At 38.5% G+C, this 248237-nt stretch overlaps 2 protein-coding genes across 4 annotated transcripts; one reads left to right on the forward strand and one right to left on the reverse strand.

Annotated features, from left to right (window-relative positions):
• Nucleotides 1-47436: 47436 nt before the first annotated feature.
• On the forward strand, nt 47437-213613 carry ABI3BP (ABI family member 3 binding protein). Its single transcript, XM_056329210.1, is given in 61 exon segments — nt 47437-47625; nt 73314-73493; nt 84259-84327; nt 87734-87866; nt 97647-97828; nt 100852-100913; nt 103759-103810; nt 104916-104978; nt 106058-106153; nt 109286-109363; nt 114945-115025; nt 116373-116447; nt 120036-120101; nt 120619-120693; nt 121876-121944; nt 123185-123259; nt 123969-124037; nt 125332-125397; nt 125779-125844; nt 127495-127569; nt 129194-129250; nt 130672-130746; nt 132509-132574; nt 133104-133178; nt 138045-138110; nt 138537-138599; nt 139643-139708; nt 140090-140155; nt 141831-141920; nt 142944-143018; nt 143928-144002; nt 144852-144926; nt 145477-145551; nt 146803-146868; nt 148094-148174; nt 152960-153028; nt 155700-155747; nt 156234-156308; nt 158421-158495; nt 160941-161015; nt 161719-161793; nt 163068-163142; nt 163856-163930; nt 165443-165517; nt 166165-166239; nt 166718-166792; nt 168394-168468; nt 168964-169038; nt 170173-170238; nt 170612-170686; nt 176209-176304; nt 181040-181150; nt 183877-183960; nt 185335-185403; nt 186301-186513; nt 191238-191349; nt 203009-203088; nt 204554-204583; nt 205574-205735; nt 209549-209662; nt 211538-213613. Coding segments are annotated over 61 exon segments (5052 nt in total). The 5' UTR covers nt 47437-47546; the 3' UTR covers nt 211654-213613.
• A 120-nt stretch (nt 213614-213733) lies between these two features.
• Nucleotides 213734-237338, reverse strand: TFG (trafficking from ER to golgi regulator). 3 transcript variants are annotated; one of them, XM_056328531.1, is made up of 10 exons: nt 237204-237332; nt 234970-235068; nt 234335-234384; nt 232748-232956; nt 226109-226192; nt 225066-225212; nt 223804-223971; nt 221361-221501; nt 216917-217012; nt 213734-214498 (listed from the first exon to the last, which is right to left on the reverse strand). In XM_056328531.1, the coding sequence occupies exons 4-10, from the start codon at nt 232929-232931 to the stop codon at nt 214158-214160; spliced, it is 1161 nt and encodes a 386-aa protein (XP_056184506.1). In that variant the 5' UTR covers nt 232932-232956; nt 234335-234384; nt 234970-235068; nt 237204-237332; the 3' UTR covers nt 213734-214157. The 3 variants fall into 3 exon arrangements, with proteins under 3 accessions (XP_056184506.1, XP_056184505.1, XP_056184507.1); XM_056328530.1 differs by lacking the exon at nt 234335-234384 and having other exon boundaries at nt 237204-237330; XM_056328532.1 differs by lacking the exons at nt 234335-234384; nt 234970-235068 and having other exon boundaries at nt 237204-237338.
• Nucleotides 237339-248237: the final 10899 nt, after the last annotated feature.

The following is a 248237-nucleotide window of genomic DNA, read 5'->3' on the forward strand; positions in this document are numbered from 1 at the left end:
TAAGTAGTATTGCAGGAGTCATGTGTATGGACGAGAGCTTGTGTAAATGCAGAAGACAGGCCTTCTAGAAGCCCCCTCTCCTCTGAATGATTTTTCACGTTCTATATTTGAACATTGTTCTATTCCAGAGACCAGAATTCAAGTTAGGGCAGAGCCTAGTCCTAGTGTCTCAGGCCTGTGGCCAGTATCAGCCTTCTAATACTTTTGATGGTTTAATGGTGCTTAGCAGCTATATGGAACCTAATAACACAAGACCACGTGGCTGATGAGAAAGTGCAACAGACACATATTATATGTAGCAACTTTAATAAATTTGTTAGAAGCTTGAAAATTGTTTTCCTTTCTCAATCTATGGTCTCTTAATGCTACACTGTTCACAGGCTGAAACTAAGATCTTGCTATTTTCGCTCTCCTTGATGGGAACTTTTGGGGGGTGGGGGTGGGGGGGGAAAGGCTGAAGAGTCTGGAGAAGAGGGTGGGGCTTTCTGTTATTTTGCACCGGAAGAAGTGGTATGTCCTGCGTTTCCCATGAAAATGAAACCTGCGTTTTTTTCTGTACTGTTTCTGTGTTAGAGCAAGGAAGAGAACAAGGGTGTTTTATGGGAGAGGAATTGCCTTGCCTCTGGAATATCTGGCTTGCTAAAGGAGTGTGTAACTTGATCTAAGGAATTTAGGGCTAGTGCCATTGCTCCCAATCTCTAAAGGAAATCTTGTACTTGAATATCTTTGTGTGGTTTTTTTTTTAACCTTTTGTCCCCCTCTTCCCCATTTCAGAATCTAATGTGAGTAATACCTTCCTTGTAAGGCAGGGATAGAGCTGTGGATTAGGCGGAGCTTCTAATGTTTGTGAGTAAGAAAGAAAGAAAATGTATGATTTGTCCTTGAATAATGAACTATGTACAATTTATTTAAAGAACAATGTGCCCGCGCTCTTGTTTGTCTAAAGGCTGATAAACATTCGGAGACCCCCATTGCTGACCTGAAGATGTACTAAATCAGAGACCCCCATTGCTGACTTGAAGATGTACTAAATCGGAGACCCCCATTGCCGACTTGAGGATGTACTAAATTCTTGAATTAGTGACATAAAGAATGTACTAATTACCGAGGCCTTAGATTTCTGTTATCTTTACAGAAAGCCATCTGGTCCTAAGTTCCTGTTGTTTGTACAACGTGACAGGGACAGGGACTTTAAATCATGGTCACTGGTCTATCGAGAAACAGAGTCTATGCAGACACAAAAGGTAAAAAGTTCATCAGAGGAAGACTCATGATCTTCATCTTGGAAGATCCCTGGACGACCACTCCTCAAGGACATTGCGCAAGCGTGAGATATGTTAATGAGTTTCCGGAATTGTAATGAATACGTAAATGATTCCCCGAAAAGCTAATGAATAGACATGAGTGACTTGTATAAAGGAGGGGCTGAAAGGTCCCTTTGGTGTGCATGACTTCGGTGGAACGATCCCCCATGCACCCAGCACTGCTGAATAAAGATAACCTCCGCTTGCTCGTATATTGGTGAATTGATTCTTTAAATCATGTAACTGAGTCACTTGGGCTAGAACTTCCGGATTTTAGGTTTGTAAAGGTCCCTCCTTTTACAGATGAAAACCTGTAGTAGAAATTTTGATACTATGATCATTAGCATGGAGGAAAACTGGAGAACTCCCTCCTCAGCCCCAAGTCTGCTACGTGGAATGGGTAGAATAATGAATAATGTGCCTTTCCCATTCCCTTTGGTGTGGCTGGAAATGGTTGATAAAGCTTTCCTATGTTTGCTTTAATCTTTCCCTCATTTGTAATATCTAACACACAATGACGTATTTTATATTTTTTAAGTGAAGAGTAAGCACACACCTTGTCGTGTGTAATTTTGGGAAAGATGATATAGTTAATCCTGTATCATCGGTGTGAATTCATATAAAAATTTTATGTCTATCTATAAAGTATTCTGTTGCCATGCTGTTCTGAATTTTAGTTGGAGCTGTAAGAGCTAGCAGTGCAGGATTTATGTTTCTGCATGAAGTTTTGTGAACAGTTGGAACTGTTGGCATCTCTCTTTGAAGGTAACTCTAAGCAGTGTAAATCAAAAAACTGTTCGTTATTCACTGTTTATGAATAATGGCTACATTCTTCTTATTTTGGTGAGTCGTTCTTATCCCCAAGGATAACTTCCTTCCCTTCCCAAGGGAACTTCCCTTCTCAAAGGAACTCCTGACATGTGGCTGGAGTTTTTTTATGAATACAGAGCTCTATGGTAAGAAGAGCTGTTACTCAATCACAACCACATGGACTCTTCTGTGTACAACCTTTAAAGCAGAGTGTGTCCTCATTCGTCTTCGTACCAGCACAGGTTGCTGGATACTGCCATAGCACAGGTTATTACCATAATGCAAATACTAACACAGAAGTGGTAAAGTTATGCATCCTCCAGGAGTGGAAAAAAGAGGGTTCGGTGGGAAATGGAAGAACTCTGACCTACCTAGCCTCTCCCTTTGGATGTTTTAGCTCATCCCTTCATGTGTTTTGGCTGAGCTGTGATGATGGAGTTTGCATCTTCTTTACTGTGTTATTTTCAGCCTGAAAATCAGAACAAGGGTTTTATAGTTAGTACAGCAAGGTTAATGTTACTGACATTAAAACACTCTGGGCCCTTTTCTCATAGTGAACTAAGTCAGCTAAAGGTGTATGAGCTAGATGGAGAGTCTCTGAGAATGGGGCAAAGATTGTTTATTTACTTGTTCAGTCCTTTTTCTGGAACCCAGCAAGAATTGCTTTCAAGTTGTACTGTCTTGTGAGTGATCTCCAGAAGGCTGTGATGCTCACTGAGAATTACTGTAATAATGTAGTTGTTTTGGACAGTCACTCTTCATGGTAGGTATCTTGGTTTTTGCTGGGCTGGAGTTAATTTTCTTAGTAGCTAGTGCAGTGCTGTGTTTTGGCTGTGATGTGAGAACAATGAGCAAGGGGTTGTGTGGTACTTAATTACCAGCTAGGGTTAAACCAGGATTTGCAAGTGTATTGGTGCTAAACTAATTTTGACAGAGAACAAAGAATGAGATAATTTACTATAAACTCTGACTTTCATATAAGCATGTTTGAGAAGTGGACAGAAGCCTGGCTCAGTGTTGAATATCAGAACTATTGGTTGAATCTCAGCTGCTAGCCCTAGTTTTATGTGCATGTGTCTTACATGCTGTGTGCTTTCTGCTCAGAGTGTTGCACTTTATTCACTTTGGCAATCTGAAACAGCTGACTGAATCTAATACTGTCATCAGTATGGTAGTTGATTAGTTTTAAAAGTTCTAAGAATGAGAGTTCCCAGAGAAAGCTGGAAGATATTTTGATGGAAGTAGGCTGTGGAATGCAGGGGTACAGCTCTGACTGATTGCAAATTTTTGAATTTTTGCTTTAGCTATGTCTTAAAAAAAATAAACATAGTAGTGAGAATGTTTCAAATGGCAACAGTTTGTTTTTCCCTTCTTAATGTGACACAGTTTGGAGTATTTGGTCTCAGGATTTTAAAAACAAAATATCTTTTGGCAGAGCTAAAAAGTCTCAGTCATTTGTGAGTGCCTGCTGTTTAATGATGGCAGATGGCCTGTCTGCTTTCCTACACTATTAAGACCAATAAATGCATCAAGTTTTGCACTGTGTATCTATATACTCCCCAGTTTGTTTGTTTCTCACTCAGAAATTGTTAAGAAGTAGTACATTTCTCAGCATACTGTGTGGTGGTACGTGAAACTTCCAAAGGACAATTATTTACTCTTAGCTGTAGTTCCTGGAAATTAAATGGAAGGTGTTTTGTTTGTTTGTTTAGAAATGTGTTATTCTAAATCTGATGTGTAGTTTAAAGTGGTATGATAGAAACCTGTTTAAGCTCTGCTATTTGTATGGTTTTAGGTTTCTGAGGTTGTTTGCAGGTCCCGTCTGCCTCACCAACCCCCTGCCCTGGGTTTGAAAGTTGAGCATATTTATTTCTTGAACAGTCTCACAACTGTCTAAGCTATAGAGAAAAAAGAAATCTAGTCAAATTTAATGGGAAAACTTTCTAAATTTATCAGCTCTTCTCTCATATTCTATCTTGAAAATTCACTATGGGAATTTTCTCAAAAATTGTCCAAAAAGTGCTCAAACTGAAGCAATAAAGCCTGAGTTTAGAGGCTTTTGGGATACTGTTAAAAATATTAGAAGGTTTTTGCTCTTAACTGACTTCAGAAATGCTACCACGCATATGTGAAACTAAGCATGTTTATGTTGTTTAGTGACACGTGGGAGAAGCAGGTGTGGCCTCCAGTGCAATAACTGTTAAAAGTTAATAGTATGGTTCCAGCATAAAATCACCATGCAGTGTGACAGGTTATACTGCTTTCTCCGCAGCTTCCAGAATTTTATAACTTTTTTTCTTGCTCCTTTACAATGGGTATAAAGTTGTAAACATAAGCACAGGACCTATTCCTGCCTTTCTTTACTGTAGTTTCTTCAGCTGCCCTGATCATCAAGAAAGTAATTAAAAATGCTTGCAAGAAGCCAAGGAAAAGTGCTCACCCAAGGCAGAACACAGTGATGTTTGAGACTGGTGTGCCATAGGGTTACTGGTATAGTTGTCTATACAGTTATTCATCAGGAAGAAATTGGAGACTGCTAGATGTCATTGCAGAGTATGCTTGCTGAAAACTAATCAGTGATGTTTCAGGATGATTTGTGGTATGCTTTCTTGGATGAAATACGAAAGATGATCACTTATGTTTATTAGCAGCAAGATGATAAGGTCAGTGAAGACCGTTACAAGGGTCTGAAAATGATTACAGAACTGCTGGAATGCCTTCTTTAATACTCAAGACAGTGTTACAAGGGTTTCATTGAAAGAGCTGGTGGTTTATAGTAGTTCTAAAATGGCTCTAAAATTAAAGAATTGATCTAACGTGGCTTGCAGGGAGGTTTTGTAAAGGCAGCATTACAGTATTTTCAGTGCTGTCTAGGACATTTCCTACATTTGGCACTCTGCTTTGAGGCAGAGCCAGCAGCAGTGATTCAACTAATGGAAATCTTTGAGAAGTTTATCATGATTTTACTTTTTCTGTCATCTTGCTTCATTAACTGAAGTAACACAGAAACAACTGTGCAAATGCAGCTGTTGCTACACTTAAGATGATGTAACGTGCTTTCTTTAAGAGTATGGTGCAGTAGCGGCCACAGCAAGATCCCTCTGACCACCGTGCATAGATTTTCAATGCCTGCAGCATGCTTCCAGAACCTTTACATGACAAATGGTGCCTGCAAGAAGCACTTCAACAGAAATGCAACACAGTGGCATACCTATGACATGATGAATTTCTGATCTGGAGACGTGCTGTTGCATGGAGGGATCAGTTTCTGTTGTTCTAGTGACTATTCAAGAGTTTTGATTTACATTTTGCTTTGTAACCTCTGTAGAGATGGTAAAACTACCATTGTGAGCTGCTGAGAAAACAAATCATGCCCAGTTAACTTGGGGTTTTTTGTTTGTTTCTTTGGGTTTTTTTAATACAATGTGTGGGGAAAAAAAAAAGCTTTAAGGATTAATAACAGGAGAGGTGAGGAACACCTAAGGGCCTTGCTTGCTTCTATGCTGTTCTGACAACTCTTTCAGCTTATCTGTTGACACATAATGTGGCCAATTCAGACAAGAAAGTTTGTGCCAAATACAGAGAACATCTGTTCTCTGGGAAGTCATTTTGGTACAAATATAGTACAGATGATTAATCTAATATCTTTGGTGTGTCCCAGTTGTTGATAGGGAGATTGTAAAAGAGCCAAGTCATCTTAAGATTCTTCTTAATGCTTTTGCTGAGCTTTATCTTGTTTCTGAGAATATCCTGCACATTTGCACTCTCATGGTTTTAATACACTTGAGCTGAATTTACCAGCTGATGCCTCTTGTAAGAAGGTATTTGGGCATAAAAAACTTAACAGCTTTGATACCTCTCACTTAAAGATGGTATGTGATGTTTGGTGCAAAATATAATCTGTGGTGAGAAAGGGCTCAGTTTTCTCTGTTATTTCCGTGTTTAGTCCAAATGTAATTTAAGCCTACATTTGGATTCCCTTTTAACCAAGCAAAACAACCTGTATATTACTGTCATCTGAGCAAGATGCTGACAAAGATCTAAGTAAAGAAAGTTCATTTTGTTAATGACTTCTGTCCAGGTTTTAGAAGTACAAAAAGAATTAAGGAAAAAAGATGGCGGAAGCAGAAATAGTTTTTTCCTTCTTTCTGTTTAGAGTTTGTGACTTTTGCTGGATTTTAATGGTAAAGTTGCACTTACAGAAAAGTTATTCTTTTATAGAGTCTGCATGTTATTTTAGTCTGTGTTTTTGAAGGTGAATTTTGGAACACTTTCCTCCACCTCAAGAAGCCCTAACCGTTGGACCATGGCTGTCCTTTAATATTTTTGGCTGTAATATATAAATAATAAATTAGGGCCATACTGTGGCAAAGAAAATGATGGATGTTGACACTAAAATAATCCCACATGGGAATGATAATGTTTGCCATGCTTTATAGATTGGAGTTTTTAATGTGCTGCTCCAAATGGAGTAAGAGGTAGCATCTTTTTCTGTTTTCCAACTTCCTTTCAGATAGATTCAAAACTTTTTTGCTCAGTTTTATGTAATAACTCCGTTTTCAGTGAAACTGTGGTATGGTGATGGACAGTAATGTGGAAATAATGTGATATTACAGACAGGAGAAAGAATTGGAGGCAGAGGGGTTAATGCATATAGGGTATCTTTTGCTATTTTTGGATACTGCCACCTCCTTTGAGAACTGATTGAACTAATTAAAAAGTTATTCCTTTTATGTTTGTTTATGTGCTCTTAATTTTAAAGTATGTCTTTGAGTTTTATTTTAAAGCTGCATAATAATTTGATTATAAAAGCAATACTAAAATAACATAGAGACCTTGTTTCTTTTGGGAAGGACTCAGGGTTCCAAGGCTTGACGACAGTTTCTTACTGCTCTAAACTTTGTTCTCTTGACATACTGAACTGATAGAAAAAATTCCTGAAGGAGTAAGTTGCAGCCTTTAAGAAAGAGATCAGCCCAAAGTGGAATGTCTGACTGCTGAGACTTGTTGGCTCACCATCTGATGGCAAGCTTCCTCTCCCTCTGCTTCTCTCATGACATGTTCCTTTCTAAGCTGGCTTCGTAATAGCTAGTTTACTCCCCAGATAGGGTTGTCCTGGTTAACTCCTCTGATGCAGTCTAATATGGTGCCAGCGATGGTCAAAACTTCTTGACTCTTTAAGACCTTGATGTCTTTAATCTTTGAGAGACTTGCCATTTTCTTTCTACAGGCCAGCCTGGGCAGTAATAATTTTTTTCCCCCTTTGGCCTGTAAAAATCGGATTATGTATTGTGTTTGTGCACAAGTGCTTGTGTACTGTTTTTGAGATAATGTTGAAATAACTTAATTAACAGTTAATTCATATGTTTTTAACTGCATTATTTTAATGAGAGTAAGTGAAATGTGATAAATAGATATGCAGCAGAGTACATTAATTGGAGAATATAGAAATGCACATACAATTAATGGCTGCAAATTAAAGATTGGATTAACCTAATCTCCTCAGCTACTGGTTTATACCTGGTAAAATTCCATAAACTATTAATGTTTGCTTTACTGCACTTTGGAGTGTTGAAATCCCATTTAGCCTTGTAATAGCACTTAACATATGTTTAACACCATGGAAATCCCGATTTATATCTAAAACTGCTGATTGATGGTTGTTTCATAGCCTGTGTAATGTCTGCTTTCATCAGTTCTGCTCCCAGTGTGCAGCTTTCCAAACTGCACAAATAATTACTGCTAATGGTGCCGATGTCTTTGTTGGCAGCTTTTGCTAAGTAATCAACAGCTGAACTGGTCTGGGCATTAAACTTGGCTCATCTGTCAAACAGGTAGTGTTGTGATGAGACATTACGGAAGAGCTTTGTGCTAACACTGTATTTGTTCTTCTCTGCTGTATCTTCTCACTTGTTGTGCACCTTCATGCACATGTATCTTCTTGCAAATGCCATATTCAGCAAAACATATTAATGAAGAAAGAAGCTAATCCATGTACTCTTGACAGATTCCACCAGTAATCTGACAGTCCTGTATAGGTTCAACAGACCTTTTAAACGAAGTGTGTGCCCAAGGATTGAAACATGGTTGTGCTTGATCTATCTTTACTTTAACTGTTAAAGTATATTGTTTATTGTTTTATGTCTGTCATCAAATGGATCAAACTCCATATTTTCTGTATGCTGAGAACTATTTTAATCCTGAATTGGGACAATTGTAGAAATTGAGATTCTTTTTGTGGGAAATTGTGCAAAGAGATGGCTTTGGAAAGTCTAGAAATTCTGTTTTGGCACGGTGTTTTTTTGGTGCGTATGGCTTTTTTTTGTTTGTTTGTTTTAATGTTGCCTGGACTGATGTCCAGAAATTAATGTTTAGATGCTTTACTTCTGCTTATTTTCCTTCAGAGTAATAGGAGTTACGTGAGGTATTACATGCCTCTGATTTGGAACATGAAGTTTTTAATGTAAAAGTATAGAGTATATTGATGTTCTCTGCAGACTCAGCCAATTACACATTTTTAATTACACAATTACAAATATTTAACTAATGTGTGTATTCCTGTGTAGGAAGTGAAATAATCAGTTTCTATAATAAATAAGTTTAAATTTAGAAGTGAACTGGGTTATCAACATCAGCAGATTGTAATGAGAAGTGACAGGGACCATCTTTTTTTCTCCTCTTTGATAGTTATTTTGTTTATTTTTGTACTGATTAGGATAGCTTATGTAGTTACAGTGCTGCTGACCAGATGAATCCCAATCATGAGTTGAGAAGATCATGTATTGTTCGTCTCTTGCACCACTCCAGATTTTGAAGAGGGTACCAGCAAGCTGTTACAGATTGTGGTATGCAGACCAATTGCTTTTAGTCTTTAGACTAAAAAAGCAAGTCATTTTGGTATGTAATTATGATGGCTATGCTTGTTAATGGAGTATAAAGACAAACATTTTGTAAAATATTATGAAAAGTAGTATATTTAGGTTGCTGTCTTAGTTTTCCATTGGCTGCAATCCTTCATTAAAAAGCTATAGAAGACTACATATATCAATTCATACTTTTCAATTCCTAAAAGCATTTCTTCAGATAAAACCAAACTGGAAATGTTCTTTTGGTTTTTTTTTTAACTTCCAAAGGCTTGTGTTACCAGGAGAGTGAAGAGAAGGAATGTAGTCTGTGCAAATTCTTGGATCAGTAAATTAAAGAGTACGTTTGGGGATAGCAGAACTTTGAGATTTGAAAGCCCTGTTTTTCTTGTGAATAGACAGCTTTTCTGAGCAGCATTATTCCTTCTTACAGATGGTGTCATGCAAAGCCCACATAGTAATGAAAACAGTAATATGTTTGTAATTCCAGTCTAAGTTAAGCTATTTGTTATTGATACCTAGTTTTACCAGTCATTTTAAGTATTAATGCACAACAGACTGATGCAAAAGAAAGGTCTAATTAAATTTTGCCCAGGGAATTTCTGCTGAGTTGATTTGCTCTTTGACTGAGTAAAGTTTTTATCTTGGAGTTCAAAAAGAGAGGTGGGTGGATGTGTTCTTCTTATTAGATTCAAACAACGGGTAATAATTATTTTGATATGATGTCAAGTTTCACATTTGTATTGCTTATCAGTCTGAAACATCAGTGATCCTCATTTTTATCAGTATCTGTTTTTGTTGAGATTAATCTGGTTTTTCTTTAAGCTTAAGTTTTCATTGGAGTGAGGCTTCCTCTTTGTTCTGTTTTTCTGTTATTTCATGTGTCAGTTCTAACTGTTGGTTTTTTTGGACAGTGCTATCCACTGTAGTAAGGCTGTATGTTATGTTTATAAACATTATTTCTTAACAACAACTCTATTTTAGGACTTCGGTGTTCTGAAATAAAAGAGGTTATTGATTAATCTGCTTAGATTGAATGTATATTAGTACATCTGGTGTGGAAAAAAATGCAATGGCTATTTGTAGCACTAGTAGATATTCTTTCCCAGACTACTAGATTGTTTTGTTTGTTTTATGGCATAGGTCTTCAATAATTGATTGTCTTTTAAAATGTTGTGGATGTAAACCACAGCTAGTTTCCTCTTCACACATAGCTTACTCTATTTTACAACTTTGGTGTCCTCTGAGAACTTGTCTTTTGGGTCTTTGCTCCTGGTGTCAGACTGAAAAAGTCTCCAAAGTCAGTAATGGATATTTTATTAAAACAGATCTGGTTTCCATATGCTAAGAATAGGGAGCCAAAGGTTACATTTTGTTGTGTGTTTCAACTACCTTTTATATTAGAAGCAATATGACCTTTAGGTTATTAGGATTATTTGCTTGGAAGGTTGAGTGTATAAAAATACCATTAGGTACAAAATTTATTCACAAAGCGATGTGTTCAGTTAATTTCTAAGGATGCTTACAAGCCTATATTATAGGAACCGTACCATGCAACTTGACTTCTGTGTCTGAGGGCCATGAACATACTGTAAAAATCCTATCCATATGGCAGGTTTTGCCAGGTGCAAAATTGGTTTAACAATTAGTTATTAAAAATAATTTTGATGATACTATTTTTTTGGATATTACAGATGTGGGGTAGGGAAGTATGTTTTCCTTTTTTCCTTGTTTTTTAAAGAATCCTGTTTAAATAAAAGTGAGCAGAGATAATTTTCCATGTGAAATCAGTTTATAGTCATACATTGTTGTTTCCTGTTCTTGCTATTTTTAATGGATTGCTGTGAAATCTGCCTCCTGTCTAGTTTGTGTATGACCCCTGTAATATGTTTGCATTTTGGGTTTAGAGGTTTTTTCAGGGGCAGGGAAGTGGGTTTTTTTCCCCTTGACTCTCCCATCTGTATTTTTCTAAAAATGGCTTCCATAGCTCTGTTTAGATTGTTCTGTAGAGTGATCTGGATTGCTGACCAGGATCCAAGCCAATACGCATGGAGGTAAAAAAAGTGAGAGATGACTAGCATGAAATTTCCTTAGTTTGGTATTGCATATTGTTAAATCATCTCATAAAGCTAACTTGATCTTAATCATTAGTCTGAATGGAAGAAGAATTAGTTCAATTTGATTTACAAATCCTGTTCATAATTCCTTAGGTATAATGCTATTTTTCACATTTGAATTCCAACCTGAAAGCATGCTCAGAAAGTGGGTAAAGCATTAAACTTTTTAAATCTCGGTTTTGTATGAAAGGTAGCAAAACACTGTTTCTGGTTTTCCTTGTTTATATGTAACCTATGATATGTTTGTTATTGCCAGTTATATTTTTAACTTCTTGTCATTTCAGATACTTAGCATGTGCAACCAGAAGAATTTTTGAATCCTCTTGAAAAAGAGACTAGGCACTTTGTGGTCTTGCTTACCCCTTTCTCTGTCCATGAGCCCTGTTTCCTCCTCGATTCCCATGCAATTAACTATTTAAGAAGAATCCCTGAATCCCTGTACTCAGTTTAGCTGTTCCCCCAAACTGAAACTCTTTTGATACATAACCATTGTCCTCAGCAGGCAGTGATCTGTAGCTGAGATAGTAAATAGATAGCTGTAGTAAATAGAGAAATTTACAATGTTAAGTTATGAACTCAAATGTATTTGTACAAATAAAAGCTGGTCATTGATTAACTCATGTATTCTACTTAAATGCACAGATTACGGAGTTCTTGAGAAAAAATAACTTTGCTGCTTTTATTGAGAGTATATCATTACTATTCAGGAGTATCTGCTTCCCTTTGTCACGATGTAGTATGTTGCTTCTTAGAAATTTACAGCTAGAACTTCTTCAGCACGGGTGCATAACTTTGCTGATAATCTGGAAAGTATTATCTCAGTAAGCTCTGGTATAGCTATGCTGCTGCTAAAACAGATTTGTGAGTGTGAGTAATGCCCATTAGAATGAAGTGGCAGGAACGCTTATTACTGCTGAGCATTAACAAAATCAAATTGTTACAGGAGGTCTCCACTCTGGTGGAGTAACCAACTCTACAGAGGTGGAGTAACCATCTCTATTAATTATGCTGTTGGAGAATGTCCTCTGAAATGGAGTTTGTCTTTTAGTCTTTTAATAGGAAGCAGAAAAGAGAAAAACATTTTTGAATGGTTAAAGTATGTTAATTAGCGCTGATTGTATGCATGTATTTTGAGGAGAGTCTGGAGGCTGACAGGTGGCAAAGGAGGACAAATGAGTAATTGTTTTCAGGTCCGTCTTTCTGGTTCACTACTGTCTGTTGTTTGAGGTTTACCTGCTTGCTTTACTGACTGGCTTGGATTTGCAGCTGACATTTTTGGAAGTGTATTTGTCTGTTCATCAGCATTTTCCACTTTAGTGTTTACTGTTTTGGTTGTCTTCTTGTTGCTCTTGTATGTGTACATGCAGGACTGCGTGTGGAGTCATCTTCTTGTCAGTGCGTGTCAGGTGGAAAGAATGCTCTGTCCTTTCATGCTCCTCTAGTTAAAGGATGCTCGTTCTGCTTTAGAAACATTGCCGTTTCCATAGCCAAAATTTCTCTGCTGTGGCACATCTGTCTTCACTAGCGGTCTTCTGTCTTGCTTGAAGATCTTGTTTTGTTACTTTTTTTAATTTTAACTCTTGCCTCATTAAATAGATGGGAGTTGTTTTCCAGATTAGGCAGAATGGTTATTATGATCTTTCAGAGATGAATAGCAGTCATAAAATCAGTAGTGTTTCTTGTTATGTAGGTTCTTCCAGATACTTAAATGAAGCCAGGGTTCCACTGTAAGTAATACCAAATACCACTGTCATAGTTCCCTGCTGAGCTAATTTGGCCTAGAGCATGTGTAAAAATACCAATGTTGCAATTGAATATATGTATCAGGAAATTAGAGATATCAGTAATCTTGCTGTTTATGATGCTCAATAAGAGAAAAAGTTCTTAGAAAATTCAAAATATAAGGATGTTATTTACATGATTTGTATAACTGGATTTTTTTCTAACTACATAGGGAACCTGTGGGGCGTGGTGGAAGAAATGCAGTTAAAAACAGTGTTGGAGGAAACAGTGCAACTGTATTTATTTCAAGAATGATTAGCTGTCATGAAATAGATTGTCTATAAAATGTAAGATATAAATAATAAACAATATTTAGCAGTAATTTACATATATAATTGTCTGTGGTAGTTCGATCAATCTAAGGTTATGCATGTGAAATCTATTAGTTGATAACTAGTGGTTGACTGTGTATTCTTCTCTAGAATAAAATTTAGATAGGTACTGTGAGATGGTGGTAGGCATCTTTGAGGTTTTTTTCTGCTCTTATTTAAGTATCTGATTGTTGTGTAAATGAGCAGCGTTCAAATGCTAACTTCATGATTCATGAATGAGTTAAAATACAATTTTAAAGTGAGATATTTCTGATGAGCTCATAATCTCAGTTTGATCTAAACACTTCCATCTAAACACTAAATCACTTCCATTTGTGATCCACTTTTGGCAAGTGTTCTTGTCACTAGCCTCAAATAAGATTTTCCTGTACATGTAGATAAGAAATTGTGATGTCTTCTGAAAATTCTCTGCCATTTATAACAAGCATGTTGCATTCATAAGCAACAACTGGGGAAAGGGTGCTTTTTTGTTACTGGTACAAGTTGTTATCCTGGTTATGTAACAGTTTCCTTTTTTTCATTTTGAGATCAAAGAATTTGCTCTGTGTTTCCCTTCTCAAAATACCTTCATATGTAGGTAACAGCAGGCCTTGCATTCTAATTAAGCATTCATCACTTCTTTCCCATGAATCTCCCATAGAAAGTATTGCTTTTATTAAAGCTGTTTTCTACTATCCCTTCTTTGATATTTGTTGCTCTAATCTTTTATCTAGACTTTCTCAGGAATATTTGAAAATTTCCTTTTCTATTATGATTGTGTATGTGTTAAAACTGAAATTGCTATGAGGAAAGGATGACATAGATGAATTTATTAACTTCAAGAAAGTAAGGAATAATTCAAAATTATGCATGTATGTATTACACAAATAATTATTAATGTTTTTAAGATTTGTAATGAAAATTATACTGAAATTATCGGTATCATTGTTGCTTGAAATAGTTGCTTTTGTTGTTTTCTGGTATAGGTAAATTATACACCCTGAGACTTTCTTTCCAGCCTTTGGATTGGATCCCACTTCCCATCCCCAAAAGACAAAAGTAAACCCCCACCTTTTATAGTTTTACAGGGTATGAAAACAATCCCCCTCTTTTTGTTCATACCCCCTAACTCACAGCTTTGTGTATCGCAATCGTATTTTCTTTCTATATGGTGGCTGTGTCTTTTTTGGAATCTTTCTTACTGCAGCCATTTATTTAGGAGCCATTAAAAATGTGAACATAGAACAGCTAGGAGTAAAAGTAGTTTTACTCATATCTACTCTTATCTCCCCCCTTCCTGTGGATTTTTGCTTTAATACTTGAATATATCCTGAGAATGTATTTAGTTCATATAAAACCATGACTGTCCATAGTACGCTTGAATTCAAAACAGGTGGAGCATGGGGGAACAGCAGATGGGGGAAAACTGATTTGAAGCACTTGAGACACCAGAACTGGGTACCAGTGTACCAGTCTGATCTTCTAAGGAAATGAAGCCACCATGAACATGTATTTTGCTGGCATGTTGTCCATCAGTGGGTGTTTTTTTTTCAGCAACACTGTGTCTGTAAGTGTCCAGAAAATAAAGTAGAAGAGTAGAAGAAAGGGATGGATGGAAGGACTGTAGTGTAAATTCTCTGGAGAAGCTGCATAAGACAGACATCCTTTGAGGCCACAAACTTCAGGAGAGTCCATAACCGAAGTTCTCCTTCCATTTGAGAGCCATGAATGCTCCTGCAGGCGCAGGCACGCTGCAGTGGCATGGCTGCCTGGGCGCTGGCTGCCACCAGGGCTGCCTCGAGCCACACACAGCTGGCTCCAGCTGCCCCACTGCTGGACCAGCTGGGCCCTGCAGCCACGAGTGGGCTGCTTCTGTGAAAACGGCTTTAAGGAAGGACAGAACGTGCCAGACAGATAAAGGCGCTGGGGGGAAACCTCAAACCAACAAAACAAGGCAACAGTGGGCACCTGGAGGTCAGAGGACTGGGGGAGGCATGCTCCATGGTGGAGGAGCTACTCCCTGTGGAGGGCTTGGCGAAAGCAGGTGGGTGTTCCTGAACCGGTTGCAGCCAGTGGAGAGCCACATGCTGGAGCAGGGGTTGTTTCCAGAAGAACTGCAGACCCAGGGGAATTAAAGCTGTAGCAGAGAAAAAGTGTTAGAAGGAAGGAGTGACAGAGAGAAAGTGCTAAATACATCCTATGTGTTCGAAATCCACATGTTTTTTTAAAAAGAAATATTTTAGGAGGAAGAAGAAACAAGTGATATGTTACATTTCTGCCCTTGTTAGTTTCCTTCAATACTTTCTGGCCTCTTGTTCCGGAAAACAGGAAACAATTTCTTCGCATTCACCTTTTCTATTCCACTAGTAATTTATATGTCTTTAGTGTAAGAAACTTCAGTGGTGTTTCCCTTGCTGAGAAATTTTTGGTGGGTTTTTGTTGTTGTTTTTTTTGGGTTTTTTTAAAAAAATAATTTTATATGTTACTGTTCACGTAGAATTACGTCTTAACTTTGGCTACTCTTGCTTTTTTCTTTACTGTTTCAGTTCTGCCATCTCCTTTTTATTGAGTATAGGGTAGGGATCTGAACTGTGCACAGTTGTCAGTTATATTCTGGCTTTATACAGCAACACAGTGATATTCTTTGTTTTGTTTATTGTTTCTTTCCTAAAGATTTTTATTCATTGAATCCTCGGTTTTGCTGATTTGTGTAACTAGGTCATCAGCACACTTTATTGCATTGCTTTTCTCCACCACCACCACCCACAACATGTATTTTGAGCACCACAAGCTGAAGGACAGGTACATGTATATGGTGAATCAATGGCTTCTTTCGCCTGCCAAAAAACCCCCAACAAAACCAACCCAACCGACCAACCCACATTTTTCCTGCTTGTTGCCTATTTTTAGCAGAAAGGTGCTTCTAGTTTGCTTAGATTACTTTGAAGAGATATGTATCTGGATGTTTAACTTGGAATAAAGATGGGCAGACTTTTACAGGTTACATTCTTTAAATAGATAAAAGTGGTTGTCAAGGTACTAAATATTTCCATTTGATATCAATGGTGTTCAGCTTTACCTTATGTATTTAAATCCAGTTAGTTTAATTCCCATTTGTCATGCTCCTTGCATCCTGGTTTAATTCAGTATTTTTTCAGTCATTAGAAATATGCAAGACAAAAAACTCAGTAGTAAATGTGCTTTTTTAAAAAAGTTTAAAAGTTCATGTGGGTGTTGGCTTTTTTGGGATTAGTATTTTGGCATGCTGTGGGGAGAAACGGCATTTGAGGAAGTTGTGAGCCTTTGAACGCAGTGTACTCTGTGAGTAAGGGTGTAGTCTGTGAGACACATTGCACGTGCCTCTGGGAATTTGTGATTTTTCCATTTGTAGTAATAGTTCTTTGTTAAATTGCACATTGTACTGATAGTGAACCAAGGTGGTGCTGGCTGAAGAGTAATGGCTGCAGGGTTAGTGCAGGGCTTGGCCAGGAGAGATGATTGGGATATTTGTTCTCATCTGGGTGTGTGTGATCTGATTTAAGGAAAAATTGTGAATGGCATTTTTCAAAATATGTTGAATTGATTTTAGAGGGGCTGACGCACCATGTTGTGTTTCAGAGATGCAGAAAGCCCAAGAAGTTAGTACCAAGACTTTTGATTACTGTGTCTCCAACTCAATATTGTGTAAAATGATGTGCCCTTTCCTTGTCCTCCGAGGCAGATAACATCCAGGCCACACTTCTGACTTCTTTATGAAATAACCTTTTCAGTGCCTGTTTGCAGATTGATCAAAAACTTGTTCTTTCATGTTGTCAGCAGATGATAGTAAGGAAATGACCTAATAGCTTCAATAAAGGAATTGTTTGGAATTTGTAGTTTCTCCATCACTACCACCCTGTTTTTCACAACAGAAGGACAGGAGGAGGGTATACAAAAGCACTCTTGATCAGGACAGCCTGTTTAAGAATATAAGTTCTGTGTTGTCATTAACAAGTTGTCTTCTATGCTTTCAGTCACCAGCAATTTCTGCTGTTGGTTAGTTTAACACTTTGTCTGGTTTGGTACCTTTGCAGTGGCTCACCTCAAGACAGTTTCAGCTGCTCTGTGAATAGCAGAGCTCTTCATTCTGAAGCCTGTTACACTATTACTAGTAAATTGCAGGACAATTTTAGTGCATTCCTTTGATTCCTAGAATTGTAATTTGTTCTTGGAATAGCCTGCAAGTACTAAATGCTGAAGGATGCCTATTTCCTGTTTGACCTATATTCTCCCAGTATCCTAATAAATAGATTAATTAATTCATATGAACATTCAGAATTTATATATAGTATTGTTTATGATCCTTTCACTCTCTCAAGGCTGTGGCACTTCTATATCACTGCTTTGTGGCTAGAAAAATTCACTCTACTTGATAGAACAGTTAAATGGGCTTTGTCTACCAAAAACTAACCACTTACACAGCTGTCAACTGCTTTTCCTTGTAAACCACTTAAACGTTATCAGCTTAGAAATATAAGTGTAGAAATGTAGTGAGTACTCAAGGGTTCTAAGTGGAAAGCTACAGCAGCTCAAACAGTCCTTTCTACATGAATGAGCAAAAAGCAACACAAGTGCTGGTCATCTTCAGTTTCTTTGCCCCCCTCTCCAGGAAGAGGCACCCTTGAATGAAACTCCTTGGGGTGTTTTTTGTTCCATGTTTTTTCTTGTAATGTGTTTGGCCAAGTCCTAGACAGTGCCAAGTCAGACAAAAATGCAAGCTATTTATATGAATTCTGGATGGTTTTGGCACTTGCTACTATTTTACCTAACGACAAAAACCTGTCAACAGCCTTGCACTGGTGCTTTTCCTTAAAAAAAACCCAACTTAATAGCAGAAGTTGGGGGGAGCATCTTGTTTCTTTTGGAATTTGGCATTTGGCAACACTCATCCACTTAAAATATTCAGGAGTTAAATTAAGAAGTTTCAGGAGTGAAAAGTAAAATGTTTCGAATGTAGAAATACTTGCTTTATGAGAGAAAATAGTTATATGCCCCCCAACTAAAATAATTCTAACACGAAGCTTGAAAGCAGAAATGGAGATGTAGGCATACTCTGTTAAATAAACACTTGCTCTGTCCTGCCATCTCTTTAAGGAAGTGACTTTAAATGGTGCAGTATTTTACCCTGGATCTGGGCCTGACTTCAGACTTGTTTTCTGTTGCTGAGGGGCATATTTATTTGAAGGACAGTTGGGTTAGGAAAATTGTTGGATGCTGAAACCTTGTAGCAATGGAAAACGTATAAATAATTGAAAAACTGCTCAGCGTAATTCAGCAAAATGTGACATTAACTAGTATTCTTTGGCCAGTAAAAGCTATGTCCGCACTGGGACATTTTGGAACTATAGCTATGCCAGATACTGTGCATCTGAGTCTCTGCCACAGCAGAAAAAACAATTTTAATTTTTTCTCCTCTAGTTGCACTCCTAGAGAAAGGCAGAGAGAAAGACTAAGTATAAAAACCTCAAAGAATCAAATGAAGTAACAGGCAATTGTGCTTTATGTAGAAAAACTATCATGGTGGTGTCACAAGTGTATCTGGATGAGCTTTGAAGCACTCCCTGCTTGCCTCAGGCTGAGCAAACCACCAGGCAGTTGTCCAAGCATAGCAGGCTTGGTAACTCTGCCTTGAGTTGAAAGAGGAGAAGTAAATGATGAAACTTTTGCTCTGGAAAGTACTTGGTCTCTGCCAAAAGGTTCTTTCCTTCCCCATGTGGAAGTTGTATAGCAATGGAATTATGTTGTCAGTGTTTTAATCTCTGAATTGTGGGATTATTCTAGTGATTGACCCTTCTTAGTTCAGAACTGAAGCTGTGGGTGCTGTCAGGAAATATTAATGGAGACTTGGTAGCTTTCTGCTAACAGCACTGGTGTGAAAAACTTCTGGGCACACACCACTGTGATTTGTAGGCCATGCCAGCGGCTGCAGTGGGGATGAGGAAAAAGAACTGGGATTCTGATACCTATATTTAAAAAGAGAGAATGGCTATGTGCAACTAGGTGTAATTATGACTAATAATTCATTAAATAAACAAAAGAATCCAAATAGTATCCTTATCATCAAACTGTTATATGGTTTATTCCACATGGTTACTGCAGAAAAAAACTGTTGGAAGTTGAGGCAAGCTAAAAGAAGGAAAGCTCTATAGATGCAATCCTAGAGTTGGAGGGAAATGAGTTTTCCATAGGGAAGTAATTATTGGTGTGCTTATATTTTTATATGTATATTTATGCTTGGATAAATTGTTATATTTATTTGGGATTTTTAAATACGTATCATCATTCTTGCACATAGTATGTTTCTAGACTAATGCAATTTTCTGAATAAGCACCTAAAATATGCATATTAAAGTGGTGGTTAAATTTTTTGGCAGATGTGATTCCTCATTGGTTCAATTTCTGCCTGAACATTTTGAATTTGACAGAGTACCAGGGCCAAAGAGTATTCCACTTCATTTTAGTTGTTCAGGTATCTTTTATTTGTGAAAACTTTCTGTAGGTCAGTTTGGATATGCGGCTTCCCACGTGCAAACTAGCTTAATCCAGTGCACTTTAGGATACAAATGTTACAGCATGTAAGTGTCATGGCTTTACAGAACTGCTACTACATCTGCAAAGGGCAGAACAAAAGTTGTAGTGTTTTGAATTAATGATGCATATAGTTCCACTGCTGTGGACTTGTAATGTGATTTTTCTGATATCATGCCCTCTCTGTTTAAATGAGCCACGCTAGCAGGTCTCCCAAAGCAAAATACATTTTCACCCATACAGAAAAAGATGTAAATACATGGTAAAAATTGTGAATTTATTATAAGCTGTTTCACTTCTATCATACATAGTACTTGAGAAATATGAAAGCTGTGGAATTGCTGGTTTTTGCGACTTAAAAATCATCATAAGAGACAAACTGACAGATCCCTAAACTGGGCAGACAAAAGGACACAAAATATTTTCTGTGAATTTGCTTTACTCAGATATCAGAAAAATTTAGTCACTTTAAAATTATTCTGACAAAACACAGGTTTCCCAGATTTGTCATGCAAGGTTATTAAAAACAAAATAAATAAACATCCTTTTCATATTATCTGAAGACTTCAGCTCTGTATCTTACTGGTTTTGTAGGTACTTGTTTGTGAAGTGTTTGTACTTAGCAGCCTTGAAAGTAAATTTTGGAAGAAGCAAGACTCTTTCTTATCTGTTCTTACCTAAAAGGAAGCCCAGGCTTCCACTAGCCTTGGTGATCACTTTTATTTAAGGTCATTATCTTCATCTTCCTTATTTTGCCAGTCTGTTTTTCTTCTTTGTGCAAATCTTTGCATAGGTTAAGGTCCTGTAGCCCATTGGAATTGCAGGTCACAAAATGCAGTGAAAATGTGGGCTCTTGTCAATGACTAGTCCATTTTCAGCATTTTCTTTAAGGAGCTCAGCTTTTTGTAGGCTTGAGCAAGAACAAAATGTTATTTAATATGTGGGAAGCTATTTGAATGTTATTCACATTTAATTTTTGATATGTTAATTTATTTTCCATTTCAACATAACTTTTCTCTCTGAGTTTTATGTCTGATAGTAGGTAGTATTTTTAGATTGCATCTGCATCAACTGCTTGAGTACAAGATCTCATTTGCTGGCAAGATGATGAGTTTGATGCTAGACTAAACAAGATTTGGTGACTGACCAGTCACATAAACATGCAGGGATATCAGCAAAACACAGTGGATTTTCTTTTCTTTTTCATCCTCTGCTTTCCTATCAAGCTTCAGCAGTATTTTAGTCTGTGTAATAAAGATCATTTTGGTGTTTGAACTTCAAAGGTGTATCTGTGAAGTGCCTGCACTTTTCAGGCAAATCAGCATGGCCAGGCTTTCCAACTACACAGTTATTTTTGTTGCTTCTTTTAGGATTGATTAAGATGAACATTATCCAGTGTTCTTCCCCTGGTTTTCATCTGGTTTGGTTCGCTTGCAGAAGTGGAAGGAGTGTCAGAGGTACCTGATAAGAAAAAAAAAAAGTATAAATCTCTAAGACCAGTGTAGAGGTTTTTTTTGTTTGTTTGTTTTTTCGTCAGCTCTCAACTTTTAGGCATTGGAGTTGTTAGTCATTCCTTTGAGCCTACACAGATGCTCAAAAGTGAGTTTTCCTTGCTTTTGACAACTCTCTTTTTGCCACTTGATGGTGATTCTAAATCACTTGTATTATATGGCACTGTGCATGAGTAAGCCACAGGTTAAAGGATTGTGCAAGCAGATAAAAACCTGTTTAGCCCTAGGTATATTAATAAAAAAGAAATTGCTAGAATAATTTCCAGTAAGCTAAGATTCCCTGACTTTTACTGTTGCAATGCCAAATGACTTTAGCCTAACGTAAGAAAAAAGAGCACATGTATTGAAATGACCATCTGAAAAAAGTTTCTTGTGGCTTAATCATCTATAATCACAAACAAGGCAATGGTGTTTACTAGCAGGCTAACAAAGTATTTTTCTTTTGGTAATAGAGCATTCACTGGAAATGTAGGATTTATTTTTTTAAAAAAGTAGAATTTATATAACAATAAATGTTCATGAGCCTGGACAGGCATCACTACTTTCTGACAGTGTAAGTCTGTGTTGGTAATGCTGCTTTCTTTTATTAAGCCTATTTTTATCTGGGGAGGATTGACTGCTATTCTTGTATCTTGTGAGAAAAGGAGAGACTCCTTCTGCAATTCCAACCTAGGAAGACACTGCTTCATTTCTGTCTGTATGTGTGGCATATTTAAATGGATGTCTCATTGGAAATATATATATCTCATATATTTGAGAGGAGAAAGAAGCAATGAAGCTGGAATGGACAATTAAAACCACAGTATTTCTGTGTAGTTCTCAGAAAAAGTTCTGTAAAGATTTGAAATGGAGTTTTTTGGTTGTTTGGCAGCCTGTGAGAGAAGGGTTTATAATGGTAAGAGCTATCCAGTCTGTTTTCTTCTTTTTGGCATTCTGCCCACAAGAAAGATGGGGAATGATGGGAGTGTTGTTCTGGGACTGGTTAAATTTTCTAATGTAAAATGTATAAGAAAATCAATTAGAGAATTCTTAACCAACTGTTAATACCGTGCCTCAGAGAAATGATGTCACACTAGAGTGTCTAGCACAGCATTTTAACAGGCAGGTTCTCCCATTGACAACTGAACATGACACTGACAAATGAACCAACTTCTGATGGTTCTCCAGACGTTTTGTTAAAAACTGTTTGGAAATTTTGCTATGTGTCCTATACTATCTAGGGAGTTATGAGCAGGCAGTATCTTCCTTTTGAGCTTGTTTGTAAAACATGTGGACTGTTTTTTTTTATTAGGAGAGGGTGCTGCCAAGAAGTTTCTTTTGACAAATCTCAAGTTCTTTAGCCAAAAATACGGTAAGCATTATTCAGTCTTAAAATCATATCAACTAGATTTTGTATTAATAAAATAATATTTTTAAGATGATGAATGAACTAACAGCCTCACTATGAGTATTACACTAGGCAGGAAAATGATGAAAGGATATGGAGCTGAGAGATGTCTTTCTATCCATGAATTGTTTCTGTGTGCAAGTGAAGGAAACTGTTTCAGGGACGAGATTGTAAGGTTACAGCATATGAACACACCAAAGCTTTCCTGCATTTTTCAAATTCATCGTATTATTCAAATATTGCTTCAAAATTAACATTAAAACCAGCTTGTGCTTATACTACCATATAAAATATAGTTATTTTCTGATCTTTTTTTCCTAGTTCTCTTGTTGCTTTTACTTTCATGTGTCGGGTTTTTTCAGGATTTATTGGGATGTGTTCTATTTTCCTGCCATTCAGTCTTCATTTGACTGCTCTCTTCAGAGAGTGCAGACCATCCTGTACAACGAATGAGGCAGGACTCTTGTGAGAATAGTAGTATCTAGTAATGACTATCATACAGGTTAGGTAGATTAAGGGTACAGAGGACTCTTGCTGTTACTACTGATAAGCTAATACTGATTAATTTAGATTTTTGTGTAATAAAATCCTTGTCTAGTTATCTGTCCGTTTATCTGAAAAGTGTGTATCTCTGTGTACACAGGAAATTATGCTGTACGGACATATATTCTTTTGTTACATGCAGAAATATTTCCATTTATATTCTGTATTGTCAATCAGTTTTCAAATTTAAATTCATTTGCCCATAACACAGTGCTGAGAACTTACTATACTTCAGAATTTATTGTGAAGAAGCATGCATTTCATCTAAAGCAACAGATTAGATGTGATTTCCTTTATTTTATCATTACATACTTTTGTCATGATTGCGTGGCCTCAGAGTGAGTGTCAGTCAAAAATCCTGTGCAAGCGTGTATTTAATGAGGTATATCAAATAAATGATCTCTTCTGTGAAGAGGAAGTTTGTAGTTTTTGTAAACATGGTAAAGTTCTATGAAATATGAAAATGTGGCAATAATGTTTGCAAACAATAATTTGGAATTCAGTATGTGCCACTGGTTGGGCTATCTTGTATGTTATCTAAGTGATACAACGTGATGTAACTAGTGTGGGAGTCTTGTAAAATACACTGTCAACCTAGATATGAGTCAAATGCTAATTTTTTTGGCTGATTTTCTCAAGAGGCTTTTTTTTTTTCTTTTCTTTTTTATCCCTCCCTCCCCTGATAATTAGTTCAAGAAATTATTGGGTGTGGGGGTTTATCACACAAGCCTGCTGAATAAGGTTAGGAAAGCTTCAAAAGTTGAGTTGAGCCTATCCCTGGGGATGTATAAGCTTTTTGCTGCTGCTAGTCACAGGCATAACCTCTTCAAAAGAAAAGGTTCACAGATGACAAACAGAGGATATTTTGCCTGAAGAAGTAACCATAGCACAGGATCTGATGTTTCACAATGTACTAGAAAAGACTGAAGGGAGAAGCACAGACTGTGTGGAGCTGCATGTGTCAAATTCATTGATATTTATGAAATAAAAATATTTGTCAAAAATTATGGCTATTTCTTCTTAACTCTCTATCCACTTTTTACATTTTTTTCTTGTATCAGGCATAATTAAGACACTGTGCCTACTATACTAGTGCTCCCCCACTTCCACCCTCCGCCCTCCTCAATGAATTCCCAGCTAGTTTTCTGTATTAGGTTTTCTTAACCTCTATTACCAAGTATTTGAGAAGGATAAAATATTCCTATTCCCAGTGTGATTTTATTTCTGGTTTAGAAGTGATTAATGTACTTAAAGGCAATCTGGTGTTGAAGGGTGAAATTGGTTTAGTTGAAGTTCATTCAATAAAGAATTTACCCATATACGTTTCATATATATGATTTTCCCTTGGTATTATTGTTTCCTAATAAAAATATTTCTTGGTCCCTGAATAAGTGACTTGTGTGCAACCTCATAATTTTCAATTTGATTTCAAAAATCAAATTGCAAAGTAAGCAGCTACTGAGGTAAGAAAAGATTCTGATTTAATGCCTTTTCAAAAAGTAGGCATCAGCGTGAACTGAGTGATGACCTGCGCTGTTTAGCCTGATGAGTAGATACTTGGCATGCCTAGAAGTGACCCAGCCAGGGCAAAGGTATTTTGGCAACAGCAACAGAACTGTGCTGCCTTTCACGCAGCTGGTTATAGGAGGACAAAAGAGAGAGCTCCAACTTCATTTGAGAAGTTAAAGAGGATACAGGGATGAACGTGGTACTTCTTGGTGAAGACTTCAGGAAATGAGAAGGTTATTGCAGTGGCATTGGTGTGGAATGTAGGGTGCAGGTGGTGCTGAGTTTTACTGTCACCAGAACAACTTGTTCTTCCCAACCTTGCATTTTATTTGGGGATTTTTCATCTGTTAAAGATAGGTTGTTCTTGCTGGTGTTTTGAAACAAGCAACTACCAAATAGTACTTTGTTTTCTAATAACTTAGTTGTCTGTCTTCTCTTTAGTAAATGCCCAGGTCTTATAGAAGTCTTCAATATTTGTCATTTTTTCTTGCTCCGTAGTTACTTAGATGTAATGGCTCTCTGCAGAAGAATCTAACAGCCATACCTGCTATGTACCTGTAGCTTTGTTTTCTTACTAAGCAAGTGCTCACTGTTGGTTTTAATACCAAGAAACACAAGTTATTTTTCTGCTGATTATACATTTCTAACTAGATAGGTTTGTCCAAAGAATTTGTTGTTGCTTTATGACTGCATAATAGACTGATCTGACTGACCATATTCTTGCTGTTCCCATAAGATGTCTAACGTAGTTTGTACTGTACTCACAGTACTCAAGTTTAATACATTTTCGACTAATTCACATAGGTTGCTGGCATTTAACCATCTCAAGACTTTTTGTAATCATTAGATTACAAACTACTTTTGTAATTCTTTTTTAAAGTACCTACATTAAATAGTGCTTTGCAAAGATGCTGACTGTTAATCCTCGCATACTTCCAAGTAATCTTCATGAAGCCATAATTTTTTGTCTTGAGTTCTGTTGATGTTATCTGGTTACTTCACATGGATATTTTTTTTTTGTGGGTCTCGTTACACCTTGCAAAGGCTCACCACTAATGTTGACAGAAGCATCACTATTTCTTTTATTCTCTGAAGCTTTTTTTGGGGTGTTGGACCCATAAATTTGATATCTGTGTATGAATTTTGTTTTGGAGGCTTCAAAAACTGAAAGAATAAAGCAGTTGCATCTAAATGTAGGTTTCATTTTTGGACATTACTAAATGATTGTTGCTTAGGATAAGGAATGTCCTGCTCCTTGGTAAGTGATAGATTCATTTATGACGTCTTGGCAGCTGTGATATTTTTTTGCTTCATTTTGACACTTGGTAATTTTGCTGTGAGTGTAATAGTCATGTTTTCTTGTTTTTTGTTTATATGGAATTTTGCAAAATTTGCAAGAAATATGATGTAGGATTTGAAAAGACTGCTCTTTTAAATGTTTGTGATAGTAAATTTACATGGAAATAATAGCAGTTCTGAGAATCCTCTAGTACAAGTAATACACTTTTTTTCAATTGTAAAAAGAAGTCCATCATCTGCATGAGTCTTTTCCAGGGGGTGCAGCCCCTCAGGCACAGCCTGCCCTAGTGTGGGTGCCTGTGGGGTCCCCAGCCCTGCCCCAGCCCAGGCTTCTCTCCCCATGGGGCCACGGGCTCTGCCAGGAGCTGCCCCAGCGCCTCTGCCTGTGGGTCACAGCTCTTTTGGGCACCCCCTGCCCTGGTGTGGGGTCCTGCCCGGGCTGTGGGGGGGAGCTGCTCCATTGTTAACCTCCATGTGCTGGGGGCACAACCTGCCTCGCAGTGGGTTTAACCACAGGCTGCCAGGGAATTTCTGCTCCAGAGCCTGAAGCACCTCCTCCCCCTCCTTCTTCACTGACCTTGGTGTCTGCAGAATTGTTTCTCTCACATTTTCTCACTCTTCCCTCCTCCTTAATTTGCTGTTGCAGTTTTCTTTCCCCTTCTTAAATATGTTATCACAGAGGTGCGACCACTGTTACACTGATGAGCTGAGCTTGGGCCAGCATTGGATCTTGGAGCTGGCTGGACATGGCTGTATTGTACGAGGAGGAAGGTTCTGGCATCTCCTCAAAAAAGCCACCCCTGTAGCCTGGCCACTACCAAAATGTTGCCATGCAAACCCAATACAGCTGCAAACTGTGTGAAAATAGGTATATAGATTGAAATGGTGATAGCATGACATAGAAAGAACTTGCTTGGGTTTTTTTTTTAAGCATCTTATTGGGAAATTTCAGAAAGGTGTATAACTGGAAAGTCATGTTGTTGATGTTTAACGAGAACATTAACTTTTCAATTAAACATCAGGTTTATGTACTTTTAATTCCAAGCCAAGTTCTGTGCTTCTATGAATGAATGAATTTCGGTTGCTTACAGTGGTGTATTTGACATTAATAAAATGAAAAAAAGGATCTCTAGCATACTGGAAAGAGATCGTCATAAACCTGTATGCCAAATAGATTAATTTCCATTTAGATGGGAAGATTATGAAGAACATAAGCTGTGCTGGATTGGACTGAAGGTCTTAACCAGTTTCTTGTGCCCAATTGTGACTAGGACAAGCATATGTAACACTTACTTCAGACTTGCATTGTTTTTTGATTACATGGACTTCCAGAATTAGAAGTGATTTTGTGAACTGCTCTCTTCAGTGATTTTCTCCTCTCTACCTTGTCTACTTTTTGAGCTTATAAAACTGCTAGTATCTGTGACATTCACTGGCAGCTTCACAGACAAAATACCCAGTCCATAAAAAGCAGCAGTGCTATTTTGAGAAAAAGACAGTAAAAGTCAATCTGTAGTCTCATTCTTCAATGTAACTATTTGAAAAGAAGCAGCAAGAATGCTTAAAGTAGAAGATTTATGTTAGTAATTCAGTCTCGTGAATGAAGTACCTGAGATCTGTCAGAGTGATGATCTGTTCTTGAAAGCCAGCATCAATTTCAGATTGATTCTTATGTTGCTGCTCCTTGTCTAGCCTCCATGCTATATATAGCATCCCTGTTGATTTAAAATATGGACATTTCTTCTGTCCCATGTGTATCTGTCATCCATTATGTTAATTCTCGTGGGAAAAACTGCCTTACTGTCTTCTGAACTCAGCCACTGCCTGTGACATGCTGACCCCTTGACCATTACCCAGTTTTTCTGTCCTTCAGCCATGGTTGTCTTTGATTCATGTGGGAAAGATACAGCCCTTCAGAAAGGCATTTCAAATGCTCCTCTTGGATTCTTGTCCCTTAAATAACCATTCAAGGACTTCCTATCTTACGCCATGGTTTCAAGTTCCTTAACAGCTTTAATGAAGGAATTGGTGAAAGGTGTCTGGAAGTAAAAGCATGCATGAACCACCATTACCCACAAGTCAGCTTCTTCAAATTCTTCTGGAGAGGTCACAGTAATACATCATCTGTGCTGTATTACAGCCCCTCATGATTTTTCTGTTGCAGAATCCAGGCTTGTAGGCCTGTGGTTCCCTGGAGCTCTCCTCCATTCAGATACTAAGACAGTTTTGGCATCCTTAACTCATTTTAGAGCTCTTGGGTGAATATAGTTTCATTTTTGTGATTTCTTATAGTTAACTTTGTCATATTCTTTAATGAGCCCCTAAAAGAAGGGCTGTTTTTTGGGAGTCCCCAGTGAAAACCAATTCAAAGTAGTCTTGTTGTTTTGTTGGAAACGGGTGTATCTTCTCTAAGTGTTCCTTTTATCTTGATCATCAGTTGGTGCTACATATTCTTCTGGCAGGCTTCCTATTCCTGGTGTATTTGAAGAAAGATTTATTGCAAGTTCTTCCTCCCTTTGTTAGCTGCTCTTCAAACTCTTTTTGTCCTGTCCCACTGTGTTGTTTGGTTTTTGGTTTTGGTTGGTTTTTTTTTTTTTACAGCTAAATCTGCTAGATTTTTGTATTTTCAGAAGTTTTTGTTGTTGCTGTATATGTTTTTTGTTTTGTTGGTTGGGGTTTCTTTCCCTTTTGGACATGATCTCAATGTTTTGTAGCATGTTTCCTTGTTTCTAATACTTTTATTTACTGTATAGTTCATTAATGCAGCTTTCTTTTGCAAAGCAGTGTATATGTGGACCCTGTGCTTTTCAGTGTAGTGTATTATGCTTAAGTAATTTGCACTTCGCATATACTTTTCCCAGCCTGCATCAATCCTGTAGAAGTGTTGAATGAAGTATGTTATTGTTGCTGTTACATGGAAGTTGCTCACCTGTAAGTTTTAAAATCAGACTGTGCATGCAACCCAAGTCCAAGAGTCACATCATCTGTGTGGCTTCCCTAACTGTTGTTCCATGAAACAGTCATTGATATTGTCTAAAAATGTAGTTGCTGTGTTAAATACATGTGGGACATTTGTCCAGTGTAAATGGAAATAACTGAAATCTGATTGCTATTATATTTTTTGCTTAGATCAAGACCATTTGTGTACAGGTGTGTGTGCCAGTGTTTTCCCTTGATTCTGTGCTTAGATGATGTTCTGTTAGCTAAGGATACAAATTATGTTTTTATTTCCTGTTTTCTATTATCTTGCAGATACAGAACTTCTGCATCTTTATCTGTAATAGCATGACACTGAACTATGCTGTCTTCTGGACCTGTTGGTTTTCTTGCATTCTTTGATTTAAAGTCTTGTTTGTGACCTTTTCGTGTAAAAGAATTTTTATATGCCACTGGCCTGGTTCTCCTAAGGTTTAGACGAAACCTGTCTCTTACACAGGATCTTTGTATTCCAGAAGCATTCTTGGTTTCTAGAATTAATCTGAAACCTTGTTCCTGACACCATCATTTCAGCCAGATGTTAAAAGTCTGTATTCTCTTCACGTTGCCAGGCTTGCATTGTCTAAGCTATGTAAGATCTCTCAAACCACATTGCTTTACACCTGTGTTGTCATGCTGTGGTGGAGGCATTACATGAGGCATTTTGTTGCAGCAGGATAAGTGAACTACTGTAATGGTCATACACACGTACTTAACTGCAGAGCAGAACATAGTTAAAAACCCTCAAACTTTAAAGTATTTTCATAAGAACATTTTCTCCTACTTGCTTTCTGGCTTGGTACGTTCACAAAATCTTCAGTGTTAATGCATATGGTATGGTTCATTCTCACTGAGAATGAAAGGAATTCAGAAATGGCATTGGTAGTGGAATTATAATACATACATCATCAATACTTACTAAGCAGGTCTTTGAAACAATTTTTCCAACAAGTTGATTGTGACAAATACCAGGCCCATAGTCTCCAAAAGAGACAAAGTGGAATCTCCACATCCTTTAGAACTCATTTTTGCTGGCGATAAAAATCATATCATGTGAGATCTTGAAACTGATGGTTTTTGCATTGTGGTTTTAAGTGTTCCTTGTTTTATTAACACATCACTAGATTGTGACATGAGATTGTGCTAGTCTTATGTCACAGCACTCTCTAAACTGTCAAGCTGCAACAAGAACCAACATACTCTTTATGCCTCTCCCTCTCTTCCTTGGCTGCTGTCTTCATTGGCTGCCCAACCTCTTAACAGAACCAGCCACAGCTGCACCTTACCTACATCAGCCAACCCACTGCCCCTGAAGCTAGCCCACAGCTGTATGTTATCAATATTAATTAACCCAGCTTCATTCCTCTACAGTCTTACTATTTCTGGAATAGTTTAACATGGAGATACAAGTCTTCTTTCTGGTTTCAGACTTCCAGAGTTCTTCAGAGTCCTTCAAGTCCCAATCTAAATTTGCTGAGATGTTTGCTGTTCTTTTTTTTTTTTTTTTTTCCTTTCCTAGAACAGCTGCTAGTTTTTCTCTGCAGTACCAAGTTTCTGACTACAAAACCAGGTGTTGATATTTCAAATGTTGGCCTTATAAAACTACAGATTGTTGAATTGCCCTGTAAAGTTTGTAAGGTTCCACATTAGTTTTATGACCCCTCATGACTTGCTGTTGATGGTTTTCTTATGCATGGATTTTAGAGCTACTGAGCACCAGTTTTAAAACTGGGAAGATGTTATAAAGCTTGGAATCATTTCAGTCAATGACAAAACTGCTGTTCTCAAAACTTGTTAATAGTGACTAGGAGTGCAACAGCTGATGTAATAATGGGTGTGTATAAATAAATTGTTCATTTCCTGGCAAATCTTTGCTGTCAGATTTCCTCAATATGGTTACAGCTTTTTATTTATTTATTTTTTTTAAATTCTCCTTCCATTCTGATTCCTGTAAAGAGCCTTCATAACAGTCGTGTGTCTGTATAATCTTATACAAGTATTTCTGGCAATTGTCTCCCCTAGTCACAATATATACTAGATTTCAGGAGTGGTGTATAGAAAATTCATAAACAGTATCACAGTTGTTATGGGTAGTCTTACGGTCTCTAAGACAACAAGAGACTATTTCATCATGTAGTCTTACCTCCTGTGTATTGCAAGCCATTTTGAATTTTCAGTAAAAGACAGAAAAAGGCAAAGGTGCAGCCGGTGTGTGACCTTTGTTGTCTGGACACCAATACTGCAGTAATGGTATCCTAATTTAAATTTTTTGCCTTTGATGAAAGTTTTTTGAGTGTCAGGGTTCTGCACAGGTACTGTTTGAATCCCAGAAGATGTTCTTCCTCCACCCCACCCTCCCACCCACCATTTTTTTTCTTTGTAAATTTTTTTTCTTTACACAACAGAGCGGAGTACAGCTATAGGTTGATCTGGACACCAAGGAGAACTCTACTTCTTCCGCTTTCCTCCATGTTGTGTTTGTTTAAGGTATTTGATCCACAAGTGTGCACTTGTTCTGGTGTTGCCCTGACATGCTGGATTTTGTATGTGTGCTCAACAAAGCTGCATAGAAGCCCTGCACCACTGAAAACAGGATCTGGAAACAAGTTGTGGCCAGCAGACACAGTCCTCTTTGGTTACTTGAACCTGTGTGTGGGGACAGTCTGTAGATTAGATTGGGACCAGTCCTGCTTCTTGGCCACTACTTCCTGCTTTGGTAGAAGGGTTATCAGTCACCTGTAAAACTTGGCCATCTATTGGGAGCTGTAGCTGCTGCTTGACTAGTTCATTGGCTGTGACCCTTGGAAGAGGCTATGCACCAGGGAGCGTGAGCTGATGGTCCTGACAGGTAGCCAGCAGCCTGTGATTGATCATTTCTCCCTGAAACTGAATGTGTGGTTAGACAGCGCTTCAGGCAAACTGTTCCTGCCTCCCACTGGAATCCCAGTTCATTCTGTGTTTTAATTAGAGTGGCTGAAGCCTCCTTTTGAATACAAAAAAGAAGGGATGTAACTCAGAGCAATGTGAGAAGTAACATCTCAGTTAATAAAGGCAGGCTATATTGATCTCTGATGTGAATCCTGTTTCCTCTTTCTTGATCCTTGTGGCTATAGTCTGATGTTCCTTCTACATAGATTTTGTGAGACTTCTGCTAATTTTTTTTAACTGCAAACATGCATTCTCTTCCTAGTAGAATTGTTAGGGCCAAGCAAAAATATAAGGTCAATTCACGTTCTATTACTGTCTCAATATGTTTCTATTGGGAACTTCTTAAGTCCCAATAAGCTATTTGGACTTAAAAATAAGCTAATATTTGTCCTAAACATTATCATAATATCCTTTATTACAGTAGTGTCTGTCTTTGTATTTGGAGTTTTTTCTGTGTAAATAATTCTAATAATGTTTTAATAACATGAATTCTGTCAAATGCTTCTGAAGATTAGGTTTAAATTATCTTTTAAGTAAGAACTTTGGTAAGAGAGCAGGAGGCTAGAGAAGGCTGCTGAATGTCCATGAGCTTTCTTGTATTTGTATATTTATATATAAAGAGGACAGTGTTAATGCTGATAACATGTTTACCAGGAACACAATGGAACTGATGATAAAATCATGCCTAGATAGAAAGAAGAGAGAGAGCAAGGAAGACTTAACCTCAGTGGAAGAGAATTGGGTTAGGGAACACTTAAAATGAATGTATGTAAGTCCATGGAGCCTGACAGAATGAAGTTGCAAGACCACTTCTGAATCTCTTTGAAAGGTCATGATGATCAGGAGAGATTCCTAATGACCAAAAGCAAGTGTCACTTCTGTCTTCAAGAAGGGCAAGAAGGAGGATCTGGGGAATAGGAGGCCGATCAGCTTCCTCTCAGTTCACAGGAAGATGAGGGAGGAACTAATGTTGGAAACCACTTCCAGATGCATGAAGGACAAGATTATTTGGAGTAGTCAGCATGGATTTATGAAGGGGAATTCATGGTTAATCAACCTGATAGCCTTCTACAATGAGGTGACCAGCTTGGTAGATGAGGGAAGAGTAGTGGATGCTTACCTCAACTTTAGTAAGGCTTTTGACATTGTCTGCCTTGAAATCCCCATAGGCAACCTGACAAATTATGGGTTAGATAACTGAATAGTGAAGTGAATTGAAAACTGGCTGAACTCCTTTGAATTTTTATCATCTGGCCTTGTCTTAAATAATGAATATTCTTACATTATGTGTTTGCTCTATATTTTATGAGAAAGCAATGAAGCAGAGTGTGGTCAGAGGAGAAGAGTTCTTTTGCAAAAGCCATAGTTGTTTCAAAGCCAGAACTGCATGTTTTTTGGTGGTAGTTCATTGGATGAAGGCACAAAGAATTAAATGTTATGTTCTAAACCAGGGAAATCTTTATTGCCATTTGTTTGGATCATTTTGACCTTTGGCAATCTGCAAGCTCAATACTCTGAAATATTTAGTTTGATGATTTTAAGTATTATTTTATGTAAATCCAGCTGCTATGCTAGATTTCTTAATCACAGTGTTAAAAGGAAGGTAACAAAAATTTCACACTGGACAAACCTGCTGTAACTCTGTAAAGCAGAATAAGCATAAAAAAATGCTGTAAATAAATACAGCATGTGGAGGACATGCTGGTAAACTAAAAAGATTTTTTCCTATATTTTTTAGATAAGGAAAAGAGAAGATGAATAAAAAAGGAAGATTCACTTGGTGCTCACCTAACCAGGTGGATAAGAAAGTTCCTTTTGCATTTTTTGTTTGTGAACTGCTCATTATTTAATGGTTTTCTTGTTGAAAACAAAACATTTTTGTTTGTTTTCAACAGAAGTAGCAGGATATACAAACTATAACAAATATATCCTTAGCTACGGAAGATTTTTACTTCCTTTTTACTGGTCCTCCAGCAGACCTGGAGGGGACTACCTCTTGAGGCTGTCAGTCTGTAAACTGTTTGCAGGAGCATTTGTCATTTGCTGTGTTTGTGCAGCCTGTGCTATAATGAGACTCAGACTAATTTAAAACCTGAAGTCATATGTGTCTTTACAAGGATATTTTTTAAAGGTAAGTGTTGTGGCTTTTCTGATCTGTCATACAGTCTGAATACTGAACTGCAACAACCAAGCTCACATACAAAATAAGAATCCAGGTGGTGGCAAGTAACACAGGTGCTAAATGCCACTAGTGATAGTACTGTTCATTCCTGGCTTTCTACAAACTGATCATCACAGAAAATAAAGACCCATCTCATAATCAGGATATTTGCTGAGGAGTGTGTGAAGATTTATATCGGCCTCCTCTCAACTTTTAAAGTTTAAGTAGAGTTTTTGATGTAGGATGTTTTAATCAGCTAGCAGTTGCAAGAAATGGTATTCTTCATATGGTGTCTGCAGTACTCATTCTCTGTTCTTTTGGTACCATAGTACCAGGCCGTTCTGTGGGAGAAGGTAAAGGACATCAGTCAACCTTTGAAAGAGTAATTCTTCTTTTTCTTTTTTTTTCTTTCTTTTTTAAATTTTTCTCTATTTTAAGCTAATGGGCCATCTGATCACTCGTTCTTTTGCTGGGAATACATTTTGAAGAAAGCTGCCTAAAGCTTTTAATGGCATTTTTATGTGTAATGTTGTGTTACCATATACAAAGATTTTAGAGAGTAAATGGTATAAATATTTACAGCGTTTAATATTATCTGAGAGATATTTTTCTATTAGCTTTCTCTTCAGATTAATTTAGAAATTAATTATAACAGAGAGTAATTTGACCAAAGCTGGACATCCTGTGTATTAATAGCAAAACATCATCTCCGTTAAAGGCATTTGTTGAGGAGCTACCTCCACTATTTGTTGTTTCTAAGGCAGTTTATAAGTGTGCTGCTATGAATGGCAGATGACATAATTTAGCCAGGTATTGTGTTTATCTTATCCAATTCCTAGAAAGTTAAAATATAAACACTCCCTGCCCCCCCCCCGCCCCCCTTAATAATCGTTGCTTTGCAAGACTGTACTACCAAGATCTCAAGGCATGTGTTTCATGCACATTTTTGGGTACTGATTTTAACATTCATCCAGCCAGGCAGTGCCCTGCAGGAGAGATCGCTGGCCCATGCCTGAAATCTTTACTTTTAACTTCACTGTTTTGGTCAGTGTTGTAGAAGATAAAAGCTCACTCCCTGTGTCTCTCCTCCCCCACACCCCCCTTAGCTTGGTGATGCATTGAGTAACAGTTGGCAACTTTGTTAGTTGTTTTGGAAACTAGAAAAACCCTTTTTGTACCTTAGAGACCAAATGTTGTTTGGGAAATAAGTGATGTTGTATTCTTTGTCAGTTTATTGGCAGCTTTCTCACATGCTTTTTTGGAAAATCCCTATAGTCCTCATGTATTTCTTCCCACCATTCCCTTCCCCTACTTTCAGACTACAGAGGACACCTCCAGTTTTTCTATTGTCGTGTTGCTTGAAGAACTTTTGTCTTTTCACATCCAAATGCTGTTCCCAGAGGGCCATCTAGAAATTGTTCACCCTGACTCATGTGAAACTGAGCTAAATCTCCTCTGATCAAAAGAGTTTAAACTGTTTTTCTGAGAAAATAATGTCTGACACTGTAATTTCCATTTGAAAACAGCTAACATCTGTGGAAAGTGCATAACCAATGCCTGAGGAATTTCTGCGAACTAAAGTCCATGTCATGTTTGACTTTTTTCAGTTCTATAGAAGAAAAGGAGGGGGGGGAAGAGAAGCCTCTGACCCAAGATTGAGCTAATTTTGTTTTCTGCATGCACTGACAGTATCAAGAGGTTGACTTTCTTTCTTTCTGCTGTTTTCCCCTTTTGTTTGGGGACGACTCTACACTTCCAGCACATGTTCCCTTGTCGCTGGTTCACTGTGGGTGAGCCAACATCTTGAACTGTGTGATTAAGAATTAGTTGATTCAGTGGATTAACTACATGTTTGTACTGCTCATCCATCATTTAATGATACTGCTGGTGCTGCGGGGTTTTCCCCTTAACTACTTTGACTCACTTTATAGATTGAAGGCAAATTTTTTGATGCGGTGACAAATGACAGAACAGTTCTTATTATGACAGACAGGCTTATTACAGGAGGTGTGCTTGTGTACATGTATAGCAGATTATAAGGTTTATTTCCATCTATTGAATGAGCCTAGTAGTCAAGACTGGGTGGTAATATAGCAGCAAAACTGATGTGCATAATGTTAGTCTCTGACATATATATACCATTCCAGGGGTTCTGTTTGCTGATATATGTGAGCTTTTGATGCCCTTCAATGTTCCAATTTTCCAAACCAAATCTCCTGGTATTATGAGAGTTGTTATAAATTATACAGGGGAATGCAAGCAGTTTAGCTGTTCTTCTTCTGATACTATCCGAAAGCCAGACACATCACACTACGAATTTAAATTTTGAGTACTTTCCTGAGCTGGCTAGGGAAACTTGCATCCACAGGGAAGCACGTACACTGCTTTATTGATAAGTAATTTCAGTATGTAATGAGAATGGGATCCATTCTGTTTGGACAAACCGTGATTTCTGTGAATGCCAATAATTCTGCACATCTGCCTTTTCTCTTTCTTATAAAATTAATCTAAGAAAAAGTATTGTAATTCTTTTCTGCCTTTACAGTCTAGAGTTTTCTTACCAAGTGATACTCTTTTCTTTGTGACTTTTGATGGTTCATCATATGTCAGACTCAAAGTAGGAAATGTCCTCTGTTCCTCTTTTTTCAGAGCTCCTCTTTGCAAAAGCATGCTTAGTGTCTGCTTATGAAGATAAGAATGGGTTATGAGTTAACAGAATATGTTCCCAATTTCACAGGTATCTTACTAGAGTGAAAGGAGGTTTAGATCTGTTTGAGGACCATTATTGCTCCTGATCTGCAACTGCTATGAGCAGCTTCGTAGCCAAGATTCAGAGATTAATTTTCTCACAGTACACCAATAAGTAGCTTTTAACTAAAATAAAAAGGGAGATATTTTTTTTCCACAGTCCACTGGAGAGGGTATAGCAAGCTCTTTATAATGTGGAAAGAAAGGAAAAGATAGTGCTGGAATGAATCACACCCCAAAATTGGCTTCATGTTCTCTCTTACTTTTAATTAAGAGATAAAAATTGAAAATCAATGAAGTGGTGAGTAGGCATATGTTAATGTTTTGCCCATATGTCTTCAACTAGTGTTTCTCATCTTTGAATACTTTTTGTGCCCTTTCATTGGTGTAGCAGATACACAGCTTATTTAAAAGCAAACAAACAAAACCCGGCTTGTATGGGTTTTTAAGTTAATTGATGCAATATTTTTTTTTTTTTAATTTGCAACAAATGTTATTGAGCATCTATGAAGTGTTCCAAATTTCTTATTTTCTTGTTAGGGGATAATATGCAGTTATTATGTGGCTTCTTGTACCTTGGCAATGAGGAGTTTATGCTTTCATGTTGTAGTCATCTTGTCCAGAAGACTTGCTTTTACAGTGGTTTTTGTATTTTTTTTGAAAATTTGCGAGCAGCTTGTGTTTCTCTGCAAGCATCTCTGTGGTGAACTGATAGCAACTGCAGGGAGGTGTCAACACAGTAAAATGTACGTGATGCTCAAAGTTCTCGTTAGCCTTGACTGCAGTGGTACCAAGGATTAATGGCTTGGAAGAGGAAGTCTCTCTTCTTGGAAAATATCCTTACATTTTATGACTGATGGATACTACCATTACTGAACTTGTAATGTATTTGTCTTGTAACTAAACAGGAATTTATAGTTGAGGGTCATCTGGCACTTTGTGCTTAATACAGGAATGCTCCAAAACTTTTACTCTGTCCTGTTGACCTCTCTCACCTCAAAATACAGGAACAGTAATTTTGAGGGAAGAGGTTTTGAAATGAACTCTGGGTTTGGGTGCATGTTTCTTTGTGTTTTTGTTTGGTGTAACAGAAACACAGATGCTGATATTTGAAAAATAGTAGTATCAACTCCTAAAAAACTCAAACCTTTACACAAGAGACTTCCAAAATGTACTATTACACCTGGCTATGCTCCAGATGTCATCCACGTCTCTGTAGCAGTTCCCAGCTTTTACAGACTGAGCTCTTGAAAACTTGCACTTTGGATACCCTTTGGATACCATGTCTATGTTCCTTGATAGTTTTTCAAGATGCTGAGGCACAAGCGGGTTCAAGGCATTCTACATATCTTACTTCACAAAAGAATTTTACAGTTTTATATGAAAGAAAGGTCTTACAAGCTTTTTAAAGCATACAGCTCAGAATTCAGTTTCCTTGTGCTCCACATTATGAGACAGTTCCCAAACTGTAGGTCTCCCAAACACTAAGGATTTCTTTAGGAGAACTGTGCTAAATTCGGTGCATTTGGTATTCAAAGTTGACTGAAGAGTGTTAAATTTTAACTTGGTAACTTCACTGATGCAATGAGATGAATTAGGTACATTCTTTCTAACACAGGGCTTTTCTCACCACATCTGACTATAATAGCATTTTTTGGTGAAGTCATTGCATAACAAAGGATTTAATAGTGTTACATAGTGAGCAAATGGGTTTCTTCTTGAGCATGTGGTATTATAACTCTCCTGCATTGTTCAGTTTAATGTGGGACCTTTTCATTTAGGGGATGGGAGACTTCTGAATTTGTTTAGCTGTTAATAGTATTTTAAATTTAGGAATTATGGGAAAGATTGTGTTCTCCAGAGCGATATTTACTTTTCCCATAAGGTAATATACTGGTTTCTTTTTCACATATGTACTTTTGTACCTCATATGAGATCAGGCAAATGCCTTGAAAGAGAATCTCCAGGTTGTCTCTACTTTCATTTTGGTGGTGTCGTGGGGGTGTCTTTGGGTAGCACCAACCAGACTATTTTCAGATGGAACTGAATTGGAAAGTAAGATCCACATGTGCATGTAACTCGCCATAGCCACTGGTGGCCATTTGGTCCATGGGACAAGGTTAAGACTAGTGTTAAGTATTCCCCTTCCCTCTTGAAACATGTAAAGCAAGGATGTTGTGCCTGATGCACTGTTTGGCTGTACAAAGCTATTTCTTTTGGGCTGCACTGTTTGTTAAAGCTAAGCACAGGTCTTGACGTTAAAGAAATCTTCTGACAGACATTTGAGAGCTACCTGCAGGAGACATGCTGTTGCTGTTAGTTTTTTAAGTGAAACAGAATCCCTTTCCTCTGCAGGTAATGTGCTTTGTCATTATGTGGACTATCAAGTTTAGAGTTGTTTTGGTTAGACTTACAGTTGTAAAATACTTGCTCTAAGATTGGCATGCAAATAATTTTGTTTTAAGGCAGAATGCCTGCACTTATGGGTTTTTTATTAATACTGGGTTTTAGTTTGATTCAGATAAATTGTATGTGCACTGTTATTTTAATCTTCATATAATATACCTTCCTTTTTTTATGTCCCTGGGTACAGAGGACAATGATGACAACTAAAGGTATGAATATGTACATTAAAAATTATTTTTAATAATTTTGCAGTGTGCTTCAGAATAATGTAGTTCCATCGATCATTAGCTGCCTTTTTCAGCTGCTTTTTCAGAAGTGTACAGTTTATGGTGTTTTTTACACATTTAAATTCTGTGCACAGTAGTGACAAGCAACCACAGTTGAAAGTTATTCACGGTATTTTGAACTAGAGAAACCTACTGATGTTGAGTGTAAACTAATATGGCCAAATTCAGTGAAAAAGGTTTCTGGAAGATGTGTTTCAGGCCAAAATGACTCATAAGGAGAGGGGAATAAACATGAATTATTTCCCTCCTGTCTTTGCATGCATTCATCAGATCTCTGCATCCTAGCCAAAAAAGTAGTTTTCTTATGCCAAAAAAATAAGTATCCTTTAATAAAACTAAAAACCTGGTTGTCTTCCTCCACCTAACTCTGAGGTGACTTCACTGCTCTCCCTAACAGTTAACAATGTTTTGTTTTTATTATTTGCTCTAGTTATTTCCAGGGCTTCCCCGGGCTTTCTGTCAGGATGTTTGAATGATTCATGTAGGGAAAGGGAGGGGAGAGGGAAACAGGCACAGGCTGCGGCTGCACCTGCTGTCCCCGGAGTCGGCACTGAGTTGCATTGAATTACATGCCCCAACCGCAGTGAGGCAAAATCTAAACTTTGAGTTATATGCTGATGTCTTCTTTTTCTGCTGTGATTGATTGATCTGATGGACATGGAGAGAATACTTTTTTCTGTTGTAAGTTAAAGAATGCAGGCAATAGCCTTGTGTACTCCTTTGCATTGCCTTGATATGGGACATAAGATATTTATCCAAAGAGCAGTTTAGTCTCCATCTCCATTCTGCCTGTCAAGTTTATGCTGGGATGACATGGTGAAACAAAGAGATAAAAAGATAAACGGCGCAGAACTGGCAGGTTTTGGCTGTAGCTGCTCTCAGCCTGTGGGTATACTGGCTGTAGTGTACTGAACTGAAGCAGTTTGATTAGTAGCACCGCGACCAAGCGAGGCAGCCGTTCCGAGAGGCACGGGCTATTCTGTGTAGGGCCGCGCCCCAGGGATACAGCGCTGGCCCTCCAAACCGTGCTCACCTCCTGGTGCCTCAGCGAGCCCGCCGGCCTCCGCGGCAGCCCGCCCGCGCAGCGCCCCGGGGTGCTGCCTGCCCGCTTGGTCCGGCGGGTGCCCCTGAGCCAGCCCCGGGGTGCTGCCTGCCCGCCCCAGCGCTGCCCGCCCGCGCAGGGCCCCGCTGCCCCCCGCGCAGTGCCCCGCAGTGCCCCGCTGCGGGCCGCACACGCCGCGAGCTGTCTGGAGGGCGCAGCCTGGCGGCGGAACGTTGCGCCGCTGGTGCGGGGCGGGGGCGTGCGCGCCGCGGGGGCCGGGGGCGCTGCTCGGAGCAGCCAAGGGCGACCCAGCGTTACAGCCCCGGGCACGGAACGCTTGCGGACGGGTCGAGAACTGAGGAAGAATGTTCTTTCTGTGAGGGGATTTTAGAGGAAGAAGGCAGAGTTACTTGATGAGGATGTGGCTGAGTGGGGAGAAGCACATACCATTCTTTATGGCACAGTAGTTTGTCCTGCAGCAATAATTGGAAATAAACTCAATCTGTATCGGCAACATGTGATACGACACGTGGTGTTCGTTCCTGTACAAACCCATTGTAGTGTAACTTGGCAAACATCAGAACAGTCAGTCGTTAATACTTCATTATTGTCTTCAGAGGTGGGTGCTCCTGATGATCTGTGCTGAAGACTGACGTCTCTTCTTCACAATAAAATTGTCACTGGCATCAACATTCATGTTCTAAATGTAAAACCAGACATTTTATATCCCATCCTAGTGTGTAGTAATAGTCTCCAGACTTCACATCTGAGTTCACTAACGTGGACTGTGATCTTACATTATCTTCACAGATCAGAACAGACTGTGGAGAGCCTGAAAGAGACCAGGGGAGGCTGACTTCTGCAGTGGGAGACTGTAATGGAACACTGAAAGGCTGAAGCTTACTACTGTGTGGATTATGGAACCATTCTTCCAAAGCAGTCTAAGTGAGATAGAACTGGTACTTAAAGTCTTTGCTCACAGATTAAGTCTATTTAGAGTAATTAAGTTAAAATCCAGAATAATTTAGGCCATTTTATATTCATTCTAATCCCAGGAAAATTGATATACCAAGATGTTTCTGATTCATACAGCTCCTGTGTTGAAGACTCATTACTGTCACATGCCTTCCTATGTTTTGCTCCTTGTTTCTGCTTGCATTTCAGCTTAATCACATGCTATTTAAGCACTGATAAGTATTTAGAGATGATGGCAGGAAAGGCATAGACAGAACATGTTTTGAAGGAATATTGCAGAGTAATCCAGTGATCGGCTGCATTTGTGTTAATTATGTCAAGTGGCACAAATGTATAATGGTAGAGAAGATGGAAGAGTTTTCTTCAGACAGCATTGTCTTCAGTACTAAGTAATTGCATAGTCCTTCAAAGGGCAGGCTGGGTTTTTGCTATAGGAGTTTTATGCAGTTAGGCAGATTTATTTCCCTTAAGATACAACAATGAAGGGGAAGCCTTCAGCTGAGGAACCCTTCAAAGAAATACTAAGTGTATTGAGTACTTGCTCACACAAGCTGGTTTCTTGATAGCAGTTTTAAATATATAGCATAGCACACATAGTGTATTTTAAAGAGCATACGTCTATTTAAGTAGTTCATACAGAGTATGATCAACTAGTTGGGTAAGTGGTTGGGTGCTTAGGCTCAGAGGGCAGTAGTTAATGGATCTTATGCTACCTAGATAGTAGTAACAAGTAGTGTACCACAGATGCTTATCTTAGGACCTATTCTTAACAGTTTTGTCAGTAATCTGGAGGAGGTCACAGAGTGAACTCCTGTCAAGTTTTCAGGTGACAGAAAATTGGGGTGAGCACTTGATATTCTTGAGGGCAGGGCTGCCATTCAGAGGGATCTCAGCAGACTGGAGGAATGGCCTGAAAGGAACTTCATGAAATTCAACAAGAACAACTGCAAGGTCCTGTACCTGGCTGGGAATAACCTCTGCGAATGATGAGGGCTGACTGGTTGGGGAGCAGCTCTGCTGGAAAGGGGGTTTTGGGGGCAGAAGGCTGCAGGGGGTCAGCAGCAGGCCCTGGCAGCAAGGCAGGTCAGCGGTGTCTGGGGCTGTGTGAACGGGAGCATGGCCGGGAGGTGGAGGGAAGTAATTGTTCCCCACTACTCGCCACTTGTTGGGCCACATATCTAGCCAGTGTCCGGTGTTGGTCTCTCACCCTGCCCCCAAGTACAGGACAGGCATCAGTAAACTGGAGAAAGTCCAGTGAAGGACAACTGAGATGGTGATGGTCTGGAGCACTTGCCCTGTGAAGACAGGCTGAGGGAATGGGATTTCTTCAGTCAGAAGAGGTGGCTTCAGGGGACCTAACAGCAGCCCTCCCATGCTTCCAAGGAGGATGGCAAGAAGATGGAGCTGGGCTCCTCACTGTGTTGTGTGGTGGGAGCATGAGAGAAAACAGGCAGAAGTTGAAACAAGGGAGTTTTAGAGTGGTTATAAGGGGAAAATGTTTTCCCTGGGAGGATGGACATACAGTGGAGCAGGAGCCTAGTGAGGCTGTGCAGACTCCTTCCTTGGAGTCTTTCAAGACCTGACTGTTAAGAAATATTTTTAAACCGCAAAATAAGCCCTAAATAAAATAATACAAAATATTGAGATTGGGGAGGAATGGCAGAGTTGAAAACCTGGAATCACACTGATTGTCCATGTGGTAGGCCATGGTAATGTTGAAACTGCAGGAGTGTATTAGGTTGGTTGAGTTATGAAAGGAACAGTAAGGTAAGTTAATAAATTCATAGAGAAGCTGAATAAATGCTTTTGTTTACCCACTCCATGTCATGCAGAACTGTGGTGAAATGCACAGTAAAGAGAAGTCACTGTCTGAAATTACAAGTGTCAAATAAGTGACTGCTGGAACAGTTTGACAAACTGTAACAAAATGTCACAAGAACCAGCTGTTCTGGCCATCCCTTTTGACTGATTTTCCTCCTGTCACTCTGTCTCTGATCCCATTCATTTGGAGATCTGGAACCCAGTTTGGGATCAGGACACTAGAACTGACATTGTCATTTTTATGCTACCAAATTAGATACGTCTTACATTTTGACTAATAGATTACCATGTGACCCTGTATTTTTGACAGCATGAGAGTTCAAATGTTTGCTCACCAAAGTAAGAGTGGGAAAAAAGAAGTACTTGTAGACTCTCAGAAAGTAAGAGTTAAGAGTTTCTTTTTTTCTTCTTTTTCTTTTTTAAGCAACACATCTGAAAGAATGTTCTTTGGCATCTCTCTTTTCCTGAAGGCCTTTAGAGGAGATCCCGTGACATTTACAAGAAAAAGAGTCCAATAGTTGAGTCACACACAAGAGAATGGTAATTATAATTAACATTTATGTAGCATATTTTATGACCAAGGCACTTCTCAAATAATTGACAGCACTGGTGAAAGGTACAGTACCAACCAGCAGTGGTGTAGAAAAAGAACCAGTGTACTGCACTCTTAGACTTAGTAAGTCTGTACTCTTAGAGAGGTCAGTATGGCATTGTTGTGCTTTTCAGAGTCAAGACAGGATTTTGTTTTTTAAGGTTATGCTTTACACGCTCTCCCTGCTTTAAATTAGAACAGTAAGGAGTTGAGTCACCTTAGCTTTTGCTTGTCAAAATAATCAGGGATGATAGGTGAATTGGAACAGAGCCCAAATCTCAACAAAGCATATTCATATTTGGAAACAAAATGTAAAATCCCGTCTGCTGCTCTCCTCCCTCCTCCTTCCCCCCAACTTTTTTTCTTTTCCTTCCAATACTCTTGTTTTCACTGTACTTACTGGTCTGGGAACTATTAAAATAGAACTAGAAAAGCTCTGCTCTGCTCCCAGTCTAGCTGTGATACCATCTTGTTGGAATCTGTGTTTTTGAGATCTACCCAGAGAGACTCAGTTGAAGTTGAGGTAGGCAAGTAAACTTTTGAGTACTTGATGTTGTTACTTAAGCATTAATTTTGTACTGAAGAGGAGGAGTCACTAGGGATCAGAGGTTTTGACTTTTCCTGAACAAATTTGATCTGTTTGAGACTTTTCATAACTGTGCTTACCTCATTTTTCTTGCCTTTTATGCTAAAGGTATAGTAACAAAAAACTGTCATTAATTGAATCTTCTTTGTTTAATCTTTTCCTTCTGAGGGGGTAAAAGGATGGGTAATATAATTCCAGGTTTGTGTGGATGAGAGAAACCTGAGGAACTTCTGGGTTAGATAATTTCTGCTGTGAAGTGTGACATACAGTTTTCATTTCTGTGAACTGAAACCAGATGCTGTCTTTTGTTTAAATGGAGATTGTGGAGCAGCCCTCCAACAAGAGGAGAAATCTGACACCTGAACAACATTACAGAAGCATCTGGTAGTGCAGGATAGTGCTTGAAGTCCCAGGAACTCCCTTCTGGTTCCATGTTTGGTTTTTCTCTGCAGTAGTCAGCATCCAGTGAACAGCAGAAGGATTTAGGAAAAAAGCAGAGCAGAACCTGGTGTGGTTTTTTTCATTTTTTATATAACAGGTTTCCTAGGAAAGGTCAGTTCTGTAAGAAAGTAAGTGGACAAAACCACTGATCCCATAGATGGTACAGATGCAGGGAACATACCACAATTGCCCCTGGTGAATCATATGCTTGATAAGACAGAAGGAAATGCATCATGACATGTGTTTTTGAACTCTGGGCTGAGCAGAGTTGTTTTCTACAGGAATGATCAGAGGGAAAGGGACCTGAGTAGTCTGCCATGGTTTCAAGGGGAAGGTTAAATGTCTCTATGGTGTACCAAATGAAGGAGTGTTTGGATAATGCACAGGAGGAAGAGGAAAGGTGTAACTGGCAGCAGAGAAGCAACTGGTTGTGAAAGCAAGAATGAGAGTATATTTATCTTGTGAGGGGATAAACCCCATTTTTTTAAGGTAGCCAAATAACTAATATGTTTCACTGAGTTTTTTCTGAATAGAAGTTAGCCTTTGTATATTTTGCTGAAAGGTGGTGTGTGATCTCTAAAGGAGAGTGAATTTACCATAAGACAAGCCAGTAGAGTCTACTTTACAGTAATACAAAGACAGCTGTGTGTTACCAAGAAGTACTTCTCTCCTGAGAAACTACTCCATCAAATGATTGATTTCTTATTTTTACTTTTGAAGAAGAAAAATACTTTCTGGCGCATTTTTGAAAATAGTATTTTGACCAAAAAAAGAAGAATGGCACATTTGCTCTGTGTATTCAGTTTTCTGTCATTTAAAACTCTTGCTGTCAGGTGTGGTCAGTGTTTTGGGAGACTTCTGTCCAACTGTATGGCCTTTTAAATATCTTTCATCTAACCCAAATTGTACCTGTTGCATTTCTCTGTTCATAGTGTTTGTATTCAGGGTCTGAATCCTCCCAAAGATGATTGAGGTAGTAGTGTTTGGGGATTTTGGGGGATCTGTCTTCCAACTTGCATTTCTCAAATGTGAGTTCGTGAATCAGAAAAAGGTTTCCTTATGTCAGAATTAAGAGGGTGTGATCAGGCTGGAAAACATTTCCATTGTCAAACTCTTTTTGTTACAGTTGTGTGCTGTCCATACTGATTAGAAGAGCTTGAAATTCCTTGTGTTTTTCTCTAGAACCATTCCTGTTAGCTTCTGTTTTGAAGTTCTTCCTGAAGTATGGAGTACATGGAGTCTTTTAATTACAGTACTAATCTGTTTTTTTAAGAAATTCTCATGTATGCTTTAATATATTACTCTTTTATTTTAAACTACTTTGTTTCTACCATGTCCAGGTGCTAATATTGTGAATTTTCTTTGCTTATAGAACACAGTATGAAAGTAGGACAATGTCAGTTCCAGGCAAGTGGGGAATGGGTACACACCAAACATACTGAAGGGCTTTACATATTGCAAGCAGTGGGTATGTTTGGGTTTGGTTATTGATGTTTGGGGTTTTTTTTCTTTTGGGGGACTGGTTTGGGTTGTGTGGTTCTTTCTTGGTGTTGGGTTTTTTGTTTGTTTGGTTTAAGTTTTTCTTGTTTGTTTTTTAGTGAGAGAGAGGTATCACTACTCAGTTGAATAGATGTAATCTCTTTGGGGATGTTTTCCAAATACTAAATTCTTCCATATTCAGTTGTAACCTTTTTCTTCTGTTTCACCCTTTCCTTCCCACCTTCTGAGTTGTGAGTAGGACCAAATTCTGTGCCTACTCCACTCATGGTAAACACTGAGTCAAACAGCTTTTAATGGGATAATGGAATTTCTTTTTCATTTACAGTTAAGTAACTGGTGAGAGGATCTAGCCCCTGAAAGGAGATTGCCTTTTTGCTTTCAATGTGCATTGTGCTGATGGACTCACCAGACATGTATGAAAGGAGAAAATATAAAATATTTGTAAATTGCCAAAATCAGATAAAAGTGAAAAAATAACATTTAGTTTTTTTCAAACACAGGTCTTTTGCTGAATAAATATTTATCATACCAGTTTATAATGTCATGTAAAATGAAACTAGTATTTATTTTGCTGGGATGAAAGCCACATCTAGCCTGAATTAATATTAAGCAAGATCTTGAGATTGCAAAAATACTGAGTTCAAGATAGCAAACGGTTTTCTGATTACTGTGAATGTTACTCTTGCATTTTAAGTCAGGCTTTCTTGGATAAAACAGTGAAAATGTCTCTTAGATCAGTTTTAAGTTAGTAGAAGTTCTTATATTCCTTGTTTTATTTGCATGAAATTTAAGTGATCAAATGGTAATTGCTTATCCTGAGCGGTGGAAAGACTTTGTAACAAACCCGAGAAGGTTATTGTAGGGGGAGCCTGATGATCTTTTTATTTTTTTTAATGCTAATTCTCCTTTTCCAGTGGGAGTGAATGATGTCATCCTGTCTCCTCCCACTGTGTAAACTAAGCTTGTGTCAAAGTGTTGCTGCCTCTTGTCACAGAGAGAACAGTTCACTTAAATGCAGCTGCAGTACTTTTGTGTGATACCTGTCAGAATCATTCCCAGAGCAAGGTTGGGTTTGTGACCATGATGTCAAGATTGGTCTTTCTGCTTTTCTGTGGATATATTGCTCTAAACCTGGGAAATGCTCAGAAATTGCCAAGAGGCAAGTAGCTATGACAACTTTCTGGGGTTTTGTTTGTTTTTCTGTTGTGGGGCTTTTTTGTTTTTTAATGTTTGTGTTTTGCCCTGGAAGTTTGCTTTCAACATGTTAGGGATGATTAAAGGTAAAGGAAAAGATGAAAGATGATCAGTCAGCAGGGCAAGGTCCAGAAAGTAACTTTAAAGCTCTTGAATAAAACAAGCGTAAACGTTTTTGTGGTGTCTTATGACTCTAGTGAGTACCATGAAACAAAGTAACTGTATTTAATGAATTTGTAATGATTTAGATGGCATTGTGCGGGTTTGTGGTTTAAGATCTTAAAGAAACTGACTTAGAAGCACCCTGTGCTGTTGGTGGAAGATTTCAGTTCTGTCTTGAAAAAACTTTTATGCTTTCCCTTTATATTCATCTTTAACAATTCAGTAGGAGTTGGCTTTTGTAGGTCAAGTTGTGTGCATTTTGAGGGAGAGAAATAAGATTTATTAAAATTTCCACAAGAAGTAAAAACCCTCCAAAACTATATGAATATTTGTTTAACTGTTCCTTTCTCTTGGAGTCTGGAAGTACAGTAGAATTGCAAAGCTGGCAGGTATCTCTTTTTCTTGTTAATGTGAGCCATGTAACATTGGCATTTTGCTAATATTTTATTACTGCAGGAAGAACAGTCATAGCATAAAATGAAAAGAATATTTCTATATCTAGACTGTAAACCACTTCGTAGTACCTTGGCATTAAACCAGCATTTTTACAACTGTTTTTGTACTGCATGTATTGCTCTTACTTTGTAAAAGTGCTTGCCTGAGTCCACTGTTCTTTGTAATGCATTTTACATCTGCAGTCTCCTGCAACCAGTAACTTTTAGAAAGGAAGCTGTGATTTAGTTCCTTATGAGAATGTTTATTAAGAAATCAGCACTTTGAGAGCTTCCTAGGAGGTTGTTTCACAGGTGGGGAACCTAAAAGGATTTTGGGGAGAAGAGGTGACTTTTCACCCACCACCCATGCCCTGAGATGATTTCAAAGATTCCTTTTTTTTCTTTCTTTTTTTTTTTTTTTCTTTTCCCCCGGTGATGTTCTTTTGGAAGTGGCTTTCTTCTAAGCTTATCTTCTGGAGTCAATGTGGAGTTTTCTGCACACTACTGATAGTGGGGCAATGTGTAGTCTGTGAGCAACAGATAGATATGTAGTTATTGTTCAAGTCAAGGAGACTGTAAAAACTCCTCCCTCCCCCCCCCCGAAAAAAAAAAAAAGTGCAATCTGTAAGTAAACTATTGTAGCAGTTTTCGTAGGGGAGGATTATGTTGAACAGAGAGGAACCTTGTATGTGTTGCTTACCTAAAGGGAAGGAACTTTTCTAGTGCTTGTGTTTTTGAAAGGTTTCACTGAGCTTTCTGCTGACTACCATAGAATAGTGGCTGCAGCTTTATGTTAACTGTGAAATTTAGACAAAGCTACTGATCCACTGCAGTCATTGGGAGATTAACTCTGGGATGCATTTTTTCCTGTCCTGAAATAACATTGCAGAAGTGACGTTCTGTTTGCCAAATGCACAAAGCTGCAGGTGGAAATTCAATTTCTTTTCAGTGAAATAGCTTTTTAAAGATTCTCCCATTGCAGTATTGAAACATCAGTCTAATTCTTTTGTTTGGAGCTGCCTCTCAGGTTATTATTTGCATTAGAATGCATTGAAAAAACAGGTGTGTTAGTACCTAGCTGTTACCTGGAAGTGTTCAAAGGATGGTCTTTCTCTGCAACACTTTCTTGTTTGATAGGGAGTACAGATTTTTTTCATAAGCAAAGAGTATATTTGAATCTTTAAAGTATTTTTTAAATGAGGATGTGTAGTGGTAGTATTCTGTTAAGAGAGCAGCTCTGCTTTGCTAAGCAAGCTTGAATTCCTGTGCTCTTCAAGTCATGAACTATGAGTGTCACTCCTGCTCTGTGGGGAACAGTGGAATCAGTTTCATAACTTGAGGGAGAACAGTCTAACCAAACTTGCTTTCTGGTGGTGCAGGTACTCTTGTGAACAGGTTTTTAGTGTAAATCTTGCTGTTCTTACTAGTGCTTTGGAATTCTAGTGCTCAGGTCTTCTCTCCAGGAGGTGAAACACAGTGATCCCTGGTCTCGTGGACTGGGTTTATCTTTCAGTGATACAAGGTGGAAAGAACATCTTGCCTTCTGCAGCTGCAGCGGAGCAGAGCCAGTAAACCCTTTGGATGTCAGTGAATTCCAGAGCTGTTTGGGAGATTGTGAACTGTTCAGGAGGCGGGAACACAAATGACTCACTTTTCCCATATATTTTATATATTCACCTCAAGAAGCATGTGTTGGCCTAGAATGACAAGGAAAATGTTATTGCTGTTCTCAAAAGGAAGTTCTCTATTAAAAAATTCTTTAATTATTTTGACTTAAAAAATTAAGGCACTGTTGGAGGAATAATTTGGTAACACTATCAACATGACTCAAGAAGTCAAAATCGGGGAAATACCAGTTAAAATTTCTAGTGGGAACTTTGTGCTGCTTCTGTGTGTCCTGCTTTATAACAGTTTTGCCTGTACAGAAGATAGGCTTTTACTCTGGTCCTAGCGTAGTGCCCTAAGTGCAGGTGAACACCCTTTCTCTTGCACTTTGTCACATTTACTATAGCAAATGACAAGTGATGAGGCAGTTATAAGCTGTGTCATAGTTCAGACTCTTTCTACACTAAGACTTTGCATAGATAAGTAAAGGCAATGTAATTGGAAAGGGAATGTTGGCAGGTATTGTGTTTTACTGTGGAAGGAATGCCTTTTTTACAATTATTGTTTGTGTTTCATGAGTTTCTGTGTGAGGGTTCAGTTGCTAAGAAAATTCTGTAGTCGGTGCCTATGGAGACTATGTGAGGGGTCACAGAACAGCAGGGCAGGAGATGATGTACCATCAGGGATGGTCTTTTATCAAGTATTGGAGCCACAGTCCTTTCAACTATGTCCAGCTTCTAAAGCTTTCTTTTTCATCAGAAAGAAGAGAGGCCTGGACATTTTCCATTTATTTTTCTCTTCCCATATGCCATTGTGCCAGTGCCATCCAACATATAATCCTTCAGTTCAACACTGTTGTACCTGAAATATTTTAATCATCGGTGGAAACAGTTGCAGTGCATAGGTGTCAGAGTTAAAACTTGTCATACATTCTCTAATTTTTATGGTTCTATGTAACAGAAACATTCCATCCTTGAAGAATGCGGCATCGTCTCTCCAGACAGGAATTGAGTACAGACAAAAAATCTTGTCTTTAAAGAGAAGTTACAGGACATAATTCACAAGATTGTACTGCCTTGTAAAGTGTGTTTCACTGACATCTTTCCAGCTGGGCCTGATACAAATGTTGTTGAAGGCAACAGTTGTGGAACAAGTTCTTAGTGTTTGGTAAAACAGCATTTTGTGTTTCTGTTTTTGCCAGTTGACTTCCCAGAGATGTGCATAGAAATGCATTTTTTCACTATAATCTGTTTCTGATAGGTTATGTATATCTTCATGTTCTGTTTGTCTTCTTTAGAGCTGAAAAGACTTTGGGGTTGATCCCTTCTTACAAATATACAGTTTTATGAAGTTTTTATAAAGGAGAGTCTGAAAGTTTTTCTGGTTTGTTTTTCATTCTCCCCTGTGTTTCTGACCTCTGTGGTTTTCCTACTACTTGAATTAGTCATCAGGTAGATTGGAATTCAGGCCCATCCTTGTTCTACTTTCCAGGATTCAGGCCTGTCCTGTTCTGCTTTCTAGAAAGGGCTCGGGAAACCTTAATTCACATTCCTCCTGGTTGCTGCCTTAAGGAAAAGGAGTAGAGACCTGAAATTTCTTTCCAGGACCATGTGAAAGAACCTGATTTACAGACTCATGTAGGAAAAACCAGATCCAATATTTTCTTGTCTGTGGAGTTGTCAATGGTGAGGATAAGTGGGAAAAATAAAAGATTTACTCTTTAAATGTTTGTTGGTGGTGATGGTGCTTGTTTGGTAATTATACAGGAATGTTAGAAAATATTGTAGATAACTACTAGCTGGGATTTGTATTTATGGTAATTATAACTGATACCCCTTTGGGAGTGAACACTGTATTTACAGTATACTTCTAAATGTACCGTTGACATTTTTGAAAGGAATAGGCTAATTTTATTCATAGCTAGATTTGCTGGCTATGCTACATTATGTAATACTTCTTCCAAACCAGAGGTTAAACTCGGCATGTGTTTTCACTTACTGGTGTCAAGCAGTTAAAACAATGTTGAGTTATTTCAGTCTATCACAGTCACTGTACTGCAACAGCCAAACCTTAATCTTTAAACTTTTGTGCTCCCCTCCCTGCCTGCCTGCAGCACCCCTTTGGTAGCTGTAGGATAGCAGGGCAGAAATTGTAAGACAAGGATAAGTCTCCTGAAAGTTGTGGGTTTTGAACATACAATGAAGCTGGCGTATCAAAATATCAGAAAAGGAGTGAATTGACATGTGGTTTATATGTTACTTTCTCCACAGTTTACAAAATATCTTCCTAGGAACTATTTTTTTTTAAATATGCAGTGCATTAACATTTAAAAAACTTATTCTAATGAAGGAGGGCTGGATTGGACTAAACCAGTGAACTTTTTTATTTTTCTTTTAGTGTCTGGAAAGAGAAGTGCAAAATTGATTTGATCTGTGTGAAATACTTCTCTTATGTTTAATGGCATATAAATTACAACAAAATCCTATGAGAAATTTCAAAGGAATCCTTTATCTGGTGTAATTGAGAGGCTAGGGTTTTCAGTCAGTAGATATGTCATGGCAAATTTGGCTCATTCTTTGCTGAAAATGAAAACAACCCATAAGAATGTTGCTATTATTGCAGCTCATTTAATCAAAGTTAACCTTATCATGCAGACGGTTGTGTCCTAGGAGTGCACAAAAATGTATCAAAACTCAGTACTGTCAAGCTTCTGAGTTCGAAGATAATCTGTAATACCAGAATTCCATTTCTATACTGGCACAGGCAGTGGCGCAACAGTGTGATGATGCACATGGGTGGATACTGTAACAGTTAAATTCCATAGCGTATGAACGTCTTTCAAATGATCTCGCTGCTGGTAATCTATATAACCTTCCACCTCTTCATTTTAATTTTAATGTTCCCAGTTATCTCTTTTTGAATATTATTTTTCAGTCCTCCTCCGTATGATCTTTTGTATCTAGCCATTCCAGCAGGACAAGCTACATAACTCGCCTGAGGGGAGATCTATAGGCTAAATTCTGCTGCTGCTCTTTGGCCAGGCCTGCTCTATATGGGTAGCAGTCTGCATGTCTATTGCATGGTGGCACTGTGAACGGTCAGTGGGTCTGAGGCTTCTTTGGAGTGTTTGGACTTACAAGGTATGTACTACACATTGCACATGCAAACAGAAAGCTCTGTTTGCTCCAGGCAGGGAAAATGGCTACAAGTGACCTGCCATAGTCAGAAGTGTTCATACAGCTCCTAGTGGATTTCTTTTCCTTGGGGAAATTCAAGTGTAGACTTGAAATTGGTAAGCAGGATAAATTTGTTGCTGTGAGGTGTTTTTGACTACTGCCTTTTGCAGGAGATGGTTGGAGACTTACTGGCATGGATAATACAGCAATTTCACATTAAATCTTGGTGTGAAGAGAGACAGGTATTAGTGTCCTAAACAGTGGCCTAAAATAGGTGCCATTAGCAAAAGAGCCCCTAGTTTGCTCCCAAGTGGAAGAGGGCAGCTGGAAGCAGGCCAGATGCCACCCAAGCTTGCCTGACAGGCCTTAATTCAAATGCCCTTAGTTAGAAACTGGGTTTGCTACAATACAGGCCAACATGTATGCAATACAAGTTTGCTTTATGAAATACCTGTTTGTCTGTCTTTGCTGTGAGAACAGTGTTTGTGAAGGAGACTACTGGCATCATCGTGAATCAAACTTTTGTGCGGGCAAGGCCTGGGCCAACTTTCCTAGCACAGCTGTCCCTCAAAACATATCAACCATATGCCATTATACTCTGGCTAAATCAACCCTCAGCCTCCCCACCTGAGCAAACCAGAGCGTGTCATGTCAAGGTGAAGAAAAAACAGGTCAAGTTTTGAACGGCCAAGTGAATTTCTATTGTTGATGAAGTTGTTATTGTAATTACGGTCACCAGAATTAAATGCTTTTGCACTCATTGCTTGACCAAAGTGATGTCATCAGAATGATGATATCCGGGTGAGATTATGTAAGGATGGTCACATCACGAATATCAACTCAGAGTCTTCACCATTTCACAGTTGCTGAATAAAATGCTGGGAAAAAGTTGAGGCACTTGCTACTGGAGATACTAGATCTAAAGGTATGGAGGTAGGAGAGTGCTTTTGTATTAGAAGAAAGCTAATCTTATCTACTGGGCTTGTTCAGAGGTCGATAGACAAAATTTAACCTCTGTTTTGTAAAATACTGTAGAGTTGTTGCTGAGATCCTTCCCTCTGTAATGATATAATATTATTTTGATTTTTTTCTAGAAAAAAATGAGGCAAGTGAATCCACAGTTTTCTCTTATGCTAATTGCAGCCACGTTTTTTACGCAAAACCTGTTTACCTTGAACAAATGTGTTCTAGGCAGCAGGGCTCCATGTAGATCAATCCACTTTAATAAAACCCAACATAATGAAGTACCTAAACCTCTGTGTGTGATTTGATTTGTATTTATGTTTTGTATGGGTGTGTGGAGTGCTAACACCTAGAGTATTACTGTCCATAAGGGATTGTAATTCAGTGCTACCGTTCAAATTGGAGAGCCAATGGCAAAATGGATTCTCAATGTGTGAGAGAATTTATTTTGTAGGATTACTTCTACATTTTTTATAGTTCTTTTTTCATTATTCTTGAAATCTCAAGAAAAGTACAATTCAATAAAGCAGTAAGAGATTGTAATGTTCTCTCCTATCATCAGCAGTTGTGGCACTAGTTTATGAATCTATAAATGGCCACAGAATGCTTGATATGAGTTTACATAATTAATACTTTGGGAACCTGGCCAATTTTAGAGGACTGGCAGTGTATGCGGGATAACATTATTTTTGAACTGGCGTAGGGGAAAAAAACTTTTGTCAGCTGCTTGGCTGTGCTTTGTATTAATTATTAACTTTAATTTTTCATTCTATGATGTAAAAGTCTGGAATCAGTTCAGAACACTTAAAATTGTGGTTGGTTCAAAAATACAAATATGTAAACTTGAAATGTCCCAGAAGGCTGTTTTATGACTTTGAAGTGAAAACATTTTCTGGCAGTTTTGATTCCCTCATTACCACAGTTCAAGCCTGTACATGAACAAGAAAAATGCACAGTGAGAAAAATGTAAGACTTCAGACTTTATCACTTTTCTTTTAAAATCTCAGTGTATCTGTGCAACATGCACAAGCATATGCTGAAAATAAAGGAATGGGTGCAACAGTCTGAAAGTTGGTAAGAAATTGAGCTTTGGAATAGAAATAATAGGCAGAAAACTGTATTGTCTGACCTGGAAATTTTGGCAGAGTTCCATTATGGCTTACATAAACACTGAAGTGGCTGGATTAAATGGCAGGGCACAGTTTTTATTTATAGCATAGTGTACGCTGAAGCATAGCTTGTTGTATGGTCAGGGAGATGGCTGCAGTCAGGTCTTAGAACTGTGAATTCACTTAGTTTGATGAAGAGCTGTCTCAGGTGAAAGTGTGGGGTTGGATGTTCAGCTCAAATCAGTAGATCTCCTTCCTTTATCATAAAGCTTATTGACATCTATTTAAACAGTGAAATCGCTGCACATTGGTAGCCCGTTTTTTGCTCCCTTACTGATGAAAACCAGCTTTTGGCTGTGCTATGACACGCATAAATAATGCATCTCTTCAGCATTTCTTCCTGCTTTTTGTTTTAATTATGAGGAAGGCGATTCTAATAAAAATGTCTCTCTGCTTATGTTGAGTATTCAGTGTTCCTTAGTAGGTGATGAATCTGCTGTGACTCAATTGGTGATGGTGTAGTAGTTAATTTATGTTGTCTGTTTATCAAGTCTTTGTATAAACGTTGTTTTTTTTTTTTTTAAGGAATGAAACACTAATTATGCAAACTTTTTGAGCTCGAGAACTTCTTTGAATTTTGGACTGATTTTGTGATTACTTTTTATTCTCCAGTGAAGATTTATGTTTAGACTGAACTTGCATGCAAGTAAGCAAGTCATGAGGGTGATTTCACACAGAGTCTCTAGCTCACAGAGAGGCATGCATGTGCATACACAAACAAAATAATTGTGGATCTAGTTCATTTTTGGTAAATGCTTTGTGTCAAAAATTATTTGTTTTAAGCTTACAGGCTTTTATCAGTTCACCTGTACTCTCTCCCACTCTCACTCTCCCACTTTTAGTAACATGGTCAATAGGAGTTGACAAAAGCATTAGTATGTTGTTAACATGAAGTAATGAATTCTTAGAAAGCAAAGTTTCTCAGTAACATAACAGATGTTTATTGTGTCCCCTTTCCAATCAGAAATACTTACAGAAATTAGCAATGCAAATAATATGCTATTAGTATATTTACTTGAAGGGTATGTAAGGTTGTTCATAGTATTAAGGCTGAAGAAAAAAGTACAGATGTTCCACCACACAAAGGAAAGGAGTCCTCTTATTTGTGCTCTGTTTCAGTGTAGAAATCTCAGGCATTATGAATATTTTTTCCATGACCTGGCTTTTCTGGACTATTTCTTTTCCATTAATCTGCTTTTGTAGTGTTAAAACACTTGTCAGTTGTCAATCAAAACAGGCATGGGAAAGACCATCTCATTTTAAAACTCTGTGAAGTCATGAAGCAATATTCATGTACTTAATATACTCTTAAATCAGAGAACATTCTTTGGGAATTAGTGTAATCTACTGCACACTGGGTTACAAGATTAGTGATGAGAGAGACGTTAACTTTCTACATACCATAAATTTCCCGCAAACAATTGGATGCATGCCTGAGTGAAGTAAAAGTAAAAATGTGAAGTCAAGTCATACACAGATTGCCTAGCTGATGGGTCTGTGCACAGGTGTACATGTCCCTATCCTGCCCCAAAAACTTTGCCTTTTGCCTTCCCTTTTTTTTTTTTTTTTTTTTTTTTTTTTTTTTTTTTTGGCTTAGCATAAGCCTTCCTTTTGTGTAGCTGATAGTTTTCTTTATTGTCATTTTTCTTTCAATAAAACACTGAATGTAGAATTGAAAAAAAACCAAACAGTAAATATAGACATAGATGGATTAGAAACAGAGATTATTCCCCACTGCTTGCTTTTATTTCTGTAGCTAAAAGGCAATGTACTGGAAATGGAGCAGGTGATGTAATGGATATAGAATTTGGAAATGCAATCAGACAACATAAATGCTATATTGTCATAGCCTGCGTGGGAAGGGAAACAGGTGGGAGAACACATGAAATACTTTGTTAGTAGCAAAAATAATTATTTGTGTCTTATCTTAGTACTCCCTTAATCATACACATAACTTTTATTTGACATGTGGTATACTTACTATAAATGTTTTCCACTTTTTCCTCTGATCCATTGATTTAGAACAACATACTTCATATTTTAGTTTTCTTAAGATAACAATGCCTCAGCTTCACGAGGTGTTTGTAGTCTCCTTTAGACACGTTCCAAACCTGCCTGGACGTGATTCTGTGCAACCTGCTCTAGGTAAACCTGCTTTAGCAGGGGGTTGGACTAGATGATCTCCAAAGATCCTTTCCAACCCTGACTGTTCTGTGATTCTGCAATAGCGCTGAAAAACAGAATGTCTGCCAAATTTTGGATTTTGGTATTACTTCCTAAAATCATCAAGTATTTATTTTATTAGTGGTTTTACGCTCTTTAAGACTTACCGGAAGTATGTTGCTTCTTTTTTCAGACATTTGCTTGAACTGTAGCAGTTTTTCTTTGATCTCTGTAAACTCAGAATGTGGAACAATATAGAAGAAGATAAAAAGGGTCACCTGTGATTTTTCTTAACCTGTTATTTTTTTTTTATTTTTTTTTTCCCCCCATGAGAAGCCAGGTCATCAGTCTTTAGATCCATCTCATCTAATGGTGCAAGATGAGATACATTTAACAGCTGGAAAAACTATATGCAGTTGGAATCAACCCTTATAGGACTGGGCTGTATCCAGCTTGCGTCATAGACATGTGTGAAAATGTTCAGTTTGGAGGCCAAGAACATCAGTGAAACCACTTTATTTTGACTGCTCTGTTGGAAACACTGAGCAATTTTTTTGAAAAAAATTGTGTGTGTGTCTATAGTTTTCTAAACTGAAAGGGAATAACCGGTTAAAAGCTTTGCTGATAGACTTGAATGCATTGATGAGACCAAACTGCAGTTCTCAAAGCATAACAGCATTCATAATAGATCACTGTTTTTATTAACTGATGAAGTTTATTCTTTCTGAGTGATATACAGCAACATCTAAGAATTCTTATGTATGCTTCAGATATTTAATTACTTTATCAGTTGTCTGCTGCTGAAAAGCAGGGAACTTATTCCAAAGTTAAAACACAGAATATTGCAGGCACCATTGCCAAGTGTGCATCCAAAGTTATTAATCCTTGCACTATTTGAAGTCCTGTTTGTCTTGGATGTTAGAAGAAGATTTTGAGCAGAGAACTCACATACTTTGTGTGATCACATGATGATTGCAATGTTGGAAGGGAAGAGCCATCGTGACTTCAGAGAAGGGATGATCCCATGGATTTTCATCTTTTTTATGCATGTTATTTTAAAGAGGCCTGTTTCAAGTATAAATAATATAATGGAGGGTTTATAAATAGAACTCAAATCCTATTAGACCGTAGTAAGGTACTAAATTCATTCTTAAAAGCTTGCATACATTTAAGAATTGTTAAATGTCTTGTGCTGTCATGGGCATGGTCCCTACGTGCGCAATCTCAATGTGATGGGCAGATTGTAATTTTCTGTTTCTAGATGTTTCTGGTAGAAATAGATTATTACATTACCTTCTGATGAAAGACTTGTTTCTGTTCAAAGATACCTTCTTTTAGATACCTTTTACTGTTGAGAACCTGTGAACTTAACCACAGACTGGACTTTCTCATGCGATGGGCATGGGTGTGTTTACTTAAATATTAGCTCTTGACAGGGGAACAAACCATTCAAACTCACTGATGCATCACGAGTGGAGCAGTGCCTGTCTCACTAATTGCACTGCCATTCTGTAAAGAAGATTTAGGAAGGTAGCACTACAGAAGGCAGCAGGGTTGGTCAGACACAGTCTGGCCTTGGTAAATTTGTACTGGCTATTCTGAATCACCTTCTTGTTCATCATATGCATAGATGTGACCATCTGTTCCTGGTGACTGAGGGCAGGCTGAACAGCTGGCCGTTTCCTGGATGCTCTTTCTTGCCTTTGCTCAAGCAATTGCACCGAGATACTTTTCTGTTCTCTCATGACAAATTAAGCTTGCCTGTCCCTGGCAGTTCTCTTATGCTTAGCTATATACTGAAGAGATCATGCTTTATTGGATTGTCATGTTATGTCTAACATCTACATGTTAGAGATAGGAAGTAGGATGTTGGAATTCAAGCATAGCGTTGAGAGCAGCCCTGCTTGAGGCTTTATGGTGCATACTTAGAGGTGCAGGAGCAAACCCAGTAGCCTTCAAGTGGAAAAATACTCATTTCTACAAAGAAACACAGGGCTGAAATGGATTTCCTGAAATCATTTTGACCCCCTTATGCTTATTCCTGAGGCAGCTCGTTCCAGAGCTTCACCACCTCGATCAGTTTTCCAGCTACCTTCCTTGCTAGAGTTTATGTTGCTTCTGCTCTTCACAGGTAAGGAGCAGAACTTTTTCATATTGCTCTCCTTCAGGGCTTGCTTATTTGTTTTTGTGCATTTTGATACTGTCTTCAAATCAATCTCCGTACATTTCCTCTAAGCTGGATGACTCCTATTCATTCAGGCTTTTTTTCTGGGTAACATACCCTGTACCTCTAGTCACTGACTTTGCTTTTTTTCCTGGATTTTATCAAGTTGGTGTACTTTATATGCTCTATGCACTGTCTTATCAGTGATAAAGAGATCTTTTTAGAAGTGAGGGCTAGTGCATAAAACGACTGGATGCCAGCTCTTTAGATTTACAGTAGGAAGGCAACAGTCTTGAAATTCCTAGATGTGTTTGTGATTCTGAGATTCATAGATTAGTTTACAGTTTAGGAGCTGGGAAGTACGTGCTGATTTCACATTTACTCTGTTAGTGTAGATTGCAAACCCAGGTAGCTGTCTAAATACTACTACTACTACTACCGTGTAAGCGGTTTTGACCTTAAAACATAGCCATGTGCTGAATCAGAGAAGGAAGTAAAACAAAATTAGCTATGAAAACATCTAAGCCAATGTTACTGAATACAGAGATAAAGACTTGCTCTTTTAGCTGTTAGGAGTGTGGCAAGGAAGATAATACTTATCACAGAAGGAGGATTTTAGTATATGACTGCCTGTTTTGTTCTTTGGATATAGAAAAACATGCAAATATCAATTTAATACTGCTTGGGGTTTGTAACGCTAATTCAAAGCTGCCTTGTTCTAACACAGTAGAAATGATACTTTCTTACCATCAGTTATTCCATATTCTTATTTTAAATCTGATTCCTACTCTGAAATATTTCAAAAGATCCCCAGATGAATAGTCAAACAGCAAATCAATCCAAAATGTATGTACTGAAAAAAACAAACTTAAGTATTCTGATGTAATGCATAGTGATCATACATGAGGAACAGACTTCAAAATGACTGCTACAGTGTGAGAACCTCACTGCAATCTGGCTACAACATCAGTCCATGTAGTACGTTATCTGTGCATTCAGTAATGAATAACAAAATCGTGGATTGTATAGTATTGTCACTCTTCTTTCAGAACCAAATGCAGTTGTAGTTCCAGATGCTGTTTTTCATAATGACTTTGATTTTTGATTCAGCAAAAATGCATTGATGTCTGTAGATGAGAAGTGGATTAAGGGAGGGGTGATGCTAAATACTGCCTGCTGTTGAGTAGGTTAAGGGCAGTGGTAATGTTCAGTACTACCTGCTAAGGAGCATGTTTTTAAGAAACTTGCAGCTTTAAGGTCCATGGTCTTCAATACTGATCACTTCAATCTGTTTGTAATTTGTGGGCAGAGCCAGACCAACAGCATCCAAATGCCACACCTGCTTAAGTTCTTAGTACCTTTTGAGGAGCTGTTGTTAAAAAAAGTCCATGTTTTTATTCAGCTGATCACCTCCAAAATATGACTACCTTATAAGTGCAGCCATGTGCAAAGACCACATTTCTCTTGATATTTGCATTAGCTGATGCTCTTTGAAGGGTTAAAAGGGATTTAGACCTATAAAACTTGAGAGACTTTTCTTGCTCCCCACAGTCTTCTACATGCCTTTATTGAATATCTTTATTCAGGATCCGTCAGGTTCTTTGGCCAAGACACAATTTTCTTCATAGTCCAGCCTGGGTGGAGTTGCCTTGGACCTATTTCCTTGGGCAGAAGAAGGAGCCAGAATTGGAAAGACCAGCTCTTCTGGGCAAGATGCAGTCACTGTCTCATCAGGTGGAGTTGCATCAGCCCAGGAAAGGACATGCCAGGCCAGTCTGGAAAAAACAACTACTAGCTCTGAGAATAAAGCCAGGGGAACAGTGCTCTGGAGATTGTGATTACATCAGATCCAAATCAAGCTTTATCACAGAGCAAATCAGTGATCCATAATCTAAATTGAAATAAGGGTTTGAGGTTGTTTTATTAACAAGGAGTTTTTTCATGGACAAATAATGTCCTTTTAAGTTTTGTGGTTTGTGTGCTATTGATTTGAAAAATAATATCTATCAAAAATGGTTCAGCTTGAAGGGGTGTCAGGGGGCATTATGCATTGAAAATTATGGCTACGCTTTATTCTGTCCCTACGCATCAAAAATGTTGAATTGTTCGATGTTGAATTTAAATTAAATTTTTAGGATGTGTATTTGACCTTTAAACACAACCAAGTTTACTGACTGGGCAAAGAAAATAGTGGAATTTTCTAAGATTTAAAAGAAAAACAGTATGTTATGACAGGACCCAGGGACAGATTATTCAAACTCTGTCCAAAGAACTTTTCAGAAGTTTAACTTTTGTTCCCTTTTCAATCAGAACTGCAGACTTGGTTATTCTCAAACAACATTTTTCTTGCTTGTTTTCAATTTTGTTTGCCGTGTTAACAAATAATGGGAAATAAGCTGCAGAGTGAAAGCTGGAAATGGGGGTTGGACCACTGAAGTGGGATTCTGAGTTTAAATCCAGGCTTTTTTCAGCTTTGTAACTTAAAATAAGGATAGTTACTGTGCTTAGTCCAATAAAAAAATAATTTGAAACCAAAATGTATAAGGAGCTTTGTGAGGGAGACAGTGAAAAGGATGGAAGTGAAACTTCAAAGAAGTGCTTTAATTACCTGAAAAGAGGTGAGAGAGATGTCAACCTACAAATGATCATTCCTTTTTGTACACTACTTTATGTAGGTACATAGAAGCCGGAATTGCTGATAACTACATCTTTACCACTGCGTTGTGCTTACTGGTCCTAAGGTAGCAGGGAGCTACAGCCATCAACAACTCAGTGCTGAACTAGTTGTCACTAGGCAGGAATTGGTGAAGGAAGCTTTAAAAACTATAGTTTTGGAATATAAACGCTTTAAAAAGTTTCTCTGAGGAGTATCCACTTAGTTTATATCTGTTAGAGAAGTATCTGTTTAGTTTGTATCTGTTAAAAACAGAGAGCACATTTCAGATTAGCATTAGTAAAACTAAATACGCATTGCAGCTGAAGGAAGAGGTCTCGGTCGTCCTCAAAGACTGTTGTTGAGAAAGGGCACTGGAAGGGATGGGGCTGAATCGGGGCCCTCACAGTACATCTTCTGGGGAGGTCTTAGTGAATTACTGCCTTCAGCCAAACACCAGTACTGAGGGTGGTTCCTACTGGATAGTTCAGATATTTGTACTCCTTTTGTGGTGAATTTCTATTATAAATGAAGTTTCTAGAATTGCTGCATCGTATGAAAAAATGTGTAGAGGGGAATTATAATTTATGCTATTTTATTTGCTTTACATAGTCTGTTAAGAATGTTCATACACCTAAAAAAAGTTGCCATCTTTCAAATAAAAATATTTTAAAGGCACAGACAAGAAGGAATTTATTTCAGGATCTCTTGAAAACATCTTTATTCGGAGTTTTGCAAGTACTGAAATCGGAATTCCAAGAGATTGTTCTTGTAGCACAAGACAACTGATCGCAGAATGTCTGTCTGATGACTCCAGGTCATTAAATGCAATTTCTGAAAACAAGTACATGGACCAAGTGTTTGTGTTATGCTTGTACTGGCCAAAAAGACTTCTTTCAGTATCAAGAGAAGCTAGAAAATACAGTATGGAGGCTTACATGAAAATAAGATAATTTTTTTAATTTTTTTTTTTCTTGAAGTTCTAGTTCTAGTTTATTTCCCAGAGACACTTAATTGAAATTCTGCATTTCCCGTTGGCTGACATAAGGTGGCTTCCTCTTTAACACATAGATCCTCCTCAGAGGCTTCCAACTCTCTTACTAGACATGAGAATTTAGATGGAATTTGGGTTGTATAGATCTTTCTTTGGTAATATCTCTTCTTTTTTAAATTACTGCAAGTCATAGGACAGGTTGTACTTACCATGCTGTCATATCTACCCTTTCAGTTACAGTGGGAGTTGAAAAGAAGGGCTAACTTCAAAACAGTATGGTGCAATCAATTACTAGTTTCTGGTTATCAATAAAGTAATAAGCCTTGATAATAAGACTTAAAATAACAAGCTTTATTCATCCTGTCTATCAAGCACCATAGTCAAAATAAGAAAAATCTACCATTTCTATATTAAACAGTGTCATTGTAAGTGAAAAAAGGAGCATTTCAAAATGAATGATGGCTTCAGCTCCTCAGTTGCTTCTTTGAACCAACAGAATGGCTTTGAAATGAACGGAACTGTACCCTGGGGAAAGAGAAACTCATGTTAAGGACTGTTAGGACTAGAACAGGAATTGTACTGCTGAAACCCTTCTGATTGCTCATTCCTAAAGCTGTGCCGGCAGATCTCAGCGTAATAAATGTTGGTCTGTAGGTAGGAATAACATTGCTTTTTGTTCCTCTTTTTTGAAAGCTGCCTGAGCAAAGAGATCCTGTGAGCCTAAGTTGAAAGCTTGTGAGTTAAGCTACTGTTGTGGATAGACGTGTATGTATGTGTTTTGCAAAGTTAACTGCTGCATGTTGAGAGCCTATTTTTCTGAAATAATGTTAGACCTGGTAGAGGGTGTAGGCATACTGGTACTTCAAAAAAAATATTTAATTGGCGAACTTCAGTTGCAAACGATAAAACTATGTGCAGTGCTTTTTGCTTACAATCTCTTTAATAAGGTATTCTTTGTTGCCTTTTTTAAGGCTATGGTCTACATGGCATAAATTTTCATCGTTCAGAGTATTTATTAATGTGGATTTTGTTGCTAGGAGAGTTGGTGTTTTGTGTAATAAGTTATGAGAAAGCTGATTGAACGTTGTCCACAGCTACCTGACCTGAGGATACAAAGATGACACGTTTTCTGCGGAAATGCACAGCAATAAGACAAGAGGCACTGGGCACAAATTGGAACATGGGAAATTCCAGTTAGATATTACTTTTTTTTTTTTTTTTTTTAAACCACAAAGATAACGAATACTGGAAGAGATTACCCAGAGATGTTATAGAATCTATGTCCTTAGAGGTGTTCAAGACTCAGCTGGACATGGCCCTGAGCAACCTGATCTGATTATGTCTGCTTTGAGGAGGGGGTTGGACTAGATGACTTGGAGAAGTCCCTTCCACCCTAAATTATTCTGTGATTCTATGGTTGTGGCTGTGTTTTGTTTATTCTACGGCATAGAAACAGAACTATTTTAAAATGTTTCCCATTTTAAGCTATATTTGGGCTTGAGCCAACCAACTGATATTTCTCCATGTTTGGGAGCCAAAGTAAATACAAAATTATAAAATACCAGAAATAAAAGTTGCACAGTGTTAGGTTATCAGTGAAATCTTGGCTGGTGATACTATGGCACCACATCTGGAAAACGAAAGCCCTGCTGTGAACAATTTGAATGTTGTAAGTGAAGTGGTGCTTGCAAATAGATGGTGCCAATATATTTTTCTTAAGGCACGCTTCATTTGTTTAGCACTCTGGGAGGCAGTGCTAGGTCTTGCCTTCATGCCCTCTAAAATGTTTGAATTGGTGCAAACCAAACAGTTTCAATGTAAGGCAAAAGGAATCCTGGTGATGCAGCCAAATTTGCTGTAATGCAGTACAGCTGTATTCACCCTCTAGTTTTGTAGCACAGAGTTCAAGGATTTTCACTTTATGGATAAAAACAAAAAAATAGGATATTTGATCACAAGAGACTGTACACACTTAAAGCGCACCAGCAGAATCATAGAAAAGTGAAAGTAACATCTTGTCCCAGTATTGTTTTTGCTGAGCTTTCAGGGAAGCAGGCAAACAGATAGCTCAAAATTTAAGTTGCCATGATAAGTTTATTTCAAAACAAAAAATGGTTACTTTATTCCATTTGTGCTTCATTCTTGACATTTGTTGCTGTATCAACACCTCAGGGTTACTTCTGAATGTGTTAATTATTAGTTAATAAATTATCAGCCAGCTGTTGACATACCTTGTTAAGTTGGAGAGAGAAATAGAGTGCTCTGCAGCTGAAGATACTTTATTTGACAGGGCCAAGGGGTTTGGGTAGAAACAGAAAAGAGCCAGTTAATTCACATTCCAGTCACTTCATCACCCAAGTTCTCTCATGTTACTTGAAACAGAGGAAAATCAGACCAGCCTGCAATATTAACTAACTTCATGTCTATTGTTACCAACAGTATTGTAATGATACAGTGGGACATAGGACGCAGAATTTCAAAGGCTTTAATTCTCTGTTATTGAAACAAAATTCTTTTGTTTTTTCTTTTTGGGAAGTAAACTCTCAGGTGGTTTTATTTGCTTTTATAGGTTGGAAATATCACTGCCCCCAACTAAGTTACTGAACAAATACTGCTTTAATGCAACTAACCCAGTGAACCATTTCTATTTATCTCCTTCTCTACAGTTACTAAATAGCAAAGGAATTCTACACATCTCTTCTTGGCAGTTAGTGTTTTGCCATTTCAGACAGCTTTGCAATGGCAATTTCTTAGGGGGTGTTAGATCTAAACCAAAGGGCTTTGACTGAACTTTTGCTGTGAAAGTAGAAATTGAAAATTGGAGTTCTCTGCCTTGTAGATAAAATGAACTAGCTAGTATGAGTAAGAGATCATAGCAGTGCTTATGAATTCTCCCCTCTTTTCCTCTGTTACTCCATGATTAATTAAAGTCGTAAGAAAAATAAGATACTTCACATAATCCCTGGTAGAGCCAAAGCTTAAACAAGTGTCCAGCTAAATATTTTGTATCTTATTTTCTGTAGCTGCTTTCACATTTTAAAGATGTGAATTTCAGTTAGGTAATTTAGAGTTAATTTTTTCTATAGTTTCAATGTTTATTTGCTCTTGGCTCCTGTTGCCTATGCATGACCACTTACATTTTCCAACTAGCCGAACCATGGTGATCCCAGCTGTATTCTTCAGACCTTTTATAGCCATTTTCTCCTTTCTGAAGAGCTATTGGTGGCTGGTTCCTTTATGATGCGGCTGATTCATTAAGCTGTCTTTAGCAGTCTTTCCCCTTATAGGCAAAGAGCCCTTTCCCTAGAGTGATTCTAACGCTGCAAGTGGTCTGATATACTTAACATAGTGCTTTTAGTTCGGATATGCTGTGCACGGTTCATCCTGCTGGTTTTGGCCATCAACTGAATTTTGTTGAAGAGAATACTTGCAGATCATGGAACGGAATACTAGCAAATGTGGAATTTTTGTTGGCAAGCATGGAGGGAAACATTGTTTTTCAGAGGTAGCTATGGGTCCCAGAATCTTCCATTTGGAGATGGCCTCAGTGTAACAGAATTACTCTACAAATGCAAATACATAAGGCCAGCGTTTCAATAACACATGCCAAAAGCTGATACAAGTGAATATCAGTTAGGAAAATTCAATCTTGCCTTGCCTTGCTCTGTGCCTGCAAATCTTTTCTGTTTGGAAGGTGTTTTCAGAATCTCTTTGCATTGGAATTAGAGGGTGTCTAGTTTATCATTTGAGTCTTTCATCTCAAAGGAGATGGGGAGGAAAAAGGTATTCTAAAATAATAATATGGCAAAGTTATTTTCTCAAAATCAAATGCATTCTTACCAGTGTATCATAGTAATCAAGTTCCTGTGACTTCCCGCGTCCATTCGATCATGTTCAATGAATGTTTTTCTCAGTGGTGGCCAAGGTAGAGATATTACTCAGAATGGCAATGCCTGCTTTCCCTGTTAGTTGTTCAAAATACTGTGAGATCAACACAAGTGAAATCTATTTCACTACTGTGGTCCAGCAAGCAATCCTCATTTACCAAGCTAATTGCTCTGAAGTCCTTTATATCTGTCCTGCTCCAAGCTGGCCCTCCCTGGACTAGCCTGGCAGTGTCGGTGCAGCAGATAGCAGTGAGCTCTCCCCACCTGGCTGCAGAGGCCCCTCTGCACTGCTGTGTGCTCCCTGTAAGCCTCTTGTCCACTCCAAGGATTCCAAATGACCACGTGGGCCTTCCTCATAGACCTCAATATGAGTTGCATTTTGTTACATTTTCATGGGAGGTTTTTTTGTTTAATTCTGACCAGTGTAGCAGAGTTGGATTTACAGTCTCCTGCAAAAGCTACCTTTTCTTTTTAGATTCAGGAAATGCTTGAATTTGTTCATAAGGGTCCAGGTCTCCCTTTAAACTCATGTGACCTCCTTGGAGTAATTTAAATTTTATTTTATTTTTAATTCTTTAAGAACTACTTTCTTATAATGTACACAGTTATATAAAAAAGGGTTTCTTCACATCCTTTTGTGTTTGTATTTTTATGATGTGATGGTAAGAAATATACTGTGTGTAGGTGGGCACGAAAGTGGGCACTTGGAAGAGTGCAAGGACTTCTGGAAAGAGTTGGAATGCCAATCTGTTGGCAGGCAGAAGAGCTGGATTGATGACTGCATAGCACACTGACCTGGTTTGAGGAGAGATGTCATGCCCTACAAAGAGTCCATACCAGGAGTGATCTAACATGCATTGATAGTTCTGCCATGAGAGAGCATGTTCAGTGCTTGTTGGCTTCCTTCTATCCTTTGTTTCTTTGGTTTTGTCTCTTGTGTAGCCTTTCACTCTTTGGAACTCAAGTGGTCTCACTCAACACCTATGGTTCCCAGCAAACCTGGGTTCTGACTTGAGCTGGGAGCCTTTGTTGCTGAGGTAGCACTAGTGGTAGAAGAGATAAGCGATTCTATGTAGTGGTCTCTCTTGCCTTGGGCAATGTGAGGGCAGATCCTGATTCTGTTAGGCATACCTCATTTCAGAGAACATGACTGCTGCCACTCAACTCATTTATTGTGAGCCGAGTGATCTTCATATCAAAAGTAATTAGGAGATGTTGAAATAAGATTCAAGATAATAAGATGTAGTAATAAGAGAAATAATAACAAGCTCCAAAGGGATCCATTGCTTTTCGTTCTTTTTTTTTTTTTTTTTTTAGTATCTGTAAAGTAACTACACTAAAACGCATCAGTAGGGAGAAAGAGGAAGAAAAGAGAAAAACTTCAATGTGTAAATAGACGTTTCTGTAGCATACCAACTTCCACAGATTTCTTGTGAAATTTTCCATCTGTTGTTCAGGTCCGTTTTGACATCAGATAGAAAAACTTGACAGCATTGGCCTTGGTTGCTCCACTTCTGTTCATGCATTTCCAGAAACTGGTCAGCCTCTGATACTTATTGTTTTACCACTTAAAATTCATCCCTCGATTTCAGTGATCCGAGAATGCACGCAGCCCATGGAAGGGAACATCATTTTGTCATACAAAGCGTAGCACCTGTGTTGTTGCTTTAGCACAGTTATTTTCCATTTGAAACGAGCAGCTAAATAACAGTGAAGGCAGTTACTTGTCTGCCTCACCCCGTGCTGCTCTTTGGGTCAGGCTGCACCTTCAGGAGGAAGGGGAGAAGAGCGCTTGTGCTGGAATCGGCTGGGCCCTCTAAGGGAGCTTCTGCTGTGTGGAGAGAAGGAAATCGTGAGCAGGGAGCTGACGGAAAGGGTAGAATGAAGATAGTTATGTTAACAAGAGCATGGAACAGACCATGTAGGTAGATCTCTGAGGAAAGGAAAGAAGGGTTATCTCCATACTTTATTGGGTGCAGGGGGAAGCATAGTGACAAGGGCTGAGATACTTATGCCCTCTTTGCCTCAGTCTTTAATAGTAAGACCAGTTGTTCTCTGGGTGCCCAGACCCCTGAGCTGGAAGATGGGGGCAGGGAGGAGAATGAAGCCCCTGTAATCCAACGGGAAATGGCCAGTGACTTGCTATACCAGTTAGACATGCACCAGTCTGTGGGGCTGGATGGGATCCACCCAAGGGTACTGAGGAAGCCGGTGGCAGTGCTCAGCGAGCCGCCTCCAATCATTTCTCAGCAGCCTTGGCTAATCAGGGAGGTGCCAGTTGGCTGGAGGTCAGCAAATGCCATGCCCAGGGCAGGAAGGAGGTTCCGGAGAGCTACAGGCCTGTCAGTCTGACCTCTGTGCCGGGGAAGGTCATGGAGCAGCTTATCTTGAGTGTCACCAGGCAGCACGTGCAGGGCAGCTGGGGGATCAGGCCCAGCCAGTGCAGGTTTGTGAAAGGCAGGTCCTGCTTGATGAACAGGATCTCCTCCTATGACAAGGTGACCCGCTGAGTGGATGAGGGAAAGGCTGTTGATGTCTTACCTGGACTTTACTAAAGTCTTTGACACAGTTTCCCACATCATTCTCCTAGGGAAACACTGCTCGTGGCTGGGGTGAGTAACAAACTGGCTGCACAGCCAGGCCCATAGCACGGTGGTGAGCGGAGTTACATCCTGCTGGTGGTCCACGTGGATTTCCCCAGGGCTCTGTATGGGGGGCTGTCCTGTTTAATATCTTTATCGACAATCTGGATAAGGGGATAAAGGGCATTCAGGCAGTTTGCACCTGACACCGAGTTGGGGGAAAGTGTTGATCTGCTGGAGGGCAGGAAGGCTCTGCAGAGGGATCTGGACAGGCTGGGCCAGTGGGCCAAGGCGAAGTGCCATGTCCTGCACTTGGGTCACAGCAACCTAAAGTGGCCTGGTGGAAAAGGATGTGGGGGTACTGGTTGACAGTCAGCTGAACATGAGCCAGCAGGATGCCCAGGTTGCCAAGAAAGCCAACAGCATCCTGGCTTGGATCAGAAATTGCATGGCCAGCAGGATTAGGGAAGATACTGTCCCCCTGTGCTCGGCACTGGTGTGGCCACACCTCGAATACTGGGTTGGGTTTTGGGCCCCTCACTGCAAGAAAGACATTGAGGTGCTGGAGCATATCCAGAGGCGGGCAATGGAGCTGGTGAAAAGTCTAGAGAACAAGTCTTATGAGGAGCGGCTGAAGGATTGGGAGGTGTTTGGGTCAGGAGAAAAGGAGGCTGAGGGGGGAACCTTGTCCCTCTCTACAACTACGTGAAAGGAGGCTGTAGTGAGATGAGGCTGGTTTCTTCTCCCAAGAAGTGACCTGAGAAGAGGGAACAGCCTCACATTGAGCCAGGGGAAGTTTAGATTGGATATTGGGAAAATTTTCTTCACTGAAAAGAGTTGTCAAGCGCTGGCACAGGCTGCCCAGGGAAGTGGTTGAGTCACCATCCCTGGAGGTATTTAGAAGACTTGTAGATGTGGCACTTAGAGACATGGTTTAGTGGTGGACTTGGCAGCATTAGGTTTACAGTTGGACTCGATAGTCTTATTTGGGTTGGAAAAGACCTTTGATTCTATGATTATATGATTTTTTCCTAAACGCTGCAGGGACTCTGCAGTATCTGTTGCCATCCAGGCCATCACTGAAAGGATCCTGTACTTAAAAGTGAACTAGAGGAAAAGAACCTGCCCTGTCAAGACAGGGTGGGGAGGATAAGGATTTATTTTTAAAAATTTTAAGTTAATCTCCTTTTCTTTTATTCTATTCTGCCTTATTCTCTATTTTTAAAAATACATATTCTGTTCATGTTCTGCTAGAACTGGCTTTGAGTTTAAACACTGTCTTGGCGGTTTTGATATGCTAGCTATAAAGAAAGGCTCTAAGGTGTTGCCATCTTAGGATCCCAGTTAGACTTTCTGCTTTTAGAAACTTCACTGAGTTTTTAGGCCTAAGTAAAATCAGGACCCCTTGTCACTATAATTGACTTCTTATGAAGAAAACACGTTATCTATCTAATTGGAATCAAAACCAGATGAATTCAATCTTGAATTAGAATTAGGTCTACAAATTAATGTAAAGTGTGAGAGACATATAGAAAGTCATGTGTTTAAAAAAGAAAGTTGACATTATTGTAAATTTAAAATTAAAACAGATCTTCAACAAAGTTTTTTTAAAATTCAGTTTGGAGTCTGATTAAGAATTTTAATACAGAGATCAAATTATCATGTTTGAATCAAGCACTGTAAGTCTTGCTTTCTTCTTAGACATTGATATTCAGTGGAGACCAGGAGACCAGCCATTCGTTTATGCTCAGCTCTCCAAAGTTAGGTTAGAGCTTTGCAGGCTGCATAATTTGAAGAAATCTATTTCACTGTCAGTCAGAGGTATTAATCCTAAACCTTATTGGCATGGAACACTTTTTACTAAGCATCCCTATGAAGCATATTGGAAGGGTTTAAAGTCTGTTGAGCTTTCTGCTACTTGGAGCCTTGTTGATATTCAAAGTTGCACAACCATAGCAGATTCATATACTGAAAATAAAAGAAGTTAGGATGTCTCCCAGATATAGAAGCAACTGCCACCCCTTCCCCTGTGATGGTATTGTACTGCTGAAAATGTCAGTGTGTTGAGTTTTCTAGAAGCCTTGCAGTCTTCTGGAACCTGGTAGAGTTTTCTTCGGAAAATTGTGAGAGTTTCCTGGCTAAGTGCTTTTACTCGATCAGCCTTTAGATAAAGGAGGGGTCTCATCAGAGGCAGGTGTTTTCCATCAGTTTTACTTGTACACTTCTCTGTATAAAGGGAAGAGTCATAAAGTGTTTGGCTTAGGTCTTTACATTCAGTGTGCAGACAACTGCAGGTACTCAACAGTGCTACTAAATTATCTTCACAAATCGGGGACTGTGATCTTGGCAACTCAGTAGTCATTAGGATTTCTCAAAACAAATAGAGGAGGGCAGGCTGGGGTGATAACAGAGAATCAGTATGTACTTGTCTGAAGAAACTTTGAATATCAGCCTGCAATTACTGAGCAAGAGAAAGGAAGAGAGGAGTTAGAGTGAGGGAGAGAAAGAAAGAAAGGAAGGAATTTCCATGTCACTCTACCCTGGTATTTAATGATAGATCGTATGTCTCATTGTTATTCTTTGGGGTTTAGCTCCTGAAGTAAAATGATTTTCTGCAAATTTCCATTTTTTTCCTGAGAAGTTACTTTCAGCCCTTGTGATTGCAGAGATGCTGGAAAATCTGTTTGGAATAAAAATGTATATTTTGAGAAGAAGAGAAGTAATAACCCAAAATGTACTATACTAGTGCTAGTGTTGTAAGTTTAGGGGAAAGTCACTACCTTTTTTTTACCTTTTATTTTTTTTTTAAGCATTGGCATTCAACAGTTCTGAAAATCTGATAAGCGTAACAGTCAAAACGGAATATTAAAATTGTTAAGTACCGAGGAAGGAAAAGCCAATCCTCCCTTATCCCACCAAGAGAAGATGAAATACTTTCTTGTAGCCTAAAACATTGATTATTCTGTTATGAAGTCATTCTGTGTTGTTATAAGTTAAGTTTTTGTAGATGGATATACAAGATGTTTCTTGCTTTATGTGCTGCTCCCTTGGAAGGCATAAAAATAAATGTTTTAAAAAAGTTTCTTGGTAATTTTGAGTAAAGTATATATGTTAGTTAGGTGTCCTGGTGTAATTCCAACTGGAAAATTACATTTCCAGTCCAACATAGAAATAAAAAAAAAAAAGGTAGTATTTTTATATGGATCTGGTTGCTATTTATGCTCTACCCTAATTTTGCAGTGTGATTAACATAATATGAAAACTCTTTTTTTTTTTTTTTTTTTTTCTTTTTTAACTAAAGAGAAAAGAAAAAGCCCTAGACCCAAATTGCAAGTTTTTCACCTATGGGTGCTATAAATGGCTAATACTACTATAACTGTCACGTGTAAAGGAAAAAATATTTGCTTTCTTCCCAGTTATTTCATGCACTTTTCTACTACTGCAGTTGTAGAAGATGTCACCACTAACGATAATAGTGAACTAATGGAAAAACAAACATCTTGGAAACCACAATTTTACATTACTGTTAGCTTGGTTTTTTTAAATACACTGAGTTTCCAGGAGACTCCACCTTTCAGGAATTGTTCAGTTGCTTGTGACTATCAAATTAAACAGCCCTGTATTGCTGTATTGTCATATTACATTACTGAATATGTAAGACAATATGTTCTGATCTTCTCTTTTATTTATTTTTTACCCAGTGAAAAGGCAGAGTCTGAAAGTTCAGATCAATGCGACAGATGACACAGTTTGCATGAGGTATCTTCGACCAAGTCAAAACACCAAACTGGAAGGTTTTGTCCTGGGTTATGGAAGCAACTTCTTCTCTAATCAATACATTCCTTTGCCTTCAGAAGGAAAAACCTACGTAACAGAGCTTGGTAAGACACATTTGCTTTGCATGCTACTGTTGTCATGAATTATGGGAAGAGAGTGAGGAGAATATCAGCCTTTGGACTTCCTCATTTTTTATTTTATTGGATTGTTCGCCAGGGTTTCTTTGTGTTTGTTTAGGGTTGCTTTGAAGAATTTCAGATGAAAGTGGAATTAGGAGATCATTCAAGGAGAGTAAATAGTTCTTGGTTTTTGGAAAAGTTTGCTACTAGTATTTGTTTTGAGGAGTTTTATTGTACTAAGAGATTTCATTATATCAACCACATCACAGATCAAATGGGATGATTTGCCTAAAGTTCCTGTTACAAAGTAGAATACAAGGGAGATATGCATGTTTTTAAAAAATAGTGCAAGAAACAGTGAAACAGTTTTGAGAACTGTGAGGTTGATTCTGTCTGCTAGAAACTTTTGTATCGAAATGATGCCTTTTCTGGCAGGGGCCTATTCCAGTTCTACATGTTATAGAACAACCTGTAACTTCTGTCAGAAGTTATGGATGGAATCCCATGAGCTGGGTTATGGAAGAGAAAAAAACACATCAAGAACATGATGTCCTGTTGTCTGGGATAGGGATGAAGAAGGGAATTTGGTTGTCCCTTTGATTTAGGATTATGTCAGTATGAACAGGACAGCAAAATAGTAGAACTGGATTAGTTAGAATTGCCTAATAAATGATAAAAACATTGACTTACCAGGATTTGAACTTTTAAGAAATCTGTTCAATCTCTGAGGATTTTCTTTTTGCTTTCTTTAATCTTTTCTAGCCTGAAATGAATCTGGGCTACCCTCATTATTGTAATGCCAGTGATCTTGGTGTAAAACAAGGGGGAAGAAAGGATGCAGAAGCATAGAAGTTAATAATTACCATCTTTTTGATGTGGTCAGTTAAGTCAATGCTGTGGGGTCTGCTCCAGGCTGAAAGCTGCAGAAAAGAAAAAATAAGATGTTAGAAAAAATAAGGTATTAGAGACTTTCATTAGATCATTGTGGCAAAGGTTAACTTTCATGAGTTCATACTCCTGGGATCACTCCGTAATTCTATCACCAATCCAGTGTTTGAGTTCATAACTGTCACTTAAGCTGTGTCTGAATTACTTGGTTTATGCCATGTGTAACTTTTGAATCGGTTTACTAAGAATAGTGTATAGGATTTTGTATGGAATACTGTGATTTGGGCATAAGTAATACCTGTGTAGATGTATTGCAGGAGTAGTGAGAATTAATATTTTTTAGGTGCTGTTGAGATCCTTGGAAAGAGGAAATATCACTGAATGTAATGTCATGTGTAGATCATTTGCACTTCCTATTTAATAGCAACTTTAATACCTGATGCTTTCTGAAACTCTGTGAAAACAGAAAGCTGAACGTAACCTGGAATATAAAGGATTTTGGTATTTCGTAACTTTAATGTCAATAGCTAAAGGCTGTCAACTATGTAGACACCTTTTGTCAGTTCTGCAGTGCATCAGAGTGCTACCCACCTGTGTATTCATTAAACTTTACCATTAAGCAATCAAAATCTTGTAGTAATGAACACAGAAGATGAGAAACAGCTTGATGCATATAGCCTGTAGTGAAATGGACACATTTTCTCTCGTGTAGCTAGAGACAGAAGAGCAAAAGCGTGAGGAAATACTCTCCTTTTCCTTCATAATTATTTTAAAGGTGAATAACTTCAACTTTTATCTCACTTGGCTAATAGAGGGTGTCAATCAGTTTCGTAGTGACAATGAATCTATGATTGTGGCTTCTGAGTGTCCAGTAACTAAAAATGCAACATCATACAGATAAAAAGACTAGCATTTCCAACTTCTAAGATGTCACCTTTGAAAGGAGAAGGATAAAAGAAGCTAACAGCAATATGTACTTCAAGTCGCAAGCATTTATTTAAGGCACTTGACAGTAAATTTATTGGAGCTGGTTTTTTAGTTAAGAAACTTAGGGTTAGGTTATATCCTTTGTGGACTTGTTTATTGGAGTTTGGAAGCAGAGTACATAATCTTTCCCTTTTCATTAATATTAAATGCCACATTAAACTGTAGCTTTGACTGTACTTTCTGAGTGTGTCCGGAATGTGAGCTAAAGCAAAAAGCATCAGTTGTTATTTTGGCTCTATCTTAGAGTGACTTGTGTGACAGAGGTGAAATGAAGACAGTGGTGATAGTTAACACGCCCCACAGTTTCAGGAACTGGCTGCTGGCACAAACTGGAGGAATTGCAGGATGGTGTTCAGTTTTAGGAACAATGGCTAGGTTTTATTCTGGCAGCCAGAGAACTTGGGTCAGCACATGCTTTATGTGGTTGTTAGAAAAAATAAGATATTGTAGAGGGACAATAAAGATACTCTCAAGATACTTTCCAAAGATACAAATCCCTAGAGGCTATTGTTGAAAAATCTTACGTTATCTTTGTGCTCCTCGTACATATATGATGAAGTTGGCCTAGTATGCTATCTTCATATTAAAACAATATAATCTTAAAATTTCACACTAAAAATTGTCTATTCCATGTTCTAGATATTCTAGTGATTGATGTGCCACTGTACACTTTGTGAAAGGTTTCCAGTAGGTTCCACACATTTTTCCACATTCAGAACAACTAGGTTTATACAAAAATACTCACTTTCACCCTGAGAACTCCTTCTTGGTCCTCTTGTGATTTGGCTTTCTGACTTTTACAGAAAGCAGATGAACTTTACAGGCTACACTGAACAGTGGATGGTTGTGACTTTTACTGAACAGGATGTGAGGGGAGTGATTCCCAAATGTGTAAAGACATGGTGGGCTATTTAGACCAAGAGTAATACAGTTTAATGCTTCCTCCTCTCCTGTCACTTTTAGTGGTTCATGGAAAAAGAATACCTTTCCCAGTCAATTCAGGAACTTCAGTCACAACCTTAAATTGGTTTGATAGACTAAATGTAAAGATTAGAAATGGATATTTAAAAAGCATCTGTTAATTACCATTTTTTCCCAATGGATTAAGGAATATTGCTTTATTGAGACTGACTAGATCCAGGAGAGTGGAATCTGTGTATTTAGACAAAACCGGATCTTGTCTTAGTAGTATTAAAATTGTCTATTCTGTCAGGATTAGTAACTGAAAATGATGCAGATATGCCATCAACTGTAGACCCTCCTCAAAGAAAAAAAATATATTTCCTTAATTTAGTAGTTAGGTCAATGTAAGTAAACAAACAGAATTTGCCTATAAGTCAGTCATGATTTCCTCCCTAAAATGCAGCAATGCTTTAATATGTCCTTTCTAACAAACAGTATAGGTCTACACATCAGAATTAAGTGCCTTGCAGACATTTGCTTGATTTAGCTCTGTATGTTTGGTTTTGTTAATGGAGCAGCATAATTGGTATTCTGTTTGGAGTAATTGTCTGAAATTGGAACTGGAGTATGGGGAATGAAGCAACGATTAACTTATTAAATAAATGACGCAATATATACAATAATATATCTATCTATCTAAGGCCCGTGACTTCCACATTTCCAACCCTCTCACTGTTGATTAAGATGACATTTATTGTCAGTTTTTCTGCTGGGTCACACACCTCTGAAGACCCTGTTAATAATAAACTTGAAGTCAGCAGATTTATTAATTTATGAAATTACATGTGTATGTGTGTATATATTTTAAAAGAAATCAGTAAGGACATGATCTTTCCTAGGATTTCCAGCAGAGCTGTACGGCTCTGTAGAAAGTATGACATCCAACCTACATTTAATCTATTAAACTATTCAACACCTCACTGCAGTGATTCTTACCTTAAAATATGTGTTTTCCTTTCTTTTGCAACTAATATAAATGAGCAAGCAGATGCATAACTTTATCCGTGAATTGGGAACAACTGCAGAGGGCATGCACAAGAAAAGAGTTCTGCTGGATTTCCTGAACGTGTAATGAGCTCATGCTGGCATCAGACTCTTGAGCAGCTTTGTGTGTAGCTAGATAGATGAATTTGAATCACAGTGAAGGGTAAACAACAGTGATGAGGCTGTATCATCGTTCGGTTCAGGGAAGTATGCCTCTTTATTAGGATACATGTGGTTTTGCTGAGTGTACTTTGTGAAGTTACATGACAGTAAGCAACTTTATTATTGGTCATGGAAGCTATTCAGACTGTGTCAAAAGATATCAAAATACAAATTCAGCTAGGGTAATAAATAAGGCACATAGACCCATCCAAAAAATCTGAGTTTGACTTAAACCTTTATCTAAATCAGTCCTAAATCATGGAGTTCAGTCTTCATGACTTGTAAAGAAACAATATTTCCTTGAGAAATTTGTGCTGTTTTTTTTCTTTGTTAGGAGTATTGCAAGTCAGTCTCCTTAAATTTGTTGATACTGTTGAAGGAACCCAAGAAATCAAGTAGAGACAGGAAAATTTTGCAAGAATGAACAGCAATTAGCTAACAAAGTGAACAAAATTAATTTCTTTTTCAGTTTGTAAAACCAGCTCAGAGTTGGGCCATGCTTCAGCCTTTCCTCTATCTGAACCAGACTGTGAAAGAGAATGTATTGGCAATCCGGCTTTACAACAACCATAAGTGATGGGTGAATTTTGCATATCTCTCACTCTCAAAAAAGAAAAAAAAATCATCCTAGTACCATTTTGAACATATTTTAAAAAGTGTTATTCAGGGATGTGTGCTAGAGCAGTGCTTAGCTAAAAGATCTTGCTGTGCAATTTCTTATATCTGGTCAGTGACCAGAAATGTGCAGATACATTAATCACATGGTTTTCAAGATGCCAAGTAATGTGAACGTTAAAATTCAGAAGTCACTTCCTAATAACTTACCAAAATACCTCAGATTCTTACTGCTCATGTTAGCTTAGCCTAGAGGACTGGAGGACCGTGAGGAGGTCAGCAGCTGCACCTTCAGCTGGACAACTCTACTGACGAGCAGCAGGTTCATTCACACCAGCCCCATTATCCCCTTTCCCTGTTGTTTGCTATGCTTGTTACAACACAACGCTTTTGATTTCTCCCTTTCTCCACCTTTGGCCTTTGCCCTTAAAAACATCCCATAGCAAAACCTTAAGAATCCCTAAATTCAGATTAGCAAATTGCAGCTTGAAGCTAAAAATTACTTTGATTTGATTTCTGAATCTGCTGGTCTATTAATTCTAATAATGCCCTGTAACACTTTATTTTAAAATTTATTCTAAGTTCTTTAGTCAGCTCATTCTTATTAAGCTGTGTTTCTGCATTGGCTGAGCCCTGAACTGAATCAAAATAGTGCGCTTAAACAGAAGCAGAATTTGCTAGCGTTTTGCAGTGCTTGTTAGTTGCCTGCTGACACTGATTGGTAGCCTAGCTCATGGCATATGGAAGTAAACGTTCTCTTACCTGTATTAGTTTGCTATGTCAGTGGGATGTAATTTTGTTACATTCTGGTTGTCTCCTGAAGTTGTTACGGTGGATTTTAGAAGGTGGTTTTTTTTTTCTTTTAATAATTTTATACAGAATCTTAGTCAAACAGTAGTGCGTTTTTTTCTAATGACACCAGATTGCTAGTTTACTAACATGCAACTTTGCAGTCTTTGAAATATTTCTTCTGTAGTTAAGTTGTAGACATACCTGTGTGTACATGTAGTGTGTGTGTGTCTTTTAGGCTGTCTGGATAAAAAAATACTGAATAAAAGTAGTTCAGAAAACTATTTTACCTAATTAGTGATGGTTCATTAAGCAATAGTAGCCTTGATGTGTACAAGCTAAAACAAGATGACTGAATGCTTCGGTCAAATATTTTTGAGAAGTAGGAGGGGAGGGTGTAAGAAACCATACTGAATGCATAATGATGCGTGTCTACTGTTTGTATCAAATGCTGTAGATATAAATGCCATTGCTTTACAAATACTTGTGTCTCAGGTGTGTAACTAGCCTTCCCTCCTGCTTCAAAATTCATTTGGTTCAGTGTACATGCCTGCAGGACGTGTTGTGCTTTGGTCCAAAGTGGCATTGCTTTATTCAGCTGTGGATTTTTAAACTTGAAAGAGCAATTTGGAAATCATATTGGCAGCTCTCAGTGGAATTGTCAAAACAACTGTGGTTGGGGAATTATAACACTGAGAATTAGGCATGGATTTGTTGACTAGCACTTTCCTGATATATTTTGGCATTTTCCTGTAGTACTTTGGGACTGACGAAATGAAGGTGGTCACTATTTGGACTTTATTTCTGATCTGCAGCTTCAAGGGGTTTATAAAGAAGTAGTTGTGTGTCAGCTGAAAGGAGCTCTTAGCCACCACATTTGTCATTCCAGCCTTAATAAAGGGAATTGGGCAGTTACAGGCTCAAACAAGTGGATTTATTATGTTAGTCTTATAGTAGCAGCCCTTCAAGAATGCGTTAAGCATCAAGGAACCACTGAGATTTTCATAGCAAATCTGCAAATGTATTTTAAACTGAATTTGTTAAAGTTTGCATTGTGCTGTATGGATCCTTCAGTTATGAGATGCTGGATCCTTACAAGATGAGAGATAGACAGATCTATTTTGCATCTGTATCGTATGTATCTCCATTATGTATTGATGTATGTTAAAATGCTTTCAGGGGACAGATGTTGGATTCATAGATCTGTGTCCAGATATTTGAACGTCAACCTTAATTATATAATTATCATTTTCTTAATAAACATGGTTCATACAAAATAAGAAATATTCAGCTGTAAACAGAATTGTCTGTACTCTGTGGTTTGATTTGCTTTTACTTGACATCATTTTATTTTGGAAATGCACTTCTCTTTTTAAATATATTTGAGTGTAAATAGTTGATCTATCCTGTGAATCATGATGACAGAGTCAGAACACCATATTTTTATGGGTCTGACAGTCACCTTTCTGCTGCCTACCTCTTATTTCAGCAGTCAGATTATACCTTAAGCATTAATATTAATTAGCACAAGCTAAATTACAGTTTTATTTAGATTTGGATATTTCACAGCATTTTCTTTTTCTTCTCCTGTGTTACTAATCTCTCCCCAAGTTTCCTGCTTCTTATAGACGTGGATCTGTACAGTGGATTATGCATGTATAGGTATCGTAAAGGAACACCAAATGATCATAAGTAGTTTTTGCAACTTGATAGAGTTTAATACATGGGTGAGGCAATGTTTTAAGCCCCTGAAAATGAATTGAGTTGTAGTAGCATCAGATGATTTCCATGTTGTGAGTATGACACATGTATTTCTCAGCAAGAGGACTGAGTCAGTGTGAAAACTTAGCAGTCTTCTGAACTGAATGAGAGAAATGTTAAATTGCAGTAGAAGACTCCCATTTCTAAACCTGAATCAGAGGTCATTATGTGAGATTAAGTAAACTATCCGCCTTCCTTGGTTTCCATTTTATTGGATATTGAATGTATTTCTGTCCAGAATAGAAGCATTTCAAGGCCTGTGTTCTTCAGTCCATGCATAATGACTTGACACTGCGCATCAAACAGATGAATTTCAGTTAAACTACAGTTGCTGTATTCTTAACACCTATATAGCAGCATGGGTGGTTCTGCACAGGAATGGCAAATCTTATTTCTAAATTAAGATATGTTTTTAGTTAAGTTCAGAATAGAATTTTGGTGTTGTATCCCAGGTATTGAACGTAATTATAATTTCAAAGTCTGATTTTAGTTAAAATGGTCATAGTACTGTCTTCAATTCAGTGGTTCGCAACCAGACAAGTAGGACTTTTCAAACCTGCCTGTTCTATAGCAGAGCTCTCCCAGCATCTAGTCTTAGCCCCTTTTCCTAAATAACTTCCTTTTTTAGATGGTGTTAGATTTAGAAGAGCTGTGAGTTCTCTGGGAACTATTCCTTATTATATTCCTATTCTTTATTAAGTGTCCTATTCCTTATTAAGGCAACATTTACTAAATCCATGAAAAAGCATAATGAACAGCATCCAACACAAAAGATTCCTGCTGAGACCACTTCGTTACAGAACAAAAATACCTGTCAGAACTAACGATTCCTTATAGATACCAGGTTTTGTAGCTTTGACATGTGCAGGCAGACATTTAGAATCTTTGTTTATTAGCACATTTCATTTAACAGATAATCTATTTCTATACTGCTATGTATGTAATTTCATACTTCAGCCAGAATTAATTTTTCCATTGGTGGAGCAGGGCAAAACTAGCTATTTCAAACAATTTGGATATCTTTTTTTCACAATCTTGGGGCATTTTGTTGATTAAAACATACATTTTTGCAGTTTTGAAGACTTGACTTTGTAGTTCATGAATTTTCAAGGTGATGCTTGAAACTAATTTTGTTGAAGGTAAGGTGGCTTAGTACTTTGTGAGAGTTAAAACAGTCTCAAGTGGGCATGAGTGCACAATAGAAAACTGGGATTACAGTACAGGGAAAACAAATTATTTTTTAGTGTCACATTTCTAGTTTTAGATCTCAATACGAATGTCCAGATGATTGCACAGATCCCCAAAGAACTGTGTGCCACCCTAAATATTGAAAACCATTTTTTGTAAATGAAGAGAGATTTACACTTTGGGATTGCTCTTTCTTTTTAACTTTCTTTTTTCCACACTGCTTTGAGCAGCTGTTTTCGATGCTCATCCTAGTTATGTTTATATTGGGTGCAGCTGAAACCCATTTAAAAACAATAATTAAACAATTAAAGTTAGCTTGGGTTTCCAGTGACTTAGATGCATAGAATCAGTGAAGTTGTTGAGAGTAGTTTTCCCCACATCAGTGCAGCTTTTGAAGTAGCACAGCAAACTTGTGATTTACTCAGTACTGGTTTTCCTTCCTCTCTCCTTACAGGAATCTGTATGCAAGAAAAAATTGAATAATTTCTCAGTGGTTTTGTTTAATTGGTAGGCTTCAAGGTATCTGTTACACTGAGATGCAGGACATTCAGTGTCTCATCCATAGATATAGATTAAGATAAATATATCTGAACTAGAGTAAGAATTTTACATAAAGTAATCCTTTTTAAAAGAAAATGCAGCTAAATTAGTTTTGATCACTGTATAGTGAACCAAACTCTGCCCACGGATATATATCTTCAGGAGCTCCTCTAACTTCTTTTCTAGTTTGCAGTTCAGTGAGACTAGAACTTGGTTTTAAATAATTAGGAGGAGCAGAAATCTCTGACATCTGGTGTCAAGAGTAAGGGAAAATCTTTCTAAAGATTAATTCCCCAAACTGAAATCACCATCTCAACATTGTTTTAATCAAAGCATTTATTATTTTAAGCCACAGGGTGAAGTTATCTGTCTCTGACTGCCAGAAACATGAATCTATCTGAACTTGTGGCCTCTTACCATGTGTGCTTGTGTCATCCAAACTTCATCAGATGTCTCTGAAATGTGTTAATAGTTTGTGTAAAACTTGGTGTCCTTAATTTCATTATTTCCTATGAAGACTAGTATTTCCAGCAATTTTCCAAGCTGGTTCCCAGCTGACACCCAGCTAGCGATGACTCTGCATTCTAACAAATGGCTGTGGTTCTTGTGTACTTTAAAAGAAACTTGAGCCATTCAGGTAAGATTGAGTTGAAAGATAAAAATTCTTGTGTTTGGAAGGTTGTTGGGTTTGTTTGTTTGTTTTTATAATGTAATATGATCTCTTCTGTTAGCTTTTTGAAATGAAGCAGTTGAACCTTTTATTGGAGGTGGCACAAAAAAGTTTGAACTGGAGTTAAGGTGGAGAGAGATTCTTTTCTGTGAAGATTTGAAAAATATATTGCAAAGGTTCATTTTTCCTGGGAGACAATGCATAGGGATTAAAATTTAAATAAGTGTAGATGTCAGGAAGTCTGGAAAGTACAATTTCTTTCTGAGATGAATTTATTTGAATAAGAATATCACTCAAAACGTTCCTTTGCTTCTGCGTGCAACATTATTTCTAGTGTAACAGTACCCAGAGGTTGCAGTCAAAGTCACAGCCCTTGTGGGTTTTACACAAATACTAGTCTTTTGCTCTTAGATGTTAGCAATAACTTTATTTTCATAAAGAGTATTAAAAACTGTCAAAGCACTTGATAGTTAAATCTCATAATATGTCTCTGGCAAAAGCATGTAAACCTAATTGCAAAATAGGCCAGTAACCAATGTGGAGACACTTAAGCATGTCTGAAATTGTGGTGTTTCCTGCAAACAAGAAAGTCATGCAAATCTTGAATGATTTAGTATTAATCTATCGGGGTACATGCTCCTAGATGATCAATACATTTGGCTATTCTTTTCACAGTAGGTCAGCTCTTTATGGACAAACTGCTTACAGCAGGAAAACAAAGGTATATAGCCTGAAACAGAATACAGAAAATATTGTAGGAAAAGTTCCTCCAGCTCCTGTCAGAACAGTGTTATCTCTGGTTGTGTTTTTCAGGCTTTGCGCTCTTATTTCTTTACCTTTTTACTATTCTGTTTTGCAGTCACGTCTTCCTCTTCATCTGGGTTTTCGTTTCCTTTCACTTTCCAAGAAAAGTGTGCATTGAAATGCTACATGTATGTCCTGCCATGTTCACATATTTGTTGTCTCACAGTAAAAAAAAAATTGCCAAATACTTTGTGCATGGTGTATTATTTTTGCTAATTGCTCGAATATTTCTGAATGATTGGTGAATAAACCTTAAAGCAAACATGCTTAAAGATCACAAAGATTGGCTAAGGTGTCAGGCATTCACTGAATAATGGACATTTTCTTATTAATTATAGGTTAATCCTTTTCTCAAATGAATAGTATGTCTGTACTAACTACTGCTTTCTTCATCTACAGATGCTGAGCCACGGTATTTGGTTTCAGTAAGACCAGCACGCGTTTCAAATAACAAGAAATCTTGTTCAGGTATTTTATCGTTACTGCATCTCTTAAACTAGTTAAAGGAAGAAAGACTCTTTTACTGGTTTTGTCTGAAAAGGTATTTGTAACTGCAGGTGTCTGACCGGGGTGCACAGATTCCATACATGGGCAGGTGAAATGTAGGACAGTATTTCCTAGTCACAGGTGGTGTTCAAAACATGAAGTAGTACCTAAAGACTGGTCTTGTAAAAAGTTCTTAGAAATGAGAATTGAAATTTAGAATACTGATTTCTGATGTTTAAAAAGGTCACAAGTGCATGCAAAAAAAGTAAGTGTTTTGAAATACAATGATCTAGTGTATTGAAGTTACTTTTCCCAAACTATCTGTAAGGATTCCTTCATCCATGGACATGTTAATGCTCTTTCTTTCTCATTGGAAAATGGTAACTTGTGTGCGTATGTGTGTGCATGTGGATAGATCTGTACCTATACATATATCTGTAAATCACTACTACTAAGTTTGCTGTTGCGAGGAGTTAAGTAACAAGGGATGTTTCTAGCTTAAACTATACATAGCAGAGCAGAAATCTAAATTTGATTCTCATCTTTTCCAAAGACTTCCTATTATGACCTTAATCATATTGTTAATATTGTTAGATTTTAATTCCTTTAATATGGAGACAACTGTCAGGATCACTGGACTGTTGCACAGAATAAACTGATAATATATTTGTATATGTTTATAGTTTGAGACAAACTTTTTAGTAGGGCCTGTTGTGATAGGAGAAGGGGTAATTGTTTTAAACTAAAAGAGCATAGATTTAGACTGGATATAAGGAAGACATTTTTTACGATGAGGGTGGCAAAGCACTGGCACAGGTTTCCCAGAGAGCTGATAGACGCCCCATCCCTAGAAACATTCAAGGTCGGGCTGGACGGGGCTCTGAGCTACTTGCTGTAGTTGAAGATGGCCCTGCTCACTGTGGGGGGAGTTGGTTAAGATGGCCTTTAAAGGTCCTGTCCGACCCGAACTATTTTGTGATCTTTGTATAAGTTTTTGGTTTTTTTTTAATTCCTGGTAACTGCTTGGGATTAATTTCTTCTTGCTCTTGGCTAGATGTAAAACAGTATACCTGTTTTATACCCTGGAAGGATTTTGAAGAGTGATGTACCTTTCAGATGCAACATATATGTGTGTGTGTGTGTGTATAGATATATCTCAAGAAACACAAAACCAAAAAAAGCCCAATGTATGATTTGGGCTTTATCAGTATTTTTCTATATAAAGTCTACAGAAACTGATTGTGAAACAAGTCCAGCAGGCAGAGGTGTAAGAACAGCTGTTGGTTTAATGCTAGCTAGATATATGGCAAGTTGGTTTAGTAAGAACAGTTAAACTGGACAAATTGCCAAGAATCATGGTAGAGTTGAATTGCTACAATTTTAAATGTACTAATTTACATTTAGTTACTTAGTTACATTTCTAGAAGAGACACTGTAGTTCAAACTGGGATTAATACAGAGGAGTTGTATGGTTTATATTCATATAGGTCAATATAGATGATCACCAAGGTAATTCCTGGTTTTACAGCAGATAAATCATTACAGTCTGTAACTGGGAACTATTGGCATAATGAGTCATAATCAAAACAATACATAGGTTCTCCCAAAACCCAGGATGATTTCAAGTTATGTGAGAACTTGTTTTTTCTTTTCCTTAAAACTTGACGTATTTTCCATGTTTCATCAAAAAGTGATCAACAAAGGGATTTTGCTCTAGATAGCAGATTTGCCAGTTAGTTTGGGGAATGACCAACTGGATGAAGTTTTTCTTTAAAAGTTGGGAAAGAGTATAGGAACTGGGCCAGAAAACTAGAAAATTGTTTGGACATTTGCCCTTGTGGAAGTGTGGTATGTTCCACAGTATTTCAAAGCATGTGATACTTCCTCTTAAGGATAGACAGTGGTTTTGTTTGTTTGGGTGTGTGTGTGTGTGTGTGTGTCACCATATTCATCATCAATACAAAGTAAAAACCTACATGGTTAACATTCCTAAATGCACACACATGCATTGGTTGAAAGTACAAATCACACTTTCACTGGGGCTTGTTAATAAAGAGGTATTAGGGTTCAAAAGGCATGAAATGAAAGTCAGATCCGTTTCGCAACAGTGAAAAATATAACATGTAGATCAGCTGCTTATAAACTTTTAGGGAATTTGTGGTCACCTGTATGTTTTGAGGAGGTACAGATCCTTTAGATTTTTGAAGTATGTAATGTGATGTTAAAAAATAGATGAACCTCCTTTAAATAATCATATTTCAAACACCAAAGGTTCTCCTTGGGCTTAAGCAGTCCACAAAATACGGGTTCAAAATAATTGCTCTAGATCATGACTTCATTTCCAACTATTACCTTTTAAACTTTCTGTAAAGAAAGTTCTTTCTTCACAAGGAAGTTGTGCTACTTCATTCAGAGCAAAGCTAAAGTTACATATCATGCAAAAGCTGAATGTTTTCAATGTAGTAGGTGATACAGACACTGACCTAGATCTGCCTACAGTTAAAAGCAAAAGAATTTGTATGGGTTTTATTTTACTCTTGACCAAGAATGCTGTAGAAAGTATGAATTATCTACAGAAATAATTGCAGTCTTACTAAGAATCCTGCCAAGAAGTTACTATTTCTGTCACATGCAAAGAGAGACTTCCTAATGTTCTGAACTCTGTAACACCTTCTGTGATGCAGCCCAAGACAGCCAGAGCTGTGAAGTTAAGCTGCATATAGCATATTCTTAAACTAAGCATAGCAAACCCACCCACCATTCCTTTTCAAAAACTAGGCTTAACTGGAACATTGGCTGAAAAAAGAGGAATAGTGAAAAACTGTAGCAAGACAAAATTGAAACAAAGTTTAGTAAACAAATCTCCCTCCAACCAGCCAAATAATAGCAAGTATCCCTTTAGGTTACCCTGGATCTGCAAGACTGGAAATGAAATCTTCCGGTTTCTTCCTAGGTTGAAACATATGCCATGCAAGTCCAGAAGGGACCTAAAAAATAGTCTTTTTTGATGACTGTGTGTCTGATACTTGCTTTCTAAAACAGTCTTCTAATCTGTGCTTCTGCTGCATCCTCCCTCCTTTATGCCAGCTTTGTTCTGCACTTCTTCCCTGTGTTCAGTGGCTTCAGAGAAGCAATCTCTTCCTCGCAGATGTTTCGCTTGCCCCAACAAGAAGCCAACAAACAGATCACAGGCACTGTCTCTGTCCCCTTTTGTAAATCATACATTAGAAATAGTGACTGTGGAATGAGAACCATTCTACTTTTTCCTTCAAGTTTAGAAGAGATGTGGGTCTTCATTTACTTTATTATCCAACTGCAGATACTTTCCCTTACATAATGCAGGAGAGAGAAACTAATTTCTAATTGCAATTATATGTTTCTTATGTAGGTCGGACCAAGACTCAAAAGCCTCTGCAGCTGGTAGTGGGCACTCTCACACCAACTTCTGTGTTCCTTTCTTGGGGCATCCTAGTCAACCCTCAACATGACTGGACCTCAACAAGTAACTGTGCTAGCGACAGGTAATGTAACGGGAAAGCATTTTTTATGATGATAATGCTTTAATTCAGTGTAGTTATTTGGTGTGGCTGAAATAAGTTTGACAGTGGAAACTAAAAAGTTGGAAGCAATAGTTCTGAGTGTGAAGTAGGTTTTCTCATTTACCTTAATTAGCGCTTTGCAAGTCTTTACTTGTCTTGAGTGCAAATTTAGACAGACATCTACCTGCTGAAGTACAAATCTTGCTATTTCACACTAGATCTTTTATTCTTCTTAAACTAACAGCCTTGGCTCTACTTTCATTTGTATCTGAATCACCTGAAAGAAACTTTGTTAAGTCGTCGGAAATATATAGGTTTAAACATGGCCAAAGAGAAGTGAAGTCTTGCTCTGCTGTGGTAGCGGAATGGTCCTCGTTTTAGTGTGATTTGATCTTTGTTTCTTGTGTTTGGTCTTATCACTACACTGCTTTCCTGATATTGATACAGTACATCTTTCATTAATTTTTTGTTTTAAGTAAAAGAAGATCTTTTCTACTATAACATTTTTGTTTTGCTGTAATTATTTAATGAGTGGTACAGTAGGTGGGGAGCTCCAGAAGGCTCACCAAGTAGCAGTTTCAAGAGCAGTCGTAGTGCTGGTAGCTTCTCAGTTAAGTGCACCATTACATTTTAGGCAGCTCTTGGAAGATGAGTAGAATTAATCTGCTGTGATTATTCAAGTTGTTAATACAGATGTTTTCCCTGCTCTGTCATTTCAGTGTTCTCTTTGTATTTTTCCTTTTATGACAGAAGAATATTTTTTTGTCTTCATGTACATCATGGTGCTCCATTCAACTCAGCAGTGTTTTGTAAAACCAAGAAGGAACTTTGTGCACCCATGTTTGGGATGCCTCTACATCTGGTTTCCAACTATTTTTTTTTCTTTTTTTTTTAATGCGTCTTTGCATTATTGAGAACACTTTTTTCCCCTTATCTGTCAAATTTTTGACTAAATTGTAGCTGTCTAATTTAGACTTGAAGCTCCTTACTTTGATGTTAATATTAAAACTCCATTGATGCTATTAAACTGGATGTCAAACACAGATTATATTAAAAAAAAAAGCCATCCCATGTAGCCAATATGATCTTTTTCTTACATCTCAAAAGTTTTGAACTAACCCTTTTTCAATCATCAAAAATTTCTCATAAACAAATTTGGATCTTCATCACCAACCAGAATTTAAAATACTATTGAAAAACAACATCAATGTTTATTAGGAAATTGTTATGGAGTATTAGGAAATGTCCAAGCATGTAATTTAATTGAATTTTTTTCAGTAGAAATAAAAGTTAGTTTAGGGTTTAATTTTTCTCTCTCAATAAAGAAAGAAGCAAATAGTTTCATACAGTTAGAAACTGAAGAAACAAGCTGATCATGGAGGAGCCTGTAAGGTGTTCTCCTCACATAATAATTTTAGCACTGGTTGTACCATGGAACTTACCTTCCCTATGTGCTGTGTCAGCAGCAGTGTTACAGCACCAATGGTGCAGTGGGAAGGAAGAACACTTCAGAAGAAGCCTGTATGTTGTGTTAATCTACCTGGAGATTCAAGGCATATAGTATCCACCACAATGCCTTCATCATCTTCAGGTTTTCTTCTCAGTAACTGAATATTCTTGTTGGACATTCATTGACTTAAAGTTTGAACAAACTCTTAAACATAGTATGTAATGTTTCTACTTAGTGCAGTGCTACTGGTGTCTTTCTAGGTTTAGAATATATTGTCTATGTTTGCTATTCTAGTATGAGAGATTTGTTTTACCATATCTTTGTGTCAACTAATGGTATGCATCTCCCCAAAATCTTGTTCCTTAGTTAAGTGTTGTTTAGTCAGTTAGCTGATTCCTCTCAGATGTTTACTTCTAATGTGACTCCATTTTAGTGAAATGTCAGGCTGTACTAAAGTACCATCCATGTATTTCCCTTTTGCTCCCATAAGAGGACTTGCCTACAAGAATTGAATTGGTCATTTGTTTGAGTATCTCCCTATACTTCAACTCTAAAGACACATTGACACTTATGAGTAGCTAGTTTAAAACCACTTAAATTAAAAACGACCATATCAAAGTATGGGTATATACCCATAAGCAGATTTCTGTTTTGCAATCAAGCATAGGAGTGAAGGGGAAAAAAAATATCACTTAAGTGCTGCTTTTTATTTTGTTTACCTTTACTGGACCAAAATGCTTGTGATTTGTCTAAATGATGAGAACAGTTTTCCACATGACCATAGTGTGTATTTATGTAATTCCAAGCAGAGATTGGATTCAAATATATTTTTAGTCAGTGTATAGAAGAAAAATTATTAATTTGTGTTTATGATTAAGTAATTGATAATGTATGAAGAGAAAATATTAGCCTGTTAGCAAGTTAGGACTGTGCTAAAAGTACAAGACTTAAAATCAGATAACAGATTCATCAACTTTTCTGTGTATTGCAGGGGTAATCTACTTCCCTTACTTGATCCTTTTTCATCTGGCACATTCTCCTTACTTTGACATGTTGAAATGCACTGTTAATCATCCTCAAGATTGTTGTGTAGTGACTAACCTCTAGTCTTTGACCTTGGCAGTATTGTGGCAATTATGACCTTTTCACTCAGTTCTGCCGGTTAATATTCCACTAAGTTTTAGATATGTAACTCTGTATGACCTGAAATGGAGTCACTGTTCTCAGCCTCAGATTTTGCCATTCCCAAATGGATGTTGGACTTTGTACAAATGTTGCATAATACAAGTTAGTTGAATATGTTACTGCCTAAGAAGATGGAAACCATTGGAACAGCGTGGATCTGTTGGCCAATATTTTCTCTAGTGCAAGTCTGACCTCCGTGGGATAGTCCTTAGAGGAGCTGGTTTTGTGAGCAAATGAGTTTTGAGTAAGAGGTTCCTTGTTCTCAAAAAGCATTGGTATATTTTATTGCTTCAGTGAAGTTCTTGCTTGCTTGTTGAGGGCACATACTGTTTTTCTGTACTTACAAAGTGATTTTTAAGAAACTCCAATGAAGAAAAACTTCCCATGCCATTTTTTGACAAACCATTCTTTGATTTCTTGCCTCTCTTGAGATTAAGAGCATAAGCCAATAGAGTGCTACCTATTTCCTGCAAGATAACCCCAAACCCTAATTCCATGTGGAAGCAAGGGTAATCACTGCCATTTCTGTGGATGAAAGTTCTTTGCAAGGGCAAATTTTAAAGCATCTTTGAAGTGTCTATCATCTCTGGTCAGAGCCTTAGCACTAGAATGCAAAACAAAACAAAGCAAAAAGACCCAAACCAAAAAACCTCAAGCGACTGGTTTTATGTAACTGATGAAAACTACTTAACACCAGAAGGGTTCCACCAACAATGTCGAGTTCACTTTCTCAGCATTTTGTTTTCTGACACTAGTTTGAGGTAGTTGATGAGGGAGGATGGCAGAGTCGTGATAACCTGCTGCACAGTCATGTTCAGTTCCTCTTTTTATGTTTACACGAGAGTAGAGACCTGTTTCCTCTCTGCCCTCTCTGCCTTTCAGTGTTCAACCAAACAATAGTGGGCAGAGCTGTCCTAACAAACTTACTGGGCCAATGTTTACTGTCTGGTTAGGTCTGAAAAAGAGTATAGACTATTGTATTGAGTATTGAAAAAGAGAGTATAGACATTTTTTTTTGGCCTTTGGTTAGAACGACTCCACAGAACCCAGAATGGAGCAGGGAGTTGAAAAAGGCAGAGTTTGACCTTCAGTTCTTTAGGAAGGGCATTTGGGGGAAGAAACAGAAAATGTTGCAAGGCAGAAACTGGGTTTGTAGATGGAGTACTATATTTTACTTTATCGAGTGGATTGTATAGAAAAACCCCCACACTTTCAGATACATGTAAAACAGAAACTTAAAACCTGAAGGTATGAGTATTTTAATGAAAAATATCTAAGTTAAGAACTTCAAGAAATTCACATTTATACTGTTTAATCTTTTCTGCCCATAATTTAGATGTCCTCATGTCATATTTGAAAGTAGTACAGATTTTACTTAATTTGTATCTCATGCTCTAAAAAACAAAAAAAGAAAAAAAAAAAAAGGAAAAGAATCCAAACTTACTCTTTATGCTGTACAGCACATAGAAATAGGGATTTTAAAATCCCAAATTCAGAAAGATATGTACATGTGTAGATGCAATGTAGTTACTTTTGTGCCGATCTACAAATATGTGTCACAATGCAGCTGCCAACTTAATCATACTTTGTGTTGCAAATGTCATAGAAAATGGCGTTTAAACTTAACAGAATTCCTTAAGGAAAACATACTGCAGCAAATAAACTTTTTGAGATTCAGATGCTTTTGACTTCTGTGGAAGTAATGTATGCTAAAAGCTTCTTTAAACATGGAAAGGTTTATTGGTGGTCAGCCTCTCATTCTTTGCAACCTCTAATGCTTCAATTAATTTCAGTAGTTCTACTAAATATGAGTGAAAAAAGTGAATGTTAGTGATCATGTAAAAGTTAAAACTAATTAGAAAGCACTTTGCAAACTTAACTAGTAGCCATCAGCAATGTAATTCTTCCCATCCTTTTATATACATCGGTGTATCTTACTTTAAAGTAAACTTGGCAATAAAAAAGAAACGATATAATCAACTTCATGTGCTGATTTGTGAAACTCAGTATCTGGAAAATCATAGTTCAAACCATTTATTTTATTACTTTCTAACACTAAATGGATGCTATGCTTTTAATGAAGTCAACTATAAACAAATAAATATATGTGTACGTTAACAGTCTTTTTTTAAAGGTCTGATTTCATTCCTATGCACCAAAGTGAAGTTTTATAATCTTTTATCTATGGAAACACAAAATCACAGACCGGGAATGTCCTTATATCTCCAAGGCTTAATTGTTTAGTGTTATGTGTGACCAAAATAGTAATGATTAAATTTTTTGGCACTTTGGTTTGGATCTGGTTCCAAATAAACCCATGATATTTGTACAAACCGACTTAGTCTGGAAATCTCCTAAAACCATCTGCTGTATAAGATTACTAGTTTCTAATTGTTTGTGCACAAATATTTGACTGTACGAGCATTTTCTGGGAATCTGGCTAAAAAGAGATTTGGTTAACAATTGGAAAAATAGCACTGGAATTCTTAGCAAGACAGTGTCATTCATACTGATATATAAAAACTTTACATTTTGCCTATCCATCCTAGAATTTTGCTTCTCTGGGCAACCAGCAAGATTTCCTTAATTTCAAAACCAAAACCCCTGTGGGTGGCTTCTTTAAAACAGTGATCATAACTTGATTTCTTGCATAATAAAAGGGTTAGCTCTAAGCTGAGGAAGAAACGGTTTCGCTGCCTTGCATTGTAGAGTTTAAAAAGCCAGCCCTATGTAAACCAAACGTAAAAAGGATAGAAACATCTTTTTGCATCGGGCTCATAATCTTTTACCTAGATTTTGCAGGTATCATAATCACCATAGTGGTTGCCCTATGGATTAATATTGTACTCTGGTGGCTTCCTTTAAATTATTAGATTGGTTTTGCTTCTTTTATTTCTGCCATTATTTCATGTCTGGTGTGCATCATAGGTGGAGGCAAGTGAAATCAGAATATTGTGAAAGAATACTTAAAGCTTGTTAATGTAGAGAGAGCTTCAAGAATGCAAACTTTAAATATGGCACTTTATTTCTTTACTGTGGTCAGATTTTTGGGTTTTTTTTGGTGGGGCTTTATTGCAGCAATTAACTCTGTGTGGAACAGTACCCCTCACCTGCTCATGACATGTTCTGTTTAAATTGTTGGTATTTATTATGCTTTCAGTTGTCTAGTAAAAAGGGAGGAGGTAAAATTTCTCTACAGTCCCATGGCGGTTTGCTTGGAGGTGTCTTCTAATGAGTGAAACATTGCCTGTTAGTGAGACAGGGAAAGATTAGTTTTTATGGAGCTTAACAAAAGGGCTCTAATGTTTTATAGTGCACTAGCTGGAAAAGAAGCAAAGTGAACCCTGAAATCTTTTGATTAGTATTGGCTGTAAATAGGAATGCAAGTGCTATTCAATAAACATTGTTCTGGTAAATTGTACCCTTTTCAAGTCTCTCACCAAAACAAACAAGAATCAAAAATAAAAGCAGTGAAATACTGCCAGGTCTTTGTACATGCTGAGAATCTAGATGAAAATAAATTCTCACCCAGTGTAACTGGGTGTGCCACCTGCTTGCTGAAAGGCCAAACAAGCATTCACAGCTGTGAGTAGCATTCCTGGGACTGTTCCAATTACACTTCACTGGAATAGTGTATTACTTTCATATCAGAGCCCTTCAGTACTCAATGAGTTTTTCATATTCTTACCTCACAGAGATAATGGGAAGCGTTCTATCTAAGAAATAGCGCAACGTAACTTTCCCCCCTGTGTGACTGTGGCTGTACTCCATTTCAGCCTGCCTGCTATCATTTTTTGCAGGAATCTATGGAGAAGTTTTCTCTGAATGTTTGCAGTCGGAGAAGAAGTTCTGCAGCTTCTGATACACATAGCCCTAGGGCAGCTGTGCAAAGTTTGTGCATCGATGTCACTGCCACAAGGGGATTGATACACAAGTTGTAACTAGATTTTATGGCTTTCTCGTGTCTTCAATTATATCTGTGGATGGCTTGGTATTGTTTTTTTTTTTTCTGAAAGGAAGGTTTGAAAAGGAGAAATAACAACAAAATTTAATCAATAAAATGTTCTCAGCCAGGCACTGAAGTTACACCTTATTTGGCAGCTCATTGGTCTGGTTTTAACAGTGAATTGTTCTTTGATGACAAAACTTGCAATTTCTGAATTCATACTCTATAAACAAAAGATTGCATTTCCCCAAAACTGCATGTTTTTTACAATTTGGATAATTTTTATACTGAAATGATTGTGACTTGCAAATTGTTAAATGGAACTTCATGTTGGTTGCTTTTTATTGAAATGGCTGAGGAAGTTCTGTCATAGCAGTCATGTTTTTACTACTCGCTGTGGCAAGTTTCCACTGAAATAATTACACCCCTGGTGAAGTTTTTACAGGCTTTGGAAATCTTGGACTTGAGAGCACATATCTTCTATGCTGCATGTTTCTAATGGCATAGTTTGGCCTAACTATGACAATCTTGTCAGATTTTTTTAATAGCCTTGAATTTTAGTGAAAGATGTTTTTTGACATACAAGTGTGATCTGTATTTTAAGTCACATTAGGGAGAAGGAATTTGCAGGTGTGGAGACAGTATTCAAAACCAGAACATTTTCTCTAGTAGAAGCAAGTGGGAGCAGCCATGTAAAAGCCTATTAATCATGAATAAGTTTTTGGTGGGTTATTTTTCCTCCTAATTTCTGATGCAGCTATTCATTTAGACTGTTCAGTAATTAAAATGAATCATTATACTGTTTTCTTTCCATCACATATGATCACTTAATTTCTACCCCATTCAACTAAAGCAGACAGGAAAACGTAAGGATGAAGATTGTCCCAGGTAACATGCAACAGGACAAAAGGAAACTGCCTCAAGTTGCGCCAAGGGAGGTTTACATCAGATATTAGGAAAAGTTTCTTCACTGAAAGGGTGGTCATTGGAACAGGCTGCCCAGGGAGGTGGTGGAGCCACCATCCCTGGAGGTGTTTTAAACACCACATAGTTGCGATGCTTAGGGACATGGTTTAGGGATGGACTTGGCAGTGCTGGGTTAATGGTTGGACTTGATGATCTCAAAGGTGTTTTCCAACCTAAATGATTCTATGAAAACAAATTAAATTTCCTCTTTTAGGCAAGCTGGGAAGAAGGTGACTACTTCTACTTGTGATTCACATTTTGATCGTAGATCTATATCTATTCAAAATCCTGTACCAAGAGACTTTATGGGGTCCAGCAAGATGAATTTGTGTTGCAGATGGGATTTGTTTATTACTGTCACATCCTCTGCAAGACAGTGACAGTTCAAGTAAGCTGTTCTTGACTGTCAACATCTGTGTGACTATGGATGAAAGGATTCAGAGCATAAAGGAGGAGAAATTTTACTCTTTTTAATGTTGCCAATAATTTCTTGTTTAAAACGTCATTCCAACTTATAGTTAATTCTGTTGCTTGACATAGGGAATTGGACCAGGAACTGATAAGAAGAGAGAGGATATTCACGACTTATCCTATGTCTTTCCAAGGTTTGGGTTAGACTATGGCTTGTTCTGAATGTGAAGCAGTACAGCTAATACGATATGTGAGCCAATATAAATACTAATTTTGTAAGCTGGTGGAATACCTGAATGAGCTGAACTGAAGCAACTAGAACAGGAGAACTTATATTTTTGGTGCCAAAAAGACAAATTAGACAGTTATGAAATAAAATATGTAAAGAAAGTGAGTCTGTGTGTGTGAAAATATTTTCCATGATTGGCACTTACCTTGTCTTAGGTTGTGTTGTAACAATGAAGGAAGAATTTCCCTGTACTCACCAGTCATCTTTCACATATACTCTACTCTGGAAGTGCTCTTCTGTAACTTTGGCAAAAGCAACTTTATGCAGTGGCAGTATTATATTTAGTCCATTAAGTAATTTTAATTTGGACTTTGGACACCTTTTCAGTTGGTTAAAGAACTCTTCTTTTTGGTTTGTTTTCTTCAGGTCCTTTCCTTTCTTTCCATATATTTTCCTATATAATATCTGGCTTCAATCTTACAACCCAAATTTCTTATTCTTTTTGCTTCTGAAAGATTCTTGGGCATGTACTTGGAGGTTTAGAGTTGTGTTTGTTTTATGGCCCTAAATTGCTCTTTAAGTGTGGAAAAATACAATTGAATGGGATTGACTCATCCTTTTTCAGCTGATGTAAATGGAGATGGATATGCTTTATTTACATTATGTTAACAATTTTCAATAATAATTGGATTGAAAAGTTGCCAAATGTCTCTGAGATTTGCTTTTACAAAACCAGAAAACCCCACCCCAGTTTGGCAGTGATTCAGCATGAATATTGAAAATGAGACTGTATCAGGCAGTGGAGTTCTTGAGCCGTAACTCTCACCACTTAAATTACATTGCTTTACACTGGTTACATTGCAGTCATACTTTTTCAGGGTGGTGCTGCTTGATTGAATTGGGCAATTTCTGTAGAAATGTTTTTTTATTTCATAATCTGTTAGCATTCATCATGTTAGTCGTTTAAACTGCTGAAAGTAATGTCTTGGTTTACTTTCTTGTTTCAAGTGTGGGCAATACATAATGGGATTGCTGAATGAGGAATGTATTATATAAATGTCAACTATTGCTGGTTTTCCCTTGAGAATATTTTTGGACCAATTTTGAGGGGAACACCTTCCCCTGGACGGATATAGAAGATTTTGAGAAATTGGTTGAGGCTTCCTGACTAGTAGACTCATGATTCAATTGACTAGTTCCGGCATATGTCAGAATCACAGGAACTGCTTGCAAAATGAGCTTGCAATTTGTGGTCAGAAACTCACACACATGGTTGATTGTGAATAAGGAGACTGTTCTTTTGCTCTTTGTATAAGACCCCTGATATTGGGGGCTCTGTGATGGGAAGCATATATGTATCTAGGAGGTGACTGGGCTAGCACTACATTTGCAGAAGAAGAAATGTCTTCTGATATTTGATAACTGTAAGGGGCCAGAAAGAACAAGAGCGATGGTGGGTAGAAGTTATTTTAGTAATTACTAACAAAAATGGTTGTGTTGTGGTGAGGTTTTGTGAAGAATTTATCTTTCTCTCTCTCTCTCTCTCTTTTTTTTTTTTTTTTTTTTGTCAAACAGGTTCTATACAGTACGCTACAGAGAAAAGGGTAAAGACAAGAAATGGGTTTTCCAGCTTTGCCCAGTTACAGAGACAGTGGTGGACAATCTGAAGCCAAATACACTTTATGAATTTGGAGTTAAAGACAACGTAGAGGATAGTGTTTGGAGCAAGACTTTCAATCATAAGACAGTTCTGTCTAGTAAGTATTTGACAGTAATTAATCAAATAGCAACTCAGCTTGACAGTATTTTTTCCTCTGTTGTGGTATTGCATAGAGTAAGCTACTGATCAGGTTTTCATTGTTTAAATGCTATCCCTTATGCACCTAACATTCTTTTAGGAACTGGTGAGACTAGGAATAGTTTGTGTTTGAAAAACTGCCACCTGCTCTTGTGAAAGGTGTTCTTGTTGCATATAGTGAATCTGCTGCAGATTGGTAGAACTCTAACAGTGTTTAGTTTAGTTACGCATAGAAGTGTAGAGTATGCGTGTTTATACTTCTGACTGGTTTCCAGGCTTTTTCCTTGGGCCTTGAATAGTAAGATCATTGCTAATTTCAGTTGATGGAAAGTATTATCCTTGCTTGAATCTTCTTTTATATCTACTTTTACGTTCAAGCTGGTTGAAAGCTAGGCAGGGTCTGTCCTATTCAGCATTCATCACACTGGGCCCTTTATGACTGCTGGAAAGTTGAATTTGAAGCTAATTTTAGGTCAAGGAATTATGTAAATGGTGTTTGAAGCATGTGCTGTCATGTATGCTTTTGTTTGGGTTATCACAGAGGCAGTGTATGGCATCTCTGGCTGTTCTCTCAGTCATATTTTAAGATTTTCTCCAAAGTCCCAAGACAATGCAGGCAAGGTGACATCAAATTAACCCTTGAAAAAACAGGTACTGCTCAAAGAAGCACTGCTATCAGTGGAGGAAATAGGCAGCAGCAGAGCCTTCCTCCATTTAATGAGAGGAAGAAATTTGATTTGGACCTCAGTTTCAAGTTGTAGGTGAGTTACAGCTTGGGATACTTGAGGATAAGGGAGGGGAGCAGTAGGGTTGGCTTGTAACATGGCAAAAGCCCTCATACTCCCTAATAAAGAACTTTGCGGGTATCATCGTAGGTTAGAGAGCTGTAACTTTGAAGTACTAGCCCAGTGACCCTAGAGTAATTTTAGCAGTCCAGAATAGTGCCATCACTATACAATGAGCTTAAAGTGGAGAATGATGGTTGCCTTTTCCTATACCTGCATCACAAAAAGAAACTGCTTCACAGCTCTAAAGCAGGCTTAGCAAATGGCTTTTCCCCCTACATTTTAAGTATTTTAGAGTAGAGTGAGTTCTGGAATGTATTTGAGCACTTCAAATAGGAGGGAATGAAGAGTGCATAGTGTTTATAGTTTAATACTGTGTTCAAGACTGATTGAAATATATCCACTGACATGACTAGATCTGCTCTTTGTATATAGTATATTTCTAAGTGCTGTTTCTTACAGACACTATACATTTTTAATAGGCCAGGAGAATCATTCTTGTAAGTGACAGAGACTGGTTGAGGTTAGTTGAAAGAAACTTTGTTGTAAGAGTTCATATTCTATTTAGATGAGATTTGTTTTACCCAGAATGTAGACTTGTATATTCAGTGGATGCTTCTGCAGCAACTAAATCCGAGGACTTTGACGTTACCTTGTATGTCTACATTCTGGCTCACTGCTAACATGTCTTCTAATCAGAAAATCGTCACCACCTTTCAGATTCAAGGCTTTTGTGTTGTCAATGCATAGTAGGTAGATACAGAAACCATGGGCAGTAAACAGAGAGTGAACATTTATTATAAATTTGTAACCATCTGTCTGCATGTAGGAGTTTACCAATCAGCACAAATGGCCTCTTTGTTTCTGTTTTAACTTACTGTCTTACAGCAATTCAGGGTCATTTAATATATTAAGCATCTCAACCAAAACCAAACATCCTTCACTGTAAACTTTTTTCCTCACTGAAGAATGTATAAATTACTGTAAAGTGAAATTCCTGTGGCATGGTCTTTTATTTGTTGAATGCGCTGGTCCAGTTTTTGTTATCTGCTAAACCTGTTGGGAGAGGTTGGGAGGAGAATCTGGTTTTAATTCAGGATTTGGGGAAGACAGAAGAGACATGGCAAATGTTCAACATTTAACCAAAATCTATCAAAAGAGATGACAGTAGATTATTTCTGACCATCTTAACATGATTTTTCTCATTAAGTTTGTGTGAAACTTTTGTCAGTTTTCCCTTGTCTTTAGGCCAATAGTAGGTCCTGTTCCTGAGAAGCATCAAGCACTTTGAAAGATTTTGTTGTTGTTGTTGTTGTTTTGTTTTATTCAGGATAACATGTGAACTTAAATGTCTCTCAACTGGTATTTCACTATAGTTTCATTTTTTTTCAATTGCTTATCTGTTATGGATGGAATTGTGAAGAAATAGGATAATACGTAGCTTGACTCTTGTTTACACACCTATCAACACAAAGGGAGCAGAAAAGTGTAAAGGTGGAAGATGTAGATAAAGTTTGAAGCATCATGCTAGAATATGAAGAGGTGCTGGAAGGGACTTAACAGGTGCATCATACCAATCTTATAATACTAAGAAGCTAAGAGGAAAAACCTAAGAGAAAGATTTCAGAGATTAAATCCTGGGTTACTTTGTTCATTTGTTGAGATAAAGGAAGCCGTGTCAGACCCAAAGAGAAGCGATATGCCTGCTCTGTATAGCTACTGCTAAATGTGTATTTATGTTTTTAGAAGAGTGCACTTAAAAGCAAGACTAACTACTGGAAATCTTTAAACATGCTGCTTTTAGCCAGATGGGATGCAGACATTCCTCTTTCAAGTTTCTGCCTTGCATATTAGTGTTGTGGTTATATTAATGTTATTAAAGAATCCTCTTAGGCACCTCTGAATTTTCCTTACTAAGTCCCAAAGACCACTTCATCTCTCTTACCCGCTGTTGTAGAACAACAGGAATATATTTCATTTCCTTTCTGTCAAAATCTGAAGAGGAGGCTTTGCAGATGAATTTACTAGTCTGGAGAAACAGGACCAAACAAAACTGTTGCATAGTATTTTTTTATACTTTGTCATTAAGCCTCCTAAATTTCTTAGCTATTGAAAAAGGTGGATAAACTTGGTTTGCTTTGCTTTGAACAAAACAAAAAGCAATTTTGTGTATTTATTTATCTTTCTGTCAAATCAGATAAAAAAGTAAATGGACAACTCCAGAATATGTACAAGTTGGTACCTAATTCCCAAACACAGGTATGCAAAACTGTCTTATTTTTTATACCAGATATGTATTTTGTATGGCCAAGTTTTTGTTTTTCTGTTAGAATAAATTGAGAAAGACATGGCCACAAATTGCAAATATTAAAAAAATATCTGTTAAATCTAAGACTACATAACTGTATGGAGAATTGTTTATATATGTGGGTTGTTGAAATGATTGAGAACCGTAGCTGAGATTAATACATATACTGATTCTGGTTTAAAAAAGATGAAGTTGATGGTTTCCATGTGTGCATGGCAGGAATCAAGCCATGGTCCATTACATAGGTTTAGTTGTAGGCTAATTAGGTATTCAATTAGACCAGTAATACTTCAATTATACCATTAGGTACAGAGTTAGAGCAGTATAATGCTTAGGTTATTGGAAACAGTCATGTCTCATATTCAAGAGAAGATGTTTTATCTGTGTAATATGAAGCCAGTTGATTAGCAATTCAGGAAGGTGCTCATCTCATTATGTTGTTGATGAAATCAACTTTACAGTTCTTCCTATTGGTCCCATAAGTGTTGTAAGTTACATGTGTTAGCCCAAGATCAGGTAATTCATTCTGGCATATGAACTGTAAGCTGAGTTCCTTTACTCCTCTTAGCAAACCTTGTGTGCCAGGACCCTGACTCTGTTGTGCTGCTTCTGTAGAAGTACAGATTCTATTTATGCCAGAGAATTCCTGAGAAAGTGAGCTAAAACAGTTTTCCAAATATTTGCACAGCTTAAACATGAAAGAAGGACTGAAGCCAGCATCTAGTGCATTTAGTCAGCTTCTCAGGGCTTAGTTCCAGCACAGTACTGCTTTATCACCCTACACAGAAATATAATGAAAATATGCCGTAGATTGCTCTAAAAATTCTCTTATCATTCTCACTTTAGTGGTGCAAAAAGCCATAAAACTAAGGCTGGGAAGCAGATAGTGGCCCGCTCTTACGTTTATGTTATTACTTCAGTTTCCACAGTATTAGGTGGAGTATGTTTCAGTGGTGCAATCGCATCATCAGTGCAAAGCCAGAGTGAGTGTTATGTAGGTCAAGCTTTCTTTGCCTTGTTCTTCTCCAAAGACACAACTGACTCATATCAGCATGGTTCTAACTCTTCTCTGTAAGGAGACATTTTTAAAGGCTGTTTATTAATGCAACATTACTGATCCATCTAGTCATTCTGCCCTTTCAACATCGGTCACATACCAGCTTGTGTTTCTTTTGGCAGGTTCACCCTTTCAGTTTAACTAAGTTCCTGGGGCTCTGTGAGCTACAGCTAAGCTGTTTGATTGTAGGGCTCCTGACATGAAATACAATGAAATGAATACCTCCTTCTGATAAATGCATTTTATCCCACTTGTTAGTCACATAAATAGCAGGGTTACTTCAAAAGCTGATCATCTGCAACACATTTTTTTTCACCAGAAGGCAAAATAGAAGTGAAAACCTTGTTAATAATAAAGGAAAATTACTAAGCAATTAAAAAAAGGAATATTATTTTGCATCCTTCATTAATGACAATGATTGAAACCTCCACTTAATTTCAAACCATGTTCATGCCAATGCAAAACTGTTACTGGGTAGCAGAAAGTAACAGCTTTGATGGAATAAGCAGCCTCCATCCATTTCCCTGAGGAAAGGGCCATCTGACATATTGAGGTTTGCCTTCCTCCAGCTTCTTAGACATTGGTATGTGTACCCAACTGTTGCTTTTAAAGCATCTTTTTTTTTTTTAATATTTAGACTAGAGCAAAAATAGTTATATTTAGGTAAAAAATTGAAGCTTTGTCATCAAATGCTGAATTTGCATGCAAGTGCTCTTTCACATGAAGTAGACCAGGTGTCATGAAGTGCAAAATGAACATTAACTGATTTGGACTTTAGCAGTGTACATTTAACAAAGAGAGGTAATTGAGTTATTTTCTTTCTTGCAACTTAGATATAACTGTAAAAAAAAAATATCCACTTTTATTGTATTTAGCATTTTTATATTGCTGGCATTACTGTCTGCCTCCTGTCGTCACCTGAGTGTATTATTAAGCTTTCAGAAGTTGTTCCTTGTACCGATGTGTTGTAGTAAATACTAATTTTTAATCTTAGGATCAGCTGCTTTCTTCCTTTTAATAAATGTGGGGTCCATTCATGAGTTCCTTATTTTTGTGGTATCAAAATCCTGGAAAACATTCACACTGGGGCAAAAAGTAATCTCGGTCAAAGGCAAGTGAACAGCAGAAAAGTCCAACTATTTAGCATAAAAATGTGAGAAGAACATGAGTGGCTGGCCAATTATACTTTGAAAACAATTTCACCCAATAAAATTACTCTGGGTTAATCTACTTTAAGTAGACTGTGCACCCAGGAGTGCTGATAGTTTAGAAATGTACACCCGGTTCTGAAATAGTTTGTATTCTAAATGTACTATTCCTGAGAATATAATTATATCCTATGACAGAATTTGTAATTGCATGTTTCAGATTTTTTGTTGTAGTTAATTTTCAGCTTTTCATACCTTTCTGGACTACTCCCCTGTGAGTATTCAAGAGATACTTAAAAGAAAAAAAGGATTGGGGATTCCTAAGCTGTCAAATACTGTGTTTTTATGAAGCAAAATACTCAAGCTGAAAAAAGGAAATGAAAATGCAATGTTACTGTACTAACCCATGGGAACTGAAGCAATAGTGTAACCTTCAGTGACCATGGCCAGAGCCATATCCAGTGTTAACATGGGCCTGGCGCAGCACAGGATTAGAGCCCTCTATTTTTGTTACTCAGGAAGTTGAATTACTATTATGGCATTTATCCCAAGGCTTTGGTTTTGGGTTTTTTTTCCCCTCTCTTCTCTTAGCTTACACTGCGTGATAACAAGAAGTTGGTCCCTGTCACAATAATCAAACAAGGTAAATTTGCATTTTTTAATTTATTCTTACGCTTTGCAAGAGTAACTTAAAATTAAAATGGAAAAGAAAAAAAATTCTGACTCAGATGTGAATGTCGTGAAAGTTTCCATTTAGAATATGTGGAGCCTTACAAAGTATTGTATCCTTTAATTACAAATACTGTTCAGCTGTTACCAATCTCTGTTAATAAAATGAGCTATTACCTTGCATTATGAACAATGACTTAGTTGAATCAGTGAATGGATACCAGTTTGTTCTGATTTCTGCTAGTATCCATTCTTTTTCTCTCTCAACTGCATTGTCCAGGCACATTGATCTCCCAGCTTAACTTGATTCAGGCATGAAGGGCAGCAGTACGGACAAGATTCACGCTACCAAACTTTTTTGTGGTTACCTTCAGCTAAGTCATTGATTTAGGCTCCCTTCTTCTCCTTTCCCTGGTCAGTGGAGAGATCCATCTACAGGAGACTTATACATACTGCCCTTTAGAAATTTCTCTCTAGTAGTGAGTGGTAGTATAGTAGTGTAATCTTTAAACTAAAACTCTACTTAAAGATAGCTGATAGAAAATGAGCTGAGGATTAAAACTTGCAGACAAATTGTATTATGAATAATTCTAAGTAACAAAATCAAGTAGATTGTCTTTGGAGGTATTCACAGTTCAGGGACAGGAAAACACTGGAGGATGGTGTGAAAACAAAATATGATAATTACTGTTAAAATATGACTGTACTGGCATTTACTTCAAATGCATCTTATTTGAAGTCTTGTGAATAGCAGGGTAATGAGATGACCTGGAGCTGGCCCTTTATTAACATTCACATAGAATGTCATTTTTCACCAAGGATATAAAATGATATGCTAGGGGGAAAAGAGATGCACAGTAAAGAGATGGTGTAGAGGAAACAGTTTGCAGTCTCTTAAATTGAATGTAAATGCAGAAAAGTCTAGGATGGTGTTCTTACCTCCAATTATTAAGTTGAGGAAAGGTTTTCAGAATGCCGAGGCTTGTCTTAGGTGTGGTTCTGTTTCTTGTTTGGGGTTTTTTTGGTGGTGTTTGGATTTTTTTAAATTATTTTCTGATATACCTGTGTTGTTTCCGCAGTTATTCAAAATCGGACACAGTCAAAAACATTGGATAGTTCTTCTCTGCCAGGAGCGATATTAGGTGACTAGAAGATATTTTTGTTATTTTTCCTTATGTTTGGCTGAAAATTACAACTTTGTAATACTTCTAATTTTCTTGATCTTGATAGTTCTTTCCTTGCCTATCAAAGGGTATTTTGCAACTGGTCCAGACAGTATTTATTATGTTTTATGGTGGTACACGTGGTTCAAGGATGACGTAGCCTAAGGGAAGTAGAACCATTTTATTGTCATAGTATTTAAAAGAAGATACCGTCACTGTTAAAGCCAAGAAGTTTTTATACTGCAAGTAACATTCTGTGGCAAAGATCTTACTGAGATGAGGGGTTGTTCTTTTTGTTTTTTTTAAGATGGTATTGGTAATATACCATTTACAGACACAAACCTGCACGGACGTATTAGGCTACGGTGATGCATATTACAACTTTCCTTGCAATTAAAGCTTGATGTTAGATCTTTGGGGATAACTGTTCCCTCAAGCCATTCAGTTTCATGCTTTCTACCCTTGTTTATCTGTTAAGAATACACAGTATTGGCCAAGGACATAAAAATAGGGAAAAGTCTATCATAATAGCGCTTAGTGTGGTGAACTACTGTTCTGCCTGAAATACATCAGAAAAACTCACTGTTTTTCTAGTGAATAAACTAGTCACAAGTTTATTCTTGGATTCAGGAAGGTGTTCAGTCGTTTATATATACAGAAATACTTTATTTAACTACTAACTTTAGCTTAAGTTTACTTTGTGTGGGTTTTAACGTATTGATGTGAATCAGATACTTACTAACCATGTTTGGTGTCAAGTCTTCTTGGCCCACCAGACAGAATGTCCTGGCCTCTGTGATACTGCAGTACTCCAGGGTTGTATGCTCCAGTATTGAATTGTTTTCAATTCTGATTAATCGTGAAATGGCGATAATACACTGAGTGGTGTAAAGGGTAAATAGCACCAAATGGGAGTGATAATTACTGAATAGCACTGATTTCCCAGATACTCAGACTAAACTCCCAATGGTTCAGTAGTAATTGCTCATATACCTCAGAGGGAAGACAGTATAATTTTCATCTTTTCTGGAGTTAATGGCACATGTCTTTCTGTGTAGTGCACCTTATTGTTCCCGGCCTCAATGAAACTCAGCAGAAACTTCCCCCTCTCCTGACAATAGATGACATACCTCAAGCATCCAGGAAAAAACTGGGTAAGCAGAAATGAACTAAGCTTCTATTGTTTGTGAGCAGTATCATAAGCATAGCAATGTGAGATCATGTATGCAAGCAGAAAAGTAATTTCCCCCTCCCCTCCTTTTTTACCTTCTTTTTTTCTGTTTGTCTAATTAATGATTAGCTTGGACTTATAAGGATTCATAGAAATTCATTTATTCAAAAATATCTGAACAGAGTTTTAAGGTATTTTGCAGCCATTTAAAAGAATATGCAGTAGTTTTGATCCATACAGGAAAGGAAGGAAACCAGTCATGTTTATGGACTTTAGGGGGTTTGGTTTGTTTCACAACGTAACTTTTTTTTTCATAGATTATATCTTTCAGTATATGTCTTGAAAAATGGAAGTTTATGTGTCCATTTGGAAGACCAGATTTTCAGTGAATTTTAATTGTATGATTTCTGGCTTTAGCATATGTGAGAAATTGTTTCATGAAGAGATTCTTATCTATTATCTGTAATTAAATCCATGAAAAAATGGTAGCCAGAAATTAGAACATTTCAATACAAGTTTCCTGTGTATCTTGTGAATATGCCTGAAACCTGCAGCAGAAAGAATGAGGCTTTTGTTTAAGATTTATAAACTAGCATATCATCTGTGAGTAGCATAACTGTGGGAAATACAGCTTTCTTTAAAACCCCTAATAATGCCCCCAGTGCATCTTTCACAGATTCCTAGAGCAGAGTTATGGATCTGATGACTTTTGGCTTGTTTGTTCTTAATACTTAATTTGAACCGTGAACAACTGGGTCAGATTTTTTTCCTTTATTTGTGCTATGTTTATTTTACTGTGTCACTCCATTGCTAGCCATGGCACATTCTCAGACTGGCTTGCTTTGCAGTGAGAAAACAGCAGTGCTTGTTCCTGCTAAGATACTGTGTATGTGTAAGGGTAGAGCTACGCAGTAGAATAATATTGGTGTTTTGAGTTAAGAGTATGTTTGAACTAAGGCTGAGTTCCTTAGAAATAAGTTTCTGGAAGTGTTTACCAGCATCTGACAGACAAATATTGTTAACATCATCTGTGACTACTGAAAATTTAAGCTAAGTGGAAAAACTTAATTGCAGTATTTACATTACAGAGCATTACTAGTTTTCAGTCACAATGATAAAATTAATCACATTGTTAACTTGATTACTGATACCTTCTTTGAACAGGAAGCATAGAAGAAGAGGTGTTTATCATTACTAGCTTGGTTTGTAACACAAATATGATGTGCAAGTAACAAAGGTATCATGAAAATTCAGCAGCAGACCATATTTTGACAAATCTGTTTTTCATACCACTTTCAGTAAACCTATTTTAAGACCTCCAATATTAGTTTTGGACTACAGTATTTAGAACTTTAATATTCATTTTCTAACAGTAATATCCTTCTGCAGGAAAACAATGTTGTGGTTTTAGGCAGGTTATAAGGTTCAATAGCGTGCACAGTGAAAATGGCAGAATGTCACTATAAGCAAAGAGTGGGGAAAAAACCAAAGGTAGTTTCAGTTCTCCTAGAGATGTCCAACTTATTCAGCTGACTGCGCATAGAACTTGGACTTCTAAATTTCAGCACTCTGCTACTTCTGAAGTAGATGGCTTGTGTGACTGCAGTTTGGAGCCACTCTTTTATGGTAAATTACACAAGCACTTTGTGAAAATAAGCAGGGCAGACAAGTGATGTTTATTCTGTTTACTACATGTTCCTTACCAGAGAACATGAAGTACGTGGGTGTGCACAAAAGGGACTACTGGATTTCAAAGGAGTGTCAAACAGGGAAGAGTCATTGCTTGGAAGGCAAAAACAGTCTGAGAAATAATGCAAATGTATAAAATAATTGACAAAACGTCATATTGTCCAAATCTATTACAGATACCTTTCAATGATCCCTGAGAATGATGTATGTCTGCAATAAAATGCAATAAGGCTTATAGTGTGTGAAGTTATGACTGTGTTTTGCCGACAATACTGCAACTATTCTAATTCTGTCTTATTTAGAAAAGTCAAAATAATACATCAAAGAATATCATATTTATTGAATTCTTAAAGTAGTTTTTTTCTGCTTACCTAGACAAAAACTTTTTTTTTTAAGAGTAGTAGTCCAGAAAAAAACCACAAAGTATATTGCCTTAGTCCATAATGGGAAAAAAACCCCCAACAAGTGTATTATTAACTCAAAAATGATTAATTTTCACTGTGAAGACAGGCTGAGAAACTTGAGGCTGTTCAGCCTGGAGAAGACAAGGCTCCAGGGAGACCTTACCAGCCTGCCAGTACCTGAAGGGGCCAACAGGAAGGATGGAGAGGGGCTTTGTACAGGGGCATGTAGTGAATAGGGCCAGGGGTGGTGGCTTTAAACTGAAAGAGCAGAGATTTAGATCAGGTGTGAGGAGGAAATGGTTCAGTGTGGGGGTGGTGAGGTTCTGGCAGCAGAGGCTGCCCAGAGCAGCTGTGGGTGCCCCATCCCTGGCAGGGCTCAAGGCCAGGCTGGACAGGGCTGGGAGCAGCCGGGGCTGGGGGAAGGGGTCCCTGCCCATGGTGGGGGGCTGGGGCTCAGTGATGTTTAAGGTCGCTTCCAGCCCAAACTATTCTCTAATTCTCTGATATCCACTGCTGGAATATCTTTTTATGTGTTGGATAGAAGGCTATTGTCATACCTAATTGTTAGAAGTAATGTGAACAAAAATAAGCACATGGCTAGTGTGACAATTCCATTGCATTTGAAAATTTATTAGACTATTCTTGTATAACGCTTATGACTGTATTACAACTTTGAATTTTAAAAATTTCTTTTTTTGACTGCTAATACTCAAATGCTAGACAAATGAAAACTACTGAAACTTGTTTTGCACAGGGAAAGTAATGATTTTTAAGGCATTAAATTCCTTGCTGTAAATTTTCTTTGTAGGGAATCTTAATTACCAAAACCACACGCATTTAACATAGCTTGATAGATGCTTGTACCGATTGTGCAGTGGAAGTTCATTGATTCCTAAAGGTATTCAGCTTTCCACATTTATCCATGTTGGTTTACTTTGGCAAACTGAAGTGGGACAGAAATAAATCTGTAGTAGGACAGAGCAGACACAGCTTTGCAATTTCTAATGTCTTTGTCCCTTTAGCTAAGAATGAAACTCGAGCATGGCCTGCTGAATCCAAAACACCGGAAGTTCAAGAAATCTCCCCACAGTCCCTCCCAGGTAATGAAAATTCTGTTTTTAGAAACTCTGTGTCATATCTTTGCCAAATATACAAACTAAGATTATATCCATCTTTGTGTCGCTTAATCTGCAGTTAAAGGCTGTAGTTGGAAAACAGGAGGATAATGTAGCTGGATTAGTAGCCATGAGTGGTAGATGTGCATAAAAATCTGAATCTGATTTTGGAGGAAAATTTCAAATTATACAATTGTTAGGTTTATAAAAACTCTTAGAATTAGAACCATATCTTTGTGCGGTGCTGGATACCTTGAAATTGTCAAATATGGCAAAACAAGAGTTTTCTTCTGATGCACCTTGAAATTCTGACTTTCATGAAATATATGAAGAAGAAAATCAGAGTTAAGACCATGACTGTGCAAAATGCATGCATGAGATTAAGATGGAGCAGACACAGACAGTAACAGGCTCCATTTCAGAGATGCAGAGGATGACAGCATGATGTTCCTTTTAGGTTCAGTTTCGAACACATAATTCTTGCCACGCTCTTTCTGTGAACTTACTGGTCCTACTAAAGTAAACGGGAGCTCTTCACATATGTGGAAAAGGAATATGAAATTTGATCCTAGACTCATATTCAAAGTTATGTGTCCGTGAAATGTATGTTGACATGTATATTTGGAAGACGGAAGTTTTTGATCTTCTACTTGTGGCTGAATAAAATATCACTTAATCAAAAGGGCATACTCAGATGTTAATTTCTTACACTGTTCAAAAACATAATGTGAAATTTTAGAACTTGCAAGATTTACTGCCTTCATTTGCTTAGGAAACAAATTAGCTTAACGTAGACAAACTACTTCATCGAGTTATATGAGAAGTATGGCCCTGTATTTTAACATTTGCAATATGAGGGCAAAAAGATTGGAGGGAAATAAATTGTTCAGAACCAAATGAAGGAAGAGTGATTTTCCACCTGATTTATGAACCCACATCTTGGAATTGTTTAAGTAGGAATATGCCTATCTTCATTTTCTGTAGTATGGCTTTTATCCTATCACTGAGACTGAAGTTTGATTCTGCTGTTATTAGAGGCAGTAATTGGCTTCTGCCAACTTCTTTGCTGAATGGGAGAAAGGAGGCTTGAACGGTGACAAGACATTAAAATGAAAAAAGAATTTGAGGAAACAATACAGTGAAGGTTTGCTTAGGTTTACTTTAGTCATATTGTGTGATCTTGCTGGCATTACACTGTTCCATCTGCAAAGTATTTCCTGGCTGGCTGAAATAGTGTAGCACATTATTCCATTGGCATCACACAATTCACACAGATACTGCCCTTAAATATGACTGCATTTATTTTATTCCGTAAGTATATACCATACTTAATATCATCAGACCAACTTGGTCTAAATTAAAAAAAAAAAAGCCCCACCCAAAGAATATGTAGGGAATAAAAGAGATGTAGGATGAAGTAATGCAGCAAAATCATGTAATGATTGGCAACCATCTTTTAGATTAAACAATCCAACTCTTTTTTTCTCTGAAAATGTTTGCAGATTTTATTTTCTACTTCATAGATAAGTGTATTTGCCAAATTCTGGTTTCAACCATCAGTTCCTTTCTGCAAAACCTTCATATGGATATCTCTTTGCTGTTCATACTAAATATTACGAGGAAATCAAAGATGCTTCTCCACTGGAATTTATTATCAAAGGGGGCTCAGAACTTTACAAGTTTAGCATATATGTAATAAACAGCTTGCTTTTAATTGGAAATTTGTGGATGCTTTTTAAAAATATTAAAGAATATTTTTTCCCAATTTTCTTTTGATGTACAGTTTGAGGTCTCTTGTGGACTTAAATTCTGCAGTTATTTTACTAAATTATTTACCTTGTCTAACTCACTGCAGAGCAAGCAAGCTACCAGTATATTTTATAGAACTTTTTTATTTTGTGAAAGTGAGAGCTGGATGCATAGATTTATGTAATTGACTCTCCTGCAAAATCCTAGTCCTCAGGCTTGCATTCATCTAATCAAAATACATCATTCCTTGTGCTGGAAATTACTGTTTAATCAGGTAAACAGTGTGAAGTGTGACACCAGAATTAATATATCACCTCAGGGAAGAGGGAATCAGTCCATTCCATTTCCTTTCCTTTGTGTTCTGTAATCGTGTTTATGTACCTGGTATGCAGTAATTGTAACCGTAAACATTGTCATCTAGACACAGCGCAGAAATGTATGTTTACGGAGTTGGATAGCGTGTTTCATTACACATGATAATAACTGGCAAGTACTGTCTTTTTAGTGACAGATGATATATAACTATTTGTTACAACTAAACATATTCTTACTGCTTTCACATCATTTAGTTATTTACTGAAATGTTCAGAATCATTTTCATCTTCCACTTCATGCTTCCTGTATGGTTTTGCTTCTGTGGCTCTTTCTCTGTGGTCACCATTCCTGTCAGTCATTCTTCGTTGATCACAGCACCAGTGTCTCATGTATGTCATATCTGACATATATGACTATATCACACTATTTACATTAAAGAACGTATTCATTGTGGTTACAGAATTTGAGTTAAAAAGAAAAAAAAAAAAAAAGGAAGTAGCAGGAAACAGGAAAGTGAATCCTTTAAAAGAAAAAAAGTTCTTTGAGTGTAATTTCTGTCTAGCCATTACACATGCAAAAATAACTTGAATATATAAGCATTTGAGCCAGACTTTCACAAGTAACTTAAGATTGCATTTGAGAGGCAGGGTAATGTGGAGGCACAATTAATTGCATTTAGCAATAGGATCCACTTCACTCTATTTCATTCAGACTGGATTCTTTGAGTAAGACATAGCAATTATTTGCTGTGAAAGGTTTAAGGCCTGGTGCCAGAAGTGGCAGCAGACCACTAATTTAAAAGAAGTTCTGTGCTGGAGCAGCTGTTGTGTCATCCGTCATGCAAGAAGGGAAGAAAGGAGCTCGAAGTATTTCAGCAAATGGACTATGTGAAAGGCTCCATGAGCTGGGCTGCTCTTGTGTTCTACTGGGTCCTTGTCAAAGGATGTGGTTTGTGATGTGACTTTTTTTGGGTGTATTTGTCAGCCGGGCATCCCATCATTTTCTTAATTTCAGGCCTCCCCTCCCTTGGCATGCACTTCCATGGAAAGACTGGTTAGTAAGCTCTTTTATGTTTTCTTTTGCCAGGCTTGTTACAGTATTTTCCACTTAGGACTAATTTATTCTTAATACAACAGCACAAGTTCATAATACTTTCCCTGCCCCCTCTCTTCAATTTTTAAAATGCTGTCTAATATACCTCAAAATACCACTACATTTTTTCTCCCAGTTGAGTGAAATGTGAGCCTTTTCATTAACTTCACAGGGAAATTGGAGCTAACTAACAGTTAGAAATATCAGCACATTTGTCTGGGACACAGAAGAACTAATTTAAAAAAAAAAAAAAAAAAAAAAGGCAAGTTATTTCTTTACGTAAGGGATTGGACCAGAAATTTATCAAAGCAGTTTTGCAAAATAGAGAATAAGCTTGAAATGAAAAATAACCACCTGTGAATCCAAACTAGGGTTAATGTTTAGTAGGAATAACTCCTTTGTTGCCATATTTCCCAAGTTTTGTTCCTCCTGTTCTCCTCCTGGCCCCAGAAGGCTTCCTCTTGTGCTCATGTGGGACATGAGGAGTGATTATTGCTTCCATCAGAATGTCTTAATTCCAGTTGTGGAGGAAGAAAGGAACATGAATGAGAGAGTCAAGAGAAGTTAGAGGAAAAACAGTTTAAGAAATGTTGCCTAAATACATTCTTGCTGTATTCCATGCTGTGATGGTAAAGTAACTTACCTTGCTTGGTTGTGTTAACCATTTACTTTGCAGCTACCATTGAACCAACACATTAAGCCTAGTTTACCTGGTGCCCTAGAAAAGTCAAAGGCATTTCTCTCTTTTTCTCTAATTTAGCTTTTAAAGCCTAAACTTTCTGCTTCCTGTGTCTTGTGTTACAAAAATGTCTGCTGCTGTTTGACATCATCCCTACAATGTTCTGTGCAAAACAGAGGAGAGCTTAGTTTCTTTTGTACCAATTCTGGGCATGCTTTTCCTTGTTCAGCTTGCTCAGTTAACCTAGTTGACAGGAGATATGCTCCATAAGAATGTAAACCATGTGACCTCTAAAAAAACCCAAAGCATAATGAGTTCTAAATTTTGGTATTTGCTTTTGGTGGTTTTGGTTTATGGGGTTTTTTTGTGGGGTTTTTTGTTTGTTTTGTTTTGTTTTGTTTTTTCTTCTTTGTTTTGTTCTTATTTGGGTGTTGGTTTTTTGAATGATTGCATTTCACCAGAAATGTTAATTTTTGAAGTACTTCTGAGGTATGGGTACCGGTTGTTTCTGGGTCTCTCATGGGTGAATTTTCTCCCACAGGCTTCATAGAGATAAATTGCTTTAACTTCTCTGTAGAATGAAAACCTCCTCCCACAGATTACAGTAACAGCACTGTAACTGACAGAAGCTGAATTGAGTCCTAGTAAAGCAGCATCTGTGGAGACTCCAGCTTTTGTGACACTGAAAAGCACCACAGTCCAAAACAGAAAATTCTATAATGTTTGTAACTGTAGAAGCATCTATGCAGCTATTTAGAATCTGGAAAACAGCATGTTTTCTTCAGGAAATAAGAAGCTTATAAACCTACATGATCAGTTCTTGCTTGAAACATGCTCAGTAGATTGTGGAAAAAGCAAGGAGAGCATGCCAGAAAAACAAAAGTAGCTCTCTCCTATTGTATCTCAAAAAGAAATCTTTATTAAACTGAATGAATACTAAAACTTAGTGCTATATTGGTGCTGATCGCCGATATTAAAGATCACCTCTAAATACCAAAATGTGCTAAATACTGTGCAGTTTGCACTGGGGAAGGAATCTTATCATATTCAAGGCTGAGACTTTACTGTCCTCTCTGTTCTGTATCAGTAAACTTTGCCATTTTATAATCTTAGATTACCAGTTCTGTGTACTGTATAACTGATCAAATGCCATGAGACCTCCAGCAAGATGGGAGAAGAAAGAAGTGATCGTGACTTACATACCATAGGAATTAAATGTTATGTGAAACAGCTGGAAGAGTGTAATTCTGCACTAGTTTATTAAAACATGGTCAGCAAGTCAGTTTACATATGTGTAATGGCTGTTTAATAAACTGCTCATGCTTTACTCTGAAGATGTAGAATTAGAATGAGTGAAAGTTAAAAGCGTAATATATTGTTACTAGAAAAAATGAAAGAGCAAAGGTATTACAGGTGAATCTTTATTCTTTCTCTGATAATTTTTTATATTACAAGGATTAAAAAAATTCCAAAATAGCAGGGAAAATATTTGTAAATACACTTTGCAATGTAATGGGTATTGTTTATACTTATGTAAAACTGCAACAAAATAAACCCACAACTTCGTATAGACTTCGCATCTGAAAACAACAATAAATACTAATCATGATGTAGTCAAGCTGCTGCAGAAATAGTTCTAGTCAGGTGGCATAAAATGATGATAAGAAAAACTTTGGGCAGTAGATAAAAGGTCAGAGGGATTCTGTATTAAATAAAGCTTATTTTTTCTAGCTCAGGCTGAGAAAAAACATGGACCTGAGGAATTTAAATCGACGCCTAAACCCGAATTGGTGCAAACTCAAAACATACTGGGTAACTAATTTTGCTGCTTTTTACCTTCTTTGTACATTAAATGCTTTTTTTCACCTCCAGCAGAATTTTTCTTCTACTTGCTGGATCCCCTTTGTATTGACTCCAAAGGAAGTCCTAATTAAAATTTCTGGTTCCCTTCATGTTTCCAGCAGCTGACACATGAAACAAAAAGCAGGATGCATCTAGCTCTGGCTGAACTGTGGCTGTTATATGTGTGATTATTGCTAGCAGATTTGACTGGGTGATTCAATCTTATTTTTCAAAGTAATGCTTTCTGTTTATCTGACCTGCGTGATTGACATCACATAAAATTTCCATCAGTAAAATCAACATCAATGATAGAATTGAAATAATGACCTCATTGATTTTCTTCTGAAGACAGGTCCATTTAGGCAACATCAGCAATGATGCAGAAGGAAAATTTTATATTGCCTGTTTATATAATTGTATTTACCCTGGAGGAAAAAAAGAGCTCTACTGATATTTTTTCAGAGATGTCTCAGAATGAGAGATTTGTGATCTAAATAGTAGTATTGTTAGTTTTATCATTTGGAGCAGCATCTACTTACTTCTGGTATTCAGAATTCTAAATTCTCAATGTTGATTATGTTGCCTGAATTTTAATCCCCAAACCATGCAAAATTATGAACACAAATCTAAACTTGAGGTTGTTGGGGTTTTTTCTAAACTTTGATTATATTTTTCTAAACCACAGATGGCATGCATATACAGGATGATGTATGGTAAAGTTAAAAATCATCAGCATTTGCAGGACTGAAAGACAGACCTTCACATGAAGAGGACTGCTAGTGCTTCTCAAGAAATGTATTTTTACATAATCCTATTGATTCATGTTAATGTCATACTCTCTCTTTTGTTTTCTTTTTCATTTACAGTTGCAAGCAGATTTCCAGATTTTACTGAAGCTAGATCATCAGTCAATCTAATTGTTAATAAGTTGAATCAGTTTTGGGTCTTTTAAGCATCATCAGCCTTGCTTGTTTTTTGCCATGCTTTTAAAGATGAAAATATGGAATGTAATCAACATGGGTCACTACTTAATTTCAAACTAGGTGGTCATAGTTACTGATGGATGTTCATTATCGAAATCCTGTGATTGATGGATCTTTATATTACAGTTAGGGAAAACGTGATTTTGTTCATATTCCACATACCTTTTTAATTGACAACGTAATGTGGTTTTTTTCCTAGGCTGGAACTATTTTTCTTTTTCATTAAAAATCATTGGTTTCAGGAGTGAGTGGTTTATAAGCCGAAAAATAGATCCATACTGTGTCTTGTAATATTCTTAATCAAGTAAAGCCTTGATTATTTCTTTTATCATAGTTCCTAATGAAATACAGACACTTCCTTCTGGATCCAGAATCTCTGATGCTCCAAAAAGTCCATTGACAGAACTTGGTAATTACTTTCTTTGTAAATTTGAGTAAGCTTCAGTGGAAAATTATCTAATTCTTTTGTTGTTTCTGTGGCTGGTAGGTTTAAATGCTTCAGCTGCTATAACCTAATTCTGTAGGTAAAGTAGGAGCCGTTAGCAAATTTCTTCTTTCATTCTAAGTCTGGTTTTGCTTTATTGTCATGACAGGATGCTCCAAATCAATGCTTCATTGTAAAAAACAAACAAACAAAAACTCGTGAGGATATTTGGGCTAACTTTTATCTATGGAGCAATGATGGCAATTTATACTTAGCTAAAATTGCTGCTTTTAGTTTTGTGATTTACTTGGAAGTACCCACCCCATAAGCTTCTGAGACTGTATTTCAGAGTTGGGAGTACTGTTCTAGCCAACATCAGTTCTGTGTGTTTTCATATAGTTTGCCAAATACTTGTATATTTGGTTAAAGTAGTGCCATAATTTATAGATTTTGTTGTGGTTTAAATATTCATAAAGTTTGCTTGTTTCTGGATTCATTAGTTGTTTGGCGAGGAACTTCAGGACACTTTGGGAAGGTCTGATATTTAAGGAAGTATGGTGGTACTCACATTTTCAAAATAGGTTTACCTGGGTTAGGGTCAAAATGTTGGGGTCAAAATCTTATTGCAAGAGGAAACACTCCTTTTCTTTCTTTCTTTTTTTTAAGTTATCTTTTATATAGCTACACATTTACATGTATGTTTATATGTATAGACATATGTATTTACCTATATGCATATGTCTCTATGTGTGTGTAGATATATGTATAAAGCCAAGAATTTATTGTTAGTGTAATGGAAATCTATCTATTTCAAGATTCTTATCTAATTCGAGAGTCACCATTAGTCTCGATTTAACTCTTGCAGTAAAAGAAAGAATATTAACGTATGTAGAGTACTTCCATACAGAAAAAGCCTCAATAATATCTGTAACATAATTAAAATAGTAACCCACAAGCTTCTTAGTTACTGCCTTTTTCCCCTGGTGTTTTGCTCACCCTTCCAGTGTACCTCTGGGTCCTAAGCTTGGTGATTTCATGCTTGTGTTAGTGATGAGTGAGGATGTTTCAGCAAGTTATGCGCATCTGGAGTCCTGTGTTGGGAGGACTGTGACGTTCATGTTGATGATTTCTTCCTTCTCTCTCTTCTTCTGCTGAAAGACACCTTAAATCTGGTTTTAAACATATATGGTGCCATTTGTGTTTGTTAGATACTATTTCTGTGTTCTTGTTACCTCTAAAGTAAATTTTGTCTGGCTCCAGGTGTGTAGTTTTTCTAACTGATCATTGCTGAGCTCTTTATGGCATGGCGTCCCATGCCTGTACTCATCCACACCATATCTGGTGTCTCCCCTTCTCAAGACCTCTGCTTTCATAACAGGCCTGTATTTCTCTGCACTGTGTCATTGTGTTAGTCACAGCTGTCTCATCCTACTGAAACAATGCTTGTTGGCGCTAGCTATATAAACAGCAATTACACTAGTTAACTGGAGTGACCTTGGATCAGTATGGAGTTATATTTCACTAAGCATTGCTCAAGAAGTTATCAAGTAATAGACAGCATACTTATATTTAATTCAGTCTGCCAAATTTTAAAATATTTTCCAGGAATAGCTCTTTCTGAAATGCATATTTGAACCAAATTCTCAAGAACATGAAAAATTACGTTCACAATTTGTTCTTAATTGACTACAACTTTTGACAGCTCTTTTCCAGATATGTTTGAGTGGATGGGGATACATACTTGCTTTCACTGTAGTGAAAGAAATTTGGCTAAATCCAGTTAGAGACAGCATTGGAGAGAGAGAGAGAGACTCGATGATTTAAGAACCTATTTGCGTAAATATAACTGAAAATCTGAAAATTATTAGGAATGGGAAGTATTTTTGCTTTCTGCTGGGGAATAAGAACATAATCCTATGTTTGTCTCAGTGGTAAAGGTAAAATAGTAAGAACACTTGAGGCAAAATAATTTTCATTCAAGTATTTATTCTGCTTTTGTTCTCATGTCTTCCATTCCTGCCGTGTAGTTCTACTTAGCAAAAATGGGATTTATTGTGTGAGGCTGGGCCCAGCCATTGGGTCAGCTGGAGCATCTGTGCTCCCCATGAAGTCAATGCTGAAGTCAAAGATACTCTGTGAGAGTGGGGAGGGGGGTCATACAGAGGAGATTTCTCTGCACTGTGCCTCTGCATGCCTTGAATCACCTGCTGTCATAAAGTCAGCAAAGAAAGCAAAATTTAATTTCTGAAGTTTGAGTGTGTGTGACCTGTATTCTGCCCTAGTTCCCCTGAAGACTTTTTTTCTTTATTTTTCTATCTCAATTGTACCAGAGGGAGACATCTCCATTGTTTTATAAACTCTCTGTGTGGTCGGTATATTTTGAATTCAAATGTTTCTGAAAAGATAGCTTTGTTAACATGTCTTCAATGTTCTGATGCCTTTGGGAGATCTCTCATAGTTCTTAGTGGATGTAAATGGATTGATGGAAGCTTTTGCCAAAAGCTGTGAGTCATACAGCTTTTGTTGTTGAAATTTTCTTCTCTATAAATATAGAATAGAATAGTTCCAGTGGGAAGGACCTACAATGATCATCTGGTCCAAGTGCTGAGTCCAGCTATATCAGGATGGAAACCTGAGATCATTTTTGTTAATGTGATAAGCTAGATTGAAAGTAAAGGGGAAAGCAGATCGAATAAATGAAGTAAGTGTTCACTTTTTGGCTTATATTCATATAGCCTACATTAGAAATGAACCCTACACCTAGTTGTTTGAATGTTTTTCTCAGTCTCAAGCATTCAGAGAAGTTTAATTTAAAAATTCTGATTAACTGTTTTTCAAAAAAACTCATCCTGGTAAAGACCAATTAAAAATACAGTTGGAAAATTTCTCTTTCAAATATATTGTAACCTACATGGGCACAAGTGACTGGTGCAGATAAGTTTACTGGAAAATACTTACTGGCCTGTTCACCCAGTTGAATAGGATCGGTTTCTTACAAGCAAGACTGTAGCACAAAACCTACATGAGGTGGAAACTCATTCATGATGGCCTTTAGGTAAGAATGCCCAATTCCACCTTGATTCCCTGTTTCAGTTGGAGCACACCCCAGGTTATCTATACTTTGAAATGTTATCTATGCTTTGAAGTGAAGTAACCATAAGGTCTTTGTAATAGTCTTCATTACAGCATAACAGATAAAAGATGCTGTTAACTAACGTCCATGATTATTTTACTGACTTCATTGCACTGCTGTTTTTTTTTAATATTTTCCCATTACACGTCCTCTTGAAATAGTTACATGTAATAGTAACCAGTTTATACAGACCTGTGAGTGCTATGAAGATCAAATGGATTGTGTTTGGGTTGCTTTGCTGTGAGGAAAAACCTCTTCAGTAATATAGATTCAGTCTGATTAGATAATGCATGCCTAAGTTTGAATAGGGTAAAAATTATTACGAAGAAGAGACATTCAAACCAAACAAAAACTTGCTAGTTACAGTTAAAATTAGATTTTGTATGACTTGCAAGGGGAGTGTCTCAGTATCATAATTTTTTTTTCATTTTTGCTTTTAGCTACTCAGGGTCCAGCCTTGAAATCCGTATCTATACTTTCTGCGGAAACCAGAGAGATGGAGACGGGTAATCAGCAGATTAGTTCCATAATTTTTTTCCGTTATTTTAGCATCACGTAGAACTGCAAATGGTAATTTTAAGATCTGCTTTAGAGTCTTGGCTACCAACACTCACAGAGAACTGCTTATTCACCATCCCTGTGTCTGTGTAACCAGCTGACAAACATACTTGTTAATGGCTTAAAAACTGCTTAAAGACAGTGTTGTGGTATCTCATCATTAGCTTCTTTCTTTTCGTATAGCTGCAGCGCTTATTCCAGAATTTAATAAGATAAAATTGCTTACTGAGAAGAATTCTTTTGGGCATGTGGAACTCAAATTTCAAGGCCAGAAGACTGTATTGTAAGCCATCATCTCCTGTTGCCATGACAGAGTTGTCTCATGTCTCACTTTCAGGCCATCTGCCGTGTTGCTTAGCTTTGCATTAGCATCATCTGGAATTGCACAGCCTTCACTAAGCTATTTGATGCTAATCCATTAAGTCACAGGTGTCTCAGCATTTTAAGCTCAGATTCTTTTTTCAGCTTTTGAGGAAACAAAGGCTGTTTCTTCAGGATCCAAAACATCTGGTACCACAGAAGTGCAACCAACCAGATCTAGTAATGATTTCTCATAAGATTAATCCTCTTGACAGAATTTTCGGAGGAGACATAGTGCCTCTCATTAAATAATTTGTTCAGTTTGACATAAATGTAGAATAACTGCAGGTATGGAAGTACCGTATCAAATAGGAGGTTTCTTTATGACATTTTGTAACTAGTAGTTTGAAGATTTTTCCATATTTGGCTACAGCATGTAATTCTTACCTTTAAAATGAAATCCAACCTACAGTGAATACTAAATTAAAATAAGCCTATCCACACCTGAGTTTCATAAGTGGAATATCCTGATTTACTGCAATACTCAAGAGTCCTAATAAATGAATGGAAACTGCGGAAATTTCAGCATCTTTTGAAAACGTAGCTCTTCTGTATAAACATAGATATAATTTTAAGTGCCCAGATTTCAAAACTGGCACTACAGAAACATGTCATTGAAGATTCAAACACTGGCTAGTTGGTCCTTAGAAAATTTCTATGATGTGCTTATCACAAGTGAAACATATTTTATAAGTGAGTTTGTAAGAGCTAGTTATTTACTTGGGGCCACTGACAGTTATCCAAAGGAAAAAAAAATAGTGAGATGAGAGCCAGTTGGAAAGATGTCACATTTTTAGCATGCCAGTAGTATAATGCCTGATGCATATGCTTTTGAAATAATTTAAATTTTGCAGGAAATCCTTTACTAGGATTGCAACTTTCAGCCTTTTTCATATCTGACAAAAGACAGTTTATATGTTTCATTTGGTACAGTTCCTGCTTTGTTATCCTTTTTCCTTCTCCAGTTTCAGCAGCAGGATATCCTCCTTCTTGATCCTCGAAATACTAGACAAAAATTCCATGCAGTCCCAATTCACTAATTTTTATTCATAATTTGTTCTCCTTTTTTCAGCAGCCTTGTATTTCTCCTTTTTAGCTCTATAGGACAACTTCTATTTGTGCAATTCTGCTAACAGTTTGGTCATTAGCTGTATTATGTGTCTGTGCATTAATGCATGTTTTTGGAAATTTTTTGCAAGTCATACTTAATATGTACATTTCAGAGTCTACCTTTCTGCAGAATGTAGTATGTTAAATGTTACCTAGAAGTTTCTTCAGCTCATAAAAGAATATGGTGCTGTGGCATGATGGTTATTGTCACTTCAAAACAATACAGCGATGATTTTTGGTTTTATTTTCCAGCTTCACGTGACTTTCTTGCTGTTACTTCTGCTCCCCAAACTTTTACAGCTTCAGAAATACCAGACACTGGTAAATTATAGTAATGTTATTTCAGAAGCATACCCTTTTGTTTGTTTGTTTGGTGCTGAAAAGTTTATTACTGCTTCCATGTTGATGATTTCAGACAGTTGGGTCTCACCCTACGTATTAGTTTTTCAAATCCTGTAACAGCAGCCTTAATCCTGGGATCTGGCAGAGCAGAGGTTTAAAGCAAAAATGCAGCTAGCTCACAGAGCCTGAATAATGCGCTATTGATCAAATGCGTGTGTCAGGAAGAGATTTAAATTTTGCAAGGCTTAAGACTGTTACAGTTGTGATTGTTTTCTTTCTCTCTTTCTTTCTATCTGTTTTTCAATGTCCATATACATTTTGCTGTTATTTTTCCTATGTATTGTCTTAAAATAAGAAAGTAAACACATCTCAGGCCAGCCCCTTCTGACTAAGCTAGACTTTGGGTATTAGCTTTGGAGATAGGTTGTTTTTCCTGTAGCCTTTGACATGTGAGAATGCTTAAGCCTTTTATGTACATACTTGTTCATGCTCAAGCCGTGCTGAAGAGGTGAGGGCAATGGGGAAGGTGGAGGAGAAAGGAAAGCAGTTCATTGCCCAAAACCTTACTCTGAGCCTACTAAGTTCTCTGCTGTATAACCTACTGGTTCTTGGCAATCCCAATACAGTTTTCAAAGAGTTCAGTTTTGTTGCACTGTTCTATAAAGCACCCTAATCCTAGGAAATTATTTTAAATCAGGTTAGTTCATTCTGTTATATGGAACCAAATCTGTTATATGGGACCTGAGACCTGGGACCAAATCTGATTGAAAAAAAATGGGCCAAAACAAGGAAACTGCATAGAGTTGAGTGACTTAATGAAGTGGTACTGAGAATCTTCCATCTCCTGAAATCACAGTTTTTCCAAGTTTTCTGAAGAATTCTTAACTTCATGGAAAGATATATTATAAGTTGTATAGCTGTTTTTTTCAGGTGCTGTTTAAGGCAAATGCATGTAAAACTATATATTGTTTTTCAAAGTCTTTGTGAACATTTGCACACATGGCAAAACTTGAGTAACATCTTCAGCTAAGTAGTTAGTAAAGGTATTTAAATACTTAGAAAAAATAAGCTTAATTTTATAAATAAATAATAATAAAAAATAATACTCTGAGAGAAATGGAAGGTAAAATTTCTCTCCCTCAAATCTTCCTCCTTAATTTATTTACATGAAGTTATTTCTCAGGTATATTTACTTTTTTTTTTTTTTGTTTTCCTGCAGCTAGTGATACTCCTGAGTTGGAAATATCCAGGTCCATAATTACTACAGAACCTCAGTTGTTAGAAACAGCACTGGGTAAAATTGATAATATGATTTTATTTAGTTTCTAAATATTTTGTTTTCATTTTTATCCTTGCTGCTATTTTTGGAAGCTTTGCGTTGCTTTAGTTGTCACCATCCCAGTAATTCATACCACTTACTGCTGCCAATAACTAGATTCTCATTTGCACACATCATTCATCTTTGTGTATGGGGGATTGGGGGCATAGAGGTGGCTCCCCTTTAGTTGGTTGGGTTTAGTTTTCTCATTATTGAGGTTCCCAGCTGTGGACCTGCCTTTCTCAGTTTTTGATTTGTTTTGTTTTGGGGTTCTTTTTCCTGTGCTGAGAGAAATTAACTGAAAGGGAATTAAGCGCTTAACATGTATTTCTGTATAATTTTTCCACAATCAGGTTGTTCTGATTAGCTTTATATTGCCTGGCCCACTGAGTATTTCCTGGATCACAAGGTGTTTTCTTACTACCTGCAATTCTTTATGTGCTAAGATTATTAAGTAGTAATAAAAATTCTCATTATTATGAATAATTAGGTCACATGCTTTCCACATTAAATTTCATACCAGCTTAACAGTTCAGGAGACACAGTAATGCCTAGCTGATTTGCAAGCAAATTTCCCTGTGCTTCTATTCTAACAATGTAACATTTGTCTGCTGAGTCCTGTGCTACCCATAGTTGCTCTGAGGCAATTAAGCCTTTTAACGCATGATTATCTTTTTGGATTTAGGTGAAAGGAAACCTCTTTCTTCAAGATCCACAACATCTGGCATGCCAGAAATGCCACTAACCTCAGCTGGTAATGATTTCTCTCTTCATTGTAGCTCTCCTGACATCTAGGCAGTCTCTCAAAAGACACGGCAATGCTTTGCTAAATGGAGGAGGGTTTCTGACTTGCTCTGTATAAAAGTGTAACTGGAGAGAGTTGTATCTGCTGCAACGTTTGAGAAATTTGGAATGAAATGTTGGAATGATAAGATAAATTTTTCTTATGTTTGTGAACGATTAGCTAGATTGTCCTACGGGGTTGTCATCCAGGTTTTCTTGTGTAGGATTGTTTACATATGAAGGCTTGCTATTTGGAATGGTTAAATAACTTCTAACATGTCAAATTTGGTCCTTTTGCACATTGGATGCAAAAGTTTTTTCATGTGTGGAAAAAGATTTAGCTGCTGTTCACCATGGGAAAATGCCAGATACTAATTTGGTTAGTGAGTCATTGAATATTACTAGAAAAGGTTCATGTGGAAGGGACCTTAACAAAATAATTTCAGTTTCCAAAGGTTGGGAATATCCGAAAATCCCACAGAAATCTCTAGAAACCATTACCTTATTGCCACCAACTTTATCTTTGTGCATGGTTGAAAACTGTCACCAACAATCTTGTCTCCCTTACATTCAGAGTCAAGCGAAGATGTGCAGTGCAAATGACTAAACACAAACTAGGTTTTTCACTGCTTTATGTATTAGATTGTGGATTTTCTCTGTGCAAAATTGGGACAAGAGTATGAGGAAGTCACTTTAATCAAGTTCCTTGTTCTTTAGTGTACAGTGGCATGATGGACTGTAGAAGTGTAAGCACTTGAAAGATGTGGTAGGATTCTGCAGAAAAATTGCCTTTTGTCACTTGTTTGCAGGCACTTTCCTGCAGAGTCACTGAGCTTTATTAGTGCCAAGGACTGAGATTTCTGACCCATAGAATGAAAGACTTCGTTGATTCGAGGGAAAACTGAGGTCAGAGTTGATCTCTGAATACAAAGGTGTGCCTCTTGGCTCCCATGTTCAGTTTGCAACAACTGCTTTTGGGGCATCTTTCAAGGAAATGTAAGGAGTGTTTTGGTGAAGTAGACATATAGCCATTTTTCTGCTGATGGAGAGGCATTTAGCTACTGAATTTCTAAGAATATTGTGTTAGTTTCAACCACGGCAAGAGAGTTGGCTGCCGATTTGATCGCTGAGTCAGGAGCTATTGCCAGGAGCAGGGGTGTGTTGCCCTAAATGCAGAGTTTTGGGGTGTTGTGAATCAGTGATGCTTGTGCTGCTGCGGCGAGACCGTGAGGGCATCTCAAGGTTATTTCCGTGTGTGTCTGTAGCAGCCCAGAGACTGGACCTGGAATCCGCCTCCCCTGCTTCACCGGGAACCACAAGGACTGTGATGGGTAAATAGCCAGTGATCCCCTTCCTATGCTGATGGCTTTGGCAACGCTTTTCTCTGCAGCCATGAGCCTGTTCAGACGTTTTTGGTGTCCTCAAAGGTGATCCACACCGCAGCTGGTCCCTTTCAGCTCGTTGTCAGGAATTGCTCCATCTGCAAGCTTTCTGCTGCCTTTTTTGGGGTTCCACTTCTAGGTGTCCTCTGTTACCTTGGGCTGCCTATGCCAGCTGCGAGGTAGTGTCATGCTGCTATGGGGGTGATGCTGTGGCGTGGAAGCCTGCCCCAAGCAGGGCCGCGTCTCCTTGTTTGTAGCTCTCTCTTGATGCAAGTCATGCAACAATAGCCCCTCTGAGGACCTGAAGGTGGGTTTTGTGTTTGATCTTAGCTACTCGAAGACCAAGGCTGAAGTCCACCACTCCTTCCTCACTGGCAACCCAGAAAACCCTGACGGGTAACTAGAAAAAGCCTTTCTTTTTCCATTTCCCCCTTTCTCTGTTGCTCCCCGTCACGCCTCCCACCCCAAACCACCTGGCATCCTTGTCATCTTCCATGGAGAGTATGAAGAACTGTTGGTGCAGCTTGCTTGCCAAAGCACTTGCCGCGCTTGCTCTGTGATTCTGCTGTTCGGTCCCATGCTTTTTCCATTGCTGATGGGCATTTTCTGCAGGGACTGAGGGATGGCTTGTGCAGGGGGTGCACTCTTGCACTTTGCCTTCAGCTGCCATTCCCCTGCTGCTTTGTGTTTTGGTAGCGGGTCTTCCTTTCTCTGGCACACTCAGGTACGACAGCATTCTTAGGAGGCAAATTGCATCTGGGCTGAGTGGGGCTGGTGCAGGGGGCTGGCACCGCGGTTGAGCTGCCCGCCAAAGTTCCCTGGTCGAAGGGTGCAGCCCTTGGTTGCTTCACCGCTGACTCTCAAGGTGGCTGGTTGTCATCTGCCCACACCTTTACATTGCCGTCACCTGGAAGAGGGAGTGCCCTGCTCTGCTCTACTGCTGCTTTTGAGGTCACGTTAGGGTTTTAAGAACGATGCCTCTTTTCAGCTTCTGGTGAACCTCAGCACGTTTCTTCAAAGTTCAAGCACCGGCAGCCTTTGGTGCTTGGCCGTGCTGCCGACCTGATCTGGTAAAGCTGTTTCTTGCAGATCCGGTAACATTGCAAGATGGGAATTGTCCCAAGATATGCTGAGCTTTTAGCTGAACTGTTATTTTTCTTGGGCCTAGACTGGGGTGAAGTGCAAGCGTAGAGATGGCATGGCCGTACGTGAAAGGCTGTGTTTGCTTATGGCATTGGATATGGCCCGTGACGACAATGGGTGGCGATGCTCGTGGCGATAGCGTCTTGCACACTGGGAGGTGTACAAGACCAGTTCTGCAGCCTGGGAGTATTTTTTGGCCCATGAGGTATCAAAAGCTTTATGTGAACAGGCTGGCAAACCCACAGACGTGAAGCTGAGTGCGAGTTGAAGTGTAATGAACCTTATTAAGTGTCTTGGAGTGTTATTGCACTTCTCTCTGTAGCAGTCTTGCTTTCATATCAGCTATGTCATGCACTTCAGAGGGAAATTACATTTCTTGCCTTGCAGTATTTAAAGGACTTTTGTTAGCTTTCTTGTTTTTACAGTGGAGAAATCAGGTATTTGTAATTATAACAAAACTTAAAAATTTGACTAGGGTAAGGATATTTCTTTCCCTGTCTGGTGATGTTGTCTGTTTACATTCTTATATTTTTGCTGATTTTTTTAATTAGGCTTTTTTCAGTATCATCACCTTGTGTATTTGCTTTCTGTTTGCTTCCCTTAGCCCAGTGTTCTTGTGCTTTTTCAGCCTTACATTCCTATTAAACTTGTGGGAATTTTTTTTCCATTCTACTTGCGATGTTCCATTTCATTTTTTCATCATATCTATGTGGGTTTGCACATCTTTGCATATTAACCTTTCTCTTTTTAAAATTTTGCTTGTTTTGCAGAATATGTTTTTATGGTTTTTTTTTCAGTTCTTTATTATTCACACACCAAAACATCAAGTCCATGGTTGCAGATGATGCCGAGGTGTGATGGCTCATGTATTTTGTTAATAATAAGCCACAATTTTTTTTCCAGCCTCAAATGACTTTCTACATGTTACTTCTACTCCCCAAACATCTACATCTGCAAAAATGTCAGAGCGAGAGACTGGTAAATGGCATTTGTTATATTTCCCATCCTTGATCTTTCTTGATGTTTAAGTAGCACTATTCCAATGTTTGTTATTTGTCCTGGCCTTTTAATTTTGTCTACCATGGTCTTTCATTTGTTCATTAAGGCTTCATATTGTTTGTAATGCCAGGGTCCAGCAGTTCTAGCCTCAAGTGAGTGATCCTGATATGATCCGGCTATTTGAGGGTGGTATCACATTCCTGCAGGCTTGGGGCAGAGCGGCAGGGAGTGGGGAGAATTCGGCAGATGAGAGGTGAAACTGTCCAGCTTTGATGGATTTTGGTTTGTCAGTGTAACAGTTATCCCTTGGGGACAGAATGTTTTGTCTTTAGCTAGGAGGCACTTTTAAAGAGATTTGCTGGTTGAACATTTGGTTCAGCTTCGTAAAGTTGTCTCTAATAGTCAAAAGACCGCAGTGCAGTACAGCATTTTGTTATTAAAAATTATTTTTACGGTGATTTCTGCTAATAACTTACATTTATTTCTCCCCATATATTTATGGAAAACATAGTTTTGTAGGCAGAATATGTGCTTTTGTATTTCAGCATGAGATTTTACCCAGAATGTAGTCATAAAAAAAAGAGGGTTGCTGTGGGGGTCCCATCTGTGTTTCTGTTCACACTAGGATGATTGAAGCAAGTCATATTTTATTACATTATTATATTAAATATCATTCTTTTTCTGGGGACCAACTTTAAAATTAGTTGGCTTGATTCTGCAGTATACTATGCTGAGAAAACAAAGCAAGCATGTGCAAAGCTGGCTTCTGAGTCAAAAATTAGTTTAAGCTATTCTTCATCTCTTCTTGATATGTTTACAAGTGGTGTTCAGTATTGTAAGAGCAGTGAGCATTATTCTTTTTGAATAGACTTACGTAAGTGCTATACAATGCTTGTGTGTCAAAAGATGCATGTCTTATGGCCTGATTGAAATATCTTTATTTGTAAATTGTTGAACATGCACAGATTACATGAAAACATAAGACTGTGGGTACTCCACATTTGCTAAACATACAGACACAATATTAGGAGTCTCTGGAAGGATTTGGTCCTTAATTTTAAGTGCACGGGTTCAAAAGTGCTAAGTGGTATGAACTGAAAAGTGCTTTGAGAATAGTAAGGCTATATTTCCTTGGTCAGGATGTTTAAAGTAGAATAAAAGCCTCAAATAATGTAAAATTAATTCAGGTCTGTGTTTGCTACTCATTTGCGCTTTCGTACTCTTATTTTGTTGGTGTATTGGTAGAACAGGTGGCTGAGTTGCTCTGAAATCCATTTGGTTGGTTATCCACTGTGTGCAGGAATGAGTAACTGCCCAAAGTACAGAACAGGGGTGTATCAGACATTGAAGTCTTCAGTGTAAGACAGCTGTATAAGTTTTTGGTTCTTTTAAGTTACACGTTCCAGCTCAGTGCTGATAATTTTTTCAATTTTATGATTCTAAAACTTATAAATGGACAGCTTCTTGTATTTGTTGCTGTATTGGTTAAGTGCAGCTTAGTAAACATAGCTACAGACAAAGTGAATTTGTTAGCAATCTATTTGTAAGAGGCAATGTGCTCTAAAATCCTAACACATGACAATGACATATTTCTCTATTACAGTACCTATTCAAGTGCCTTTCAAACCTGTTACATCTGACAGCAGTGAAGTGGAATTGGGTAAACGATCATTAACATCTTTTGTCATCTGGAGATTAGTTTAATACAACATACATACACTGTTCTTGTTTTCCTTAGTCTTAATTGTTGAACTGTGGTCAGTGTTCTACTTTCTCATTGCAGATATATTTAGAAAAGCCTTAGCTTTTATCTGTTGCAGAATTCACACTGGACACAAACATGATGCAGCTGCGTTAATACTCCGTGGGTGGTACTGACAGTTATCTTGCCTCTGTGTCAATGCAGTATTTTTGTTTCCATTTAAAGTTGCAGACTCTCTTTTATCCAAGGTCATTTCAGTCAAATCAAACCATCTTCATTAGAAGGAAAACTTTTAGCAGCTAGTGAGGTGTGACTTTACTGCTCTCTGTGACATGTTCTCTCAGAACTACCACAGCATTCTCTCTTGATGTAAAGGGTTGGGCTATTTAGATTTCTTACTGTCTTTCAATGAATCATGAGTGTTCTTAACATCAAGAGCACCTACTCTTCACTTTTTCATATATCACTGCCCATAGAAATAGAGCATGTTTCTTTCATGCCAGTTGTGTAAATTTTCTAATGGAAATGGTGGTCTTAGTGATCTGATAGAATCTGATATATATTTTTTTTTTTTGCATTTGTGTTTCATTCAAATATGGTCATAAAAACAAAAAGATGTTTTTAAGTAATTTTCTGCCAAGGCTGGTCTTTCTCAATAATCCTGTTTATATCAAAAACTTTGTGGCAGTTGTTGAGAAAATCCAATCCCTTGGCAAAATCAAATTTGTTGACTGTGTTGAGGAAAGTGTTTTGATACCACCTGTGTGAAGACTGCTTCAGTATCTCTTTTGTTAGCTTCCCAGAGACCAGATTTGATCAACATCTCTCTGATTGCGTAACCGGATGTATAGCGATAGGTAAATAGTGCATAGTTGCATTATAGTTTCCACTTCGTCGTCACTGTGCTGGACTGTGGGAAGACCAGAAGTCGTTATCTTTAAACAAAGTGACTCTCTCAGGTTCCTTGTGCCATACTTTCATGTCAACTATTTATTATTATTAGCAAGTAGAAAGTAATCTGCTCAGACTGAATATCTGAAGAACATATTTGTATATTAATGTGAGCATTTTCATGTAGGTTAAGTTTTTATTCAAAATATTCACTACCTAAGCTTTTCAAAAGGATACAAATTCTGTGACTTGAAAGTGTAATAGGTAGGGAATACCACCCTGACCCTACTCATGTTATATCCATACCATAAGAGGCTTGGTTTTTATGTCAGTCATCCTATAGCTGACTCTCAGGCCATTTACTGTCTTGATTTTTTTTTTCTTTTTCATTGTTTCCTTTTACAGAACAGCTTCTGCCAGCTAGGTACTGTGGTATTTTAGTGGCTTTGATGCCACCACAACTTTAAAAACTCAGATTCTCTTTTCAGCTTCTGATGAAACACAACCTATTTCTTCAGGATCCACAACATTTGCTATTCCAGAAATGCAATCAACAGAATCTGGTAATGACATTTCTTGAAAATGTAATTTTATTAGAGTTAGGAATTCTCACATGAAATGTACTCATACTTTTGGTTGTATTGTTAATTTACATTTCTTTACCTTGGGGTTAATATTATTAGAGGAAGAAGGTGGTGTATTGCTGCATTTGGGATAAAGACATTGAAATAGTGTGCTTTTAGGATTATCATGACACAGAATAGCAGAGTGTTACAGTTATATCTTTTTTTTTATCATTTAATTACACACAAATTATCATTTTCTTGGAAGTTTTAAGAATAGAGATGACTTGGATTATCATTGTTTATTTGTACTTTAGTCAAACATAAATTTCCTCATAGGATAATTACTGATTTACATTGCTGTTTAGCCCTGCTATGATTCAGCTGTCCTGATTTTGCAAAAGCACCATATCAACAGATTCCCTGAAATCAGTGTAACCACCAGCAGCCACCAGTGGATAGTTATTCTGAAGAAATAAATAAATAAATAACAGAACTTTGTCACTCATAATACTCCATTTCTACAGTGCAGTTGCCCTAAAATCTTTTCCTTCAAAATTATGATGGCAGAAATATTTATTGTGATAAAGGGTGATTTGACAGGTTCAAGCTGAATGTGGTATTTTTTTGGTTTGGTTTTTTTACAGTAACAGTGAAAATGCCTTTGCAACCTGTTACATTTGACTTGAGTAAAGTGGAACTGGGTAAATTATTATGATGTCTTCTAAATGTTTAATATGATAATTTCTCAGCACAAATGTATTTTCTTTTACTGGCTTCTGGTTGTGAAAACTTACTCTTCAGCCTCTGTTATTTCAGGTGTTACAATAAACTCTAAAGCCTCAACAGTTCAATTTTACAGAACACGTACATAGTGTGGTCAGATTAATAATAGTCATGAGTCTGACAATTTTCCTGTCTCTCTGTGAATGAAATGCTTTCTTTCTACAGCTGAAAATTGTATACAATTTCATGCTGTTTCAGGTTGTTTGCACTGTGAATGTTCGTTAGATGGAATTTTTTTTCAACATCTAGCATACTGATGCCCCTTCCAACCTGTTACACTGTACTTCACTGATTCTGTGATACTCCTTCAGGTTGATACCACGTGCTTTTGTTATGCAGTAAACCATTCCCACATGACTTCTAAAAGTACAGGCTAGCTGGATTTAGTATGTATCCCACATTGCATCAGGTGTGTTTAGAAATTTTATCACTTAGTTTATAACTTTGATGCTTAGCACTGAGCTTTTGTGTGCAGGCAAAACAATGTTTCTCGTAGTTTGAGGTATTAATTTACTCTGTGCCTTTGCCTAAAGAGATCATCTACAGAGGTCAGAGGTCATCTACAGGCTTTTTTCCATGCCAGAGGTATATGTTTTCCAACTTGTGTGCTATATCAAAATAACATTAAGCATTTGCAGCTCCTTATTTAAAAGACTTATCTGGGACATCCGAACTAAAGCGTAGGGGAGGAGGAGTTTGCTGTGAGCTGTTGCTTTTGGATAGAATTTTAAAGCCAGATGTGGACAGCTGGCCTGGTAGTAAATGCCTCAAAATTAGTTATGTATCCAAAAAAAATGCCAAACCTCACAAGGCAAAGAATGGAGTAGGCTACCACAAATATCAGTTTGAAGTGCGTATACAAGAAATCTAGAATAAGTTTAGATCTTTTGGACCTGCTAATAAAGGGCCATAGATCACCTTATCTAAAGACTGATCTCACTCACTGTTTTAAGATTGTTTTCATATTTGATCTTAGCTACCCAGGGACCTGGCCTGAAATTCACACCTCATCCCTTCATGAAAACCGGAGGGAGCATGATGGGTAAAGAGCATATAATTCCATTAGCTTTTCCATCCCTTGCCACCACTTCCATTGGCTGCGGACAGTGCTAAGATTCAACCAAACACATTGCTTTGAAGACTACTTGATGTTAGGCTTTTTTCTCTCTTCTTCCGCTCACTCCCCTCCACCAACTCAGCCATTTCTGTATAATCAAAGCTGAAAAGTAGTTTGCCACACTGACTAAGTAAAGAGCTACAAAAAGAACTCTGCTAGCATATGTTGCCTTCAATTTTTTTCCAGCAGTTGCAATTTTATTTCAAAGAATAGGTACTTAAACAAAAAGATCAGTGAGAAGAATTCTACCTAGCATGAGATACCAGAATTGACCCGACTTGATTTCACAACAGCTTCAGCGTTTGTGTTACATGAACCTCATTTCACAGCTGATCTCTAAAGCTGCTGCCATCTTGCTTATCTCCCATCGGTGTTGTCATGAACTGCCCAACAGCTGCTGTCCAAATACTGGCTCTGAAGTCAGTTCTCATTTTAACTCCCAATTTTCTTTCAGCTTTTGATGAAAAGCAGCACATTTCCTCAAGATCTGAAACACCTGGCATCCAAGAAATGCCATCATCTGTACCTGGTAATACTTGAAAACATGATTTTAAATAGAAATTCTCACAGCGACTTCATCATAGTTTTGGTATATTTTTAGTTAAGTTTAACATGAATCAGAGTAACTATAGGACTCTTACAATTAATTTGCTCTCTCAAATACCAGACTAGCTTAGCAATTTTTTTATGGTGCTCTAAAACAGTAAATACTTTCTTCTAATTTTTGCCTACATGCCTAATATATTCACAAATCTGTATTGCTGTGCTTATCATAATAGCCTTTGGCATGTCTGATTACATATGGTAGTGTTCCCTTTTTAAGTTGCAGTACTGCAGATAAGTAAGTGAAAGCTAATATAAGTTTTGTTTAAATTCCTGAATGAAACTGTTATAATGGTTGAAAGTGTTGAGTAAGTCACATAGAAATAACAGGATCAATAGCAATAAATATGTAGTCTTCAAAATAGCGGAGAATGGACCCTTAAGTTCTTTTATTTGAATATATTTAAAACAGTTATTTAAGCTAGACATTTTGCTGCCAGTAAGTACGACAGCATAGGTCCAAAGCTAACAGAAAAAAAAAGAATACTTATGCTGTATTGTTTCAGTACAGCTTTTTAAACTGAACTGCACCGTATTGTAATTAAAGAAAATATTTGCAACAAATTGATCTTGAGGTTGTGCTTCCGTAGATGTGTAGATGTGATGCTTTCAACACCCTGGAAACCTGTTATACCAGACTCCAATAAAATTAAACTGTTTGGATGATGCTATTTTCTTGACACTTAAAGTGTTTGGATTGTTAATATATAATAATCTAAAGCGTATAGTTTTCCTGTTCTTCCATGCCTTCTTTAGGATTTTTCTACTTCCTCTGTTCAGAAAATAAGCTGTAACTTACCATACCTTACAAAATGACACTGAACAAATGCAGTTTTATCAGTGCTCAAGGCTCTGCTTCTTTTACTGTCCCTGCATGAAGAAATATTTCATTTCCTTTCAACAATGACAATTCCATCCAAAATCTATTTGAGATTGTTGCCAGAACTTGCTCGCAGTAAAAAGTGGACTAAGTGGGTATTTGACAGGAAACTTTTAGTAGCTGTCCAACTGCTTGTAATTGCAGGTTAACGGCAAAGCTTGCAGATTCCAACTAAACATTCTTAAAATCAAGAAATGGAGATGAGTTAAGTTTTATTCAGTTATTGTTCAGAGGTATTAATCAATATTTATCATTAATGCATCTTCCACACTGAGCAATAACTTACAATCAAGTGCCTTAACAGAAAGTTTCAGTAATGGCTTTCTGTATATCGATACAATAGCACATCCAAGTTCAATACTTTATTCTACATGCTTTGCCTATAAAGAAAGTTACACTGCACTCTTTTCAAACCAGAGGCGTCAATTTCCCAACACTTAAAATGTGTGGGAGAATGGAGAAGATCATGCCTGATCTAGTCTGGAATTCAACATTAACATTTCCATGCAAAGATAAGTCCCAGGTTTGAAATAGCATTAAAAATGTGTTTAAAAATGATTATAATGTTTACTTAACATACTCTAGGCATAGGCTTCATATGCAACGGGACCATTAGCATATGCAGTTGTTTGTATTTAAAGGACTTCCTTGGCATAACCTAAGGAATTCTGGGGTTTAGTTTTAGTGGTTTTAGTGTGTGTTGGGGAAGGGAGGAAGGGGGAGAAAAGGGGGTGAATAGAAGAATCTTTCAACTAAAGGAAGGTGAGGAAGTCCAGCCACACAAGGACTGCAGTGAAATACTTGCTTACACGTTATTTTCCTTGGAGTGGGTCTCTTAGTGATCTTAATGATCTTTTCTAAAAATCTGTTGCTTAGTTGGTCACGTTAGGGTTTTTTTAGCAAATGTTTACTTTCCAAAGTTCTTCAAGCCTGTTTGAATTCCTCTTCATTCCTTGAAGACTGATTAATGACTTCACATTTATTGTACTCCACAGAGCTACATGACCCAAAACACTAATGTGGTTATTTAGGTAATGAACAATGCTTTCAATCTGGACTTCCTTTTTTCCTTTAAAACCACAGTACTATCACTTGTGCAGAGACTGCCTATTTCAAGATGACTTTCATATCTGATTTAGCTACACAGGGGGCTAGTCCTCAGGTGTACATCTCATCCCTTTTGGAAGCTAAACGAACAGTGATGTAGAGGCAGTGAGGGATTCCATTTTAGTTTTCATCACATTGCCACCTACTTCCTTTTTGCTGCTGCAAACGTGTTTGCTTCTAAGTCTAAATGGCAAGCCTGTTAAAGAGTTGTGTCAGTCACTTCTTGATCAGCAGCTAGAAAGCATTTTTGGTACAAAGTACTAAAGGACCAGTCTTTTGTAGCAAATTGTGACAATTTCATTTTCTTGTTGGTGTAATTTAAATTCCATGAAATGTAAGGGAAGATTCTTAGGAGTTCTGTCTAACATCAGATATTGGATCCTGTTGCTACACTATTGGGCTGCATATCTTTCTCCTTATTCACGTGATACAGAGAGGACTTTTAAGTGTTCAGTATCTTGCTTGTGTTTGCAGTTACTTGTGCTGGGTAGTGTGTTGTGCTACCCAGCAGTGAGATTCCTCAGCATTTAAAATCCAGATTTTCTTCTGAGCTCTTAGTGCAACACCAGTAGTTTCACGATTCATTTCTAAAGCACCTGGAGTCCCAGAAATACCACCAGTCCAATCTGGTAATGGCATTTCTTGCAAACTGAGGGTTCTTGACAGTGAGGAATTATCAGAGGAGTTCCCAGTGTGCTTCTGATGAAATGTTGGGTTAGTTTTCTTTACTTTGGAGATAAGGACAACTGCAAGATAAAAATTCTGCATCAGGTACTATTTTTGTTTAAGGCAGTGTATATAATGTTTACAATGCTGGATTATGGCTTTTTTTTTTTTTTCATTCATAGTTCACTTTTGCAATACTAATTGGTACTATTATCCATAATTGCCACTGACCAATTGTATATTACTTAATATAATAGAATTTTACAGTATAATGTCCTGGGTACTTCTGTGCCTGTGAGGCTCATAAATAAACCTGAACTTCTCTGTTATATGCAGAGTGTCCTGATACAGATAACTACTATATTACTTCAAGTTATACTTCTTTTTATTTTGTATTTACTTTGTTATTACTATAGTGAAGTTTTGTGGTTATTGGTATTTAAGGCATCTTTCTTGTCAGAACTCTTTAAGCTGTGCTGTAGTGACAAAATTCTAATTGGGGAGATGAATGATAGCACAGTGGGCATTGCAGACCCAAGTCCAGTTTATTTTTTAAATAGCTCAAGAGCTGGTAGTCCAGATATGTCTAGGAGAAAAAGAAATATATGTTTATCTGGGGACCAAACAAAGGTTTGTTGGTCTTCTGCATGTATCCTAAAGAAACAAGCCAGTTACTTTACTATTTTTTCTTCCTCTATAGGACAAATCTAATGCTGAACACTGGAACTCTCCTTTTCTTCTTTTGGTATACTCTGAACCTTGTCTTCTACTGCAGACCTCTATAGATATCTGCAAATGTTCTATAGTATTCCCCTGTACACTAACAAGCAGGTACTCTGTTTTATATTTGCCATCTTCACTGCTGTATTTAGAAGTTCTTCAACTCAGTGATAGTAAAGCTCCAAACATATTTGTGGAACTCTTGTTATTCCCATTTTTCAGCAAACGAAATGAAAATGGAGAGGATGGTAAATAGCCCAGAGCCACAAAGTAGAATGTATTCAAATGGATCCTTGAAAGTGAGAAATTTCTGAAACCTTCAATCCATTCCCTTGTCAGTCAAGTCTACAAACTTGTATTGCATTGTTGAAGGATTTTGTTTGCTTAGACTGGAGAAGTCTAACAGTTATTTCAGAATGAGAATTCTGTTTCAAATTTTCTCTTTGGTCCATCAAATTTGTGCTTTTTCCACTTTTCCTGTAAGGTGTTCTTGCAAGTGTGATGGCAGTTTCAAAATTCTGTTCATTTTCTGAGGTACCTACAATTAGATGTATCTTCTACTTGAGTTAAAAATTTGCTTTATGCTTCTTTCTTCCCAATAACATTCTTATACAAGTAAAGGGATTTTTATCACAATCTTTGCATTTCACTGTTGTTTGCATATCTGTTCACTAATTCCTGGAACATGAATGTGACTCTTCTTTTAGCCCATCCTTTTCTAACTGTGGATATGCGATTCTGTCTGTTTGAAGTATTTCATACCTCTTCAGAATGAAAACTTACTCCTGTAAATCAAGGAAATGCTGTTCCATTAGAGGTTCTTAAAGATTTTGTTTAAGAAATCACAAGTTTTTCTTCTAGTATTTGGCTCATATCTTGATGGAAGTTCTAATTAAGTTCACCTGTATGCATTTTTCTGCAGAGAAGCTATTCTTTCCTTTTTTTCCAGACATATATTTTAGCCCCAAAGTTCAAATTTTTAAGTGTGGTGAAGAATATAGTAATTAGAGCTAGTTAATTGTTTTTCAGATTAAATATAAGGTGGTAATTTCCAAAAGTTGACAGTATCTTTGAAGGCTGAAGTTCTGCCTACACATTCATTGACTAGTTCTCAATTTATGGTTTGAAAATATTGGTTTGATGCTAGAAAATGGGGCTTGGGAATCTGTCATTTACTGCAGTTAAAAGGCAGCTTTAGAACATCACGAATGCCATTATTGTCTCCTAGGAGCAGTGTTCGGTTTCTTTTGATAATACAAAGTGACAAAAAATTGATGTATGATTTATTTGCTAGGAAAAGTGTATCTAAGAAACCACAATTTAAATGCTGATTTATTTGGATGTGATTAAAGTGATGCGTTCATATGCATTAGAGAGAGTGCCGTAACATCTCAAGATAGTTTCCATCTCTGATCTTAGCTCTCCCAAGACCAGTTCTGGGACCCACATCTTTTCCTTCTCTGGAAACCATGAGGACAGTGATGGGTAAACAATGATTCCATCATATTTTATATCATTATGGCAAAACTTAAATAAGAAAATAAAATTTAGTCAAAACCTTTTGATTCTTTTTTTCCTGTTAATGGCAATGCCAGATGTGTTAGTGAGGTGGTCAGTCATTTATATAAATGATAACAAGGAGATACTTAATTGTTAAACTTCTTAATCCCTCGTTGCAATTTTCCACTCTGTAGGACTAGTTCACTAAAAGGTTAACTGTTTCTATTCAGCACAACTCAAGTAGGCCACCCTGATTTGAAAACATGATAATATTGTAATGAATGCAAATATTTATATCAAAAAGCTGAATGTAATATGGGCTTCATTCATTTAAAAGCCTGTACTGACATTGCTTTGAAAAAAACCTCTTCATCTGTAATATCTGAAGGCAGTTTTCTGGTTTTGTCTTAGTTACTCAGAGACCAAAGCTGAAATCTACTTCTCCTTACCTTGCAAGCCAACGCACAGTGGAGGGTAAATATGATGTTTTCTTTTTTTTTTTTTTCTTTTCCCCTGGCATCACTTGACATAATTTTCATCTGCTTTGAGCAATACCTATGTTTGTTAATGCATTTTGGCTTGCGAAAACACTTGCCATACTAATGACATGATTCTGGCATTTGAGCCTATGCTTTTTTCCATCACTTGAAAAATCACTTTTTGCAGGGACAGCTGGCAAAAAGAATTTGTCACGCAATGCCTATGTGTCTCTAGATGTGGGTTTTATTTTGAAAATTCTAGAATGAAATATTCCAATATGACAGAAACATAATTTTACTTCTTAGTAAAAATGCTGTGGTATAGAGGTCTCATATATGCCTTACAGGACATCAATGCGTTTTTCCCCTTTTGTTAAGCACTTATGTTCAAACTTAATGAATAGGCATGTGCTTATTGGCTTAGAGACTAACCTAAAGGAGGAATGGGAATTTTCAGATGTCATGGGGAATGGTGAGGCATTCTGTAGTTGGTTCTTTGTAAAAATAAGAGTAGTAACAACAATAAGAAAATAGCTTTTTGCAAAAAAATTATTGAACTTCTAAAAAGACTTGGAGTTATGACTGAATACCAATATGGTAATGTGCGATTTATTCCTTAATTCTGGAAAAAGGACCTATTTAGTATTTGTAGTTGCTTGCATGAGATGTAACCACCACCTGTCATCTTGAATTCTGAATACAAAGGTGTGCCTCTTGGCTCCCATGTTCAGTTTGCAACAACTGCTTTTGGGGCATCTTTCAAGGAAATGTAAGGAGTGTTTTGGTGAAGTAGACATATAGCCATTTTTCTGCTGATGGAGAGGCATTTAGCTACTGAATTTCTAAGAATATTGTGTTAGTTTCAACCACGGCAAGAGAGTTGGCTGCCGATTTGATCGCTGAGTCAGGAGCTATTGCCAGGAGCAGGGGTGTGTTGCCCTAAATGCAGAGTTTTGGGGTGTTGTGAATCAGTGATGCTTGTGCTGCTGCGGCGAGACCGTGAGGGCATCTCAAGGTTATTTCCGTGTGTGTCTGTAGCAGCCCAGAGACTGGACCTGGAATCCGCCTCCCCTGCTTCACCGGGAACCACAAGGACTGTGATGGGTAAATAGCCAGTGATCCCCTTCCTATGCTGATGGCTTTGGCAACGCTTTTCTCTGCAGCCATGAGCCTGTTCAGACGTTTTTGGTGTCCTCAAAGGTGATCCACACCGCAGCTGGTCCCTTTCAGCTCGTTGTCAGGAATTGCTCCATCTGCAAGCTTTCTGCTGCCTTTTTTGGGGTTCCACTTCTAGGTGTCCTCTGTTACCTTGGGCTGCCTATGCCAGCTGCGAGGTAGTGTCATGCTGCTATGGGGGTGATGCTGTGGCGTGGAAGCCTGCCCCAAGCAGGGCCGCGTCTCCTTGTTTGTAGCTCTCTCTTGATGCAAGTCATGCAACAATAGCCCCTCTGAGGACCTGAAGGTGGGTTTTGTGTTTGATCTTAGCTACTCGAAGACCAAGGCTGAAGTCCACCACTCCTTCCTCACTGGCAACCCAGAAAACCCTGACGGGTAACTAGAAAAAGCCTTTCTTTTTCCATTTCCCCCTTTCTCTGTTGCTCCCCGTCACGCCTCCCACCCCAAACCACCTGGCATCCTTGTCATCTTCCATGGAGAGTATGAAGAACTGTTGGTGCAGCTTGCTTGCCAAAGCACTTGCCGCGCTTGCTCTGTGATTCTGCTGTTCGGTCCCATGCTTTTTCCATTGCTGATGGGCATTTTCTGCAGGGACTGAGGGATGGCTTGTGCAGGGGGTGCACTCTTGCACTTTGCCTTCAGCTGCCATTCCCCTGCTGCTTTGTGTTTTGGTAGCGGGTCTTCCTTTCTCTGGCACACTCAGGTACGACAGCATTCTTAGGAGGCAAATTGCATCTGGGCTGAGTGGGGCTGGTGCAGGGGGCTGGCACCGCGGTTGAGCTGCCCGCCAAAGTTCCCTGGTCGAAGGGTGCAGCCCTTGGTTGCTTCACCGCTGACTCTCAAGGTGGCTGGTTGTCATCTGCCCACACCTTTACATTGCCGTCACCTGGAAGAGGGAGTGCCCTGCTCTGCTCTACTGCTGCTTTTGAGGTCACGTTAGGGTTTTAAGAACGATGCCTCTTTTCAGCTTCTGGTGAACCTCAGCACGTTTCTTCAAAGTTCAAGCACCGGCAGCCTTTGGTGCTTGGCCGTGCTGCCGACCTGATCTGGTAAAGCTGTTTCTTGCAGATCCGGTAACATTGCAAGATGGGAATTGTCCCAAGATATGCTGAGCTTTTAGCTGAACTGTTATTTTTCTTGGGCCTAGACTGGGGTGAAGTGCAAGCGTAGAGATGGCATGGCCGTACGTGAAAGGCTGTGTTTGCTTATGGCATTGGATATGGCCCGTGACGACAATGGGTGGCGATGCTCGTGGCGATAGCGTCTTGCACACTGGGAGGTGTACAAGACCAGTTCTGCAGCCTGGGAGTATTTTTTGGCCCATGAGGTATCAAAAGCTTTATGTGAACAGGCTGGCAAACCCACAGACGTGAAGCTGAGTGCGAGTTGAAGTGTAATGACCATATTGACATATCCTTCCCATTGAGATGCAGTTGAATCGTAGGTTACCAGATGGGCTGGCCGTGTTTCTTGGTGTCTCAGTCTAAGAGGTTGAAACTTAATTCTGAAATGTGTTTTTATGGCACTGGAGAAATCTTGTATTTTTGTCAACTGTGTGTCATGTAGTTCTGCGTCTTCTCCAATAATGCTGTAATTCTTGCCTATATTAATCTATTTGCGGTCCTTCTACCTTCTCTTTTGCAAGAAAATGCTTTCTGTGTATCAGGTACTGTACATCTCTCCTCTGTTACCTGTATTTCAAATAGTGTTTTCAAACCAAGTTTTTGTATGTCACGTCTTGTCCTGCAAGACATAAGCAAGTCTTTCTTTGCCTTTCACCTCTTTTTTTTTTTGTTAATTTTTATGTTCTTATTTTTCCATCATATTGTCAGATGTCTTTGAATATTTCTTCGTATTTCTTGCAAGAGCTTCTTCATCATTTGCATCACTAGTGGATCTTCACACATTTACAGTAGAAAATCCATTCTATGTGCGTTTGAGACCTTTTCCTCTCTGAAGCCCATAGTTCCTTAGTAATAGGTTGAAACCTGTTCAGTCTATAGGTTCAGATGATGCCAAAAAGAATTTTTTGTTTTGTTTTGTTTTTCAGCTTCACTGGACTCTCATCATATTACTTTCCTGTCCCAAACATCTGCATCTGCAGAAATATCAAAAATAGAGGCTTAGGTTTTGGTTATGGGTCAAGGTTGTTACAGTTACAGGTTGTTTCCTCTGCTTGCTGCTGTCTGAAATGGGCTTTTGTCTGCAGTGTTTGGTATTTAGGCTCATACAACGACACAATGTTATGCTGTGGTAGAGGATCAAATAGAAAAACCACAAGAATTGGTATTGGTTTGGTAGTTTAGAACTATTAGATATGAGGATCACTAGCTAGATGGAGTCAGTGTCAGTTGCAAAGAGGTATGTATTCTTTGGGACATTTTACCCTAGGCAATGTTTTGTTCGTCATGCCATACGTGTTATTTTGCAGTTTTCTTGATTACTAAGCATTTTTTTAACTTATATTATCATTTCTGCTTGGAACTTTTCTTACCGAGGGATCATAGATGTTGAAGATTAAATTTGTATTCATATCAGAGGTATGAATATGCAAGAGATGAGAAGGAAAATGATCCTAAATCTGCCAGTCAATATTTCAACAGTATTTTTTTGAATTTTCTGCCTCATCTTCAGGCTCTTCAGTATGTCATAATGATTGTGTTAACTTATGTCAGTTATATAAACTATCAAAATTTAATTTAAATTACAAACTGCATGATGTGTAGTATATTAAAACCTATAACTCAAAATACTGTCATCTGTAAAACCAAAACAAGCAAAGTGTTGGCAGTAGTAATACCTCTTTGCAGAAATTCATATTAGCATATGTTTTAAGTATGTAGGTCTCTTACTACAGGTGCAGGTGAAGTGAAAGGCACAGGGGGTTTGATGCTGCATGTGCGCAGCTCAATTGAATGCTGTTGATAAGTCTGCTTTTAGGGGGACCACAGGTTCTGCCAGGGTGTCTCAGGCATGTGTGACTTGTTCAAAACTGTGAGGTTTTGTTCATTTCAAGTTGGAAATCTCGTGATGTTGTATTATAGTGATATTGGCATCTTGCAAAGCAGTATAAAGCAATCTTAATTTTTCTGATATCCACGCACCCCCACCCCCATTTCTGCACCAATATGAATCTCTCAGGGTTATTTACGTTTTTCTGCAGTTGCAAGTTCAGCTGACCTGGAAAAATCTATGCCTCCACTTTCCAGAACACCTCATGTGCTAACAACAACTATGGGTAACAGCAATGCATTGGTTTTTCAGCTAAACCACTTTAGGTGTTTTGAAAGCAATTTTGGAAATGCTTTTCATCCCAGATACTTTGTTCATCTGCCATACGTGTCTTCTGCTTGAGTCATGATTGTCAGCATAGGCAGACAAAGTACCCTTTTTTACATGACAGTTTGTGCTTACTACTGAGAAACTCACCTGAGCATGTTTGTATTCTTACGTTTGTCTCTCAAAAAGCTACTAGGGCTATTTGGAGGTATAAAATGAGGTAATCTTAGTTTAATAATAATAGTAATAACAATAATGCATAAAGCTTAATAAGAGTCTTAAAATTGCTTGTTTTTTTCTTTCAAGCTTAACTGTTCTGCTCTCAGAGGGATACAGACATTTATATAGTCTATATTGTTTATACCAGCATAGGAATCTTTTTCTTATTTCTTGCTGTTCAGTGATATTTTTTTTAATTTATTTTAACCTTGTTTTATATGTGTACATATTTAAGAATTAAGATAGTCTTTCTTACAGAAATATGTTTGCAGTATTTTTTAGGGTTTTTAGATTATATTTTTTCTCCTTTTTTGGAGTGCTTTATGCTCACAACCATGGTGTTAGAAGTTCTTTTATCTTTTTATTTTCGGGGTTGCTTCAAACTACATAGACCGTGCTATCTAAAGTAATAATAGCTTTTGTTGGCCAACACTTTAGTTTTAGTTGTCATTTTAAGCACTGGCTTCATCTCCCACTCTAAACCAGCACTGCTCCGTTGTCAAGGTAAGGCATGCTTATTGTGGGTGGACCTCTGCATTGCAAATTAGGTATGTTATAACCTATAACATTTTTTCTTTGTTCTTATAAAACCAAAAAAGTTTTGTGTAGAATTAATAATTATAGATACTATGACTTCTTTTCTCTGTAGCTTTCAGTGGTATTCAGCCTGTTCTTTCAAGCCCTGTGACACCTAGTAAGCCTGAAATAGCAGATGCTGTACCAGGTACAATAATCTACCTAGATCTTAATTCAGGAGCCTAAACCACACTCTAAAACTCACTGAAATGTGTACACTGTTAATCTTTGCTTTCTGTGCACATTTGGATTGGAGCCTAACACCTGAATTTTGAATTTAGATGTTAATGGTTGAAATTGGTGCTTTCTCACACTTCCACTGCATATGGCAACTCATAGTCAGGTGACTCTCCTTCAGTATTTTGAAAAATGTGCCACACAGATAATGGAGAAAACAGTATTTATTGTCAAGTAGTGCTGTTGAAAACACTGTGATGTATGCTGAAAGCTGCTTTCTGCTGCTGTAGCTTTGTTTAATATATTAAGGGGAGTGTATCCTTAACAGCATGAAGTTGGTTAACAGTTATAGACACTCAGCGCTTTTGGACTAAAGCTGTAGTTGGATCAGTTGTCAGCTTTCTACTCCAAATTTCTTATGGTTTTAATGTCTGACTATTTGGTTGTTCAACATGACCTCTTTGTTAAATCCCTACATTTTACACCATACCTTCTCCCTTAAGTAGTGGACCAAATTTTCAAATGCTCAACTTAAAATCTTACCTCACAGTCGTTGAGATCCAGACCAGTTGCAGTGAAGGCAGGAGAAAATGAACACTGAGAATTTCTGCCCATTACAAACACCATGATTTATAGTCACTGAAGCTCTGTGCAGTTCAAAAGATTGAATTTCTGTCTAATGCATACTAAACTGATAAGTGTCCAAGCATTAGTAAAGTATTTGTTCTTGTAAAAACAAATTTGGTTTTGCTTATGAAGGAAGAGTTTCTTCCATTAGGTCCTTGCTCTCTTATGACTGTGTCACCATTCCTTCCAACAGCAAGAAGTGAATCCATTGTGGAATCTTTTACAACTAAAACTACTCGTCCTTTTCAATGGCCAAGGGTAACATTAGGTAATGTTGTTTTCAACCAGTGAAAAACTCTGTGTTTGTTTTGAGCTCTTCATCACATATCAATTCATTTCTTCTAGCATATCATTTCACACGCATAATCATTTTTTTTCCTGGTTATAGAGTCTTGTTCTTCCATTGTCATTAGACTGATTCTTCTTGATATATCTCTGTATGAGAACATAGTTCAGAATGGTTTTACTGTCCTCAGAGAAGTAAAACTTGCCACCTGCATGAAAAACACCATCATCCTTTTGTTAGTGTTCTGTCTCTCTCTTTTACTCTCATGCACACGCATGTGCTATCTTACTCTCTGATATGAAGAGCTTTCATACTGGACGTTTTAATTGTTTTGGAGACATAAAATCTATTTCTGATCAATGCACAGCATTTCAATATAATCACCATTCCACACTTTAAACTGATTTCACCAGATAGCTTTGGCATTTCATACTAAGTTGTCTTTTCTTCATTATAAATTTGTGACATCACTGATTGTTGTGGGAAACCCTTGTTAAGCTTTTTTGATTGCAAACTGAGCTCTTTCTTTCAGCTCCAAAAGAAATACCAATTATTCCTTCTAAACTGAAACCGTCTGCTACCCCAGAAGTACAGCATGCGAAACCGGGTAATTGTGCACACCATTTTTATAAGCTGGTATGCAGAGAGAGATGTTCACTAAAAGCAAAACTTGCTAAAGAGGACAGGAGCTATGCAATACATAAGTGTCTTGACTAACTCATCGTTCTAAAATCGGACATTTGATGTTGCCTAACAAAAGGAATAAGAGTTAAGCACATCAGTTTCATGCGTTTGGGTCCAGTGATAAAAATATAAACTAGTTCTGTAACCTTTTTGAAGGACTGGAAAGGAAAAAACCTTCTTCTAGATGGCACAGGTTTGGTTTTTTTCTATCACTTACATAAACAATATATATGATTATTATTTCTATAATTTCCTTTGCCAGTCTCCATCTCCCACTTTCACACAAATGTACTATGGCAAAGGTGACATCTTTGCTAGCCACAATAGTTTGTTGATTCAAAGTAAATTGCTACTTGTGTGATCAGTAAGTCTTCCTGCAGGGAGCTCAATGGAAAGGATTGCCATTTTAGTGTAAGTAGGAGAGCTTTCTCAAGGTACAAGGGGAAACTTTCATATACATGTGAAATTCATTCTTTGAGCATGGGAGCATTATCATCATGTCATGTCTTTTTTTATTTTCTGCTTTTTTGATCAAAAAATAGATGTCTGAACTCATTTTCTTCTGATTTTGGATTAAGGGAGATGTATTTGTCTCCTTTAGTGATTTGGGTACTGGACCAATAAATATTATGGTGTGCATTACTAGAGCACTAAAATGTTTCTGTTCTCGTATCTTATAGCAGGTCAGTAAAATACAGGAGTTGCCTTTGATGTCTTACAATTGACTACAGGCTCTGATTTAAGATTTTCAGCAACATTTTTAGGCATTTCCCCTTCAGTATAGATGCTCTGGTATTTGTTATGGACAGCAATCTTTTCTTCAGTCAGAGCCTTCATCTGTCCTTTCTCACTATTCCCCCGTAACAAAAGAAATGTAGCTGTGGATTGAATCAAATAATGGATTCAAAATGTCCTGAGAATATAAATATGGGGAAGGAGCCTTAGAAGCAAACTTCCACACATAGCCATGAGCATACAGGCTGTAGTTCTATAGGAAACAAAACTTAAAGGAGTATAGGGTGTTATGCATAAGAGTAGGACTTAGCTGCATGCTTACCTAGTCTATTTAAAATCAAACAGACCAACCTCCTGAACTACTGGAATGATACACTTTTGGCTTACTGCTGATACATCTACTGATCTATTCAATTACACCTGAATTTTTCTCTTCTAGCCCCTAAACCACCAGTTCTGGAGCCTAAAACTTCTCAGACTGTTGAACAACCAAAAGCAACGCTAGGTAATACATGTTTCTGTAGCTGTTGGTCATTCCTCTGCAGTCCAAGCAGCAGTTTGTACTCTGTTACTTTATCTCATAGCTTTTACTGTATTTAATCCATTTCTCTGAGACAGGAAAAAAGTTAGGAAATAAGCATTCAGAAACAGCTTTTTCTAAACTTGGGAGAAAAAGCAACTTGAGTTTTTTTCATACAGTTTTACTGTTTCTATAGTGTAGTAAAATTTTGGGGATCAGAATTGTCTTCCATTTTGTTGGGAGTTTTTCTACAGCAGCACCTTTACATGTAAAAATCATCAGAAAGCCACTGGAAATAAAATTGAAAGACCAAGTGCAAGGTTGGTATTTTGAATGTTAGTCCTAATTAACTCTCAGTGAAGGATTCCTGTGGCACAAGGTGAATGTGTTAATTCTACTGTTCTTTTTTGAATCCTTCTGAATGTCACTTCGGCTTGAAAAACACCTTCGGTCATTTCATATGTCTGATTCTGCTCTGTTCTTTTGGTAAATGTCATTTGCTCTTCCACTGTATCTATTGTTACGAAACTTTTTCGTAGAAAGCAGTTTCATAGCAGTGCTTTATAAACATGAACAAAATTACTGACTATACTACCTGAAACTTGCTTTCAGATTGTCAGATTAACAGTCATATTTAGCTAATTACAGTTTCAACCCATGCACATTTGTGGGGAAGAAAGTTTCTAGGATGGTTGCTCTTAATTTTTACCATTTAGATGATGCTACTTCTTTTTTATTAACAGAATTCAGTGACTACAGATATGAAGCAGTTCCCTTTTTTATTATTTATTCCTTTACAGCATTGAATTTCTTTACAGTGTTGAAAATCGAGGACGTCTTTGCATATTTGGTCTACATACGTCTATTGATAGTTTAAAATCAACCTGCATTTCAAAAGAATTAACAGAATTATTATTTTTCCACTTGCAAAAATTAATTTTCTGACTTAATGAGAGGAACATCTTGATGTGATTGTAAGCTACAATTACATATTTTAAATCTAATTACTGACTTTTCCAGGGAAGAACAAGCAGAGATTTTGCTGGGGTAGTGATGTCAAGATTTTTGACAAGGCTTCTTAGCAAATCTGATTTTGCCATTTGCGTTTGTTCCCAGTAGCCATTTGTTGCTTCATTTTGGGCTTGAAGAATGTGATTTTTATGTGATACAGTAGAAAAGATAACCTTATAATCCAGTATATTTCTTTCAGCTCCTAAAGAAGCAAAACTCATACCTTCTGCATCTAAACCTAGACCAGCTGCCAGACCCAAAAAGCCACGAACTAAACCTGGTAACTAACTTCCACAGCAAACATATTTTTTAACGTATCACTTAAGTATTATATGTTAGTTTAAATGTATTCTATGTGAAGCTCAGCATTCATTATCAGAAAAATGGACACTGAGGGGAGCTGTGCTCTATGAGAAATAATTGAACCAAAAGAATTTGAAGCAAAGCAAAAAAACTTAATTTTTATATCCCAAACCAACAAGTTGCATGGCCTGGCATTGAAGCATTTTTTTCCTGCTTTTCATTTCAAAATAACAAGTTTTCCAACTTAGTTCAGTGCAGGGTTCAGAAAATGCAAATTCTCCAGCTTTGCTGATGGTTATAGCATCGTGCCTAGAACCATAGGGTTTGTGTTGATTCAATGATCATTAATGCATATGTAGACTTACCTGAAACAGGAAATGAGTGAAATTCTGCTCTGGAATGTAGTGAAGGCCTATTTTATGATGGCAAAGGAAATTGCACCTTCACACCAGGGTTAGATTTAGTCTATGATATATGTCAAAATAAAAGGTAAGTGGCATTTTCTGGACCCGAAGAATAAGGGAATATAGTTACAAAGTTATTACTGGTGTTACATGGTTTGTAATGAAGTTAGAAAGCTTAAAATTGCATAATTGTACATTTTAAGAATATATTACTTAATCTTGGAAGAGATCAGGCAGTATTATTAAATTCTTTCCAGATTATCTGGTTTATTTTTTTGCTCATAAAAATAATTGCTGTCTGAGACCAAATAACTCCTTGTGAAAGTTGTTAATTAAATTATAATTATGACTTGGAATTTTCTCAAAAGAGTGCACATAATTAGTCTTTCATGGTGATTACAGCTCCTACAATATTTTTAGTGTAGGTTATCCAGTATTTTATTACTAGAATTATCACATTTCTCTCTGCTGTAGATGCCAGTGTCTGAATACAGATCTGAATCCTGCATGGTTTTCGTTTGTGGTTGGGTTTCAGGGTTTTTTTTAAACAGCAGATATAAAAACAACTCATTTGGAAACTTACATAAAATTCTTTTACACCCTTGGACTGTCAAGATAAACACTATATTGATGTTATAGCTATATAACAGGGTTTTATATAACTACAAAGAAAACTACAAGATTCCGTATGTGTGTGCGTGCCTCTTGTTTGTCCTCTCCCTGTTAGTGTTTTCACTGATCCATCAGATGGAATCCTAAGAAACTTTTTTTAATCATAATTAAGCTTGTAATGATCTTGCTGTAAGTAGGTGTTTGTGAATTTGGCATTTGTTCTGATGGGACAAATGGTGATATTCTTGCTCAGGAATTATTATGTGAGGCACAAACTATACAGTGCATGGGAATAACCTGGCTTTTAGGTAGGTGGCAAGCTGGCCAAAGAGCAGGATCCCCTCTGTATTCCAGCGTCATCTGGAAATTCAGCTTAAATGAGAAACTTGTGTCATGACAGTGGTTGTCACCTTTCCTTAACAACAAATCAAAATAATGAGGAATATGTGCCGTGTTGATACTGGATCACTGACTTACTAATGACCCACTTTGGGTCAAACAGAATTCCTGGAAGTTTAATTTGACTCTCATTGTTAGTAAGACTTCTGTACTGTTTCTGGTAAAGTATTTCTCTTTTTGGAGTGGAGAATAAACTTAATTTTAAAAACTCCCAAAGTTATAAACAGTTTTCAGTGTTTCCAACCAACCAACTGTACATTCAAGTGAAAGTTTGCAGCTTCATTCTTTTTCTTGGTATTAGGTATTTTATTCTGTTGCCTGCATGAAAAAAAAGTTCTTGCTGCCAGTGTGATCATGTCCAGCCATTGCACTCACTTGTACTGTTGTTAGCATTCTCTAAACATACGAAGTTTCCTTTTTTCAGGAAAGGAAATGCTAATGAATTTTCTACTGTGCATCCAATGGCACTGCAACATTTTCTTTCCAGAAAAGTGTAAGAACAGCTCTTTATAACAAAACTCTGTTGAGCCCCTGTAGATGCATTATAAATTTGCACTCTTGTGCCTCTAGTACAGAATGCTAGTTCTTACTATTTGTAGATTTCCATAATCTCAGTACAGTACTGAAGTTAAGATAGCATAGTGTTAGATTGGTGCATACGTGTAGTTGTTCCTTTTACAGTCTTATCTCCGTTACCAGGACTGTGAGGGTCGTGGAAGCACTTCTAAACATGATCTACTGAAGCACAGTGTACCAAGGACCATGCCTTCTCGGCCCGTGGAAACTGCCTGATAACTTGGTGCATGGCTCTATTTTCTGTCCTTCACAGCCTCAGCTTACCTGGTTGCTCAGTGCCTACAACCTAATCATCTGATAAATTGTTAAATAATATTGAGAGTAACTTTTGTGTCAGTCCTCCTATACTGTCTGGGAGTTTTATTTAGATGCTATGTTTTCACAAAGGTCAGAGGAAATGAAAGGCGTTTTATTTCCTCCCAATCTTATTCTCCTCTTGTCATCATCCCAAGAAATTCATCTCCCAGCTCTACCTTTTTGTCTAGAAAATCTACATCAAATGTGAATTATACATCTATTAATGAGCTTCTTTTAAATAACCTGAAAATAAACCATTACCAGAGACTTTCAGGATTGGGAGGAGGATGACAATGTTTAATTTTGTTTGAAAAAAAACCAAAGAAATTAAAAATAAAAGACAGATTGGAGTGATTCAAGATCATCAGAAAAACAGGCTACAATGTATATATGGTCCCAGGTTAGTTCTGGAAGAATGTGCAGAGTACCTAACGTGTAGGTTAGTATGCCTGTTACTGGGTTTCCCTCTCTGGATTTAGCGCAGAGTGTAGTGCTGAGGATGGGTACGTTATGCAGTACTCGCTGCTGCCATGTGTAGAAAAAGTCTCCAGTTGTTAGATAGGTAAGAATTCCCTGCTGATCTTTGTCAGGACAGAGCAGCACTTCCAGATGCGACACTTCAGAGAACTTGGCAAAGAACAGAGATCAGACTAGTGAAGGATTTTTCCATAGTTGCTTATGTGTATTCTCATTGTTCACCTTTTGACCCCACCTAGTACCAGAGCCCTGGGAGCAGGGACTGATGGCACTGGTTGGGTTGGATTTGAGCTTTTTTTCTTTTTAAAAAGAACAGGGCTGTCACTTCATGTGAGCCACTTCATGCATTACCATTTTAAATGACTTGGCTTTAAAGGGAACTGTCCAGAGGAGAGATTTACCTACTCAGCAACTGTTAGTTTAAAGATCTGATTCCCAGACAACATAGGAAAACTTAATCGTTGCTCGTTGTCAGATTTTTTTTCCAACTTTTCAGTTCCCAATAAAGCTGCTTCTTCAAAACCTGAAGCCTTTTTGCATCCAGAATAGCCTATGACAGTGCTGGGTAATTGCTATGTCCTTTCACAAAATCACCGAAGAGATGAGGTTGGGAGGGACCTCTGGAGCTCATCTGGTCCAGCCCCCTGCTCCAGCAGGGCCACCTAGAGCCCTGCCCAGACTGTCCCTTCAGTATCTGCAGGGACTGGGACTCCACAACCTCTCTGGGCAACCAGTTTACTTAATTGCCTGAATTATTTATCCTGAACACATTTTGGAGTATTTTGTTTTCTTAGAGTAGGTGCAACAGTGTCAAATACATCAATTATTAACTATAGCAAATGCCATTAAATAAATGAGGGAAGATTTAAAATTTGCATGAGATACGTCAGTTTCTTTATTCAGTCTTTCAAACTTAAACACGATCCCCCCCCCAAATATAATTCCCTCATCATAAACCTTCATGCAAGGAAATAGAGACCTTTAAATTAATAAAGTGATTTTGTATCTAAACTGGCAGAGTTTTGGGTCTCAGGTTTTATTTCATTTAAAAGTACTATGGTAAATTCCTCAAAATCAGTGTACTTGTGCGTCTTAAAATGTTTGTGCATTTCAACATGACAATTTGTCAGTATGTCCAAAAGTAAAGTCTGAGGCACACTGTACAATATTAATTAATCGTTTTTTCTTTCCTGATTAAAATCTATATCACGATAAAGAGAGAGACAGCACCAGGAAGTATAGGTAATAAACCATAGGCTGACAAGAGTCAAAGCAGAGTAAACAAGCAAAGTAAAGTTTGAAGGTTTGGATAAGCATGTTGCTTACTTAATGATTGGAGATGTATTTAAGATTGAAAATGGAAGTTGTAAAGTCATGCTAATACTAAAGAGTTCTACCAACTTTGTCTTCAAAGGTGTTTATATTTTCCAGAGTCTTTGGAGTTCTTTCAAACTTAATTACTCTAGATAGAGGTGGGAAGCTTTTTAACTCTATTATCTAATGTGCTGTAACACTAGATAACATACTGGGATCTTCAGCCTTACTTTCTTTGAGTTTGCAATTATTTACACCTAAAATCTTTCACGTCTAACTTTTGCATCACTGTGGAAGAAACTCGGAAAAATTAATAGAAAGATTTACTGAAGAAAACAGGTTTCTCTGGAGTTGTCTTTTTTTCAGTGGTCTACAGCCATAAAGAGGAAAAAATACTGTCAGGAAAACAGGAAGGTGAAGACTGAGCACACTCCTTTGCCAGCTACAGTGTTCCTGTAGCATAAATGCACCTTTTATTTTCAAAGAGCAGCAGAAGCCACACAGGGTAGTTACTGTTGCTTAAGAGTATTCAGTACAATTATTACTTACTCAGTGTTTCCATCTGAATAGTAGAGAGGTTGTGGGTTTCAACTGGGAAGCAAGAGCAGCCTAGTAATACCAGAAGTTGAGAAACAGAGACAGATACACCTGTATTTCTTTCAAGAAAATTCTCTTTATTCCAGCAGCAACCATTCCGGTGTCAGTCACTACTAGGACTCCCTACACATACGAACATCCAAAGACTGCGGAGGGTAATGATTACAAACCACCTTCAGTCATTCTTCTTTCTGCTGATCTGATAACATGTGCAGTTGAGAACACTGTTTCCTCCAGGCTTCTTGCTTATTCATCTGTGGTCCAAACCCAGCAAATGGAAATACAGTCTTGGTGCTTTGTTATTGCTCCATGTTCCTAGCATGGAGATAGTATCTTCTAAAAGGCAGTATACCACTTCAAAGCTATCTGATTAGAAACTTCAATTATATTAGAAGAAAGAATAAGAATAATAAGAACTATTGCAATAATAACTATAAAACTAAAGATAAATAATCTAAAAATCACATTTAAAACTACAAACTGCTGAACCATTTCTGCAGAAGGAGGAGTTCTTTGGTGCACATAACCAAGTATTGCTTGATAATTTCTCAAATTTGTGGAAAATATTGGATCTTTTCAATTATTCCATGAAAATGTTCAGTTTAAGAAAGGAAAAAATATTCTAGTATTAGTGAGGAGGAAAGTTTGTATAAACTAGTTAGCTTTTTTAGTATGGGAATGTATGTTTAGTGATGTGTTTAATAGGTATAACTGTATACTAAAACCAAAGGTGTCCTTTGCAGTAAGCCTTGAAATGTTACATCTAATTCAAAGAAAGATTTGAGTCACTTATTGCATTTACTGTGTGGATTGTATTCTGAGAAGCACCTCAAGATGTTTTCAGAGGTATAGCTTTACTCTAAAACCTGGATGAAGTCAGCTGCTTTACTGGATGAGGATGGCTTTAAGTCTGTGGTTAAATTATTTTACTAAATAGAGTAAGTTTGTTCTGGTTAATAAGCAACAAATCACTTAGATTCACTGTTTCCAACTGCACTAAGTCCTGCTTCATAAAGTACTCTCAAAATTCTTCTAATTACCTTGATTTGTCAAGATCAACATTGGGTAACAGTGTTTACTTAGCATTATTTCTTAGCTCTCTCTTCTTTTGCTTTTGGCTAAACTCTTAGAAGCTAATTTTGCTGCAAAGGAACACCCAGCTCTTTGATTACCTCTTTCTTCAAAGGCTCTGTCTGCTTGTTTTGTCCATATCCAATAATACCTCATGCATAAACCCACAGCAACATTTTTTCCTCTCTATTCCTTGATACAAACTGAAGGTCATTTCCTAGACTTCATTTCTTCATTGCTGAATGTGAATGTGATTCTTCTGTGGGACACCATTTACTTTCAGTTTAAATACTGGTTTTTACAAACCAAGTTTTTTCTGGTATCCAAAATCACAGCCCACACGCTTGAAGCCCAAATCATGTGCTAAGACTGAAACACAAGTGAAATCTGATAGAGTACTTCTTTTGAGATTGTGTACTTGGAGGCTTGCTTTTAGTGCGGAAAGTAAAAATGTGAACATCTTCAACTTTTTTTTCCTGGAGGAGGGGAGAAGGAAGTCATGCATCATTCTGGGATAATATTTATAGAAAGAGAAATGAAATTGCTTCAGAAAACAATTTGCAGACCGAACAATTTTATTCTGAATATCTGAAGTTTTCTAAGAACTCACTGATTTTTGAAGGCAACCTGAAAAAAGAAATGTTTTGTAGAAAAAGATTTAAAATTTGAATTCTGAAGGTAATTGATTATTTAAATGGCAAAGTCATAGCATACCAGGGATATGTAGTGAGCATAACTAGTTTAAGTTTTCTGTACAGTATTTGGCCGTTGTTGACAGAAAGAAGTTAATTCTTGTCGTTTTGGCTTTTTTTCCTTATTTGCAACGATATTAATACCAGGCTGTATCATACTGTGAATGGTAATAGAAGTGTAAGAAATACTGTAGTATTAAAAGCATCAATTGCAAACAAATTTTTGTGGTTTTATTTATTGTAAATCCCATTTTAAAATACATGTGTAAGAGTGCTTGGGAGAGAAGTGAGTATGTATAGGTTATAGAAAAGGTTCTATCTTTAGGTGCATATGTCTGTATGTTATATATTATTTTAGTTCTTACTGCCTTGAGAAGGTAGTTTATTAATTAATATTAATTTAATATATTTTCTGTGCTGCCAGGAAATTTTTATAGATTCTACCATTTCATTATTTAGGATCATGATATGGGTTTTTTCCTCCATTTTCCCCCCCTAGTTTGGCATAGTTTGTGAGAAGGAAAAAAGGATATGATGTGTTTGTTTTAAGATCCAAATTGTAAGGGGATGTAATGAGAAGAAACTAAAAGGCTTTCTCCAAATAAGCTTTTTGGGGGGTAATTATATAGCTGTACCAATAGCAGCCTTTTAGTCCTCTGCTTGACTGCTCACCTTAGAGGAAAAACCGACCTGTTTTGCCACAGTCAGCATGCCAATTTCAAGAAGCAGCAGACTTCAGTATGGGGACATCTGACATTTTTGTATAATGAGTCCCTCGATGCCTCTGACTTAAGCTGTATGATCTCTTCCCTTGCTTATTCTAGGATTTACTGACTTCTTTTAACATATTTTTGCTTCCATTGCCACCAAATTTGTGCAATTGTATTTTTCTTATTGAACCTGAAGTTTAATTGTCCATGATTTTAAAAAGTAAAAGTTAGTTTGAAGATCCCTGTTACGGTGGTGTAGTGTTAGCACCTGCTTTTATACTTAACCAATGGAGTAATTTTAAGTTTTCTGGAGTATGTTCCATACTTACCTTGTCACACTGTTTCTGTTGCAGTCTTGGAACCTATTACACTTAGAATTGAACCATCAAGGTCAACGATAGGTAATGATATTTCCGTGGCAAACTGTCATGTTTGCTTTTTTTTCATCACAGAAAGCATCACTGAAATTAATCGCCTTATGCCTTAGGATTGTTTCATTAAACTTCATTTTTCTTCTAGGTATTTCTCTTGCTTGGTGTTCCTGAGAGTTGGGTGTATTGCTCCCTTCACAGTTGGAATGTCTCCTTTTTAAGAAAATTATGCTGGCAGCTCTGAATCACCTTTCTCATAATTATGCTTGTCTGCGCTTGTCCCAGCTTTTTATTTTATAAAATAAAACCTGAGCTTCAAAAATTACTAAAACTCCACATTCTTGCTTAGATTGTTGTAAACACACGGAGAATATTACCTGGCTTTCTTTCCTACTTCCTATAAAAATACTTTTTTTCTCTGTTGCAGGTTTGAGGTTTCTTTGTGTGTTCAGTTTGATATCAGATACTAATTGCTGTGCAATTTAACCAACTTATTACCCACATTTTCTCTTCCAGCTCCAAAGGAAACTCAGCATGTTCCTTCTAAACTTAAAACTTCATCCAAACCTCGTATCTCACAGGCCAAAGATGGTAAACTGCTTTGTGTGATTATTTCTAATATAGTTTATATTGCATTGAAATGTGTTTCTGAGCAGCTGTTTAGTTGTCTGAGCCAGCTGAAACGTAATGAGGTTCTGTTCAGCTGTGTCTTCAGTGTGCAGTTTTCAGAAGTAGTAACATTTACTAGGTGTTCTTCATCATGCAAAAGAATAAATCTTTGCTACTTCATGGCAGCAGGATGAGAATATTGTTGTTAAACTCAGATTACAGTGGTAACTAAAGCAAATAGGTGGGAATCAAAATACCTATTATGGTTACTTATGTACAAAGAATTGTTTGTACCACCTTGCTTTGCATTGTTAGAATAAATATGTTTCCTTTTAAGTTGCAATTACTTGATTTCATTACACTATTATTTTCTGCATTAATTAGTAAATTACTAAGTGCATAGTTAGTATTTTTTTAATAAATATTAATATTTATTAGCATTAATGATAATTTATGCTGTATTCCAAAACACTGGATTTTATACTGTCATTCAATGTGAGTGCAGTTGAATTCAGTGATGGGCAGAAAAAATTACTCTCTGTCCTTTGCTATCAAGTTGGTAATATCAACAGAAAATTATAAGGGTATCAAATATCAACTTATGTTACCTTTTGGTAATTGTGAAAAGAATTATGGTAATCACTTTACTGAAGATCTTTAAATTGCAGACATAGAACAATATTTTTGAAATCTGATGTTATCAGCTATTATTTCCTCATGTAGGAAACAGTCAAAATCCTTGTTCTCCCATAATTTTTTAACCATGGCAGCTAGTTATAAAACATGGTTTCCAAACTAGAACTTAAAATGCAGCAACAAAAATGGTAGGGTAGTCTGGCCTTCTCAAAAAATAGTTTTGTCATACAAATGTTACAGGTTTTTACTGTTCTGTGTGGGTTTTTTTATAAAAAGAATTACTGTTTCTTCAAGAATCTATAACATACAGAACTTTTTTTACAGTATCATCCACTTATCTTATGACTGTCTTAAAAAATGCAAAGAATTGTTGGTTGCCACCCATACGGAAGAATAGACAGAGAGGGATACCATTTCTGTTGTGCCTGTGTTTCTAATGTGAGAAATGCAAGAAAATAGCATCAATTTCACATCCTGATGCCCCTTAAACACCTGATTTATTTCAGATCCATGCCAGTTTAGAGCTGAAGTATATGATCATGCAATGCAGTACACCGTAACACTCTTTAATAATACAACATCCAGAAAACAAGCAAGTGGTCTCTGATTCCAGGCGTATATAAACTACATTTGAAATACACCACAAAGGGAAGAGATTTCTGTCCCTAAAAAGCCATTTGCTGAACAAGGGAGTGATAGATTTTTGGATGTCTCATTGAAGCCCTTGGGAGAGCTAAGCTCACGCTGTTTCAGCTTACACTGCTTTCTCAGAGACTCCATTTAATGTAACAGTTTTTGTATGAGGCAGCATACTTAGTACATAGTTCAAAATGCAGTTACTAGGCAAGGAATACTAATTGTAAGTGGAGTTATTCCCTTAAATTTTCATAACAGCTTTTATGTTTTGTTTCTGATATGGTCCTGGAATGTGTAGCGCTTAGAACTGATCAACTAAAACCAACAATGTTTTACTTACAGGGACCATCATGTTTAGCTTTTTTCTCAGTATACACTGAGCACCACAAGTATATCTACATTGTACTCTGCTGTCATATTCTTTTACTATTAAATTTAGTTCTTTTGTAAGTTTCTTTGTGATTTTACACTAACAGTTCATAATCATGTTGTTCATTTTTTCATGTGTGCTGTAAAGGGGATGGAAGCACCACATTCTGCCTTTGACTGCATGTGTCTCTACTCAGTTTCTGTCATGTGCTGCTTCATCTTTTATACTAGTCCATCCATCCTGGCCTTGCTTTATGCCTTCCTGTTACAGAGGTTCTCCATCAGCGCTATTTCTTTGTGTACCAGACACTCATAGGTCTCCATTACTCACTCATACAAGCTTTCTGTGTTTCCAGAAGGTCCCAAAGGCATGTTGTTTTTTATTACTACGCCTTCTGTCAGTCTCAGTCCTTGAAAGATTTTAATAGTCGCATTATTTTTTTTTTATTTTAGTTCCAAAAGAAACACAGCAGGTTCCCTCCAAACCTAGAACATCACCAAGCTCAGAGGTGCCACAAACCAGGCCTGGTAAGCACATTGTTTCTTTATCTTATCATACTGATATGTGTGTGTTACAAATTCTGCTGTGATCAGTGGAGCTTCATAGTTACATGCATCCCTTGGGTGTATATGTTGGAGCATCCCTTGAGGCATAAAATCCAATATCACATGGCATGACATGTGGAATTCATAAGCAATCTGGTAAGTTTAAAATCTCTATCTTCAGTTCTTTTTTACATTTTAAGTCATTTCAACAGTGGGCATTTTCTGTGCAGATGTCAGTGAAAATAGGTCTTTTCTGTGTGAATTTTCTTGGGGTTTGGGAATGTGAAGGTGAAAAGGAAGGCTGTCATTGCAAAGAGGAAGGGTTTTTTCCATATTGCTCAAATTGTGTACTTTTTTTTTTTCTTTACCAGGCATAATCATTCATTTATACTTTTCAGTTCACTTTTGCACAGCCCTTAAGTTGTTCAGAGATTTGAGAATGTGTAATACCTTTTATAATGTTGTTTACACAGCTTAGTATAGAGCAGTATACCACCCTGGGCTAAGTAAGGACAGAAGAAGAAAGTTATACAAGTCACACTAGCAATTCCTGAGGTACCGTGGTGGGTTGACCCCAGCTAGCAGCTGAGCACCAAGTAACCACATGCTCATTCCATTCTGCAGTGGCATGAGGGAGAGAATCAGAAGAGCAAAAGAGAGGGAAAAAACCCCATAGTTTAAGATAGAAACAGTTTAACAAGGGAAGGATGAAAAGAGGGGGGAAAAACAAGTGATACTAAGGCAACCACACACCACATTCCACTAGCAGACAATGCCAGTCTGGAGCAGTGGGCCCTTTGAAAAGTTTTGTTGCTAAGCGTGACATTATATGAGGAGGAATATCTCTTTGGTCAGTGTGGTTCAGCTGGCCTGGTTGTGTCCCCTCTTGCCTCAGCATCTTGCCCCACCCCCAGCCTACTTGCCTGGGCGCAGAGTGAAAACCAAAGAAGTCCTTGATGCTGTAACAAGTACTGTTCAGCAGCAGCTAAAACATTGGTGTGTTACCAACACTGCCTTGGTCATGAATCAGAGTACCACAGGGGCTGCTATGAAGAAAATAAACTCCACCCCAGCCAGACCCAGTACAGGTATCCAGAGTATGTACTGTATTAGATGGTGCTCCTGGAGAAATGGGCAGAAAGATGATAACAAAACTTCCTTTTCCCCCCACCAAGTCTGCACCTATTGTTTGAATCCAAACCTTGTAATAATTTAGGAGAGTGTACAAAGCTGAAGGTGAAAACCACCCACTGTTTCTTTATGGCTTGTTGCAAAAGTTTTGGATTTATATTTGGGCTCTATTCTCTGTTAGAGCTATTGCCTTGAACTGGAGGCAACTTTGAGCAGCATAATACTGTGACGTATTTGAGCTTCAAGAGGTGACCATGTGTCATTGGCTGTAGCAGGGATGCTGTGATCATTGTGGAAGTAGTTATTGTAATGTTTTGGTTGTTCTTGGTAATACTTGGTTTTGCTTTTTATCATGCTAATGCAGTGCTGTAACCAATTACATTTAGAACTGAGAAACCAAAGTCAACAGTAGGTAATGATGCTTTCTTACTTCAATAGTCATGTTGTCTTTCCTCTTCAACACAAGTCATTAGGAGTAGTCCTGCAGAAAATTGTCACCTTTCTTTGTATAATTTAATATCACCTTTAGTAATTTAACAGTCAAGATTCTCTGCCTCTTTTCTTACTTTCTACAAAACAGTTGAGGAGGATTCTTGTGCCTTTCAAGTTGTTATGCATGTAACATAGGGTAAATTCCTTTGGTATTTAATGGTAAGTGGCAGAGGGCAGATGAGAACAGAATCCTAACTTGGTGTTCTCACTCATACTGTAGAGGTGGCAGTGTTCTAGTTAGTCATATGGTCTGGGTGAGAAGAGCTGCATGCTGCGAGCTTTGTTTCTCTGCTTCCCTTCCCCTGCAGTTGTACTGAATGAAATTCAGTCCTTCACAGAGGTCTGAAAAATAATTGTTTCACTCCAACTTCAATTCCACTGTCAGAACAGAATCATTTCAGTGATCTTTGTGTCATATGATCCCTTGAGGCAGATCCATTTGACTGAGGCATTTTTATCATTTGAAGCTAGTATTGTGAATCATTCCAGTACAATGCCCATTACAGAGCAGTGGTGTGTATGTATTTTCAGCTACTTACTTTGTTTTCTTCTTTTTTTTATTTAAGTCCTCATTTTAAATAGAACCAATAATTCCGCCACATGTTTAGTTGATGTTATGTCACAGAAGATTATTTCTTTTCTTTATAGCCTGATATTGTTCAAAAAAACCCCTTCTCTTTTCCATCACTTCCACAGAATATCTTCAGTTCAAATCTTTTCTGTTTTTGTTGACTGTTACAGTGGTAGTAGACACTGATGCCTTGGAAAATTTTAGTACAGTGTAACCCAGTTTCTTTCTTTCAGCTCCTAAAGATACACATCATGGGCCTTCCAAACCTAAAACATCACCCAGTCCACGTGTTCCTCCAACTAGAGCAAGTATGCCTATCAATACTTTGCCCTTTAGTGCATGAAAGTTTTATCAGTTTGAAAATTGCCAGAACTGATGAGTTCTTTGAAGGTACACTGATACTTCTTGAGTAGGCTGTGTTTACTGTCATGATCAAGTTTTGCTGTATAGCTGTCATGGAACAAGATAATCAGCTAGATATTTGTACATGTTGATAACTTGTATAATGGTAGGGACATGGGGGTTAACACTTATGTTGAGCCCTTGCTCATAGGAAAATCTGCATCTTAATTTCCACAGAATGTGACAGAGGTATTTTCTAGTTATTCATTTACAAGTGTAAAATTACAGTACTTCCCTGTTCTCAAAACTTTGGAAATAGTTCTCTCCATTTAAAAATTAGTGGTAAATTTCCACATTTCTTCCGCTTTGACTGCTTTGCTGGAGATTTTTCATGCAGAGTTGATTTAAATGAGCAGCAGATTTTTTGAGTATGAAACGCTTCTGAAGTGTAACTAGGCAAACTGTTAGAACTACAGCAGTCTTTAGTCTCTGCACTAACATAATATTGATTACATTGATGGGAGATCTCTTTGTGATTATTTTCAAATGGAAGAAATACTTCCTAAAAAATTTCTTTGCAGCAAATGAATCTCCTGTCAGGAAAATCAAAAGACTGACATTGAAGCATCAGCCTCAATAACATGTTCAAAACTTTGCTCATCTTCACAGGTCCAAAAGAAAGTCGACGAGTCTCTTCCAAGCCCAGAGCATCACCAAGTCCAGCTGTACCCCACACAAAACCTGGTAAATACATTGCTGTTTTGTTGTGCTTGAGTATTCAGGCTTTCTTTTGGGTTGTCTTTCCTCAGTGAATCAAGCGTTAATTAACATCTCTTCATGTTACACACAGATTTTCTAATGTTCGTTACATACACATTTAAAGGAGGATAGAGCTGATTTTTATTTTTAATGGCTGAGTTTTGATGAGCTATATATGCTTTTCAGCCACATGAGAGCTGTCACTGATGAATAACCTGTATAGCAAGATAGACAACATACAAACATTGTAAGAATGTTCATGGAAGAAACTGCATCTCTTCTGTCCCTATCAAAGGATGCTTAAAGAGAAACAAATCTGATGGCTTTAGTGTATGACTCTGAATATCTGTAACTCAAACAAATCTTTGTGTGCCCTGGTAATGGAATTTGAGCCTTAAAATTATACTTAAAAGGGTTTTAGGTACTAGTGAGTTGCCAAACCTCTAATTCCTGATGGTTCTGAGAGCATCAGTTGAACCTTCCTTTTGAGTGAGTGCATATTCACTGATTCCACCAATAAATAACTACAGTAAAAACCCCAACCTGGTTTTAGTATCATTACAATTTGAAAAGAAATCAGGCATCTAAAAGAGAGTATTTTTAACCCTTTTGCTTTTACTTATCACTAATTCTGTGTACATACCTGTTTTTATGAAGTTTAGGCACCTACTATATTTACAGTTGAACAATAAAAGACAGCAACAAGTAAAGATGTTACCTTGGGCTGGTCATTATTGCTTTTTCCCTGCTGCTTCTTGGACCAAAGATTATGTATCATTAGCCTGTTTTTCATGTCACCTGTCTGTGGTTTTGGTTTGTTTTCTTTTCTTCTTCCTGAACTTAATTCTACTCTGTCCAGGTATTGAAAGATTCCTAGCTGTTCTGTTGTTTTCACAGAAAATTTCTTTCGCTCTCACACACATTGTAATTCCTTTGACACCTGCAGGAGACAAGCATGCCATGGGTATTGCAGTTATAAGCTCTGAGATACAGATGGAAATGTGCAATCTAGCAGTCTGTGTTCCTTCAGGTTTTGTTCTTTCACTCCAGATTTTGCTTACTTGATCAATTTCCCACCCATGTTTTCCTTCATGTTTTTCTTATTCTTTAAATTCCAGTGTGTATCTGACACTCAGTTTTTCAGTGTTTCATGTAAGGGTTGTGTTTTTCTTTGCAAGCACAAGGCACGCAATACCTGTGCAATAAATCTGTCTAATTTCTGAAGAGTATAAACTCTTAAAACAGGTCTTTTCTTTCAGCTCCTAAAGAACCACAGCGTACTCCCGTTAAACCTAAAGCAGCTCCCATCCCAGATGCTCCACACAGCAAGCCTGGTAAGTTATCTGGTCTTTTGTCAAGCTGCAGTTGATAATTGAGAAATGGCTTTCAGGGTGGGCAGTGGGGGGAGTTGTCAACAGTACATCTGCTGGTACCTGGGTGTCATTCCAGCTTAAGAGACCTCTGCAATGCTGCACTTAAGTCATGCCACTGAAGGGAACTGCAGCAGTTCAATATAATTTTTATATATATATATATTTTATGCAGATATTGCCAGAAGAAGAAATAGTGGTGACCTTGTATGTTTAAATCAATAATAAAAAGTTGTTCACAGCTTGAATCTGAGCAACTCACTTCGGTTGTTTGCACCATGTTTTTGAAGCTTTTATGAGAGAAGCCTCCTAAAGCTGTTGCAGTACTTTTCCTTTATATATACATTTTCATCCAGATTAGGCTGAGGATTCCCTTCAGTTTTATTTTGATTAGGAGACTCCCCATCATAAATCTGATTGACCTGTATAAGATAATCAGTGATTTCACTGAAGGGTTATTATTGTTGGGTTTTAAGTATGTAGATGTTAAAACAAACAAAAAATTGAGCTCTTTGTAACCACATATTTCTGAGGGTAAATGCCCATTGCTGTTTTACAACATCCCTTTCCCGGCATATATAGTATAGTGCTGAAGGTTGGGGTGTTTTTAAGGGGGTGGGAGGGAAAGGGAGAGTCCCTTCATTATTCTGTGCATTTATCCACATTTTTTCCAGCAGAAATCATTCCAACCTTCCATGAACCAGATACTACCATGATTCCTCATATTCCTGAAAGAACAAAGGCCACGTTGGGTAATCATGTGTATTTCATGAATAGTTACTCTATTTTCCATTCTTGTTAGAGAAGCTCTTCTTAGAGAGAGCTCATCACATGATATTAAAAACTAATAATGAAGTTTTGCTCTGTTCTAGATACTTGCTCGCCCTTTGATCTCAATAAGGGTAATAATGCATGAGCTGATTTACTTGTGAAGGTTCTTTTCTTCATCTTCTAGCCTTTCCAGTCAGGATGATGTAATTCCTTCAAATGTTACATATTTTCCAGTAAAAAGGGACTTTACTTAATGAGCATGTAGTGATTCCTGTAATTTCTGCATCTGAGGTATGGATACTGACATCCTAAAATACTCTTCTGCTTCACTCATCACGGTATGATTTTACAGAAGAAAATTGCAAGAAAATGAGAAGATAGGAACTGTAGCATAGCATAGGCCAAAACAGACCAGCTACGTGACCCTCCAAATCAAATACTAGTTCTTTAAAGCCATCTTCTCTGCTAACTACTAGTCATCCATGTTGGGAAAACTTGCTTAAATATATGAAACGTTAGCTGGAATTCTTTCTTCTTAACTTAAATGGTGGACCAAATAAGGGCCAATGAATCCAAGCAGTATTGGGCAGCAGGAGTATTGCTTGAGGAATCTTCATTAATAATCAGGTTTTTGTCCCCCATTTCAGAGGCAGACATTGACCATGGTTTTCTGAGAGTGAAATGGTATCATTAATGAAGTATTAATAGCCGTTTAATAAGCTTCAAATTATGTTTTTTTTTTCTTTTGAGGAATAGGAAATGAAAAATACATTTAATCATGTTTCTATTTAAATATTCCCTGTATGCATTGATCCTTAGGTTAATTTGATATCTGTTTATGTAGCTTTATGAAGTTTGTGTGCCCTGTTGTACACATCTGGAGCTATCAGATGCAATATTCATATGCAGAAAATGGTTCTTCAGTGCAAGGGGCATGAAGAGTGCACAAACTAAGGCAGATATTTTGAGGACATCTTACATCGGTGTGGATCACAGACTAGCACGTGCTAAGATAGCCTTTTCCATAAATGATTCCTCCATGGCAAGAATTTGTAACTGAACATTATGAAGATAACAGTATTTAGTACTGACTAGTTCCCACATAAGAACAAAGAAGTTAATTTATAAATCGAGTCTGATATGGTGGAAGGTGAATGAAAAATAGATCCTGTCCTCAGATACTCATGTATGGCAGATGTGGAAGTTGTAGGCTACTAGTCTATTTTTGTCCTGTTACTTTTCTGTATGCTATTTGAGACTATATTCTTCACTGCTTCATCCAGAGCCACAAATTTATATATAATTTTTGGTAAGTCTGTCTGTGTCAGTGGCCATTTAACTTGTTTTCCTTTCATTGCAGGAATTCCAACTGATTGATTTTCACCTTTACCCTTACATAATTTGCCTTATTACATATTAGATCATACTTCTGTACTATGAAAGCAGTGTGTTTTTTCAGTTATTGTTCTGGGTGCTGTTTGTTTTGATTTCAGCTCCAACTGAAAAACAATTCATTCATACCAAACCAAAAACATCTGAAAAACCAAGAGTGCCACACACTAAACCTGGTAATGGAGTCATTCTTTTCATTTTGTGTGTTTGTGTTTAATCATTCTTTCCCTTAGCCCCAGGTTTTGTGCTTTTTAACAGAATTATTCTTAGCTGGTTTTGTGCTGAAACATATGCATTCCACTTAAGTCAGTCAAAACAAACCAACATATGTCAAAACTACACTGAAAATAATAGTAGGATTTGTAGTATAGCATCAGAAAGGCTTTTCCTTCTTTCTGTTACATATGTAGTAATGTGGGTGTTGACAAATGTCACTGGCTAGATAGACAGAGTTCTGTCTGAGTACTTCCTGATAATCTTCAGAGATGCTTCTTTTCTAAGTATTTTTTTTTAATCCATAAAATGTGACAGAAGTCTTTTGCAATGTGCTTGTACGGTTAGCAAGTCACGTTGTGTGCTATACTGAAACAAAGTAGTCTTCAAAATAGTTATGCAGGGCTGTATCTCTTGCCATTTTTGTTATAGAAGGGATGTATAGGGTAAGTTAATTGAAATATAGTGGTATCTGTCAGTAGTTGATTTATAAGATAGTCTGCTACTCTTTAGTTTGGGGAATTCTGAAAGTTTTAGAAATAGTGCAAATGCTAGTTTGTTTCTATTACAGTTTAATATTCTAAGATTCTTCACATTTTCTCCTTAACAGCAATACATCAGACAACTCCACAACCAATTATTACAAAATCTTCTACTACCGTTGAGTATTCAAGGGCAGCAATGGGTAAATAACTTTCCTTAAAGTTAAAATACAGGTATTTTTAATTATATAACAGGAGAAATAGCTAGAGAACATGCTCCAGTGTGTTATTTCGTGTAACATCATTCCACTACCCTTCATTTTGCTTACATATGTGCATGATTCTTAATACAGATGGGTCTCGGTTCTAGAAGTAAAGCAGAAATAGCCTTCAGCTCATGTCTGTTCGGAAGCCTATATTTATCAGACCTGCAACCAAATTCAGTGGTGTAATTTTTCTTTTAGAGCAAGAATTTTAGTCACTAACTCAACTTACCCTACAGCTCAGCGCTAGGACTTTTCTGCATTTTGGTTAATCATTTTGTTTCAGGTTCCAGAAAGCCATGGGATTGTTATTGTCTTTTTTTCAGGCATTTGAGTCATGCATTTACTGTGGGCTAAATATGACATTGGATCATGACTCCAGAAGAATACAATAATAATCTTTTTCTGTTTCTTTCAGCTCCAAAAGAAAAACTGCTTATTCCTTTCAAACCCAAAACATCTGTCGGGCCAGACATACCACAGACCAAACCTGGTAATTTAAAGTTTGTAACTTTCAAACTGTTATTGTGGCACTGCCTTAGTTACACTTCCTGCTGTCATTCTGTACTGCAGTCATGGGACGTGCATATGTAGTCAGAAATTAGGATCATTATTCAGCTCAGCGTGTTAATAAATTATATCAAGAAGCATGCCTGAGAAATGCATCTGTTTCCTTCCATGGAGGGCAGAAGTGAAGATGGTTGGGTTTTTAACAACTGTTTGTTGAATTGGTAGGTATAGCCATTAAAAATGTGAGGTATTAGATTAATTTTATTAAATATGTACTACTGTAGCCAGCTTCACTAAGCTCTTTTCTTTGAGGGATTGTGTTACCCTAATATATTTGCTTCAGTTTCTCAAGTACTTTTGAAAGTTGGGTTACAGAATCTCAGTCCAAGATAGTTAGATGCTAAAGATATAGATACATCTTCATACCAGTGATTTTTGCAGTACCTACAGTAGATTTACGGATGCAGAGTTATACTGAAGGATGATGATACTTGAGCTTTACCCTGGGTGTGAACTATTTCCTTAAAAATTACTAAGTAGGAAGGTTAGACAAGAAAATATTGTTAGAGCAGGGGTGACAACATGGTTTTAAAAAAGAGCAGCTCCTCATCTTTCTTACTCTGATCTAATCGCCTTAGTTTTAGAAAATAAGTTAATGAATAGGTTTTATCATTTCCCCCGTTTTTTCCCTTAGACTTCTAGCCCGTTTTTATATAGCTGAAAAGAATTTAAGCAGAGACGCTAGTAATTCAAGAACTGTCCATAGATATTACTGTGAAAATGGAACTGAACAGTCCAGGAAAAAGATTTATTTTCTAAAGGCCTTATTTTGAAAGGCTTTCTGTTAAGTAACCAAGTTAGATCCTAAGTCTTGGTTGAATAAGAGCTATTTCCAATCATGTCAGTTAACAAGTGCCATGCTTTGGTACCACTACAAAGTTAGTTTTAGGCAAAGAATTTCAGAGAACAGAATTTATAGGTTTATTCTTTTCCTTTTAGATTTTAAATAATTATAATGATATATATGCAAATAAGCTACTGTTAGGAAAGTTGTTAAAAAAATTTGATACTATTTAGCCACTGCCCTTCATGCTAGTAAGTAGGTTACTTCCCAGCTTCCATATTTTAACCTGATTTCTGTAAGACAGAGAGGCATGTAGTGTGTGGCTCTGACTGCCACTCTCTCCTTTTCATCCAGTAACTTGGATATCTTTCACTAAATTCAATCAAATTTGAGTGAGCGAAGAACATCTGAAAGATAACTACGTTACTACAGGGTTTTAAAAAATTTTTTAGGGAAGTGCAAATTAATACACCCAGTGTAAGAAAGACCAAGGACTGCCAGAACTGTACCTCTGGGGCATTTGTCCTGAGTTGGTGGGGGCCCAGCAGAATAGTTGCATTGTCTGGCTGTCAGCGTGAAAACACATCCAGACTAATCAGAACACGTGTCTGTCTCCTGTTTGCTAAAATTGTCTTAGCAGATGTGTAGATGGGCTTGTAGGAAACAAAGGACACAGATCCTTAATGAAATCCAACGTCTTTAATTTCACTTCTCACAGAACAATGTTTTATTTCTTTTAGCTCCAAGGACAACACACCTGGGATCAATTAACCTTATAACAGTTCATGTTGTTGATGGGTCCAAAATGACTTTGGGTAATGAGAATATTATGTCAGTTTATTTTTCATAAAACTTTACTTTCTCTGCTTTTGCTATATGGCTACACTCACGCTTTAATCAAAGATATATTGAGGTATTTCTGTTATGTCAGGTTCAATTGTTAGTCACTTTCCAATGCACATACAAAATGTTGCTGGTTTTAATTTTCCAGCCATTTCTTCTTTCATGCAATTCTTTCTAGAAATAAGTACTTTATGTACAGGGCTGAGGAGACATATTAAAAAGACATTACCTTATCATCTTTTTTTTCTTTTGTCTGACCTACTAATGATATGTATCTTCCCAGTCCTTCCCAGTCGAGAGAAGTCTTTTACCTGTATAAAAGCATGATTTTAGGCCAGATGTCTAGCACCAGCTCTTTTTGTTTATGGTCTGCACAAAGACAGTTTGAATTTCGCTTCCACCTGTGGTATCTTACGTTTAAAAGGAAATAATTTGCATTTGATAAGCAATAATATCTTTACTTTCAGTTCCCAATGAAACGTACCATATTTCACCCAAGCCCAAAACTGCAGTACCAACTGAAATTCCACGGTTCCATACAGGTAATTACTAGGATTTTCTTAAGTTGTTGTTTTGAGAGTCTGTAGAGGTTAAGTAAAATCAGTACGGTTTAAGGTTTAATGATCTATTCCTTATTACCTTTAAAACTATTTAAAATATATCACATGAATATTTATTTTTCCCCTTATCAAACGATTTTTGTTCATTGCTCTGAAAATCAAGGCTGAATCAGCATTGCCTCAAAGATTATATGAAGCTTTTAAACAGTATTATGCTGTGTATTGGATCCTCAGATGTATAGTGTTGCAAACATAAATGTAACTGACTTCTACCTCTTGACTATAAAATACTAAATCTAAATCTGTAAAACGTTTCCCAAATGTAGATGTCAAAACTGAGTAATACGTTCTTTCCTGCATAAGTATTTTCTCTGACATTCCAGAGAGCCTGGATTAAGTGTTGTGGGTAGAATGGTTATTAATATCAAATAGCTAGGTCTATTTATTTAAAAAATGAGTTATAGAGGTTGATAATTTGGCACAAGGTAACAGTGACTACTGCTTATGCTTTCAGCTTGCAGTGTGATTCACATAGATTCTCTAACAACTGAAATATCAAAACTATTTGGCAAGGGAAAGGCAACAATAAGAAAAGGTTGAAGGCTTCTGATTTTAGCCTTGATGATGACAGTATGCTTCAGCAGCCCTACACAGTGTCTGCATTGAATGCTTCCAGTTGTTTTCTCTCCAGTATTTCAATGTTTCATGTTTTTAATCTGAATATTTGATTTGGGCAGTGTTCGGTTTGGTGTTTTATTTTGAGGTTTTTTGTTTGTTTGTTTGTTTTTTACAGAACCTAATTAAATGTCTTAAGGCCATGGATACCTTGCAGAGCTAACTCTGTATCTATATACAGTTGGGTAACTGGCTGTAAATATTTTATATCTTTTCCTAAACCTAAACATGAATGTAACTGGTCAGACTGCATGATGGAGTCATCTGACCACTAAAGAAACTACCATTCTCAGTGTGCATTTTGGATTGGAACTCATAGAATTCTCATATGTCCATTTTGCTGTATCACATTGGTGCATGGACCATTTTTCTGGCAAATTACACTGCACTATTTGTGTTCCTTTTACACATAGCATTTAAACTGAACCTTATTTCTTGTAGCACCTCATAAAACACGTCTCACTTCTGCAAGACCAAAGCCATCTGATAAATCACAGACCAGACCTGGTAATAATTGTTTATTCAGTTTGGGACGGGGAGGAGATAATGAATTAATTAATTTCACCTATTCTCAGTGGAATTTTAAGTGTTGCTGAAAAAAAGGGGTATTTTTCTTTAAATTAATTAGTCTAGAGGTAAAGCTTTTCCAAATCAGAAAAGAAAGAAACCAAAGCTGTGTGTATCATTGCAGCAAATGTTGCTTTTCCATCTCTAATGTGGAATTTTTGGCATCACATAAAAGTCTGTTGGGTTTTCTTTTCATGGAACATTTTTTTTTCTTTGGTTTTTTTTTTTTCGTCTTTTTTCTTCTTTTATTCTTCTTTTTTTCTCTTTTTTTTTTTCCTTTTTTCTTCTTTTTTCTTGTTAAACTCTTTCCCAGCTCTTAGTAAAACCACACTAGCACCAGCTAGAACAAAAGCACCTGGACTGCCAAAGTGGATTGCACCAACAGCAGGTAGAGCTGCAGTTTTGGCATTTGTTTAAAATTACCAGTAGAAGACAGGCTTGTGACTTCTTCAAATCATCTTAAGCCCTGCAAAATATTTCATTGTACTTGATTATAGAAGTTAATTCCTCAGAATGCTGTGTGTAATTGCTGCTACTGGTCAAGTTATATAATTCCTGACTGTCAGTATGACTGATATTGACACTCAGTCAGTGTAAACTTGCAGATACAAAATTATGTGGCTACTGTTTACTGCTGTTTTCTAGATGATAGGTCCAGAATAATTGCTGGAAAACACTTTGCTGAAAAGGGTTACCCAATTGTTTAAGTTCAAGTCAGAAGGCTTGGTAAGAAAGCCTTAAAACCAGGTATCTTGCTAGCTACTAGCTATGCATGTGGTGTGTTCATGTTGGACCTGCTCACATTCGGACTATGTGCTGTTCAGGCTTGCATACTTCAGCACCAAGGAAGTTGATGGATGATAGAGAAGGGTGAGAACTGTCACTTCAACTCACACATTCTTACACACCGAGATAACATACACCCCTAGCCACAAAGATTTACTCGAAATTTTGGGTTGGCTGGGGGAAGAATCATTTATGATAAATCCTTTTTCAATTGTACCTTGGTTTTCCATCCAATCAAAATAATGTTGTCAGTGCTAATGGATAAAGAATCATTGTTTTAAAAATTTAATAAAGCATGAATTTATTATGTTACTACGAATACCTTTTTTAAAAAAAAATACAGCCATTATCTTTTTTTTAAAAAATATAGCCATTGGTTAATTAAATACAGACTTTTAGGACTCTTCATCTATAACGCAAGTTTAAAATAATAAACAATTTAAATAAATAAATAATGCACATCTTCAAAGCAAACTTGGCTGTTCATCCACTGCTAACAGTGCTACTGTGTCCCATACTGTTGCTCTGTGCTAGCCAGGTTAGGATAACCTGAGTAATATACCATCTGCTCTATGCATTCCTTTTTTTGTCTGTGTAATATTTCTCTGTACTGGGATTTCCAAAGTACCTTTGGCCATTGAATACCTGTTGTTGACTTTTTAGTATGATTTGAGCTATTTATGCCTGCACACAATTTTGAGAAGCCCACCATGTTTTTCGAAGTGGCAAAACCTCAAAAGAGATGGTTGTATATTTAAAATTAATTAAAAATAGCCTGTTCAGAACATGGCATACTCTTCTGTATTACATACAGAGTGGACGCCTTCATTAGAGATCTGTGCTCTTTGACTCATTATAGTCCTCCTGGCAGGTGAAAAGAGCCCATCAAATTCCAGGACTATCAGAGACAGACAGTATTAAATGACCAGTGGCAGTAGTTGCGGGTCAGGAAGTTTTGTTCTTCAGTTGTGTTGGCAGTATCCTTGTGAGCGAGCTGCCTAATGTCTGATTTCCAAAACAGGCAGAATACGCACAGGTCTCCAGGAGTAAGTGGCTTTTGAAATCACATTCTGAAATTATGCATAAATACATATGTTAGACAGTATGTTAAGCTTTTCCCTTCTCTCATATAGCAGTAACCTTGGCTGAGGTATCTGTAGATTAAACAGAAGAAAAAAAAAAAAATGCCTGGTAAGGAAATCAGCAGTATAAGCATAACAGTAGATAATAGTAGACATGTAAATTGTTACATGCAGTTTGTTGTGCTTAACACTGTTTTAGGTGACTGACAAAGTATTGTTTCAAGCAATCTTATTTTAAATGCTCCTGTTGGAGTGCCCGATAGTTGTCATTATTTCCATGTCTTTATAGTAGTTCCAGTTGCCAGGAAGATCTAGAGCTTTGGTGTGGTAGATGATATCAAAAATCGTCACAAGTCTATTACCTTGCTGCACATGCTATGTGTACTCACAGGTGAATAAGTACCTTCTTTTAGAATTCTTCCGGAAAACAATACTTCTAGTAGTATTTTCCATTGCTCAGTTACAGGAGTCTTTCTTCTTTAAGTTATAGAACCATCCTGAATATGTGTGTTACCTAGATTTTGTGTCCTGCCAAATGAGCCCTTATAAACTAAACCTGGTGTCCACAGCACTAAGGAAGAGCTGGTATTTACTGCCTGCTGTCCGTTCTTTGTGACCCCAACCCTGCTGATGTAGCAACTCGTTGGTATCTTTCTGAGTCTGCACCTCTCTGCTCAGAAGTGTAGAGAAATCACCAGTGAGTTTGGTATGTTCGTGACAGGTTGAAAGAGGACTGCAGCTTTTCACAACTTTTCAGTCTGTACCTTCGTTAATGACCAGTAAGTAAAATCCCAAGTGTTCTGTAAGGCAGGTATGTCACATTTTTGTGACATATGCAAATGCAGTGTCTGAGCCTGCCAGGCTGTCTGTGCTTACAAAAACAATTTTGCACAAGCGAGTTCAGGTAATCAATTGAAGAAATCTTCCGTATCTCTCCCAAGCAATGTGCAATAACATATTGCAAAGAGAACTCCTAAGTCTGCAGAAAAGACAGAAAAGATAAATCTGAATCTTCCCAGCTAAGCGAAATCAAAACGTTTCTTTTCAGGAGGTGACATCTTAGAGAAATGATAATACTTCAAGGTATCCGGATGATTTTGGGGGTTGGGGAAGTTTATATCTGCCGTTATGAAAATGATCTGTTGTTTTCTGTAGTTAGCTTACCAGAATCCTTAATTTCTGATCTAAGCTGATCAGAATCCTTAATTAAACTGTAAGGAACAGTATGTTTTCAGGCTTACCTTTAGATGTTACATATTTTTTTCTTTATCTGAAGAAGAGCACATTTACTGAAGAGCCATGGGCACTCTGTTGTTTGAAGAGCAGTATGGATCTTTTAATTCCTTGCTGGGCTGGCACTGCTTTGGAATGTACTCCAGTTCTTCCTGACTATGCTCATTAGCCTCAGCGCAAAGATGTTTCACCCCGTGCAGTGTGCCCGGCAGCTGCACGCCCAGATGATAAGTAGTGGGATTTGGTTTTTCCAGCAGCAGCACGTGGGGTTGCAGCTGGTTTCCTGACAGGCTTCTCAGTCTCCTGGCTAACTGTGGTGCCAGGTGGTAAACTGGACTGGGGGAGAGAGGCAGGGATTACCTCCTCATGACTAACATTCCTTTTAATTTTCTGCTTTTTTTTAGCCATTTTCTCTAGAATTTCATTTTATTGAGATGGCTTTTTGTATTTGTCTTAGTGTTTATAACTTCTCTTAGTTGTGGTTTATTTTGGAGTTTGTTTTTTTTATTTAATCCTAACCATTTAAAAACTGCTCCTGATCTGTTAAGCTTCCAGACAACCTTCACCAAACAAACAGAGCAACATTTCCATTTCCCTTGTGAAAGAAAGTGGTAGTTGGCTTTCATTATACAATGGCCATTAATTTTGCCTTCTATTTTCTTTTTATTTTTGAAACTGTGGGTGTATAACCAAGTTCTAGAAAAGCTCAAGCGTTAAGGTATTTCAGTTTGTTTTATCAAGGGCTCTTTTTCCAGGTGTTCTCTTAAAATGGGCCACCCTTCTAAGGTATTCCTGCTATTAAAGATGCAGTGGTTAGTTTTAAGGTGTTCCAGGTCCCATTAATATTTCAAGGAAAAAAGATAGAAGTAAAAGAAGACACAAACACACATGCAAGTAATACATCTATTCTCAGTTCTGTTAAGTTTGGATGAACATGGTAAGTCTAAATGCTTAAAATAAGTAAGTTATGTTAGCTAGCATAAGGCAAATGCTATGGTGATGCAAGCTCTTTGGTAGCCTTGTCTGAAAACACTAACATTTATGTAACTTTAAAGTGCATTGAAATATTCAAGAAGAAGACAAGGAGATTTTTGTCAACAGGGAGGTGGTGTGGTTTGATAAGCTTTTTTGCTGAAACTTTGACTTATTTTTCATTACTACTTTACTAATGGCAAAATAGCAGTGCAAGTTTCAGGGGAGCGCAGGGGTGGTGGTGGTAAAAAAAATTACTACTTCCCTCTAGAATGTATACAATATTTCTTCATTCCTAGCTGATGTAACTCAGAAAAGATTGTGAATCTAAATTAGATTGTAAGGAGCAGAACAGAGGTAGGCTTTCCTGTAGACACTGTAAGATGCAAAATTAAATTAGACTTGTAACGGATACTTGGGTGATTTAGTATGATTTAGTCAATGTGCTGTATGTTTTGTTGATGTGTTTATTGTAAGATGAAGTTAAGAAGCTAAATATACTCTGACTATGACCCATGGTGTACAAGATCATTTTTCTTTTTAAAGCTGATGCTGATCTTCTCATGCCTCTTCTTCCTTGAACACCATCCACAGGAAACATTGATTAGCACTTTGGCGCTTTGTGTATCTGAAGATGTAATTAACCACTTCAGTTACCTGAAGACATATTGCAGTTATACAAAAGCACCTAGTGTGTTTAGAAATTTTCGTCACAGGGACCAGATGACCTGTGTCCTGTTCCCAGCTTACTGCAAGCCTCACTAATCTTAAGAAAATCATTTAATGTATCCATACTGTGCACTGTGGATGCCTAAGGTATGCCTAGCAAGAATGGCCAATTAGTAAAATAATTGAAAAATTATCTGCTTCATACTGTTAAAATACTATCTTAATCTCAAAGCAAACTGAGTACCAGATAATAAACTATGAAATTTTTGGCTGGAGTGTTTAGATCATGTTGGACTAGAGTTGGAATTTCATAATTAATTCAATATTGAGAATTATTATTTTTTTTAGAATTTTAAAGTTTTTTTTTAAATACATTAACTTTCAAGGGGTTTTTATTATGTCATGAAAACAAGTATTTTTTTGTTTTTCCCATGATGAAATCGCAATGGATCTTCACACTCTACCATATATAGAACTTTTATAAAGTAAATATACTTGTTTCACATAGGGAAAGCATATTAATTTAACAGTCTAGCTGTCCTATAAATACCAGCATGTGAAGCAGTTGTTCTATACTAGGAGTAATTGTGTTGATCTTTTTAATGCCATTTACTTCAGGGTTTTTTTAATGTGTTTATATAACTTTTAAGTAGGACTTTCTTTTATATACAAACTGAATTTTATGTACACTTTGCCTCCAGTATGCCAAATACGGTATATGTTTGGTTCAGAATTGCTCTAGCCATTCAATTTGGAGGATAACTGAGGATCTTATTCTGGGGACAAAGACTTTGCCCTTTCCCAGAATCGATGGACATTGTATTCTGTCTACTGAAAAACTAGAATGTTCTCTGTACTCATCTTTCCACATATAATCTTGGTTTAACTCATCTGTTATCTCTTAATCTTATTAACTCTCTCTTTCAAAATACACTTTTCTCAAGGAAAGTTTAAAATTAAATTGCAGGCTCACTAGACCCAGATCACTTTCTACTTACTTGAATAGGAAGATAAAGGATATTACTAAGTTATCAGTAAAAACAAATGTGGGCCATATGTGCTAGTTTAGCAATTAATGTTATCTAGAGTTTGAATGTATGCGATATACAAGTATTCTGTGACTTGGTGCTGCACTGTAGATACTTAGTTCATTTCCTTTGTTTCACAGATGATGTATATACACCTGAGGATATTGCCAGCCAAATTGGTGTGGATGTGGAAAAACCTTTGGAATATAGTGATACCTGGGAAAAGCCAATTTCTGGTAAGATTAATAAAAGAAGGCAGTATAGCAAATGTTAACAGTGATGAAAAATAAAAACACCATCTTTCCTATACCTCCACTAAGAAGAGAAAATAATTCTTATTCATTCTCATCAATACACCTTCTCCTGGCTTCAGGATGCTACTAAAAGTGACAAAAGTGAGAATATTTTGTAGTCACTACTTAGTCAACAGCATACGTCGTGTATTAAAAATGACCTCTACCAGTTTGTATCCTGATGGTCAAACAGCCACAATACTGTAAACACTGATTTTTTCATACTAATAGTTTCTACATAGCAAGGGAGAATACAGTGAATGATTTATCAGAAAGTTTTGTTGAATATCAGGATTGTTGGGAAAATTAGAACATTAGGCTTGAAGCAAAATAATAATGTGGAGTAAATAAGGTTACAAGGTTTTTTACGTGTGCTTTACCAGGCTTGTCAGTTTTACTTTTCTTGCAAGTGTTGCAGTCGTATTTTCAAATTTTTTTCAATATTTTCAAAATATTTTTGCTGAAAAACAGCTCCCAAAATAAGCCTTCAAAAATAAACTTTGTGTATTTCACGTTTCTAGTCAGCTTTTTAGAAATTTTCAGTTTCAACTCAGAAGTTGTAGTATAGAGTGTGTTTGCATGCCACATGTGTACACACAAACATGTAAACACTTTACATATAGAGGATTTGTTTCATAAGCATGACCAAGAATGGAGCTTGTTTTAGCTGTGCTTTTTTTACTGTCAGAAAACCTGACTGAAAATAAAATCTTTTTGGTTTTACCCTTGCATTTACTATTCAGCTGCAGCTGCTCTTTTTGGTTACATTTTCCCTTGGAATCATGTTATTACATTTAAAAACACAGATACAAAGATATGTCTCTAGTTTATAAACGGCTGTTTGCTCCTAATCTCTTCTGAATTTCCTTTGCACCTAATTTACCTGCACAGAGACAAGAGTCTATCTTGACAGCTCAGTTCTGATGTTTTATCTTTTTAAAGTTCATTCAATCTGAAGATTGTACTTTGTAAAGATTAAGTCCGGTGTGATATACTATTAGCAGTAGCTGGATTCAGACTGTAAGCTGAAAACAAGGATGGTGCTCTGCATTTTTAGTAGCTGAAAGCCAGGCAGTGGTGTGTACTTAAGTAAATCCAGCTTGTGATTTGCAGAGACTGGAAGGTTATTTTGCACATAGATTTGAAGGAACATCTGCATCTGCTTTTACTCATCCTATGACATTAGATGTTTAAAGTTAAGCTTTTAGAACTTTGAAGTAAACCAATACCTTGAACTGTAGTCATAAAAGACATTCGGGTATGACTGTAAAATTAGGTACTACTGTTTTGTAATTTTCTTGTATACTTCTGTGATCTCAGCTCTCTTCATGAGGCTTTACTATGTATATCAAAATTCAGAATAATAGAATCATAGGATGGTTTGATTTGAAAGGAACCCTTAAAGATCAAGTAGTTCTATCCCCCTGCCATGGGCAGGGACATCTTTCACTAGACCAGGTTGCTCAAAGCCCTGTCCAACCTGGCCTTGAACACTTCCAGAGAGGGGGAATCCACAGGTTCTCTGAGCAGCCTGCGTCAGTGTCTCACCACCCTCACAGTAAAGAATTTCTTCCTTATATTTAATCTAAATCTGTCCTCTTTCAGCTTAAAACTATTATCCCTTGTCGTTTCCCTACAGGCCCTGGTAAAAAGTCTCTCTCCATTTCTCTTATAAGCTCCCTTTAAGTACTGAATATTGTAACAAGGTCTCCCTGGAGCCTTCTCCAGGCTGAACAACCCCAACTGTCTTGGCCTGTCTTCATAGGAGAGGTGCTCCAGCTCTCTGAGCATCTTCTGGACTCGCTCCAACAGGTTCCTGTCTGTCTTGTGCTGCAGACTCCAGAACTGGGTGCAGTACTCCAGGTGAGGTCTTGGGAGAGCAGAATAGAGGGGCAGAATCCCCTCCCTCAACCTGCTGGCAGCACTTTGGAGGCAGCCCAGGATACCATTGGCTTTCTGGGCTGCAAGCAGACATTGCTGGCTTGTATCTAATTTTTCCTCTACCAATATCCCCAACTCCTTCTCTGCAGGGTTGTGCTGAATCCACCTGTCATCTATCCTGTACTGAGGCTGGTATTTGCCCTGACCCAGGTGCAGACCTTGCACTTGGCTTTGTTGAACTTAATGAGCTTTGCATTGGCCCACTTCTCCAGCCTGTCAGGGTCCCTCTTGGTGGCGTCCCTTCCCTCAAGTGTATCAGCTGCACCATTCAGCTTGGTGTCATCCGCAAATTTGCTGAGGGTGCACTCAATCCCACTCTCTGTGTCATCAGTAAAGATTTTGAATGGTACTGGTCCCAATACAGACCCCCGAGGGACACTAGTTGTTACTGATCCACGTTTGGACGTAGAACCATTGACAGCAAGTCTTTATATAGGGCTGCCTAGGCAATTCCTTTTCCATTGAATATTCCATCCATCAAAGCCATCTCTCCAATTTAGCCATAAGGTTGTTGCATGGGACTGTGTCAAAGGCCTTGCAGAAGTCAAGATAGGTGACATCCGTTGCTCTTTCCTTACCGACCAACGCAGTCACTCCATCGTAGAAGGCTGCCAGATTAGTCAGGCATGATTTGCCCCTGTGAAGCCATGCTGGCTGTCTCTAATCACATCCCTGGCATCTGTATGCCTTGACATCGCTTCCAGGAGGATCTTCCATGATCTTACCAGGCAAAGAAGTGAGGCTGATTAATCAGGTGTTGCTATAACTTAGCCAGTATTTGCTTTTAAATACATTTACTTTTTCTGAAAAAGTGTGTGTTAACTGAAAAAATTACATTTATGCTACTTACGAGAAATGAAAAAGATAGGTTAGCATACAAGAATTAAGCTTGATATGTTAAGAGTCTGTCCTAAGAGGCTGCACACCCTCCTTTTTCATGAAGAGTGACAGACTCAATGAAATATATTTGTGGTCCACAAAGAACTCCTGTGATTAAATAAATCCTAATAATTCACCATGCCACTGTCTTCACAAAAATCTATGCTATCACAAAATCCCTAAATACTATTGTGTGTCCTGTTTACAGGCTCAGTCTCCACACTGTTAATGAGATTTGGTAGCATCATAGACCATCACCCTAATCATTGTGGTAATAGTAGAAGAGAAGAGTAGGGATTCTTGGTTTTCCAGAGTGCACTACAGTAGATTTGCCTTGACACAGTGCACTGAATGGGATGTTTTGACTCGCATGTAACTGTTGTGGTTGTGTTGTTCAGAAGATACAATGGAAATCATTGATGAGTCAATACTTGCATGTTTTTACTCCGTAAATATCTCGGACAATCCCATTCCCTAAACATGGGTAAGGGGGAAATGAGTCATGGATGCTACATGTAGTAATATCTAGGGTATGATGACTTATACATACAAAAATGTATTCTCCTTTTTCAGGTCCTTAGGCATATTTTTTCATCTCCATCTAGGGATTAAGAATGAATATGAAACCTACAAGTGCTATTTTCAAAACCATTACGTCTTCCTGAGTTAGATAGAGTATTATTTCCTGTCTTGGTCTGAGGGATTTTAAAAAAAAATCTGTTTTATAAGTGACTGCAAAAGTCCAAAAGGAAAAGGGAGCAGAGAAAGATGGAGATGTTCCTATTTGATTGTTGTATTTCTAAAAAGGCTTTCCCAAATGTGTCTTTGGATCTGCTCCCTTCTCACCCACAGTCACTCTATTTATAGGGTGAGTTAAGGTCTGATATGTAGGGCCCAAGGCACTCTGTATAGCCAGTAACTCAGTATCAGGCAACTTGCACATTTGTTGACATTGGCAGCATTATAAGAATTACATTACTCTTGAAGATTTTCCCTTGTTAAGTACAAAAAGTCTTTTGTTACATAAATGTGTTGCACATATCTGCTGGGTTTTTTTCTTAAGGAATGAAGTGCAAAGGTGAACAGTGGAACAAAAATCTTTTCCTTCGTCTTTCCTTTTCATAATAAAATCCTTTATAATTGCCTGGAAAATACAGTAAAATGTTTTGTGAGTATGAATTAAGAAGCTTAGGCTGTCCTTTCAGACTTCACTGTCGAAGGACCTTTACCAGATAAATTTACTAGGTATTGGCTGGAACTGCTCATTGCAGCAACCTAGCTGGGTGCTTCAGGAGTTTCCAACACAACAGCTGTCTCTAGCCATGTCAGCACATGGTGACTTTTTTTCATTTCTTACTTTTGAACGGCATAGAGTCATGTGTCCCTAATGATAATTTCCCTTTTGTTACATCTTTTGCTTTGAGCTGAGGGTGACCAGCGCATCAGTTAGAAAGTACAAAAGATTAGAAATTTTGTGGGTAGGATACTGAAGATGTTTCCAGGTACACTGGGAGAGTGTTTATCGTGGGAAGAAGTATCCTCTTGGCTGCCAAAAAATTACCGTTGACAGAAATGAGTAACTACACAGAAAATGAATCACTGAAAGACTCGTACAAAATCCCAAGAGAGCTCCATTTTTTCAGGTAAACTTGGTTTAAAACTCCATGGCACACACTTTCTGAAGAATTTAAGGCTGAAATACAGTTCATTTCAGCTCTTAAACTCACTTCTCAGCTTGTGATACTAAATCAGACATGAAACAGTGTTTGAGAAGTTAGAATATAACTTGTAATGGGTTTCTGATTTTATGGAACTTGAGGTTAAATAATTAATAATGCTGTCTTGTAATGTCATTCAGTAACTACATCGCCTGGCCCTCAGCATCCTCCCATACCTCCTGCCAAGCCTACACAAATGCGAAGAAAACCCCTGCCTCCAAACACCGTGACTGGAAAACCAGGGAGTCCAGGTATCTCAGCCTTTTCAGCATACGCGTTTTAGTGTGGGTAAGGTAATACTGAACTGACTAGCAGGGCATAGGAGAATTTTACAGTATAGATATATTTAATCTGTGATATCTGTAGAAACTAGTCTTCTGGAACATACAGGCCTTGTCTTCATACATAAACTCCATTTTGCTTTTATTTTCCTAACCTAATTATCAAAATCATCCCTAGAAAGGGAGCTGAAAGCAAAATAGCATAATCCAAGTCATCCTTTAAGAAGATCAACCTTAAGAACATTTTGCATCTACTAATAGCATTTGCAGTTACTGAATGTGCATGTCAAATGGGAGATATTGAATATTATGCTTAAATGCATACTCCCAACTTATTATTTGTAAAGAAATTCTGTCCCGTGTATATGGAACATCCATTAGCCACTGCAAATGAGCTAATAGGCACCCAGAAAACTTAACTGCACTGGGAAGTAGAGCAAGCTGAGTTATTTCACGTGCAAAGGGTTTAGCTTCATTCCTGTGCTACAGTATCAGTGTCAGAGCACACAAAAACTTTCACATTTCCTATTTTATTTCAGTTTTATCCTGAAGCTGATAATTCAGTAACCTTATGTATCTTTTGTCTGTAGATTGTATGTAAGGATCCTTAGGCTAATGTTATTCCACGTACAGAAACCACCTCATTATGTTTAGCATCATGAAAAAAGCTTCCCTCTTGGTATTACTCTCTGTATACAGTTTGCTGGAAATACAAAGGTCTTGGCTCTGCTGTATTTTCTGTTGGCTTTTTTGGTTTGTTTTATTTGGGGCTTTGTGTGATATTAAGGCAATAAAGACCTAAATAATTCTTCAGTATTTTGTGCAGCAGGTTAGAAGCAAGAATCTCCAAGCTGTATGAAACAAGCTGTATATTTACTCAATGGCAGAGCCAAGATTGAAATGTTGTGTCCATACTTGTGTTGGTTGGTGGTGTTTCCTTTGTAATAGCTACAACAGAATGTAAGACATTGTCAGTCTTAAGCTGTAGCAAAAAAAATATGTTGACCTGATACATTTTCTTTTGCTTGTAATGAAGTCTAGGCTAATTTTCTCCGTTGTCTAATTAATTTACCACTGTTTTGAAATTTCACACTTTTTCCATACTCTAGAGGCCAGGTTATGTGGTAGTCAGCAGTTAACCATACCTTCCTAGGCATTCAAGATGGAATAAATTGGTTAGATGATTTGGTTCTTCCTTGTGGGGCCAGTAGCAGATTTTCCTTTTTCTGTGTTTCCTAGTGTTTTATCCAGCTTAGTTTTAAACATCACAATTGAGTTTCTTCTGGTTCCCTGGAGAGACTGTTCCACAGTACTAACAGGAAAAATTTGCCTTGGTGTTCTTGGATTTTCCCTTTCATAATTCTGTCCTGTTTCTCTTTCTCATTAACACTGTGATTAATTCCTTACTTGCATCTTTCTTACTTGTCCAGTGGATGAGTGTTATGGGGATGTTTCTATGCAGACATTTAAAGTCTCCTGAATAGAAAAAAAAGGAAAGAAGAGTGTTCCAGAACCTTTGTGAAACTGGACTTTAGTGAGAATCTTAATAAATTTCCACTTTATTAAAGAATTTAATGGAAAGTAGGGATTTTTGTTGTTTTAAATTTGGTTCACCTGAGTTCTGCCCTCAGTCATCATGTTCTTCTGTGTCATATATGTGGGGAAGGTAACTATATTATACAGTTCTTGACTTCTGGAGGTTGATTCCAGTCATGGAGTGGTTATCTAGGAGTGTCTGCGTGTTTTGTGAATGGAGTTCTTGTCTTTTACAGCTATTTTGAAAGCAATCAAGACATCCCACACCATGGATAGTTTGCCTCTTGGAAAACTATTTTTTTTTAATTAGGTAGTAACAGCTGGGGCATAAAAGCAATGTCACATAATCTAAAATAATTTCTAAAGTAGCTATTTCATTATGGGAGGTAATATTGTCTCTATCACTCAGTTTCTCTTCAAACTTATGGCGCCTACTACAGAATAGATCAATTCAGAAAGACAGCTTTTCCCTTGGGTCATGTAGCATTATAAATGTTGAAAAAGTTGGACTCTGGTTGCGTTCTTCTTACCTTCATTTGAAGGGCATCTTCATTTCATTTAGTGGAAAAACTCCAGTACTGTTCTGTGGTTAAACTCTTAATGCAGACCATGGTTAAGGACCAAGTGTTGATTGTTGTACATGTTCCAGCTGCAGCCTTGCTAGTATAGATGCTGTATTGAGAGTAGAAATGAAAGGACCTTAACTATATTTGAAGGAAGAACCCAAGTTTCAGTTGCTGACTTCAGCTATTCTGTTTTACAACTCCTGAAGAAATGTATGCTTTTATTTGAGAAGCAGCAATGTCAATTATGGTCATTTGGCATCCTTTTACCAGCCCGTGTAGGATGGTTCTGTGCATTAAACCAGGCCATGGTCTAGCTGACTGAAGTCCTCCAAGACAATCTCCAAGTAGGAAAGAATTTTCTTACTGTGTTTCAGGAAAAGCTTATATTGGCAATAAGAACAACTTGGAACTTTCCTAAGTCCAGCTGGAAGCTGTTGTATAAGTTTTGAGGGAATATCATATTTTAAATGGAAGTACTTGCTTCATGAGGCAGTTGTCACAAATCTAAGTTCTGTTTAGAAAATCAGAAAGCTGTTTCACTTTTTTAAAGAGTGAATGCCTTGTTGTCACAATTTCCTCCTCCTGTCACTGTAGCTAAACCTGCTGGACCAACAACACCTGTGAGGACAGGAACATCATACAAGACACCAACAGCTTTTGCAACTCCAGAGTATTATAGTAAGCATACTAAAAACAGTTCTGGTTTCTTTTTTTTTCTTTCCTTTTTTTTTTATTTCATTAACATAAAGGTTTCCTTTTTTCTTTTGCTTCCCTTCCCTGAACTATATCAATGGATTTTATATTTAATATAGAAAGTAGTCTGTCTGGGGTGATTCTGATTTCCTTTATGCCACTTTACGACTTCTCTAACTTGACTGAATTTATCTGTTTGTTTTCTGATAACATACCTTGGTAAATGAGAACATGACATCTCTTCCATCTTCCTAGAAATCAATGCATGCTTAGTATGCTTTCAATACTATTCAGTGGCTACTTTAAATCTGTGAAAGGAGTAGAAACGGCAATTTTTTCCTAAACATTTCTTTTTGCATGCTGATAAATTCAAATTATTTTTGATAGTGACTGATAGTTCTCAACATGGTGTTGATATCCTCCCAGCTATCTGATGAAACTGCCACAATTTAAATAGAAAAAAATTATTAAATAGAGCTGTCAGCTGGTAATTTGCCCTTTATAAAATTGGGAATTAACTACAACTTCAGACCTAAATCTCCTCAAAGTGGCATACAGGAATGGGTTTGGATGAGGGTGCGCTTAGAATTTTTGGGCCAAAATATGCAGCTGTAGTTACATTGTCATAAATGATGCTGTTTCTGATTTGCCTAGATTTACAGTAATACTGAAATCCTTGATTCCTTATAATGTTCATGAACTCCCGGTGACCCTCAGTGCTCAGTAAAGCAAGCTGGGTGCTAAATTTATTGAAAAATGCTTGTTGTGAATGCACTGTGTTTTGTCCGTTGAGGTTCATTGTCGTATTTGCATCTAAGAGAAGATTCTGTTCAGTATAGTGTCTGTTTAATGCAACACTGGTGTCATGAATCCTGACTGCTTTAGCACATATTTGTCACCAGTGGATTTGCCTTCAATTTCCTTCAAAATTTGTAGAAGTTGTACTCTCTGGAGACAGAATTTGTTGCTATTTTTGGTTCATGTGTCAACATAATAGTGCTGTATATTCTATAAACGTGAAGCAAGCTCCAAGCTAAACAGCCCGTACAGTGCAAAAAGATCCTTTTAAAAAAGTCTAAAGAGCATTTTGCATATATTGGATTAATTGAATCCAGCAGCACTAATGAAGTCTGTTGTTTTGATTATGGCTATCTTTACACCAGCAGGTAAGTATGGGGTTTACCTAGCATCACAGCCAAAATTGAATCCTTAAAAGGAAAAGACAGATCTGGCAGCAAAGGTCTACCATGGAAGAGCTTTACCACGATGTAAAATGCCAAACGAACAGGGAAAAGCTGCAGTTCTAACACTGAAACTTTTTATTTCTTGCAAATGAAATCATATCTGTATTTCCCCTAGTTGATGCAACTGTCTTCAGCTCAAGCCCTACATCAGAAACAGATTCTTCAGGCAAACCAAGGTACCAAGGTAGGATTTTAATAGCTGTGGTATTTTTATTTTGGGGGAATATATGACTACTGACCTGTCTTGTATCAAAATTATCTTGTTTGGTTATTCGAAGGCCAAAACTGTTGATTCTGTTTCACTTCAGTGTCAGACGAAAGGGCTGTAGTGCAGACCATCAGCATATTCTTGACTAACTTTTACTTCTGCTTTATTCTCTGCTACTACCTCCTAGTTTAAAGTCTTGCCTGCAAACGTGCTGTGGCTCTTCCTGTGTGCCACTGTATGTACGACTGCACACTGTGTGCGTTCCACCAAACCAAATGAAAGTCTTCCTGTGGGCCTGCAAGCATACCTGCAGAGGTAGTGCCCCAATACCAACGTGCCTTACCACTGAACAAGGTTACGATTTTGACAGCCACTTTAGAAACTGCAAGTTTAATGTTGGAGTGACTCTGGACTGAACTTGTTACTCTTTCTGGTGAAACAAAGTGGTGATGGGCATTATGTCTTTGTATTAGTATAGCACTCAAAAGCTGCAAATGGAATTGCAGTGTCATTTTACTATGTAAGGACTAAAGTTAATTGTTCTCTTTTATGACAGAAGTGAATTCTTTCAGGCAGTGTGTTTGAAACTAATACTGTCTAATAAACCACTAATACCTTCAGAGTGTTTTTTTCATCAGTGGTCCCAATGGGAAGAGGGTAAAGTCAGAGCAGATTCCATGTCTAACAACAATAAAAAAACCTAACAAGCAGCTTAATATTGAATATATGGGGTTTTTTCTTAAACATATAAGTTTGACTTGTTCAGATTTTTACTTGCTGCCCTGAGATGGAAGTTGTGCACTAGGTGAAATGGCCTTGACATTTTGTAAAAACACTCTGTATTGAATAATGGCTCTTTCCTATTGCTCTTAGCCCCCCACGTTAAGTACATGAAGAAAGATGATGATGTGCCTTGCTCTATCACGAGCTCTCTTGAACATTTTCCTCAAGAAGAAGCTGGCAGCAGGGAAGAACCTACTCGTCCTCCACAAAATCCTCCAACCAACCTCACAGTGGTGACTGTTGAAGGCTGTCCAACTTTCGTCATATTGGACTGGGAAAAACCAGACAATGACACTGTTACTGGTTGGTTTGATTTCTTTCCTCCATTGGGTCAGAATACAGTATTTTCAGCTTATTTTTACTTTCACAGTGGTTTTATGCCATTTGAAAACTAATTTAATCCCAAGGGAGTTTAAGACCCTGGTGCGTTTATTTTGTGCTACTGTCAATTCCAGTGTGAATAAAAAAATCCCACTAGATTAGAAAGAGATTTTCACCAATATATCATTGGTGTCAGCAATGACACAAAAAATACTTAAGTATAACTCTGTATCTTCTCCTAATTTCTGGCTTCTCTCTATACAGGATCTAGTAAGATCTAGTCAAGAAGTTCAGCAATGCAACAGTAGTCTTTAGTATAATGATGCATTCATATAACGTAGTCATCTTTCTTGACTTGAGGATGTTGTTGGTCAGTGGGCTGGACACAACAAAACCTTACACCCATCTAGTAGGTCAGTAGAACTCTGCCAGCGTAATACTTGCTGTACCCGCCACAGGATCACCAAGTTCACGATGTTAAAAGAAGCTGTTTGGGAGTTTTTTCATTTCCAAAGGAAGGTTTTTGTATTGAGAATAAATCCTTATGAGTCATGCAGGAATCAATACACAGACAGGCAAGCATGCAAAATGAACACTCATAATTTTTCGTTGACTTCTGTATATCAAAACAAGCTTACCAAAATTGAACATTTAAATCAATTAACAACTGAAAACTATGGTTCTTCTGTACTGTCAGGAAAATGGATTTTGTTTTTACCATGGACACAAAACTTAGATTTGCAAATTCACTGGCTCATCACAGCCATGACCTGTGTTTTGGCTGTGTTGCATTACAGGTGAGGAGAACAGATAATACTTGAACTAAGACTTGATCATTAACTATTCACTTTAGCATGTAAGTGGGGTGTTTTCACATGTTCTATATGCATGTCGTGGGAGATTTCAGTGCAGGGGTATAATTAGGTGACTGTTACAAGCAAGGCCGCTCTTTTCCCCAAATCAGTCCTTCCTTGATTTTCTAAAAATAATTACTAGATGTAGCCCCTAATCTTTCTTGCTCTCCCCACCATTTTGAAAAATAATAAATTCAAAACCAAAGGGACACTCGAAACAAAAGGTAGCCTGCACCTTTTTCTTCTGGGAAAAAGGAAGAAAGTTAGCCCTTCTGCTGGATTGAAATGGGAATAAAAAGAGTCTGTAGGCTAATAAAAAGTACCAAAAAGAAAGAAAAATGGTTACTTGGCTTGCTTTCTAAAATGTGCTTCATCCTGGGAAGAAAAGGAAGTGTGAGTTTATTGCTAACCTCAGAATTAGGCTAAGGATAGGCTCTCTGTGAACACTCCCCATTCCAGGCGGTTCTGCAATGCTGCTTTCTGTTCCGGGAAGAGGTTTTTTTGTTGCTGTTGTCATTTGGAGGCCTCCTCCACAGACCAGTCCTTAGCTTGATTAGGTCAGATAACGTCATTTAGTCTGCATGTTTTCTTGGAAGTAGATCTGCTGTTTTCCTTGAGTATGCTAATGAACCCACTGCGGCACAACCATTTGTATTGCAAAAATAGAAAAATATTTCCACCACAGCTGGTAAAACTGTCAGCGCACATCATCTAATGATGAGAACAAGGCCTAATTGCCTTCTGGTGCTATTTCCTTTCTTTCTCAATGCGTGTTGTGAAATACAGAGCAAGCAATGTTCGCTGTTTCTTCTGAGCTTTTAGGTGGGACCCTTTCTCTGTTCAGTTGTAATCAGTGTTTGTAAAAGTTAACTTTCCATGAAGTTTCTTCTCTTCTGTAAGACTATTCAGTGATAATGGAGACATCTGGCATACCCTTCCCCATTCCAGAAAAAAAGATTCAGACCTTCTGAGGAGTATGTGACTAATACTCATTTTGCTTCACTGAGAGAAACTTCTTCAGTCTAGCTGTCTTCTATCTAAATATAGCAGCTTTCCCATAAATACCATCTTCATTTTTTTTCCCCTCAACGTATAATACAAAATGTTTAAACTCTGTGGCTTACAAATATTTTCATTGAGCTTATCTCCTTCATCTTAACTTCAAAAAATTTCACAGTTCATGACTCATCCAAAGACACTTTTGAATTCAAGAGAAGGTGTTGAATTGCATTTTCTGAAAACAGTGATTACTTCATATTGGCACCAGCATGACTTGACTTGCTTAGACAGACTTATATCAAGTTCTCTGTCATCTCTTTTTATTTTTGTATTTTATACATGTTTTTTCAATCATCTGATTTAGGCATCACATTTTCTTTAATGCACTGTTTCAGATAGAACTGTGGAAACAGAAAAGGTAATTTGTTGAGCCATTTTTTTGAAACAGTTACTTTGCTTGACTTTTAGCAGTGTACAAGGGGTTTCATTGTATTGGGTATTCCTAAAAAAAGTTTTTACTTCAGTAACGGAAAGGTCTGACTAATAATAACGAGAACAGTGATCAGGCTTACCTCCTTGTTTTCATAAAGGCCACAAATTCCAGGAACCAAGACCATTTTGCTGGTGCTCTGCTACTCCTGCTGTGTTGCCACAGAAATGTAGAGCAGTTTGTTGTCTTGCACACCAAGACTTGTGCAGGTACTGGATGCACTCAGTAGTTGTTCATGTGTGTGTGCATGCACATGTTTGCATGCCCATTCGTGTGTGCTGCACTTGCTTTTCCAACTTGAATGAATTAAAAAGTTCACATCACATACTGACTTGGGGCTGGCAGAAGGCAGCAGGAATGAATTCCTGTAAATTACCTACTTGTTCTTTATCTGGATGTACCTAAGGCAGTGGGTATCCACTCTCTCTGCTATGCTTCCTAATAAAAATGATTTCTCTAATGAGGCTTAATTAGGGCAAATAAGGGCTTTTGCACATCTTTTTTCTCCATGGTTCATTCAGCCCTTGGTGGCTATATAGGAAAAGGTCTTTGTTTCCCAAAAGAAAATGCACAGAGAGAAAACACAGATATTTTTTACACAAATACGTGCAAACTATCAATGCTAATGTTTTCGGTCATTGCGTTGGGGTCCCACTTGAAAAAATGATCAGTAGTAAAAGCTCTCTACTTAGTGGCTCCCCACCCCACCCCCATCTGAGACAGCCATTCCTGCAGGTCCATGAGTTTGTTTTTAATAGGCAGTGGTTGATCCTTTCGTGTTCACAGGTGACTGCTGGGGGGAGGACTTCTGAACATGGAAATTTAGAAATCTTCGATATCGGCAGTAATTCCTTCCTTCATGCTGACTTTCTGGCATACTTTTAAACCTGTTTTAAAGGTTTACATTGCTCTGTATATGCTCTAAATAACTGAGTCTCTTACAAGGTAAAGATAAAAAGATGCTGTGTAGAGGCCCCTTTTGAAACTCTTGCAGTCAACGTGACATTCACTTGTGCATACTTGTATATAATTGCTCTAATTGAATTGCTGTGGTTTAGAAACTTGGAATTTTAGAACATAATTTTTTAGGGCTGCTCTGCACTTCCATTTAATTGCATTGTCTTACACAGCAATATTGATGGCTGCTCTTTGCATAGAAGACTGCAAAGGAAGCCATAGTTGAGGTCAAATCAGGTCAGTTTGTGTGTGTATGCTCATTTACATACACATGTCCTGCATTTACTAGGAGTGAGGATCTGACAGTCCAGCAACAATTAAGAGGGTTTTTTTCCTTTTTAACACTGAATCTCATTGCAGGTGTGTTATCTTTCTGTGTTGAAACAAATGGGTCTCCTTGTATTGCGAACTAAAAAATTTAGGGAAAAAAAAGTCCTACAAGAACTTGAAAATTAGTAGTATTGTTAGAAAAAAAAAACAGGAAAGTAAGTTGTTTTCTAGTAACTGTTGATAGATGGTCTTTATCCTCCTGGTATAATACCTGCGTTACTCATTGTGCTGTAGATCTAAATGCTCATTCCAAGTGTTCTTTGAAAACATTCTCCTTTGCTGGCTTACAGTTGGCAAGGCTGCACGTGGTATTATAGACGGGGTTTAGGAAGGGAAAAGGAAGGGGCTGGGGAGGTTGTGAATTTCTTTGTGGAGAGAGGAAAATTAGCAGTACACTCAGTGTGTTTATTAGAAGAGGTTGTTATGAACCGGGACAGAGGTTGCCTGCTAGAGAGAGACTGTATCTTGAACAGGCCTATGACTAAAGCGGTTTCTTCTTCCCAAGCATCTGTTATTAATTCCCTGTTCAGAACATGGCTTGTGCTTGATGATACATCACAGTGAGATGAAAAGAAGGTGGTGAGACTATAAATCACACAAATGCAGAAATAAATTTTAGCAAAATTATTTCATTCTAAACTGGCACAATCCAAGTTAGTTGGCCAGTTTCCTTTGGAAATCTTAAAAATGTAGATCTCATTTTAAGTTAATAAAGGTTTAATCATTTAGAAACTGTACTTTCATCTTTGATACTTTTTCATTCAAACTGCGGAAAGCTTATACTTATTTGTATTTAGCATTCTGTCATTAATGTACCTTTGGGCAGAGGTGAGATGTTGAATATCCTCTATCCCATAATTTCATTATGAGGAAGGAAAAGGGGCTAGGCACTCAGTAATGTGGAACTGGATCTCTCTTTCCTAACCATTTTAGCATACTAATGTCCAGACTGGTTCACACAAGATGTCCTTATGGCCTGTTGGACAGTAAGAGTGGAAATCAGATGAGAAAACGGAGCAATGACGAAGCTCAAGAGCTGTTGTTTAAGCAAATTTTTCTTTATTTTAATTTTCCAGAGTATGAGGTTGTGTCAACTGAAAATGGAGCAAGTGATGGTGAAAAGGAGAAATCGATTATCACTACAAATCAAACCCATTCTACTGTGGAAAACTTAAAACCTGACACAAGGTAATTAAATAAAATAATTTTCTAAGTTAATCCAACTAATTTAGACTGTCAGATGTCTGTCAGTTCAAATGAAAATACATATGTATGTAAGACAAAATTGGGTTTACTCCTGTTCTGATAGGGAAAAGGTATGCTTTGGTTTTGCTTTCTTTTAAGTTAACAGGTAAGACACATCTGAGAAATCTTTAGGAAATTTCCAAGAGTACTTATGGTCTGGACAATCTGCCTATTTAAATCTGGACAATTTCCTATCAGAAAGAGTAACAGTCAAATGTAAGAAAATATACTGCTTTTTGTCAAGAAATCTCTTCCATTTAGCAGATAAAGAAACTAGGTGAACACAAGAAATATTAGCCTGATATATGAGATCAAGATTTATATGTACAGTTGTCTCTCTCTGGGGTTTAAGGATGCTCAGCACAACTGACATAAGCTGCTTGCTTATTGAGATGGTTGTTCACTGAAATACTGGAATGCAAGTTGGGCCACTGTAGGAAGCTTGACTATTGCATTGCACCATGGAGAGGAAAGATACATTCCTCCCGTATATGTAGTTTTCTTTCAGTATCTCAAAACAGCTGGCAATTTAAAAATGCATCTTATGCAACTAGTCCCAATATACATTATCATTCTTAAAAAAAAAAAAATCAAAAATTATTCTTTTTTGTGGTAAAAATCAGATCAAGGAAGAAAAACATTTGTTTGTGTTGCTTATTGATTGCTTCAGAAGTGTAATGAATGACACTTTTTTTTTCCCTTTGGTAAAACCATCCCTTTGGCTTTGGTAACTGGATTCTTCTGTTTCTGGTTTATTCTGTTTCAGATGTTTTTCTATTATTATCCTTAAACTGGGAACAGCACAAAATTCTGCACAGAACCCATCTTGAACCTTTAATTTTAGGCAGTGTGTGGTTTAATCTTAGGTGTTGGTTCTTAGCTCATGAACTTGTGACCAGCAGCTCCTAGGAGGAGGAATGAGGAACCATTGCAGAAAATGGAGGGGAAAGGAAGAGAATTGGAAAAGAAGGTCTAGGGGAAATTGTGATACCCAGAAAGAGCTTCTTTGACAGGCTCCAAAACTCCTAAAGTGGGCTAGAATTGCTGTGTATTGCATCAAGAATATCTGTTATTTCTTAAAGGCTTGTGGCTTGTGAAAGGGTGAGCTGCAGCTATGTTGTTCTGTCTTGTTAAGAGGTGATTAGACTACATTAGCAATGCAATTGGAGAACAAGAATCAGTTTCCTCAATCAGTTGAGAAGGCTTAGAAGAGACAAGAAGAGACAGCAAAACAATATGTTTCTGGAGTAGCGACTAAGAAAGGCAGTAGGTGCTGCTGAGCTTGTCAGGCTATGCAGTTTGTGTTTCCATTTCAGTTCTGCTTTAAAATAGTACAGTTGCATCCTTGAAAAGAACTGTGTTATTAATGAGACTCTCTTCCATTACACACTTGAACTCTTTGTGCCATACATGGTGACAGAAATGGGATGGATTTGGTTAAGTGTAGAAAAGACATGGAAGCAAAAAGTCCCTGATGCTGAGAGCAATGCCCAGGTGGCCAGAAGAGAAAAACATTTTTAGACTGCTCTGTTCAGAAAGGAACCAAGGTGGAGGCAGGCAGACCCAGCTAGAACTGTTGGAAGTGTCATAAGGAAGGCAGGAGCTATGCAGAAGCAGGTAAGATGGATTTAAACTTTAATTAGTAACAATTCTGTCAGTCCTAGGAGAGAACTTTTTGGTAAGCAGACCAAAGACCATGGAGAAAAGCTGTCTTTTGGAGAGTGGATTTTGTTACTAGTAGCTAGAGAAGATAGCAGTACTGACTGGTGGAGGCTGACTTAAGATATAAAGGGGTGACTTTTCGCTGATGAGGTGGTGGCTGTTATTCTCCCCCAGGCCTCAAAAGAGAAAGACAGTGAAAGTCTTTCTGGATTTAGGAGGCCATTGCCAAAATCAAAAACATTTGATATAAATTGCAGTGCTGCGTGCCTCTTGAGTCTCATAGGACTTAAATGATGTAGTCCTTCTCAGAGTGGCTCTGTTAATCAAACTCCCATTTCAAAATGTGTATTTCCTAATTTTGAGGACATCTTGAGAGCATTGGCAGAAGCACAAGGAATTGCTACTGTTACCATTTGAATCCAGGCTTGCTGGCACACTGAATACAGGGAAGATAAGAAAGTGATTAAGACAGCTGGCATCGCATAGCCAGTATCAGCGTTGTGAGGAATGGCATACAGCCCTAAAAGTCTCCTGTCTGGCCAGAGCTAATTGCTCACTAGATGATGGAAACGGACCTGTGAACAAAACTGACTGAAAATAGGAGGAAGAGAGCCAATGGAACAGCTCAGTAAATTGATTAGCAGAGTCCCTGATATGTCTGGAAATTCATCAGGTAATACTTTAAGACTGGGAAGCAGACTTTTCCATTACTTTTCCTAACAGCCTTAAAGCTGCAGAAGAGGTGGAGCAAGTGTGTGTGCTTAGCAGCACATGGTGGATTAACTGGGGAAGAACCTCTTGGCCTTGAAATGCTTTGGAGAAGCTGACAAGCTGAATTGGAGAGTCTGTTTTTTCCAGCTTTCCTGAAGCCATCAGTGAGGCTGTGTGAATCCCTGTGCTGCTCTGACGGTTCAGTGCATCCAGAGCTGAAGACAGTTCAGGACAGATCTCAACCAGACAGACCTAAAAGCAGTAAAAATGTTTGTGAATGGGGTATCTCAGTCTCCATGGGTAAATTTAAACCAGAAAGATCCTGTGACAGCAAGACAGATCAAGCCTGTAATTCTTCAGATGTATGCTCTTGAGGAGCAGTACATGGCAAAGATGGTCTGCAGTCGCATTGCCCAAGGTCTGTCACCCCGTTGGGGTAGAACAGGTAGGATACGTTAGTGCCTAGCCCAGAAGCTAAAGAATTAATCCCCCACACCCATCAGGAGGGAAGCAAGACAAACAACTTTTCAGTGTGAAGGGGGCAGAACAAGCAGCAGGGGAACACTGGGCACATCAGGTCCTGCCAGATCATGCTGTTTGTTTGCTTTTCTCTTTTACATTCGTCTTTCAAATGCAACATGCTGCTGCACCTCTGGGAAGCTCTGCAGCAAGCCAGACACCCATCTTCCTTTGAGCTGGGATTTTGACAAGGCAGCCTTTAAAGATCAGGAGCTAATGACCAGACTTTTGAATAATTAAGAAATTTGGACAGTGTTTGGGAGGAAACAGTGAGAGTCTCTTAGAGCCTCTCATGAAAAATTGCATGTGTGACTGCAATTACAGTAAGTACTGTCAGTAAGTACAAACATAGAAGTTAAATGGATGCAAATTTCTCTGAGTCAGAGGATTATCATGTAGTATGCTGTGTGTCCATTTTGCTGTCTGAAAAGTGACAAGATTCAGAAGAAATGCACTGGCTGACAAAGAAATGAGTTCTGACTTTCGGTACAGTTATCAAGTATTTGGTTTTAACAGGCTCATGCTAATATGGAAATGAAAATGTACTTTCAGGCATACAAAACCTTGTGAGGGTTGCTTTTAAACAAATGAAGTCATATATGTTATGGGATTTTGTCATATCTCTTGCTTGTCTTATATATGCCAGCTTTATGTGTTCTTGGTGACTTGGTTGCAAGACATCGAGACTGAGATGAAAGTAAAACAGTGGTTTAAAAATCTGTCCAACTGTGAGGACTTAGACCCTTCAAATAAATGTGGGATACAGTCAGCTGCTTTCCAACGCAACTGCTTGATTTTTTACTTTTTTATTTTAAAAGAAAGGTTGTAAAGTCTCCTGTACAATGTGATTTTGTTGGAGCACTGAGATCTCTAGGGGTTTTGCCCAAGAAAAGGCACACTGTAGCCATGCTGTTCTCTCACAGTAAGGCATACCTGACAGTTGACAACGTCACATTCATTTAAATGCGGCGAATGAAGAGACGGGACGCAGCTTGATGCAAGCAAGTTGTCCCCCTTTATTAGTGATTTTCTTACAATTATATACGTTTCTACCTTCTACATATTACACACTGATTGGTTAAATCTTAAGCGTAAAAAACACTGATTGGATGATATTTAAGGCACACCGTTAGAACAATAGGAACTTACTAGTTTATCTTGACATAGCAATAATTTCTATTCCAAGGTTAGGGAGTTTCTTTCTACGCGGCTTTCTTGATTACATATCGGCGCCATCCGTTCCCTTATCTGGCTACTTGTTTCTCTGTCCGTCTGGTTGCCTCCTCAACTGTGACGGCTCAGGGGTCTGCAGTTAGCTTGTTCCTTTGCTCCCAGGGCTTGTGCCCTACAAGTTCTAACAAGTCTCTATTCATCAGGCTATCAGTACTTGGACTCTTGTCCTTGAGGCCTTGTCCTACATTTAAAGGATTTTTCCTTTTAGGATGAGTATGTTGGCATCTTTTTCACCCAAATAATTGCCAAATAGGGTGCTTGCAGCATTTTGCTATCACATCTTAGAAAACTTCTCATAGTTTAAGTAACCTGGAAAGTTCCAATCTTGATACTCATTATTTGGTTGGTCAGGGTCCTTGAAACTGCTACTGTTCCTGGCACTAAGCTGCTGTCTACGTCCAGTCTAGAATTCTGTTTAATGTCATCAAGGATTTTGCTTTTGATTGTAACTTCTACTTGAAATCTCTCAAAGTATGTAGTATGGTTGTAGTGTGTGAGCTAGATAACTGTATGTATCCTTCTTACACAGCTATTGGATGTAACTGGTGCCTGGAGAGGAAAACTTTCTCTTGTTTTATGGATGTCTTCTGCTTAAATGTTTTGATTATAGATGTGCTTCTGTGATCTAGTAATCATATATACACAGCTGTTGATTATGACTTCGTAATGTAGTTAGCTTTTGTTACCCTTTACGTTATTTCCAAGAATTTTAGAGTAGATCCAGGTCACATTTCACTCAGCCTTCTTTTCAGTATCACATTTAAATACATACTGGATTTTCTGCAATTTTTGCTATCTTTTTCCTTCAATTAGTTCTTCATTTGCTGAATGAGTGAAATAGCCAAGTTCCATTCATCCTTCTTTCTTCTGGTTAGTTTGAACCAAGTACTGAGCTACTCAGTTTTCACTCTGTTGTTCAAGCAGTGAGTGCCTGCAACTCCTGTGCTTGTTGATTGACCCCGAGCAACCTAATGTAGCTTTTAAGCTGGCCCTGTCATGAAAAGGGACGTGGACCAGATGACCTTCATAGGTCTCTTCAAACCTAAATTATTGCATGATCATATCTTAGACGTAGTTTCTGATCTTGTAAGTCTCATTTTCACCTATTTTCTTTAATGCAGGCCAAGGTGGTTTTGTATGTTAATGCAAATGTCATTCATTTCTTAGGAAAGAAAAATGAGAGAAGGGGATACACTAGTATAAACTAATCTGTCAATTTAATTTTTCATTCTCCACATGGAAATTCTGCATTTTTTGTACTGAGAAAATTGTCACAGTTTTTTGGAGAAATTTACTGTTTATTCCAGCTGGAAAACAGTCAAAGCTGAACTACAAGACCAATCATTTTGGCCAAAGCAATCAGTCTGGCTTCCAAGCAGTCATCTGAGGAGCAAGACCTGTAATGTTCCATCTGACTTGTCATATAGGTCCCTTGGTTTTGAGTTTCCTTACAAGGCTGCTCATGCTGGAACTCCTAGTTTCATTGGCATACCCAGGACTCTGTGCTCTTCATCTATTCTTAGTTTTACATTAAAAGCTGCCGTTAAAAAGGAAGTATTGCAGTAACTTCTCCTTTGATAATAGTCAAGACAGATCTGCCATGTCTGAGTCAAGGTAAGGTCATTATTCACAATTTTCAGTATTTCCCTCCTTGAGGTGCTTGTTTGTAATAAACCTTGGATGGCCTGAGATGGAAACGGGCTTACTGTGGTGGTGGTTTTCTTCGTTCTGTCTCCTGTGTAGTAATGATGGTGCTCGTCTGCATTTTCTCCATTGTTAAAATCAGTTTCACTGACACGCAGTTTCTTCATAGACTTTTCCTGGCCTGGAATATTAAATGCAGATGTTGGTGGGGTTTTTTGCTTCCAATTCTATCTCCCCACTTCCAAAGGAATTTTAGGTTTGGTTGGGGGTTTTTTATTAGTTTTGGAATTTTCTAACTCCTTAAAATTGATGTATTTTTTTAAGTTTTTCCAGTAATCTGATACAGTATCATTTTGACTTTTTCTGCTATGTCTGCTGCTTTCGCTGCCAAAATATGTAGTTCCTATTTCTGTATCCCTGCCCTATCTTGAAATATTTTTTTGGTTAGGTGTACATTTCCTCTTTCATTCTAGTGGGGTTTTTTAAGGGCAGTTAAGTTCATAGCACATACTACTAGTGTCCAGGAAGCTTTGCAGCGCTGATTTCTATACAAGGTCTTCAAATAGAGTCTTGATGTTGTTGAAAACAGTTCTCATGCTTGTTTGTGTTGGCAGTTATGGGAAGGTAGTAAGAAAAACATTAAGACTACCAAATAGCTCTGGGGAAGTTCTGGTAGCCATTAGAGGTTGTGTCCCACCAGCCTGCTGGCATAGATTTTTAATCTGCATAATAATTATACATAATAAAAAAAGTATGAATAAGAAAAAAAAAAAGCCTGTGACGCTTGCTTTGTAAAACTTCCCTTTAGGTGTAAAACTTCCCTTTAGGTACTGATCCTTTACCTGCTTAAGTAGTTTGGTGATTTCCAAAATACTTTTCTCCTCTTAAAAAACATTTTGAGTGATCTTTTTTGGACTTTTGGGTTAGATTGTGTGCCAAGGCAAAGTATGTTTCCAGCCATGAGGTCTCAAGGAATACAAATAATAGAACATGTTAAAAAAAATCCAAGGTGCCCCCCCAAAAATTATTAATTATAAAAAATTAATAATTATGGTGAAACACAAACAAAACCCCCAACCAACCGACCAACCAACCAAAACTGTGAAGTAAACATGAAATGTAGCATATGCATGTACCAAACTGTTTTCATAATGTGTGTAGATTATTTCCTCCAAATGTTTTTTCATGTCTTACAAAAGATATGAAACAAAAAAGAGAATCTTACTATAATTTACTGAAAAACCACACCAAGTAACTCTTCAGCCCTCTACTGAATAAGCTTTTTGTGCACTCATACACAATAATTTCTACCCACCTGCTCATGCTGTTATTACCATTATCTGGTATTGTTTTGTAGTGCCGTTAGTACCCAAAATATGCTGATCACATACAAGGAAAAAAATATACTGGTGCAGAGAGGTCAGCTTTTGTTGACAGCAAGGGTCAAGAGATGGGAACTACAGTGAAAGTTAAAATGCAGAGTGTGGCATAAAATGCTGGAATTTTTGTACTTTTTATTACACAAGTTTTTGTACTAAATTGCTGTTGATGTCGGGGTTCGAGGCTAAACATTTCCCATTTCTCTCAGCACTTTTTCCAGCTTGATTCTTCCAGAAGGACTCCTCAAACAAATCCAGCGCGCTTTTTCTTTTTTTTTTTCTTTTTTCATTCCGTTCTCTTAGACCTAGTTTTTTTTGCAGCACTGTTAATACTGCTGTCCAAGCACACTGCAGAGACAGAGAAGCTCTATACATTAAGGACAGCCTTCTGTGGTTTCCATCTAACCACCAGCATCTCCTCAGCAATTGACCTGAAATCCCAGGCCTCTACTCAGCTGCTCCAGTCCTCCTATTATGGTGAAAATCTCTCTTCACCTATTTTCAGTTTTGCAATCTTCATTCTTCGCCTTTTGCATGATTTGAAAAATGCAGAAGCAGCTGCGTCTGCCAAAGTTCCATGTGGAATAGTGATTTCCTATGGTGGAAAAATACGTTCTGCACAGTAATTACTGTAAGTCAAGTCCATTTAATCTGCACAAGGACTTTTATTGTCTTACATAGTTTGGGAGGATTTGGGAGGCCTAGTCTTCAAAGTCTGCAGGATAGCAATCTTATAGATGTTAGAGGTGTGACACACATTAGACTGCTGACTATATTGGGTAGCAGAGTTTTCGCCATCATGCGCATGCAGATATAAAGATGGAATACAGACTCCAGTTTCTCATGAATAAGTCCAGCTAAGAGGTAGACATGGGATAATCATTATATAGCTTTGCTATTTCCCTTTATTAATTTTGCCCTACATACTTTCTTGAAGCTCTAAACGTTTTTTCCCCTTTTCACCATTTTATTTTTATTTTTCAGATCTTTCACCTAACACACAAAAAAGGAGACTTTAAATGGTTTTCTATGAAGAGCGCTAGACCGTGGCTTTAAAATTACAGTTAGATCTGTAAACTCTTATCAAATCATGAGCTCAGTCTACTTTTCCTTTCTCTCCCTTTCAGTCTTCAGGTCAATTAGTTGCTTCTCTTCATATCCAAAAGTGGTTCTTTGTTGTTCTTGTACTATTGCAGCCATTGCTGTTGTTTCAGGATTGAATTTGTTTGTGATGCTTGGGCACCTCTAAAAACACCTACCACAAAACTGTGGAATTGTATATATTTTAGTTTAAAAATTTTACTCTAACATTATTAATAGAAGGCTCCCCTAACTGACTAAACTAAACTTCGGACATTGCTTTATTACTTTTCTTTTCTCCAGTTTTGTTTATATGTTTACATGAGCTGAAATCTCTATGTGTAAATTTTAGTTCTTCATTTCAGTCTTGCCGTAATTTCCCCAGCTGCAGTTTGATCTTTTGCAGAGATCCTAGGGGTCCATAGACCACAATTTGAAAAACACTGTTTGAAAATATTTAGTCTTCAGTTCTTGTTTTGATCTTTTTATGGAGTTAGAGAATTGATAGGTCCAAGTTCATCAACTTAAGATTTTTGGGAACAGGACTGTTTCCTATGAAGAATGTTGCCTAATGCAATTAAAAATAGGGCATATCAGCTCTTGGGGGTGATATATGTGTACAAAATTCAGCAAAATACTTAAATTTGTTTCAAAATCCTCCACTGTCTTGTCCAGCTTGTGATTTTCTCCCTGACATAGGCATGTAAATCCAGCTTGCAAAATCTGTGAAACCCTTACATATTCAGGTGAGATCCAGATACGCTGACTGTAGATCTTGAACTTTAGTTCACACTTGCCTGCGTCATTATCTTCTGAATCCCTGTGGCTGCCCAGTCTATTTCTGTAAGAGCATTTCACATGCTCAGTTTTTGTCCTTTCCTTGTAGGCAATCCTATGGAATCAAAAAACTCCAGGTCAGAAATCCTAGGCAGTCCTTTTGATATTTCCCTTTTGATTTCATACAAATAGACATAAACAGGTAATTATAATCCGTAAGGTCAGACCATAAACTCCCAGTAAAGCAACAGAACATGGCATGTTGAGCTATCAATGACCAAAATTACAATAATAGCTCTAGGTAAGGTGTTCCTGCTGTGAAGGAAGCAGGAAAACTTCTTTGGAGTCTTTTAACTCTAGGCGTGCATTAATTTGTACATTGTCCAAAATGTGTCTTCTAGCTATTAATTTAAAACACCCAACGTATTAGCAAATCTTCATTTATGCTTCAGTGATTCTTCAGAATGAATCTCCAACTGCTCTGCTACAGTTCTCTGTGTAACAACCTTTCCTACCAGCTGAGAATACTTCTGGACCAAAAAGTTACTGTACCACACGCCCAGTGTGAATAATAACTGCTCAGGTCCCATTTTGAAAAGAATGCATTTGTTTAAACTTTTTGAAGTTGATCATAAGTAAGATCTTGTGTCTAGAACTTACCATTTAATTTATTATTTATTTAACATCTCCCTCCTACAGTAGGGTAATATGAGTTGCTCAAAATGGTCTTGTAACATGTTTGAATAGATGTTAAGATTACTGCAAATAGACTTTTTAAAGCTCAAAACAAGCCTGTGTTTCACTTGGAAATACCCATGAGTTACCCACAATGTATGTGTGCAGCATACTAATCTTTGTATTTCCCTTAAAAAAGAAAAGAAAGCCCTAGAAATAAGGGCAATTGCTTCTGTAAGCAATTTCAAAGTTAAATATTGTCTTAGAAGGATTGTGGATGGAAAAGAGTTGCTTGGTACTGCATGATTAGTCCACTGAGGTTAATTAGCGAGCTGTTCAGGTTTTGCCGGAGCCAAAAAGCAATGAGAGGTAATCCAAAATTTGGATTGAATTATTCTGTCTCTTGTAGGGACTTGCAAATGGAGTTCACAAATTTCCAGCCAGGCAGAGAATGGTATGGGGTATTTTTCTCTCTAGAAAATTGCTGTTTGGAAACAATTTCAGCAGAACGTTACAATGCTGTGTGATGGTCTTGAGCTACCAAGTTATCATTGGTGAGTGGTCCTTCACAAGTCAAGAGCTGGATGTTTAATTGCCCACTTCTGGGATTCCCATTTTGCTCTGTGTTTAGCCTCTGTTAGGGCCCGTTTTCCAGGCCTGCAGCCCTTTTGACTTGTATCCTATGGATCTCTCTCGCTGATGAAAAAAACACTCTGTGCTGAGAGAGATCCACCACGTGTGCACTCAGACCGTACAAAACGTCTCTCTGAAGGTGGCGTGTGTGGGACAGATTATTGCTTGTAGCTCATGGGGAAGGCACGAAGAGAGTGCTTTTGACTGGGTGCATACCTGCTGCTCACCAGGGTGCTCTGGCACGGAGGGCGTGCAGGAGCAGCGCTGAGCAATGGCTGAGTGGTGAGAAGTTCCCAGGTGCTGCCAGCCTGGTGCCGGGAGAGCGGAGAAGCAGCTTGCTGGGATAGCATGTGCCAGGAGGAAGGGAATGGCGTCTGTTCCTGGCTCTGCTCATGGTGCAGGATCTTGGCTGCGTCCAGCATCCGCCCTTGGAACTCTCCTTCCTGCCTTATCCGTCTGGTGTCATCTTCAGGTTTGCAACTCTTGCAATAGCTGCTCACCCACAGCTTCTAGTTGAAAGTGTAAGTTTCAGCTGAGCTGCAGAGTTAGAAACCAGCTTGTCTTGCCTGTCTGTCACTGTTCATCAAGTGTTGAGGAGCGGGAGAGGCTTAAGCAGGGGAGCCTGGCTTGGGTTTTTTCCTTCAGTCTTGTTTTCAGAGCACTCTGGTTCCCAGCACAGCTGTGATGAAAAGGGATCATGAGGTAACCACAGTACAGACTGGTGGTGTGCAACATCACTGTCTTTTCATTACTTCATACATGTACCATTGACATACGCTCAGGCAATTGGATCTTTGCCTTGGCTGAGCTCCTGTCCTGGAAGACGTGCCCTGTGTTCCAGCACTGGCCCTGTCTGTTGCTGTTGGTGGGGCTGAGAGGCATGGAATTGGCGGTTTGTGTTCTTATGAATGAAAGATGAGCAAATAAATTGCAACGTGCTTTACCCAAACGCTGCTTATCAGATTGCTTCTGACCTCACCTGGTCTGCTCCCGTTGCCCAAACTGAGGCCGCGCGTGTGAGGGGAGAGCCTTCAGCCAGTGGTGTATCACATCAAGCATTAATAGTGTTGTGCAAAGAATTATCAAAAGGTCTGGTAAATTATGTGTTCAGAGAGGCCTTGCACATGTAGGACAAAATGTCTCGGTGTTTTCAGAGCAAGAAGTGAGGCCTTTTTGTTCTTCTCCAGGAGGCGAGTAGTGCCAAGGTGTGTGTTGGCAGTTTGCTTGCTCCAGACTCTGAAAAAATACTTGATTTGCAAAATTTTCATCTCATCTGTTTTATTCCCCAGTTATGAATTCCATGTCAAACCTAGAAACCCTCTTGGTGAAGGTCCAAGTAGCAACGTTGTGGCATTTAGTACCGAATCAGGTAAGAACTTCCAAAGGCCTGTCATTTGTGGTGGCTCTAGTATCCCCGGCTGTGGGATATATGAAAGGCTCTCCTGCTTCATTCTGCACATTTGCTCTTGCTCTTTATTGTCTCCAGAGTGGCTTTTTACTACTGAGCGTGTTACAGTAGTGCCTGGAAGATCAGCCCGAGATCAGGGCTTTGCTGTGTGGGGATGCAAGATGGCCAGGCTGCAGGAGGGAAAAAGGAGCACAGGGAGTTTGCCTGGTGTTTGTTATGAAGAAACTGACCTTATCCTTAGAGAAGGCTCAGTCATTTCAGATTAATATTCCTAACCATTTTGTATCTGTCAAACCCGTTAACGACTTCTGGATGAGGAACATAAGGTTCTTCTTTGGGCTGCTGTTTAAAGGCACTTTTATTGCCTGTTCAATAAGGCTGCTGTATAATACTGATGTCTTCTGGCTGAAATGAGGATTGAGAAATAGCAGTTGGGAAGAGTCAATGTCCCCGTACATCCTCTTCCATCCTATTGACTTTCTCCTGAATCTGTTGGAGGTGCATGCGAGCCTGGTTTGGCCATTGGCTGGTTCCCACGTTAGGTCCTGTCTGACTCAGAGGTGAGAACGGGAGAGTGCCCTGGCTTTCCCTGTTCCCATTCCCCGTGAGGCTGCCTACAGTTGACTTGTTGACTTTATACAAGCAAGATACTATCTTTTGTGTAGAAGTGTTTATTGCTTGATAATACTTAAGAACCATATAAAACACAAAATGGAATTTAGCCTTTTTAAAAGGGCTTTCTCAACCTGTGTTTCGAGCCAGATGTAATAATAGAATAGTCCTCATCTAGTGCTGCCACTGATGGATGAGAGGTTTGGCTGAGCAAGGGATTAGTCAGGGAGGAGTTCAGACTATGCCACGCATATTTAAAAACTGTGAATACACTTTTTGTAATCCTAGGTTGTTAAAACAAAAAATGTTTATTCCAAGTGCAGCTTTCATGAATGACAAGGCTTATGTGCTGTCTCCTATTTAGCTTGGACAAATTAAGTGGTCAGTTTTATTTTTTTCTGAATTGCACACATCCATTTGGGCTTTCATAGCCAAATCTTGTGTGGCAAGTATTACGGAGGGGTCCTTTGTATTATTTAAGTTTCAAAAATCAAATTTTAAAAGAGATGCAGTAAAGTTGGGTTTTTACTTGTTACAGATTTAAACTTGGTTTCATAGAACCATGTTTGCCTGGTATTGTCCCCAAAGTAAAGTTTTTAAAAGCTCATTGATACTGCCTTTTCACATAAGAAATACATATATTTTAATTTAATTTAATTTAATACAAAAATGAACTTTGCTTCCAAAGCTCTTCCTGTTTCACAAACTGCAATTCATGTCAACTGTAGAAAATCACCTACCAATGCTTTTCCATTGAAATATTGGGAAACTGTATTTTTCAGTGTCTGATTGAATGTTTGTGTTCTTCCTCCAGCGGACCCAAGAGTGAGCGAGCCAATTTCAAGTAAGCCTTTTATGTATAGCATCTTCTAATCATGAATTTCTTCAGAAATGAGATAGCATAATTACAAGGGTGGTTGCTGTACTGCACCACCTAAATGAGTTATGGAATCAAACAGCATTCACACATGATCTCACTCTTCCCACCCATACCCCTGGTAAGGAATTTATGCCAGGCTGCCTGTTTACCTGAGCGGAATGCAGTCAAGGTGATGCCGTGCTCCCATGGCACTGGGGTGGCTTCAAACCAACGTACACAAATGAGCCAAGGACAGCCTCGTATTTTCTCACCCTTGTCATTAAAGCAAAAGAAAGCTCTGTAAAACAAGTAAGCTCCTCCACACTTTCTAAGTGAGCTAACAGAGCACAACTCAGAGGATACTATTTATCTGCCATTGTGTTTTAAAAAAATTTCTGGTTCTGAAGGCTTGATCCAGCTCTGCTTTAGGCCACCTACCAGACTCTCCCTGTCTTTGGCAGGAGGTGGACAGGGATTTTGAAGAAGAGCTGAGATGGCTTAAGCAGCTTGGGCTGCCTTTTGCATTTGTAATGGCCATCACTGACAAAGACTGGGACGCCATTTCTTTCCATATAATTCATGATACTTAGTTTTTATGTGTATATTTGTTAAATCACATAGTTTGCTGCAATTTCAGTGTCCTGCCCTGAACACACTGAAAAACAGTGACTGTGTCATGAACTTCGTAAATGCCAGTTTTGCCAGTACGCAGGCATTTTCCCCCTATCGAGGTCCCAGAACAATCTTTTTCCAAACTGGCACCACACACAGAGAGCAGCAGCACTTCACTGCATCAGTCGTATCTGCACCCTTTGGTGCTTCGCTGAAATACCTTTCACGTTCAGAATGCAGGTGACTGGTGCCGTGATGCGTTCTGCTCCATCAAGGCGTCTAATTCTATTTATTTGAATGTAGTTGTTGTATGTAAGTCTGTACTCAGTGTCATACTTCAGCCTCTTCCTTCCTCTCCTGCAGTGGGAAAGGATGCTATCTGGACTGAAATCCCATTCAATTCGGACACCTATTCAGAATGCAAAGGGAAGCAATATGTAAAGAGGACTTGGTATAAGAAGTTTGTAGGTGTGCAGCTGTGTAATTCTTTGAGATACAAGATATACCTCAGTGATTCACTTACAGGTAAGAGACATTCAAATCAGTGTTGTTCCACATTATGCACTCCTTAAAGACACCACAGTTTCAGAACTAATAGTTTTAACAAGACGAGCTCTGCTGAAGTGCTATCAGTTATATTTAATGTAGTCCACAGGCAGATTAATCATAAACAGTAAACTGCTTGTGCTCCATAATCATTGATGTATTTGATACTAACTTTTCAGACTCAGGAGTTACTTCTCTGTGACGATAACCTGATTTTAAATACCTGCTAGTATCCTGGGGTTCATACAGAAAATTGATAAAGATCAGGTCTCTGCCAGTGAACAGCCTATGCTGTAAAGATGCCAAATTTGTATTTAAAGGGTAGCCTGGAATAGCTCTTAGATAGAGGATTAGGACCTAATTTTAGACCAGGATTAGACTCAGTCATTCCCATCCCATTTGGTAAACATCTGGTTACTTCATCACTGTGAGGCTTATAAATCCATGACTTCAACTCTAGTCAACAGTTGTTACTGCCTGCTTTGACATTTTCGTTTTGTTTTCGCATTCCCTGTTTTTGCTTATAATCTCTTTCCCCCCTCCCCCCCACCCCCTTCTTTTTCATATATTCTGGTTTATTACTAATGACAGTTTCCTGGCCTTATCTTCTCAAGTTTTGTTCCATGTCTTAAGGTAATGAAGGTGCGATGGATTTGAGACCTGAATCAAGGGACTCATGCTGTGTGTAAGCTGGGGAAACAGCCTGCAAAAAGCATGTTTCAGTTAGTTGATAGTTAAGCTGAACTTTGTGTCTCATGTAGATTGTACAAGTTATATTTAGAAGTATGTTAACTTCTAATAATCCATCCCAAGCTTCTGGCTTTCTTCTGTTTGCAGTCTTTTATCAGAGCTGCATGGAAAACTCTGTCACAATGGTGTTAGTGTGGTGCCCGGAGCACGAGGGCTGTAATACAAGTGTGTTCGGGAAGTGTCTTTTGAGTGCAAGTTAGGCAGTATGTTCATCCCATCAGATTGAATTAATGGGGGGAAACTGGGGCTGAAAGAATCAACTTTCATAACCCAAAGTCGCCCCATCTCAGAGCTCAGCACCTGACAGGAGCAGGGCTCTGGTCTCACGTACATAGGCACATGGAAAGCAAAGAGCAGGGGAGTGTAGGGCAGCCCACGCCGAGACCCTTCCGAGCTCCTGGCCTTGCAGCCGGCACCATTCGCCCATGAGCAAACAAGGAAGGAAAGCCCTGTCGTTAATAGTAAGTACAATACCTCAAACATAAATAATATCTTGGCTATTAAGTGAATAAAAGCGACTGGTTTGAACAGAGGTATCATTCATTCAGCTGTTGCTGTACTAACCAGCTGTGATCAAATTTCAGACCCTGGCAGTGAGGCACAGCGTATCGCAGAACCAGCCAGCAGAGGAAATACCCATGCTAATCCAGCAGGACTAGACTTCAGCCCTAAATCAAGTGAATTAACACTGCAAGGAAAGCTACTTCAATCTTAGGAGAAAAGTTTAATATATTGGGAGCCCATTTTCTTATTTTCATTAGATTGTTTTTGCTTTTGCTGGCAGCGTGGCGATGTGACTTAGGTGGAGAAAGATGATGGTAGCTACATTGTACTCATGATACTTGCTAAGCCTGGTTCTTGCACTTGAATTGTTACAACCAGTGCTGACCAGTTGAAAGAACTGAAATATTTATGTAGAAGGTCTCCTAAGTGAGACTGTCATGGCACAGGCCTCTATACATGAGTCAGGCGACTTCCAGTTTGCAGCCAAACGATGCGTCTCACTGTGGCGCCCTGTCCCATCATGCCCCCAGGGCCAGCTGGGCAGCGTGTGACAGGCCGCGCCAAGGGCCGTGTTCCACCATATGCTGACGATACCTTCCAAAGCTTTGCTGCTTAAGCAGCGTAACAATCTCAAAATTTGGGTGCATTGTACAAATGCTGTTGTATAAGGCGGCAAACAACCATATCTTTGCGTGGTGGATCTTAGCATGAATGTATACCTTTAGTGTTGCAGAATCCATAATGTATAAAAGAAAGTGTTTTAATTTTCTTAAGACCACCCATAAGGGAACACTGGAGGGGAAAAAAAAATTACTTTTTGCTAGAATAGCTCTCCCCAAATGAGAAAGATGAATCTAGTCATTGATTAGCTAAATGTTTTTAAGTGTGTTCCTTTATTATGGAAAGGATTGGGCAGTAAGAATTTAATAGTCACTGAGAATGCTGCTTATGTATAGCAATTGCTTGAATTACGCTTAAGTTATGCTGTGGGCCAGAAGAATATGTGTGGATCTGAAAGTTACTGCTCTTGTGTTAGCCATAAAAATCTGTTCTATTCTGTCTCTCATGAAGAAAAACTGATCTACATTACACATGCCAGGACTGTTCTATAAACCAGCAACTACTGCTGACCTCATTTAACAGTCCTCCAGAGCAGTCACTGTAGGCATTCCAGAAAAGCAGGCCACCTAAATTAAAAAAAAAGGTATTTATTGAGGAGAGGAAAAAAATAAATTCTAAGTGTGACCTTCAACAGCCATGGAAAAAAAAAAAAAAAAAAGCCATTTTGGGCAGCCTGAATGTTCTTAATTTCAGACCAAAAACTTCTGAGAGGAACTCCCTCTGACCAGTTCTGCTATGGAAAAAACATGCCTGCAGCCAAAACTAGATAGTAATAAATAATTTTCTAAAGCTAGAGAAGAACTGTGTGCACAGAGACTGTCAACTGGAGGTGAGAATTTTTGGCAAAGTATTGATCCGATCACAAAAATATGAGTTTGTTGGTAGGCTGCTCTTAGGAATTGCACTTTTGGGAGCAGTATTATAGGCTGCCTCACCACCTCCCAAATGGCCAGGCTGGCCCAGCTTCAAGGCTACGGGACACCCAACATCTCCTGAGTAACTGGAATTTCTGCGTAGCTGATACCCAAGTGCTGGGCCTGTTTGTAAATGCCCTCACCTCTCCTTTCAGCCACGCAACCACAGGTTGAACATAGTAAGAACAAGTGATGTGAAAGGAGTTTGGAAAAACTGAAAGTTTACCTGACAGTGTTTCCTGCCAAGGCTTAGGAAGAGCGCACACTGTGCCTTCCTCCATCTTCTGAACTGAACTAATGTCTTGCAAAACAAATCAATTAAGTAAAGACATCTCTCCATCAAAACTCCTTCACAGTGAGTCCTCTTGTTAACAGGAGGAGCCGCCCGTAACATTAGCACACGCTGCATGGGCCACTTGAGACCTTGCTTTCTACAGTTGCAGTCAAGTGTCCTGTTAAGCAGTCCTGCACATAAATACGCGGGCACACTCCGTGCTCTGGATAAGCAGTTACTCTGCCGAGGTCATCTGTTTGTTGAAGGATATAGACTGCACACACAAGTCATAAAAACATGATGATTTATAAAGCAGGCCTTGGCTGTGTTGCGAGGTCGTCTATGGAAACATCTTTTAAGGTACTGGGGGCTTCCTGGGCGGGAGCCAAACCTGCCTTCCCTTCAGATCATCAGCAAAACTTACCTCGGTTTTGATACAGCCAGGCTGAGGTTCTAGGTAATAACAGGGTTTCACTTACTGTATGAAATGTATGGGGGGGGAAAAGCACATTCGGGCATAGATTTTGGCCTGGAATGGGGCACTTCTGTCTTTACCCCTGAGCCCCCGACTTGTGAGTACGTACGTACTGGTCAAATTACAGCTTCAGGTCTTAAGAGAAGAACCAGTGGCATTCGCCTTGGCTGCCCGTGGAGCGAAGCGCACAGCCCGTTGCTTCTGGTGCTTTTTGGAAATAGCCTCACTAAACATTGCTGCTTCTTTGCTTTCAGGAAAATTTTATAACATAGGAGACCAGAGGGGCCATGGAGAAGATCACTGCCAATTTGTGGACTCATTCTTAGATGGAAGGACAGGACAGCAAGAAGATCAACCAGTCAAAGACGGTAATTCCTTACGCCCGTTGCTGTAGCAGACCTTGGCAGTTCCTTTGTGTGTTTCTTTTTCCTGCCAGTGGATTCAGCACCCACTGCTGGGGTGGGCGATGGGAAGAGACCACCAGCTTTGCAGGCAGGAGAGAGTCGAGCAGGTTTTGAAGACAAACAGTGAGTTATTAAAGACTGTTATGACTCGGGTCCTGTTAGGTAGTAAACAGCATGTCTCCTGTTTAAAACATTCCAAGAGATTATTCACCGTTGGTATTACGTATTTAAACCCAACCACAAATTTGAGTTTGCAGAGAGGCATGAAGTGTTATGTTCAAACTAGCAAGGTTGACTTAAACTGCAGTAAATCATCAGCTGGGCATCGAAGGGCTTTGTTTAGTGCTATGAGAAACTAAAAAGTTCTTACTGGAAAATATAATTCATGCTGCAGTCATTCTGTGCGCACTAGTTTGAACCGGGTGCCCAGAATTCCACTCTGGTCTAAGTAGGCATGGGACTGGGTGTCCTAAACGCAGCTGAGACCTGCCTGGGTACTTTTCACATGTTGCCAAGGCTTGAGCATAAGAAAATGGTACTTATGACAGCGGAAGGTGGGCAGCAGTGCCAGCGGGAGGTGTTCCTTCCCCTGTGGGCTGTGCCGATGGACACCTGCGTGCTAAGTGTGTCATAAAATACTTCACCAAGGAAAAGAGCGGAATGGTTTTCAGTACAGTTTCAGTGTGTTGACCAAACCTTCCTGTGCGCGGTGCTTCCTTTATAAAGCACCTCACAGAAGTGCCAGAGGTGTGTCAGGGTAAGGTGTGGGGGATTAAAGTGAAGTGCTTAAAGTAAAGTAGGTGAATGATCTGAAAGGTGTTTATGTAATTTTTTTAGGTTTTAGGAGGGCTTTGCTTTTCTTTTCCCAGTCAGCCTCGTCCACTTGTAAAGGTATTTTGTTTGTGTAAGGGATTGTCTGAATCCACTTGGGCGTTGCCGGGACAGCAGCCCTCTCAGTTGTACCAGATTTACAAAATATTTTTAAAAAGTCAATAAAAAAAAAACTTTTACATAAAAAACTTACTACCCCCACTTAAAATCTATTTGTGTTCAGCAACTGGATTTAATTGAGTGGAATCATGAGCTAAAAAAATACAAAACCAAAAACAAAACAAAAAAACCCCAACGGAACAAGAGAAAAAAAGCTCCCACCTGTCCTGCAGCTTGTATTTCTAGTAAGTGACCAGGAGAGAGCAGACGGATCGTCCATTGCTGCCCCGTTCCCCGGCCAAGGGCAGGGCAGGGGCCTCCAGGGCTGGCAGGGGGTGCAGTGCGTGCGCCTGCTTGCATCCCTGCGTGTGCACTCGCGTGCTTTGGCTGCACGTACGTTCCTGGCGATCAGGTTGGATCTGGCACTAGTTGCTCGCTTTATGAACGTGACGTGCATGGTTTGAGCGGGAGGCGCCTGTGCCGTCGCGAGCGGGAGGTACGGCCTTCAGCGTGGGAGTGGGGCGGTGATGTGAAGTAGGCCCAGCGGAGGGTCGCTGCAGTGCCAAGGCTGCTGCGGCAGGACTAGTTCATCCTGGTAACTTTGAGAGGAGAACGGCCTCCTGGTCCGTCCGAGAAGACCCCAGCAGCAGCCCAGAGGGGGAGGAGGGGGCAGCAGCCTCACCCACCCCTCCTCCAGGCTGCGGCCAGCCCAGGCGCTTCCGCATGTCCTGGAGTTGGGGGGCGAATGCAGCTGTTGCAGCTGTTGAGCTGTGCCCTCGGCCCGTTTGTGGGCAGGGGGTGGCAGCCCAGCGGCCAGTGTAGCCCACTGCTCGAGTTGCGTGCTGACTGCACAGGGCATCGGAGGCGCAATGGGGGCCTCGTGCAAACACCACGCTCTCTCTCCTGCAGGCTTTTTCAGGGCAGTTCGTCAGGAACCTGTCAAATTCGGAAAAATAGGCGGGGAGACTCACATTAACTACGTGCGCTGGTACGAGTGTGGAACATCGATACCTGGGAAGTGGTAGCTGCGATGTGAACCTGGCGCAAAGGCCCAGTATCTGCCACCGCCGGCAGCTGCCCAGCGCAGGCCCGACGCCGTGTACGGCACACCTGGCCCCTCGGGGAGTTTGCTGGTGTGCAAGGGCTCATACAAATCTAATGCCAATACCGCATTAATTGTGTAATAGCGTAGGCTGCTTACTGTAGTTATCCAGTTTTACAAATTTGTTTTTAGATTAAAAAAAATCCCAACCAGGCTAGGGACACGTCATAGAGTAACATGTAGGGAAGCTGGCTCCCTATTCTTGAGGTACGGTTTATAGGGTATCGTAAAAGATACAGTGTGTATATTATTTATCACAATGTTGTAATAAATGTTTAAGGCACAGTTACGGCAGTCGTCATGGAATGGAACGTGTGTCAGTTTTTAAATATTCACTGGTTTTCTTGTAACCCGAGTGCCATAAGCTACCTGTCCAGATGGATCCATAATGTCTCCCGGTCGTAAATTACAGAAAAGACCCTGCAATGTTTGATACCCTGCACCCAGTAAACTTGAAGCGCTTTCTCTTCACATGTACAAACAGTCCATACCCTGCCAAGACATGGCGGTAGGTTGCTGTACGCGCAGCTTTACCCACCAGGCCAGTGGGGCTTTCCCCATGTTGGTTTTCAAACATCGGCAGGGGCAGCTGAGCCAGCCAAGCCCCCCAGCCCGTCCCTGCAGCGGCTGGGTGCCGGGTTTGGGTTCCTCAAGCTGCGGCAGGCAGGCACGGACATGCCTGGGATTCACTGAAAAGCCCCAACAACTGGCCTGCACGGCAGCAGTGTCTCATGACAACACAGCTTTCAAAGACAGTCACTGGTTCAAAAGCCATGTGCACGTACAGCGCAGGGGGACTTGGAAAGAGAAAGGAAACAAAAATAAGCCTGTTATGATAGTCGGTCAGGTTTAATTTTATTTTTTAAAAAAAGGTGGGTTTAAAACATTTCTCACTGGAGACTAAGGGGAAGTAGTGGTAACTGAACTTAAAAAGTGCTTTACAGCTATTTTGATTAAAACCTCTCCCAAAGCTACTTGTTGTACTGCTTGAACATTTATGAACTAAATAAAGAGATGTAGGGTTTTTTTTAAAGGTGTTATTCATTACATTACTAATGTATTGAAAAAATATGAAACAGGAACACCCATATATATATATAGTAGAAACAGTCATTTATAGAAAATGCCTTATAAAGTACATTGCAGGTACACTGTACTCCTAATAAAATATTTTTTAATCAAATGCTTTTCTTTTCTTAAGTGTTTTACATGAAAACAAGTATTAGTTTTGTGGCAAATGCTGTTACTTCAGGACACAGTTTGATCTGACACAGGCACAAGCCAAACCGCGTGACAGCACCTGCTGTCTCAGGTCCAACCGCTGTGGCAGCAGCAGTGTGTAAGGGGCCGAAGGGGTAGGAATGTCTCACTCCATTTCCTCATTTGTCTTCATGAGAATACACCCAGCTTGATCCAGTTCATTTTCTTTTTATTTTTTTTTATTCCCTACTTAATGTATTCCTAGAATCCATAAGATGGAAAATACTAACTGGGAGAAGGTTTTGCCCTTGGCTGTTACATGGTCTACTGAATTCGTTACAGCTCTTGATCTGCTTTTTCTTGGCTAAAAATCGAGTCACTAGAATTGCACTCCCAAGTTTTTCTGGGTGGCAAAGAACCTGTGGAAAGCTGTTCCTTTCAAAGAGCTCTTTTGAAAAAATATGTTATTTAGCTTAAATTTCTGAGTAATAAAGCCACACACACACCACCCTTGTTAGAAATCATACAGCCCCTTATCACCTTCACTGTTAGGTATCCGTCCCTGTCCATGCACTAAGAGGTTACATGGCCATTACAGCAGCAGAAGGCGCAAAACCCACCCACTGCCACACAGCCCATGGAAGTGATCCTACCAGCCACGCTTCTCCCTCTGCGCACTGGGCAAGCTGCCTCCCCTCCGCAGCCCCGCTCTGCCCCTCAGCACCCACCCACCCACCCAGCGCATGTCTCGCTGCAGTTATCTTGTTCAGCATTACTTACGTTCTAAAAACCAAGACCAGGCGTTTAATAGATTCAGGGGTTTTATTAGTTTCCCGTGTGAGCGTTACAATTTATAATACATCATATCTAGTTTTACCTCCAGAACGAATCTAATTTAGTACATCATGGTATTAGTAAAAACAAGCCTGATAAACGGGCTAAACTTCCAACTAGCATCTTCGTATCCTCCAAGCAAGGCAAGCTAGAACGTCGATCACTTTACAGACATTTAGGTAGTGTTTCCCAACAACCTGGCCCCAAATTACACTAGGAAGCAGATACAATGTAAAGCAGGAAAGATTTGTTTGGTCATCCATCCCCCTCCCCCCGGCAGATTTTAATTAACAGCTACAGTTGTGCCTCACGACAGTCCCAGAATCTCAAGTAAAAATCCTGGAGCCTGTGGGGATGGGAGCACCAGTGCCCGTCACCCACCTGCCCACCTGCTTACCGGTAGCCGGGCCCAGGCTGCGCGTAGCCCTGGGGGCCGAAGGGAGGCCGGCTGCGGGCATAGGGGTTGGGCCCGCTGGGCGGGGGGGTCATGGTGCTGCCAGGTGGGGGGGTGAAGCCGGGCCGCGGCTGGTAGGTGCCAGGAGCCGCCTGGGACGCAGGGGGCCCGCTGTAGGGCGCGGGCTGCGAAGCCTGCGTGGTGTAGGGCTGCGGGGGGTAGCTGCCCCCCGCGTACTGCGGCTGCCCGGGGAAGGCGGTGGCCGGGGCCCCCGCAGGCTGGCTGTAGGCCGGGAACTGCTGGGCTGGCTGCGAGGGGGTTTGCTGCTGGCTGTAGCCTGCTGGGAAGGGAAAGAGTGAGGTGGGTGAGAGACAGCAGAGAGCCGCGGGCGCCTGCAGAAAGACCTTTGCTTCGTTTACAGTGACAAACGCAACACAATGCCCTAAGCACGGAAAAAAGGCAAACCGAGAGCGAAGGGCCATCTGCCCAGCTTCTGGCACGCTACCCTGGCAGCACAGCAACACCGAGAACAGTATGAAACCCTTCTCCCGTGACTGACTGACACACATGAAGAAAAAAAAAAGACAATCAGTACTTTATCATCATGTCGCATGAAAACTCAAAGGCCTTCACTGGCAAGCGAGGCAGAATGCAGCCTTTTTCCCCAAATAAAAACTAAACTGTCCTGAAAGACTGTCAGGGTTTAATGCAAGTCATACCTTCCAGTACATCACAGGTGTTTTCAGTTTTTTAAATATGAAAAAGTTGTGCAGAACAGCATACTTCAGTGCAAAACTTGCATTTAAACATGTCCCAAATTTGACTTTTCTGTATAAACAAGCTCCCAAAAGGAATTTCTCTTCTTGAACACTTCAAAAATGACACAGACTCCTTTTATGAAGAAATAGCTACTTTATCCATCATGAAACACACCTGCAGCTACTTGCAATGAAACCTCTCCAGTGACTGGAATCCTGTCAGCATTAAACACCAGACACACAAATTATTACAAGTGCACAGCCCTGAACAGAAAGGGTAAGGAGTGAAGAATGCACTGGAGTAAACTCACCTTGAAACTGGGATCAAAATTTACTCATGAGACAAACCTCTGAAGAGCCACTTTTACTACCATGTGTGAACAGCCACACTGTTGCCTAGTAGGCTTACAAGAGCAGGAATGGATCCCGCTCTTGGGGCACAGGGGTTTGAAAGGAGACATTACTCATGGCAACAGCAAAACAAAAAAAATCCTACGAGTCAAGATCCTCAAAAGCTGCTGTTGCTAGGTCCTCAGGAAAAAAAGAATGTTTCTGATAGATCAGGTTAATTGTGAAACCAGTTATGAGAAACAGGTGCCCCAGATCAGTTCTGGTGGTGTTTCATTCTTACTTAAGATGATGTCGAGTAGAATGCAAAACTTGCACTGCAGCTTTCACAGGAACTTCTCCAGTAAAATAATGGATTAGACAATGGTAGGATATGACTAGAAAGCATATGGAAACTCCTCTTTTTTCCCCCACCCCCGCTCAGATTTAAGCCTAAGGAAAGGCAGATAAACCCTTCTGCTTCCAACAGGCTCCTTACTTCTTCTGAAATGAGACTTCAGAAAGTCTGTCACTCTTCTAATTACAAATGTGGGAGTGAGAAATCTGCAGAGAACAAGACACCATTTAGAGACCCACATCAGCCAGCTCTCGCGTGGTGCACTGGAACAAGGGCTGGAGCACGAACCTTCAGTTCCAAGTTTTCTAGGGTCCTTATCCAAAATAAACATGGAATTTCTTCAGAAGCTCTGGAAGCATTCTCATCTACATCAGAACTGATGCACTCTCACTGTACATGTTGCACACCAAAAAAAAAGGGCCGCACAGGCTCTGTTCTGAGACACTTGATGGTATGGGAGGCTTTTGTTTAATTTAAGGAAGACTGTTTAAAACAAGGAATGATAAAAGCTTTGTATCATTTTCTAAAAGCAACTTGCAATTTGTTACAGCATCTGCTGTTACAGGTTCACACCTGCACTTCGGCTGTATTACGGTTCCTCACATAGACTATGCATTATGAGATGCCGGCTGCTTCTAAAGCAAATAAACTGAAATTGTGAAGTCAAAGTTTATTTTGGGTCTACGCAAAAGCCAGCTTTTCATACTTGACCACATATAAACCACTAGTGCACTAAAATGTTCTTCTGCTAAAAGTCTACTGGCACCTTCACTTGAGGCATCAGCAAAATCAACAGCTAAAAAAACCCTGTCACTTGGTAGTTTCACTGAAATGTAAAGTATTGATAATAGCCAAGGATTTTCTAAATGACAGCTATAGTCAGTGTTCACACCACTGAATTTTGTACATGGAGATCATTCTCAATGCAAGAAATAGGGGCCATCTTTATACACCTCCAATATTTAAGGAAGCTAAATTGGGATGTTTTAGTCACTTAATTGCTAGAATCCCAAGACCGCAGAAGTTAATTCTGAAGACTGCACATACTTCAGGTGATTCACCTTGCCTGCTGGTCAGTAACAAAGCTTGCTTTTTGGTCACCATCAGGTAGGACTGAGATACTGGAACCCTAACTCGGTATTTAATTTACTGACAGCTACAGCGCTCTCTTACTGGTCATTTCCAAATTGCGCCGGTTCCCATCGGCACCGCAGGCACTCGGGCTGCTCAGCACCCTGACCAGCCCCACAGGTTCAGGAACCGACGCTCACAGGGCGCCGCAGGACAGGAGAGGTGCTACAGCTCAGCCGCTTACCTGGGTACTGCACACCGTACTGCTGCTGGGGCTGCGGCTGGGCCTGTGGCTGCTGAGCGGGGTAGCCCGGCTGCTGGTACTGTTGATACATCTGACCTACAGAATAAAAACTTGTTTAGTTGAAGCCCAGTACCCTCACTATATTAAAAACACGCAGCGAGCAACATCCTAACAGTTCAAAAATCACAGAAACAAACCCTCTCACAACATGTAAAAACTTTTAATTACTTTTTTAAATCTGAACATGGTGAAGTTTGACTACTATATGTTCCACCTGATTATCAGCTGAAATCAACCTACAGATTTTAGTTTCTGAACAAACCTGTTCTGAAGACTAAATTATGTTTATCTACCACCAACAGAATAAACAGTTGCAATCTGGTACGTGAGGCTTACTATTTCATGTTTTCAGAGGATGCCAGAAGCCACCCACCTTAATTAGTGCTATTCTGGTGGGTAACGGAGCAGGAATCTTTAAACATCTTGATAACTGCTCCCGAACTTACAGTGTAAATTAAAAGTACTTCAAAAGTTAAATGTGTCCTCAGATTGTCTGTTTATATTAAGTTTTTAAGACCCATTTCTGCATCAAAGTACTGTAAGCAGAGCTGTACATTATTCACTCTGACCACATTTTCCAGACGTCATCCATCTCTTATTATCTGACCTGCTGTAAGCCAAGTTTTCTTGAGAGACCCAGGAGTATACACCCTAAAGCAAAAATAAAACCATACATTCTTAAACTTGGGTATTCCAATTCAATGCTCATTTTTCCTAAATTTGATGATTCCAATTTCTTGGCAAGAAATATTTGTTTAGACTTAACCCGTGGGCCCTGTTCAGGCATTACGCTTCCACTGTTCCTCAATTTACCAACAGGCACAGTCAAAGAACAAAACCAATTATATTTCAAAACTAAAGCTTTGCTGCACTGGAGCAGACATGGAAACTTCAGTATTATAAAGTGTTAGCGTACTATTATTTGTTCTGCAAAGATCAGCAGACTCTATAAATACACTGTTGGGCTGTATCTTCTGAACTGCACCAAGAAAAGCAACTCGGCTCAGCTCCAAGTCCTCCCAGACCCCTGTGCATGCTGCTTTAAAAGAACTCCTTATTTCTTCTTTTCTCTGCATTACTTGCAGCTGAAAGCAATGGTATTTTCCATTCACACTAAGGTGTTCAAAGTATTTTATACTGCTGCAGTTATTCAAAATATTATTTGGTATGCAATTACTGTGGGATGAAGAGAGTGCTAAACACAAGGCTTGAAGAGAATTTAAGCCTGTTAGCTTGATAATTAGGTATTAGAAACCCAGAATGCATGCTTTCTGTTTCTTGAACTCACGTTGTTACAGGGAGGTGTGGGAGAACAACCCAGCGGCTGCCTGTCTGCCTTGGGACAGCTACCTACAGGCAACACAGAACGGCACCGGCACCTGCTGGAGACCACAGGCAAAGGGATGGGAGAGAAACAGCGTGGAGTCCTTCCCAAGCCTGCTGAGGCGGCTTGCTGTCTTCCACCAGGGCTGAAGCATTAGGGAGGAGCAGAGGGGTGAGGTGTTCCAGCACCATTCAAGAAAGCATTCTTAATTTACAGCCATGAATGCACTCGGGGACCCTATGGATCCTTAAGCACGGTACGGTTTTCCCCTCACTGCATTTTTCACTCCGAAAACAAGATGAGCTACAGCACCAGTGTCTGGTTTTGTACTTAGCAGTGCTCAGTGCAGGCATGGATCTGCCAGCATTTACCATTGTTCCTGCACCCTGAAAGAGCCATTTTAGCTCAATCCAGAAAAAAAAGACCAAATAGGTATAATTCTTTTCCATAGAAGATCATTAAGTGCTTGCAGGAAGGAACTTTTACATCAATTTCAGCAAAATCTAAAAACACGTCCACATCTGTAAGTGGTTCTCATGCATGTTCAGCGACTGGATTTAGTGGTACAAAAGCCCAGGCATGCCACAGGAGACAGCACTAAGCTGAAATGTCTCTGTTACATTGATTTAATTCAAACTATTTAATGCTTAGAACTTTTATCAGGGGAGGCAAGCCATTAATTTGTATCGGCACATAGAGGTAAGGTGACTTGGTATTCACAAATAACAAAAAATAATAGCCAGCTATGACCACCATAACATTTATTGGCAAAGAACGCCATTAAAAAATAAACCCCAATATATCAGAACGATTGTCGCATGACTGGCATCATCATTTTACTTATATACTCAAAATACTGGGAAGGTGGGTGGGAGGCACTGCTTAAGGTGTTTTTTTAAGAAATGAACTAATATTTTAAACTAGTTTCTAAGAACAACATGCTCTGCACCAGCAGTTCCATTTGTGTGAGCTAATGCTGTTGAAAACCTAACCAGCAAAACGTATGTAAAGTTCTGGCTGGGCTCCGGCCCTGCACTGGTTCTCATCTCAGCTGCAGGAGAGCAGGATGGGACAACACAGGCCCCCACATTACCACTGGACCGAGATACTATCAAACAGTGAATTACGGAAAGTACTCCATCTTCCAAAATAAGTCTTTGAACACTTTGGATAAAAGCAACTTAGTTTATGAAAAAAAACTTAAGAGGCTGACAATCACACATATGTTACCCAGCTTTGGTAAGAGACTGCTATTTACTGTACGCATACGACGCACAGAATAAGCACCTCACTAGTATTTCTGATGAACAGAGTGCAATGACTTCTGATCTCTTCTGAAGAACTGAACCATCTTTATCCAGACTGAAGAAAATATAATCAATACTTCAATATTTCAGTGGCAATAATAAAAACTGCATAAACTACAAAACTTGAATAATTAGTGCTGTTGTATTTCTATGTGTGAAAGAAGATCTTGGGCAGAGTTACAGCACAGTTCAGTTAAGTGTTTAAAAAAACAAAAACACCACCAACCAAAAAGCCACACACCATACTTTCTTCAGCCCAAATTTAGAAAAATCATTACATGTACTCTGATACATGAACCTAGACAACTTCTTTCCCCAGTAAGATGAGTTTTGCTGAAACAACTACTTTTTTCCCTTCCCTGGTATTAGCATCCATTCAGAATTCCAACCTACCGCTGCTAGTTCTCTTAAGAGTTTAAGCGCTTTTTCGTTTCAGCTCTAGTTTAACATCAACACTTAAAACCTCATACCTTATGGTATTAAAGTAAAAATACTAAATTCATAAAATAAAGGTTCAGTAGCTGAGAGTCTGTTTTTTTAATATTAAGTTTGCTGGCTGCTGACAGGAGAACCTTGAAGCACTTTTTTCCAAAAGTAGCTTCCACACACAAACACCAAACACTTTTATCTATAAGCTACAAAGATGTCTCTTGCTGCCTCTTTGTATCACTTGACTAATTCTTAGGGAAGCAAGCAAGGAAAAAAGAAAAAAAAAAAGCCTGAAAGCAGCAAAACAAGTGTTTTGGAAGTTCTGCTGCAACCACCTGCACTGGTGCCTGCTTAGATATTATACCCAGCTACAAGCTGCTCCATCAAAAATGTTACTGAACCCCTTCAGGCAAGGCATTCCAAGTGACTGTGGATACTGTCATCACCCTCACTAATGCCTCTCGTGTCTCAGCACTGTGCCAGTACAGAAAGCAGCAGAGGGTTGTAACTTACTTCTATGCTAACACAGAAATAACTTTGTATTGTACTTCGTAGGGAGGTAGAAATACCAAAGCGAGTCATTCCACAGTTTCATCCAGAACTATGCAGGTCTGAAGGCTCAGTGCTCTTTGCAAATATCAGTAGAAAAATGATGCCCAAATGTAGCAAACCTCTGAACAGGTTTATTCTTACAAGTCAAGTAACATGTAAAAGGGCAAAGAACTCTGGTTTCAAATTCCTTTGTAAAGGCCTCAGGCTTTAAAGGAGAGCCCATTGAGGCTCTCATGGGTTACACAGGCAAACCACAATGCATGTGAGATAGTTAAAAGGTTTAACTTGACGAGCACAGAGCCATACATAATAAAGCAGCAATGCAATAATAACGGCTCTGTTTTGTTAGAAACTATGAGTAAACATTTTCAATTCACAGTAGACAAGCCAACAAACTGTTAGCTGAGTGAAAGCTTGACACGACACACAGGGTATGAGACGAACCAAGGTCTTCAGATAGATTTACAGTGCAGCATATATAAATCTGCCTTACAGTAAAGTGAACAGAGATGCAAGTAGGAAACAGTACCATGAAAATCCTCCTCATCCTCCTCCTATTACATCACTCACCCTTTTAAACAAAGCTACTGCTCCATCTGCCGTTTCTATCTTGAACAGCATGTGAGGAAAAAAGTTTTTCTGCCTAGTGGCAGAGATGAATTTGTAGTTGGGTATCAACTTTGGGTCTGCCAATTGGCAGTCACAGATACTGATCACCCAGATTCAAACACCATCACTCACACCCTGAACAGTAGAAAAACATGCTGCTTACCTTCCACCTGACCAGTCTGTGGCTGTGTTCCGGGGTACGGAGCCTGCTGGGCCTGAACACCAGAAGGGTGGGCTGCAGAAGAGGAGGAAGCGATACTGTCTGGTGTTCCTGATCGCTCTTCCGCAGGGGCACTGGGTGGTCCTGCAGAAGCAAAACCAAAAGACAGTATGTGAAATGAACAGAGTCTAGTACAAGACGATTCCTTTGTAAAGGTTTTAACCTTTTTTCCAGTTTTCCACAGATTTACATAAGAGGGTGTCACACCCAAGCTAAGACTAAACATATTTGCACATGTAGACTGTCCTTTGAAAATATTTGAGTGGGGGTGGGGGTGTGGTTCCACCTGTCTCTAGGTCACTAAAATTCACCATTCCAAGGAACCTGACCCATTTGTGGGACAAAACCCTCCATGGCAACATGTTTTTTCCACAGCTTCAAGTGTTAACCTTGCACGTGTACACTGAAGACTTGCTACATTTGGACAGAACATGCAGTTACGTACCTATTCTTTCTCATCTGGAGCAAAGGTGAAAGGCTTCAGGAAACTATTCAAATGCACTTGTGTTCTACTGTGGCCCACACAGGCCCAGGCAACAGTGTTTTACCAATAGTCATGTGGCATGTGAACAGAAAACCTCCAAGGAAGCTGTTAAAATCGCACTCCCGGACAGGATATGGCAGGCTTCAGTCTAAAAGCAACTGTCTGCTCTGATAATTCTGAAAATATTCCAGCTAGCACCCAAAGAAAGCACAGAAACAGATTTTCTCTATGTTAGAGAGAAGTTCTGACATATGCATGTGAACAGGTATAATCTACTACAATTAAATGCAAACTATTTTGTTAGAAACAAGGGAGCTTAAACCTGGATCTTCACAGCTCTTAGCTACATGAATGCAACGTATGAGACACTACTTTCAAATACATGATTAAAGTTAAGCACAAATAGCAGAATTGCTGCAAATTCACTTTCAATTTAGTTATATTTACACAATATAAATATGCATCCGTCAAGCCCTTAATTATGTTTTCATGTTACCCTTATTAGGGGGGAAATTTATGAAATTTGCCTACTTCTGGTTTTGCCTTTATATACGTAACTGTGGGAATGTAGCTTTAGAAATGGGATTTCTTATATCCTGCTTCAGTGGTCCTCTGTTAAGTTCTTTGTACATTCCAAGCACTGTCAAGTCAGTTCCTTCTGTCAGAAGAATTATGGAGACACATAAACACTGAAGCATCACTGATGCTACAATCAAAGCATTAACTGACACTGAGGCTTTGTGCCAAAAGAAAAACCCACTTCTTCAAGAATTAGCTCCGATTTTCTGCTAGTTGTACTTCATACTCAGCCATTTCATTGTTCAGAGGATAGCCCGTTGTAAGCTTTTAATTCCCATCAAACCTTTATCTGGTTTGTTAAATAACCATGCTGTGACAATACCCAAAATGTGCCATGGAGGAAAAGATCACTCAGTAGGCCTGATCCACGGGCTAGTACCCTGATCTGAAGACAGCCACTCTGTCCGCGGGTACAACTTTGGATCCTGCAGGGTTGCAATCATGCAGGGATCTATTCCTATCACCGTACACTTCTGCCAAGGCAGTCGTACTGTAGCACCAAGCTCCAGTTGCTATAAGTTTGTCTATCTGTATCATTACTTCACACATCACATGAAATGGACTTGCTCTACAGCTGAGAGTACACAGCAAATCCTACTAGCTAACAGTAGTTTTATTTTCAGCTTTCAATGCTACATTAAACCTTGCCAGACCCATGAAGATTCTGTGCAGAATCATGTCTCAATATTCTGCATCACATTCCCTATTACATTCTATATTGCTTTTCTAACTTCAGGTATCCTGTACTAAGTTGACTGCATTCAGTTTAGTATAATCAGCTTTTACACGTTTAGCATTCTACTACTAGATAGGGCTGACAGTCATGCAGCTCTTCAAGAATAAATACATGTTATTCCTTTCCGTTAACACTAAGTTGACACTATTTACTTCTGAAATGAAACAAGAAAAAAGATGGGGTTGTATAAAATATTCTGACTGACCCGAACAGTAGAAGCACAAGAACTGCAAGATCAAACCCTAAGGCAGAGCAGTGAATACTGTTTTTCTCTCTCTGGCAGACACTAATTAAGTTACTTTATAGCACAGCATTAAATAATTCAAATAAAGTATTTTAACCCATTTTCTACCCCAAGCTAAAACACAATGCTAAAACCAACAGGAACGTGTTAACATTTTGTATACAAAAGTCAGCAAACACAGCCACAATACCATAACGTAACAGGTTTTAGAATTCTGAAAAGAAATAGTGAATACAGAACACAGCTTAACACATTCAAAATACAAATGCTGTATTACAAATCAAGATTTGAGTCATCAATTCCAAACTGGTTTTGCTTTCCTCTTTGTAAGATACGCCCTTACCTGACACCTGATCGTCTGTCAAGCCAAACGCTGACATGACATTCTTGCTGATTTCATCCTGGTTCTTTAGCGGATCGAACGCAGACATGCTCGCTGCTATAACTTGAGTAGATGGCTTAACGTTAGAGTCAGCAGCAGCAGGCTTTTCTTCCCTACCATCTACAGCACCTACAAAACAAAATGCCCAGTTATTAATTCTTGGGCACTGAAACACCACCATACAGATATATCCATATATTTGTATCTATATATATTCAGAAACCCCTTACCTAGTCAAGTGCTACCTTTTCTTTTAAAAACAAGCAACTACAGATAGGGTTTAGCCTGGATAGTTTTGATTGCACTCTTAAGATCATCAACCTAACCTCCTTCCAAATGGTTTATAACAAGAAACTGCGGTGTTTCACTGAAATTAGTTACATTGTAGGAACAGGGGCTGGGATAACAACAAAACTAATAAAACTTTGAAGAGTAAAATACAAAAGTATCCTAAAAGAAAGGCTGGAGTTCTTTGTTTGCCTCTCTACTCAGAACACTGTACCCCATGACTTTGTGTCATTATCTTCTGTGTCCAGCTCATCCAAGATCTGTAGTTCAGCACACAGAGGTATAGTTTTTTATAGTACAACAGCCCTAAGCTAGGAGACAAGTGCCTCAAAACTGAGAGAGTAAGACCCGTTTTGCCCTCCCCCAGTAATCCCTTCCCACCCCTACCTGCACTCCTGTGCTGCTTACCCTGAGACAGCTCTGATGCTGGTCTGAGCTCAAAATGTGTGGATTCAATTTCCTGACTTGGCAGAAAGAGTGGATATAATTTTTGCTGAATTTGCTTTTTACTGTTTTAGTGAATCAAACTTGCTTAGCAACATGACAAGACAAGCACCAGAGCTAGCCCAATGTAAGCAGTGGAACTGCTCAGGTGGGACCAAGACCTCTTCAGCAACAACAAACTATTAATTCAGGTCAAATCCCTCCCAAAATGTTGTCATGACTCACAAGTGTCAGTTACAGCATTTTCATACATTGCAACAAAAACTCAAGACTTTGAAGTTTCATTCCTAAATTGACTTAGTGCTTTACTCCAGATAATTTGAATAAAAATTCTGCCTCTGAAATACCTGAAGCATTAAAAATTAAGTTCTGAACCATCAAGCAACAATTAAGAATGATCACAACTGGCATTCAAGCCTCCGTTTTTCACTCTGTTAAACAACACACAACTCTGCAAATCAAACCAGACGATTCTTTGCCAGGCTGCCTACCATTTTCAGGCAGATTAGTGGAAAGCCCTGGTTCAGACGGCGGTTCTAAACAGTCCAGTAAACGATTGACTTTATTGCGAAGTTCTATCAGCTCTCGACGCAGGTATTTCACCTGATTAGATTCTAGGGGTCTTGGTTGCCCATTCACTGCAAAACAATAATTAGATAAATTTAACACTGTAGTAACATTCTGACATCCAGTTTAAAATTGAAAAGAAAAAATTAAAAATTCCCAACCTTTACTTGCTTCTAGCATCATCCTCCTCTGTAGAGTCTAAAAGTACCAACGTTTAGTCAACACAGACTGAATACATTCTAGACCTTACTGTTCCTCTGCTGTCATCTCAGTTCAGCATAACACACAGAACAGAACTGCAGAGTGAAGTCTGCGGTACATTTCTGCATTGTTTGTTCATTTCCATGAATATACCCTGAACAATACAAGTATCATACATGGTTACGGAAAGCTGTCCCTTTAGAACTAATGCAGCATACACAACACTGCTGCAATTCATGAATAAGGTCAGTGTCCAAATTAAAGGCTGCTTGCTATTCCTTGGAACTATGTGCTAATTTACCAATAGTAGCCTGGAAAACAAATAACTATTTTACACAAAGGTCAAAGGATAAATGTTAAAATCTATTCAACTTCAAGTGATTAATGTTAGTTTTTAGCAGTGTACTAGTAACACTGCAAGATAATCACCATCTTAAATTTCTCATGTACCTGCAAAGAAAACCTCACAAATGCTACAGAGTGGAAGACAACACGGAAAATAATATTAAGAAAAAAACACTGACCACATATATAGGTATGCCAAATAATTTAAGCAATCTTACAAACAGAAATAGTTTGTTTCCTTAAGTTCAGATGCCACAGGAAACATCAAGGGAGAAAACAGATACCATGTATTAATCCACTATTTTTAGCTTACTGATCTCATTCTTCTGAAATGACGAAGTTTTTAGCACCTCCCAGTGAAGTCTACTGCCTGAATTTTAATAAACATTGTTTTCAAAAAAAGACAATCTTCTATACTTACCAAACAATGTCAGCTTAAGTATCCTACTGCATTGAATTGCAAAGGAAAGATCTGAGCTATCAAAAATTGTTATAAGATCTCCATCTGAAAAGAACATGAAAAAGTTACATTAAAAGCAAAGCCTATTAACTACTGAATAAATACTTCACAATACTACTTCACAATAGAGCTGAAGAGAAATTACTTCATTACTCAAAAATAACTTTCCCTATTTGATTCTAGGAATCAAACTGAAACTAGGAAAAAAGTTTCTGATTTTAGTGCGAGAGTCATTATGCAGGAAAATTATGTGCAGAAGGTAGGGCAGAAGCATGACCGGCTCCTAAAGGGAGCCTTCTGGCATCAGCCCTTTGAAAGGTCCATATAGCTCATCATTCTTTTATGCTACATACAGGATAAAGCATTAGAGCTGAGAGTTCACAAAGTACAATGCCAGAAAGAATAATGGTTCCAGTTAAAGTTGCATGCCTTCCAAGTGGCTCCAAAACCGTGCTGCCCATGAACACACAGGAAAGTCAAGATACATAGCACAAGGCAATCCCAGTTCAATTTTGAAAAAACAAAACACGCACACTAACAAGGGAAAATTTTAAGTGACTAGAACACTTTCTCAGGTTATACTCAGAACATTGAGGTGTGAAACCAATTTTCAACAAGGGAATGATAATAAAGTTCCTGTGTAAATGTGAATAGTAAAAATACCTATCAGCCTTAACACAAATAAGAATAAATATGTCAAGCATTCAGAAGAATTTTCTCTTCAATGAGGAATGTGACATGAAGTCTCAACTCTCAAGTCATTTATTTCTGTGTCAGATTTCAGAGGAACTCGCATCCTAATGCATCCTAATCAATTTGCACATTGCCATCAGTCACAGAAACGATACTAAACTGTATGGGATCCTTTATTCTTCAGATACATGGGCTATGCATAAAGCACTGAACACCTTTAATGATATTAATACCCAAGAGGTACCAAGTTCCCATTAAGTCTGATCTCTCACAGCTTTTAACCCAAGTCAACCCACATTAACATCTTTGCTTACTCAACAAGACCACAGTTAAAACAAGACTATTCTTCTTTGGCAGGGCAGATTTTCTGCATTTTTAACATATTCAACAGATTATTAATAGATTAAATGAACACAAATTAGGCAGCACAAAGGAAAGAGTTGGAAGGCATTATCAGGAAAACGTGTGTACTGACAAAGGGAAAGAGAAGGGGTAGTACGACCCCTTCCTTCCAGAGCAGCATGACTAGGAACTGAGTTGAATCTGACACTGTCTAATGAAGCTTCACCTTCAAAAGCAACAGCATTAGATAAATGACAGCTTGGAACAAAGCCAACTCCAGGCTACCAATGCTCCTCCCTACAACACTGTCACAAGGACACTCTCTGGACAGACACAGAAAAGTGTTTTTCATACTGATTACTGCCTAAAAATTCTGAGCTACTCCTTACGTGTGGGTGACAAAGTTCCAACGGTATAAAGTTGTGGTTAAAATTTTCAAATAAACAAATGGTTCAGTACAAATAGCCGTAAGACACATGATGGCACACTGAGAAAAGCTCAAAATTTCAAGAACTATGTATCCTAATTTTGTCATACCTGATAACAAGTAACACCTCTGCAAAGGAAGGTTTTCTTAGTATAGTACCATTAGTAACACCTAACAATGCTTATCAGTCTTCAAAGAAGTTGCTTTCTGTCCCAGTTTCAGCTAGGATAGAGTTAATTTTCTTCTTCATAGCTGGTGCAGTGCTGTGTTTTGGATTTAGTATGAGAATGTTGATAACACACTGATGTTTTCAGTTGTTGCTAAGTAATGTTTATAACAAGTCAAGGATTTTTCAGTTTCTCAGGCCCTGCCAGCAAGAAAGCTGCAAGGGCACAAGAAACAGAGAGAGGACACAGCCAGGACAGCCAAAAGGATAACCCATACCTTAGAATCTCATGCCGAGTATATAAACAGGGGGAGCTGGCTGGGGCCTGCCACTCACTGCTCAGGGACCGCCTGGGCATCAGTCAGCAGGCAGTGAGCTATTGCACAGTCCATCCCTTGGGGTTTTTTTCCTTCCCTTTAGATTTTATTCCTCTCCCCTTCTCTGCCCTTTTCATTACAATTGTTGTTATTATTATGTTTATTTTATTTCAATTACTATATTATTCTTAATCTCAGTCCTCGAGTTTTACCTTTTTCCTGATTCTCCTTCCCCGTCCCACTAGGGGTGGCAGTGGGAACGAGCCAGCACTTGCACAGTACTTAGCTGCCAGCTGGGGTTAAACCACAACACTTTCTAACAAAATAAGAAATCTTAGAAATACTAATAAACTGATGACATAATAAATAATTCTTAAGTTTTCCTGAAAGAAATATTGTTGTCTCCAAAGATTTTTTTACATCCTACATGCTGTTTGCACTTTCACCATCTCAAAAAAAATTGGTTGACAGCAGTATCAGTCATGGGTTCACTGAGTAGAAACTGGAAGGTCTCCAAGAGCAGAGGTTCCAAAACCCCACTAGGCAACCTACTCCAGTGACCCACTGCCCTCCCAGCCACAACTGATGCGCCGCCTCCCAAACTGCACTTTATGACTGCTGCCGCCTGCCGCTACCCAGAAGAGTTCACATTCAATGGTCTTTGCAACTCCCACTCCGCTGAGGCTGCTATGGGCTCTGCCCTCAGCTTCCTCTGCACAGCACCGAACAAGCCCAGCTCCCTCCGATGCGCCCTGCGGATCTTCTGCCCTCAGCCCCACACCGTCCTCACTGCATCCTGCTGGACCCTCCCCAAGGCTTTTTAGCTTCAGGCACAGGGGGCAAAGCTGAGCACAGACTCCCTGGTGGTGCCTCCTCACCAGTGCCAGGAAGGGGAGGGTAATAGGGTCCCTGTTTGCCGTTATGACCCATAACAAGACTTAGACAATCAGATCCCAAACAAGTAACTTCCATAGTGTTAAACAGCCCTTTCTCGTTGGCAGTAAAGCAAGGGCCAGGCGCAGCAGGAGCTCCCTTCAGCTCAAACACTTCCTCCAGCTTCACAGTAACCCTTCCTAAATGCTGATACCAAAATCCACTGGTGTCTTACAACAAAGCCCTTTACTCTGTATTCTCCTGGTAACACAATAAATGATAATTACTTCTCTTGCCAATGCACAGCACTGGCAGACCATCTTGTGATGCTTTTCTGTCGTACCAGTCAATACTCAGATTCACTGCCTGAACAAAGGTGCATGTTCTAAACAGTTTATCCTGCACAGCCAAAAGAAAATGTCAATACAGATTAATGTCAGTCAAAACAATCCAGACCACTCCATCTTATTTTCCCTCACCTACTTGAACATCTCTGAAGGCATTAAAAATAATGATTAATGTTTCTATTTTAAATTGCTAGCAGAAAAAAAGGCTGAAAAGCACCAAGTACAGAATTTTGTCAGATGCATAAAGTCAGTTCTATGATTCCTATTGACAGTCACCAAGCAGAGCACATGCTTGGATTCATAAGAAATATGTACATGTCGAGGCACACAAAAGTCTGACAATTTAAGTATATTGGATTTATCAAACAAAACTTTTCATTTTAAGGAATGTCAATGAAGCCTAATTCCTGTTAATATGACATAGATATGAATATACAATGTTAATTATTTTCTACTGAAAAGTAAAACAGACTCTCTATTATTTTCTCTATTAATGTTGTTACTTCAAGAACTTACCTTTCTCATTTTTACAAGAGACATAGCTTTTACTCTCTACAATTTCCCATGTACCCTAAATATTCCCTGCTAGGCCAATTATAATTTTTTTTCTTTAGTAAAAGCTAGTGACTACTTTAACCTACCAAGGGATTCAGACTTCCACTTTCACATCAATTTTGCACCATCATGAAGCATTCCCATTCTTATGACATTAGAAATTAGAATAAATTAGAAATGTTTAAGACATTAAACATCTGCCTCATTATCCTTGGCCCTGCTAGCCATGCTTCCTCATCTACTAGCTTTATTTACCCTTTTTTTTCCCCCCCTCTTCCATTTTTGGAAAAAAAAAAAATCCAGAAAACGACCACCAAAAATGTAGTTTTCCTTCACTTTGGTAAATCTACCAAAGGTAGTGAACATTACTGATGAGCACACCGCCTTGATTACACGTAGTATGAGTTAATAACTCATTATTGGATCTGACACAGAGACATCAACTTCTACTGCAAGGTAATGAAGGGGAAGAATAAAAAGCCAATCTCTATTAGCACTCTAGTTTTAAATTCCAGCCTAACTTAAAAATAAATTAAAAAAAAGTAAAAGTTTCTACTATTGGTTCCATAGGAGCTTTAGCATATGTAACTCAAATAACATGGTGTGCTTAAGACGCAGTTCTAATCCAATTCATACAAATTCACTGCTGGCAGGCCTCACTAGTTTGTTTGGGGGTTTGGGTTTTTTTGAGCATTGTGTTTTATGACATATTCGAGAACCTTAAGCAGGACGTGAAAATTATTTCACACCTAGTAGCGGCATTTCCTTAGTTCAAAGTTTGAAAGATGCCAAGCTTGAATATAAAACCTAACTTCACAAGGCCGTAATTAAACTGAAACTTCTTTTCCCTGGTAATTAAAAAAAGCATCACATAACCTAAATATAGCTTAGGAATATGCTTCTGACTATCTTAGTCCACAAACCCAGAGACAGAAGGATCGTGATTTAAAGTTTCCTAGCCTCTGTGATTAAGCATATCAGTTTGAAGAAAAAAAAAAGTATTAGATTCAAGGATCATGATATTTTCTACAAGTTTTAAGTAAGAAATCCCATATTCAGGCCTGAAGATCACTAGCTTGACATGTTACAACAACAAGAAACAAAGCCAGGAGGGGTAGATGAAGCATTCTTCTGAACACTCAAGGAGTGTGCATATGAGTTGTGAGAAGACGCAGATGAAGGTTGTAGAAGTAGTGGAAATCCTTAGACCAACTTGAAGTATCTCCTCATAACCGATGAAGACAAGTGATCCTCCAGGTCAGGAGTGATAAGTAACAAAAGGGAAATGGAATATATACATTCTAGCTAACGCTTCTAATGACTGAAATAATTTAAAGAAGAATCTTAGTTTAGTTGAAACAAAGTCAAGAATACCACAGTCCTCATACAAAGCTTGAAGCCTAGTTCTGTTAACTTCTTCCTTAATCACTTGTGACTTCTGGTATTAACAGCATTTAAACATCCTTAGTAGTGATGATCAGCTAGGATAACATACACTGAAATTTCACATCACAGTGGAATATGAGTACATTCTGAGACAAAGAAAACTAAAATTAAAAGTAGGAGGTCTCTAGCCTGTGAAAGACAACCAAAGAATGAAATTAGTCTCCATCACGCACCAAAAAACTTCCATCACTTCTTCAAAAAAACACAGATAGAAGCATACACAGAGAACTATACTAAAGAAAAGCTAAGAATGCAAAAAAGGGACTATAAGCTTTAACTGAATGAAAAAGCATCCATTGGTTCCCTTCCACCTTTCTCATTCCAGAAAGAAAAAAGAAACTGAATATGTGATAAGAAGGGGAAAAAAAAACCTACCACAAATCCACTGAGCTCTCTCCCACCAGAGGATCAAGACCCAAAATAATAGCCCTTCATTGTATATCAATTTTGATGAGCAGAGTCTCTCAAAAGCTTAATGAACTTGAAAAAAACTGTCTCAGGGTCATTCAATGTGAAATTTTATTGCCTAGATGTATGAACAAAAGTCATTTGACATTTCAGGTACCACAGACATTGCTAAAGTTTCCTAATGTTATTAAGGAAGATGAACCTGAACGTTTCAGTAATGTAGCTCTTTTACTGTACACCAGGATAATTATCAGTGTCTTTGATCTGACTAAGAGACTTTGGATTTTATCACTTCATTCTGAGTTTCATTTTATGAATACCACCTCTCTGTCCCAAATTAAGTAGCTTATCCATGCCCCACACTGACATTCAAAGAGGAAAAACCCTCCAAACCACAACTCTTCCTACACATCTCAAACAAGGCCCTTTTCATTCTGTGGAAGACCATCTTTCTTAGGGTTCAATTTTTTTAGCACTAATGATTGAGATTTCTTTGAAACAACCAAGGTCCAACAGATTCAAACCATCAAACCAAGGGTAATATTACTTTTAATAAATATTTCAGACCAAATTAAAAGTCTCTTCTAATCTTTACTGATGAAGGAAAACATAATCAAGAATTACTAGTACATAAATCAAGTTTTCAAAGTCTTGTAAGAGCTTGTGTTAAATCACATAATCATATATGTTTATTCACACCTCATCTTCAAACCCACTTGATCACTGAAAACACATCAAAAAATGGTTAAATGAGTGGACAGAAGGCAATAGCTGCATAGCATAGCATTAGCTTCCTGCAACAGCAAAGAATGAACTTTCAGATAGCTGGTATTTCAGAAAAACTGGAGGTAATACTACGTTAAGACAGCATAACCACAAGAGACAGAGATTCTATTGTCTCATTCAAAGGATTTCACAAGAAATCAGTCACATTTGCCAAGGAATCCTGACAATTTTGAAAAGGTGAATTTCAGTTTCTGTCCATAGATAAAACACATCAGCACAACAGCAGTAATTAAACCTCACCTTCATCTTTGTATTTTATTGTGACTTCATCATTGCTCAGAAGTTTTCCTCTAAACACTCTCTGCATCATTAGCACCAATTCATCATAGGTGATATCTTCATTATGAATAGGAATTCTCCTAATATCTTCCCCAAGCTGAGCTTTAATGATCAGCTTCCCACTTAAGTCCAGCTGCCCATTCATGGTGGATTCCTTATTGCCTGCAGACCTGATAACAACAAAACATTAAAAACATTTTAGCAAACTAAACAGTTATTTGAATGTATCTGATGACAGTTGTGAAGCTTCCCATCTCTGGAAAACATTACTGTTAGGAAGCTCTCCAGAGAACCTCTCTTGGATGCATTTTATCATGTACTAATTTCTCAAACAATAAAGTGCATCATACATAAACTGAGCTCATGAGCAAAGAACTCTCTAAGATCCGACACTTCAAATTAGCAGTTATGGTTCCCAGTGCTCAGAATTCAAAAGTAAAGATTATTTTTAAAAGTCAGACAGCTTTTAAATATGTGTGACATTTAGAAATTTCAGCCTTGGGATACCAGCTGTAAACTGCCATGGGAAAAAGGCTATAAAGGAACTATTATTCCCTAGGATCTGCTTTTGAGATACACGTATACATGTCTCTCAGGAAAAGTGAAACTGCAGCAAAAGCAGTCATTATATGTAACATTATATGGGTTACATTATCACCTTATCAGATTATTTTTACATCACCCATAATTATGACAACCAGCAAAGGGGGTTTTATTTTATCAATCAAGAAAAGACTGCCAGAACAAAATATCTTATTTCAAAGACTATAGGTAGTAAGGTGGCTTTACTATGGGGATCAAGTTGAATCATGCTTATTTCATGAACAAATAAATGAAAAGCTAAACATTTTTTTTATTATATGCATGATCAGAACACACTGAGAGTTCCCCTCCAGAAAGGAATATACACATTTTTTCCTTTTTCTAAATTTTGACTGAGATGTTATAACCAAGATTTTACATTTTTAAAAGCTGTTCAATAGGCCATACATTAGCTACTCATTAGGCTTAGAGCCACAAATTTGTTATGCAGTGCATGTGGTCAGAACAGTTGGTTACTCTCAGAGCTTTAAGATAGGTGGACAACCACTCTAACATAAAAGGAAGTGCAACAAAGCCATCTTGTGTCCAAGCAACACACAACATATACTTCAGTTACATCTTTAACACGTTACGTAAGACAATTTAAAAATTATCACTTTCTATGAGGCAGCTCTCTTGTTAAAAAACACAAAAGCCTTATGTTTAAAAGAAAAACAGAAACTACAGAGAAGTTACTAAGCAGAGGAATGAAAAAACACACACACACACATGGTAGCCAATCAAAGGTCCCCGTCTTTCTTCACTGTTTGGACAGGGCCAAAATAGATCTGGAACGAGGCACAATTAAATAAGCAGTTATCTTAACATCTGAAGTACAAATACTGGAGATCTTAAAAGCAGGCAGCCCTACACATCAAAACTGACATTTCCAAAGCCACATGTACGCAAGCATTCTCTTGTGCAAAAAGAATTATTGGTAGAGATATGCAGGTATTTCTCCCTTACCTTTAAGGATGTTATAACGGTGCGTTATGAGAAAACCGAATTTTGCTCTCCTACCAGAGAAACAAGACACTCAGCTAAAGCCTTTAATACGTCATACCTTGACGCACCTACATATATTTAACTGCTGTTTCAATGACAGTTTTGCATTGAAAAGATGTAGCATGATGCTATCTCTAGAGTGAATTCAATTTCTCAGGTTTTGTGTAATTGATATAAAGCAAACACTTCATGCAAATCCCTTTGTTTAGCCCAATGACATCCAAAAAAGAGGCAAGAAACTACTGAACAGAACTCATTCTTCTAATCATGCATAACAGGAGTTAGATGGATATAGTCTGATTGCAGACTATACATATATAACGCAATTAACACAGCCAGGTTGCTGCTGAGACCCTATGATGAAACAGTGAAGTTTATAATATCATTAACGCTCTCTAATGCATTATTCGTGTTTTGCAACATAGGAGTCTTAACTTCAAGCACATTGGCTCACATCTAATTAACACTTTAAGTTGGCTGTACAAGCACAGGGTTTTGCAGAAGTTGTTTGGATTTTTTTTTTTTATTTAAAGCACTTCAGCATCCATCTACAGGGTTTTCTTTCACCTTCTTTCCAAATAGAAATTTATCATTACCTTGCCTGTCTTACGCTGGATTACTGGACAGAATTCCCACCTCACTTCAGGATTGAGTCAGCATAAGCAGTCATGCACTATCAGTGCCAGAAAACGGAGCTGCATCAGAAAAAAAAAATTAAAATATTTATTTACAGTCACACTTCCTTAGAATTATATACCTCACATCCATCTTTCACTTTAGAACATCTTAGTGAATATACCCAACCAAAAAAAGTCACTGTTTTATCCATATTGTAACATTTTGGATACATTTTTTGTATGTAATATGAAGATTTAAATTTTTTAGTATTGTAGAGTTTGAAGTTCAACCAAAACAAATCATGAACCAGAGTTTTACTTTCATAACAGTAGTAGTTTATTTTTGATAAATTTTGTAACTGCATGTAAGAATTATTAACAGTAATGTGTTCCTTTCCAGGACACTGATCTTCCCCAGCAGTCCCAAAATATTTATTTGTATGGTCTCCATCTTGAAACCCCAGGTTAAAGAACCTAAACTTCGATTAATTTAGCAATACAAAAACCTAGAAGCCAATTTTGTATCTTAAGACTGAAGCTTCTGTGGCATTAATCAGTGTGTCTTCAAGGACAGACTGCATAGCATTAAGACAGACTACCAAAAGGAAAGGAGTAGTAATGCCACTTTCCCACAGGCCAAGCCACCGAACTGGGCAAGAAGGAAATGCAGTCAGAAATATACAACCACTTAAAAACATGACCTGCCCTCATTTCAGTTTAAGATTGTGGGGTTTCTGCTGAAAGCGTATGTGGTGAGCTGCATGAAGTTTATGCAGTCGACCCTGATTGCACAAGTGCTTAATGCCCAGAGCTACAAGACAATGATTTAGTATACAGACCAGTCCAGTGGAGAACAAAACTGTGCTCCTCCCTCCCACCTGACACACGTACCCTACCCAGCACTCTTCTCCTCGTCTGTCTCACACACTGATTTGTAACATGATTTGCTGCTAACCAGAGAGAAAAAGTAGATTCCTCTCATCCACATGAAATTGGGCTCTCCTCTTCTAATTCAACTGGAAGTAAACTGGAACAGACAGGCACAAGACATGCAGGATGGAAGCAGAGAGCAAGCAAACCCCAGAGAACAGACAAAGCCTCCCTGGTTATCACAGGCTGGCAGCTGCTCCCCTCATCCTGGGCATGAAACGTTCGCCTTCTAAAAGGTCTGTACTCGCTCCCGACAAGGAAAGACTGTTGCGACATACTAAGCAGGTGAACAGAACAGACTGAAGTGACACAGCTGAATGGACAACTCCCAAGTGGGTTTTTCACAGATGACACAGAAGCTCACTAAGAAGCTTTTTAACAGTGTCTACTTTCTTGAGGGGGAAAAAAGCGAACCAAACAAAAAACCAGTAATGTCATCCTGTTTAAAGAAGACTACTTTTTGTAAGAATCCCACTGACATCCTTCTAACCTTCCCGGTGTACCGCATGCGTTTTGGAGGCACAGATTTTTCCCTCCCCTCTTGGCTCACTGCCTATGTACATCATGCACCGATCTGAACGGTGCATGTGGACAGTGACCGTTCAATCTAAGTCAACAACTTCAGGATCCCACCTAAAGCCACGATGTTATAACCACGCTGGATTTTACTACCCTTTTTGCATTGCAACAGAGAAAAACTGCCTTGCCTAAGCAAGGGAAGAACAGGCATTCCTGTTTCTCTTTTTCCCGTCAGAACAGCGGCAAGGTGCAGGGTGAAGCACAGCGACAGGGCCCAGCAGCACAGCTGCCCAACCCCGCCCGACGGGGCCATGAGGGGTCTTCCAGGGTACCTGGGCGGTGGGGCGGGGAGCCGAAAGAGAAGAGGTCCTTTCGTTTTCCTCTGGGTGGGCCGACAGGGAGCAGAAATCGGGAAGCGAGGAGCCTGCAGCCCCTCTGGCTCCCCCTGCGCAGGGAGGAAGGGAAGGCCTCCCCCGGCCCTCACCCCCAGCCCTCCACCCCCCGCTCCCCCGGCCCTCCACCCCGGGCTCCCCCGGCCCTAGAAGGCGAGAGGCGGTCCCAGCCTCCCTCAGGCGCGGCCGGAGGACCCAAGGGGTCTCCCGGCCTCTCCACCAGGGGCCGCGCCGACCCTGGAACCGGGGGAGGGGGCTTGCTCCGGGCCGCAGACCGCCCGCCTCCCTCACGGGGAAGGCAGCCGAGCCCAGCCGCCCCGCTCCGAGCCGAGCCCAGCCCAGCCCAGCCCAGCCGCCCCGCTCCGCTCTTACTGTGGCGCCGGTCCCGCCGGAGGAGGCCACCCGCCCCTCGCGCGCCCGGCTGCGGCCGCCCGTACGTGGCAGGCAGGGAAGGGGCTGGCGCGAGGGCCGCGGCTGCCGGGCCTGCGCGAGCCGCACGCATGCGCGCTCCCGCCGCCCCGCCACCCCGGCGCCGCGGCGCGCATGCTCCGCGCGGGCCCGCGCCGCGCCACGCCACAGGCCGGGGCGGGCCGCGAGGCGAGGGGCGGGCCGCGAGGCGAGGGGCGGGCCGCGAGGCGAGGGGCGGGCCGCGAGGCGAGGGGCGGGCCGCGAGGCGAGGGGCGGGCCGCGAGGCGAGGGGCGGGCCGCGAGGCGAGGGGCGGGCCGCGAGGCGAGGGGCGGGCCGCTGCAGCCGCGGGTTCGCTCAGAAGAGTGGGTGTTCAGCCGCTCGGGCCGGCGCTGCTGCGGCGGGAAATGTGCTGTAGACCTGGCCAGGCGCTGTCGCCCTCCAGCGGCCGCTGCCCGGGGAGGGCCGTCCTTCCCGCCTCCCGCATACCGGTGCTGCCCGGCAGGCAGTAAGCGTTGGTTCCCCGGTTCCCTCGTTAAAGGCGCGGGAAGGGGCTCCCACGGGTTCCTCGGTGGGTCCGAGCTGCTGCTGCCTTCCCGCGTTACCGGTGCGGCCCCTCGCCCCGCGGCGGCCGGGGCAGGGCTGGGCCAGGCGCTGCCCGCGGGCGGCCCTCCCGGGAAGGCCCCGGTGCCGGGAGACCCGGGCGCCCGGCAGGGATGCCCGGTGGGGTAGGGAGCGAGTCGCGGGGTTGGGTTGTTGCCGTGTTCGCCTTCGCCTGGTGCCACTGTGCCCGGAGGGATGCGGCCGGCCCGGGCCGCCGCCCCCACCTCCTCACCCGCAGAGTGGCACCTGGCTGTAGTTGTAAACGGTGGGTTCAGGGGCTTCTGTGATAAATATTGGAAAACACTGCGAAACTATTTGGGCATTTTCAATATAAACATAATCTTTACTTTTAAAAAAACAGAAAAGCGATCTGGAAATTGGGACTCTTCCATCCATTGCGCTGCAGGCAGCTCACATTTGGTACCTCTGTACTGATGTTTCAGCCATCTCCAGGCCTGTTATCAAAGTGGTGTTTCCGTAAGTGTTAGCAAGAAGAAACTCCAAGATCCTTAAAGCCCACGTGTCACAGGGAACACCAAGGGTCACTGCGTTGTGAAGGTCAATATGTGCCACGTGGCGATAAGGGCTAAACTGTTGTTCCTGTAGCAGTTAAGCATATGACCTGAAAAAGACCTTTTTGCTTTGTTCCATTTTTGAAATTAGGGTTCTCTGAATTGAAAAACAGAAGCCATAAAATGTGTAATTTTTTTTTGGGGGGGGGTGTTATGCTGAAAGTGTTTTATGTTGGGTGAGACTTGCTCAGTGTTGGCTGTTAACAGCATTTTATTAACATTTGCAATACTTAGATGCAGGATGTTTTAATTTAATTAGTAAAAAGTCAACATACTTCCAATTCAAGACCACATTTTTCTTGGGGTTTTTGGCATAACATGGAAACAATATTTTTTAAATTTTTTTTAAGAGCTGTGTTCAGATTTAAATGGGATGTGCTTTAGAGAATACTTTTGGTTTGGGGAAAAAATGGTGACAACTAGAAAATATCACTCATTTAAGGAGCCACCCTCACAATGCCTAGCTGTGTTTTACAACACAATCAAGTATCATCCTTCCTAAACCTGACTATAATTTCTAAAATACTCTTTCTTCAATTGAGTTGAAGGAATTGACAAAGACAGGTATTATACATTTGATTTACAAATAAAAAATGGATGCCCATAGAAACATAAACTTCCAAGCAAAATAGTATAAATTACCTTTCATAGATAACTTTTATTACTTTCTCTGCCTTTTCTGGAGCAGTGGTGATGAACTTCAGCCTTGCACCTACTGTGACTGCTCTTCTTGGAGGCTTATCAATGCTAGAGGACACTTGTTTTCTGCTTCATAGGGAGAGCACAGATTTCTAAGACTTCAAGAACTTTCCAGGGCCGCTGCAACACGTCTCTGAAGACACTCAGAAAGTCTCATGTATGATGCCCAGTGGATTCAGAGGTGTTCTCCCTAGATGTTCAGCCATCCCTTTTAATTGTGCCCATGGCCTTATTTGGTGCAGCTTGCAAGCTTTCAAAACCCACCACATTCATCTTCAGAAAAAATGAAAGCACGAGGGAAATCTGACCACACTTCTTAAACCAGATTATTTGAAATTCGACGTGGTGTTCATATTAAAAATGAAGATGGCAAAACAGACAAAGATATTTGTTCAGTGAACAGAATAAAGAAATAGGGGTGTTTTAAATTACCTGACTAAATTTCTGAGGGTTTTTTCTCACATAGGAGAGAATGTGTGACTCAGTATAACTACTCCCATTCACTAGGCAAGAACCCACTACAGTGGCCCTTACCACTTTGCTCAGTCACAAAGTGGAAAGATCTGCTGGCACTTTGCACACAGGTTGTGCTCAAGCCACCATATGCTTCCTTCCATCGAGGTGCTCTCCCTTACTCCTCACTTCAACATCCAGAAACCCTTTTCCACTCTCCCTTGACATTGCTTTCACCTTTTTTGTACTGAATAATATTAATAAAAGGTGCATGGAGGAGGGGGAGGGTTTATATTTACTTACAGCCTAAGTTTAGAAACTAAACTTAGTTAATGCCTAGGTTGAGGCCCATCTTCCAAGCTCCCTATAAAGCTGCAGGACAGAGACAGAGAGAAAACTGTGCCCCGAGTCAACAGCTAACCAGTGCAGCTAACCAAAGCACTCCAGCTGCTACTCTGGTAATGCCTGTCCACCTCCGAAAGCAAACGTGCTTCTTATCACAGGCTGGTACTGGGGGTGTTATGAATAGTACCTATGTTACATATTTATAAATTATTTCTTTCCTATCCTCTTTCTTTAAGCATCTAATTTTTTTTTTTTAATCTAATTGCCATTTATAGGAAGTTTTAGCTGGGAAATTTAAAAAAACATTGTAAGGTACAGGTTTTCTTCTGAAAGGATGAAGCCAACGTATAATAGAAATAGTAAATACAATTTGGACCCAGAGCCAACAAGAACTGTTCTGTTTGTTGATTTACCTTTTGCTTTCTAATTAAATTGAAATTGTTCTTAGAAAAGAGAAAGGAAAGCCACAGTGCATAGGCTAAGTAAATGTGTTCAATAGGCCTGGAAAATGAGAAGGACATAAATAGAGCAACCTGTATACATCTGAACTGTAGTGTAAAACTGCAATAGCCTCAATTCCTTTCAAAAACCTTCCTCAGTGGCTCATCGTGCAGGTAGTATCAAGAGGATCTAGCACTGCATTGCTCTTAACAGTCATGCAGTCTTGCTAGCATGTGGTGCTGCTTTGAACTCCTGGTGGTCTTGGCTTATGATCTATTTCGAGCTACCTGCAGCTGGAGTGGTATGTCCATTGTTCAAGATGCCTGTGAGATCTACATGGAACAAACCATGAAAAATGCAGGATTGTGTTTCACATATTTACAGGTTTCTAACACAGTTAGGGAAGGCAGACAGGGAAATACTCTCTGAAAAAGTCTGGGTTGAGCTGAAAGTTTTCTATGAATGTTTTGCAGGCTGTGAGTTTGAAACGTGGTAAGTTTTTTTAATGCAAATACAGTGGCACCTAGAAAACAGGAGACACTTGGGAAAGTTTTTTTTCTTGAAGGTTGGTGATCTGAAAGTATACAGAATATGAATCTGAACTCCCTGTAGAGTAAATGAAAGTGTGGAGTCAATATTTTGCTGATAAAACAAGAAAAGATCTGTCAGTATTATTTGACTTGAAAAACAACCACAAAACAATTTTCACGAACCACTAACAATGACATTAGCACCTTAAAATACAAGGAGTACTTTCAATAGGAAAATTATTCCATGTAACTATGGATTTGCAATTACAGTCACCTCATTTGCACATTGTAATGGATTGATTAGCTAACACATCTCAGGATCATATGATTACCCTCTGCTGGGCAGGACAAAGGTAAGACCTGCCTGAGCATGCCTTAAGGGTTAGATTTGGCTGCTGTGCCCTGTCAGCACTTCAGTCAGACACACACAGAGGGAAGCAGGACTGCAAAATGTCTACACCTGTTCTTCTAAATTCTCATTTTAAGGATTAATCAGGAGTAGCCTGGGTTAAAAAAAGAGAGAGAAAAGGCTCATAGTTTTAAATAAATGAATCTCTGTTCCCTGTCCATTATTTCAGTGTTAAATCACAGGTATAATCCATTGATCAGTGTAGTAATAATCACTTCAGGACTTTTTGCACAGAGTTTGCAGATCGGATCCCTGCTGGTGTACAGGCCCTCAGTTTTCAGTAGATCGAACTGATACTAAGCAGCTTTATATTTGGAAATGGGGGAATTTTCACATATTTCCAATTAACAGCTTTGCAGAAAATATTCAGTGGTGTAATAATGAAGGATCCATTACTCCAAGTATTTCATACGTGCTATGCAAATATAAAGTCAAAAATCGAGCAGAGCTGTGGGGGAAAACAGAGGCAGATACCTTCCTGTAGGCTTTTATCCAGGATCATTGTGAAGGGTGTCAAGGCATGAAGCTCTAGTTACTTCCCTGGGATTTTTTCCCACATCTGATGCAGAATTTTTTTCCTGATATTCATCCTGAATATAATTTTGTCTATGATTTGGTATAAAAGAAGCTACTAAGACAGGAAGGGGTTTTTTGGTGGTGACCTTGAAATAAAATGCCACATTGATTTGACCAATGGGAAGTGTTATGAGTGTCCTAAATCCTTAGTGAGGAAACTGCAATTTCTTATAGTGAATGTTTAGCTTGAATGAAGACTGTTGTTATCTTTTAAGTACTTAAATGTAAAAAATAGTATACCATCAATAAATCTAGAATTGTGATAATAATAAGCCATCGCAAAAGGTCTGGGATAGCACATATTGTAATAATGCATGAACTTAATATTCTTCTGTCAGTGGTTTAAAGCTTTCCTTCTCTGTAAGTAGCTCCAAGTGTTATTGTGACTACTACAGCAGAGATTCCTAACTAATTGGAGAGATGTTAGCAATTTATTGTTCGGTTGCCTAGGCATACCTCCCTTCATGCAAATAGCTTCTTGCCTGCTAAAATCCATAGATTTTGAGAGCTGTGTTTCATCTGCCTTGCACTAAGCTAAGTGGGTTTTCTGTAGCCTAGAGAAAAGGCAGGACTGAAGGTTGCAAGCACAGTTTTTCTGAGGACAGCTCATGTCCATGACTTGCTAATTTTTGCTATTAAAAGAGCTTCCAGAGGCAGCACCAGTGGTGAGAGGGCAAACTTGTTCCTGTGCTGTGCTGACCCCCTCATTGCAGCTGTGCAATCCTACCCTTGTCAGTAGTGAGAAACTAATTCAAGAAAATTCTGCACCAAGTACTGTTACATTTCATACCAGCATAACTTTCGCTGGCCAAGAAGCATGGCAGTGTGGGCCTGCCTCCTCAGTGCCTTTGCTTCTCTTCCTGTCTTCCATGTCTCCTGCCTGCCTGTTCACTAAGCAGCACATCTGGTGGGAGGGAGCCTCTCGCACAAGGTTTTATCTGGGAAATAAACAAGCTTCTTAAAATCTGCTTCTTCTTCAGCCTTAACAGATCTTCCAGACGGCCAGGCATCTGTTGTGCTAAGTAGATCTGAAAAGCAGTGGGTCACTCATGCTCTTTTGGACATGTGTAGTTAGTGATGGGAGACGATAAAGAACCTAATGCTGTACGATTGTGCAAATATATGTGGAGCACCGTGGCCCACAGCCAGGCAGCTTTTGCTGAATGTTTTCTGGCTTGCACATGAAGTTCGAATTCTGAAAGTTGTAGAGGAATTGTCTCTGCAGCCAAATGCAAAGCATAATTATGAAACAATCGGGATCTAAACCCACTGGTTAGGTGCCATCAGAAACAGCACAGCACACAAGCTGAATACACAACGTGGAAAAGGCAGGTACTCCTGTAACACTGTGTTAGAAGAGTTTCTTGAAGGAGGCTGTGATTTTTACTTTACCTAGTAGGCATCTGACTGCATTCTTTAGTCCTCCAAGCAGTTTCCTTGTAGTGTTACTGCTAACTGCTGCACTGGCTTAGGAATGTGGTCTTTGCTTATTAACAGATAACATGTAACAAGTAATGTTAGGCACTCCTTGCTTTTGGCTGTATGCAGGGCTCTGGCTGAGGTTATGAGGAATCTCGGAGATATCTAAATGAGGAATTTGAGTCCATAGATGCAATCACTGTATCTGAAAGACTTTTTACTTAGTTGACAGAAACAGGTTGTTGAATACCTTGGTTACTGTGAAAATTTTTCCAGCACACAGCAGACCTGTGTTGCTGTGCCAGTGAACAAGCTATCAGCTTCAGTGTCGTATCGGGACAGTGCAAACAAGCTCAGTTTATACCAGTAGCGTGAGCAGTAACAGGACATTTATTTACTACATCACATTGCGCTAAACCAGGGAGAGACTAATTATAATTGCTCTCTACTGTTCTACTATCTTTACAGCTGCCCAGGAATGTACTATGTACCGATACTTTGGTAAAAGTTGCCATATATACAACTTTAAATCTTACCCTGTCTAATTACCGACGTGGTTACAAGGAAGCGTCCAGGCAGGGGCTTCATGGCTTTAGGCAGCAGTAAGTTCAGCTGTGCAGAGCTGAGTGCTGTCCACATAAATGTCACCAACAAAAAGTAGTGCAGTAGGACAGGGACAGCTATACACCAGGAGTCTGGGGGAGATCTGCCTTGTCAGATGTGTCTAAGGTGTCACTGGCGGTGTCATAAGGAAGCTATCACTGGTAGTAGCTGGTGTCATTGCTGCTGTGATTCCTAGCATTTTGGTTTTCAATTCCAGAGATTAAGATAATGTTACAAATGAGCATAGAGAAACAGAGAATCACTAAAATATTGGTAGGAGCACATTTAGGAGAAAAAAGTAGAGGGAAATAAGAGAAACTGTAAAACATTTCCTCATTTCCATTGATACTAAAAGCAAGCTAGAGTGTGCAGTCTTTAATACAGAGAGAAAACAAAGCAATAACTTCTTTGCAGAATTCTGCACCTTCCTTACCCTCAGATGACTTAGAAAATCCATCAGTTGTTTGATTTCAACTAGAACAGAGAATACCCAGCACCTTTTACGACCAGGCCTTTTCCAGCAGCAGTTGGGATGCATTTTCTTTTTTCCACTCTGCTCTTTTTAGAACCCTTTTATTCAGTGTTAAGAAGTGAAACAGCATTAGACAAGTATTTCTAAACACTCTTCAAGGTATAAGAGAATCATAAACCTCCGCTTACACTGTCTTATAAAAGCATTTAAAAGGCAGAGCCTGGAAGCTCCTACAATCTTAAATACATCAACCTTGATGGAATTGCTCCAAATCTACATTAGCGCAAGCAGGATGAGAAACGTGCATTCATCTACAGTAACTACGACTCTGTTGGTGTGACTTTGCTCCTTGTTCAAGGGGGAATCACATGACACCATTAATTGTGGGCATGTCCATCAAAGAAGCTTGCTGCAATTATATTTGAATTAAGTCCCAATAAAACTGTAGCACAAGCAGTAAACATAGCCTACATTGCTATATAATCATGGTGCTTTGAAATAATCTGTTCTCTGCAGACATGTAATATACAGAAGACAGAGTATAGAAACTATCAAATAGGCAACAGAACGCAGAGTAATATTTAAATAGGATAGCAAGAAGAGAACTGAGGAGCAACATATATGCTTTTACATGAATGCTAAAAGTCTAAGTGATAAGACAGGCTGAAACGACTAGCCTTAAAAATATATATATATATATAACAGGCATATTGGTAACTGACTAGAAGAAAGATAACCAATTAGACATTGTAATGCCAGGGTACGTGGCACACAGGACAATAAAAAGGAGGTCATGCTGGTGGTGGAATACTGTTACATGGGTTTAAAGCCTAGTATTAAGCGAGAGTAACAACCTAAACACCTCAACATGTATCATGGACCAGTGTAGCAGTAATACAGTGCTGGGTCTGTAATGTCAGCTGCCTGGCCAGGGCAGTAATAGGGACATCAGTGAGAGAGCAGGGGACATGAAATGCGACAGTGGTGGCAGAACTGCCTTTACCCCATGTAGATGGGACAAATGTCACCCTGGGACATTGCACAGAGATTAGACACAGTAATGGGAACCCATGGTGAAAGGAGCAACACTTGACTTGATCCTCAGTGGCACACGCTGCCTTGGTTATCTTAGAGCTGGTGAGCTGCCCTGTCAACGTGATGGAGAGATTTTTTTTGTCAGCGGCCATGCCCAGTGTTTCCTACAAAAGGTTTGGCCTTTTACCATAGTGAGCTCTTCCATATTCTCTTATATAATTTCTTTTCAAAGCTCACATTTTTGAAGGTGAATTTATTGACTAATAATCATGTGGATATATATTTCCTCATGTTAAAGATTAACATTAACAGAAAGGTTAGTTTCATCTAGGTGAGTGACATGGCTTGCTCACTTTAACCAGTAAGCCACACTTACTTCTCAAGCTATGCTACCTGATTAGCTCTTCTTTTTTTTAATGTTTTATGCTGATCAATAATACTGCAATATATTCTAAATGGACTACTCTCTTTGTTTTCCTCAAACTATATACAGAGCAAGATACTGTAAGTTGGCGTAAAATACTTCCAGTTTACATCTTCACTCTTACCTAGTGAATATTTGAAACAAAATGGTAATGACCAGACCAGCCATGGACAATCCAACACCAATGTAAGAAATATGCTCCAAAGGCTTCACATGTTTTTATTTGATCTGAAAGGCCTAGGAAACAATTTGTACCAGTTATAAGATGAGAAGAGAGCCATTTCTTTGCAAAATTTGTGTTTCTTAGTTGCACATGGAAACAAAAATGTTTCAGTGAAGTTGTGACTGTTGCTGGCCAGTGCAGAAATTTTCAGATCACACAAAATCATTCTGGACCTCAGAACTAGAGAAGCTTGTGAAGAATTCCAAAAAGAGACTTAACAATGTCAATCAAATATTCAGCAAAATAACAGATCAAATTATTCATAGAAAAATGCAAGGTGACACAGACTGGAAAAAGTAGTTTTAACTTTCTGTACTGATGTGCATTCTGAATTTTATCTTCTGAGGATAAGTCCAAGGTAAGATGCTATGAAGAATTGCAAGTCAAAACCAGTCTTTGTTTATATAGTGACAATAAAGCAGCAAGGAAATGTAAACGTGTTCAGTGAAAGAAAATACTGTTGTCTTTGCATATATGGATGGGAATCTTCTCTAGAGTATAGTAATTTTGTGCAATAAGAACATGCATAAGATAAAGGGAAATACAAAACCAAGTAAATATTATAAAAATGGAAATGCTGTTGTATGCAGACAGAGTAAAAAAAATCTGAAATCCTGGCACTGCTGAAGTCAGTGACCACAAGTGTGTGATTGTACCCAGGGGGTGTTTTGTTTAGAGAGGCCGAAACAAACGCTGGGAGAGTAACAAATGTCAGACAGACAGTCGTTCCTAAATTGTCTTGTTGGTACAAGAGGGCAATATATGAAACTTACTGGTAGCAGGCTTAATATTTACAGCGTGGTTGATTTTTATAAACATATAAGCAAAGGAACTAAGTGATGCTAAGTGCTTTGGGTTACTTACCCAGCACAAGGCAGGGCCACAGCTAGCCTGGATCCCAAGCTACTCTACTGTTCTCCTGGGCTCCAGACGTGCGCTTGTTTAACCACCGGCTGCAGCAGCAGTGGTGCAGAGCTGGGGGCTGCCACCGCTGAGCCAGAGGAACCCTGTGTGCCAGCCTTCCCCTGCCACTGGGGGCACAGGGCACAGCCACAGCCTGGGGACAACTGGCATGTCCCGATTCACCAGCTCTGCCACAGGTCAGAAACAAGTGCGCGGGGACATCTTAAACTCCACTGGTTCTAGCTCACCACACTTGTGCCCTTACATTTGCATGCTGCTCTTACTGTTGGAAACAACCAAACATGAAACAAAACCCCCAGACTCTTCCATTCAAGACAGAACAATGCCCTGCCATCAGGACAGCACCGGTGCTGGTGGGATTGCATCTGCATCTCAAGACCTGGTCTCTTTGTTGGGCACAGCTGGCAGCGCTCTGGTCACTGACAGCGTGGTCCTGAAAGACACGGGTGCAATCACACAGCTCCAGTCCAGGTCTCTGGTGATATGGACTGGGATTGCAAGGAGAAAAAAATGGCTACAGACACATGAACAGATATGCACCGGCAAATGGTGTGTACTGGCAATTGTCCTCTGAAAGGGGAGCTGACAGCTGGTAGAGGATTTAGGGGGCTTCCCATAAACCTTATGAACGATGCCAGGAACAGCATAATGGGGCGTTCTGAACCTTGTGACGCTGTGTGTGTGCCTTTCTCAGCCAAGACTGCTGGTGAAGTTACCCATTTCTGTGAATTATTCAGGCAATTACAGTTCAGATGCACATTGACTAGGCACCCAACATGCCAAATGAATTCTGCTTCAGCCAAACAACAGCCTGCAGGTATTGGCAGCATTGAACTTCTGCCAGCCGCAGCTGAATCTGCACTGCAATAGGGAACAAACAAGGGTGAACGCAGTGACCCACCCCCTCCTGCAGCACAGTGGGGCTCGTGCAGGGTCTTGTCTCAAACAGCATGCAGCCATTTTCAGACTGCAGACTCCTGTGGGGCACTACCGTTAGAAATGCTTTTTAATAAGCAACAGGCAGCTTGAAGTACAAATGAGTACTGAAAGCAACTATTCACAGCACTAGGTAGTTCAATTAAAAATAAGGAATAAAAGTAGAAGTAAAAAGTCAATTATAAATTTGTTTCAGTGATTTCCTGATCTTTCCCAGATCACTTAACTATGGATCCATGGTAATAACTATTGATCTATCATATGCATGCATTTGAGCTTAAAACCTTTGTTAAATATTGTAAGGAGCAGCCAACTACCGTCTTCTGGAGAAACTAA

Source organism: Falco biarmicus, chromosome 2, assembly GCF_023638135.1.
Source record: "Falco biarmicus isolate bFalBia1 chromosome 2, bFalBia1.pri, whole genome shotgun sequence".
Classification (NCBI taxonomy): domain Eukaryota; kingdom Metazoa; phylum Chordata; class Aves; order Falconiformes; family Falconidae; genus Falco; species Falco biarmicus.

What these genes read in the sequence shown, in the direction of transcription:
- TFG (XM_056328532.1), bottom strand. Translation starts at nt 232,931, where the DNA reads ATGAATGGGCAGCTGGACTTAAGTGGGAAGCTGATCATTAAAGCTCAG. An exon ending in ACTTAAGCTGACATTGTTTG is followed by an intron (nt 225,213 to 226,108) that starts GTAAGTATAGAA and finishes ATTGTTTTGCAG; the next exon opens with TGAATGGGCAACCAAGACCC. An exon ending in CACTAATCTGCCTGAAAATG is followed by an intron (nt 223,972 to 225,065) that starts GTAGGCAGCCTG and finishes TTTGTTTTGTAG; the next exon opens with GTGCTGTAGATGGTAGGGAA.